The 288358-nt window shown below is 41.6% G+C and overlaps 4 protein-coding genes and 1 long non-coding RNA gene across 22 annotated transcripts in view; 3 read left to right on the top strand and 2 right to left on the bottom strand.

The window, feature by feature from the left end:
• Nucleotides 1-343: 343 nt before the first annotated feature.
• On the top strand, nt 344-179030 carry WDFY3 (WD repeat and FYVE domain containing 3). Of its 5 annotated transcripts, none has more exons than XM_087736668.1 (67): nt 344-482; nt 37286-37381; nt 57869-58079; nt 64162-64285; nt 73253-73362; nt 74418-74579; nt 76472-76664; nt 79880-80066; nt 82987-83153; nt 86048-86515; nt 87910-88008; nt 91677-91870; nt 94027-94484; nt 96554-96637; nt 102110-102287; nt 103364-103578; nt 105292-105404; nt 107553-107784; nt 110543-110643; nt 111730-111948; nt 115588-115769; nt 117237-117468; nt 120422-120582; nt 121640-121751; nt 122161-122351; nt 123861-124013; nt 126745-126818; nt 126922-127083; nt 128496-128590; nt 130277-130397; nt 131932-132149; nt 134827-135062; nt 136305-136439; nt 138083-138262; nt 140233-140466; nt 142387-142486; nt 143795-143955; nt 144533-144762; nt 145623-145732; nt 146590-146772; nt 148650-148807; nt 150253-150330; nt 151357-151584; nt 152383-152436; nt 154772-154940; nt 155157-155320; nt 156088-156236; nt 156498-156618; nt 156992-157077; nt 157439-157519; nt 158051-158105; nt 158453-158572; nt 159381-159498; nt 160657-160763; nt 162546-162699; nt 165146-165237; nt 165572-165784; nt 168482-168629; nt 169673-169827; nt 170273-170431; nt 171869-172048; nt 173139-173321; nt 174194-174290; nt 175337-175666; nt 176758-176869; nt 177250-177447; nt 178323-179030. In XM_087736668.1, the coding sequence occupies exons 3-67, from the start codon at nt 57900-57902 to the stop codon at nt 178441-178443; spliced, it is 10584 nt and encodes a 3527-aa protein (XP_087592794.1). In that variant the 5' UTR covers nt 344-482; nt 37286-37381; nt 57869-57899; the 3' UTR covers nt 178444-179030. The 5 variants fall into 5 exon arrangements, with proteins under 5 accessions (XP_087592794.1, XP_087592797.1, XP_087592798.1 ...); XM_087736671.1 differs by having other exon boundaries at nt 134827-135017; XM_087736672.1 differs by lacking the exon at nt 152383-152436.
• A 7443-nt stretch (nt 179031-186473) lies between these two features.
• On the bottom strand, nt 186474-206865 carry PPM1K (protein phosphatase, Mg2+/Mn2+ dependent 1K). 2 transcript variants are annotated; one of them, XM_087735924.1, is made up of 7 exons: nt 206736-206865; nt 202902-203409; nt 202222-202322; nt 194560-194725; nt 193881-194025; nt 192675-192809; nt 186474-192197 (listed from the first exon to the last, which is right to left on the bottom strand). In XM_087735924.1, exons 2-7 carry the CDS (start codon nt 203339-203341, stop codon nt 192066-192068), a joined length of 1119 nt encoding a protein of 372 aa, XP_087592050.1. In that variant the 5' UTR covers nt 203342-203409; nt 206736-206865; the 3' UTR covers nt 186474-192065. The 2 variants fall into 2 exon arrangements, with proteins under 2 accessions (XP_087592050.1, XP_087592049.1); XM_087735923.1 differs by having other exon boundaries at nt 202902-203429; nt 206736-206860.
• Nucleotides 206866-207220: 355 nt separating this feature from the next.
• LOC148051532 (uncharacterized) lies at nt 207221-236591 on the top strand. 9 transcript variants are annotated; one of them, XR_015699566.1, is made up of 7 exons: nt 207221-207652; nt 209664-209808; nt 216654-216927; nt 219967-222817; nt 225060-225168; nt 231913-232159; nt 233656-236589. XR_015699566.1 is itself a non-coding variant. In XM_087735925.1 (4 exons), the coding sequence occupies exons 1-4, from the start codon at nt 207648-207650 to the stop codon at nt 216687-216689; spliced, it is 333 nt and encodes a 110-aa protein (XP_087592051.1). In that variant the 5' UTR covers nt 207221-207647; the 3' UTR covers nt 216690-216790. The 9 variants fall into 9 exon arrangements, 1 of the variants encoding a protein (XP_087592051.1); XR_015699570.1 differs by lacking the exon at nt 207221-207652 and adding an exon at nt 209356-209435; XR_015699571.1 differs by lacking the exons at nt 207221-207652; nt 209664-209808 and having other exon boundaries at nt 216824-216927; nt 233656-234282; nt 234428-236588.
• On the bottom strand, nt 216423-221899 carry LOC148051533 (uncharacterized). Its single transcript, XR_015699575.1, has 3 exons — nt 221776-221899; nt 218841-220258; nt 216423-218200 (listed from the first exon to the last, which is right to left on the bottom strand). It is a non-coding gene; the product is annotated as an uncharacterized LOC148051533 (long non-coding RNA).
• A 6625-nt stretch (nt 236592-243216) lies between the features above and the next one.
• The window catches only part of LRBA (LPS responsive beige-like anchor protein), a 415388-nt gene continuing 370246 nt past the window's right edge, over nt 243217-288358 (top strand). For 3 of the 5 annotated variants that reach the window (XM_087736322.1, XM_087736324.1, XM_087736325.1), the window contains exons 1-4: nt 243218-243405; nt 243789-244256; nt 287630-287861; nt 287984-288084. In XM_087736322.1, the coding sequence (XP_087592448.1) occupies nt 244035-244256; nt 287630-287861; nt 287984-288084 (555 nt within the window). In that variant the 5' untranslated portion in view covers nt 243218-243405; nt 243789-244034. Of the gene's footprint in view, nt 243406-243788; nt 244257-287629; nt 287862-287983; nt 288085-288358 lie in introns of all 5 variants that reach the window. The other 2 variants (XM_087736323.1, XM_087736326.1) reach the window with 2 other exon arrangements.

The following is a 288358-nucleotide window of genomic DNA, read 5'->3' on the forward strand; positions in this document are numbered from 1 at the left end:
CGGCGACCGCAGCCAGCCGGGAGGAGGAGGAGGAGCGGAGGGAGGAGGCAGCGCTGGCAGCCGGGCGGGGAGGGGGCACTCGGCGCCGCGGAGGAGGAGGAGGAGGACTAAGATGGCCACCAGCTGCCGCGGGGAGCGGCCCCGCTCCCTCCCCCCCGCCTCGCGCGGCCCCCTCGGCCCGGCCCGGCCTTGATGGGGCCGGAACGACCCCAGCGCCCGGACGCTGCAGCGGCGGCGGCGCCTCCCGCCGGAGCCCGCCCGGGCCGCAGCGGGGGAGCCGCCCTCCCGGCCCGGCCCGCACCGCCCGGCCGCGGCCACCCCCTCGCGTAACCCCCCCCCCTCCCCGCCGAGCCGTGCCCGCGGAAAGGAGCGGAGAGAGAAGAGGAGAGGAGACGAGAGAAGAGGCCGCCCGCTGCCCCCTCCCTGGCCCGGCGGGCCGGGCCGGGCACAGCGGCACCGACGGAGACCCCCGCCGTCTCCCGGTGAGTGCCTGGCGGCCCTGCCCGCCGCTCCCCGGGCCCCGGCGCTTTGTTGCACCGCCGCCGGGCCCGGCCGCGCCGCGGGGAGACGCGCCGCCGCCCCGCGGGCCCGGCGCGGCGGGCGGCGGCCCCCGTCCCTCCCGGGGTGCCGGCTCCGCTTGGCTCGGCTCGGCCCGGCCCGGCCCGGCCGCAGGCCGCGGCGGCCCCCCCGCTCCCCGGGGATGCCGTTCGGGCGGCCGCCTCCCTCCGCCGCCGCCGGGTTGGAGGAGGGGGCGGCGGCGCAGGTGCCTGGGGCGATGGATCGTTGTCGCTGCGCGGGCAGCCCCCCTCCGCTTTTTTCATGTTTTATTTCAGCGGCCGCTCTTTGGCCGCGGCCCCCGGGGCAGGGCTGCCCGCGGGGCGGGCGGCTCGGCCCCGCCGGGCTGAGGGGGCCGGGCCGGGGCTGTGCCGGGGCCCCGGTCTGGCGTGGCCGCGGCGGCGGGGGTGGGCGAGGGGAGCCCCGAGGGGACGGCGGAGCCCCGCGGGCGCTGCAGCGGCGCTGGGCCGCTCCGGCGGCCTTTGTTGTGGCCGGGGAGGGCGGTTTTCCCCGCGGGAGCCCCGGCCCCGGCGGGGGTGCGGGAGGGGTCCGCCGGCCCCAGCCCCCTTGGGTGCGCGGGAGGGCCGGCGGGGAGCCGGGCCGCGGGGGGGCCGCCCGCGGCCAGCGCGGGGAGTGAGCCCGGCTCGCAGGCGGGTCGCTTTTTTCCCCTCGATTTGTGTTTTTTATGTAGTTAGTTATTTTGGCGGCAGTCCTCGAGCTGTCGACCCCCTGGTGCGGCAGGGGCATTCAAGTTAAAAGTACCCGGAGGGTTTCTCCCCGGGGACGGGGAGGTTGTGACTCCCGGGGTGTCCGGAGTACGGTGTGGGGGGATTTGTGGAGGTGCTGAGGTACCTGCTGCTTCTTTTCAACGTGGTTTTTGCCCTGCGGTTCTGCGAGGTGATCGGCATGGATGAAGAGGTTTGCATAGAGGCCAGTCAGTAGTGCTGGGTGCTGAGACCCTGTGTGATGTTCACCTTGAAAGATTAGGACCGTAATTTCTAGCTGTGCTTACGTATGCCTGCACAGAGAGAGACTTGGGGAAGAAACAGTGCAGAGGACTAAATGTATGTATTTTGACCCGTAGTTTCATGAATAATGTAACTGGAATTTCTTGGCTAACTGGAGTGACTCTGAAGACTTCAGTGTAGACCTACGAGTCCTGGCCTTATTTTAATGACTGAGTTTTGGTTACTTGGCAGTGTAGGTTTCTGACAAGGTCTGTGCATGTCCGTGTATTGGACCATGAAATTTTAGTATGGAAAACAAATGGTAAAAAAAGTGAATTTTGCATGTTGTAGCAAACAGAAATGATCAGCTAAGTCATAAACTGTGCCAGACCTGGGTTGCTACTTGATGCCTGTGCATGCCCCTGTGCCCAGTTACGGCTGTACAGCTGTATGATGTTCCTGAGCTTGCAGACTCCCGTGGATCCAGGCTAGTTCTGTGGAGAACCAGCTTGATTGCATCCTTGGCACATTTTGGTGACAAGCTAGCAATACCTTGAAGTAGGCTATGTGAACAAACAGTACAGTTTGTGTGAACTGGTGTTTCTGCAGTATTTCACTTGTCCTATGCACTGTTGGTAGGCTCGCAGCATTTGCAAATATGAAACTTATTGCTACGTGAATTGGTCGATTGCAGTAAGCCAACCAAATCCCCTCTCTATGCTTTCAGGTTACAGGCAGGCATGTTTATGAAGCAGAATGCATTGGGTGCTGGAAACGTGCATCCATGTTAATATGGCATTGTGTCTTTGCTCCATGATCCTGGTCAAGAAGTGCTGGTCATCTAACTTGGCTGTGTATTTGGACTACCAGTGGGTATCTGCATACTATTTGGTGTGGGTCTGTTGAGCTCAACTGGACCCAGCTCTGGAATACTAAACACCATTGATAGCATCGTGTTTTGGGTAGAAGAATGCCTCAAATATCAGTGGTGGTAGACTAGAGATCAGTGAATGGTATTCTTCAGTTTGATATGTGTTTGCTAGGAGCTGGACATGTTCGTTTGCGTTTCCAATTTGCCGGGCAGTTTTAGGCTGCTAGACTTGGAATAAAAATGTAGTATGTTTTGGGTTATATGGTTACAATTATGCTGCAGCTCTTAGCAAGCTGATTATTTAATTCAAATTGAAGCAAGTTAAGCACAATGCTGCTCTGATTTTTAATATCTTCAGCACCCGTTTAAAATGTATTACAACATTTCTATATCAAGGTTTAAGTAAGGGATAGTATGTCCAGTCGATTATCTATTTGCAGTTTGGTGCATCAAGATCAGCTACTTGATAGTATTGTGTGGTATCAGTACTATCGGAAAGTAACTCTCATTTCTTTCTTTCAAAACGGTAACAGAAAGATGCTAAGTAACAAAATCATTGTAATTCTTAATATTTTCAACCTGGAAATAACACATTTAGTTCAGAAGGCTGCATTATCTTGTTGAATCTTGCTATGTGAATCGGATGAGAAGGTATGCTAACAGCCATCTGGGTAGGTATGAAAGCCTTGGTATTTAGCTCTGGTTTACTGGAGCTAAACTGCCCGAAGAAGTACACAAGGCAAGCAGGTCTTCAGGAGGTATGGGTGTGTGTTGCTGTTAGAGGAATTCAGCAATGTGTTTCACGTCTGCCAGTCTTGCTCTAACTGTTTCATGGTTTTCTGCAAGTGTTCGGTTGGATTTTTTAGCATACGGAAAACTTCTGGGATGCTTCATGTGCAGAGTAGGTGATGAGTGTAAGCAGATGTTCTGCTTACCCTTTGAAATGCTGGGGACTGTCACGAGATTGTTTGGAAACTTTGGTGTTGGAACATGGTGTTTCACTTCCCAAATGTTGATGTTAACCGTTTTGTAGCGTTGGGTTGTGGGGATTTACTTGGGTTTCTGAAGATGTGCTAAGCTGAAGAATGTAAAGAAAAGCCAGTAGTTCCCTCTCCGATGGTTAAATTGCTGAAGGACAAATCTGCTGATGTTGATGAGCAGTTTCGTTCATGTTGGTAAGTGATTTTAAGTTCCTATTGCAAAATAGTGGAAATACTGTTTCAGCAGTGTCCTTTGACTTGCAGGACTTCCTGCTATAAGGAAGTCTTGTATCATTTGTCCAAAATAAACAGATTTTGGAGAGGGCGGATATGGTGTGGTGTGAGAGACCGTACATCTTAGTCGCAATTTACCCCCTAGTGCTTGCCTTTCTGATAACTAGAACTGTGGAAGTCTATTCTTATGATACGTTACTGGAACTAAACTTGCAGTTTGAAATGGGAAATAGAATCTTTTGTTGCTCCATAGTACGATTTTTGGGTATGTATGTAGGGGGAAACCAAATTATTTCTTCATGGCTTTAATACTGAAGCTTTTAACTTCACTGGTTTCCTGCTTGATTCTTTTTGTTGTTGCTGGTGGTGGTGTTGCCAATTGCAATAGTACGGCATTTAAAATGTCCAAGTTGTGACAAATACTTACACTATTAGTTTCTTTGAGTTATTGGCAATGCTGATTGTTTTTAAAACTACTTTTTTTGTTACTTAAGTGTCTTGAGGGACCTACAACTTGAGTCTTAACTGAAATTCTTCACGGACCCTTCAGTGTAGAAGGGACTGAGGTGCGCTGACGTAAGATTGGCACGTCTCCTGGAACAGCTCGTGTCTTTAACTTTGTAATTTGGTTTTCAGTTTTCATCTTGTAATAAACAGTTTCACTCTTGTATAGCTCCTGTTATCTTCTATTTGAGACCTTACATGCTGCTGCTGGGCTGTTCACACCTTGTCCAGGCTGGGTAGGAGAAGACAGGACATAATTATAAGGCCCCCATGCACGTTTGTTTTAACCAGCTGTCCCATGGACAGTATAGAAAGTGTTGCCGTATCCTGTGTTCCTGTTTGCACTCTCATTGGCAAAGCTTCTGATGGTATGTACGAAATTCTGCTAGCAGCTTGTAACATTTTAACTGGAGTCATTGGTGCGGACGTGAGAGCAACATCTTGGCTCAGGTGATAGCGCTGCAAACTTTGCAAGCCTGAATGTGCGTTATTGGTGATGTGGCCTTGAGAGCATCTGTTTGGCAAGCAGCCCATGTTTTGTGATGCAGTGTTGCAAGCTTTTGCTTGTTGGTCACATCCCCTGTTCTTCTGTGATATTACAGGTAAGTGCATACAGCACCTTCCTTTTTTTGACAGTGAAAGGTGACATAGTACCTACAGACTCTTTGCATTTGGGTCACCCATCGGATTATGGGGATGATTATTTAAGCAAAGTTAGATGATCTGTAGCACAGTTGTTGCATATCTTGCTCGATCTTTATGCTAGTACTGTCTCAGAGCTTAACAGGTGAAGGAGGAATAGGAAATACTGTATAAAACTGTTGGGTTAGAACTGTGTAGTATTTTCTCACTCAAAGTAGCTTGTTTAAACCCTCTATGTTGATTTGATACTCACCTGTAATTAAAAGGAATTTTTGTGTGAATGGTGAAGGAGGAATAATCTTTAGCTAATTCGATTGTAGTATACATGCCTGTAAAGCGTTTATAATACATAACTGTAAGGATTGCGGGAACTCAGCTTTTCTACTTGGTCTTTAAGGTAGCTGAAGGGTATTGGGGAGTTTTTGGTTATTGCCCATGCCCCTCACCCAGCTCAACATACCTCCTTTTTCAGGAGGGTTAGTCAGAAGGTACCAAAGATCGCTAGTTACTCAACTGAAACAGGGTTTCACACATTGGGCACCTCTGTCTGTCTAGAAGCTGCTACAGAAAGGGACTTAATGACTGCGGTGAGAACTAGCAGCAGCCTGGTGAAGAGGCCACGGCTTCTGTCTCAGGTGCTGGTGTCACTGCTGGGGGAACTGGCTTACACCTGCCAGGAGCTCTTGGCTGGTACCGAGGCTTTCCAAACAGGTGTGAAGAGCAGCTTTGTCCAGTAGCTGCAAAGAAGGAAGAATAGGTCTTATTCCTTTTCTGTTTGCTTTGCTCTAAATGTGCAGGAGGTATTTTTTTTTTTTCTTTCCCTTAAATCTTTTGTGAGTGAAGATGACATACATCACTTGTTTTTTTCCCATGAATAGCTCTGGGGCAAAATTTTCCGATTTCTGTTCTGTGTGGAAATGTACAACTGACATAATTTTTGACAATTGTGCTGATGTTTTTGGAATTTTGAATAACAGCAGGGAATCTTTTTGGGTTTTTTTATGGTGTGGTTTTTTCCTTTTTTTTTTTTTTCTTTTTTTTTCTCTCACCACCTGTTGAGCAAAGCTGTGAGTGTGGAAGTAGAACTGTCTGTATTGAGATTTGGGAAAAAAATTGTTTGACGTTTCTTTGGAATTCGATTATTCCAGTGAGAGCTACATGTCATCTTTTGGGATGTTTCCCTTTTAAGGGAAAACAGCTTTGATTGCTTTGCTGATTTTGGTGTTTCATCAATGTCCTGTGATGGATTTCTGCCTGTCTTGAGCATGTGATTTCCAATGCTTCTGTCATATCACAGAATAGGAACAGATTTGCAGAACTTACTGTAGCACATGCAAAAAAAGTATCTTCTAAAATTTCGAAAGCAGTAGAACAGTGTTATGCTAGGAAAGTGAATTGTGTGGAAGAAATTAACAATAAGGGATGTTGAAGGAGACGAAAGCACAGAGCTTCATATTTTTGGGTAACCATTAAGAAAAGTAGGAGAAAGATAAGATAGATGCATGTGAATTATAACAATCAGATATGCATTGAAAGACTGTTTAGTTCTTGTACCGTCACAAATATTGTTATTTCCATGTCATGCATTTTATTACAATATTAGAAGGAAAAAGCTTTGAGCAGGTTGGCTAACTTAGTGTACTGACAATAATAAATTTGAAAACACATGGAAGAAGTGGATTTTCCAGATGGCTTATTTAATCCCTTTCTCTCTTGCTGTAGAGAAATCGCATATTACACTGAAAGTATGTAAGAGTTAAACTCCTACTTTTTCAGGTAGGGTGGGTATTCATCAGTTACATGCCTAACTTAAGGTTCTTATTCCAATTCCAAGACACCTATGTCAGAGAAGTCAGACCCTTTATAGTTGGTTTTTGCCTACTTTTTTTTCCAGCAACCATTTCTACAAACTTCCTAGTTGGTGCAAGAAGTTATTCCTTCTGTTGAATCATCCATTTTCTTTCTAACGGCCATGCCAGTTTTGGTTTTGGATGTGCATTTGAGACTTTGCAGTGAAGGGTTTCAGAGTAGGGGGGGAGTTACCAAAATCAATCCTTAACTTAAAGCAGCTGTGTCAAATAAGCAAATGGAGAAAAGCAAAACCTTCAGAGCTGGCAATTTGGTAGTGATGAGATAGATACGTGGCTAGAAAGGGAAGATATTCCTGTATGTTCCTTAGATGTTTTTTAGGGTCCTTCGTTTCTGGAATGGCGTGACTTCGGTGAGAATGTGAATCAGGAGCTCTTGAGAGAAATGTTCATTTCGCTATCTATTTCACTATTGGTTTTGTCAGAGGTATCACCATGCATTGGATATTAGAGGATAGCTCTACCTGGATTGTCTTGCTGTTACTTTTCTCAGTATCATTCTGCCATGTGGACTGTGGGTGCAAGTGAACCATGTTTTACGTTCTTATATTGCCAGATGATTTACTGTTTTCAAATGAAGACATGGTAAAAATCTCAGTATAATTCAAAGTAGGGTGGTTTGATTTGTGTAAACTAGTAGCTGGTGGGATGTTGCTTCAGAAAGTGGACTGTATTTGAATGTCATGGTGGTAAGTATGCATGATATGCATGAGTATGCATGATAAGCATTCTTGCTGCCTCTAGCTCTTGCTGAGAACCAAAATCTCAACTCACAGATGAGCTGTAATAGAAAGAGGGAGTTTGTGCACCAGGGGCTTCCTAAAGTTTGTGTTTGGTTACTTGGCACTGTAAGTATATCCTTTTTTGTATAATTTGAGACTAGGGGAATAGAAAGAGAAATTCCAGGGCTAGGAAAATGCTTAGGGTGTCTAGAAGGTATGCTGTTGAAAAAAAAAAAAGTATACAGAGAGAATGGATATGCTTTTTCATTTGAAATATGACAAAATACCAACTTGGCCTGGTAACAAAACTTTTTAAAAAGAGTTTTCAGGTGCTTGGATGATGGACAATCCCAAAAGGGAGAAAGACTGCTCAGAATGCCTTAGGGAGGGTAAAGATAGTTAAGAAAGTTAATCAGATAGAAGCACACTTGGCATAATCAGCGTCAGCTTTTGTCTGAGGTTTATTAGACTGGTGTGGAGTATTGGCCTTTGAGTTGTTCATAGTAGGTGGACTGTACTAGTGGAAGCTTTTTTTTTTTTTTTTCCTCCTTTGGCTGGATGATGTGGAAGCTTCATGATGTGGTTGAAGTGGTTCCTGCACCCAGACTATGGAGAGCAGGGGGCAAGTGTTGTATGGAATTACTGCAGCAGGCTCAGAAATGATCCTTAATTTTGGAAGAAAAAAAAAAGGAACAAAGCAATTGTCTGAGGACAGCCAAAGGAATAATGTGGACCAAGAGCTGGGAATTTCCAGCTCCTTCAGATTTAGTACTGTAAGACTGTGTATCTGTCAAAGTTGTCTGGTTGTAGAACCAGGGCCTTACTATTTTGGCAGTGGAAGAAACTTACAGGACTGTGGGTTTTCCTGTTGAATGGGAGAGGGTGGGCTTTGGTGCTCTGACTTTGGAACAGGAGAGAAGAGTGCTTTCACTGCAGGCTGATGATAATAGGACCGCTATCTTCTGTTTTTGCGCTAAGATTCACCACCTCCATAGCATTCCGAGTGCCATTGATGGTCTTCATAATATGGTTTATGGAGGTCCTTGGGTCTTCATGTGAGAGCCAGGGACGAGATCAAGGCCTTGCTTTGTATTTGCGTGCATGCACAGAGAACAAAATGTATTGCATGGTAGAAAGACAGGCAAAGCAGATAACGAGTGTGTTTCTTAATGTAAAAATTGAGCCTTTTGATGTTCTCAGGGTTCCTGTCCTAAGAGTTGAAATGTCATGGTGCAGGCCCTCAGTTGTGAGATTGACTCAAGTTATGGGTTTTAAAGCATTAAAAGCGCAAAATAAATGAATTTCCTTTTTGATTTTTGAGCCTGGAGCATGCAGTTGTCAAATTTTTCCCACAACTGTGAGGGCTACAACATTTTTGGAATCTTCACATGGCAAATGCTCAGAGTTGGGATGCCACGAATGTGAGATTGAGAAGGAAGTGGTCAGAACTGGCAATACTCTTGTCATCACTGGTTTCCTGTCTGATAAAGTGACTGAAGAGGAGTGAAATTAATTTTATTTGGGAGTTTCTTTACACTTACAGAAGAAAGGATGCATCTCCGAAGAGGCAGAAGTAAATGTTCTTTATAAGCAGTCATGTGGAATAGGCATAGAAACAGTTTTGGTACTGCATCACAAATTAAATGCTAATACTTGAGTCAGTAGCAGTTGAGCAGTGAGCCACAATAGAAATGTAAAAACAAAGTCTCTGTGGATATGATCTAAGAGGATGCTAATTTGCTTGTTAATTAGGTTTGCAAGAGTTTCTTTTTCACAGTTCTGAGCGGTGAGGATAAGCTAGTGAAGAATATTTAATTTAGGTTTTGAGTGGGTCATGAAGTAACCAGGGAGTATCTCCTCAAGCTTTTCATTATTAGAGAGTGTAAAGGTACAGTAGCAATACTTCTTACTTTGACTGTAGTAACTTCTGGAGACAGAAATATTTTGCTTTCAGTTTCTTATCAGGAACATAGCCGTGTTCCTAGCAGTGTTGGATCGGGGGTATGCTCTCTGTTTGAAATCCCTTGCAATTTCACTGGTGCTGTCCCTGTACTTAGGGAGACAGGAATCTGGATATGCTGTATCAGTAGCTGGACCTTTTTTTTTTGGCCTAGTTACTTGTATAGTCTCTTGGTGCGAATTGGAATAGCCTGCTGATCAGTTAAACCACCTAAAGCTATTCTTATTTCAGTAAAGCACATATGTGTATATACATGCTTCAAATACACATGAGGATCTGAATGTTTGGTTTTTGGTTTGTTTGTGTTTTTTTCTTTTTTCCTTTTTTTAAATAAATGGAAGCAGAGGAGGGGTGCGTGTATTGCAAATACTGTACTTGGAAAAATGCTTTTTTTTGTCTAGCTATAAATGTCTTTAAATTGTGATCTTTCTTTATAAAAGCAGATCAGTATAGTTGATGTTTCTCTGAAGTAGCTCAGATTGAGTAGAGACTATACCAAGGTGAGGGTTTAGCTTCCTCTGGCAAAGGCAGAACAAATTTGAAAGATGAGAACTTTCCTTCTCTTTCCTGCCCATCCTCTTTTCCGTCATCCTTTGAGGAATGAAGTTGAACTTGCAGCCTGAGTAAGGACAAACATTTCAAATGAAAACGTAATAGCACAACACACGAGAATAAGCTTATCTAAATGGTTTAAAAAAAAAAAAAAAAAGGGATACTATCGTTAGGAGGTGTTCATGTTGTGTGGAGTTCAGTTCAGGTCTGTCTTGCTGCGTTAAGCTGAGGGTCGTGGTGGTGAAGTAGAGATCCTTAGAAGACCTGCTTGTTGTCTGCCTTCTGTAGTACTCGTCTCAATGCTGCCTTTGAGTAGGAAAGCGGAGCACCTCAAACACTGCAGGGTCATGGTCAGTTGAAATACATTTCTTCATTTTGGTTCATTTCCTGGTAGCTCCACGTTAAGTTACCAGAGAAGTTAACCAGCCTGTGAATCCATATCATGGAGGGCCAAATGTTCCATGTCCAGAAACCAGTAGTCTCTTTTTGCTCTGTCGTTTATAAGACGATGAAGGTTACTTCTAGGAGCTTTCTTGAAATAGGGTGTCTTTATAACTATTTCTGTGAATAGTTCTACTAAGTTACACAGGATTCAGCTACGGTTTGAGATTTGGGGGGGGGGGGGAGGGAGGGAAGGATGGATGGATGGATGGATGTCAGGTTTTTTTACTTTCACAGCCTGCCTCTCCAAACTTAACCTTAAAAGTGTGCTTAAGGAGGCATGGTGAACTTCTTGCCACTTCCAAAAATGCATTTAAAAATTATTTTATGGGCCTAGTCAGATGTTTTTAGCAGTCGTATTTTGTCATGTGTTCTCGCATTCATTTCTCTGATGCTCTGAGAAAGGCTCTGCAGTATCTATGGGTATCAGGACCATGTTGAAGGGTTTATTCTAGCATTAATGATGGGGCAAGACTTGGGTTTAACAGACTAACCACTGCTGTCTTTGAAAACTGATTTTTATTACGTGTTGGGAGGAAGGATGATCTCAGAGGTCCTTTCCAACATTTATGATTCTATGAAGGACTCATCTTAAAATTTAATTTCACCTAGGACAGTTTGAACGCATCAGAGAAATTTTGGTTGGAAGGGACATCTAGTCCTGCTTGAAGCAAGACATTTGCTAGGGTGTTTTGGTTGGGAGCCTGGAGTTTGGAGGCCTGACCTTTTACAGGAAGAGATAAGAGGTGTTGGGTGTGGGGTGAGCTTTTGATGTGCTTTAAGCAGCAAATGAAGACGTGAATCTTTCAGGTGTGCTGTGAAGCACTATGGCAATTAGGCAGAAGGTGATTTCTTTTTTTTCTTTTTTTTTTTTTTAATGTGGTACTGAAGATAATAAGATTATTTGTTATTTGATGGGGTATGGAAGTACTGGATATTTTACTGTAACTGTTTTTCACCATTGGGTTTGTGCTGCATTTGCTCTTGCAGTGGTGGGCAGCAGCAACTGGTGTCAGCGGCCATGAGGTCCTGGCAGTGACTAATGTAAACCTCATTGGAAAGTTAGCACAGCGTGTAGAAGGCTCTTACGTCTGCCGAGGAGAAAGCAGGCTGCTTTTGTGAATTTAAACCAAATTAATTATAAACAATAAGCGTCCTTTGACCCTTTTACTTTGCTCGGGGTGTATGTTCAAGGAAATGAGCCTGTAGTTGATCGGGGGGACGGGGGCAGGAGCTCTATCAGGAACACCCTGACTTGACTGAAAGTTTAGTATTAACTTGGAACACAGGAAGAACATTGGTCAGAAGTCATACTTTCTTGTTAAAGCATTGAATAACATTTGGAAAAAAGTCTCTGGATAACCTAGGTTTTTAGAAGAACTGAGTTACTTGGATTAATGGATGGTCTTGATATTTAAAGAAAAAAAATCGTGGTAGGTGCACAGTGTTGCGTTTTCTTGTTAACATATGAAAAGTCTCCTTGAGTAGTTTTTGGTATAACTGTTTCACGAAGATAGCTTTGTCTACATGAATGGAAAATGGGGGCCTGATGAAGACTTACTATTTGTCTGTTATTTTCTCATTAATACAAGTATTGCTACCATTTCTTTAGACTGGGCAAGAGATATTTGTCTGCAGATATCTTGAAGAATTTTGTAGAATTGTTTTGCTGAGAATACTTGATCTTTTTCTTTTCCCCTTATTGTTAATGACTACTTACATGGCCGTGACCAGTTTGCCAGTTAACAAGTGAAATCTACCAATAAAAAGTAAAAACAGCAAAATAGATCTCCTTCCCTCCTCCCCCAGTTTCTTCGGTAACAACAATTAAGTATGTTTGTAGGAAAAGAACAAAAAAGCAGTCTGGCAAACAAGTCATGAGGATTTTGCTTCAACCAGTTCACTGTGACTCTGAGTGTTGGCGTAAAAAATAAGTTTTCTGTTGCCCTCCAGCTCTCTCATCAGGCACTGTTAGAATAATGCTTAGGCTGAACTGTATCGAGAGAGAAGAATAGCACTTGATTGCTTTAGTGCTTGGAAACACAGTTTCTAGGCTTTGCATGTTAGGGCAGTAATATAGGGAACATGGGCCTTGCTATCGTTTGGGGCTTGTCAGGCAGCCGGGAGTCTGATGCTGGCCAGCCCCAGAAGATTCACAGGCTGGAGGAAGGACAGGTTTTTTTGTGGCTGATAGGTGAAATCACTTGTCCGCAGGGAAAGCTGCTGCTTAAGTGTTGTTCCTCAACATCTGGGAGTTCATAGTTGTGTTTTTAAAACACCATTTGTTGGAAGTATGGCAGAGTTCATTGTGTCCAATGGAGGAATAACGTTTTTCCTTAATTATAGCAAACTCGGCAAAAGTGGTAGTGAGTTTCATTACATGAGTTTCTTCTAATTTTTCCTTGCAGCTTTCTGCTTCCCATTTTCAGTGTCTTCCCCTTTTATTTTTCAACTGACAATAAATGGCAGGACACATCCGTATGTGCTTATGCATGTTGCCTTAATGCCGTTCCTTACTTCTCGCGGAAAGAAAGTGGTGTTCTCACCCTCCCTTTCTTTTTTCATTGCTATGCTTAAGTATTTTGATGTTAGTAAGTAAGCTTCTCACTCTTCTTTATATAATTTGTAATGAGTGTTCCTGAGATGGGATTCCTAAGATGTAACAGCGTGTTTTGAACAGGGCTGGGAAGAAGATGATGGCAAAACTTAATTGTGAGTTGGAGGCTTGTACTAAAAATACAGTACTGTCTCAAAATTTATACCTCTTACTAGGCTATTCTTATTTTCTGCTCTTTGTTGTGCAAGGTCTTGTTGACATATCTTGAAGAATAGCTAGCTGAGTTTAAATTAAATTTTTTTTCAATAAAAAGGCTTGGAAAAGGAGGAGGAGAGAAAGAGAAAGGGACCAAGAACACGGACGTTTCAGAGCAGGATCTGACAAACCCGTGTACAGGAGCAGTATAATTAGAGTGCCTGACATCTTTTTGCTCTCTCTGGTGATCTTGGATGATCGTAATGGTTTTTACAGTAAGAAATGACTATCCTTCCACATAAGCAGTGACAGGTCGCTGCATTGGTTGCAACATCTTTTAATTGAATGGAAGTGTCTCTTTTAGAAAGATGCCCCATGTAATGAATGGCTCTGAGTTAGGGGGAAATCTTGCATGGTTAGTAATCTGTTCTCCTGGCCAATTATCGCTCTTCTTAGAGGTTTTTATTTCCAGACTGAAAGTGAGTTTGCTTACCTTCCAGCGTGTGTTGTGATACCATTATCTGCTAGGTCAAAGAGCCTTGTGCTATGTAAATATGATCTGCATACAGAGAAGATGACCCAGTCTCTTTTTAACTTTCCCTTGACCTTCAGTAATAAATTTAGCTTTCAATGATAAATAAAATATATTTACGTGATTGGTAGTCATTATTTGTATTCTAGTTGCCCTCTTGAGCTTAAGATCCTTTAAGAAGAGTGACCTTTAGATGCCTCAGTGTAGTCTGTTGGCATTCGGGTATATGGGGTAATATTTCTTGCCTGCTTTGAAACCCTCCCCTCCTTTCCCACGCATCTCCCCCAACTCGGGGGTGTCTCCCACTGCATGCAAGGGTCACGTAACTCATGTTGCCATGGGCTTGTTGGTTGTCCGTTTGGAATTTGTGCTTTATGTACTCTGCTCCCTTCTTCCCACTCTGGTTCCTAGTACGTAACCTTGCATTTGACTGTACTAAAATGAATGACGTTAGAAGGTGCCTTGTCTACAAAGAGATCCCAATACTGGTGTCAGCAGTTACCACGTATCCCCTCTGTGTGTTCATCCAGGTGCATGAATTCTTGGCTTCTGTTAATATATTCATTGTATTAGCTGGTGTAGCTTTAACGTGATTAAAGCGAAGTTGCTGAGCTGAAGGTATCAGTTTAATGATGCTGAGCAGCACATACCGGCTTTGGTAGCGAATGAGTATATTCATGTGCGGAGACGATGTTTATCTCAAAATGATCAATTTAATAATGTGGGTAAGATAGCAAATATAAATGTTTTTGAGAAAGATGTCTGGAAAATCTAAACTAATATAGCTTGTCTAAACAACATTATCATAGTCGCTTACAATCCAGTCTCAAAATGATAGAAATTTTATTAGCCAGTAGGCGAGGGCTTGGAGGGGGTTGGTTTTTTGGATTTTTTTTTTGTTGTTGTTGGTTTGTTTCGTGTGTGGTTTTTTTGGTGGTGGTGTTTTGGTGGGGGGGGTTTTGTGGTGGTGTGTTTTGTTGTTGGGTGTGTTTCTGGTTCTCCCCCCCCCCCCCCCAATAGTTTAAGCATTTCAGATGGTTTCAGAATATGAGGTGCTCCCAGTACTAAGACAGTTTGTTTCTTTTTGGCTTCCGTTATACTGGCTGTGTTGTCAACAGGGCAGGGAAATGGAGGTGGAGATGAAGCAGTGCCATTTGTGCAACAGTAGTTCTTGGAAGACCATTTCTCTTCTCAGCTTTCTAGAGAAACTGTCCTAGTGGATCTGCAAGCCTAAGAAAACTGTGTTGCAGTCATCATGCAATACTCTTTTTCTCATCCTCTTTCAGTTCAGGAAATAGCAGTGGTCAGTCTCACTTGGACGTAGATAGAGCTTTTGTCCCTGCTCTATAATTGGAGGAAGAAGTTTGGGGATTTGGGGAGGGAATATTTGTATTCCACCTCTGACGCTATTTGCTTTTCAGTCACCCTGAGTTTTTATTCCTACTCTTCGTTTTCTTCCTTCCTTATCTCACTGGTTAGTGATGCCCTGGCCCCTTGTTACCAGTCCCTTTTGGGCACCTCTTGCTGGATGGTCGAGTATTTGTTCTTCCTTTGGGTGTCACCACTGGTTGACAGAGGAGGAGGTGCTGTCTGAATGTGCATTCTACGTTATCAACACCATTATAAGTTTTTCAACTGCTTCCAAGCAGTATGCTGACAAGTCTGGACAGGCAGATGGAAGGAATGTGTCAGCTTGCCACAAGTAAGAGAACCCAGGTTACTGACCCATCTCTGTTTCACAGTTAGTGTTTCTTTTGCAGTGTCTGTTCCTGTAAGTCTGGCATATGTGCTACTGTTGCTCTTGGGAGTGCTTTGAATGAAACAAATGCATTATTTTGCTTTCCTTTTTTGGTTTGTTTTGATACTCTGCTCTTGCAAAAAAGTCTGCTTATGAGATTGAGCAAGGGAGAGTGTGTGTGTGTGTGTACTGATTTGCCAGAGCATTCATTTATCCTTTGTGCTGGTTTGGGGTTTTTTGGGGGTCTGTTTTTGTGTGTCATTAATCTCAACTACATGTCCTTCCTGATCTGTTGTTGAAAGAAAATTCTTCTTTCAAAACTGTTTTGTGGACTTTCTACAGGTCCGTTGCTGATACAGTCTGCTGAGCTCCAGTTTTAAAACAAATGCTTCAGATTTATGCCAAAATATTGTGAGTGGAAAAAGATTGCTACAGAGAATTCTTCCAGTGTCCTCCTGGAAATGCTTCAGAGCAGGGGAGAAACCACACATAGCAGCATGAGGCTGATAAACTCAGACCCTTCTCAAAACTTGCCCCCACCCCGCCTTTTTTTTTTTTTTTTTAAATATGGAGATCTTGTTAATTATCACTAAAAATCAAAGGGAGAATACACTGAAGACTAAATAGATCCCCCCCCATTTGCTTCTGATAATTTCAGTTCATCTAAATCCAGGGTATCACTGACATTTCAAACATTATTGCTTATTTTAGACCTAAATATTTTGCTGGTATTTTTCTTTCAGCATATACATGCACAGGTAATTTGGGATCAGCATAATTGTTTCTGATTCAGAGAATCTGGATTGACTCCCTTTTGTTCATAGGATGGGTGATCAGTGAGTTAAAGAACTTTATACAGGATATGTAAATCCTAATTTTGTTTCTTTGTGTTAGTTTCTTAAATCATCTTGACTGGAATGATGTAAGGATGAAAGTTTTATGTTTGTTTCTTTTGCTGGGCAGAGGAGTAGTTGTTGAGACTTGACAAGTTCAGGAAATTACATGTTCATGTCTCTGTTCTTTTTAAGCCAAAACACAGTAAGCTTTGGGATTTCCTAGAGTATGCTACTGACAAAGCAGGCAAAAGCCTTTTAGTGGTTTAAAGGGCAAAGCAAACTACAATTATTTTCATTGCTTTATGCTATTGCCACTTTAATTTTTTTGACCTCTTCCCAAACTAAGCTTTAGGGTTATAAAGCAGGAATAATCAGATTTGAACATGTGTGTTTGAGCTTCTAGTGGTTTAAGTAAACAAGTTTTCAGGACTTATGTGTCCACAAAACTGTAGTCTGTCTTCCATTTTGCATCTCCTTTGTGTCTTCTGGATGTATCTCCTTTTTTTTTCTCCTGTATCCAGGACTTGCCCCCTCAATTTTGTCATTTTTTTCCGTATCATTGATAATTACTGTGTTTACCATTACTCTGCTTTTTTTTCCCCCTCCTTTTTCTCTTTCCTTCTAGTTTGTTCCTTTCTCTCTTTCTCTTCCCCCTTTGAAGAAAGAGATATTTTTAATTTAATTGGGAAGATTTTTCGGGACTCTCAATTATATTTGCAAAGTCTAAAGACAAATTACTTGGATGTGAAAAGCCTAGTGGCTTAGGAGGGGTTTTGCAATGAGTCTTAGTTGTCTGTCCGTTCTTCATAGAAAAAAAGGTCATTGCAGACTTGAAGTATTTGATAGTGGATGGTGGGTGATTGAGTTAAAAGAAACCGCTCATCAACTGAGCGACACAGAGGGCAGAGTTCACCTCTCCTAAGTGTGTGGACCCAGCTGTCCAAGATCAAGATAGATGTGTAGGATGCCCTTATAGCCTTGGGAGGAAATAATTGCCTTTTGCAGGTACTTGATTCCCATTACCTTAGATGCTGGTTTGAAGATCATACTTCCAGAGAGACGTTTAATCAGAAATCATCAACTATAGAGCAACCCTAGACACCTAAAAAGTGAGTCATTTAAGTTGATTATCTTTCAGATGTGTAAATTTACTAATAAGGCACGTATTTTTATGTAAACCATTTCCCTCTGCGTTAGAAAGTGAGTAGCACAGTTAGTAGCATTGGAAGCTTAGCTGTGAGCTTTCTGACTTGCTTAGTTTTTTAGCATTTAGGTATCTGTCTCGTAAGTACATTTATGAACAGTGCCAGATGTTGCATGTTGGAGTCCTGGAACATTTTAGGATTTTTCTCCTTCTCCTCCTTCCTTAGCACCAAAACCAAAAAGAATAGGGTGGTGGGGTGGGTGGGATCTTCTTGTCTTCTCCACAAGGGCATCCCACTCTTGATCCACAATAGCTGTTCCAGTTGCACTCGAATTAGTGTACAGTAGTGTCTTAAGAGTGGGCAGGAGGTGCTTTACTCTTTGAACAGGTAAAATGGCTCTCCTGAGTCCTGAATGTGAGAATTGTTCACAGCATTTGCCAGAGAGCCGGCAGAAGAGCAAGGGGACTGCTAATGAAGTTGGTGTAAGGGGCACTCGGTGCAGAGCAGGTCATTAATCAAAATTCTGAGTTGTTGCAGAAGCATTAGGAAAGGTAAGTGGCTTACTTAATTCAGAGCTAAGACGTAACGGATAAAGCTATGCTGCTTTGTAGTATATTCACAATAAGGGGCTTTAAGGATTGGATTATTGCCATCTGCAGCAATCCCTAATATGAAAAAAAAAAAACCAAACCAGCCCACCAGTGGAGTTTGAAATGTGCCGCTCTCCTGTTACGATGGTTGCTAGTGAAAAGCTGCTGTGACCTTGCCACTGCTTTTGAAATTGTAACTGGTCAGGACAGCCTGCTGCATGTGTAGTGACAGAATAGCATCTGCATCATTTTCCCGAGGCAAGTTCAGGACTGGTGAGTTAAGTGAAGAAGAGTGGGCCTTTCTGTAATTGCCGGTCCCTGAATATCTTGGACATACAGAATCAATGTGTGTTGTGGCCAGCACGTTCATTTGCACAGGCTTTCAGGTTAGCAGCTTCTCTCTTTCCCTTGACTAGAGATGGTTCCATTCTCATCTGTCTACTTACCCAGCAGCTGACAGGCTGGAGTGGTAGCTTATGGGGAATACAGGTTAGGTGTCTCCCTTTCTTCTTGAATTGATCTGTCCTTCCACTGCAATACAGATCCTGATACGTCTGCTTCTCTTCAAGGGGAGCTGCTGATTCCTGCAACTGTTCCTGGAAGCGGTCCATGCTGAGCACAGGGGGTAATGCTTGGAGTTGTAGGGGCGAGCAGAAGGGTGAATGTTTGTTCTGTCTTTGCTCAATCAGTGAATTTTGCAATATTCTGGACACTAGCTAGAAAATAACAACAGGGCATAAAATGTCCAAGACAGCCATCTTAGCGTCATTGTTGTGTTGGTTTTTTTTTTTTTTTTTATTTTTTCTGAAGTGCCATGGGACCTCTATCTGGACGGCTTTCAGGGTTTGGCAGCAATGACATGTACTTCCACATCCAAAGAAATACAGGAATATTGCTGCATCATGTCTTTGCTGACTCTGCAATGCAGCAGCATTGGGCTGTGAGCCCAAATCATGGTGGGAAGATACAAACCTTCTGACCCAGAGGTAAGAAGAACCAAATGGACAAGACTTACAGCAGAAAAGAGATAATCACAGAGAAATGCAAATTTTAGATGAGGAGATAAAACTTTTGTTCTTTTGGTTCAAGTCCTTAATGAGAGGGCTATAATTAGGCTAGAATTATCTTTATGGATTCAGTGCTGGCAAGCTAAAATTCAACTGCCTCTTAATCAGCATGCAGTATCTTCACGATCTTTCACGCTTGAGTCAAACCTCACTTTCACTCTTTGTGCAACGCCACAGCATACACGTCTGCACAATATATAACCACTCGGGAAAACCTCTTTTCCGCTCATTCTTCAGTGATGTCGTGTTCCCTGTAGGTTGATTTGTCTTCGTTTCTCTTACGAATATTTTGCCCGTTCTGCTGTAAATATTTGCAAAATATCCAATTATAGAATTGTATTAGCGTTTAGGATTTTTCAATAGTTGATGATTCCGGTTCAAATGTTGTGACAGCCACAGAATTCACAAGGTTCTGCAGCAACAGGAGAGGTCACGTTTCATGCAACTGAGCCTTAGAGACAGCTTTCTCCAATGCGAATATGTCTTCTGAGAGCAGGGCTGGAAAAGCCAGGTGGTAAATTCTTGTGGCTTGGCACTGGCGTTAGGACATGTTGCTTTTAGGGTAAATAAGATGTTTTTAGTAAGGGTTAACATAGAATTTAATGTTTTATGTTCCAGTAAGCTAAAAAGTAATGTTTGAAACTACAGAGGGCCTTCTCTTTACTAGGATTTAACACATGGTATTTCATTTATTAGCTGCTGTGCGCTAAAAGGACTTTTTTGTTGCTTATTTGTTTTCCTAATGAGGAGAAGGGTGGACATTGTATAACTTCTCAGGCAGCAGTGATTATGCAACTGATCCTGTTATTGTGGAGCCGAAGTCCTTCCTAGTCCCTGAGCGCCAGCTGCTTGTGTTCTGGTTGCTGCTTTTTTTTTTTTTCCTTTTCTTTCTTCCCCCTTGCCCCCCCTGCTTCGTTTGTGAACAAGTTATTTTCTTTCCTGTGTTGCTGTTTCCTTCTCCCTCCAATGCCAGTGAGACAGTGGCTCATTTGGGTTTATTCTTCGATTCGGTATGCTACAAAATCAAACTGCCCTTATATATCATGTGAAGTATGAAAAGTATAGAGAAATGAAATTTTTCATGAGAAGCAGAATTGCTTGATACTTTATGGGCATATAAGAAAAGGTATTTGCTTGGATCTAAATGAAATGTTATTGCAAATGGCCTTTGAAGCTAAGGTCAGAAGTTACGAGTTCATGTTCTCATGATGTTAGAAGTATGTAAAAAGCTGTTTGTTTGTTTGTTTTTTTTTTATTTTCCTTCCTTCAAAGGGTAGGCCTGAGAGAAATTTTAATTCTCTTCCCACCCCCACTCCCCCCGCCCAGGGATCACCAAATAAAATATAGTACTCCAGTGTATAAGATGAGGTAGTTGTAAATCTCATGCTTTTACAGCCAAGTGATGTCACTGCAGTGTAATAAAGGCAGTCTATATTGTAAAAATGCTGTACATCTTACCCTATTCACACTTTATTTTCATTTTACAGTTTTATGTCATGCTGTTTCCATTTCAGGTTACATGGCTTCCGGTGAGCTTAAGTGACCGTAGACAGGCTGTTTTGATGTGTGATAAACATTTGGAAACCTGCCTGTACAATGCCGGGTGGTGGAACAAGAAACGGTAGACTTTTAGACTGTAACGCTGTTCTCTACTTACTGATGAACTGAGTATACCATATACAAGTAAGAGTTGATCTGTGATACCACACTACTTGTGTGCTACACTGCTTGTGTTTCCGTGTCAAATGTGATCTGTATCAGTCATAAATGGGCTCTAGTGCTTAATGTCGTACACCAGGAAATAAATTGGGGGTAAGGGTTTAAGGTCCTTATTTAGTTTGTAAGTCTCATGCTAAACAAGTAATAGGGAATGCAAAGGATGCGTTTTCTTGCTCACAGTGTCTGTACTGTGGATCAGGTATTTGAGGAGATGCCAAGTTGTCTTAGGATTTGTAAAAGTGCTGTCATTTGTAAGAAATTGAGATCCTTTCGGTCTGGGCTATTTTTGTTGGAATTTCTTTTCCTTCAGTGACAATATGCCTCAGACTGCTTCAGGTGGACCAGGTGTACAGAAGACGTTCTCCTTTGCAACCGAAAGACTGGATGCCTAGTGTGTATACTTCAATCCTGTCTGCTCAGACCTCTACCCCCCAAATTTCTTGTGGCAGGAACATTGAGTTCTGGCTTAGAAGATATTGTGTTTCTCCTTGCCCAGCTATGCATGTTCAATCCATTTTTGATAGCCACGTTTGTCACCGAGTTATCTGATTATTTCCATTGTTGTTGAAGACTCTGCTAGGGTTCGTATCTTAGGCCCACAGTTCTGGCACCACGAAGGCGGTTGTACTTTATCAGAGCTCCTGATACTGGGGAAGCCCAGAAAGTAATGAAGAGGAAGGAAGGATTGCAAAGAATTTTCTGGAAAAATACCCCCAAACCCACAAAGCAGCTAGATATCGTGGGTAGCTCTCTGTCACCATGGTGGTGGGGATGCCCTGGTCTAATGTAGAGTTCCCGAAAGTAATGCTTGTGTAAGGCCTGTAACTTCACTGAGAATTTTGAAATCGTTCTTCAGACCTTCTCAGCTGAGGTTTTTTGTGATCCTAATCCCGCAGTTCTTCTTGGTGATCTCAGAATTTCTCCAAGCTGGATTTCTGTGCCTTTTGGGAACTGTCATCTCTGGCTAGGAAATGGATATGGTTTGGTTTTTGTTTTGGTTTGGTTTTTTAATAAAGTAATGGAAGGAATTTGGAAATTAGTCTGTAACTTACTAGCTAACTTGTAAAGGTCAAAGAAGACCTTCCTCAGAACGCTATGTTTGGGAAACATCACATTATGGCCCTGCATAAAGCATCTTTGTGTCAGATTTGTGTATGCGGTGTTTCCAGGTACCAAAACAAACACTTGAAGGACAGTGAAATTGAAGTCAATACACATGGTTTAACCTGGACTTGAGAAGTATGTCAGATGCTTTTTGAAATACAAACCTGTTAGTTCAGGAACTTGCCCAAGAACTTATTTGAATTCTAAAATAATAGTGATTCTTTAAGAACACACAGTGGAGTGATTTGTAAGGAATCTATGTCTGTCCTGTTTGCTGCAGGGAAGAAGGTGATTATTTGAATCAGTGTGTTCCTGGAGTTTTTATTATTTGCCTCCATGTCTCTGCTTTGTACATGTGGTTCTTGGAATTGATGCATCTAGTGTTAAGCAATACAATCCTTGAGAAGGATATAACCACTTATCAGCAGTTTCAATGAATGTATGCATAACTTAGCGTGTGACTCTCTGGTTGTAGTGGTGTGTTTGACAAGGTCCATCATGGATTAGTAACTTAAAAGGCTTTTTTTTCTTACTGCTGGTTTCCAAAATAGTCAGCAGTTGAGCCAGAAGTCTTAGAAATGGAACAATTTAGGAGGACAATGTTTCTTTGCTGCTTCAGAGAAAACTTTTTTTTTTTTCCTTTTTAAATCTGGTGGTTTCTCTTCCAAGTTGCAGTTGCTTAAATCTTCCCTTTTCTTTTTGAGCCTTAGTGCAGTGTTGAGTTTGGGTATTGGAGAGTTTATTTTCTGTTGAAGGCAATGAAAAATGATAATTCTGCACGTGCTTCTAACAAGTTGCACGTAAGGGTTGGTACCAATTTACAGTGGTGTTTAGGTACACACTGGAGATGAACAGCAGCTCTAGTTCAGTAATATTCTTGAAGAATTTCTTGATCAGTCTGTAATGTCTCTCCTATTAAGTGCTATTTGGATTTCCTACATAACTGACTACTAAGGACATAGCCATGAAATGTTAATCCTCTTAAAAGAGAGTTAAAACTAACCTGTCCGTCGCACCTTTACTCTTATAATAAGAGTAAATCTCAATTGTGTTACCTGGTAAGGAGACACTTGAGAAGAATTTTGATCAAGAGTGGTACTTGATCGCACTATTTAAAGGCTGTTTACATTTCAGATCTTGATCAGGAGGAGAAGTGAGGTGGTGATGTTTCATTGCAAAGAAGGCAAAATATTATTGCCGAAATTGGTCTCTTTAAAGAAACTAATTCCAACTTCAGATCTCCTAACAGACCTGGGTTGCAATATGGAAATCTGTGGTGTTTGGAAGTTGAAAAGCCTGCAGGTCTAGTATCTTGGTTAAGCTTTTAAAAAAAAAAACAAACCAAAAACAAAACCAAAAAAAGTGAAGTCCCTATGAACCAGGAAGGTGGTGACATCAATAAAATTAATGACTTGACTTGTATGGTGTTTCCTGATTCTGTCATACCTTTCTTTTAGCTCTGTTTAAATAAACCTCAGTTTGTAAACGTGGTTATTCTGGTACTTTGCAGTGTTCAGCAGTGCTCCTTGTTTCGTTGTAGCGAACCTAAAGACTTCTGATTCTGTTGTGAAAAGCCCAATTCCTTCAAATAACACCATACAAACTTTGGTTTATTATGATTGTTTTAATGATGTGGGCAGCAAGCCAAATGTGACATTTCTTTACAGAATTGGTTGGGAATCTACAGTCATCAAGTTATGGTTAGCTAGTGTCTTCAGTGGTGTTTATCAAACTAACTGTAAGGACACTTTTTTCCTGAAAAATAAATCTGAACAGAAATAAACAACAGTTTAAGTAGGGTTAATAGACAGCTTTTATACCTCACCAGTTTTTAGCTTGCTTTTTACTTCATGTTCACTTATTTCTTATGTCGTAGAATAGTAATAAAATTTTATGGTGTTAGGTTGTTTTGGTTTGGGTTTTTTTTTTTCATTATGGACATAATTTTTTGTACACTTTGGTTATGGCACAAATAATATTAGCCCAAATCATGTTTTTTCTCATTTACTCTGGTATTTCTAGTGCAGAATTTTGGAATGGTTTTAACTTGCAATAGGAAAAATAATTGTGACCAACTTAGATTGCATTTAGTAGAAGAGTAGTAGGATTTCTTCATTTGGTAAATACTCCAGAAGGATAGTAGAGGAAGAAATTGTAAAAGAATGGTATTGTTGGTGGCTCACAGGCAGAGGAAGAAGAGATTCTTCAAATTATATTTGGAGCAAGCTGAGTAAGAATGTTTTAAGGGGAAGGAAGGATCAAGCTGTGTGATAAAGTTGCTGCTATATTCCTCTTCCTAAATGTTATCCCCTCTCCCTCCATCAGCAAAAAACCAAAACCGAACCAAACAACCCCCCTGCAAAAACCCAAGACAAAAGTCCAGACGGAAACTTAAAATTCAGGCATGTGCAAACTCAATAATTACAAATCTGTGAGAAATATTTACTAATAAAGATATGATGCTGTGCCCATGGTAACAGGGAGAACTGGACAACTGTGGAAAATGAGTTAAAATTATGATCTCTTGATACTTTTCTCTTAAGATATCTCTTCATGGTTGACCATACAGACCACTGAGATAACGAGGTTACTGGATGACTGAAGAGGTATCACAGTTTCATGTTGGCAAGTGACATTTCCTTGACTTAAGTTATTCAGTGTCTTTAATAATTTTTTTCCCTGTGTTTTAAAACTTAGCCATTTGAAATGGTGTGGATCTGGAACTTGCTTCCTATTGAGTTTTTTTACAGATCTTGTGCTTCAAATGGAAGGCTTTAATTCACCCATGGTTTTTTGTGTAATACATGTCTGAAGTCTTGGCAAGACAAGTTCTCTGTGTGTGGAATACACGCTTGGACAGAAAGAAAACATTGAAAACTGAATCTGTTATCGGCATTCTTCCACTTTCAGCTTCTTATGATCGCTAGGTCATACGTCAAGTTACTCTGTTCATTGGAGGATAAAAACGGGTATTATTTGGTGGTCTGAGCCTGATCCAAGTTAATAATGATCAGGAGTGTGTATTACAAGATATCTTTGCTGGCCTGGGATCTCTCGGATCGAACGTCTCGGGAGAAAGGAAAGGAAAAAGTGATGAATGAACTGAGGAATTAAGGGATTGTCTGGGGAAGACACTAAGGAAAGTTGGCTTGAATTTTGAATGTGAATTCAACAGCATGAGATCGACTGTGCGGAAATATTTTAAGTATGCCCGCAATGAATATTTAGCTATCGTGCCTGAACAAATTAAAGCCCATGAGCTGAGCGTTCTGTTGAGCTCTCCCAGTTGCGAAGTAAAGTCCTTTTGAGAAACTGAGACTAGCATGTTTCAAGTGCTGAGTGCTACTTTCTGGAAAAGGAGAAAAAAAGCACATGGTCATAATTTTTGCAGATAACTTTGAGTGACTCCATTTAGACACTACTTTTATTTCTTTTTAGAACTTGATCTGCAGTACCTTAGTTTCCCTTTGGTTCAAGAAAAAGGAAAAATCAATTAGCTTAGTATATTAAGTGCCAGTGATGAACCACAAATGGCTGTGGGAGCTCGTCTTCTGTTCAACTTGTGGGTCGCTAAATGAAAAGGTGACTTTTTACTTTGTACACTCTTTGATTTCACATTGCAGGCCGAAACAGTTATTGGGGTATTCAGTATTGGTTTAGTCTGTTGGTGTTGGGATTTTTTTTAAATTTTATTTCTAACACCTATATTAAGCCAGTCAAGACAGGAAAAGTTGGATTCAAAATGAGATCCCTGGAAGCTGCCAAGAAGGCAGAACATAAAGCTGCAAGGACTTTGCAGGCAGTCTGCAGAATGAGCTCTCCCATGGAGCCTGAGCCTCAGGAACATGGTAAATAATCTTGGACAATATTCAGAAGGTCTCTTTCCTATCAGGATGGTGGTAGTAGTTCAGTGGATTTCTTTGTTTCTGGGTAGCTACTGGAGTAAGGCATCATCTCATTTATCATCAGAAGCTGGTAAGCTGTGCAGTAAAATAGACATTTATGGAAATTGTTGTCATAATGTTCCTTTTCTAACATGCCTTGTTACTTCAGTTAAGTTAGAAATTACTTGAACTTGGGGAGAGCTGTCTGAGTATATGCTAGCCTTGCAAACTCATGGAGTATGAACAACTGGTTACAGATGGGAGTTCGAAGAGCTGAGTAAAAAGACTCTTCTGTGAGATGAGAATTGGCATTCTGCAGCACTCTTCTCAGGGTTGAAGGTTGGCAAATTGCAGTGAGATGGCTAGTGCCACAAGAGCTACAGAAATGTTTTATAGCTGTACATGTGCTTTGGAAACAGAGTCTGGGAGCTGAAGATTCCTGATAGAGTGTGTGGTAGAATAAATAAGTAAACCTTTATTGTTAGGATTTATGTGTATCATCACCTTCGACTTGTTCAGTTGCAATGTTGAACAGAATCTTTGGATATACATAAACATTTAAATATATACTGATCTATACTTTTTGTGGTCAGGCTGCTTATTGCCTTAACTCTGAGCAGCAAAATTCTCTTAACAAAAAGAGGTGACCCAGAGACCTTCTGAGAACAGTAACATTTATAGCAGAAAGGAAAAGATTTCTTTGAAATCATGTACTTCAAGTCCAAGGTCGCTGACCAGAAGAGAGTTCTTGTAGAACAGAAATAGCTAGCCGGCAACCCAGAAATGAAACCTCTGCAAATCTGTTTCTTCTGATCCCTGGGAATACCTGGATGCTGGCTGTACAGCACACAGCCTGAAAACAGTGTGCTTAGCCCAGGGCAGGACGACTGGTGGGAAATGTGTGCAGCCCGGCTGGCCAGTTACCTGGAGGGCTGCTTCCTCTTTGCCTGCTGCCCTAATTTTCCTTTCACTTAACACACCCTGAGCGAGTGGCTTGGTGCTGCACGTGTTGTGAAGACTTGTTGTAGGCTTTTGGGTGAGGACACTGTTGAGGAGATGTCTGTAGGCTAGAGCTGCTGGCCAGGAAGCGCAGCTACCTCCGCATTATCTGTGGGGCAATTTCTCCATGTCGCAGATGGACATAAAACAGATTCAAAGATGCAAGAGCTAACTTGATGCAAGGTCAGCTCTTACCCTTATGAAAACGTTACCTGAAGTACAGCACCACGCAAATAGCTGTGCTGTTGCCTAAAGCAGCTCACCAGGACAGCTGCTTTTGAGCAGTATCCAGGACTCAACTCCAGCTAGGACCACCAAAATGTTGCCGTGCCATGACACTCTGTGATCCTTGTTAAGGAAGGATTGTTAGCACAGGTCAAAATGTTGCCCCCACACTGGAGGTGCTGGAGAAAAACTTGTCACAGGACTCATGTGCTGCAGGATGTGGCAGCTGGGACGGCTCTTGAGGAACCTGCTTGGATCTTGCTTGGATGCGAGTCAAATACAAAAGATTCTGCTAGTCAGGAGGTCTGTATGCTTGGGAGGGCCTGTCCTCTGCCCAAAATGTCCTACAGTATGTCTTCTTTTTGTTCTTTTCTACCTGTTTTTCATTTACTGCAGACTTAATGATTGTCATTATGGGCGCCAAGCAGATGCCCGGGGAGAAAACCGTGTCCGTTGGTGGAAAGGTTACCTTCCTTGTTGTAAAGTAGCAGAATAGGCAGGAAGCTGAAGGCTGTTGATCAGAGTTAAAAAAGATCCATACGGTTGAGAGATTTGGGAAAGCAGAGCAGTAAGTCAACGGACTTTGCACATTAAATGTTAAGTGGGGTGCTGGGATTAAGACTCACTATATACATGGCAGTGGGGAAAAGAACCTCTCAAGATCTCTCAGGTTGGAAGAAACCTCAGGAGGCCTGTAGTCCAGCCTCCTGCTCACAGCCAGACCAGCTGTGAGATGGCACCAGTTGCACTGGGCTTGATCCTGTTGTGTCTTGAAAACGTCCAAGGCTGGAGACAGCACAGCCTCTCTGGGCCCCATTCCGGTGCCCCTCTGTCCTCAGTAGGGGAAAAAAAAGCTTGTCTTTTTACACAGTCTGAACCTCTCTTGTATCAATTTATGCCTGTTGTCTCTCATCCTCCCTCCATGCAGTGCTGTGAAAAGCCTGGCTTCGTCTTTGGTTTGCCAATAGCTTGTGGCACCTTTTAATATAGGTCAGCCTTCAATCTTTGTTAGGAAATTGTAACTTTGTGATTAATTAAAGTAAATAAAAATATATATGAGCTTGGAATTAATGACGGATAGCATAGTGATATATTGATTATGTTATGCAATATAATATCAGTGAGTATAGCTATATTGAGCAAGCTAATATGCAGACACTAATTAAGAGGGAAAAATCTTTATTCACTTTTGAGTGTATTATTTGGAACAACTTACACGCTTCTTTTCGTAAAAGAAACAAATAACGGTCCCCCCACTGCTGAGGCAATTGAACATAGTACTTAAAATTGTGTTGCAAGCCTCGAAATACCATCAAGGTAGCTGATCTGTTCTTAGAAGCGCCAGAGCATCTGTCCTCCAGGAAGGTTTCTGACCTTTGGATTTCAGAATTTTAGATACCAGTGATTTATATAATCAGGGTTTGTCTCTGTATCCAGAGGGTTTTTTTCATTCCTGTGGAGAGCTAAAGGATTAGCAAGGCATTAGCTTCCTGAAATAAACAGAGAACGCCTCTCTATTATTCTAGGTTTTGTTTCCGATTTGATGAAGCAAAATGTTATGTGTGTTCACGAAGGCCTTTCAATACTTAAAAGGGGGCCTTACAAGAAAGATGGGGACAGACTTTTTAGCAGGGCCAGTAGCGATAGGACAAGGGGTAATGGTTTTAAACTAAAAGAAGGTAGATCCAGACTAGATATAAGGAAGAAATTTTTTTATGATGAGGGTGGTGAAACACTGGAACAGGTTGCCCAGAGAGGTGGTAGATGCCCCATCCTTGGAAACATTCAAGGCCAGGCTGGAGGGGGCTCTGAGCAACCTGATCTAGTTGTAGATGTCCCTGCCAGTTGCAGCGGGGATGGACTAGATGACCTTTAAAGGTCCCTTCCATCCCAAAGCATTCTATGATTCTATGATTTTATTCTTTTGTAAATAAAATAATAGCTTGTATAAACAATACAGACTCACTATTTGAATGTGTATTTGACTGATCTCATTAAGGGTCCTGTCTTTCGTTATTTGATCAACTTATAAAGTACATACATGGTCAGTAATCTTTATTTTAGAAGAGATGACCACTGTAGAAAGCTTGACTATCCTTACCCTCTTGGAGATGCACAGAGATGAGAGGCACTGGACGCAAGCAGCAACAAGGTAAACTGCAACTAGGATAAAAGTTTACACCATGAAGGTTGTCAAATGCTAGAGTTGGTTTCTCAAAGAGGTAATGGGATTTCCACCCTTGGAGATGCTCAGATCTCGCCGACCTCTGAGCATCCTGGTGTCGGCTGACCCTGCGCTGAGCAAAGGTTAGGCCACGTGACCTTCATAGATGCCTTCCAGCCTGTATCATTCTGTACTTACGTGTAAACAACATCCAGTATTTCTGTGATAGGAATCATAGTGCTGTAACATCAAGACCCAATCATTTAATTTGAAAACCTCTATGTAAAAAGACAATGCCTCTTATCAAGCAATTTAATTAATGAAATTTTATGTCGCAGGTGATCCGCAGGTCAGTTTAGCATATCTATGCAGGGACCATCTTGAGTTTAATGCTGACACATTGTCATTTATTTCTACAAGAAGCACGTTTCTTTGCTGTTAAGAGCAGAAGACTGTTTATGGGTGATTGTGGATTAATGCATCCTTGGCAAAGAGTTTTGTAAATTGAGGATTGAGTACAGTAGATGAGAATATTCTGAAGAGAACTTGAAATAAATTTTACTAATCTATTTAAATGTACGTGGTTTTGATGGTTCATTTGGAGGGGGAATTAGCATTTATTTCCATTTGGAGCATCAGTTTATAATAGTAGACATTATCAAAGCATGCAAATTTAATTAGGAAGTAATTAAAGAGCGAAGTAACATCAAGCATATACGACAATTTTCTTGTTCCTTTTTCAGTCTAATTTTGGCCTTGACTTAACATAAATGCACAGGTTATGGAGCACTTCTTATTCTTTCCAGTGGGATAGAAATCAGGGGTTGCGTTAAGTCTTCCTGACGCTTCCAAATGACTGCAGTAGCACTGAAGCAAGACTTGAGCTCTCCAACAGAGCTTGCCCGCAGTAAATGAGACTGGATTTATTTCCTTGACTTTCACTGTCTTGCTTTAAAAAAGCTTGAGTTGTTGCTGTTAAACTTGCCTTGCTTTTAAATTTTACTCAGCGCCAAATTGTTGAAGTTTTTTTTGGTGTTCTGCCTCCCTGTGTATAGGGTGCTTCTGGAGGAGACATGAACGTAGCTGCAGCTTGAACAGTTTCTCTAGGGTGATGTCTCCTTTTACTGTACCTGGCTGGCACTTTGCATATGTATATTCTCAGTGCTTTGCTATGTTAAGAAGAATGTGGCTGAAATGCAACCCATTAAAGACTAGAATTTTTCAGGTCAGAAGGGACTGTTGCCTGAAAGGTGTAGGAGTGCATGGTGCCTGAGATCATCTGTCAGGGGTTCTGCAGTTTGATTGCTTTTAGCTCTTGGATGACTTCAGTGGAAAGGGCAACATTTAAGAGCTGTATCAAATAAGTTAGCTGTAATGGTCTGTCATTATGACCCCTTTCGTGAAGGTCCTCTCCTTTGCTATTGAGTGTGAAGGCATCTATGTTTTGAGGGTTGGCATGGGACTTGGCACATTGTCTCACAGAGTGGGATATATTCCGCAACCCCTATCCCCCTCCCCCCAGATGGTTGGTTGTTGGGAATATAAGCTAAAGCATTCACATTGTTTTAGCCCAGTTATAACTGGAATTGCTTCCTCAAACAGCGTGTCTGTCATCATGTGTGAGAAGTAGAGGCTTCACCTGGTTACAGTGCTTATCTATTCTTATGTGCATTTCTGGAGCTTGGAGGCAGGACGTTGTCTGTGCAGAATTTTGTGCCCTGAATCGTGCTTTCTTAAATAGTTATAAAGCAGAGATGTTTGTAATTTAGATCACTACATACAAGATTTTCCCTCTCCACCTCCAGAAAGTTGTGTTTAAGGTGTGGTGGTGTTTCCTTCCCTCCCCCAGCTGGTATCATCTTTCTAGTGTTGCTTGCTTTCCAAGTTATGTTACACTTGCTGTTGGGGACAGCCAGAACACCGAGCTATGGATGGTCGTATTCTGTTTTAAGTTGCAGATGGATGGAGTTGGTGAAAAATTTTTAAACCGTCTCTGGTGACAAGTGTCGGTAGACTTCTGTGTGTCATTTTTGCTGTTTTCTACTGTGAACCTCTGGGGCTGATATATGAGAAGGTGAAGCGTGTGCCTTAATGCATTTTCTTCTTCATCTTTCTTGAGCATGAGGAGGTTAATGGCATCTTCACTTGGAAGCATGCATTCATTTGGAAATATGACAAGAATGACAATAGTTGGATTTAAAAATAAAAAGCAAAAGAATCCAGTAATACCTGTGAGGAGAAGAAAGTACCCAGGTTGCTGGGGTTGTGAACTTTATTGAAGAATACAGAAGTGGTAGCTTTACTTGTCCCTGCATTCGGGTTTACAATGCTAGAGCTTGGTTTAGCAGAAGTAGTGAATAAGAAACAGTAAAGAAAGAGGGCTTTGGAGAGAGCCAGAAACCGAAGAACTGAAGTGTTCTACCTGTTTTTGTGTGGGTGGTTTTTTGGGGTTTTTTTGTTGTGTGGTTTTGGGTTTTTTGGCTTTTTTTTGGGGGTGTGTGTGTTTGGTTTTTTTGTTTGGTTTTTTAACAAATGAGGCTGGCCCTTCTGTGGGCTTTTAAGGTCTTTTCTTTGTCAGAGGGAAATATCTGGGTCTTTCAACCTGATCCTACTGTTAAAATAGCTGGAGGTACTTAGACAAGGTATTGCCCACATTTGTATTCCTTCTCTCAAATTCTATGTCCAGCAGAAATATATTGTTACCTAACTTATTTCTCATCATTGTAGACAGTGTGAATTCAGATATCAGCTCCTGCTGGTGATATATGGTCCTGACCTCTTGCCATCTGGCTAAAGATGTGCTTTGTCTTCACGTCCCTTGTAGTGCATCTGAAAGTGCACCACTAATCTAGAGAACGCATGCTAAGCACACATCTCTACTAGAAAAGGCAGAAATTGGACTTGGGTCATGTAATGTTTATGATCCCTTTGATTTCTTTCAGTTAGAAGCAGGATTTTATCTCTATTGGACGTGGAGTAAGTACTAGCACTCAATTACTGTAATTCCTAGCAACAACTGTTTGGGGCTTCAATATCAATGCCTTGTTCAGCTCCCACTGATGCACGTTTTATTTGTATGTAACGTCTTCCTCCACTTCTCTCTGATATAATATGTGAGTGAGTTTTGTAACTTTGCAAAACATGGAAACAGGTAGGAAAATGGCTGGTTAGGTCTGAATAGGTTTCTGTTGAATACTGCAGCACAGAAGAAACCTGATACTATTTTAGGGCTTTGATTTTTTTTATATTCAGATGGCACCAGTGTGTGTAAACTTGATAAATGTAGTTTATCCACAGAGGAACACTGCAAAATATCTTAGGTGAGAGGAACACAGCTAAATTGGAAGTCTGCATAGCATTTGCATTTCTTTTTCAGAAATGAGACATACAAAAAAAAAGCAGATTTTATGGTGTTGCTTTATCAGTTTGCCTCTTTGCAGGAGCCAAGTAGTTGTGATTGCTGAGATTTGTTACTCAGCACTTTTTGTGGGATGTCTGGTGAGGGCAGCAATCAAATTCTATTTGATTTGTTAAACTCTAGAAACAGCGCCTAGAAGTACTGAGATATTCAGTTGAAATAAAAATAGAGACCTAACTAAAACTCCTGGTGGAATACCTAGTGGGATGCAGGAGTGCAAATGTTTTATGTTACAGTGTGCAAATTATTTAAATGACGAGGACAAAGAAGTAATGGCAGCTAAGAGGAATTATTCAAATCATACATACATACTATTAGAAATTGATTTAAACTTATCAGCATCAATTCTGAAGAAGAACGTTTGGATAAGCAGTAGTCAAAGTTCAGTTAACTATATCCTCTTTCTTAACAAAAAAATGGTTATAATAAAAAAGTGCATTTATTATAAAATGCATGGTGACCCAATGTATTATGCAGTTAAAAAACCCAAAAGCTTTTATTCATCTGATGGAAAAAAATTTTTTTTATAATCTTATGTAATTCCACAAACTACATAAATAAGCTCTTCGAGAAATGCCTGTAGATGATTGGGACTTGTCTGGAAAAGAAAACGTCTGTTAAACTTGATAGTAACTGCTGTGAAGTGTCGCTTATGTTTTTTATGGGTCATGCTCAAGCTGGTCACCCTAATACTATGTTTTGAAAAAATAGTTGCAAATGACATGTTCTAACTCTTTGAAGCCAAGGCAGCCCTTCAGTGCAGCAGGGAGCTTTATGTAAGCCATGGGTGGGGGTGTTTTTGGTGACTGAAACTTGTTTTCTGAATGACACTTGATTTCTGGAAAATAATAGCTGTGGCTGCTGCCAGAGTTCAGTGGTGGGTCATGAAAATGAAATGACTCAGAGCTGGGAGCCAGCAGCGTGGCTTCTCAGTTGTGCTGGTGTCTGCTGAATCACCCGCCGCCTGTATGTACATCAGCGCAGATGTATTCTGGTGGATGAAAAATCATGAAGGTATTTGTTTTGCACAGCAAGTGGAAACATGGCAACTCTTTGTTATATTTGTTACTTGCAATTTACTTTTTCATGAAGTAATTGCCACTTGGTACGCTTTTGAAATGGTCATGAGAAGACACCTAACACGAAATGGGTAGTTTGCTTCTTTGCTGTGCTTCTCTTCCATTGTGGGTTTCAGCAACCTCTGGATAGTGCGGGATCTGCAAATGGGAAAGCCATTAGCCAGAGAGTAAGGTGCCGCATGTCTTCTCGCTGTGTGTCTGGAAAGGTGCAGTCTGATTCAGGGTGAACTTATATTTCTTTCTGCACCCTTTCAGTGGACAGAGATGGGTAAGGAAGCCTGTAGGCAGTGCAACCATGGAGTCCCTTATGTGCTTGCGTGCCACCAGGAGGGCCACTGTCCCTGCGGAGGGTCAGGAACCTAGCTCGGATGGAGAGAGGGTGAATGCCCTAAGAAGTCTGCTAGGAAAGGTAAATTTGAGTCTTGCTTGTTTGGAAAACATAGATCCTTTCCTCAAGCATGAAGAAGAAGGGTTTTGTTTTCAGCATTTAACATGCCGGTGTATTTCCCAGGGGCGTTTCTTCTTTCCAGTGGAGACTTGATTAAGCAGGAGGTAACCAAGCTATGCCGCCCCTTCGCACTGATTGGAAAGGGTTCTCCTTTCTCAGAACTTGCAGCAGGGTTTTTGTCCGAGCATAGCGTAGCTGGAGGACATACACAAGCTGTCGTTTCTGCTTGGGATGCTTGTGAGCCTGCACTAGGCTGGGGGATGCGAGGAGACTGGCATCGCTTGAACCATCTTGGGTGCTTCCAGAGTTTTGCTGTTTGTGACCAGTGAGTTTCAATGCATATGAAAGAGGATTGCAAGCTGTTTTCAGGATTTCACTTCCTAATGGTGTTTTTTACAATTTTAGCTGGAGGAGATGCTGATACTACCCTTTGATTTCTGCTCAAGTAAGCTTGTGCATTTTGAGTATTTGCAGTGCAATTGGTCATTTCAGCTTTGCAAATATAGTAAGTTGTCATGGTTTAACCCCAGCCAGCAACTAAGCACCATGCAGCTGCTCACTCACTCCTCCCTGCCCCGGTGTGGGGCAGAGAGAATTGGAAGGATAAAAGTGAGAAAACTCATGGGTTGAGATAAGAACAGTTTAATAATTGAAGTAAAATAAAACAGAATGGTAGTAGTAGTAATAATAAGAATACAATAATAATATACAAAGCAAGTGATACACTATACAATTACTCACCACCTGCTGACTGATGCCCAGCTTGTCCCTGAGCAGCGATTGCTGTCCCCTGGCCAACTCCCCCTGTTTATATATTGGGCATGATGTCATACGGGATGGCATAGCCCTTTGGCCAGTCTGGGCCAGCTGTGCCCCCTCCCAGCTTCTTGTGCACCGGCTGACCATGGGAAGCTGAGAAGTCCTTACTAGTGTAAGCACTGCTCAGCAACAACCAAAACATCAGCATGTTATCAATGTTATTCTCATCCTAAATCCAAAACACAGCACTATACCAGCTACTAGGAAGAAAATTAACTCTGTCCCAGCTGAAACCGGGACATAAGTGTTAATTAAGTTTGGCTTAATTGCAGCCTGATCTGATTTGGATCCCATACCTGAGATTTCCATTGTCTGTATTTAAAAATAAAAATCTGTTGTTTTGAACCTGAGAGGTTGTTGGTGATATAATAAAGTTCTTAATAGAGTAAAATGCAGTTGAAGGTAGCAGAAACGACAATTCCCTATTTGTGTTGAGGTTTACTGCCAAGCTAGTCCCAGTAACTGTTCCTATGACAAAAGGACCATTTGTTTATCCTCTTAGTTTAAATATTTACTTGCTTCTGTAGAGGTAAAAATAAAAGTGCTCGCCCTACTTCTTGCATTTCTGAGTTCCGCGGTCCAATTTCTACTGTTTCACATGCTCCGTGCACACGCAGTGTGTGGTACTGGCTGCTGACTCCTTATTATCATCCTGACGATGAGATGAACGTGAGGGGAGACGAGACGGGTAGAAGCGGAGGATGAAGGCTTTCCACAGGAGCGTCGTGTTGAATAAGGCGAGGATCCCGTAGGGTGGTCCTCTGGGCTTGATGATTCTGCGTGGCAGCCCAGGCCTGTGGTACGTCACCCAGGCCTGTGGTACGTCACCCGGGCCTGGTGTGAACCTGGACTTCTGCACTGGCAAAGAAGCGTAAATCAGGGGCATGGGCGCAGCGACGTACTTGAGGCTGGATTCTAGGATATCTAGTTTATTTTAGTTATGGTGACCACTGCACATGGGTTGCTGGAGCCAATCTCCTGAGAAAATAATTGTAAGCGGATGCTGCGTGGCCTGTGGGTAGGAGAGGTAGGTGAGTTGTAGTAGCAAAGATGCTATTGAGAATGGTAGTGGGTGAGCACATGAAGTGCCTGAGTGGATGGATCCCTCTGGAAACTGAGCTTGTTAGCCCGTTGCCCTCTGTACTGGGGGGCGTTGGTGTATTTTTTTCTAGTTCGTTGCTGAGATGCCTTTACCAATTTCCTAGATTAAAACAGGAGTATTCTTTCTAAAAGCAGGCTTCACTCAACAAGCCAGGGCCCTTAGCCTTACAACGAAATAAACGGTTTAAAAACTCTTGAGGGTCTCAAATGGCGTACTTTGTTAATTGACTTCTCTTCCCTGTCCTAGGAGTAGCAAAGGGTTTTATGGTCATGGAGGATGGAGTTAGAAGAGAACTTCTTGCTTTAGCTGTTAATGCTGACCTGTTGCACTTGCCAGGAAGTTACTTAAGTTTTTGGTGCATACAACAATGTTGTAGCAAAATGTTTTACTGTTAAGTGCTGCAACGTCTCTCTAAGCAAGTTTGTCGCATTAGTGCCATCTCTCTCACAAAGCCTTTCTAAGGTACCTGATACTGTGCTGCTTTTTTTGACCTGCGTCGATCCTCCCGCCCCGATCTTTCCTGCTCCTTTAAACGTACAAAATAATAAAACAACAAAGGATGTGGATTGTATTATAAAGGTTTTCCAGTCACTTTAGGTATGCCTGTACTGTGTAGCGCACAGTAGTGTAGGAACACCTGAACTACTAGTGTGGAATGGGGCTGACTGGGAATCAGAGGTAAAATAATGGTCTGCCATCTCATGGCTAATTAACCAAGGTGCAGCATTTCACCGAGGTGCCTAGTTGTTTGCCAGGTGCAACAGTGAACAGTGCTGGTTTTGCTGCCTCTGCCACCTGCCTTGGGTTAGCTGGAGAGTCTCATTGTGATGGATTCATGGCGTCATGCTGAAGTGAGCTCAGACTTGGTGCCCCTTGTTGGCTTGTGTGTGTCCGCTTGCCAATTCTAAGATAAGCATTTTATAACTCTGAAAAAAGAAGCAGAAAAACTAGGGGAGAGGCCAGGGAAAGCTAGGTGCATTCGGTAGCTTCACAGTTGCTCAGCTGGGTTGGGGTCAACGCAGCTTAGTTCTTATTCCCCTGCTGTAATGATGAGAAATCACTTAGTTCCTTGGAGGGGTGCTCTTGCTGATCACAGGCTGTCAGTACTTTAATTACTGGGCTTGCACTTTATAGTAACTCTTTCAGCAGTTCATGTGCTCTCAGTGAGTGTCATTTAATTGGGAAGATAATGCTTGTTTAAGCTTAATGCTGTGTGTCAGTTTCTAGTTTGCTACAGCTCCTTTTCCAGGAGCTATTTAAAAGATTTCTTAGGTGTGTGGAAGTCCAGTTGTCATAGGAGTGACTGCTCTTCTATTTCAAAATGACAAAGCTCTGTGATTTTATTGTCACATTTATATTCTAACCTTTTTTCCTTTTACTTTACCTAGTGAAAGAACAGCTTTGGTGTTGGAAGAGAAACCTCAGAAAGGAATGGGCCCTGTTCTCTTGAAGCTGTTTGCCCTGATCCCAGGAATGCTGTAGAGGTTAGTGACATGGATACTTAAGAGCTTTTGTAGAAATTGCCTTTTGATGTACTCTTCAATAAATTCTGTGTGAAGCAGTTCATTTGCCTGTCACAAAAGAAGAGTTAATTCAGGCACTGTCAGAACATGGTCAGTCTAAAATGGCTCCATCCAAACAAAATTTAGGGTTTTGTTTATCTATGTAGGTGCTGTAGAAATACATAGCTTGGTGGTCACAGAAAGTTGTGTGGTGTGATGCATGCTCAAGGTCGAGTTGTGTTATACTTGGAGGTTTTAATTGATAGGTTTTTAAAAAAAAAAAGTGAGAATGATCATAATACATGATTATTTTTTTGAGTTTTTCAAGTCTCTCATTTTTACTTTGAGAGAAGAATACTCCTGCTCTTCAGTAGAATGACAGGGTGGGAGAGGTCCATTCTGTATCCACACAAAGGTAATGTTATCTCTACTTCTGCCTCAAGTGACTTGTATTTCATTTTTATATCCTAGTTTCTTTGGATTATGTACAAGCTGGGTAGACTGCTTGCTGTGAGTGTTTTTCCCAATAGCTACATAGTCCTGCTACAAATATTACGGCCTACAAGAGGCGTCGTGTTGCAAGTAGAATATTCAGTCTAGTTTACTTTCACATTTTTTGTAAAGCTAAAGAGGATTAAGTGGATTTATCACCCGATGGATTTCTTCTTAACTAGTGAAGTCAAAAAAGCCCGTATAACTATCAAATTCAGTAATGCTTTGTTTTGCTGAGGAAAAATGAATGTAGCAAGTAAAATTTGATGAAGCGGGGGGCAGGGAGGAGATAGGCATGTTGGAGTGCTCCTAAGCAAAGAATTGAATTTCCATAGGAGCAGTTGAGTTAAAATCTATTAAATCCGTCTGGTTACTGTACAGGATTTCTAATCTTTGTTAGCTTACTTTAAAAGCATAGATGTGTGTGGTGTGGCTGCTGAAGACTAATGTCCAAGCTTTGCTAGGACACCATTTGACATATAAACCCTTTTGGAGCAAAAAGGAAAACAAAACACAGTGGAAGAAATGCTGCAGCATGTCGCAGACACAGAAAGTGAAGAGATGACCCGGTGGAAAAAGACTCGTTAGTACAAGGAAATGCTAGTTGGCGTCGCTCTTCGAGGCATGTAGAGCTTAATAACTGTTCTTGTAAGTGGTGCCATTTCTTGTGGAGAGCTTTAATTATTCATATGTTCTCACCATTTTTATCTTATCTGGTATAAAACTGAGAGCTGTAAGATGTTCAAGGTGAGGTATCACTTCTAATTTAACAAAAGCAGACAAAGACAAAAACCCCAAAACACATCCTTCCATATGAAATCCTGCATTCCAACATCAGTGCTTTCATTCTAGCTCTGTGCTGCTTCTTTAGTCTGCAATGTTTTATTCATTAACGGGGAAAAAAAAAAAATCTGTCCACAAGGGAGTCTGATAGAAATATGCCTTTTTTTACTTTCATAGAAAATACCTTGCTCCCTTCAACCTATTGTGTTTAGATTTTATTATTTTTAAATATATTCTACTTTATGGAGAATAAAAAAAGATGAAAGGCTCATCTCCTCTCTCACTAGTCTCCCTCTTGACTTAGCAAAAGCAGTTAGTTTCAAGCAGACTGTTGAATGCAGACTGTTCTGTGAATCTGTGAAGACTGTCTTATTACTGTCATGATCTGCTGTTCAGATACTTACGTAGGAAATACTTCCCTGGCACTTTACACATCCTGTTCTTCCAGTTCCGAGGACATGCAAGAACTGGCACAGCTTATTAGCTTGGGTTTACCGCTGCTGTGGTTATATTCCTTTCAGACCTGAGCCTGCTATATTTGATTCGGTCAAGCTCTCTCTGGAGCCGTGTTGAGTTTCTTTCCAGCTGTGGCATGACTTACCTGCAGCTACATGGATAATAGTAAAAGTCGTGATGCAGTTTATAAACACATAGAAGATAATGAGATAAGGGAAGACAGCCAACCAACGTGAATTTCTCAGGGAGAAAATGATATCAAGCTGATCAGTTTGCTTCCTTGACAGATGAATTGGATTACGGCATAAGGGAGGGAAGTGATAAAAGTGATATAACTTGAAGTGTATAAGGTTTTGAAGGATGTTCTTTTGAATGTAATACATGTAGTGATTTTTTTTTTTTTTTTAAATGGGATCTTCCTTAAACCATCATACTGCAGGAGCAAAATTTATTAAAAGTGGTTCAGTGGATCAGTTAACAGGGATGCAGGATCACCTGGAAAGGCATTTGAAGTAGGCTTCCTTACCAGCTTGCCCTGCCTGGATTTGTCAATAATGGCATCTATGATTTAGATGGTGGAGTAGAGTCTACTTCCAAAATGTGCAGGTGATGTCAGTTTGGGAGTAGGCGGTATGGGCACCACAAAGGGTTTATATTAAGGTGTTTGACTTTATAATTGGGGTAAGCTAAGTGTGTTTGTGTGTGTTCGTTTGACCTGACTCACCCAGTGTTTGTTTATTATACCACAGTAACTCAGTGGGTGCATATAACCTAAGTATATTGAGCTTACTGAGTTGGATGGCCTCTTCCAACACTCTTTTGTTTGTGGTACTTCTCTATCCTTCAGTAAAATTACAGCACTGAAACCTAGTACTTGAATGGAAGTGTTTATTACCTTAAAAAGTGGTATATCTGGATTTGAGGTCTTGGGACACTGAGGAGTTACACATGTGGAAGGTTAGCAACACTCTTGGAAAGTCCCAGGATTTTTCTCTTGTGCTGGTGGGGAGCAGAAGGTTAGGCTCTGTGGAGCAGGCAGCTGCTCTTGCAGGCTTCTGGCAGTGCCACCTCCCTGCCTTGCCACCGATGGCATAGCAACAGATCCAATTAGGCAGCTAACACCAGGGCTGCCTCCCTCTGTTTGGTCTCCGTAATGCAGCTAAAGCAGCTTGTCTGGACTCTGCAAGCAGGCTGCTCCTGCAGCCCCTCTTCTCTTTTTGCATTTCTGTGTGCACAGTCCAAAACATAGGCTGCTGTCGGAGTGGTTCAGGAAGGATGGAGGGATGGGGGAAGCAGTGCTTGAGGTGTTCATGACGTTGATTATTGTTTGATGTGTTGAAGATGTACATGAGGGAAAAATAACTTCTGTATCCTTTTTGCAAGGTTGCTGGAGGGAGTTACCAGTGCTTCCCTCAGCACCTCTAGCCTTTTTCCTTGCACGACTTTGCCCTAATGTTTGTTTATTTGTAGTAGTTCCTTTAGTCTCCCGCAGAGAGAAAATGTACGAATAAGGAGTGACCATATTTTTTAAGAGCTTTTGTAGAATAAGATATGAAATGTGGGAATAATTGTCATCTGGGATGGTGTTAGAGAAGTCTGACATACTGCTTTGTTTTAAGCTCCCTGTTGGGGAGAAAGGGATGTTTGCGTGCCGTGCTTTTGCATACACAATGCACTTCCCATAGTTGTCAGGTTATCGTGAAAGATGAATGTGCTGGCTCCCTTAGAGGTAAGCACCAATATTTCACACTGGGTCAATAATTTTGCTAGCAACAGATTAATGCCTGAAACTCCCTTTGACATGTTGCGGTCTGTTGGCGATGCTACTGTGCTTTCAGTAGGTGGATTAAAACCAGGCCAGTATTCCTGACTGAGAGTGGACATGTCATTTATTTTGCTGGTGCCTTGGTTTTATTGTCTGTCAAATGTGTGTGTGGAAGAGCTCTTGAGGAGTGTTGTAAACCTGTTTTTTATAAAATATCTGTGAAATGTAGTGAGGGAAAAAATTATCTGTATTGAGGTTAATTCTGTGGAGATGCTGCTCTCTGGTTCTGTAATCCCTCCAGCTGTTTTCCTGACTTCTTGGAGTACGGCTCTCGCTCTTTGGTATCCTAGCAAATGTTTTTCTAGCAAAACTACAAATTGATAATAGATACACCTTAGCAGCAGAGACCTGGTGCACCAGTAACATAACTGGAATAGCAAGAATGCTGTGAAGGTTTCGTGCCCTGTCTTATGTCCCAAATAGAGGGTACTGGAAGAGCTACTACTGGTAAGTGATAGCCTGTGAAAGGCACGCCTTAGGCAGTTCCTTGGAAAGACTCTAGGTCCCATGAATTAAAACAAACTGGAGGTACAGTAAACCTAGTTTTAGAGCTTTCTCTTGTTTGATTATAACTTCAAAAGCTGCCTGGGAGAAATCTCAAAAGCATGTTCCTATAGATGCAGGAATAACTGTTCAAAGTGCTGGAAGACGAAACTGATGTGCAGCAATTTTTATAAGTGAGGAAATAACATGGAGAAGTGGGCTGCCAGCTGGCTGTATTGCAGCAAGAATTTGTTAGAAATACTGTTTACTCTTCAGTGTTGCTAAAAGGTCACCTTTTTTTTTCTTTTTTTTTTCCTAAAAAGGGGGGTGATGGTGACAAAAAAGTGACACCCCTGTAATACCTGCATGAGAGAAGTGCTAGCAAGAGGCTACTACTCTCTGCTCTGCTCCATGGTTCAGGATGATTAAACTTCTTCCTGTGGTAGAGATTGATATCGTACTACATCTTCTGTTTAGTCCTCTAATATGGAAGCCTTGCACAAATGCTTCCTCTAATCGGGAACGTACAGCTACTGTGAAAGGCCTGTACCTTACATCAAGGTGCATCTTTGCTGGTAAGTTGACTTTGTTGCTTCTGTGCAATTTGTCAGAGTAGAACTGGTTGCTCCTTTGAATGATGCCATCTCTTGAACTTGGTAACAAAGAGCGAAGTGCGGTTACTTTTCAGCATGCAGGATACACTCTTGTGCTGAAGGCTGTTGTTATCTGGATGGGTCGTGGGAATGTGTGTGTCTGTTTGTATGCATTTTATTTCAATACATAACAGTGCTTGAATAAGTCCGAGTGAGTCCACACACTTTCACAGATGCAGTGCAGAAGCCAGGACTTGTAATAAATAACTAGTAAGTCATTTCTATAGCTGTAAATGGCATTGCAACACATTTGAGAATACAATTACTGTCTCTTTTTTTTTTTTTTTTGCTTTTTGTTGTTGATGATGTTGGTTTCCTCCAGCAAGGAAGGATATTTCCTTAGTGTGTGTATTGTGTGCATGTGAATCCAAGGGGAGAATGGGAATAAACTCTGCTTCAGTAGTTGTGCTTTTACTATGGGGATGTTCAGGCTCTTTTCTGGGATAAATTTAGTTAAAGAGGCAGTGAGCACTGTAGTCATTTGAGCATCCTTCTGTGGCACTGGGAGAATTTTTTTCAGAGGGCTGCAGCCTCAATCTTAATTTGTTTTCTGTACCTTTGATTATTACTGGGGAAAGGGGCTAGTATAGTGGTGAGACATAACATGCAAGTAACCATAGTTATTGATAATGGATTTCCTTGGGAAATCCTACCACTTCTGAATAGTACTTGTTGTTATTAAAACAAAGCACCTGGCAGTGTTAATCTGAACTAGCTGTTCTATATTGTATGGTGCTGTGCACGAAAATAGCATTGCACGCTAGAATAGTAAACACTGTTAGAAAAGAAAAAAAGGCAGAAAATTTAAAGTTAAAGTTAGGAAAACCCACATTGCATCTGATCTAGATTCTGATAAGAAGTGTCTCTTGTACTCCTTTTATTTTTCCAGAATAATTAGTTCTATTGTAACTGAAATGTAAATAAATCTACTTTTCTGTGAGATAAGAAAAGCAGGAAAAATGTCGTCTTACAAATTCATTTGTAAGCTGTGATACATCATTCTCATTTGCAGTGACAGTGTTGCAGACCAGATGTCTTTTGACTTGAGCGTGCAGATTTTCGTCTCGTTCTGCTGCTTGTGTGATTTGGATTTATTTTTGTAAAGCAGCTGTATCAGTTACTGTGGCCTGGGCATTGTAAGGCAGAAGGAGGAATCCCATCCCTTCAGCTTCGCAGTTCCTCCCCTTCCCGCATCCCCGTGCTCGCCGGGAGGGACCAGCTGCGCTCCACAATCAAACCAGCCTGGACGCTGGTACAGCTGGCGCTGGGGGATGGCAGCGCAAAGCTCGGGAGGTCCGCCTGACTGCCAGGAGGATGTTTACTAACGACGGGCTGGCAGTGGCTTGTAGGCAGAGGAACTTGTCATCTCCTATTAGTAATATCTTACAAGGAGAGGATTTGAAAACTAAGATGCTTGCACTGAACTTCAAGAATTCGAGGTAGGATGAGACCTAAATGAATACAGATGACGTGTAATTCTTTGCATGATACTTTTGCCCCCCTAGACTAACATTTAATTACATGACTAGCTTCTGTGAAGTTGTACTTGTTGCCAGGCTCTTCTGGAGTTGTACTTGCTGTTATACAGAGAAACTGAGCCAAATAACAAGCTGAGATTTAGTGAAAATACAGTGATATTTTGAATAATGTAAGAATGTAACTGTGCATAACTTTCTGGGTTTAGGGTGTTGGCTGTACAGAAATAAGTGAAAAATAGGTAGGTTACATTTGTCATTCCACCTAAGGAAGAAAATAATTGATTTTACTTTGTCATGTGCGTAGTTTTCAAAATACAGCTAATACGAGCCTGTTCTCAAGTGCAGTAGTTCTGCTGTGAAGCAAGCTCGTTATTGACTTATATTAGACAACGTTCTTGGAAATGTAACAAAGCTGGAGAAGAACCCATCGTATTAAGACAGTAATTTGCCTGTCTCTGAGTGCTGTAGGCTTCATTTTTTCTGTTTGAGTTAAGAGAAGCTCACTTTTGGAGGATTTCTAGCTGTCCTATTTAATCTTACAGTATACTGCATAAACCTCTGTTGAGAAAGCATTTATTCACTGTGAAATATAACTTTCATTTTGGCATTATTGCCAAGCAGGAGTAGAACGTGGGTAATGGGGAGGAAAACAAAAATAGTTTTGAAAGTAGTTATAGTAAATAATACATACACTAACCCCATTACTGGCAATAAAAAGTAAGCTAAATAAGCATGCGTTTTTTAAAATGTTGCAGCTTTGTCCCTGTATGAGAGATACCATCTTTAATGTCCAAGAATATCTACACCCATTCCAGTCATTTAATAAGTGTGCTAGTGAACACCAGAAAAAAATTTTCAGCAGTGCTGAATACTTGATTGAAGAACTGGGGAGAACTGGAAGAATGCGTTCACTTGAGCAGTTACTATTGCTTTAAAAGTCTGCAGTTTTAATCCGCTTTGTAGGTTTGTGTTTGTGGTTTTTTGGGTTGGGGTTTGTTTGGTGTGGGGTGGGTTTTTTTTTTTCTTTTCTGTTTAATCCTTTATCTGACATGTTCAGCGCTGGGGGATGGAAATCTTGTGCCTCTGATGGGGTACTTCAGAAGAGCTGTATCCTGCCTTGATTCTGTCCCAGTCTTCCTCTGTAAGCCTGGCAGCCCTCTTGACAGACTCTGCCCGGTCATCTTGGAGCAGCAGTCTCTCTTGCATGTTAGTAGGGAGCTAGAGCTGTTTTCTGTAACGGAAGATTCACAATCAGCTGTTTGGTCTTTACTCTTCACTCCATACCAGGCTCCTGTGAAGTGTCTCCATGTGCAATGTGGGGAGGCTGTTTCCAAAGCCGGGGCTGGGAGCCCAAGGTGAAGCCTAGCTCTACCTTAAGTCCTCAGGGCACAACGTGGTGTTTGAAGGCTGAATACCTACCAGACTGAGAAGCTGGAATTGCTTTGATCTGCAGTTGGTGACTATCGTCCCCAGAGGATCTTCTGCCACCCAACAGAGAGGGGGCGGGGGAGGAGGAGCAGGAGAGGGAAGATGAGGAGAAAAGACAGTGCTTTTCCCCCATCGTTACAATACTTGCTTAGTTACATGAAACAGGAATCTTTACTGGTTTTCCCAGTGGCAATGCGTCTGCTGGAGCAGTGAAGCTGGGGAAGGGTCTGGAGCACAAGTCTTAGGAGGAGCAGCTGAGGGAACTGGGGTTGTTTAGCCTGGAGGAGGCTCAGGGGAGACCTTATTGCTCTCTACAACCGCCTGAAAGGAGGTTGTAGCGAGGTGGGGGTCGGTCTCTTCTCCCAAGTAAAGAGTGATAGGGCAAGAGGAAATGGCCTCAAGTTGCACCAGGGCAGGTTTAGGCTGGATACTAGGAAAAATTTGTTTACCGGAAGGGTTATCAGGCATTGGACCAGGCTGCGCAGGCAAGTAGTTGAGTTCCCGTCCCTGGACGTATTTAAAAGATGGGTAGATGTGGTGCTGAGGGACATGGCTTAGCGGTGGACTTGGCAGTGCTAGGTTAACAGTTGGACTTGATGATCTTAAAGGTATTTTCCGACCTAAATGATTCCATGCTGTATGGTATGCAGCACGTGGTTCCAGTGGATGTCTTTGGACGGTCTTAGTTTCAATGTAGGGGAACCCCGTCTAAGAAAAGTCGGTTCAAGAGTCGCCCATGAAATGTCGGCTTCCCCACGGCGTTTATAGAGGGGCCTTTGCCTGGGGCTGTGGTCGAGTTCAGCAGCTTCCTCTTGGGTGCGAACACACAGCGGAATAATGCAGCAGTTGGAAGAGATCCCTTATTGTCTAAAAGGCAGCAGTGATGTGTATGCAAGTATTTCTACTGCTTTTCCATACATCTCTGGTATAAATTGCTAATTATAAGGTCTTGGGCTGTTTGTTTTGTTTTGTTTTGCACTTAGGAGTACTATGAACATGCAGCTTAAAAGAAGTTGTGATCATTCACCCTTATTTACTACTTATTGCTTCAGAAACAAACAAGGATTTGTGCCCAGGGCTTAATGCTGATTTTAATGCTGATAAGCCGCTCTTTCTGTTGCACTCTTTCTTACTAGGTGGTAGCAGAGAGAGGAGTTTTATTACATCAGCCAAGCATGTGCTGGTAGGATCATTTTGTTATTGTTCTTAGCCAGGTTGTTAGAAACAAGGGCAGCTCTATGGAGACAAATTTTACAGGTAACAGGTTTCTATTTAACTGCTCTTTTATATGTAAATTTCCTAAAGGCAGAAGAAATGTTCTTGTTTTGGGTTTGTAAATGGCTGCTTTGCATGGCTGGAGGAAGTTCATGCTTTAGATGGTTGTTGGGAAGAAAAGACACTACCACCACCACCACCACAACAAACGGGGACCCACTTTGTGTAATACCATGCTCCTTTTAAAAAAAATCTAGTGGCTTTTTTAGCTAAATATCAGAACTGTGCTTAGATTCACTATTGTCATTGCTGAACATGCTGTTTGGGACTATGGTGTTCAGGGCATGGCCTTACTGCTTGGATGTCACAGCCTGTCCCCTGTTCCAAGTTCACAGGTTCCCCCCCTTCCCCCCATTACTTGGATGGGCAAGCAGCCCAAAGCACTCTTCCCCATTCCTAATAACGGCTCATTGTTTCATTGTTGATTCTGGTAGAACAACTTTTCTAGGAAGGCTTTTTTACTTCGCTTGTTTACTGCTAATGCCAGAGCCACCCTCTGCAACAGTGTTTTTTTCCTATGCCTTTGTTGATGTCTGCATGCCAACCAAGCACACGCTTACCTCTTCAGATCCCAGATTATTTTTCTTCTTTGTCTGTTTGGTATTTTGTGTGTCTTCGCGTCTCCCCCCTTTTTTTTTTCAGGGGCTTCTTAGCAGCCTCCTCTCCTGAATGGCATGGTTTAGTCATTGTCATGCAGCTCAGGTTGGCAAAGTAAAATTTCAGTTCTGCTCTATTCCCAACGGGCTGTAACTGGCATTCTGTTTGTCCAATTAATGCAAATCAGTTTATTCAGGCCTTTTGAAAACAAAAAAACACCCAAGAAAAACAGCGTTCAAAGATGCTCAAGATATTTTACCATGGAGCATAGCAAGAACTCGTTAATTAGAATTGCTCTCTAAAAATACTGAGGAAGCAAATAGCCCATTCTGTTTTGGTTTGGTTTTTTAACCACTTGTTACCTGTCTTTATAGTATTCAGCAGACTTTTCCTGACATTGCATAGATCAGTTGCTTTATGAGCTTTCGGTGTAATGTTCTGATTTTGAATAAATTATCGATTTCTCCATTTCAGGTGATTTTGCTGAGGTACAAATGTTTGAGATGTTTCAATTCTTCTAGCGTATGTTCAAAACCAGAATGATGTTTCAGTACTTGCTTCCCTCCAATATGTTTTTCAGCTGTAGGTGTTAATAGCAGTACCGCGGTTTGCAGGATAATTTGAGTTTGCTTTTCTGTTGTCTTGCCGGCTAGCAAGTGTCCAGTTACCAAGGTCCAAATTAACACTAATCTGGTAGATTTTAAAGTAATCTGCTGTGTTTATAATGTCTGCAAACTGAGAACACTGAAAACCAGAACTTTTATTCTCTCATTCTGAAACTTGTTAACTTACTAGGCACAATTTTCCTATAAATGAGTGTCAGTGGAGAAATTTCTCCTATTTTTGTCGTTATCTTTTGTGTCTGTGCTCCAGTCAGCTTGGATTTTCCTTCTGCCTGTCAGGATTTTTGCGTTGCACACATTTTTGTCTCCTCAGTTACCACATTTCTTCGGTAAATGGTGTCCTTTGCGCTTCTTGAAGGAGAGGAGGCATTGTAGACCCAGAACTAGTTCAGACTTTGCAGTCAGGGCTGGATTGCCAGTTTGAGACCACATTGGAACAGGTCAAAGCAGTGGAAAAAATGTCATAGTGGTATGATTGCACAAGCATGAGCAAATAGTTTCTCGGAGCCTGAATGTCTATGAATGAACCACCTGAAGGTGCTAATGCAGGTCTCCTTTCTAACGTAATACCTATATAGAGCCACTACTTTGATCTTTACTGTGACCGATGATTAGGGTTAATGAAACATGGTAAGATTTTTTTTTTTTTTTTTTTTTCTGGAGTGACCATTCCTGTCTCCTAAAGCAGAAAGGCTTCTTTTACACATGAAGAGTTTTATTTGGTCCTCAGCCCTGCAATGGCAATGTATTTTGCCTTGCACAAATGATTTAAAACCTTCTTCTGGCATAAATACCTTTTTTTTTTTTTCCAATCTAAGGAGAAGCCATGGAGCAAACAGTTTGAGGTATGGAATTTCAGACTTCCTTCGTGGCTAGCAAATCTGAACTTGTTTTTGGAGATCAGATCTGTGTTTATATGCAGATGAGGTGATTAAAGACTTTGCATTGAAATTCACAGATGAAGCTGTGTAGAACCCAGCAGTTCAATGTGGATTTTGGGGAGCCTTAGGGATGGACTGTATTTCTTAGTCTTGTTTTGTGAAGGGATAAGGGACCATCTATACTGTTATAGGTACCTCAAAGATGAGGTTTTCTGCACCTCTTAGTTGGACGTTGATGCAATATTTATTACATGCTATTTGGCTTCTGAAATGTGAAAATTGCTCATGAAATTTCCCTGGCCTTTTTCAAAAGGCCCTTTTAAATAAGTAGTGGATGTATCTATTCAAGTGCTCAGAAAAGCAGAATTACCTTTTGGTTCTCAGGGTAGCGTGTGGTAGTTCAAGACGAAATGAGAATTCGTCTTTTCGTTTTAGTTGAAAAAGATGTAGAGTAAAAAATGCAAAGGCAGAAACATTAAATGATTTTGTGTGGTCAGTGTAAAGAGCCGATGCTTGAGCTTTCTGACAGTTTGCTTTGTGGGCATTTGCAATTCTTTAGCTTGATTATCGGTTTATTACTGAGCTGAAAAATGGGAGTCCTTAAGTCTTGTTAAAGGCTTGCTTAAAGAAAAGCAGTACTGAGACTTGTGTTCATGCTGATGACAGATGCTAACGTGTGCTAAACAAAGATGTAGAAAGCAATTTTATCAGCATCCAGCCAAAAATCACATTCTAGGTGCTATGTGGACAGTTGTGCTCCTGCTAGGAAAGGCGGCACGTGTGCTTGCTTCCTCATGCGCTGTCTCTTCTTTGCTCTCTGTAAAACTCACTTGTAGCTTCTTCCTGTTTGATAAAGCTAGGAGTTTTGAGCACCATCCCTCAATACCTATGAACGATGATTTTAATCACATCCATTTTAATCACATCCATTAATCACATCCACATGTGCATCGGTAGTCCTTCACGCTAGGTAACTTGTTCTGTGCTATTGCACTAAAAAATAAAGTTGAAGTAGGCTCTTCAGTCACAAGGGCATAATGGATAGTGGGTCTGCACTTGAGATTTTAAAGTTGTCTGTGCTTTTCGTGTACGGAAATAGAAGTGAAGAAAATTGATGCAACTTGAACTGTGCTTTGGAGAAGTACTATGTATTGTTTTCAGCTGTGGTAGGATTTAATACTTTGTTTTACGGGCTTTATGTTTTGGAGGTGGCGAAGAAATGTTTGTAGCTTGGAAATGTTTTATTAAAGTAGTGGAAGTAATTTTGAGAAATAAGATTTTGTAGTTTTAATTAAAGAATTAGAAAATGCAATGATAGGGCTATCTTCTAGACATAAGCTCTACACTAGTAAGTCAGGAAAAAATAGGCTATATGCAGAAGTAAAAAACAGTAGTTTTGTTTTTGTATTTGAACAAAACAAAGTGCAAAAACTTGCTATACCTGAAGTTCATTTTCATTTAAGTTAATACTAAATAAGAAATACACACATTATTATTCTTTAGTGAGACAGCTTTCCTCCATCCCTGCAGCATAGGTCAAAAGTATTACTGTTCTTTAATTGTTGTCCTTTTTCACTGAATATAAAACATTAACCTTCAAGAGAGTACAAACCACAGGAAAACCTACTCTATCAGCACTTGCTATTATGTGTCATTATCATGAATAATTTGTGGGAAATGGACCTGGAAAGAAGACTGATAGTCTGTGTTTTATATCCGTATCTTTCTCACTAACCAGTTACTTAAGTTCTTCATATTTGTTGAAGTATTAAGAATTTTTGGTTGCAGTGGTATCAAGGCATTAAGGCCAGACTGAGTGCAAGAATAGCATTTCTAATGTTGCAAGTAACAAAGGAATTGTATCTTTAAATACTCATCTGATTTGAGTTCAGGGAACAGGAAAAACATGTCCTGAATTAGGATAGCAAACCTTTTTTTTTTTTTCTTCTTTCCTTCTTTTTTGTTCTTTTTTTTTCTTTTTTATTCTTTTTTTTTCTTTTTCTTTTTCTTTTTTTTTTTCTTTAGAGATGTTAAAGCAAAAAACTGCATTGAATTCTCTGGTTTGGACACTACCTGTGAACTGAAAGAGACCCCTCTGTAAGCATCTCTTCAACCTGTAGAAACAAAACATTATTTCATTAGATCGGCCTCTAAAAAAGGGAAGGTTAAGCTTTCAGGTGATAACATAAGGCTCCTTGAGATAAGTTTTAAAATATTTCGGTGCAAAGGAAAAAGAAAAACCACCGTAAAACTCACAACCCTGAAATAATAGTGCGACCTTGCAAATCCTTGCCTGCACACCTTCCTCAATTAATAATACTTTGCGATACAAAAATTGGAGTGGGAGTTGATGATGGTGTTTTCCTGTTGGGAGGATTTCTCAATGAAATAGTTCCTGTTTTAACCAGGTGACTAGGTGTTTGACAAGAGGAAAACTTTGTACAGGAATAGGCACTTTTATTACTGAGTCGTCACGCTGGCTTTGCTCCAGGCCCTGTCTCACAGGGACCAGGCGATATTCCCCAAATGAGCGAGTGCTAGTTCAGGGAGAGCTGACGGCTTCCTTTTCAGCAACACAGCTTCTTTGTGCGTGATTTTCTTTGTATGTAAGTAGCTGTTTTTTGTTTGGTGGTGGGGGAACTGGAGGAAGTAGTTGTGTTCCTCACTTCCCCTCCTGCTGATGTTTTTGCCTACAAAGAGAATTTATTATTCCTGTTCAGTTCTAAGGACAAATGGATGTGTATCTAGCCTGTAACAGCTCCTTATTGTTTCTTTTGAAGGCCAGAAAACGTCCTTTTTAATAGTGCATATTGATCATCTTCAGAGCGTTAGTGTTAACTACATAAGTAGGAAATCTTAAAATCAGGAAAGAAATAACAGACATAGTGTGGAGGGAGGTAACAGGTGTGGAATTCACTGATCGTAAAGGACTTCTGTGATTCATGGTAGCAACAAAACTTACCTGAAGTTTAATTTTCCTGAGAATAGTTGAGGTGGAGGTGTGCACTGGTGGCATTATAATTTGCAAAGAAAGAAAAACTGATTCCTGTTTCACTGCTAAGCTGCTGATGTAATACCAATATAGTGCCTGGAGAAACACTTGTGACTGTAATTACAAAGCAGATAATTACCTAGCTGCTTATTTAAATAACACCCTTTTGGAACTAGATGCACAGCTTGGACCTATAATAGCTATTGTGAAAATAAGTGTGTCTCATGCAGCTTCTGTCTGTCTACTTTTTTTTCTTCACAAATGTTTTGATAGCTCTAGTAGTACTACACGCACATTATCATACCCTAACTTGTGTTAATGATTATGTGTGCCTGTTATGTTTTTCTTGCAGTGTCTGTCTGTGAGCTTTGTAAGTTGTTGGTATTTTATGGAACGTAATTTATGATCATTTGTCCAACAGCTTCCACTAACAGTAGAAAACACTTCAAAGTATTATTTTAAAGGGTAGAAGTTCTCTCTTGCGCTAACTTCAGTGAAAGTTCTCAAGAATCTCATGGGTTTATCTTGTAGGATTCCCGTATAAATTCAATAGAAAAGCGAAGAACTGGGTGAATGGATTTATACCAGAGCTGCTCAAACGGGTCAGCCTCGCTTATGCTCACAGGAAAATGTGCAGCCATCTGACAGCCAGTGGAAGAAAACGAAGGGGTTGTTTAAGTAAGGCTGCTCATGCTATGCCTTTACTACTTGCTTCATTTCTCTTCACATGGAGCCTTTTCTATTTCTACCACTAGGAGAAAACAGCAATGTGTTTTACAAGAGCAACATTTTTATTGTTGCTATCTTTGTGCATGTTTGTAGTCTACTCATCAAGTGTCTTCTTTTAGTTTTGGTCCATACAGAGCACGAGGATATGCAGCTGCCATTAATTCACCTTTTTAGCTGAAGTAGCAGAAGATGGGTGCAGTGGGTTGAACTGCTTCAACCCTCCTGATAAACCGTGTGCCTGTCACTGTGACGCTGCATTATAGAGCTTCCGCTTGCTTAGTTCGCTCTTTCAGAATAACTTCTAACTTCTTACTCAGCTTAAAAAAGCCAAAGACTCAACAGCTGGACTGTCTAACTTAAAGGTTCCCTATGAGGAGCGTGCCTGCTTGGACCTGCTGGGGGAAGTAACTCATCGGGGCCGTGTAGTAAAGAACGCGTGGCTGCACTGGGCTGTGCGTGCCGGAAGAGGGGACGCGAGGCAGGGAAGAGCCTCCTCTCCTGAGAACCAGCTTCTGTCCTTGCCTCTTCCACAAAACTCCTCATGAGGTTTTTGGAGTTGCTCTCTAATTCCATCCTTTGTGTACTGGGCATCTAGCTTCGAGATCACAAGCTGACAGGGAGAAGGACATCAGCTGGTCTCCAAGAGATACAACGCAAGCAAGCAAAGATTCCAGCATTACAAGATGCCGTGTAGGATTAGCTACTCTCCAGAGTTTCTTAAACTAGATATCCAGATTATTAGACACCACCAATTTTAGCGTAAGGTGTGTGTATCTGTTCATGGTGTGTATATTGAGGCTGTTCACACGCCCATGCTATGGGGCAGATTTATGAAAATAAGTTGATTTAATAGCTGTGAGGCATTCTGATCTGGCAGTGATGAGCGGGACTGAAGAACCCATGAGGAAATGCATCGCTGTGTGTGCAGAGCAGGCTTTCAGTCCGAGTTGCAGTAACCAAGGTGTAGCATCGCGCTCAGAGGGGTGAAGTAACAAAATACTGAGCAGCTGCTGGTGAAGCCAGGGCTGTGTCCAGCCTGTCTGCTGAAAGAGGCAGGAGGCCCTTTGGGGGACTATAGGAAGTGAGCGTCCAATTTAAGACTGTACTGTAATGCATGCTCAGAGCCAGGCCAAATTCAAGCTCTCCAAGCCATTACAAGACAGGTGTTCCCTGACTTGTGAGTTTGCTTCTCTTAATGTACTTTCCCTGTAGGCTTTTGCTGTGCAGGGCTCTTGATTGTCATGTGTGATAAGCAAGGAGTTGTGAACAGGTGACTTGACTGTTACTGATAACAGTGGAATCCTTTCATTTTTGGCATTAAGGAGACTGCCAGGCCTTAATGCTGAATTCAAGTTGTGTGGTGGTTACAGCTGACTGTGAAGGCAGTGCTTTCACTTAGTAGAATAGGAAGGTCCTTTCTTCTAGGTATTTTTTTGTTTGTAGTAAAAGGTTTAGGTGTACTGCTTTCTCTTTTGCAGGCCTAAGCCTAAACAAAGAAAACCTCAGTCAAAATATTTATACAGGACATAGTAGCAACATACCACTGTCCTTTGACTCAGTGAACGTGTGTAATGTTCTGGTGTAGTATTTCTAATGTATCGTTCCTCTGAAGATTTTGGTTGTGTTTGGGTTATTTTATTTTATTTTAGCTGAGCTTAAACTTAGTGTTTTCTTAGGGTAAGTAAGTTCTGGTACTGCAATTCACAATGAGGAAGCTTTTGCCTGCTGTAAACCATGAATAATCCTTCTCACGTATCTAACAATCAGGCCTAATGCTGGAGCTCCCAGAGCCCACAGCTATCTTCCTTGCACTTCCATAGATAATCTGTACTATGGTAATCGGAAAAAAATATCACTCTATTTGGACTGGGAAAAATAAATCACAGAAATTCTTTCAGATTTCATGTACAATATATTTCGGATGACGTTGCATGGAGCCCATGCTAACCTTTTTTCTAATAGGACACAGAAACATCATAGGACTTCAACTCTGGAATAATTCCCCAAGTAGTATCTGCTGTGCTTGAAATTAATATATTGCGTGCATTCAAGTTGATCTGCAGTGGATTTGAGGGTAGATGTTACGTGATTCTGAAGACTGAGAACGAGTGGAAGATGCTGCCAGAAAAAGCTGATCCAGAGGGCAGATAACATTGTTGAAGAAAAGCAGCATGTATTGCGAAGAACTCCATGTGCAAATATCAGTGTTACTACCCCGTCTTCACTTTGTACGGTGCAACATGGACTCCATATCTGTGAAAAACATCAAGGAAGTGAATACTTTATAGTAAAGGATATTCCCAAAGCAGTGTCTTCTAGGAAGATGTTTTTGGGTGTTGCAGGGGTGTCTTTGGGACAGACATGTGGAATTCTGTGACCTTGTGGTGTTTTGGTGTGGTGTTTGGGTTTTGGTTTTCTGGTGTGTGTGGTTGGGTTTTTTTGGTGGTTTTGTTGTTGTTTTTTTGGGGTTGGAGTTCCAACTGAATTAACTACACAAATGGAATATATCAATTTTGTAGTGTCTTCTGGTTACTTCTGGAAAAAAACCCAAAATGAAAGTAATTTGGATGTTATTTCCACTGTGTTACATCCGTTCTCCCCTCCTCTCTGCCCCATCTCTTATGTTGAGGTTGAATATGTGATTGTACTGGGGAATAGGCAGGAGGTACCATGACCGTGTTGAGAAAGTGAGGATTATTTTAATTGTTCTCTGCATTTGTCATCCCTCTGGGTTAAAACTGCCCCAGTGGAGGTAAATGGATCGGATCTTGGAGAAGCCGCCCCAGTAGACTCCTGTTACAGTAGGAAAATAGTGCATAACATTTATTTGGACTTCTGCGACTGTAAGAAAATTGTCAACTGTGTGGCTGAACCAGTGCAAATCCCTGTTCCAGGTGTGTGCTTAGGCTGAATAAAGCAATAGGATTTAAAAGAAAAATTGGCTGCGCTAGCAAAAGTCTGCAGCAGTGGTGGATTCAAAGACAACGTGCCTTTTGGGTGCTGGATTTAGAGTTCTCAGCATTTTGTGAATCAGAAAAAGACATTTAAAATATTATCTTTGAAGGATTTTATAAAAAAAGAAAATACGGACATTCTTCCTGCTGCTTAGGCAGTGAAGTTTTGGCTCTTTAAGCTCAGATGTGGTATTCTGTTTAGTTTACACGTCATTACAGTGAGAGAATGGTATGGGTTTCTGGAGGAAACACCTCCAGAAGCTGTGCTGTTCCATTTTTAACTGTGTGAATCATGCTGATTTGAAGTCTGTTACCTGTGTTATTTCTTAGGGATAGTACACTAAAAGACGACATCCAGTTCTATCTCGTTTTTCTTCAAATGTAAAAAGCTACTGCAAATTTCCAGCATGGGCTGACCGTTTCTGGCTTGTACGCTAGCTTAGCTTTTTTTGATGACTTCTCGTTTCATAAATTGATTTTTTGTATTGTACCAAAATGTTCGTTTGCATCAGTTCCCAATTTTTCTTGCATGTTAGTAAAATCCGGTTTTATTAACACATTCCAGAAATGTATTTCTTCTTGGGTTAGAGAGAGAATGTTTTTCTTTTGTTAATGCTTCTTACTAGTAGTTCATTATCTTTTGGTTTTAAAAGCGTAGTCCTTGTTTGTAGCTGGTGTTATTCTCTTGGCTTTAGCACCCAGCAACTGTCTTTTCTCACAACTTAATCTCTGGGTTTGAATTCTTTAATAATGGGTATTTTCCCTCCATTACTCTAATCGCAGCACCTTTGGAATCATCACTTCTTCTTTTTAATAATTGACCCTTCATGGTAACCTCTCTTTTCGATAATTTAAATAATTAAGTTCTTTACGTTTCTTGCTGTGAGGAATTTTTCTACCCTTGAATAATTTTTATAGCTGTTACTGACCTTCATTTTTCCAATCGCCTTTAAGCGATGAGAGGCAGACATTACAATTCTGTGAAGTATTTCATTGTTGGTCTCCTTAACTTCATGCATGGAGCTGAAACTGTTTCCCAGTTTCCCCCTTACTGCTTCCCTTACTTGAACGTAGTTGTGAGAATAGTCCCTTTTGCCACAGTGTCCAATTGGCTATGTCTGTTGAGGGATTTATCTGCTCTGACCCTCTCAACTCTTGTGCAAGGTCCTGCTTGATAAACTTCAGTATCATGTTCAGAAGATTTGGTCCGTGTTGTTTTGAAGACTAATACAGGGCTAAATACAGATGCTGTGTCATGTCTGTGAGATGTTTTAAAACATGTGGGCACTGATGATATGGTAAAGCAGAACCTGGGCAAGATCAAGCAGGACTTCAGAGCCCTGGGGGCACGAGTGAAGGGGACAGGGGCCCAAGTGATCTTCTACATTATCTTGCCAACCAGAGATAGGGGTGCAGGCAGAGCTTGACACATCATCCAGATCAACAGCTGGCTTTGTGGCTGGTATCATCACCAAGGCTTTAGCTTCTGTGATCACAGGATGTTCTTCGTTCTTGGAGGACTACAGATTACTGGGGAGAGGTGGGATCCACGTACCTAGAAGAGGAAAGAGAATCGTTGCTGGCAGATTGGCTGACTTAGTGAATCATGCTTTAAACTAATGAGCTTTGGGGAATGGGGTCCAAAGCTGGGACACTTGTGTACTCACCAGCAGCAGGGTGGATGAGTGCACCTACCAGAGCAGTGATGAATGGGCCCCAGCCCTCCAAAAAGGTTCCACCAAAAGTGAGAGAATTAACAGTCAAACTGAAATGCTTCTACACCAATGCACATAGCATGGGTAACAACCAGGAGGAGCTGGAAAGCTGTCATCTGACCACTGTTGCTGAAACTTGGTGGGATGAATCATGTGATTGGAGCGCTGCAATTGATGGCCAGAAACTGTTCAGGAGGGACAGGCAAGGAAGGAAAGGAGGTGTTGCCCTCTGCGTTAAAAAATGGATTGACTGCACAGTGCTTTTTTTGAAACAGCAATGCACAGATCGAGAGCTTATGGGTGAAAATTCAAGACCAAACCAACAAAGGAAACCTTGTGGCTGGTGTTTACTATAGACCACGTATCAAGGGGAGGATGTAAATGAAATGTTCTTACTTCAACTACAGGAAGCATCACGCTTGCAGGCCCTGATTCTGCAAGGGGACTTCAGCCACTCTGACATCTGCTGGAAAAGATGATCTTTAAAGTTCCCTTCCAACCCAAACCATTCTGTGATTCTAAAACTAGTTTCTTGTTCTTCAAGAGAGAGAAGACTGAGATGGTGTTGTGCAGACCCGACAGCTGAGGTGTGAGATGAATGATGGCTCCATTGGATAGCCTTGTCTCTTTGCCATAGGAAAAACAGGAATAAATTTAAGCATGTCTCTGTATGATAAAGCCAATGTCTGAGAGAGCTTGAAGGTTCTGTTTGATTAGATTTTAAAGTACATAACTGGTACTGATTTTATTCTAGAATTATTTTGAGAATACTTTGCAATATGTAGATAATGCTGCTGCAAATGCTGTGGAATGTGCACCAAAGAATCAAAAATAATCTATTAGAAAGTACCAAAGCGTTTTACGGTGTTCAAAGCCTGGTCAGTTGTGCTTTGTGCTGAAGGGTATCGGATGTTTTCCTCTTTAGAGTTGTGGGCTTTAAATCCTCCAGGCATATACTAATCAATGCCTAGCGTATAAAATTAGCTATTGCTCTTAACTGCAGTGTGGTTCGTACTGTGAGAGAGGGTGCTATATATTTAAAGGCTTTGATTGGATAATGCCTCAGTCTGTTGTACTCAGTAAGTTTGTTTTCCTTTCTGAACAGGATACAAGGGAGCTTCCAGAAGTCAGTCAAGATGAATATGGTGAAGAGGATCATGGGCCGGCCACGGCAGGAGGAGTGTAGCCCCCAGGATAACGCGCTGGGCTTGATGCATCTGCGTCGCCTCTTCACAGAGCTCTGTCATCCTCCACGGCACATGACCCAGAAAGAACAAGAAGAAAAACTTTACATGATGTTGCCGGTGTTTAACAGGGTAAGCTAGAGAATCTGGAAGAGGTGCTTTCTTTATTTGAATTGACTGCTCATATTTTGTGTTCCCAAGACCTTTGGTTCTAGCACAACAGAAGCTTTTCTTCCATTAGCATCCTTTCAGTTTTCCCCTTCTCCTCGTATAGTGTTGTGTTAGTGGATAAACTTGCAGTTGGAGATTTCCTTCTATTATCACTTTTTCTGAAGTGCAATCCACAGTTGCATGTAGACTGTCACAGAGCTTTTCTGCAGAGCTTGGTGGTGTTACAGTCACCTGATCTCCAACCTAAACTTAGCCACAGCAAGTTCATACCCACTTGTTTGTGTGACAGCACTGTCCTTAAGTCTAAATAACTTTTCTCTCTTCTTTGCATTTATTGTACTGATGCATATTTAAAGATAACAATCATAATATCTCCTGTCAGATTTGGTTTTGCTAGGCTACATGAGCTGAACAATTTTAATCTTCTCTTTGTGATAAATTCTCTATATTCTTATCGCCCTTATAGCCCTTTTCCTATGTATTGAGTCTGAATCCCTCTTCCTGGACAAAGGGGATTTTGAACAAGCAATCTGTAGGGAAGATGTAATAGCCACTTGTACAGTGCCATTCATATTTCACTACTCCCTTGTGCTCAGGCACTGAGATTTTGTTTGGAGGCAGGACTGTGACGACTGTCGCTGGAATTAATAGGAGCTAAATCCTCCTGACGTCTTATGTCACTCAGTTACTCTGCTACTTCGTTGTAAGTGATAACTTTGATGGTAGTTTTAGGGTCTTGAAAGAGCAGTAGGTATAGATCTAGCTTTCTGGTTTGTTTCCTGCTGTGACCTGAACCCTTGCTCCTGAAGCTCTTCTTGGGTGATGGATTTGTGCTTGTATGCGCTACCTTGGAGAACTGGAATAATCCAAAAACTAAAATGCAAAAAATTTGATATGAAAATCAACTCAGCTTTCTCTTTTTTTAGATTGACGTTTTGTTGAAAGTATGGCTTATGATGGTGTTAGACATTGCACTGCTTACATGCCGTGTAGAAAAATTAATCCTAGTCAAGGCATACTATTAATAGGATTTTCAGTCTACTAGGTAGCATGTATTAGTGGATAGATCCCCTAAATGTCATTCCATTGCCCTAGGTCTTATTCCTAGTTCTACTGGTAACCTGTTGTGTGAGTTTGGGAAAAGTAAGCTCAGTTCATCTGCTTCCTTTTTAATTTATCTGCTTGGATTGTATGCCCTTCAGTTATGGACTTTCTTAATTTGTTTTTACAAATTAGCACAATGGAATCTTAATCTTGGCTTGAGCCCGTGAAGGTTATTTTGATGCAGTTATGCTTAGAAATCTCCCTCTGGTGGTTACAGGCTGCTGATGCTTCTGAAAAAGGGAGCATACCCGCTATAGCTGGTTCAGCAGTTAGTTGTAATCTGTGTGTGGAGAAGAAATTTTTTCCTGGCCCTTGTGGTAGTTACTTGCAGTAGCATTGTATCTATGGAAATTGCAATTGGTGATATAACTGGGTTTAAGAAAAACTAGTGCAGCAATGCATGTCCTATTTCTGTACAGCAGTCCTTCCTTTGATTAGACTTCAGAGATGAAAAAGAATAGTTAAGTTTTAATTTCTCTGTTTCTCCCTTTTCTCTTCACCCCTTTCTTTCTTACTACACCATTTTTCACTCCTTTACACCACTTGGCTGGCTTTGTCCTAATTCTCAGTCCCTCCACTTGACCCTGTTGAAGCCTAGTTGTAGCTGCCTCGTGTCTTTGCACCATTGTTCTCTCTCACTGTCCTTCATTCAGCTCATGTGTTGAAGCATTCTGAAAAACGAATCAGTAGCCCCAAGTTTTCTTCTTACTCTGTCAAAATCAGCTCTTGCCTAACTAATCTCAGGTACCATTTAGATTTCTTGAGAAGATGAATGGTTTCTGCGATTTCTGTCTGTGTGAATACATCTTGGCTACTCTTTTGTCCTAGATCCCAGTTTTTCCCTTGTTTATTGTAGGTTTTTCCTCCCCTAGGTTCCCCATGTCTCTGTTCTTTACAGAATCCAACCTGTGGTTGTCTCTCTTCCTCTTCATTCTTGTTTACTTGCTTGGTTTTAACATCACTATCCTCAAACTCTGGCTGTCTTTAATCTGTGACCTTCTTGGAGTTGTCCTTCTTGCCACAAATACAGGCTGTTGCCAGGTGTTGTCACTTCAGTTTCCAACCTCTGTAAAGTCCGAATTGTAGTCTGGCACGTTGAGGGAAGCATGTATCGTTTGTGCTCTTTCACTTCCTTTCTCGCAGTCCTTGACAACCATTATCACTTGTCAGTGAACTGTTAGTGTGCCATAAACAAAACTGATTTCTCTTGGTCAGTCAGGTCTCACCTGTCCCTATTACAGGGGGACTTTTTCCCTCGCATTTCATATAAATGCGTTCTTGTCTTCCTGCGTTCAAGAGGCTGAGCAGTTGTGATGTCATCTATTTATTTCTACTTCCACACGTTGCCTTTTTAGGTTCCTGGTTAATGCCACCTTCTTCTTTTGAGGCTTACATGTAGTGTAGAGTCTGCTGTGGCTTCCTTGGCTTATCTAGCTTTGTGTCTTCTGGAGTGTCAGCTGTCTGTGGTACAGCTTGGTTTGGTACAATCTTGCTAGCTTAGTAACTCTGTGAGTCAGAGTAAGACAAGCTCCGAAATTGGTTGGAATAAAAAGTAGAACAGGAGAAATATTTCATTTTCCAAAGAGTCTTATATGAGATTTTCAGTGGGAGGTACGGTAAATCTCGGTTCACTCTGAGATGGCTTTCCTCTGAGACCTACTTTTGCTGACAGGAAACACTATAACATTGCTAGAAGTTCCTTTTTAAAAATTTTCTCATTTCTCAAACATAGTCCTTAGCTGCAAATGTTTTAACCTCTCAGTTAGCAACTTGATTCAAATTCAGACTCTGAATCCCTCAGTTTCTTTGCACAGTTATCTGTATTCTGTCGAACAGGTTTAAGTGAGATTGAGTCCTTTTTGTGCTACTGCCTTAAGTGAAGTCCACGATGGTGTAGAAGCGTTATCTGTTATAAGATGGGGATGCCTGTGTTAGGAGGAGAAAACCCCAAATAAATTGTGGAGCTCATACCAACACTTCCGTACCACACCTTGACGTGTGCTTCAGAATGTCTCTTCTACAGAGTAGTGAGCTGTTGGAAGTGGGAGCTGTGTGTGTTTGGCTGGGGGGGGGGGAAGAGAGAGAGAGAGAGAGTGTAAGTGTGTGTGTGTGTAATCCAGGAAATAGTTCTGGAAGAAGCATGATTTTTACCGAATGCAGAGCTCTAGAGTGAGGAAGGTAAGTCTGCTTCCCATAGGCATCCAAGTGGCCAGCAACAGGCAGCCAGTTAAATAACCAGTGCATCCAGGAGCTCTTTTGAGGCTTTCTTGCTTAACCATGTATGAGTATTGGTGGTTTTTTGTGTGTGTTTTTTTTTTTTTTTCTCTTCAGAGATATCTGAAGTTTTGTGTGAAATGCAGTTCCGTTTTCTTCCTGATATTTTGAGGATTATTAATCAGTAAATCCAGAGGAGCTGAAGCATTCTTAACTTTGGTTTATAGATACAGCGTGTCTCAAACATGCTGTAGTTTAAACTGTCTTGCTAGTTCTGGTAACAAATGGGTTTACAGACCATTTCTGTTTCCTCATTGTTCAGGGAGGCTTATGAAATGATGAATCGCATAGTAATGAAAAGCTAAATTGGTGCATAATTAACAAAAGACTGGCCCTCTGGAAGAGCGCTCAAAAGGCTCCTTTCAGAGTTCAATGCATTCGCGGAAGCATTGCTCTAGTGGCGTGGTAGTAACGCTTTTGCAGTATATGAAAAAAGTGGACGGAATGATGAAGAGGCTGGTTTTGAAGAAGTGGTACATTGTTTACATTTTCTTGAAAGAGCCTTGCTTTTCCTCATTAAAAAGATGATTTACTGGTAAAATGTTTCATATCCTATTCCTGGTTTTTACTACCACCTTTAGTCAGAGTATATCAACATCCAGTGCAGGTGCTTGTTCTGCATAGTGCAAGGTTGGTTATGGGGCAACTAATTAAAACCAGTTTACCCCAGTCAACCTTTTACTGTAACTTTGAGCTCTCTGCATTTCCTGGGATCTGCTGACAACTGTAGGCAAGCTCAGGACAGGTAACAGGGCTATTAGTTTTTCCTCTTTCCTTGGTCTGAAGTGATAGAGCTTTAAACAGTTAATGATTGCAAGATGCTCTGCCAATGTGCATTCTAGTCTAGGTGACCTTGCTTAGGTTATACCAGTGAACACGCCAGCCTTGAGGCCCACTTCCCTTCTTATAGCCTTGTGGAAGTTAGAGGCTCTCGGATGAACTGGGAGCTGATGCAGACAACTGCAAAAGGAGGTTTTGTGAAAGGTTTAGGGAAATCTGGATTATCTGTACTGGGAATGTTTTGTACTCTGTAATCCAACTGAGCGGTGTTTTTCTTGGTCTGCCGAAAACAGTTGTCTGCCTGTAATGTCTGGGCTCATGTTTGCTTTCTTTATTGATAATGGTGGTTGAAATTTCCTGTATGAGAAATGCTTAAGTTTTTGGTGAAAAATATTTTTATTGTGAGGAAAGTGAGTGTTCAATTTCGATGTTGTATTTCTGGCTCTGTTTCATCATGACGTTGCAATGCAAGTAGGCAGGAAAAATATTTTTGGCTGTTCTGTAATGTGCCAGAGCAACTGATACTAAGGGGAGCAAGAAGTCAAACTTAGACAAAGGTTATTCTGTCTTCTGCCTTTTAACTTCTACTTTAGTAACTTTGGGGTTCCAAGGTAAGTCGGTACCGCAATTATCTTGCATCAATATTACGGATTTCACTGGATGTCCCTAGACTTTAGAGCGACCTCAGTCAAGTATGTCAGCAGCTCAGCTGCAATAGTATAACTGGGTCACGCAAGGAAAGGAGACGAGGGTGAAGCAGCTGTTGAGTCCAAATCAATTGTACTGCTGTAGATCTCATCCTCTTTCTGAGAGGCAAATATAACATGTTGAACTAAAGTTCTGTTAGAAAAATACTGTAATTTGTTAGGCTTCCTGGCTCATCGGTGACACTGCTGCAGGTTACGTAAATAGCCACGAGGGAGAAAAATGTAAACAAGCAGAGAAGTATTGAGACCGTTCAGGTGTTTAGCAGGATATTGTTGTTTTTTTTCAGCACTGACACAAGTGATGATACCAGAATTCGAATTGCATGCTGTGTTTCATAATGAATATCTTGGGTTTACTGTGACTGTTTTAGTGCAAGGATTACATCAGAAGTGTGGATGGAGATTCCTTCTTGTGTGCAGTCTTGAATGAACAGTAAATTACCTCAACAACTAGCTAACCCATTTTGAGATAATGTTGTGTTCCATAGCTTAGTGCGATACCACAGTTAACGCATTTCTCCCTGTTAAATGTGATTCAGTAAATGATTTAATAACCAAATTAATGCTTAATCATGAAGAATAAGTTACTAGAATTAAGTGACAATTTATGAAAGAAATTCCCTAGTAACTACTGCTGTTATGTTCAGGAGGATAGAGGAGAGTAAGGCCTTGGGATGCCAGCAACGTGGGAGCCTTCCTGGTATTGTCAGTTTATCGAGGGAAGACTTAACAGGGCAGTTCTACTGTGCCTTCTAGAAGATTTTACACACGTCGTTCTGTACATGCAGTTCACCCCTGTGGTGAAAGGTCCAGCAGGTAGTAAAGGAGTTGCTCTTAAAAACAGAACTCCTGTTGGAGAACTTGCTCTGGTATCTAGTCTTTACTCCATTATGTGCAGTCTCAGTCTTTTCGGGCTCTGTGGGGTTTTAATGTTGCAAGAAAACTTGTGATGCCCTTTTCCCCCTTCATTTATCAGATCTTACCTCCCTGAATGATGACTTAATTCCAGCTATGAATATGCACTGTGAAAACCAGTACAGTGATGAATACTGCAGCAGGAAAAGAAAAACTTGTAATCTCCGTAGTAATACTCCTTTTTCTCAAAGGAAGGTGGTAGTTTGTAGTGGTCCTTGTAAACTGAATGACTTCTTGATGCATCCATTTTTCTCTTGTTTTAGGTGTTTGGAAATGCTCCTCCGAGTACAATGACAGAAAAATTTTCTGACCTCCTGCAGTTTACTACTCAAGTGTCACGATTGATGGTGACTGAAATTCGACGGAGAGCATCGAATAAGTCCACAGGTATTGCGTGGGGCACAAGCTTGGGATTTGTGAGATGTGCATCATGAATTTCAGTTGAGTCAGAATACTATGAGCTGCCATACATAGCAACTGTGCAGGCTCAGAAATTGAAGTCTTTGCAGCGAAAATGCATTGTCTTCCGTTTCTTTGGGCTGAGAGAGAGGAGGAGGAGGCTAGAGTTTTTCTCTCTGGGTTGCGGAGAAAGCTGAGTTCCACAAACTTGACAATACATCAAAGAGAGAGGAGTGAGCTAAGTTGCATCACCTACTAGTAGAAGGAGACCAAGAGCATGCATGTGGACAGCTGCTATAGCTTGCCTGAGGTGCCTGTTGGTGGTGCATTTTGTCCCTCGGATATGTTAACATTCCAAAAACACGCATTTTTAAACGAGCTGTTGGCCTGGAAGCTAATAAGATGTGAAAGTACACGTTAGGACCAACACTGCCAGCCCTAGAAAAATGTTAGTGGACCCCTCTTTTGCTCTATTAAATGTCAGGGTGAGATTTGGTTCGGTTGAATCCTGAATGTGTCAGAACCTGACCATGTATTGGGAGTTGCATAACCAAGGACAGTGCGCCAAGAAGGCATGTTTCATTAGCTTTCCTCTTTGATTTCCTCTTCTGAAGAGGAGCGCTTCCAAGAAGTATCAAGTTTTTGTCTACTAGATAATTTTAAGATCTGTGCTGGCTTCTCAGTTTGGATTTAGTGGTAAATAAGGAAATAGTGGGCTGCAAAAGGCTGTACAAATTATTACGCATGAAGTCAGGAGTCACAAACTGTGCCAATTACAATTTCTTTCCGTTTTAAGTAGAGTGACTAACAGTGAAACATTCCAGATGGCTAAACAGATACCATAGACAAAACCTGTTCTCTATGGGTAAACAGGCGCAAAATGTCTTTTCTTTGGGTATTTAGGGGAAATGAATGTCCAACAGCCGTGCTGGCAGAATGGTGGTGTATTTGACCTTTTTTTCTGGGGAACATCTGTTATGCCTGCTAGTCAGTTGGATTCTGCTAAGAATGGCCATTTTTGTGTTTATTACTTAAGCCATACCTCTGCTTGTTGCTCCAAGATAATCCACTTGTCATCCTTGAAACCTCACAAGTCAGCGGTAGATTGTGGTGGTGGTGGTGGTTTTGGGGGCTTTTCTTGCTTTCTACCCCACTTGGAAACTTAACCAGAGTGACTTATAAGACAGTTTGGTACTTTTCTAAGCTTTAATGTAATGAATACCAATGTTTTTATTAAAACAGAAAGCAGTCATTTTTCCTCTGTTATCAAGATTGCTATTACTTTGGTCAGTAAACCCTTTTCAGACCTCACGTAAGAAAGCCCGAGAGGTCTGTGTTCTGCAATTGTGTTGTGACTCTTGGCGGGACTAGGGAGTTGCAGTTCGCTCTCCAGAAATGACCAGTTAACAAGCTGCTAAAACTCTAGTTTGCAGACTTTTGTGTGAAACTGTTTAGAGCTAGATAGATATTTCTTGCAATATTGAAAGAAATAATAGAAATTCTTGGCTTTTTAGAATGTGCTCTACGTTAAAGACATCATATTGTGCCTATGGATTGTGAAGGCTCTTGCATTTTTTTTTTTTTTTTTAAATTTCCATTCCTTTTGTGTACCATACCAAAAGATACAGCGTATCTTAATGGCTATTAACAAGTAATTATATCTCCTAGCATGTGTTTAAAAGTGAAAAACTTCAGTAACAACTATATTCAGGAAATCTCTCTGGTAATATCGAAGTGCAAATTCCTGATGGTGTGAAGTGCTTCATTTAAATCAACAAAATTACGGAGCTTGTTTTAGAGACAAGCTTTCCATACAAACATTATCAAAAGTCAACTTTAGATAGTTAACGGAAGGGAAGGAATTTTACAAGAACTTACTTTCTCTCTTTAAAGAGATAAATACGTTGGCAGTATTTTGCAGTTGGGAATGTGGTATGATTAAATCTTATGTGTTGGTGTGTTGTGTTTTGCCCTTTTTTGGGGTGTGTGTGTGGTGGTTTTATGTGTGTGTTTGGTTTGTGTCTGTCGTCCCCCGTCCCCCCCATCTCATAATGGAGCACAGAGCAATTTTTTTCATCAGGCCTTTGAATATTTATGCTAATAGCTATGTGAGTAATGCCTACCATCGTGGAGGCATATCTCGGTTATTCTTGGCAGACTGTAGTAGTTTTCTCAGAACAGTGTTTTGTGATTCAGTAGTAACTGTGCCAGCACCTTATCTTAAGTAGTCTCCGAACATTGGCATTCAGTTACATGTTCAACTACAGTTTCAGCTGTCTCGTTTCTTTAATATGGATGTAACCTTGGAGTAAGAAAAACGAAGCAGTTAAAATTGAGTTAAATTATCTTGCGCGTTTAAGTCTTTGCTGTACAACAGTGATAATTTACAGATGACAGCGGTAACCCTATTTATGAGGATTAGTGCATGGTTTCCCTTGCCCTGGGGTATCTAGTCTGTTTTAGAAGATGGTGGGGTCATGGTTGAGATAGCCCTATATACTTGAGATTTTTAGCTCCCAAATTTTCCAGACATAAATCCAATTCTGTGTCTGAATTGGATCAAAAAGTTGTGGTAGTACTATGCTAAAATGTATGTTCAAACATCTATTTCTAGCATAGTCTCAGTTCCAAAACGAACCTTTCTTTGGGAGCAAGTGTATCTGGCTTAGGGCTGAAGAAGATAGACTTCTTAAAAAAGGGACAGGGATAGCTTGGTATTGGACAGGAATCTTGGTAGAATAAATGTGGCTACTAATGGCTGCTTTGGCTACTGATGCTGGAGGGGAAGCAACACTTTTATTTCATGTATTTTTCAAAACACATACCCTGGATGCAATTGGTTCTTTTGTGATTTTGCAAATATTTCAACAGCATGTCTAGAGTGTTTGGCACATCGTCAAAGATAAGCATACAGCAGGGATAAGCATGTTTTGGCACATCAATACAAAGATAAGCATAAGGCAGGGAAGGTTAGTTCAGGCGATCCCTCTGGTGCGGCCAGCGGGACTTGTGTGTCATTTCAAGGTGTCTAGCTGGGCTGATATACACGGTGGAGTGTGGTCCCCAAAGTCCTCTGTGTGGAGGCGGCTGGTGTGCAGGTAGGCAGGAGACCTTCTCTCTCCATGCCACAGGTGCCGTGAGCTGAATAGCCTGGTTACCTTTTGGTTTATCATTTCAGTGAGTACCTGTACCTTGTACATGATAAATCCCAACTACTGAACAGTTTGACATTGCAGACTTAAAGGTAAGTGCATAAAGCTGTCCTCCCCGGTTCAAACTGTGAACCTGTGTAACCGAGCGGTGGGTTCCCGGCTGTGGTCACTAACAAACAGAAAGCAAGAAACAGGGCAAGTACAGAGTACAGCTTTCTCTCTCACTCTTAACAGCTTCTCATATTTCAGCAGTTGAGGGTGTGCAAACCTGTGATTTGGTACCCTGCAGTGGTTCTCCATGTTTACTAAAATTGGTTTCTAACTCAGTCCTTTGTCTGCATTTCAAGCACACCAAATGACATACTGACAGCTCCCATTATTTAATGCATTAGGATGTATAAACAGTTGACATCACAGGGAGGTTCAGAATGATTCCCTTAGTGATGGGCAGTCCTGCAACATGGAAGGTCCTTCCCCAGTCAGAATATGAATAAGTGGTTGTGGGGAAAATCTGTGACACCTGTGCAGAAAGGTAGAAAATTGAAGAATGAGAAAGCAAAAGGGTTCATCACAGGGCTGGAACGTTTTAACCTCCTTTCAAGGTCAATTTCCAAAATTTCCAAAGTTCGGGGTTGGTTTGGTTCGTTGGTTGTTTTTTCTTTTTTAATCATTTCATGTGTGCTAGTGTGTGTACATCACTGTTTTATGCACCTTTTAAATTCAATTTAGTGGTGCTTGCTTCGTTGATTTCATTCCATATTTGCAACATTCTCTGTATGTATTTGTCTCAGTATTTACTATTTAATGCTAAATTTATTTTTACCATACCTCTAGACTGTTCAGCTAATTCCTCCTACCTCCAGAAAACCACATTTTCAGTTACTGTTTATACCCTCTGAATGTTGTGATGTGTGCGTGTGCGTGGTCCCCTGTCCTGTCTGTGTCCATCCCCCCCTACTCCTTCTTTCTCTTCCTCTTAATTTCACTGATTTACTCAAACTGTTTCACCAGTGAAAATGCTTTTAACCTCTTTAGGCATTTCTCTAACAGATCTGCTGAAAGACTATCATTGTCTCATCTTCAAACCACTTTGGGAGACCAAATTGGTAAACATTCATCCCCATAATGTTTAACCATTGCAGAAAACCACATCAGTGGTTTGTATTTGGCTTCTGACAATGCCTACCTTTATTCCTTTTAAAATTCCATTGATGTGAAAACTCTGCTTTTATTGGTCACTTTTGTTGCAGTTTATCGCATCAGCAGAACTAATTTTATGTTTGCCTTAAATACACAAGAGTTAGTGTTATTTGTTCAAGTGCATATCTCATTTTGGGTATGTTACTGACAGTAGTTAAAGGAAGCTTCTTATCTTCTACTAATAAGTAGCCTTTCGGCCTCCTCCCACAATGAAGTCTGAAGTTTTCCTGATAATGTTACTTGTAGTGTCTGTTTCTCTTTGAAGAGTTGAGGATCTTTCTTGCTAAAATAAGTGGACTTAGGCATTGCTTTCAGACTTTTTTGGTATGTTTGTTTAACTTTTCTTCTGTTGAAAAGAGAGTATGTTGGAAATAATCTCACATGCAGTGACTACATGTCTTGTTTTTTTTCGTTACATATACATATACATATACGTTTCTCCTGTCCTGTGGGTGACTTTGCTTTACAAGGTGATTCTGTTTTGAATTTATTGAAATTGCTCTGAGAGGGCTGTCCTCTCAGCTACTCCTCAGGAGTCAGTTCTGATCAACAGCTGCTGTATCTTGTTACTTTCAGTTAACCTTCAATTTATTTTTGATGCTCTTTACCGGATTTTATGCAAGGCAAGTGTAGTGCAATATAGTGCCTTTCCAAGAGATCCTAGAAAACCTGTTCTTTTATCGGCTGGGTTAGTGAGGCTAAATGCTGGCACAGTTGAATTGTTTATCTTTGGATGAGCAGCCCTCCATTTCTGCACGCTGCAAAGTCATCAGTCATTTCGTATCTGCGGCTTGTGATGACAGCACTGCACTGCTCCTGATGATTGAAGGAAGACTTTTTGCCATTCCATTTTTGTTTGGGTTGATACTTCTCTCTTACTACCTAGGCAGTTGGAACGATTCGTATTCTTTAACTCTAGGTATCTGACTGTGGTTTCCAGGCATTCCCCATGAGAAGCAGAGACTTCTTGAAGGCTCGATTAGAAAAGGGGTCCCTGACTTCAGCTTGCTCCCCACCACCCCCCGACACACCCACCCATACCTCCCACTCCCCTCCCAACCCCTTTGGCATATGCACAGGTATTTTTTCCACTAGTATTCCACTCTCAGATAAGAATAAACTATACAAAAGTCTGATGACACTATTATATGCTGTTTATGGTACTAGAACATCTAACTAAAAGCTTCGTGTACTGAATTTGTCCTTAGTGCTATTGCTGTAGGCAATAAAGTTGCTTGTAACGCAGCGCTGCTTTTTGCTAGCAATCTGAATGGGTCTAATCCCATTGCTTTCCATCTGCTGCTTTTCTAAAGTCCAGGACGCAAAGCACCCGTGTTATCTCTTATGTATGAAACAAATTCTAGTATTTTATTCCACCAAGCCTCTATCCCATATATACTGAATCCATGCTGAACAATCTCGCTGCTGTATTTATTAACCAGGTGACTACGTAATCGTGGTTATACCTATGTGTACATGCACAGTTGTCAAGTTATGTATGCTTACGTATTATTTTTTAGTTTTTTCTCTTTGCTCTTTTGCTGTTTTTACTAGCTAGCATATCCCAGTCCTAGTGGGACTAGTTTAGTGGTTTGTTCTGCAGAAGTTGAAGGGCTAAGGACATCTGGGTGGGGTGCATAGAGGATGCTATATTAAAAAGGTGACTTGAGCACTTCAAAACCAGGAGAAAGGTACAAGAAATAAATTAAGACTGGTGCTGATGATGACAGAGATTAATCTTAAATGATAGTGCTATCAAATTTGCTCAGAGCATATGACAAGAGAACTTCTTCCTGCACTTAAAATGCTGTCTGTGTTTTAGGTAGTGCTTAATTAAGACTGACAGTTTTGAAACTGCTATTTATAGTGTTCAACTGCTATGCCATTTAGGATGCCAGCAGCATGACAGCTTTTTCAGAAGCATATACTTAACCCCTGAGACTCGCTTTCAAAGGTTACTAAAAGATTCTGTGTTCCACAGGTGGCTTTTGGAGACTATGCCCAAAGGAGACTGTGCACGCCCTGTTTGGTACCAGTCGTACCTGCTTACAGTCAGAGAGAGAGACACTGATTGCCTAGGTCTGTCTGTGGTCAGATAGAAAGAACGGCCTACTAAATTGCACCTAACGCTGGGCTGGTGGGGCACTGTCATTGTGGAAGCAGTGTGTGCTTTAGACACACTTGACACTCAAAATTTAGGAAAGTGCCTTTTGCCAGGATTTCTGGCACTTTGCGTATGCCTCTATTGTAGGAACTATGTCTGTGGCATGGCTGTTGTGCTTTCTGAGTTGGTCTGCTCATACACCCAACCATCCGGGCAATGGTTTTGGAAACCAATGTGCCCACCAGGTACTTCAGGTCAGCATGCTGGGAAGTTGCTGCATGTCCACATTTGTGTGAGTTTTAAAAATTGCCTTACTTTTCACCTTGGTATTTCAGGCTTTGTTTTATCTCAGTCAGTCTCATGCAGGGATTTGGTAGGTTCCTCTCCTTATTTCAGCACCAGAACTGGAAAAGCCAGTGGTTTGTACAAAAACCTGTTATGGAAATAAGGCTGCAAAACAAAAACATGGGAAAATAGCCATTGCACAAGTGAACTAAATCTGGATTTGTACCTTAAATCTGTCTCTCTATCTTTTTTGTGGGATTATGACTATAAAAAGGTTTCTGGGCTTTAGGGAAAAATACATCCTCTTTGCACTGGAAGGGAATGAAACTGACACCAGCGTGGGTGAAGTGAAATCCCCGAGTGAGACATCAAATAGACCTCTTTCCGTGCAAGAGAAAAATCATAGAATAAGAGAGATCTCTTGTCCGACCTGCTTACAGCCAAACCAACCATGAGATGGGACCAGGTTGCGCAGGGCTCGATCCTGTCTTGTCTTGAAAACCTTCAAGGCTGGAGACAGCACAGCCTCTCTGGGCGCTGTTCTGATGCATCTCTGTCTTCAGGGTGGGGGAAATTTCTCCTTATGTGCAGTTTGAACCTCTCTTGATTTAAGCCTGTTGTCTCTTGCCCTCCAGCCATGCAGGGCTGTGAAGAGCTGGGCTCTGACTTCTCAATAGCTGCCCCCAACCGTGGGCTGCTGTTCGGTGCCCCTGAGGCTGTCCCCTCTCCCTGGTTCCTCAGCCTCTCCTCACGGGGTTGGTGCTCCAGCCCCCAAACATCTCGATGGCCCTCAGCTGAACTCCTGAACTCCTCTTCGTCATTGTCTTCCCTGTATTGGGTTGGGACCGAAACTGGACGCAGCATTCCACACGTGATCTAATGAGCGCTGTGTGGAGTGGGGTAATCACTTCCCTTCATCTGCCAGCTGTCCTCCTGTTGATCAGAGTGTTTCTTTACACCTTGATTTTTGTTACGTTGATTCCCAGTACACGTGATGGCTGATGGCTTTGGCCCTGTATGGTGATAGTCTCGGGAAAAGTTAATGTTAGGAATGTAAAGCAAATAACTGTGGACATCATCTAGGATCACCTACTTTATAGGTTTCCTAGTCCAGCTCAGTTTACAGTGTGGTGCTCCAGAAAATTATCTTTTCAGTGTAGTCAGTGCTAGAAGTTTGAGAAGTATAAATATAAAATGTATTTATTTTAGAACAAACTGCTTCACAGGTATGTGCTGGGGAATCTGGACAGCAGACGAAGCAAGCAAACCAAGATTAAAATTTGATTTTTCTTCAGTTGCTGATTTATTTCTCTGTTAGTAATTCCTTTGTAATTCCTTTTTTAAGCAATATTATACACCTTCCTTTTCTGTCCTAGTTGACACTAAAAGCACTGAAGATGATTGATATGCAGTTATTAAGAAAAAATGGTTTTAGATTTCCCTTAGGGGTAACGGACAGTCATCATGACTGGCATAGATTTCTTAACGTAAGCATGTATTCAGACAGCAGTGAAATAGGATTGCATTTTCTGTTGATTTACTTATTGAGGCTAACTTGTTTACTAGGCTGAATATTTATCTTTGGCTCTGACTGATACAGACTAGCATCTGAGTCCAGAAGTGGTCCCTGGATCATAAGAATTAGCCATAAGTTGTTAGCGTTTTCATTTTTCAAAAAAGGTAGGGTGGGCATGTGGTAATTGCTGATCTTAGTCTTAATTTTACTTTTTGTGCCTGTTTTTTTTTTATTCCTTTTGTCTTTCTGCACCTCTCCTTCCCTCCAATCTTTTCCCATTATCCTCTGCACTATTGTTTCAGTGCAGTGCTTTTCAGAAATTCAGTATCAGCTTTTCCCCACTGAGACCACTAAGTGATGGTGACTTCACGTCTCTGGAAAAGAGTATGTTGTATTTGATAAAGCCAAAATACTCAACGAAAAGTTGCTGCATGTTACTGAAATCTGTCTGCTGGTTTCAAGGATGATGCATGACCTAAAACCACACTTTTTGCAGCCTTGCTAGTGTCAAAGTCAAGTCCGTGTGGAAGACTGGAATGTGTGCCTGGAGAGTGTAGGCCTAAGCCTAGTCCTTTTTTTTCAAGTAGTGCTGCAGAGGTGAATTCATGCTCAGCGCTCGGGACTGTTGAGAGGACGTGTTCCCTTCTGCAGAGTATCACATTGAATTCTTATTGCATTTTTTAACTGCTCCCCTACAGAGGCTGCAAGTCGTGCCATAGTCCAGTTTCTGGAGGTCAATCAAAGTGAAGAAGCAAGCAGAGGTTGGATGCTGCTCACCACAATCAATTTACTAGCTTCATCAGGACAGGTTAGTCTTAAACAGCAAGGCTAAAAATAAATTGTGGGGTGGGAAAAACAGAAGCAAGAAAATAATGAGCTGCATGAACATGCACTACAAGATGTTTTAACTATATTCTGCTTTCTGTGTTAAGATCCTTTTTCTGTTATACTGCCACAGAATTTCTGCTTTAGCTCCCTGTGGTTTCAGTTGCCTACAAAAATCATTGTTTTGGAACTTTAATTTATGATGTTCTTTTGAATTATGCACACAACTTTTACTGTTCACCAAAGGCTTCTCTTGCATGCTGCTGCTTAGTGCCCCATGAGATGCATGTCACATACAGCACCTAAATCATTTGAGCTTTGAACCTGGGCTCCTCGTTCAAGGAGGGCAGCAGCAGTTGCGAAAAGCAAAAGCCAACAGCAGCGATGAGCGGGTGATATCGTGAATCTTTACTGCCTCTGCTTTTGGTCCTGCCCTCTATCAGAGAGTCATCTCTGGCAGTGTACTGGACAGCTGCGTGGTTTGTTCTTTCTGCTCTAATCTGCCTTTATAATTCAGCACATCATCTCATCTGTGTTTAGTATGTCACCAGCCTCCACCCCAATTTGTCTTTTCTTCCCACTGATGCTTTCATGTTTTCTACTACCTTGCTCCTTATGCCTGCTTATACCTTCTTGCCAAGTGAGTGTATAAATTGAATAGTCCTCCTCCCACTCCCATTTCTGCTGCTACAAGGAATGGATAGCTAATGAGGGCTTGGCTGAAGGTCTTGTAATTAACTTGTAAGCTTCTGTCGGCAGTGACTGTCAGTTGTTGTTTCTGTCCTGTGTAGTGACTGCTCCGGACTGTGGCTGTTAGATGCTATTGTCATGTAAATAAATTATGGTCCTATTTTTAGGGTTACTGTTTAGCTAGGTGTTCAAGAATAGATGGTAAATCTGTACTGCAGCGTGGACACCTACCTCACTAAAGGTGTGAGAAATTAAAACCAGCATTTAAGAACTGCATTACAAGAGTGTGACTTTTTGAATATAGTAACATGCTGAACTGTTTTTTTGCTCTATTTTCTTTTTCCCCAGAAAACTGTGGACTGCATGACTACAATGTCAGTGCCTTCCACACTTGTTAAATGTCTATATCTGTTTTTTGACCTTCCACATGTGCCTGAGGTAGTTGGAGGAGCACAGAATGAACTACCTCTCGCAGAGCGCCGAGCGCTACTACAGAAAGTCTTTGTACAGGTAAGAAAGGTAAAATAGGTCATGGAGTTTGCAAGAGGAACAGAAATGCTTCATGTGAGAAAGTCCAGAAACTTTTCGCTTGAACCAGGTTTTGCTCTTCCTTGATTCTTCACAAACTAATGGCTCAGAGTAGGATGGATTTTCCTGCAAGCACAGTGAGGTTGAATTTCTACCCCCTGTGTGATCTTTGTCCTCAGCAAGTATCTCCTCCACAAAAATGCATGCAACTCTTCTGTGCAGCTGCTTAAAAGGAGCAATATGTTGACTATTATTCTGTTTTAATCTAACTGGTCCTAGTCTTTGGTATCTTTGGCTGTTACTGATGGAAATAGACACAGTAAAAAACATTAGTATTGATGATAATCTATGAATTAATTTAACATATTCTATTTTCCCTTTAATTATGGAAATAAACCAAGAATATGGAGACACATCATTTAGACATGGGAATGAAGCATCTGAGCTTGCAGTTACAATTACAGTTATCCCGGGAGACCAGGGACTCCATCTGACCTGCTCCTGCTTTCTGAAGTTTCAACTGGAGATCTTGCAAAAAAATTCCCGTATGTTCTCCTGATGAAACTTTTAGAAGGAGCTGACAGTTGCTGTTAGAAAGGGGTTGATGGTCATACTACCAGTTTCCATGTGCAAATTGGATGCGTCTCTATGTAGGGTCATTGTAGTCACATATGCAAAACCATAGAGGTCTATCGGCAATCACATCCTTCAGGGATTTGAAGGCAGTGTTAAGATTTACAAGTATAACATTTGAGAGGCATTTTGGTACCTGTACTACAAAAATAAAATGAAAGCCTTATTCCCATAATTACTAGCCACAATGTCTGCCCAGTAACAGTCACTACATGAGAACATACCCATTTGCCTCTTTTTTTTGTCTTAATACTACAGGCTGTCTTCCAAAGCAGAAATCACAGTGTGCTGTGAGCTGTCTTTCAGAAAATGCTTTGCTGTGTTTCAGTCAGCAGGGTTAATAAATGATTAATGTTACCACGTAGAGTCGTCCGCTCCCCCCCCCCCCCGCCCCGTGCGCCCCGTCCGCGCCCCACCCCCCCACCCCCACCCCCATACTACAGCTCAGCTCTTTTCTGTCCCTCTTCAAGGGCTGTAAAGTGGTGCTCTCAAATGAGCTGGCTGGAATGGGTGAGGTTTCAGATAGCTTCCAAACCTCCTCCGGACACAGGCAGCTGTGCAAAGCCTTCCTGCAGTTTTCTAAGAGGGAGCCTCTGCTTTTCCTGCAGAAGACACAAAAAGAACATCCAATGTCCTCAAAACATGCAGAAAAGGGAGCGCAACGTGGTAACTTTGGTTGCATGGCTGCATTTTGTCTTGTTTAAGGGAACCTGAAAATTCAGATCTAGGAGTTAGTCATGCAGGTAGGTCTACAGTGTTGCTGTATCCTTTCCTGCTATGCTGTTTTGGCTGTCTTCATTTGGCCAAGATGGTATGGATGCTGCTCTGCTGACAACATATCGATAGCCTTCTTCCTGCATTAGGAAGGGATACAACAGTTTGCTTCGCAGAGCCTCTGCCCCACTGCAGCATTTACACCTGTAAATTAGGTAACGGGCAGATTCTCCAAGAATGGAATAACCTGGTATCCATACAAGTACATTGTATCAGCCTAAGAGATTTCAACTCTGCTGCTAATCTTTTGCTAGTCATTTTAAACTGAACTGGGACTTGAAATAACGATGTGTTGAATAACCTTGTCTTCAATTCAAATTACAGAAACAACACACAGAGAAAACAGCGCATTGCCTTTTTTTAATGTGTCTGCCAAATGGGAGAATGTTCCACCTTTTACTAAGTCTAGACAAAAATAACAATGATCAGGGTATTAATGCTAGATGTTTAATGACTTACTGTTTCAGATCCTGGTAAAATTGTGCAGTTTTGTGTCCCCGGCGGAAGAACTGGCTCAAAAGGATGATCTCCAGCTTCTATTCAGTGCAATAACCTCATGGTGCCCTCCCTATAATCTGCCTTGGAGGAAGAGTGCAGGGGAAGTACTAATGACCATATCGCGTCATGGCCTTAGTGTCAATGTAGTGAAATACATTCATGGTATGTGTCTTTATCCAATATTATTTATTGTTTTTTCTGTTCTTCTTTCATAGTTCTCTTAGTTAGGGAATAGGCATGAAAATAATAGATGAAGGGAAGTTTACAGGCTTTTGGTTTTTTGTTGTTTTTTTTGTTGGGTTTTTTTTTTTTTTTTGGACATGTAGGCATTTACATACAGGTAAAATTTCAGAGCACTTGTGTAGTCACGAGAGAGGTGTTAGTAGCTGAGTCCATATTTCAAGTTAACATTGGAAGACGGAGTTTCTTCTCACGTTTTGGTGTAGAGTTTATGCTAACCAAAAAGAAAGACTTTCAGCAACTTTAGTAACTGCCTGTATTGAAAAGTAGTCACTGGGAAGATGCATAGGTTTGTCACTTTTGCTGCAAGTGCTAATTTTTAATGGGAGTTAGTTGTTTTCTGTCCTGTGTTTGAGTTAGCAGCAGCAGCTCCTCACAGAGGCTTGAGGCAAGCTAGCAGTGTCCTGTTCACAGCTGCTTGTTTGGGTACCACCCTAGCTGGCAATAACAGTGTAGAGACATCTGAGGAAGCCGCAGGAAGAGGCACCAGCTCCATGTGTTTTGCTGACGCGGTTTGAGCTATTAGAAGCCCATGTAGTAAATACCGGTGCATTACGCAAATCAGGGAGAGCTAATTTGGGTATGCTGGGAGAAGGTTCTTTCTCCGAGACCTCTTGCTTTTGCGGGAAGAGGCTGGGTCAGACTGTTGTAACCACCACTGATTTGCAATGTGCTCTCCGCTATCCAGGGCATCGGGGACTGGCATACCCTGATAACGGCAAGACCTGGGTAATAACAGGCACTAGGAAACCCTTGAGGGAGCATGGCATATGGGCAGAGAAACACTTGAGTGCGAACCTCCAAGTGCTTATTGATGGCACGTTGGAACAGCCAGCTGGCTTCCTCCTCTGTGGTCCAGCCCAGCTTCCCTGTGGGGTCCCCAACCCAAGGACGTTGTCCGTAGGAGAGGGAGACTCTCCTCCGCTTGGTTGAGACCCAAGCCTCTGCGCAAAGGAGGCAGTCTCTCAGTGCTGATGTTTCTAGGAAGCTTACGTGTAGCCTGTCCTAGCACCTGTGTCACAACCTCTTCTGGAGCTTTTGGGACACAGCTGGAAAGAGCCTGGCGGCTGGATGGGTTTGCAACCCCTACATTTTCCCTGTCAGCTGGCTGACGAGATTGCTGACTGTTCAGCTAGCCTGTGTTTCTTCTGCCGGGCCCTTCTCTTCCTCACCTTGCCATACAGATTTTAGATTGTAGATTTTGTGCATCCTGAGGGCCAAAATAAAATCATCGCATGGGCTTAATCTAGCCTGCAAGCCACCAAATGACTGAAGCAGCCAGAACCATTCCATTTTATCTCCTGTCCTTTTTTGAGACAAACAGCATCCTGACTGTTTCAGGTATGGAAACTGTAGCATACAGGGATATTTCTGTAGCTGGTTACAGCTGGTAGCTAATATAAGAAGTACTTTATTCATCATGTATCTTTACAAGGGACTGGTCACGGTCTGCTTAGCAAGGACAGCTGCCAAGCTTGTTCATGACAAAGAATTTGCAAGAGCAAAGTGAGATGAAAACCAGTGTTGGACAGGATATTAGCTGCCCGGGAGCGGCTTTGCATATGAAATACTTGTGTTGCATTAATTTAAAACAGCGTGGGTGTTTAGGTATGTAGAATTTGAGGTAGGACATTTGGTGGAATATGTGTCTAATATTTATATAGGGCTTTTAGACTGTAGGCCCACATAGAAGCATTTGTAGTTTTTAAATTGGAATGACTGTTGACGTGAAGTAACATCCTTATTATATATTTTAGCACTGTACACCTACTGGAAAAAAAAGAAACCCACAGTTTCCTCACACCCTGGAAAGCAAGTAGTTACAAGGCTCCACAAAACCATTTTGTCAGTTTATGCAATATGTCACCCTGCTCCCACATACTTCACAGAAAATTTCAGTCTGTGTTTTTTCTTGTGCTAGCAGTGTGACTGTTTCCAATTCCAGTCAGAAAGATGTGAATGTACAGTATGACTTGTGAGCACAGAATAGTCATCAGTTAAGTATTTTCAGATAGGACTTAAAAGGTGATAGGTATTTTGCCTGCATCTGTAACAGCCTTCTGGTGAGTTTTTGATGAATGTAAAAGGTGTATGTGTATATGTGAAAACATTATGAAGTGCAACAAAGAAACTAACTGAGTTTTGAGTGTGTTTGGCATATTGCAGCTACTACCGTTACAGCTTCTTTATTTGCTTGATCCACAAGGAGTGAGGCTAGCATATCAAAAGATACTCTAGGTTCTTTAAAAAGTGAAATAAAAAGAAAACCAGTCGGCATTCCCTCTCGCTTGTTGATAAAAAAATAAACCTGATGTAAGAGATAACATGTGTCAAGAGGCTCATCTCATATTCAGGAAAAGAGCTAAGACGTTTTAGCATATGCAAAGGAGCATCCTTTCACTGTCTCATCCTTTGATTTGATCTCTAGGAAATTTTGTTACCAGTCTAGCTAGCAAGATTTGCACCTGTCTTGTGCATGCTGCAAAGTTAAAATAGCAGATAACTGAAGGGAGCATCTTGAAAACAGGAGTGCAACCTAAAATCTGACTACAGAACTGGGAAAGCTTTTTGCAACTGACCAATGAACTGATGGAGTGTGGGGGGTATGCAGAACGAGACAAGCTGTTTCTCTTCGATCAAGTTTTATTGGGCAAGCAAATACACCAGCCAAAGAAATGCTAACCAGAGTAGCAATAAGAAGACATGGGGTAGAGGGTCATGTGTAGGGTTCTACCTAACATCAGTAACAGTTTAAGTCAGTGCTTTCTATAACTGTGTTTTAAAAGAAAAAAAGATGTTTTAGAATTATTTACAGTTGCCATATTTGTCTTTTTATTCTGCTGGGTTATCGGGTCAAACTTTTTAGGTAAAAAACAGTCTTTGTCTACACAGTCTCCTCCTTACAGGAGCAAAGATTATAAAAGGGAGGAAGAGGTTGGCAAAAAGAGGTTAGGGTTCAGATCCAAAGCCACCTGAGAATCCTACTCGTCTTCAGGTGCTCTGTGATATTAAATGTTATGTGATAAGAGATAGTTAAATAACAGTTACCTTATTGCCGTGATTCTTGTACTAGTTGTTCTTCTTGCTGTGATTAATGTCAGTAAAATCCTAAATTTCTTAATTGCGATTCTTTTCAGAAAAGGAGTGTTTGTCCACGTGTGTTCAGAACATGCAGCAGTCTGATGACCTTTCTCCCCTAGAAATAGTTGAGATGTTTGCTGGACTTTCTTGTTTTCTCAAAGACTCCAGTGATGTATCCCAAACGTTGTTGGATGATTTTAGGATATGGCAAGGATACAACTTTCTCTGTGACCTCCTCCTCAGGTATGGAAAAGTGCTTGAAGGAATGCAGACAGATAACTGTAAGCTTTTTTTGAAAAGATTTCTTAATAAAGAATAGGTGAATAGGTTTGAACAAGTAAGTGATTATAGGTTATTGTGAAATGAAGATATTAGGACCAAAACATGAAATTATGTGCTTCTCTCCATTTATGAAACTACATTGTTTAACTTTTTATTCATTGGTAATGGTTTATTACTAAATGTTTCTGTATATGCTAAGAAAGCAGATGCTTAAACACAACTGGTACTAAAAATTTAGAAAGAATTCAGAAAATAAAATTTTGACTGCAACTAGTCATTTTTGGGTTTGATGGGTTTTTTGTTTGTTTTCTTTTAACATACTATCGTAATGAAAAATCATGTATGTAAATGTGGTGCATGCTACTTAGTATTGAAGACATGCTACTTAGTATTGAAGAAACATTTGTGTACTTAAGCTCTAATGCCAGAGTGCTGGAGAGTACTCTCATATTACTAGGGAATCAGTGTATATATGTATTTTTTGTCATTTGTATTTTTTATTAAAGGTACTGCTACCCTACTAATGCATCACAAAATAGGGTAATGAAAATGCCTTCCCAGACAAAACTTGGATGTATGATCCAGCCATGATTTTATTTATTTCCATGAAAGAAACATCATTCTTTTCTTTCTCAGTTGGTAAATTAGAGTCTGCTGTATTATTTGTGAAAAATCTATGGTCAGTCTCTGTTGCTTTGTTTGGATATGAAGCTCTGGAGAAGCACAATTAGCTGTTGAAATATATGTGTTTTACAAATCCAAGACAGAAACTGGGAAGTGATGTCTGAGTGTACACCTTATCAAGTGAACTTGGGTCAAAGATGCTTAGAAACAGTGCTGTAATGGCCATTAATGAGAAGTGTTAATGTTGTCATCTCCCTCTTTCAAGCCATTCATTTTGGGTGCTGGGATGCTAGGTGTTGGCACCCAAATATTTGAACTAAATTTTCTACTACATAGTATGTTTTCGGGTTTTTGTTTGTTTGTTTTAAATGGATACCAGACATAGACATGGCATTTGAAATTCTTAATCGCAGTTAAAATTATTCATAAGTTATCTTCAGTACCACAAAAGCTCAAACACCTATTAAGGAATTGTTGTTGTTCTTGTAGTATAAATGGTGGCTTTGAGTATGTTATATTTACTAACACGTTAATTCGAAGCAATGTAATTCAAACTCAGCTGCTTTCCAGAAACAGTCAGCCAGAGTTTAGGTGGAATTTGAGGAACGCGCCGTCATTAGCAATTTCATTTTCAGGTACAAAAGCGATCCTCTGTAGATCAAGGGTTTTAAACAAACTCTCTCCTGAGCTTGCTCGTCCTTTAAATCAAAGAATGGAAGATGCCTGGAAGAGGTATAGGAAGACTAGAGGTTTGCATGTCTGATTGAAGAAGGAGAGCACATCGGTTCTTCAGTTGACGTCAGTAAAGGTTAAAAGCGTAGGAATGCACTGTCCTCACTTCTTCCCAGGGTGGCTCTAGAAAACTTACTAAGACTCTTGCAGAAATGCCTGGGATAAGGTGAACAGTGCACACCGACATGTGGTGTATTTGTTAGCAATTTGTGTATTGTAGAGGAGATGGAAGGTGGTTCAAAACATGACTGCTGTTTTGATGGCCATATCTCTTGCTGTTTCTTATAAGTTTTAGTTTATTTGATCTTCAAATCAAAACATAGTTTGTTTCAAAAAATGATCATCTTGGACAAGCGTATGTATTGGTCAGTGGTGAACAACAGTAACGTATTCTCCCTGGACATGTTTTGGCTCAAACCTACTGACAGAGACTTGTTCAGCTCCGTCGCACTCTTGTGAAGACGGCTGTCACGTGGGGGTATGAAATCTGGACCCCGGGCGTCAAGCTATAAAGAAGAAAGGCTTTGGAGCTGGTAATGCAGAAGGGCGTGTGAAGAAGGTGACTTAATAAGAAATTGCAGGGCATCTGTGAGGACCAAAGCAGCGAGTATGTAGTTTCTCCTTGATGATGTGAAAGGGCAGGGCATGTGGAGGATTAGTAGAATGGCAATAGGTGAGCGAAGTGCTTCTGTAATGGCTCTTTGAAGGAGGTTCAGCTGCGTGTCTGACTGAGATGATGATGGAGGATGCAGAATGAGCTGCTTCTAAGGGCTCCCGCAGTCACTTGTCAGCAAGAAAAGCATAGCTCACATTGCATGAGCGAATAGGAGATTGTGGTCCCCAGCTTTCTCCCAAGATCCATAGAGACTATAGAGTTAGCAAGTAATTAAACGTGGTTTAATTTTTTGGTGAAGTAGAAGGAAAATGAGGACTGTTCTAGGGTTAGGAGTCAGTTTGAAGGGTTTGGTCTGATGGCGTGTTGCTGGCGGGAAACAGTGGTTGGAATGGGATGTTCGCATTTCCATCTGCTTGCGTTCAAAGGTAAGTGTCCGTAGTTCTAATGAAGATGCTTCATTGTGTGCTTCTAAGTTAGACTTCTACCAAGATGCTGTTTCATTAGCATAAAGTATTAACTCTCAAAGTGGCAGATATAATCTAGCAAATTAATTATGGATTTATTTAATGATGGACTATCTAGGTATTTTCATACCCAGTAGCTTCGTGTTTGTAAGAGGATTTTGAAAGTAATTTTCATGTCTGTGCTGCTTTTTAGCAGACTATTGAGTTCAAGGAAAGGTTTATGAGGTGAATTTCTATGGCAAATAAATATATGCTCTCATAAATCCAATTATGTTTGACTGACTTAGTGGTGCAAAATAGGAACAGTGAACATGTAAAATACTGCAGGAACAGGGCAGAAGTGTGGTCTCTAAATTAATAGAGTAAAATGGAAGGATACCTTATTAAAGTGATTTAAGTTGAAATAAACTAGTGCTGCTAACTTGATCTATTATATTTTCTTTAGATTAGAACAGGCAAAAGAGGCTGAATCTAAGGATGCTTTGAAGGACTTGGTTAATTTGATAACTTCCTTAACAACATACGGTGTCAATGAATTAAAGCCAGTTGGTGTTACCACTGGAGTACCTTTCCTACTACCTGGATTTGCAGTCCCACAGCCTGCAGGCAAAGGTGAGTCTGCTTTCTTTCTCTCTCTGTGGTTTTTCTTTGTTTGTTTGTTTGTTTGTTTTAATGTAAACAACAAAATACAGAGAAGCTGTATACTACACAAAACATTTGCAATTGAGTCTAGGTTCTTTAACTAAGGTTGTATATCAAATACTTAGTTCTGTTGGTCTCAAAGGTTCTGTTTTGGGGTTGGTACCCAAAGAAGAAAGTATAGGGCTTTTGTCTTTCAGGACTAAAGGCTGAGTCAAACATCTCTTGCTGCAAAGCTGACAGTTTCTACTTGGACATTTAAAGACATTATCATAATGAAGAGATGCACTGATTTGATTTATGGTGTTTTAAGCTGCTCTTACTAATCTGATGTGAAAGGCTGATGTGCTGGTTTGATTCCTGCCCCCCCCGCCCCGATTTGCTTTCTGTTAGCTTTCGTCAGCTTAGGCAAGTGTAACTTGTGAGCTGAAATCTGTTGTTTCATCACCAGTGTTCACAGAGTGGTGAAATCTGTGGTGTGCTTGCAACCACAGTCAATTATGATACGGAGATAAGGTTAAGAAAATCTGAGGGGGGGAAAGGCTTTTATAAAAATAAACTTATTTTTTACATCCTGTGGATAAACTTAAAATTCAGGTAAGTCTTGTATGTAACTAAGGGGTTTGGAATTTTATAGTGACCATGGAGCTAGTTTGTTACTTGGACTTTTTATGGGATTTATTAATACCAGGGATACAAGAAAAATTTTTGTGATAGGGTTACATTTATAGATTTATAGACTGATGGATTTGCTTCCACTGTTTCTGTTGTATATCTGGGTTCCTTGGATAATGTCTTCCTTTCTCTGGTATTGAGAGAGTTCATTGTTCATGGAAATTGGTTTCCCTTTGCACTAAATAGAGAAAGAAGGTGGTAGTCACACTCAGAGCTTAATTTCTCCATGTTTTCATAATAACGTGCTAATTTTTCCTTAAGCTAATCAGCTTTTCTGATACAATATCATGAGAGAACCATGACCTATCGCAATTTCTGAAGGAATTCTTTTATTTAATTTTCTGGTATTTGTCACGACATCTCTCAGTTCCTTTTACCTGCTTTTCAGTACGTTGGCAAGTTGTCTTTTTATGAGGACCGTGTTAGCTCGTTTTCTTAATTGCTTTTATTTAAATCTTTTTAGTTCTTGAACTCTGAAGAGCTGCTTAAGATTTGGTTTCTTCAGGGGTCCTTGTAATAATCAAAGATAATTTATTAATCTGCTTGATTGCCTGGAACAGCTGTTGATACTAAATTAGAATATAAATAGTTGTATCTGTCACTACCTATGTTCCTGTCACATTTAATAAGCTCTAAATTTCCTTTTCAACATTTTTCATTGTAAAGAAAGCATGTAAAAATGTCCTTTTAGAAACAAATGAGTGTGACTTATAATGTAACATGAATATTCTTCCAGTTTGTGAAATTGTTCCATGTTAGTTTTCAAGGAAGTTTTCTGTTGCCTTCTGGAGAAATACTGGCAGGGAAGGTGGTGAGGCTAGACACGAAGAGACTTGAATTTACTTTTAAATTGGACAACTTAGTTTATAAACAATTAAGAGAGTAGCATTCCACAGAGCATAGGTAATAAATCAGGATTCTTTGTTTATGAAAGGGTTTTTAAATCAGGTTAATGGTTTACTTATAGCTTGCTTGAAGATAAGGTTTTATTATTAGAGCATCCTAAATGCTTTGTTTAGAATGCGTTTCAAGTTGTTGCTCTTGATTGGCTTTTTTTCTTTAATAATTTTTACCATTAGTTGTTTTTTCTGTATCATGGGATTTGTCCACTACGACTTGTACTGTTACTATGGAAGTTTAAAAAAGTTGGCTTTGAGGCATCTTTTCAGTAGAATAATATCTGCCTATAGAAAATTCTGGGGTCCACAGGGAGCACTCATAAATGATGCATTCTTTGGCTAAATGAATGAGACTTTATTCAAATTGAAGGTATTCAGAAGAAGAAATTTGACCAAGCTTTTAAAGATGTGAAGTCTTTGTGTGCTAATATTATAGCTATCTTACGCTTTACAACTCTTTCCTTTTGTTTTAATTCCCCAGTTGTTAACAGTACTGGACCCTGCCAAAGCTTTCTTATTCCCAGGCCTGATTCCCAAAGCCAGCCCCGTGCCACCTTCCGATTCCAGTACGGTCGTTCACGCCAGTTAGTCCAGACCTGAGCAAAAGCAGCCTCCCCACGGCAGGAAGGCAACTGCCGGCCTTACGCTGCCCTGTGGAGTTTCTCCACGCATAGCGCTCTCCTTCTCACAGGCGATTGCCGTAAGAGTGGAAGCAAGAGGATAGTTTGGAGGCCATGCATTTTGTCTAGCTTTGAACCCAGCTGACGAGGATTTGTCATTGCTTTTTGCTCTGTGGAGTGAGGGGATACAGATGGCTGTTGCTCTAAACTTAGCCTGCCGAATACTTGTAGGGGACAGCGTTGCGTTCTGCATTACGGAATCAGAACAGGTTACTGTTGCTGTAATGAGTTTTCTTACAGCCTAGGTAGATGACAGGCAGGCTTTGTTTTGTCTCTAGAACTGTATCCTGTTGCACATTTTAACAATAGGTCAGCTTACTTACCTATTTTAAAGAAGTGGTCTTTGATTTAGCTGCTTATGTAAACACTTACTTTCAAAGATGAAGATGCCATCTTAGTGAACAGTAGATTGTAGGATTTGCAATGTAAGTGATTGTGCAGAGGCTTTTTTGAAGAGTCAGTTTTAATAAAAAAATTTATTATACGTGACATATACTGTTATTTTATTCACACTTATTAAAATGCATGGATCATTATTAATAAGTGTACTCATTGTTTATGACACTTAAGAACTTTCCTTTTTCCTCCCATCCCACTTTGTTTCCTGATTTAGGTCACAGTGTGAGGAATATTCAAGCATTTTCGGTCCTCCAGAACGCATTTTTGAGAGCAAAAACCAGCTATCTAGCACAAATCATCCTTGATGCCATCACGAATATTTATATGGCAGACAATGCCAACTACTTCATTTTGGAATCACAGCACACGTTGTCTCAGTTTGCAGAGAAAATTCCTAAACTTCCAGAAGTGCAGACCAAATACTTTGAGATGCTGGAATTTGTTGTCTTCAGCTTGAATTACATACCCTGTAAAGAACTGATCAGCGTGAGCATCCTTTTAAAATCCAGTGCTTCATTTCAGTGTAGCATCATTGCCATGAAGACACTCCTTAAGTTCACACGTCATGACTACATCTTTAAGGATGTCTTCAGGGAAGTGGGACTTCTGGAGGTGATGGTAAATCTTCTTCATAAATATGCAGCCCTTCTGAAAGATCCCACTCAGGCACTGAATGATCAAGGTAGGGTGTGCTCCTCCATTTTACTAACACATATCTTTTTTTAGCTGGGAACGGTGGAGGCTAGCACTTACGAGTAGGAACGAGAGAGTCTGAACATGTATCTCAAAGGCTGAGTTCTGCTAGGGGCTGCTGTGCCATCTGAAAAGCTCATTGGAATTACTTCTCTCTTATCCTGCGAGAAGCTCAAGGCAAGCTTTAATGAAAGATGCTGTATGAATGCAAAATAGCAGGAGTTCATATTTTCCTTTTTAAATGTTGCTTTTGTGTGGGGTTTTTTTTATGTATTGGTTTAATATTTGTTACTTAACATGAAAAGAGCAAGTGAAGGAGCAGCACATAGTATCTATGCTCTTCCTCACAAAAGGTACTTGGGCATTTCATTGTGTTTAGCCCTAGCTTTCAAAAATACTATAGAGTGCATATGTGAGCTCTTAATAGGAGTATGTATTCAAGTTTGCAGACTTTTTTGTACGTTGGGTCTACATTTTTCTAAGAGCGTTTATAAACCCCAAAGTTTTAAAAATTAAGTTATCTCCAGAATTGAACATCTCAGAGATAAGCTACATAGCTGCTTAGCCTGTGAAGCATACGCTGCCAAGTGCCATACGTGCATACGTACACACGGATTTTTTTTTTTTACATTCTTTATTCAAACTGCAATCGAGTTAGTGTGCATCAGTGACACTTATTTTTTAATCATAATTGTTGGATGTTTCACCTGGGTTTATTGTCTGAAGCTTTGTTAGTGAGCAGTAGCAGTTGACTAGGAACTCCATTGAAAAACACAGCAGTTCTCACATTCTTCTAAGTAAATGGACCAAGCTGTCATCTGATTAGGGTGCTACCTGGGTGCACCTGCCCTTGTGTTGTGGCTTGCTTCTTATTAGCCATTTTAAAAAATGGTGTTTTCTGGAGTGCTAATCTGTGTTTAAGATGCCACTTGCAGTCTTGGTTCGTCTGTTACAGCTGTTGAATCATCAGCACATTTACTGTAATTATGTGAATGTAGTTTTGTGCTTTTGTGTGGAATTTCTGAATACTGAACAAGAACAGATCCTGTTAGTCTTCAACTGTGGTATGGTTTTGTGGCTTCAAGAAACAAAAGTTGGGGATATGAAACTACACATACAGCTGCAGTGTCAGCCACTGAGCTCACAGTGCTCAAAAGCTTCTGTTTAAATTCTTGTCTTTATAAATTACCTTTTCAAATGATTCATAGTTAAGTTTTCCCAGGAATGCATGTGTAGACTAAGTCTTAATTTGCTTTGGAATATGGTTAGGCTGCATGTTCTCTGGGGAAGCAAAGAAGTAAAAGTGTTGGCGGAAAGTACCAAGAAGCATCTTAGAGAAGAGTGATTTTTACTATGACTTTGGCTTCTGAAATTATTTTTCAGGGGATTCAAGAAACAGTTCATTTGAGGACCAAAAGCAGCTGGCTTTATTGGTTATGGAGACCTTGACAGTACTACTACAAGGATCAAACACAAATGCAGGTAAGTAGAGAGACGGCTGTCAAAATATTTATAAAAAACTAACTCAGAAAATCATGCCTGAAAGCAAGCAAAGAAAGTTTTGACTTTCTATCTTCAGGCAAGTAATTGAACACACTGAAATATACTTTTTCCCTTGCCAAGTTTTTCCAGAAGAGAGAATAAACAGCGTAAACTAGAGTGCATAAAATAAAGTACAAGATAGTGGATTCTTTTTATCTTGAGTTTCTTTGCTATTGTTTACCTGAAGGCAACCACCACACCCCATCACTCTCCAAAAACACTATAATAATTTGTAGTAGGGCTTGTAACACGTGTTGTGTACCAGAAGATTTAAGCATTTAATTAGACATGTAGTTTGCTGTTGACAGTGTCATGTCTGCTTAAATGTGATTAAAAATGCTTGCATCTTTAGTGAAAGACGGCATTTTATTTTTAAAGGCATATTCCCAGTCAGTATGTATAAATAGGGCTCTGTTATGAGCGTCCTTTTCTAAATCAGGCAGGTTTCTATTATGCTTCATTAGCCAAGAATTAGCAACATCAAAATAGACAGTATGTGTATCTCATATTGCAAGCTCTCACAGACAGCTTTTACTAATAACAGATTGAGAGAGAATAATAACTGTTTTAAAATGCTTTTCATCTGTTCTATTAGATGAAGAAAATGAGCAGGTGGGGGGAAACAGACACCACCCTGAGAAACCAGGAAGTTTCTGGCCTTGGAGGCCATGAAACATCCTTATTTCAGCAGGTTTTGTGTTTTTTGGTTGGTTTTTTTTTTCTCAATTCTGACTGGTGTTTTCTCACTTCTGTTTTTGTTTTTGTTTTCATTTAAGTAGAAGAAACTACAGTCTGTGACAAATGCTTAAGAATGAAACGCTGAAAATTGTCCAGCTTGGTTGACAGCTCACTGTTTAAACATTAGTTCCTGGGCTAATGGTGTAAAGCTTGTAACTTGGTTTTTTTTCTGCTCTTGCCTGGGCAAATTTTTTTATTTAAATTTAGGCCCAGTGTTGGAGTAACCTCCTGTGTTGTCTATGCCATTTCACTGTTGCGCTTGTTTTCAAGCTCAGTTGCGTTTCAGCTTGTGGTTTCAAACTACTTTCAAAGATGGCTTTTGAATTCTTCCTACTGAGCATTTGCAGCATCTGCCAGCTCGGCTTTGTCCGCGTACTTGATAAGTTCTTCATTCCATCAGGAAAAGCATTATTCATGGTACTCGAGATAAACCCCAGTGGCATGTCCTTTTTCAAACAGCGAAGCAGAGGTTACTCCAAGCTGATGTTTCAATTAGTTATGCATTCAGGCTGTCATGATTTTGTTTAGACCATTTTGTCAGGTGGCTTGTGAGAAGGCTGTGGATGATGCTGCCAGAAGCTTTGCTGAAGCCGAGATGTGTCTCCTTTGCCACTTCCCTTTTGTCCACCAAGCTCTCTTCTGTCAATGGAAAGGAAAAAAATGATCTTTGATTTACTAGATGAATCTGCTCAATGATGAACCAAGAAGCAAGTGAACTAGGCTGAAATAAGGAGGTTTTAGAGAGGAATTGGTACAGGTTACAGATGAATTGCATGAATGAATTACACACTTGTACATCTATCGCTCAGCTTTGGTTTTGCCATGTAAGAAAAGGCAGAATTAGAAATGAGTCAGAAAGGGGTGGCACGCAGGTACATGTGAGGGCTTCCATATAAGGAGAAATTGGGGAAAAAAAAACACAACCAAACCAAAAAAACCTCAGGATTGTTTGATTTCTAAGGATGAATGAGAGGAGGTGGTGTAAGTATGTGATGATAACATCTCTGAAGGACTGGAACCGCCTCATATTTTAGAAGCGGCAGGTCTTGGTTCACAGGACTGGACTACATGTACCTGTGTGGCATCAGGGTCTGGGGTACCTGAGCCTTGCTCCTGTGAGGTATGGATTATGATCTGACCGTGGTAGTGTCCACCTGACTTGTGACAAATCCTTGGCTGCTGCTAAATGGCATTCCTGACCTCACCTAGGAAGCTTGAAGCAGCTGTCAGCACCTCATTGCTACTTTTCAGTACTGAGTTAATCTCTGCATATCCACCAGAGAAGCAACAGAGGGTAGCATAAAATGCATCAGGACTGGGGGATGACGCCACAGATGTTGTTTTTGAGGACTCCTGGAGAGTTCAAGGGCCTCATTTCATCAGTAGCTCTCCAAGTTCGGGAGTATGACGGAGTTGTACAGGAGGAGTTAAGAAACCATTTCTGAAAGAAGTTGTGGTTGCTGTGTGTGCAGCATGTCTGGGATGTGAGCCCAGTGGCACTGTATCCAGAGGCCAGCAGGGGTTTTAGGTCATCACAGAGAGGCATAAATAGGCATTATGCAGCCTTGCAGTGCTTTATACCACACTCAAAGCTTGGTTTCTGATCTTAAACGAGTATCTCTGATAAGGTTTCCTGAATATTGCATAACTGATAACTGAATTTCAAACAAGACATTTGGGTGTCCAGACCCAGACAGGTTCACTGGATAGTCGAGAATCGAGACCAAGAGTGGGAGAAGTATAAAATGTTTCCTCAGTCTCTCTCAAAACAAGAGACCTGACCACCGAGGAGATGCACTTTGCCTGTAAAGGGATGCAACCAGCTTAACTGTCTCAGGGTCTGAGGCCTCTCATTTTGCCTCGTCCAAGCCCATATCTCATCCAAAGAACGTCAGAGAAAGCAGAAGGCGGGAAATCGGAAATGGATAGTGGGACTAAGGTTTGTGTATGTACATTAGAGGGAATAAACATTGTCCTGACTAGCTCGTTAATCCTGAACTTTGTCATTTAAACTGTTCTTTTAGTTTGCGGTCACAAGGAAAACGATCCCTTTTGATGCAGTAATGCAACATTGATCCGTTTCCCTACTCTGTTTTCATCCTCAGTAATTAACATAGGGCAGTACTCTAGGTGCTGACACTGTACTAAACACACATTATATGTGCCATGTATCTTCCAGGGTTTTTTTAATGGTGTTTTCAGAATCAATTTTCATTTAATTTTCAGTTTATGTTGCTCTATGTGTTCTTCTGAGCATCCGGTAAGCTTGAGAACCATTATTTGACTTAAGCTTTATCTCTACAGAGATAGGTCTTGCCACAAGAAAATTTCTGCAGAATCTTACAAATCTTGTGGATAGATGGAATCACTTCTGAAACAGTGCTCCTAGTTTGCTTGTCTTGTCCAGAAGCAGCCTAGTTATATTTTTGGCAATGAACTAAATGTAATATAAACACTATCCCTAACCAAACCAACATATAGTCTTCACTGAAGATGGAGGGTTTGCTGTATTTTTTTCTATGTTTCATCCTGTGACTCTTTGAGCTCTAGCATGAAAAGAATAACTAATGTTGGAGTAACAGAATTATTGAGGAAATTCTTAGAATTGACTTGCATCCTCATAGTCAGCACCTTTAGTGAAAAATATTGTCAGAAGAATATTGTTCAAGTTATATTTTTATTTGTGGTAGGAGAGGGAAAATAGTGGTAAGTCATTAAACATCCATAGGGCTAAAACCCTGCCATTCAGTCTGTAGAAATGAAAATAAACACCTTTCATGTTTTGTTGTTGTTGTTGTCATTATTTGTTACTGATTGTATTTTTCATACTCCTTATGCGTTTATTCCCCTCCCCACCCCTTTCTGAGTAGGTATTTTCAGGGAGTTTGGTGGCGCAAGATGCGTGCACAACATAGTGAAGTATCCCCAGTGCCGACAGCATGCCCTGATGATCATCCAGCAGTTGGTGTTATCACCTAGTGGAGAAGATGATATGGGCACTTTGTTGGGACTGATGCACTCGGCTCCACCTACGGAACTGCAGCTGAAAACGGACATCTTAAGGGTAAATGAAGTACTGCTCAGGACTCTTGCTCCTAAGCCACTTTTTTAAAAAAAGAAAACACTGAGAAGGGAATTGGATTGGATGGGTGATATTTAGGTACTGAATGTAGATTGTTGCTGGAGTTGAAGCGTGTACATTTGATGCATGGTTTTTATTTTCTTCCATCTGTCCATGGCAAGTTTCAGAATCGGAGACGAAGGCTAGTGAGTGGGTATGTGTTTTTAGCATCATCACTTGTAGTCAGCCTCAGTGGATAGAAAATTAGGTTCTACAGTTACGATAATCTTCCTTGGTGGAGTATTATTCAGTTAAAAATAATAAGAATACATGGGGGGGAAAAAGCAAGCATGTAATACGTAAGTTTATTTTCAGTGCTGGCTTGTGTTCTCCTGTGGCAGACCTACTTTATTTTACCGATTTCTTAGTTATAAATGCTGAATTAGTTAATATAAATGTAAATCATAGTGACCATAGTAGAAGATAAAGCCGAAGAACTTGCTTGCTTAAGCAAAATAGCGGAAAGGTAGGAACGTAAGGCTGTGAGTGGAGGAGGAAGAGAGAAGACTCTCATCTGTTCTCTATCATATTAGGTTTTTTGGCTGCTAATCTGGATGCACAATTTCTTCTCAAAATAGCTAATGTTATTTTTGTAAATTGACATAATGCTGTTATTTTAGGGTAGAAAAGCTGAGGCAAGTAGTAATAAGTAAATGAGTCTTACCAGAGAGAACTCTGAGACATCTAGGTTCATCTCTGTTAAAAGGAGCTGTAATATTTCTCTGGCAAATGAGCAGCTTCATATTATTCCAAAAGACAGAAAGGAAAGCTAATAATTAAATGATTCATTTGACACATTTTGTCTGTTAAGGTCTTCGGTCAGTTTTGAGCATCTCATTTACGATATGTAAGGGGAGAGAAAGGATATTGCAGCTCCCCAATGGATCTACCATCCAAAGTCAGGGTTTCTGTCCTTCATCTGACCTGTTGTATTTGTCTTACATCGGTGCTATTTTCAGAAGTTTTGGTTATGGAACTGACAGCCTAGAATGGTGCAGTGATGTGTCCCTTACTGTTTGCCTAGGTTTGGCAGGAAATGAGATACTGCCTTCAAAGGAATGACAGTCTAACTATTTCACTACCCATCTTCTGAGTGCTTAAAAAAAGAAAAAGGCATGATTCTGAAGAAGTCAACTCTTGGTCATGAAAGATTCCCCCCACCCCCCAGCCTATTTTTCTGTATCAATAACATTTTCCTGTTGTTTGTGATGCTTCATGTAGAGAGGCTTTTTCTTCTGTATTCCATATTCACACGTGAGTCAAACTTCCCGTGACAGCTGGTTTTTTGTTTGTTTTTGGTTGGGTGATTGGGCTTCCCCACCCCTTGATTTCACAGGTAAATGAGTATTATCCTCTAGTCATGTAGTTTCTGCTGCTTATACTGTGGCTCTGTATTTGTTCAGCAAGTAAGGTTTTACCCATTTTTGTTTCTCTCTCAGGCTTATTTTTGAACAGCAACTCTTAAAATCAAGTTTCACTCAATTCAGAGATATATGAATTTCATTGTAGAGGAAGGCTAAAACTAAGCAGTTTTTTTTGGGCTAATTCTTTGCTGCTATTTGGTTTTTTTCAGTGCTGGTGTGGCTTTGTAGCTGCCAGATGCTTATGCATTGTAGATTTCTGGGAGACCTGTGTTAGGATGCTCCAATGTTCAGATTTCTCACTGCTACAGGCAGTTGTTTGCCCACTCTTGTTTGAAACTGTTTGTGAAGTATGGTGGCAGAGTAGATTCCTTTCTAATATATATATTCTCTGCCTTATCACAAAGGGAATTACCTGGGGGTTTTGGGTTCCATTCTATGCTTGGTGAAGTCTTTTCTGTTGGCAGGTTCATTTATCTCCTTAATTTCTTACTTCTAAATTAGGGGCAATGCTTTACTTCCCCCCTTCCCCCCTCTTTTTCTTTTTTAAGCTCTTGAGGATGGGGACTCTTGCAGTACAAAGTTGATCTTCGGAGACTTCAGGCATTACCGAATTCTGACAAATGACATGAGGATTTTGCTAGCATATCAAACAAAAACATTCCTCGCTTTTTTCAAGCTGTTTGTAATGCTGCTGCTTTTTTTCTTCCTTGTTTTGATTGTTTTTTTTGTCCATAGGCCCTACTTTTGGTGTTGAGAGAAAGTCACCGCACAAGAACTGTTTTTAGAAAAGTTGGTGGATTTGTGTATGTCACATCTTTACTCGTTGCTATGGAAAGATCTTTGTGCTCGCCGCCTAAGAATGGCTGGGAGAAAGTAAACCAGAATCAAGTGTTTGAACTGCTTCACACTGTGTTCTGCACATTGACTGCGGCAATGCGCTACGAGCCAGCCAACTCTCATTTCTTCAAAACAGAGATCCAGTATGAAAAACTGGCAGATGCTGTTCGATTACTTGGCTGCTTCTCAGACTTGAGAAAAATAAGTCCCTTGAATGTCTTCCCTTCAAATACACAACTATTTCAAAGACTTCTGGAGGATGACCTAATATCCCTGGACTCTGTGTCACCTACGCTAAGACACTGCAGCAAACTTTTTATTTACCTCTACAAAGTAGCAACAGATTCTTTTGACAGGTACGAACTACGCTTTTTTCCCCCGTTTTTTTCTCCTCTCACCCCTGTGTACCCCAAAATAGTTTTCTTCAAATATGTTAGTTGGAAGCTTTTGTATTTCCATTTTAATCTATTTCTTTGTTCCTTCACTCCAGTGAGAGGAATATAAGGTGACAACATCTGACCAAATATTGACTTAGCTTGCTGGTGTTCTCCAGGGTATGCAGCGTTCTCTCTGATGTTGAATGTTTTTGTCATGGCAGAAATTAAGACAGAGATGTCAGTTTATGGTTATATTTGATATGTTGAAGCAACCTGTTGGTTGATAGGCCGACTGTCTGGTTGCTTTATCATACAGAACTACTAGATTTTTATGCTTTTATTAAATCAAATAACAAATTGGTTGTTGAATGTTACACCTTAAGTTCATGTTTCCTTTGGTACCAGACTTTACTTACTTAGATAATATCATGATGACTTTAGAATCCTAGAATCATTTAGGTTGGAAAAGACTCTTAAGATCATTGAGTCCAACTGTAAACCTAATGCTGCCAAGTCCACCACTAAACCATGTCCCCAAGCGCCACCTCTACATGTTTTTTAAATACCTCCAGGGATGGGGACTCAACCACTTCCCTGGGCAGCCTGGTCCAACACTTGACAACCCTTTTGGTGAAGAAATTTTTCCTAATGTCCTATCTAAACCTCCCCTGGTGCAACTTGAGGCCGTTTCCTCTCGTCCTATCACTTGTTATTTGGGAGAAGAGACCGACCCCCACGTCGCTACAACCTCCTGTCAGGTAGTTATAGAGAGCAATAAGGTCTCCCCTGAGCCTTTTCTCCAGAGTAAACGCATCTAGACTAGACCTCTTGTTTTAGGTGGATTGGCATGTTCTTTAAAGTTCCAGCTAGTCTGTAAATTATTGTGTTTTTTTAAAAATTTAATGGGGACACACTCCCAGAGTTAAACAACTAGACAACTAAATTTTACTTAAATTATACTTGAGATTTGAAATGAACAGTAAAGTCTTAAAATTGATTCAAAATGACAACAAAACTTACTGAAGTATGTGTTGAAGATTGGCTTGTCTCAGAATAGTTCTCACCCGTAATTTAAGGTACAAAAAAGTAAAACGCAGACCTACCTAAGCTTCATATCTGGGACCATGGAGCTGCTATACCACAGCTACTTAATGCACGTGACCCTGTTTTTCTAAGATGGGCCACCTAGTTAGTCAAACACAGGGCCTGATTTTCCAAGTGTTGAAGGTGTGGCTGTGTATGTTGAGATATTAATAGAGCTGCCAGTTGGTCAGGTTGTCTTAAACTAGATGACTAGTAAAGTAAAAACTTCATGTTTTTGTTAATGAAAATTTTGCCTCCGAAGCAGCAAATCTTAATGCTTTTCTCTTGTTTAAAAAACAAAACAAAACAAAACAACCCCAAAAGCCAAGAACAGAAATCAATTTACTTCATCTCATTTTAAAGTATTATTAAACCATTCAGATAGGGGGAGGAAAATGTGTATTAAGAATGTGTTGCACGTACTGTAGAAGTTATAACACTGGTTAACAGTAGTGTACGAGGAATCAATGGGGTAAGTAAATCCCATGGTGGTGTTGCATAAACTACCTCATTAAGTTCCCTTTTTTTTTTTTTCTGTCGTCTTCAGTGACTGCGTTCTCCCTTCTTTCTTAAGTTTTCTCATTATCAATATTTGTAAAGTTTACATTGATTTTATTTCTTACCCATGTTGGTTATACTTAATTTGCTCAGGCTTTACTTTCTCCTCTCAATTTCCAGTGTTTAACATTGAAAGATGTTCTATTTTGCTAGCATGCTTGTATCGATAAACCTCTGCGGAGTAATGGAACAAACACTGCAGAGCCATGCCATAAACCAAGTACACGCTTTGCATGTCCACGTTCATCTGGCGCGTGTCCTTCAGTAGTGTCCTTTGTCATCCATGTTGTTTCTGAAGAATGGATCCTAGTAACAATTTTATTTGTGCTTTTGTAAAACTAACAAGCTTATGGCCTCTGGTTTCTTCTCTAACCGCTCTGTCCTACTCCTGTCTGTTTTGTCTGTAGTCGTGCAGAACAGATCCCTCCTTGCCTGACAAATGAGACTTCTCTCCCCTCTCCCTGGGGTACGCCAGCTTTGTCCAGGAAAAGGTACCGACCCTTTAAAGAGAAGCTGATCTTGCTTCTGATTTCTCTTTCACTGCTGTGTTTCTTAGTTCTTGTTCTTTTTTCTCTCAAGTTGCTATTTTTTCCAAGGTGTGCATTTTCACTTGTGCGTTTACTGGATAAAATAAATGTAAAGGTATGTTTCATAGGTAGCGATGCTAATGTGTAAGATTAGAGATGTCTCCAGACTCCTGAGGCACTTAACTTTAAGTTCATGATTCAAAAAAAATAAGGTCAAGTATAAAAAATGATCTAAGTGACACTCTCAGGAGCAGTTCAAAGAAGTTCACGCTACACTAGTAGATCAATTGATACAGCAGGATTTTTTCTTTTCTTGACTAATTTTCAAGAAGTAGTTGCAGTAGGAAGGTGGATGGCTTGTTAAGGTGCTCATTTGTTAATAATTGCACAGAATAAAAAATAAAGAATGAACCTGTCAGTACTTGACTATCAAATGATGTAGAGGCATGCTAAATTAAAAGGTTTGGAAAGAAAGCACAAATGGCACAATTCAGAAACCCTAGCACCCACATCCCCCACCTCCCACCCCCCTGCCCCGCCACCACCCAAACTACTATCTTTTCTTATGCATCTTAGTGTCTGATAGATTATTTTGTCTTTTTTTTTCTTTTTTTTTTCTTAAAAAAAAAAAAAAGTAGTTTACCAATTCAACAACAGTGTGACTTACAGGCCTGTGCAAATGATGAAAAGGAGATTTTTCCCAGAACCCCCAGGGAAGGGGGCAAGCCATTAGTTATCTGAAGTTGCAGGTTTGGCAGAGATTTGCTTTTGAAGGCTGAAAAGACATTTGAAAGACAGTGGCTTATCTGAGGTGCAGGTGCCATATGTGGAAAACACGGTCATTCTTGCTTGGTGTTCAGCTTAAAATATGCCATTGAGTTTCATGTTTGGAATGTAAAGTATTTTGCAAAGGGAAACAATCAAAGCTGCTTTTGGAAACTGCTTTGAAAGGAGATGTTAGTAAAGAGAAACCTTTTTCTGCCTTGCTGAGTGACATTACCCAAGCCATACCTGGGTATTCTGCAGGGTCTGGCTTGGACAAGGCCACATTCCCGATAATCCAGACCTCTTAGACTTTCTTTTCTGACACTGAGGCATTTAGGAACAAACGTAGCAGTTGCAGTTCGCAGAGAAAAACCTTAGCTGCCAAGCTCCTTTCCCTCTCATTTACTCTGAAAAAACTTGAAAGAAAACAGCGTTTCCTGTGGAGGCTTTTTACAGCTTTGGCCCTGATATTAACCTCTAGCATTATGATTTGCCCTTTCCTGTACTACATCTTGCTGTTCTCCCAGGTGTAACTGGCATGGCTGCACAGGTTCACTGAATTACTCAAACGCACAGGTATTCGAAGGCGTGCAGCAGAACACAGGCAATGCCTGCCGAACAGGAGCTGATTCCAGGGTGTAATGAATAAAAGAGTGCCAGTTGATGCAGCCTGGTAATTAAAATAAAAATATACGTACGTATGAATAGATATGTTAGGCTTCCTTTGGTTGTTTTTTGTAGTACTGAAAATGCAAGCAGTTATTTGAAAACTGTGTGGTATAAGGCAAGGTAAAGATTGGATAGTTTAAAAATCCCCGTGGGATGCTTTGGGCAATTCAGGTAAGCACCGATACAGTAACATGGGTACTTGCTGAGGTAAAGGAGTGTGTTTGTCATGAATCTTCACAAACAAAAAAGGCCTTTGGGTGATAACCAGTTGTGTAAGACTCAAAGCAAAAGTGGACAGAAAGAATGATCATGCTGGCCTGGGTGACTTTTCAGATCTTTTCTGTAAAAGCATGTTTCCAAGTAAGAAAATAGACAGGGCTAGGCTTTTCAAAAGTCTGTTTGAGCAGCTGTCTGCTTTCTCACGGTTGTTCAGCATTGTGTTTGTCATTCCTAGTGAATTCAGTGCCAGTAGCTGGGATCTTCCTACTTTCAAAAATAAGCAACTTGGGTTTTGTAGTCCAATATTATTTGATTTTCTTTTTTTTTTTTTCTCCTTTTAAATGTGAGATACGGTCAGATTCTGTTGAAGTTGACTCTTCTGAGAGAAGTGTTTGCTCTTCTCTTATTGTTTTCTGTCTCCTTTGCTTTGCTTCCCTGGGATCTCCCTTGTTGCTGTGGCCTAGTTTTCTGCCTTTTGACTTGTAAGGCAGGTGCCTGAGGGAGGGCCCTGTGTTGTTTGGCTAAAAGAGCAAGCAGACGCTGTGCACACAAATAATTCTTAGCAACAGAAATAGTACAGTTCTGGTCTTGAAGCATGCAGTCTAGAACGGTTCTGGATACGTAGATATGCTAATATTCTCTCTCAGACATGTCTGCCACTTGTCAAAGCTGTATTTCCCTGAGGAGTGGTGCCCATCCTTCATGTAAACAGAGTAGGTGGGACTCCTCCAGCACGGGCACTGGGATGGCGGTACATAGCTGTCCTCCCTGTTACGTGGAATGCATTGTTGTTCTACCCCTCCTGTATAATTTGAATCAAGAGCTACAGCTTTGCCAGTTGTTTGGTTGCTATAAATTTTGGCAGAAAAAACTTGTCTTGACAGGGTGTTTTTTTGGGGTTTTTTTGTGGTTGTGTTTTTTGGTTTTTTTTTTTTTTTTGAGAGAGGATGCTTTGGGCCTGACAGGTTGAAGTAGGGAATAGACTGTAACTTCAACTTTAAAATACTTTTAGCCATTGTTCTGACAAAGTTTGGATGGTGATCACTCTCAGGGAATGATATGCAGAGGATTTATCTACAATAAATCTTACTTATTTCTTTCCAGATGAAAATGGTGTTATAATTCTCATAAAGAGTTGTACTTAATTATATAATTAAGTTTGAATTTTCTTCAGTGTGTGTTTGTTTGTTGTTGGTTTTTTTTTTTTTTTTAAATTAGACAGATCTGTGTGTCGTCTTTGGTACACTGCCTTTTTCCATTGTCCACTTCTTCCTTTATTTCCCTTTAAAGGGATCATATAAAGAACATATAAGCGTGACTAAATTAATTTATTGCAGGTTCTGCACTGACCTGTAGACCAGCAATATTCAGTGAATACTTTGGCAGGATTTTGTAGGATCTATTTTCTTTTCCCTGTCTAGAGAAATCTTTAACTGTTGTTGTTGTTGTTGTTGTTGTTTTGATACAAGTACTCCTTATGTGGAAAAACTAAACATAGAAGGTATTTTGAAATGACGTGAAAAACTTTCAATAATACCTGCTTTAAGGACATAACTTTTACTGAGATTGCTAACAGAAAAGCAAATTGCCTAGTCTTGACTGTATCCCCTTTTCCATTTGTTGTATGTAATGTTGAAGTCCAGGCTGTTTGAGGCCAGGATCACATGCTTGTTTGTGAATCATACTGAGCAATGGCTCGGGTTTTTATTAGGCTCTCCCTGTACTACCATGTTACGACCTCACAGTTTACCTAATGAAGTGAATGTGATAGTGCAGATCAGGATGCTTAGAAGGAAAATTTGTGCTTGAAAGTGGATGGAGGCTTGATCTTCAAGAATGTCTTGGGGAGTGGAATTTCACTAGACTGAAGAGCATTCTTAAATACAAATAGATATTTACTGTACCCTGTAAAACTTGTATTGTGGTGCTCAAGATGACATTGGAAAGAGGTGACAGTTTTCTTCAGATGAAGAGCAGTGCTGTTAGGATGCATGAGAAACAATTGCCCGTGTTTCAATCTCTACATTAAGACAGAGGAAAGAGTTGAGATAACATCTCTCTATGATAGTATTACCAGTTGTTCTGCTGTTCTTAATTCCATTTAATTTTAAAAAAGACAACGAAGCCTTCCTCTACCTGCCAGATGTTTCAATTGGCGAGTCTGCTAGAGAAGTTTAGGAAATTGATGGTTAGAGAGTTTGTAAAAACACTAGAAAAATTGATTTGGGCAGATTTTTTTCTTAGTGATTGGTTACAATAGAATTGCCGTACTATTTCATGTTTTCTATAAGTATTACCTGAATGAGTAAAGCATCAGTAATTTCATCTTTCTTCAAAAACTCTCTTTTTCAAAAGTGCTCTTGGATTGTTCCAGATGCCAAGTTGTCGTTGACCTGCTATGAGCCTTTTCAGTAGGAACGCTTTTGCTGGAACATTCTTTATCCGGCCCATTTTCCAGCCAGCAGAAGAAGATTGTGCTGTACTTCCTAGTGTCCTGTCTTAGGCTAAATAATCCATTGCTTCAGCCTTCCCCCACAAATGACGTTTCTTGCTGGGGGGTGTGCGTGTGTATGTGTTTGAGATGCAACCTTCAAAGTGTTTAGGACAGAGTTGTGCTTGCAGCCTTCCTCATCTCCCATCTATGTCCTATTTTTCCCAAGAGAAAAGATTTCCTAGTTGGAAGTGCCTGACGGGTGAGGCACAGCGAGTCTCCAAGTGTTATTTCTGTTAGGGTTAGGGGTTAGGTAAATCTCCATCACTGAGGACAGGAGAGAGGAAATGCCTCTTTCAACTGATTTGATAGGAAGAGACCCATTTTTAGATGGATTCATTTCTTGTAAAATGACAGGCAATATATGATCTTCAAGAAAAACTGTTACATAGAGTTTGTTTTCTTTCTTCTTACAAATAAGCATATATGATAAATACTGTGAGAATATGGGTGGTTTTGGTTTGGGTTTTTTTTGTTTGTTTGGTTGGTTTTTTGTGTGTGTGTGGCGAGCATGAGCCTTTGGAGCTATCTTTTGCTTCTAAAGTACCATCTTGAAAGCATCTGTTCAGTAAGCTGCTCATGCTGTTTGTGTATTGAATCTTGTGCAGAAGGAATGGCATCAAGCTGCTATCTCTGAAAGTTTCAATGAGAAACATGTCTACAGCTCTCAGCACAAGTGGTTGCTTCTAAGTCTGTGTGTCAAAGCCTCGTTTCCCGGGATCAGACTAAAGCAGCTTAATGTAAAACTAAATTGCCGTAGCAGTCATGGAAATATTGAGAGCATATGGACTGCTGGCACAAGTGTACACTGAGACCAACTTCTGTTCCTGTGGGCTAGTTGGAGATTGCTGGGTGTTTTGTGATAGCACATTTTATAATCAGTTGTTAATGAAGAGCAAATGTGGAGAAATGTATTCAAAGCTGAATTTGTCCTCCAGGACAGGAGCAGTGGTAGCTTGCATGCTGCTGTTGCTGTGTGCTGCCACTGCAACTCGAATGAAAAGAGGGAGGCGATAAAGGCAACCTTTAAGTTCTTCAGACTGCATAACACGTGGGGAAAAGACTTCTGAGTTCAAGCATAGTCGAGAAATTGAGACCTTTCCAGGTTGTCTTTGGAAAGCATGTCCAACAGGCTTGAGAAGAGGAAAGCGCTTGGTCTGTCTAACTGAGGGAAGAGAAAGGAGAGGGGAGTAACATCTATGGGCCAATTCAACTTTACAGCTGATTGATTGAAAAATGCAAAGCTTGTAAAAGATGGGTGTTGTAACCATGGGATGTTTTCTGTCCTGCAGGCACGCATATCATTCTGTTTCAACACCTCCTGTTTGCCCTCAGAAAAACATAGCTGATGTGAAACTCCAAACAGGACCCACATCCGTACAAAGCTCTGATGCGGTCATTATCCATCCTGGTGCTATGCTCGCGATGCTGGATCTTCTGGCCTCTGTTGGATCAGCTACGCACCCAGAGGTAGGGAGAAAATTCTGCTGTCTTAAAATCTGAGACTGACTGGAAAAAAGGATGGCTGTGGGAAACAGGGAAACCGATGATGTCCTCTCATTTCACGCTGAGAAGCTCATATGTTTCACAGACTAATAGAGTTGAATAGCTGTGGTGGCATAGAGGCCTGATACAAATAGTTTTATTTCATAGGTTTTGTTTTGTTTGTCTCTTTCAAACTCCTGGCAACAATGTGAATTTAAAGAAATGTCCTAAGTGGCCATCAGATAAGTTTCCAAGCATTGTGATGAATTCTTTTTTTCCCTGATGTATCAGGCATTACTGCATAGTACGAGGACGACATGGGATTGGACATTATAGCTTGGTGTATATGTGCTGTTTGAAATAGCTGGAATATGTTCTAGTTCCAAAATTGTACTGCCTGCCTTGTACAATTCCCAAACCAAAACCTCTACTGGTGGTTTGTATATAAAGGATTTGTTGGACGTTTTTTGAAGTTGCTGAAGTATTTTTTGAGATGTCTCACCTGAAGAACACCGTTTATTAAAAAAAAAAATATTTACGAAAGCTTAGAAGAATTACTAGACTTGATTCCTCTTTCTTGTCCTCTGCTGGTGAAGAGCATGGCAACTTTGTCTTCAGGGCATTAATTTGGCAGTTACGTTGTGTGTATCTTAAATTTTGTAGAGATTATGATGTTAAGTTACTAGGAGTAGCTTAGCAGTCACAAAAATAAAAGTTCTTAGTACATTCTAAGCATGTAGAACTTCTGAACTGACTCACTTCTGCTGGTAAAAGGGAGAGGTTAGTTTAACCATCCCTACCTGCATTGTTTTTCTTTATAGTGGTCATGATAATCCTTCATATAACTTGTTATCCTGTTTCATAAAGAGATGGAAGTGTCTCTTCACCCACACACACGCACACACCCGCAACGCACACACATGCAGATATGTTTAAGTATAGGATATTTTGTGTATTTATTGCTAATGGTAGTTGCTTTTTCATTATTATGCATAAGGGCTTCCTTTTATTTGCCTTCTCAGGTTGCATCTTCTCAAGTTGTGTGCTCTTCTTTTTTTCAGCATGCGCTGGATCTCCAGCTGGCAGTGGCCAATATCCTGCAATCTCTAGTGCACACAGAGAGAAACCAGCAAGTCATGTGCGAAGCCGGGCTCCATGCACGACTTCTACAAAGATGCAGCGCTGCACTGGCTGATGAGGACCACTCGCTGCATCCGCCACTCCAAAGGATGTTTGAAAGGCTGGCCTCCCAGGCGCTGCAGCCAATGGTGTTGAGGTCAGGAAGATAGCTCTGAAGTCCGATTGAGCTGAGCCCTGCTGCCTGCGCTGTTGCTGGCTGGCTGCAAATGGCTTGGATTGGTAGAGAGCATAAGTGACCTTGTGTGGTAGTGGTTGCGTGGGATCCCATTTTATTTCTCATCAAATAGTGTCTTGCTTCTGTTAGTCAGCATGTAACCCTGGAGATGTTAGGAACTGGAGGGCAGGGCAGGAGGGAGAAGTGTGGAGCAGGGAAATGTGTTTGGTGTTTTTCAGAGAGACTGAAGTTAAATGTTTGCTTTCTTCCTGCAAATCTTGAGAGGCTATTAAAAATGCCATTCCTCACTAAGTCTTCATGACGAGGAAACGTGATAATTCTAAAAGCAGCACTGCCATAGAAGAGGATGGATTCCTAGACTTTTCTGTGCAGTGTTAAATACCTCAGACTTGGAAGGGTTCAGGCCAGCAGTTTTATGTAGCGCTTTAGTTTGTGTGAAGGAAATGCAGGAATGCGATACAAGAGATGTCTGGAAAAATCTGGGAATGCATAGCTTTAAAAAGTTGATCTTTCTGCATAGTAATGCAAGTAGGTTTGCACATCTATGCTAGTAGTAGAAAGCAAGCTTGAAAAGGTCATGAGCATATTTTGAACCATTTGTTAAATACCCACGCAGTTGTATGATGCTTTGGATTGCTTGCTAGATTCTGGGGAGACCTTTTTGTGGCCTTTCAGTGTAGAAAGGGTGCTCATAAGAATGATGGAGAGAGGTTTTTTACCAGGGCCTGTAGTGACAGGACCAGGGGCAAGGGTTTTAAACTGAAAGAGGGTGGATTTAGATGGGGTATAAGGAAGACATTTTTTACAGTGAGGGTGGTGAGACGCTGGAAGAGGTTGCCCAGAGAAGCTGTTGGTGCCCCATCATTGGAAGTGTTCAAGGTCAGGTTGGACAGGGCTTTGAACAACCCGATACAGTGAAAGATGTCCCAGCCCACAGCAGAGGGGTTGGACTAGATGATCTTTAAAGGTCCCTTCCAACCCAAACCATCTTGTGATTCTGTGATCTCAGCTGGAATAAGGAACGATCTCCTATGGATTGCCGACTGGCTGACCTGCAGCCAGGCAGCTGGTCGGTTCACTTCAGTGGCATGTAGCCATGTCAGAAATGATTCTGCAAGGAGCAAGCTTGCTGGTAGTCGCATCACAGGGACTTAAGCTTCCCTAAGCATAGATACTGATAGCCTGGGTAGCTGTAGATACAGATACTATAGTTATCTATAGATATAGATGTTGGTAGCTGTTAAACTACCCCCAGCCAAATAGGACACACGAATAAAACAAAGCTGAGGTCATTTACTCACTTCAGCCTGTGGTCTGCCTTTCCAGATCAGTTCAGCTTGCTGAATGTGCATCAGTGAGCATCTTGATGTTCTCCTACAGGATGCAGCAGCCTCCTGCCAAGTCTTTGGAATTAAGGGAATTGGGAGCTTTATCAAAACTGTTTGATTAGTTAAAATGATGTCAACTTCTGAGAGCATATGTTCAAAACTTAAATAGTTTCGAATGAATCAAATGTGTTTCTTGTAATTATGCGTTAGTTTGTTATTTTCTTAGTTAAAAGTCATGTTTATTACAAGTAATTACTGTCTTTTTAAAAAACGGTATTGGATCTGGTGCCATTCTAGGCAAATAAATAGACAAAATTATTTGTAAATTTTTTATTCTCTTTCTTAGGGAATTTTTACGCCTGGGAAATCCTTTGAATTGCGGAGCTTGGGACAAAAAGCTGTTGAAACAGTACCGAGTGCACAAACCCAGCTCACTGAGTTTTGAACCGGAAATGAGAAGTAGGTGCTGAAGTGCTAGAAATTTGTGTAAAGAATGCTTCACTGACATGCCCCAATTGCATACTTACATAAAATTTGTAGATAAGCATCCAGAAAAACCTAACTTCACCCCGGCTTTGTATGAATGCGAAATCATCGGAAGAGTTTGATTGGAAAAAGTTCCAAAAGCAGAGGGAATGTAGTACTTGTATTTAATATACATCCAGTGAGGTAATTATAATTTTTTAATTTTAGGAACAGTTAACTATTAAATATGATAGTAGTTTGCTTTTAAGTCTTAGTAGATCCTGAGTTTGTAGTTATTTAACAGTAAAAGGAAAAGTATTTTTCTCAGATACTTCAATGTGGGCATCACATGTCATTAAATCTATGTAGTGTCTCTCATGAGTTCAGTAAGGTGTCAGATAAAATAAGTGAAATTCCTACACTTAAGCATAATTCCATTTATTTCAGCTAGACTCAAGAACCTGGCTCATCATTAGCATCACTAGTAATGAGAAAGAAATAGAAAAAATTAAAAAGAAAAAACAGCACAATTTACCTAATCTGGCAGAATCTCAATCTAATAATCATTTCTCTTATAAAAGAGGTAGAATTTGGAGTTGAAACACCCACTCTTAATTATATAAAGTTCAGCAGTCCCTTTTTAACCATTCGTTAATTTTTCATGGTAAATATTTACAATGGTTTTACTCATTGATTGCTTTCAATATGTTTACTTTCCTAGTATATTAAAATTGAAATCTTTAATAATATGTGGTAAGCATGTGTTGAATTATGAGCGCATAGTAACTTAAAAATTTTCAAGAAAAAGGACAGACTTACCTCAGCTTTAAAAAAAAAAAAAAAAAAAAAGGGGAGGGGGGGGCTGGGGGGAGGGATGCCATGACAACTGAGTTTCAGTTTTAGTCCTGGAATTAATACTGTGGGAAGGTATTCACAATGTATTTTGACAGGGTATTCACTAGATAGTCCTAGATTATAGGTACGCATACATACACATACGCAGTGGAAATTTTCATTATACCTTTGTGTGGTATCCCATCATGGAAGTTCACCCATCTGATGGAATACTTCATATTCTATCAGCAATTACACATCAGCTTTGATTATCATACTGGAAAGTTACATCTGTTTTCCAGCCATTCAATAATCAGTCTGATAAACTGCACTGAATGTTGGTAACCAACGGAGTCCTCCAGCTGATCCGAACCTCTCTTCCACATGCACTCCTTCCTGTTATTATCCATGAGTTGTAAAGCTTGGGAATAGCTGCTCCTGTAGTACAGGAGAGTCTCCGTAAATGGTAATACAAAGAAATTATTGATAAGTTTCCAAAGCATATGATTTTTATTTCTAGGTGTCAACTCAGTCGTTGTACGGCCAGTTGTAACACATAGTTAAAATATTTGAAATGTTCAAAAGGAACTAGAAAGTATCCTGTATAGTACTGAATTACAAGCATTAAATAATGAAATAAATAAATAAAATAACTGGATTCATGTTATGTCATAAGGTTCAGTACATTTAAAAAGAGGAGAGAAGGAGAGATTCAACTTATCTCTTGGCCAGTGCTTTATTTATTTATTTTTATCACAGGGGAAAGTAAACAATGAAAACTGTGAAAATATGAGTCTGAAAAGTTTTTAAACTAGGAAAGAGAAGGCAAAGCTGGCTTCTGAATACCGCAAGTTATGTTACATTTCCTAAGCTAAGCTTACTGAGCCTTTCTGCTTATTGAGAGCTCCGAGACTTTTAGCTCAGAGTTACTGCATCTGAAAAATACGAAGCAGAGTTTTTCCTGCCTGTTAAGTCAGGTGGCAGGAATGTGCCTGAAACAGAGCCTCTGCGAAAGGGACACTTTCCTGATGTTAGGTAATGGGATGGCCTCCTGCTCAATTTTTTGGCTTTACCACAGACATTCTGTAATACCTTCTGCAAGATGCTTGTCTCTCTGCCTCAGTTGAATATTTTTATAATGAGAACAATAATTCCCAACTCATAATCTTCTAACCGAGAGGCTAAACTAGTTGATGATGATTGACAATTCAGCTATTGCACTGGAAGCAGTACTTGAAAAGTCCAAATAAATAGCCTGAAAATGCCTCCCTTTTGCAATGCTGTGTTGTTTCTTGGCTTCTACTGTAGATAGCATGGTTACCTCAATGGAAGGTCTGGGTTCTGACAGCGTCTTCAGTTTGCACGAAGACAGCCACTATCGGATAAGCAAGAGCCTGCTCAAGCCAGCAGAAGGGAGCACAGTACCCCTGACGAGAGTGAAGTGTTTGGTCTCCATGACAACCCCACATGATATCAGGCTTCATGGATCATCAGTTACACCGGCGTTCATTGAGTTTGACACGTCTCTTGAAGGGTTCGGGTAAGGTACTACAGTGCTTTCAAATAGCGTGGGGCCCAGTGCAATGTCGTCTTACTTTCTTCTTTCAAAGAAATACTTGTAATTTTTAATGGACTGTTTGCAAACCAGAGACAAGTGAGTTCTTTAAAGAAAAGAAAGGAATACTTCAAGCCACGTAGCATTCCACTCTGTTATTAATGACTTGAAATCAACACTTGCTTGCTATATGTGAAAGTAGTAGTTGGTATGTACCTAAATGTTGATAGTACCCTCTCAGTTCTGGATTTCATGTGCCTTTTAAAAATGAAGGGATGCCAGCATACCCTTGCAGAAACTCATTAGTTGCTAGGGTTTTTGTGCAACATTTGGATAGCCCAAATGCTCTGAAACCCACTAAAAATTGCTGAAGAACTTGGAAATTAGGAAGTGGGCAAAGCAGAAGTACAAGTGAAACGGAGAAGGAAGCTATGTTGAGTCCAAATAACTGGAAAAAGCTGATTATTAACTGGAGATGTAGCCTGAATATAATGCTTAACTCATTTTGTCTTTTAGCACCCAGTATCACCTTCATTTACTGTTTGTTTTGGTTTTTTTTTTTCCCTCTCTCTAATTAAACACCTGCTGAGTGAGGCACTTTATGAGGATCATGTAATATGATTTAACTTGACTGTTCAGAAGATGGAAACATGACACCGTTCTCAGCATCTGTTTAAGGAAAATGTTTTGTCTTTTTGGTTATAAAAATGGAATAGAAAAACCTCGAAACACTCATTTTGTCCTGCGCTAAGGGGTAAATCTCTCAAAAATCGCTATAAAAATTCAGACCAATAGTATAAGGAACAGGTATTCCTTAACTGCCTGTGGACTGGTCCGTAGACAGAAGCTCGCAAATAGAGGGAAAGCCAGTATCTCAGGGAGGGCAATGTTTTGAGGTGCAAGTCAATTGTGAATGGCACCTTGAATGATAAGTAATTGTTCAGCATTTCCCAGAAGCTTGGTTAAAAGCTTGACTAGAAGCTTTATTAAAAGGTTTAGATTTTTAGTGACACAAACCACCAAAAATGACAACTGCTGTGAGGCCCAAAAGAGCGTGACAGATTCTTGTATGAGATGAGTAGTTCCTCAATGCTTTTTTTTTTTTTTTTCCAGTCCCTTTTGTAAAAGAATTGTGAGAAGAGGTAGAAATTATCTGTTGTCCACGGCTGTACCACAGTTTCATAAAACCAGAAGTGTCCACCTGACAGAATCGTTCATCTTGTCTTTGTCTTTGCAGACCTAATATTTATACTATGTTTCTTAAATTGTGTTTCTTAAATCTCTTTCTCTTCTGATGTGGCCTTTGACAGAGCTACTGGAATCTTAGTGCACTTGTTCCAGTTTATTTGGGGTGACTGCTCTGAGAGCACAATCCAGCCTGGATATTTGGGAGCTCTGCTGCTCTGCATTCTCTTTTCAGCTTTGCGAAGCAAGGATGCAGCACCTGTTTTGCATCTAGCCTTCGTATCCAATCTAGCCAGGGACAGACTTTCTTTGAAAACAAATGGTGCTCAAAGCTCTGTTCTACATCCTTCATAAGAGAAAAGAAATGTTTTGGACCTAAGAAGAACTTGAAATAGGCTAGCAAAATGAATTGTCACTGCGGTTGCTCCAGGAGATTTGTAGGTGCTGGTAACGTGTCCAAAAGTAATCCACATAACGCAGCTGTGACTTCTTGTAATTTCAACAAGTCACCTAAGAAGGCTGCTATAACTAAAAAAAAAAAATAAAAAATAAAATCTAAAAGCTTCTAAAGCGTCTGTCTTAAAGTGCCAGGGTGTTTAATGAACTCAACGGTTGGCGGACCCTTGCGAGTTATCTGCTTAGAGCAAACATGCTTGTAACACCATTGACCATGGGGGATTCAACCAGAGAAGAACACTTTCAAGAGGAAGGAAGAAGTATATAATGAGAATTGTAATCAAAAAGAAGATAGTAGTGACCAGAACCATCGGCTGCCGTTGCTTTCAAGATGGGTGGTCAGGTTAACTCTCTATAGTTTATGTGAGAACAAAATAACTCTTACCTCTGTCAGGCAACTCAGCTACAGTATACTTAGACTAGCCTGCTCAGGTGTAAATGTCAACAAAATGATGATTCTTCAGCAAGTGGAGGAGCCGTCATTTTGCCTCCAGTAGGACAGTCTATACCGACTGGAAGCTGAACTCCTGTGGGGATTCACTCCACATTGGGTAGGCTGGTCACTGACCCAGTCTGGGCTCTTAAAATCTTTTAGTACCTAAGGGAGGTGCTCCTTTTATCTGTTTCCATTATGTCCACAGCATCAGTGGCTCTTGTAAGGACCGAATGTAGCTAATCTGCTGAAATATGATGTTACTGTGAGAGTGTACATACTTAAAATAAGAACAACGCAGTATGCTATTACCAGATCCTTTGAATATTTAGCTAATTCAGTCTCTTTGAGAGTCCAGAACATCTCAAAGGCTGCAGCAAGTTATGGTTGCCCACAAGGGAACATCTTGCACTATGGAGCCACGTGGGCATAAGTCTCTGCACCTTTGCACCAACAACATACACTGCCAAAGCTCTTTGCACTGGAAATAATTTAGCCTCACAAGGAGAAATCTTGAGAATTAATTTCTACTTTTCATGAATACGTACAGTCAAGGAGAGTGATGGTGTGCTTATGGTATATTTTCCTAGGCTATATTTTGTTGGTATGGAACTCCAGTTATATTGACTTTCATAAACTCTAGTTTGTTACCGGTCTTCTGTTTAACAGCTGCCTGTTCTTGCCAAGTTTGGCTCCCCATAATGCACCTACAAATAATGCTGTTACAACAGGACTTATTGACGGTGCAGTTGTGAGTGGAATTGGAACTGGTAAGTACTCGAGTATGACTGTTAGCAGTGTTTCATACCTCATGTTCAGTTCTCTTTTAGTTCTTTGTTAGCCCTGACGTGATAGTATGGAGTTGGACATTGTATGCTTATGATTGAGAACTTCTTGTGTCTTTTTTTGTGTGTGTTCCTGTTACTTTTTGCCCCCAAGTCAATGAAAAGCAATACAAAATACAAATCTGTGATTGCTTTAAAATACAAGGCTTTCAGCAGAAGGTTAAGTTGTAATCAATAGAAGCATATGAATAATGAACCTGGATGCATTAAGAACAAGTTGAGGTAGTAGTTTGAAGAGCGTAGGAAACGTGGAATGAATTGTAGTGCTGTACTTGTGGCTTTGTTCGGCTGAATTCTTGACTGTGTTTATTACAGGTGTAGTTACACACATCATCACACAAATCCCATTTAAATTATTTGCTGTCCCTTATACTTGTTCACTGTAGGCTGTTCACCCTACAGGAACCTGGTGTGCTGCGGGGCTAATTGAACACGATCACTTAGTTTTTAGACCTAACACCTTTTTTATCTAAGTTGAAGGTGTACTGCAGTAAGATAGAATTAGACAGTACTTGAAGTCTGAGCTCTTTGTTGTTATGTGGGAGCACCTCAGGAGATGCAATGGAGCCAGGTGTATGTGGTGGAGAGATCTTCAACAAAGGCTTCTTCAGCGAGTCACACCTATTGAAGAAGAATCTCACTGTGATACTAGCAGTTTCTGAGGGCCTGATCCATTTCTATTTTTTTTGTCTAGGGAACTGAAACTGGATTGTTCTGAACAAGCACGGCTTCAGAGTTGATTTTTGTTTTTAGAATAGGAAGGAATAGTGTGCAATTCTTGCTTTGCTTTACTTTGTTTTGAAAGAAACCCCTCTGAGCTAGCTTTATGTGGCTTTTCCTCCAAGCTTGAGTCACAAATGAAAGAAGTAACATTCAAATCCATGAAGGAAAAGTTTGAGAAAGCACAGCTGGTATCAACTGAGCTGATATGAAAAAAGGAACAGGAACAAGTAGGTATCCTAAGTACTAGCTACTCCAGCTATATAATGGGCTTTCATTTTTGTTTTTTAGGTGAAAGATTTTTCCCACCGCCATCTGGTTTAAGCTACTCAACTTGGTTTTGTATTGAACATTTTAGTACGCCTCCTAATAACCATCCTGTAAGACTTCTTACTGTAGTGCGGCGTGCAAACTCCTCGGAGCAGCATTATGTATGCCTTGCCATTGTCCTCTCAGCAAAAGACCGGTCACTGATTGTTTCAACTAAAGAAGAATTGCTTCAAAATTATGGTAAGAGTTGTGTCGTGTCATCAGCTAATCCTGGCAATATTATGGGGATGCAACAGCAAGTTTATTTTGAACGTAGTATCTAGAAGAATTGTGAGTGATGGCACTTTAGTTGCAGTTTCACCAGCTCCTAATCGGTTTTGACAGTGGAAAAATGTAAAATGTAAACGTTCCTGTAGAAATTAAGGAGCTTTTGTAATTTCCAAAGAAGATTTGATATCTGCATTTAAAGAAAAATTTTTGCCCAAACCCCAAGTATTATAGATTTGAAGGAGGAATTACATCATTGTTTTTGGAAGGTTTTTGCCTTTTATTTGTCTTCTATCATTCATTTTAGTCATCATCTCTTGAGGTGCAAGCGTTAACTATCTTTGTTTTGAAGAAGTTTGGAAATAGTAAACTAAGAGGTTGTGAAGGCTTTTTCAGTCTGAATAGTCCCAACGCTGGAGAGCTATTTGAAGGCAATTAGTCATTCACTTCATGTTTTAATGCTGTGGTCAGTTACCAGAGTTTGTAAGTTCATTCACTATCTGTGATCAAAGGTGGAATTACAGGAGGTGCAGTGGAGATCGAAGTGAAGCTGGTGAGGCCAGCGAATTTGCTAGAGAGAGCTATCGGTGCAGTCAGGGGCTTCAGGCTTAGCCATCTCCTGTCTCCTGCCTTATCCTCTGTCAGAGCCTCCAAAACCAGTCAGTTTTGACAGGCTGTTTACGCACCGTGGCTGTGGAGGAGTGGAGAGGAGCAGGGCAGCCTTCTGTGTATGTTTCAGGCTTAGCTCTTTACCAGACCAACATGCTGGGTTACAAGTGGTTATCAAAAATCTGTTCCTGCTTCTGTTCATTCCTTTTGATTAGCAGGCACTAATAAAGAATTCATACAATGTTATTATTTAAAAAAACAAAAACAAAACCAAAAAACCCCCAAACAAACAGCGAAGCAGACTGTTGTACAAATTCCGCATTTTCTTGATAAGTGGACATTTGCATCATTAACTGCAGTAGTTTCTCTTAGTAGAAGTCAGGTTCAAAACGTAAAACTTGAGAGCTGAAGACCCATAGTATAAGGGAGTAATAAAACCCCTTAAATTACAAAGGTATTGACAGTGTTTTCTTTCTCAGAAGACTGAATTCTTATAAGGGAGAATGAAATGTTTATCTTCATATTAATTGCTTTAGCCTGCACTAGAGCTATAGATCATATGTTTTTAGTTTGTAAGCCCCTGTCATCTAACTGTTTAAAAGAGATTGGATTTGAAGAGGCTTTGTCAGAGAAGATCTGAAGGTCTCTGACTACTAAGACTGTTTTTTAATTGAATGGGATACTTTGCTTTACTGGAGTCGTCGTTTGTGGCGTAGAGTCAAGTGCTGAGCAGGTAGGTACCTGAAGAACTGAGGTGGCGGGCCTGCCAGCACGGGTGCTGGAAGTGCTGACAGTCTATTGTAAGAATAAATGGGGTGGTTTAAGGATCGTTCTTGTGAGTGAGAATTGCTCAAAGGTGTTTAGCTGAGAGAAAGAACTTGAGATTATTTTTGTATCTGAAAGTTAGTTCCAAGTACTCTGCTGTTACCATTTTCCTTGTGGCATTTCTAAAGAAATGAGTGTTCTCCCTGTGCAGGTGGCTATTAAGGTAAGAGGATTAGTGGTTTCTTTTCCTTCAATATGAAAGTATGAAGAGAGATCTGAAAAGCTCCTGTTTTTCTTGTTTTCTGTTGAAGCATTCCCTAGTGGAGAATTTTCGAGCTTTGTCTTTTTTTTGGTGGGGACGGGGGGGAGGGCAGGCTTTCAAGTAGAGTGCGGGACATTCTGCTTTGTGATGGAGAAGCTAATGCACCTGCAAACTGATCACGCCCTCTGGTATGAAGTCAAAGGATGCCTTTTAGAGAAATTAAAAAAATGCGTGCTAGGAACTAAAGTGTGTTTCAACATTCAGGAAAAGAGAATTCAGCACCTGTTAGTGAAGAAAGACGTGGGAAATGCTGAAGAGAGAGGGGTGTGAATTGGGGATGGGTGGTCAGCAGCTTGTGGTTTGCAGCCCCTGCGGAGAGGCGGGGAGTGGGTTCCTCTGGCCACACGTCTCCGACTCCTCTCACTGTTGGTGCGAGGGTGGCCAGTGGAGCCCCGGGTGCAGCTCGCCTCACCCCGTAGCAGCTGGTGCTCACGTCGGGTCAGTGGCCTTACGACCCAGGCACTACGGCTGCGAAGTGAAGGGAAGGCCAGCGTGACTCACTGCGGTTACAGTACTGAAATGGAACAGATGAGACATCGTGAAGTCTTTGTTTTGACTTGGGCAGAAGTGTCTCAGCCCTGAGCTACCCCTTCAGTAGAAGCGCTTCAGAACATTCATTTTCCTTGGAACTGCAAAAAGGGAAGAAGAGAAGCCACCGTGCTGAGGCTTGAGTTATGAGTACCCCGGTCTGCGCTTGATGCGTGTCTTGCTAGCCAGATGTTGTATTTGCGGCTTTTATTAAGGAAAAAAGTCTCAGGCTTTCAACCTCATCTTTAACTTCATTTGTGCTTTGTAATTTAGCATGATTCTGACACAGACGCTTTGAAAGGCAATCTTTTTTTCTTGTATCTTCTTTTGTGTGTGACCAAACTGTTTAAGCAAGACAGTGGCAAGCTTATATTGAATGTTTGTGGCCAGGTGCTGGCAGGGAAAGAGGAGGCTCCTGTGGGAAGAGGCTGGGGCTGCCCAGTGCCTGGATATGGCTGGTTCCATCTGGCTCTGCCATGGACCCACCGTGGGGCACAGCTGAGCCCAGGGGCCAGGCTGGCGGCACCTCTGGCAAAGCACATGTAAGAGAGGGCAAAATGCTGCATGGAGTGAGGAGTAAGTTAAAAAATGTGAAAGAAAGCGCCCTGAGGACACCAAGGTGAGAGCAGGAGGGGAGGGGGTGCTCCAGGCACCGGAGCAGAGATCCCAGGTAGCCCCTGGAGAAGACCACACTGGAGCAGGTAGTGGCGCCTGTGGAGGAGATCATGGTGGAGCAGGGAAAAGTGTGAGGAAGTCCAGGAAGTATGGATATCTTTCTCTCCATAGTATGAGAAAGGTGAAAAATAGCTCTGTAGGTTGAGAGAGACATCTGTTACTTCTTGCTGACTACTGCATTAAAAACTTTCTTAGAAAAACAACAACAACAAAAAAATCTTTCTGTGACCTGCACAGTGGTATGAGAAAGTTAGTAAAACTTGAGCAAACTAATCATTCCAGCTAAAATTTCAAAGGGAGGGGAGATGGGGGGAAGTAAAACATAATTGTCAAAAGTCTAAAAGTATCCTGAGAATTTTCTTAGAGAAGAATTAAGGCAAAGGAAGAAGAGACCCATTGTTGACACAACCAAAACTATACTGGTTTGTTAATGTGCAAGTATCTAATGATGTTCAGCCTGTCAAATTGTGACAATTTGATCTGAATACTTTCTCAAAAATTCTGATTTCATTCTTTCAGTTCTTGTATTTGAAAGTCTAAAGTCCTATCTTGTTAACTGTACTTTTGATCACATTATTAGCTACATGTTTTCTAAAGTTTTGGCTTTAATGTATTGCTGTAGATTGTTTCGCATAAAGTCTAATGACATAAGAAGCTTAAAACAGACAAATAACATTTCTGTCAGTGCCCACTAACCGGTACTTTCCCTTTAGTCGATGACTTCAGTGAAGAATCGTCATTTTATGAAATTCTTCCTTGTTGTGCCCGTTTTCGCTGTGGTGACCTCATTGTGGAAGGCCAGTGGCATCACCTAGTTCTGGTCATGAGTAAAGGCATGCTAAAGAACAGCACAGCTGCACTCTACCTTGACGGACAGCTTGTTAACACTGTTAAGGTAAAATAAATCTTTAAATCCTCGTTTTTACTGGTTGGAGTGACTTCTCTCTCTCTCCGCACATATACACGTGAAAAAAACACACAAAACAAGAACAGCAACAAAAATACACGCCAAAAAAAAAAAACAAACCCCACCAAACCTGAAACAAGGAGCCTTGCAAAAAGGGGTCTTTGCTCACTACACAGCCCAGACCCAGCCCCAATCCTGTTAAGAGGAGATGATGATGAATACTTTCTGAGGTATGAGCGACAGTAATGCTAAAGTGAAGTGGACGTGTTGTATTGAATGTGAGGCAAGTGTGGCACGGCTATGCTGCTGACTAATTAGAAGGATGATAAAAAGCTGAAGAAGACTTATCCCAGGACCATGTAGCAGATCTAACTTTGAATAATAGAGAGATTACAGAGTTTTGCCAGTTTAGCCACGTTTTTCCTTTCCCAACCCTCTTGCCACCCCAGAAATAGCATCCCCTTGCAGTGATAACCACTGAGATGTCCAGTGTTGTTATTAGTTGATTGTAGATGAAACACATTTAGTTGTAAAGGTCAATATTTTGTTGTTAGGTGGAAGAAACTAGGAGACCAAAAGCAGAGAGCAGTGAAGAGTACTGTGGACCTGTCCACTGAGCACAAAGTATTCCTGGCCTGTAACTGATAACCAAGAGCATTTGGCACCTGGCAGGTGTGGGCCTTAAGGGAGTAAACTAATCTCGGTGTGGGGTTAGCTAGCATTACCGTATTGCTATAGGTAAAATGGTATTTTGACTTTCAAAGTTTACCTTTCAGTATTCCTTTGGCAGAAAGAGGATTATAGTAACTTTACTTGTTATGCTAATAGCTGTAATACATGAGAGTGTATCTGGCTGTACGTGACTACATTCAATAACTGGTAACAGAATTTTTATATGGTAGATAGAAAATGCCTGTGAGATTGTTACTGCCACTATATATAGGCCAGCATCTTCTTCATATATTTGTTTTATTGCCATCTGAAAATCTTATCGAATTGAGTTCATCACGTTTGTACCTTAGCTCAAACCAGTAAAATTGTCGAAGGCATGTTTTCACCAGCTGAAGTAGGAGGAAAAAAACCACAAGGTTATGAGATCATCTTATTGCTTTTGCCAAAAATAATGACCATCATAAAGCACCATGTTTTTAGAAGCAAGACACACCCTTGTTCTTTAGCATATTTAAGCACGGAACTCGCATGTTCTCACCTTGTGTTTCCATACACACCTTCATCTTTTGAAAGCCACTTAACTTCTGATCTTTGCATTTACCTTCTGGTTAATGTCCATCATTGACTTTTGCTGTATGGTATCAGAATACCATGCGTTACGTAGCAATCATTTGGTGTGTCCCCTGGTTTGCAAAAGACTTTCCCGAATTTCTGATCTGTTTACTTTCTTTTCATGGTACCCATGCTATCTCAATAACTTCACTGTGTTTTTCTCCCTTACAGCTTCACTATATTCATAGTAGCCCTAGTGGGTCTGGTTCTGCCAATCCACCTGTAGTCAGCACCGTTTATGCCTATATTGGCACACCCCCCGCACAGCGCCAGCTCTCTTCGTTAGTGTGGCGTTTGGGCCCTACACATTTCCTGGAGGAAGTTTTACCTGCCCCAGGTGTTAGCACCATTTATGAGCTGGGACCAAATTACGTCGGGAGCTTTCAAGCAGTATACGTACCATGTAAGTACGATTCAAATGGCAGCTAGTAACTTGGCCCGGGTGTAGAGGAATCTTTTGTGTGCGTATTGGCAGAAGAGGTGAGAAAGGAGAGTATGCGGTAGCAGAGAGGAAAAGCTAGCTGTTCATAGGAAGAAGATTAGTAGCTGCTATTGAACAGGATGATAGAAATTCAAATTACTGTTTTAACATACTTCTGGTAGTTCTTGTACTGAGATATGCTAGAAGTGGTTGTATTCCTCACTTTCATTTTAAACCAGTTAGAAATGCTTAAAGCTGTCATTATTCATACTGTATATTATACTTATCTGTAGAAAGTGAAATTGGAAAGGCATTTTAACTTGTCAGTTTCTAGTGATAGCACTCATTTGCAAATCCGCAATGTGTTCTGTACTTGAAACACAGCTGTCTTGAAATGTCATTGTTTACATGGCCTAAATAGGTCAACTGAGAAAAAAAATCAGACAGAGAGGGATTGTGGTGCAGCAGATAGTCTTTAAGCATTTGTTGCAAACAAATATGGGCAATTCTGTTACATTTTTTAAGTGTTCTTGTGTGAAGTTGAGGGGAGCACAACACAAAAAGATGTGAATAACCTTGTTAGAAATGTGTCCCCGTAACCCTGTTTTTAACTATTCAGACAACAGATTCTTCATTAGCTCTGGTAGGATGGACTGTCACTAGCGAGATTTTCCTGTTCTGTAGAGCTCCCTGTCTTTCTGTGTAGTTAGAGTACCTCCTCATGAACATCAGTATTACGTCAGGAGATGCTCATTGCTTTACCTGGCTATCACAGGGCTTTTCAGTGAAACATAAATAAAAATGGGGAACGTATCAAGTCGTCTTGTCCTTGCATTGTCTTTCCCTGTAATACTCTCCAGCTCTTCTGGAGAGAAACTCACCATCTCAAGGAAAGAGGCAGTGAGCGGCGAGAATGGTAGGAAAACAAAAGTATGTACAGGGAGTGCACAGTCTTACTTTTCATGGTGAAACCTTTCCCTGGAGTGGTGATAGAGGTGCGCGCACACACACACACACGTTCTCCCCCTAAATGTAGATGATCTTCAGGCTGTGAAAGAACGAAGTATCGTGTAAAAGAAGGTAGCTTTCCGTGCCCGTCTTGAGTGAAAAACTTTAGGGAATTGAATTTTGTCATCTACAGATGTGTGTCACATACTTGCTTTTTTGACAGCTAGACAAACCTGGCAAGCAACTCTGGATTTAGGTATGTGCTAGTCAATTATAATTTCTCCTGGAAGGCATTTTGACTGACGCTGTGCAAGTACCGAATTAGCCAAAGCAAATTCCATAAATGTGAATTTGTTCATTCACTTCCAAGAATTAAAGATTTTTCTGCCTTTATGCTAAGGCCAGGTTCACCAAGAAGACCCCAGTAACTTAATTTCTTAACATACTGACTTTTTCCAGCATGGTGGTGTATTTCTCCTGCACAAGCTTTGCTCAGTTGGCTGTATTCAGGAGTGGTCTGCTCCAGAACAAAGTGCGCGTTTCTGTTTGGGGCTAAGCTTCTGCTCACGTCACGTGCGCTGCGCCAAACCCTAAGGAGTTTGATAGGGGGTGCAGCATGAAGCTCTGCATCTCACCCTTTTATCTTGGCCTCTCTTTCCAAAACGCTTGTTTTTCCTTAGGGTAATGATTATTTGTGGGAATCCCAGAGAAGGGAAGAGCCCTTGCAGAATTCAGCTGTTGTCCTTTACAGAGAAATTGTGTCTGACTTGCCATTTGCCTGTGCAATGCTTCTTTTGGAAGTTTTGTCCCTGTTTTCAGTGAGCAAGATTGCCATCTTCTGAGAGTTTGTCCCGTGTTTAAACAAAATGAAAAACCTGATACTCTTTAAGTCTTGGAAAGATCCCTCAGAGAGCAGTTCAGGAGAAGGAATTCCTTTGTCCACTGAAATGGAGGAATGTTCTCAGGGCATCCACGTGAGCAGAGGATCCAATGAAGATTTCATTTATGGGGAAACCAAGGCTTCTGAATATCTCTTATTAAGTGAGACTTGACAGAGACTTGACCCTGGTTCAAAAAATTATGTAGACACCCAACTTCTCATTTGTTTCACTGTTAGGTGAGGAGCCTTCATGCTTTTTTAATTCTGTTAATGTGTTTCATTGGAGTTGCAGAGACCTTTTGACCTGGAATGAAGATGCAGAAGTGAATCTCTATGTTGAGCTTTCAGGGGTTTTTTTTCAGTTTTGCATGCTTCCTCTCAGCGTTGTAGACAGCTGTCAGTTATGGTGTTTGCAGTGCCTCACAAGAAGCATCCACTTTCGGAACAGTGGATACAAAATATTAAAGATATGGTTATATATATTCTCTTGGATGCCTGGGCCTTTTGGTCTTGCATGTCTTGTACCATTCTCTAAGGCGGTTTTCCTAGCAAATCATTGTAAAAAGCCTGTTGTCACAAGCAAAGATGCAGATGCACCAAATACTTCTCTGTTTTTTGATTACTTTGTTTTTCTTCAGGTGGGAAGGGAAGGGAAGGGAAGGGAAGGGAAGGGAAGGGAAGGGAAGGGAAGGGAAGGGAAGGGAAGGGAAGGGAAGTGAACAGCCCTTAAGCTGTACGCAAATTGAGTACAGGAGTAGTGTTGCCTTCCAGAAATTCAGATGAGGAAGCACCACGTCTTCTATTGCTTGGCCAAGCCACAGGCTGCCAGTTGCCATTACGGGTTAATATTGTAGACCTTCTTGAAAGGAAGCATTGGCTGTGTGTTGCCCTTTTATCTTAAATAGCAGATTTATTCCATGACTCATATGCTATCAAGGTACTCTTCGGTACAGTGAGCAGGTATGCAAAGAAAATATTAAACCTCAGCTATTTGTAAAACATTTCTTTTGTACCTATTCTGCAATATAATTTGCTTAAGATTTTACTCCTAAAACTGAAAGGAAAAACAGTGCTATTACTGAAATGAGCTTTTATTTTGTCTTTAAGGCAAAGATTCGAAGTCTGAAGGAATCAACCCATCTCCGGTATCTTTGGTACCAGAAGAGAAGGTCTCTTTTGGTCTCTATGCGCTGTCAGTTTCTTCATTTACAGTGGCAAAAATAAGGAAAGTTTACAACAAGTTGGATAGTAAAGCTATTGCCAAACAGGTATGTTGGGAAATGAGTTGGTTAATGTGTACTACTTGTTTGTTTCTTTCTTTTAACTTCTGTCAAGGCAATTTGCTCCATACAACCAGGAGCAATAATGTATTTGTCAGAACAGTTGCTCATAATCACTTTAATGTTTTTTAAAAAAATTAAAAATAATTGAGGGAGATTGTATTCCTAGATTTTATTCGTGTTCTTGAAATTACTAGTAGCTATGTATCTTAGCACCTTTTTGAGGCGTTTTGGCTTTTTAATGTGGATGGCAATTGTAATCCTGTCGAAAAACAGTTAAGATTATATTGTGAACAATATTTCTACTGTTGCAGATGAACAAAGCTGATAGCTTAGTCCTTTGTGATTCAGATTTGGAAACCAGACTATCAGTTTACATTTTTCTTCAAAAGTACATTAAAAGTCAGTGAATTATTTGTGCAAAGGACCATCTATGAAGAAAGTCTGAGAGCATTGGGGTTGTTCAGCCTGAAGAAGAGAAGGCTCTGAGGAGACCCTACTGCAGCCTTTCAATACATACAGGGGCGTATAAGAACAATGGAGCTTTTTACCAGGGAGTGTAGTGGCAGGACAAGGGGCAAGGGTTTTAAAATGAAAGAAGGTGGATTTAGATTGGGCATAAGGACAAAACTTTTTACGATGAGGGTGTGAGACTCTGAAAGAGGTTGCCTAGAGAAGCTGTGCGTGCCCCGTCCCTGGAAGCGCTCGAGGTCTGGTTGGATGGTGCTTTGAACAACCTGATTTCGTGGAAGATGTCACTGCCCACAGTAGGGGGATTGGACTTAGATGATCTTTAAAGGTCCCTTTCAACCCAAGCTATTCTTTGGTCTGGTGGAATTATTTTTAAAGTTAGATTCATGTTCTTTAAACTTTGGAGACTGGAGATTTCTCTTTACTTTAGAGAATGTCCTAATGACTCTAGCCTAGTTCTATTTTGTTATGTAACTCACTCTTTATCACAGGAGGAAAATACACAAGTTATGTCCAGGCTCACATAAAAAAACCTCTTCCCTTTAGCCCTTGCTTTTTTTCTTGTTTTGTTCAGCTGGCGATTTCTTCTCATGAAAATGCCACACCTGTGAAGCTGCTACATAACTCAGCAGGGCATTTGAATGGACCAGCGCGCTCCATTGGTGCAGCTTTGATAGGCTATTTAGGTGAGTTAAGTACTTGAGAATTCTTATGTTTAAACATGATTAATTACTTGTCAATTGTCAATACATTGTTAAATTCATTTAACATTTTTGTATTTTATGGACACGGTATGATCTTTTTTCTTTTTTGCTAACGTGGGATGCTTGTTTCAGTTTATATGAGCTATCATTATGAAATATACTTACTTACTTACTTACTTACTTACTTACTTACTTAACCTTAGGTCATAAACTATTTTCCAGTGCAATATTTCCTTCACCCCCTCTTGTGAGATGTCATAGTTTTTCTAGTGATACTCTTTTCATAATTCAAGCAATGCTAGAGTGCAAATTGCTTACATTTATTCACAATGATTTCCTACAAGAATTAGATTTGATTTGATTTTAATTTATTTTCTCTGCCTATGCTCAGGAGTAAGAACATTCGTCCCCAAGCCTGTTGCCACTACGCTGCAGTACATAGGTGGAGCTGCTGCTATTTTGGGACTTGTAGCCATGGCATCAGATGTAGAAGGGTTGTATGCAGCTGTGAAGGCCTTGGTCTGTGTGGTAAAGAGCAATCCACTAGCCAGCAAAGAAATGGAAAGAATCAGAGGTTATCAGGTATGTAAGAAATGTCTTAAAACAGACGAGGCTGATTGAGTTTCACTGTCTGTCCTAGCAGTTCCCATGGAAATTCCTTGTTGTGTTGTGGTAACCTGAGTTCTTGCTCTTAAGTTTACTGAGCTCTTGGCTAGTTAGCATACATGAGTTATTTAGGATGGCTTTTAAAGGAGAGGGTGGAAAGTTTTGCTAAGCAGTTGTGCACGTTTAGCTGCTTTGCTGAAACTGACCCTTCATTAATAGCAAGGAAGAGCACAACTATGGCACTTAGATGATTCTTTTCCTGTGATTGTGAACCCACTCCTGCAAGCCTGGGAGCTTCTATCTCTGTGATCTGCCAGCAAGAGAGGAGGATAGGGACACATGAAGAAAACTGAACATGTGGACTCCTAGAATCATCATTTTGAGGAGACTGCACAGACTTTATAGCTAGTGATACTGTTTGCTTTCAAGCTGAAGACTTCTTAATTCTCCATCGGGGCGTGGAAAGTGCAGTTATTCAGAAGGATTGGTTGACTGACTTGAAAAGATCTTCACATGACCAATGCATTTGATGCTTCTCATGAAGACTGCTTTACTGAAACAGAAAGTTCGTGCTGTGGTTTGGGCAGTGTATTTAGAAACCTTGTAATGCTAGCAGCTAGTATAGTTACCTCAAAACATATTACTCCATGTAGCCTGTTGCAGACCTTGGCTTACTTTGACCAAACAAGTCTAGACAGTGTCCTCCTTGCACCATAAGCTGTCAGTGGATCAATACATCCGACCTTACATTCCACTTGTATTGACCTCAGCAAATACCATGGTTTGAGAGAGGGTCCCAGAAATCTGTATTTCTTTAGTACTGTTTCAAGGAGGATGGTGAAGCTGAACAGGCCAGTATGTTGAGAGTTTAACAAGCTTGCATCAGAAGACAAGAAATAGCAATAGTACATCTGGCAATTTGTTCTTTCCCAACCCAGATTATAAGAAGTTAGAGCAGAAATGAGGATTGAAAGGATGACATCTACGGTCATGCCTAGGGCAGCAAAAGGTAGCAAGAAAAAAGAAAGTCAGGCTTATTCAGATTTATGTTGTCATGGCTACTTTTCTTCAGTGCCAGAATACCTCTCATTTGTGCATGTGGTACTGTAGGGGCGCTCTATTTAAGTCTGCCATGTCCACGGTTGCTCTCCAGGAACCCAACTACCTGAGAAAATATCATGTGCTGTCTTAAACTGTGACTGCCTACCAGAGAGCTGAGGCGTGTCTCTGTGTGCCTAATCCTCAGGACCTAGATACTGTCTGCAGTGTAGAACAAATGTTTTATGAGCTGGAGGGTGTCCTGCATGTGCCCCTTTTCTCACCAACTGTAATGCCACTTTCAAGCTTTTTCATCAAGAGTATCAACTATCAGACATACTTCAAGGGCCTTCTCAAAAGGGACGTTTCATCCATGCTTCTTTGTGCTTAGACAACGTTGCTGTGTGTCCATAGGCTACTAATTCCTTTTCTGTTTACTTGTTCAAGTTGCTGGCAATGCTGTTAAAGAAGAAACGATCCCTTCTGAACAGCCACATACTCCATCTGACCTTTTCCTTGGTGGGAACTGTCGACAGCGGGCACGAGACCTCCATTATTCCAAATTCTGCTGCCTTCCAGGATCTGCTCTGTGATTTTGAAGTATGTAAAGCTGCACAGAAAATTGTTGATGATACTGGATAGTGATCAAGTCAGGTGCTGATAGCATACCTTAAATATTGAGCAAGAGCAAACTAGGTTGTTAACCTGAGAACTTATTATTTCATATATAGTACAGTTAAGCAGCTGAGTAGCAAGATTATTGGTATCTTTTCCTGCTGAAATGGCTTCAGTCACTGTAGAAACAATGAATGGGTACCACAGATGTTTCTGCTTTTTGTCATCCTAGAAGATATGTTTTTTAGTTTTCTGTTCCGCAGCAATTTCTGCAGAAATGGCCTCAAATTGCTCCAGGAGAAGTTTAGATTAAATATTAGGAACAATTTCTTCACCGAAAGGGTTGGCAAGCACTGGAACAGGCTGCCCAGGGAAGCAGTTAAGTCCCCATCCCTGGAGGTGTTTAAAAGACGGGTAGATGTGCTTAGGAACATGGTTTGGTGGTGGACTTGGCAGCGCTAGGTTACCGGTTGGACTTGATGATCCTAAAGGTCTTTTCCAACCTAAACGATTCTATGATTCTATGAATTTCTTTTAACCCGTGTGTTCTACTGCAGTACATATATCAAGGTGTGAAAAACGTACTGAAAATAACAGTAGGAGGTAAACTTTCAATATAGCACATGGGAATCGCTTTATCATATGTCTCCTGCCAAGTTAATAGTAAGGCAACTAAAATTCTGCTTGCACAACCTGTGAAATATTTAAGTGTTGTTGTGTTAAACTACAGAAAGTAGAAAAGTTCAGAAGGAAATGCTAATGTAATAGACGCTGATAAACAGTGTTGTACGATGCGTAGAACTCATCGTTTAGTGTTTGCTCCTTTGGCATTATCTGTACCTGATGCAGACTGAGTAAAAGTATTCTGATTCACATATACTTAAATAAATAAATAAATAAATATATTACTGCCACTGCTAATCCAGCTCTAAGATACTGACTTAATAGCGCAAGTCCGTCTTGCACAATTGGCTTTATGGAGTTATCCGTTTTGGTTTTTTAGATGTCTATTTGAGTATTTCAAAGCACTCCTGGAAACTTTATTTAAGGGTCTTGTCTGTGAAGAAACTCCTGCTGCTTACTGTGGCCTTTATTTTTATAAAATTAACTGGCCTTGTTAACTTTGTTTTTTCGAGAGGTTAAAGGTTTGCAATGCACCCAACCAGTCCCTCTTGCCAAGATCAACAATACACTATAATTATGGCACAAAAAAAAGGAAGTGGAAAGGGCAAACCTGAGCCTCTTTCTTTTTTAACCTTAGTGGGGATCTAATACAGAGGAAATTTGTCACCCACTGAAGTTTCCTCTTTTTTTTTTTCTTTTGAGGCGTAATATTAAAGCTAGAATCAAGTTTGTGCCATGCCTAAACATAAATTCTTCAGTATCATGTAACTAGTTGTTCTTTAACAGACCTTTTAAATTACAATAATGCTTCCTTTGTGCTCACAAAATTAAACGTAGACTTAATAGAAGTTATTACATCTACAAGTGGTAATATTTGTGGTAGAGGTCTTAAGGTAGATGAACTGTTTAGCAGGCAAGAGTGTGATTCACAGCCCAGCTCCTTTTACAGTGAGGCAGGAATTCTGCTGAAGAATACTCTTCTCCAGTCCCCCAAAGGAACCAGCTGAGAAGTTTCATCATTGGTATATAGTCACTCAGACAGCAACTACTGCACAAAAGATCCAATTTCATATTGTTTAGTTCGTGTCTGTCTTTTTTTCCGTGAAGACCACGAACAACTGGAGAATGAATACACTTAAGAGACCAAAAAATAAAAAATATGCAAGTAATAGGTCTGTGAGTCATTAAGAAGAAACTTTACAAAAGCCTCAGTTTTTGTTTTTTTTTTTTTCCTTTTAAATTATTTCTTTTATTTCTGTATTCAGAAATCATTGACCCAAACATTTCACTTAAATTGGATAAATTAAATGTTCTTACTCTTAGACTAAACAGGGAAATGAAAAGATTTGTTCTGATCATTTTAGATGATAAGATTAGAAGAAAAGCAAAAGCTAGAAAGCTTTTCACTTATGCCAGTTTTATACACCAGAGCACAAGTATTAATTATGCTTTGTTCAATAGCAAGTCACTTTTAAGATTTGCAGCTATAACTGTGAGCTTTCTGGCTTTTGTATCTTTTATTACTTCTATTGATTGAAAATTGATTTTTTTAGAGGATCTATATGATTTAAAATGATGTGCAGGAAATGCTGGGTAAAGATTAAAAAAAAAAAAATCAGTTCAATCTTGAGTTCAATCTTGGCAGAAGATAGTACATTAATTTTACAAAGAGGAAAATCTTTGCTTTAGCCAAATAAAGTTAACATGGCATTTTGCATAGGCCTTATAAACCCCAGTAACTCCTTTGGAGTCACTGCACCATCTGCTTAAAGAGAAATTCCAGATAGCGTTTAACTTTTTTGTCTAGAACTCTTTAAAAGTTTTCAGCATGATATGCTAACAGAGAATATGTTTGGTACCAATGTGTGTTTCTTTAGTCTTTGCTAGTATATTTAATACTTATCCGCAGTCAAAGAATAAACAATTGAGAACCTTGCAGTGAGCTTTTGAGCATAATGGCCAGGTAAATAGTCATGTAGATGAACAGTTTTAATCTCTTCAAGCCTTTCATAACCTTTGATATACTAATGCATTTTTTAATCTTAAAGTGGATTTGTGTACAAAACATATCATTGTTTGTTCTGTGTTTCAGGTCTGGCTTCATGCACCCTATGAGCTTCATCTGTCATTATTTGAGCACTTCATAGAACTTCTCACTGAGTCCAGGTATGAGCTGATGCCAGCCTAATAATGAGACTTACCAGGATTAGGTAATACGTAGAGGATACACCAGTTTTAAATTGCTACCTCCTTTCTTTTCTCCTTCCAGTGAAGCGGCAAAGAATGCTAAGTTAATGAGGGAATTCCAACTCATCCCAAGACTGCTCTTGACTCTTCGAGATATGTCTCTGTCCCAGCCTACTATTGCTGCAATTAGTAATGTGCTGAGCTTTCTTCTTCAAGGCTTCCCTAGCAGCTATGACTTGCTCAGGTAGCTCACACCTACAATAATTCTGGCTTTTGTGTTTTTATTATGTTGGTGATCTTGGTCAAAAATACACAATGGTAATACTGCTGTGGGGCAAGTAATGTGAAATGCTCACGTACTGAATTTTTTCCTCTAAGAAGTAACTTGAACTAGAGGTAGGCAATAATTTTGTTAATGTCTTGATTTGTATCTTAAATTCAGCTTGTATCTAAAAGGTGTGACTGAATGATTAAACTGGCTTGATGTTCTACAGGCGAAAAGTGAAGGTGCTGTATTGCAGCTCCCTTGTTCATGTGAAGCACTGAGCACTTTTCTTAAATGCCATTGAATGTTACTTAAGATGGAGTATAATGATACTTCTGGTTAAAATGCAGCTTTGATTACTTTCCCACATGAAAGGTTTAGTTCAAAATTTTTTCTTAGTCATCACTGTGTAGAAAAATATTTAAGGCTGTCAGATATAGTAGTATTAATTCTGACTGGTGAAAGTTACATAAATAATTGCAGTTCATATGTACAGGAGTATTTGAAATGCTTTCAAATGGGTTCAACTCCTTGAAAACTTAATTTTTCTCGTCTCCTGTTTAATTATAATGGAAATGGACAAAATGTTGCATGGCTTGGGGGTTCTTTGCATATGAATGGTCATATTTTCAGCTTCTCGCTTTAAGTACAGTTAAAGGTGTCAGAAGCATCAACCTGAACATCTTGCCTGTCTTTGTTTTAATTACGCAGGACAAAAAATGATTCAAGAATAAAACCGTTGATTTTATGCTTAAATGGTTATGGAACAGATTGTAGAATGCCTGTCTGAGTGTTTCTTGTTCTGCTTCCTGGAAATAAAAATGAAAAATATTGTATAACTTGGGGAAAAGTTATACTAGCTAGGGACCATTTCAGGTTAGTTCCAGAGGAAAGAGGAATATATTGCATCCCCTTTCTTTGAGTAGCACATCATCATCTTGTCTTAGAAAACCATGACCTTGTGTTACATCACCTCAAGCTATAGGCATACATGTTGTACCAGAGTCAATTAATCACTGTTTTTGGTGTAATGCTTGTTCAGCTGTAATGGTTTGAGAGTAATGTTTTGTTCTCCTTTCTTTAACTTGTGGTGTTCTTTTACTAGGTCTTGGTGGTATCTCCTGGTTTCCTTTCTTGAATCCTAGCATTTTCAGGGTCCTTTACCTGCAGACTTGTCTGCAAAGATTCCATTAATTACTACACATTAATTTGGTTTTTGGCTAGTAACTTTAGATGGAGACCATTTTCCTCAATCTTCAGGTGTGAGAAAGTTGACGATTTTGGGTATTGCCCTCTCACTAGTTATGGTTTTATATTTGTGGTGAATTATTGGTAGATGAGAGTGCATCTGTCATATCAATGAATGATGACGTTTTTCTGTATACATCAAGGTTTGGACAGTTCATCTCTTCCACTTTACCTACATTTGCAGTCTGTGAGAAGTTTGTGGTCATGGAAATAAACAATGAAGAGAAGCTTGACAGTGGTAAGTGATGGCATGGTTTAGAAGCAGTAGAAGAGAAATACTTTGTGATCTCTTCTGTGCTTAAATACTTAAAATGTAGAACTAGTCTCATTAGCTATATTGTAATTTTGTTATAACCTGGCTTCAGTTTTCAGTCCTGTGTGCAAAGCAGTGCAAAACCCATGTACTTTTGTTTTGTTTTCCTTCATTTAACACTGCATCATTTTGTTCTGCTTCCTCCACTCGCTCCTTCAAATCAGCTGTGCATCTCTGCTTCTTTGTGGGGAGAGAAAACAGATAAAAACGGATTACTAGGTGTATCTGCCCTCCAGGTATGGAGGAAGTGAAAGAATTAACGGAGACAGTCTAGTTATTTTTTTAGGAAAAAAAAAAGAAGTTTCTTTACTGTTCTTGAAGAATGTTTATATTGAATTGTTTTGAGATCATTTCAACCCTTGTTTTCCTAAAGAACAAAGGCTTATGCAATTGCATTTTCCATCAATCTCCCTGAACAGAAACTTTTTAGCCCCACAGAGGATGTCACCCAAATAACTAGAATGAGGTGCCCAAAGATCCTATGTTTCTACATCTCCTGGGAATATACTGGTGCACAGGGACAAGTGAGAGAGGAGTGTTTCTGCTTTGCAGTCAGCTTTATTAGTCTGGTTTCCCAAAGAACAAGGTTTAGGCAGTCTGCACATTCATCACTATCCCCCTGTGCCTCTCCTGTTCCTTCTGAATACTTTTGCTTATTGTGGTTTCAAAGATGATTAAATTTGAGCTTCTTAGTGAAAAAGGGAGGGAGTGGGTGTAGGAGAGAGGTCCAGATTGGTGTTCTCACTACAGGCCAGCCATGTTTTTTTTCCCAGGCTAACTACAGCCTGAGCTGCTTTTTGCCTACCTGGGGGACTGAGGTACCTTGGGGAGAAGTTCAGGCTGTGGCAGGAATAGAGAGAGAAGCTTTTGAGGCAAAGGACATGAGATTTTTAGGTTACTGGTCTTCACCAGTTATGCTGTATTTCTGCCATAGAAGATGCTTTGTGTTCGTGTCTGTGACTTGTGCACAAAACCTTGTCCCAGAAAGTCTCCATTTATCTGTCTTCATTTTTGCACGTCGCCTCAAGTTGCAATTTCCTTTTTTTTTTTTTTTAATAATGTAAAAACGTAGTCCTTTGACAGCATAAGAGGAATTCACAAAATAATTGTAAAGCTAGTCCTGAGCTGCATGTATTGTCTTGTTTTGCAGTGTGTTTTTCAACTGATTATGAGTTTGGGGATCTGTCAAAAGAAAAAGAAACTGGTTTTTTTCCCCATTTCTTAGATTTGGAAGGAGTTGGGAAGTGTCAGGGTTTTTTTCTTGGGATTTCTCCCATGCCCCGATTGCATAACGCAAATGTTTATATAACTACAGTGTTGTGGGGTTGGGGCAGGGGGGAGGGATGGGGGTCGAGTGTGTGTTTGGTTGTGTTAATGTCTCTACCTGCCAGGAATGACTAGCTTAGCTAATTTGGACCACCTCCGTTTAGATTATTGTCTGAGAAGCTGCGATTCCCTTTTCCCCATTCTTCAAACTGACCAAACTCTGTGTGATGATGATAATGGGGCACCAAGCATTTCTCAGCAGTGTATAGCAGGACGAGTTCCAAAAGCCTAATTTTGCCTTCCCCCCCGCCCCCTTTTTTTTTTCTTTTTGTATTTGATGTTTAGGAACAGAGGATGATTTTGGAGGACTTGTTTCAGCTAATCTTATTCTACTGCGGAACAGGCTTTTAGATATCCTTCTGAAACTTCTGTATACATCTAAAGAAAAGACAACTGTTAATTTACAGTAAGTACAAAAAAACTTGCGATAGAGAAAGGATATAATTTTTTATTTCAAGGGGCAGAATTATACAGCCCCCATTTGATTCACTGGTTGATTTGCATAATTTTGTAGGAACTATTGAATGATTTATGCAGATGTCACTGAATTAGTTTTGGGTATGCTAGCAGAAATAGAATGAATGATTATTGAGTTGTATGCTGTCAGTTGTGGTAGCAAGAATGATCGTACTAAGCGATGCTGGCGTAACTGACACGTATCTTTCAGCTATTGCATTAACTGTTTTTTGTTTCGAATCTTTAAAAAAAAAATTTAAGATCGTGGTTGACAGCATTAGTAGAAACTTATGCCTCAAGTTAGGAACAACAGAAGTAAATATCAGCAGGAGAGGAAAATATGTAGTAGATCTGGGGGGAGATTGCTTGCTTCTTATTGTTACTTCATGGAAGAAAAATAGTCTTCGAAAAATTGTTAATTTTAAAACTTTGAGGGGCAGAGGATCACAAGTGAGTAGGATGCAGTGGGAACTAGTGTGGATGTCTGGCTACTTTGATATTTTTAAGTTTTGTTTTCTGGAGAGCCAGTTCTTTAACCCTCCGCTCTCCTTGCATACTTCTTGGTGCTGTTTTCTCATAACTTTATGCGTGGCCATAGAGAAAATAAAATCTATCAAAAGAGAAAACTTGTGTTTTCAGCGAAGTGGGATAGTCAACTTCTCATTTGGTTAGGATCAGTAGGCATTATTGTTATGATCATTGACCCTAGAATGCCCCTTAGTTCCTTAAAATTGCATGTGAGGGAACATGATACAGTTTAATGAGGCACTAGAGTCGTATGGTGAGTTGGAGAAGAGACTTTGAAACACTGTCAAGTTAAACCTTGACGAAACATAACTTTCAGGCAACTGCCCAGTAGGCTGTATTGAGTCTGTTGGAGGCATTTTGTGGATGTATGGCATATGTAGACTATGTAGTGATTGAGGGTTGGTTGACATACAACCTAAACCAGTTTGAGCTTTTCAGCAACACTACTTAAGAAAAAAAAAAAGACCATATTCTTTCAAATATTCCCAAGCAACTCTTCCCTTAATTAAAAAACCAACAAGCAAACAACCTTCATTTTTTTAATACCAGTTTATTAAAAAGGCTTGTGAAAACTCTCTACGTATATATGGCTCAACAAAAAGTATTTGGAAATTATAATTTGTGGACAAATGTTTCCAGTTCAGCATTCCACATTTGTTAGCAAAAGCAGCAATTGGAGAAATCTCATGCAATGGAATAGTCCCAGGAGCTGTATTTGGTCTTCCCTTTCTGCTAAACAAATACACTCTAAGTGTTCCATTTAATAAGATTTGGTGAGCAACATTTCTTGTTGTGTAGCAACCTTACCTAAGAATTCAGTTAACTCTTCGATAGATCTGAATTTTCTCTGATCTTGAAGTTTGCCCTGTAGTGGAGGACACTGATTTTTGATATCTAGTAGGGAACTAAATGCTGTAAAATGTGACTTTTTTTTTTTTTTTTTCCTCTTTAATTAGGGCTTGTGAAGAACTGGTCAAGACACTGGGTTTTGATTGGATTATGATGTTTATGGAAGAACATCTGCATTCTACCACGGTCACAGCAGCCATGCGAATTCTTGTGGTCTTGTTGAGTAATCAGTCCATCCTTATCAAATTTAAGGAGGGTCTCAGTGGTGGAGGCTGGCTCGATCAGACCGATTCTGTCTTGACCAATAAGATCGGTACTGTGCTAGGTATGGCATCTCAGCCCCGTCATGACTGAAGGATTGCGTGGGAGTGCGTGTGTGTGTGTGTGTGTCGAGGTGGGGGTAACTGTATGAATACTGTATGGCAGATACATCCTTTCTGTTAGTGTTGTCTGTGCTGCAATCGGATGCCTCTGCACTTCGTTTTTCTTACAACTGAGAGATTTCCTAGGCAAAAGGGAGCGGTTTTACAAAACTGCCCTTCAGTTGACATGACACAGATTTCATTGTAGTTCGGTATTACCTCATCATCTGCACAAAGCCTGCGTAGCTAATCAGTTTTTTTCTGTTACTGTCATGGTAAGGTTAAGTATGTCCCATGGGGAGGCACATCTGAGCTAGATGCAAAGGTAGCATAGTGTAGCACCTTACATACAGAGCTAATGAAGATTCAGTAAAATTTACTCGTTCGTTTAATTTTGTTAGTTAGAGCATCATTTGGTGTTATACCTGAGCTGCTTTGTCTGGTGAATCCTGTGCCAATTAGATTTACCAGGTTGGATTTTTGCTATCTTGGGAATTTCTGTGTTCACAGTATCATCTCAGCCTTTCTTTCCCTCTCCTCCTTCTGTGATCTCCTGCACGCATGCACACTCATGCTCTCTCTCTTATTAAAGGCTTTCTTTGCAGGTTCTTAAAGCCTCATTTATCCAGGTTCTCACACCTTTCCGTTACCCCGTGTGATCTAGAATTCAGTGTATAAGGCTTTAGTGCTACCAGACCCATTTTGAGCTGGGTCGCTAAGCTGTCTGAAATGCACCTCCAAATAATTTGTCTGAGATAACAGATGTCAATTCTGTGTAGACAGGTGTAGTGGCGATTTCCCATGGACCTGTTTTATTTAGTCAGAATAAGATAGTGTTTTTAGATGAATGTCCATTCAGACCCTGTTGCAAAACCATTGACATTAAATGGGAGTCTTTCACAAGCTTGAAGTAGGCTTTAGATCAGGGCAGTGGTATTAATAGTACTTTCAACTTAATTGTTGTTTCCAAAATGGCTGTACAAGGAGCCACCTCTTTGTGTTGCAGCAGTTCATGATCTGTTTCTGCGCTAAAGATTTTTCCGAATCGGTGTATTATAAGGAAATAATTGTGAAGTGTTGTTGAAGAGATCTTACTTCAGGAAGAGGACTTTTCCTGGAATGAAAATACAAAGCCCATTTTTTTTTATGCTGTGTCTCTTTGAAATCTATCAAAGTATTAAGTCTGTCTGTTTACAGTGGTTTCCCATAATATATCCCTCAGGATATTCAACTAGGAACATAGGATGGTTCTTCGTGTTATTAATGAATTAGGAAGGTTAAGGAAAACAGTTTTTCTGAAACCATATTACACCTGCAAACATTTATTGTTAACATACTGTAGCATCTGTTATTTCGCTAATTCTGATTAAGGTCCTGTATTTTATTTAAGAAACAATTTTTGCACATGCATGTGCCTTGCATGCATGTGCCTTAAAATTTGAAAACCATTGATATTTTAGGGAATTGCCTGTTGTTTATTCAGTATCCACTTCAAATGTCCAATAACATAAAAATTTTGTTCTGTCACAAAATCTTTCTAAATAAGATTTTGATTTACAATCACATTTGGAGGCATTTGTAGAGTTTTCCTATTTTTCTTATTATAGTATCAATTTAATTGAATACAAGCTGTGACCAAACAGATATTTTTAAACTTGTGTCTCATCAAATGATAGTGACAGATTATCTAATTTTCATACCCTGTGTTTTTTAATAAATTACAACACATTGGCTCCAAGATTTCTCATGAAACCAAATACGAACCATTTTTTTTTTCAAGATTACTGATGGAATTGCTGTAGCACAGATTTCGTTAGTCTGATTCCTGGTAGATGTTTTCTGTTTAAAAAGTCAGTTTCTGGTGGAAACAATATCTGTATTAGAGCCTCAGAGAAACAACCTGATACCTGGCAGTGTGAGAAGAATGGCTCACTATCTGTGCTGATGTGGAGACTGAACTGCCTTCCTGCCATCTTCCTCACTTGAAAATAAGCACTTCCGCCATCCCGGTGTTTTGTGATTTGTTTTTTTTTAAATAGGAAAATGAAATGCCTAGGTAGAAGCAGGGTCACAAAAGGTGAGTTTTGTGCCTCTGGCAGCACTTGAGATAGAATGAGACCATTTAATGCTTCATACCAGCTGATTAATCAGTAACAAAACAGCTGAAACAAGATGCCCCTGAGATATCTTTGGAAACAAATTAGCTGCCCATTGACTTAAATAGGCTATGGGATTGCTGCTTGGTAATATAAATCTGTACCTGGGATTAAGGTGATACTTCCCTCTCAGCCAGCAAAATACCTTTTTTCAGAAGCTTGGGTGTTTTGAAAGTCTGAAATTGTTATGGTCAGAAAATGGATCTGTGTGTGTATGCAGTAGCATTAAGCAGTCTGTATGGAGCAGTGTCATCTATGTGGTACTGGAAGGCAATAATTTACTTTTTTTTAATTGATTAAAAAAAATAAGACATCTGAAGCAGAATTGTATCATATGTGTGTGGTAATCTGTATGCATACATTCATTTTTTACAGTGTTAATTTCTGAGGTACCCTCTTGAGTTCACTACTTGAGTAAGAGTGAGCTTCACAGGCATTTCCCTATTAACATTGTTGGCTTTTTGTATTTTTTTTTTCATCTTAGGGTTCAATGTTGGCAGGAGTGCTGGTGGCAGATCGACGGTCAGGGAGATTAACCGGGATGCTTGTCACTTCCCAGGCTTTCCCATTCTGCAGTCCCTTCTCCCGAAGCACACTAATGTCCCTGCACTGTATTTCCTCCTCATGGCCCTTTTCCTGCAGCAGCCAGTCACTGAACTGCCCGAAAACCTGCAGGTCAGTGCACCTGTCATCAGCAGCCGATGTAATCAGGGTTGCCAGGTAGGGATTATCTAGTAAGATGTAAATGTAATTCTGTCTGTCATGAAAGAAAATAATGGAATAACCAGGCCCTCTCCTTCTTCTCTGCAGCTGACTCACAATCACGTTGTGGTGTTTAGTGCTGAGCTTCTTGAGGGTGGGAGGATGAGGTACCATGGGAGTATGTGGAAGCCAGCCTGTTATGGCATAGCTGTTGCTCGTGTCTTTCTGGTCTGTTTTGGGGTGAAATGAGAAGCAGATCCCTGGTTTGAGCTGACATGGTGTGGGCATTGAAGGAGGCATAATTTTTTGCTTGCTTGCTTTCTTTGTTGATTTTTTTGTTGTGTTTGTTTTTTGAAAGAGCAGGGAGTTACTGTGTTAGAGTTCACGAGGTTACAGACAAAACAAAGTAGCTTTTATTTCAGAAAGTCTCTGTGGTTTTGTAGGGAGGTATCTCAGTTGTTGCTGGAAGACCTTTATTGTTCTTATTCTGAACAGGTTGATTTTGGCCTTGTTTTAATTATATCTAAATGAGTAGTTATTATATGGTCCACAGCAGAGTCCTAGGAAGCCTTAGTATAGTGCTTTAGGGAGAAAAGCCACGCTTCAGGTAGACAAGGTGCCTGTTTAGAATGGATGCAGTGCTACCATTTATTTATCAGTGGGAACTGGAAAGTAAAAATTTCAGACCGGAAGGTATTCTGCGTGCCTGTTTTCTCAAGAGGAATACTTGACGGCTCAAGCACTGTGCTACAGTGAATTAGAGGCATGAAGCTCGCCTCTACTTACAGCATTGAAGTACAGCACTGTTAAATTGAAACTAAATTCCACTATTTAAAATATTTAGCAGTAGCACTCGTAATGCTAGAAGTGGGCACTTTGTCCTTTTTGTAACTGATTTAATTTTTTAGACTTGCTGAAAAACACAACCTGGTTGGTTTGTTTTGTTCATTACTGCTAGATGTGAGTGAAGTAAACTGAGGTGGTTGTGCAGCACTTGTGCTGACAGGTCTCCTCTTGTTTCAAAACACTTTGAGAAGGTGAGAGTTGCAGTTATGTTAGCCCATGCTTAGAAGGAATTTTCTTCAGTGACACGTGAGCTTCATATGAAGCTTTTGGGAATAAAGTTTGGAGGACATGAAACAATTCATTTTTTAGCTACTGTCAAATGAGCGTGTTGTATGTATAATAAAAAGCAGTATCAAATTGCACAGGAGAAGGGGATTATTTAATGTTGTCTTTGTTCTCGTTGACCTCTTACAGTTTGATTTAGACTCTATTTGGACATTCATATTTGGAGTTCCTGCCTCCTGTGGCACCGTTACCTCTTCAATACACAGTGTTTGCACAGAAGCTGCCTTCTTGTTATTGGGAATGCTGAGAAGCATGCTGAATTCCGTAAGCATAAAAAATTTTGCTCGTATTTAAATATACAGAATTGTTTGTTTGCCATGTGGTCAAAAGCCAAATTAGAAAAGTTGAGGTTTTGTTAGTGTCACAACAAACCCACCTGTGAGCTAGGCTCATAATACTTGGGTGAAAACTATCGTTGTCAGTGGGTTAGTCTATCTTACTTTATTTTTCAATATCTGTAGAAATATTAGTGGCCACAAAATTAATGCTGCTTTTTCACAAAAAGGTTGGGCTTTGTGTTTCGTTGCAATTAAAACGAAACAAGAAAGCAGGAGGATAAAATGCCCTTGGCAGAGAACATTGAATTTCTTTCCTGATTAACATCATGGGGGAATGTTTGAGACTCTATATCCCATCTGCTCAGTGCTGTGCGAGTTGCAGGTTTTGTGCGTGAACCTTCCACATGCAGAGAAGTCCCCTGACTATTAATAGCCACATGCTGGAGGAAATTAATTTACTGCCAGAAAAACGTGTCATCTTCTCATCTTTGAATCTAATGTCAAGAGTAGTGAAAGTTGGTTTCTCAGTGGGAAAATTTTTTATTTCCTTGGAGCCAGAGTGTGTTACTGCTGAAAATTATCTCATGAAATGTTTGAAAAGCAGCACCTGTTCAGTTGTTGCCTGTTTGGTCATCATGTGTTTGCGGTATGCTCTGGGAAGCATTGCTTGCATGTCTCTTGCATATTGACATGTTCAGAAGCGTCTTCTGGACATGTGTACTGGTTACACGTTCATGGCCTGCTGTGGTACACATTCCTATTGTGGTACATGTTCCTGTTGCCCCATGTTCTGTCTCTTGCTGGTGACCTGTTCTGTCACGTGTTAGGTCCTCACCTGTTCAGACACATTTGTGACATGCTCAGGGATATGTGCTGTCTCTTGCCTTGCTGTCTTGTGCTGTGTCATCAGGTGTGTGTTCAGATGTGCTATCGCATTTTGGGTTGACATGATTCAGGCCATGTTTACCAACACGTTTTGAATCATTACATGTTAGGACACGTGTTTTGTCTTATGGTCAGTCATGTATTGTAAACATGGTCAGTCTCCTGTTTGTAACATGCTCGAGCACATGCTCAGGCATAGGTTACTGTCATGTGTTAGGCCGCCATGTGTTATTGCTGTGGGTTTATCACATGTTCAGTCATGTGTCTGGTTACGTTTCATCACGTTTGCAACTTGTTCCAGCCTATTTTATCATGACATGTCCTGTTGTCATGTTTGTCATGTTCAGCTATGCATTTCACATGTTGGTGATGTGCTCAAACACTTTCCCTGTCACTGGTTTAGTCAGATATTAGGTCGTATGTTCAGAGACAGTGTCTACAGTCATGTGTTCTGACCAGTGCTCCAACACACATTTGACATGTTCTGGATGTCATTTTCACACTTGCTTATGTGCTTGGCCACATGTTCAGTCACTTATTTCTGCTCTGCTTGAACAAGTGCTTGTCCACGTGGTTGATCACATTTGGCCCCATCTTTGTTCATGTGTCATGATCACGTGTTTCACTGCATGTTTGACAATGAGTTTGATTGATTGTGTATTTGGCCCTGCAGCTCCTTTCTGAAATGAGCATTCTTCAATTAGTGCTATCTGTGCTAATGTGCTCTTTGTTTTTTCAACCCAGCCTTGGCAGTCAGAGGAAGAAGGCTCTTGGCTTCGAGAATACCCAGTGACCTTGATGCAGTTCTTTCGATATTTGTATCACAACGTGCCAGACCTCATTTCCTTGTGGATGAGTCCAGAGTTCCTGTGTGCACTGGCAGCAACAGTGTTTCCTTTCAACATACGGCCTTACTCTGAGATGGTAGGAAATCCAATTAGTTAGCTGTTTTGTTTTTCCTCTGAATGTTATTTTTGAGGATTTATCAATTAACAGTCAAAGATAAAGCTCTACTTACCCTGCCAAAAGAGGTCGTTGTAAAGGCTGGGCTGGATGGTTTGTACTTCGGTTTTGGAACTGAGAGAAGTGCATGTTCAGCTGAAGGGCAGTCGCTGTGCCGTGACATCGGAAACTTCATTTTAGGGGGAATGTACATGGTTTATTTGTTTTCTAGTGGATCTTTTTTTTCACTCATTTGAAGAACGTTAGCTCAGATCTACAAAAGCACAGGAGACTCTGTCAGCCTATGCTTTCGGCCCTCTGCCCTGGAGGATGTGATACAATCTAAACCTCCTTTTTTCCTCCCACTTCCCATTTCTTCTTTTGTGGCTTAACCACAAGACAGTGTTCTTGTATTACCTGGAACTACTGAGTTCAAGCCAGGAGAGGGTGTGAATTCAACTTTGCTTGCATTGCCACCTGAAGTATTCTTTGAGCTGAGCATCATTTAAAAATGATACTATTTCTAGAATACGAATGGAAAGGAAACAAACAGTTATTGTTAACCAATGTCTAAAAGTAATTTCACTAAGAACATGGAAGGGTAGTTCGGCTGCAGGTTGGCAAATGCTAGAACTAGGGAGGGTATGATAAAATACTTCAGGAAATACATACTGGTGACTTGCTATCTTTTTGTTGTCAATAGAAATGGGAGATCAATTTTTAAAGCTGTGTGCTAACGAGTCTCTCATAAAGATAGTTAATTTTACTTTTTAGTTTAACTTGCACATGAAGTAGATGGTAGGAGCTCGCTCTTAAAAAAAAAAAAAAGTGCCACTTACAAACCAGTAATGCTGATTTGGCATTCACCCGCATAAAGTTTTTACAGGAGCCTTGTGTCTTTGAGCAGGTTTTACTTCAGCTACCAGGTCTCTTGAAACTTTCTGTAGCTGCCTGACCACTTGAGCTCTTTGTTGTTTGAGGGCTCTCTTGACTCCAAATCAGTTTGCTCCTCCAGCCATTTCCCTCTGCCTGAATCCCTTATGAAGTAGATGAATAACAGCCAGGTTCCCGCAACAAAATGTTATAGCCCAAATTCAGCCTTGAGAGAAAATTCCTAACTGATCTTTCAGCCTTTCTGCGATTGCCATTAAAACCAGAAGGACTACATGTTCAGGCTTCTCTTCATTTCTTGGGAAAACTCTCCTACTGAAGCAGACCAAATGTTCAAAACGTTTGGTTACTTCACATGTAAGCTGGTGATGCGATAAGCCTGTTGAGGGAAATCATATTGTCTCCTCTTGCATTTGGGGGAGGGCGTTAGATAAAAGCAGGATTTGACAGCTTTCATTACTGTTTGCACTTTTGTTAGTTCCCCTTAAGAGCTAGCTCCTCAAAGGTTCTTGTTTGTCAGAGACACGAAAGCTGTAGATACCCTTTTTTTTGTTTTTAGAGATTTTGGGAAACTGGCTTATCCATAAGTGTGCTCTGATGGAAGTATTGTATTCAGAAAAGAAAAGGCTTGGTTCCTTTTTTGTTTTCTGTCACGTAAGCTTGATAGCCTTTGTTGGCTTTTGTCTTGATTTCATTTTAACTAATCTAGTTAATTTTCTCAAAACTTTTCTTTTTTGCAATGAGAAAATTTTTTTTTGCAAAGTATCTAGAAATAGCCCAAGTACTTCTTGTTGGTAAGTGAACGTGAAATGTGATCTCTAGCTCACGTAACTCACGCCAGTCTTCACTGATTACTGCTTGCTTTGGGAATACAAAAGTAGAATTTGGATGTTTCTCCTGTTGTGTATTAGGGAACTGATCCTGAACATAACAATCTTGTAAAAAGGCTTCTTAAGAAGCAAAATGTGAAGGGAATAGCCTTAGAAAGACAAGTAAAGAATAGTGAACAGACTGCTTTAAATTTGCTCATCTCTAGAGTTTTAACATGCTGTTTTTCACAGGTCACTGATCTTGATGATGAAGTTGGGTCCCCAGCTGAAGAGTTTAAAGCCTTTGCAGCTGATTCTGGCATGAACAGGAGCCAATCAGAATACTGCAACGTTGGCACCAAGACATACCTAACCAACCATCCTGCCAAGAAGTTTGTGTTTGACTTCATGCGTGTGCTGATAATTGATAACTTGTGTCTCACACCAGCCAGCAAACAGACTCCACTGGTAGATCTTCTGCTAGAGGTACAGTTTCTTTGGGTTTTGTGTTTTGTTTTTATTATTTGAACTTATTGTGACACTTTATTCCCTAAAATGTTTTCTGCTACTTTTTGAAGTTAGAGGAGTGATGCCCTGGGATTCAGTAGAATCCTGTAAATTGTCATGAAATAAGGGGGGGGGGGGGGGGGGGGAAGGGGGAAGACTAGTGTCTCATGAATAGTAGTTTGTTCACCTTTCTTTAACAGCTTGGAAAAGCTAAGAAAGCAAATGCAGAGGGTTTATCTCAGCCTTCCTTTGAGAATGTTTTCTGGACTTCTCCTCCCTGCCTGTACCCCCCCAGCATTTGTGTGTATTGGTGACCATCTCAGGTGCTTGAGCTGACAGTCTGCGTGCTGGTTACCTGAATTTTTCTTGGTGTGCTCTGTTCTCCCCTCCACACCACAGCCCTACTACTGCTTTTGTTTGTGGGCTCCTTAACTTTCATTTGGCCAGTCAAATGGCTCTATTAGTTGCTAAGCATGCTGCGTCAATGCTTTATTTCTATTTTGTGCTCACTTTAGAGCAGCCATAATCTTGTTTTGACATCTTAGCCAATACCTGCTTTTGTCTGGAAACAGGTAGTGGATCACAACACTAGATGTTCAACAGTGCAGCATGAGAGGTTGTAGCTTTCTTCAAGTTTTATTTTTGTGGAATATGATTCATTTGTTAAACACCTTTCAGACCATGACAGCTGTATTGGTTTTGTTGAAAATATAAAATCCCTGTGAATCCCTGCAGAAATATTAAGGCTTCTGTTTTATTCATATTAGATAAAAAGAAGTGGCAGACATATGGTGCCATATGCTATAAAAATTCACAAAATAACTGTGTTATCTTCCCGTAAATTATCTTTTAAAGTTTGTGACACCTGCAGAAAGCATCCTTCTGTTAATGATGAGGCAGGGAATGAGGAGTTCAGTTACTGTTTAACTTGCCTACACCTTCTTCAGACAATGCGTTTTGAAATGTTCAGTTCACATCAATTCACACCCTTGACTTACCTTGTTACCTTGTCTATGGGTTGCTGAGTCTCCCTGATTTTGTTTGATAGCTGCAGGAATTTTGGACTGTGCTTGTGTATTTCGTAACAAATTTCCTGGAGCATCTTTTTGCTGTCACAAAGCAAAAAAAAAAAAGAATTGTCAAGAGATGCAGTTACATGCAAACATCAGGAAACATATTTGAGGCCATGTTCAATTGGTTGCAGTTGCTTTACTATGTTTTAATCTGTTGTCACTGATCAGTATTAATTACTGGCCCCTTAGCATAAACAGAGGACTGGGTACATACACACTGCTGAACTGTTACAGGGCAAGACAAAGCAGGTTCATTTAATGTTATATTGCTTTCTAGGACTGTTTAAGTGGACCATTCAGTTAGGTCTGATTATGTAGGCATTGAAGAACACAAGGTGATAAAGTGGTTTTCCCCTTTAAGGGCAAAGGAAATTAGAAAGGCTTAGCACATCCATCTATTATATGACTATACCAAGGCTGCTGTAGTAATATGCAGAACCCCACAGAGAAGTGATGATCAAATTACACGTTTGATCTGTCCTGTTTACTCCTTTTTTACTGAAGGAGGTGACTATGTGAACTGAGGAGATCGCAGTTTAACCATGCACCGTTTTGGAATGTGTTCTTTTCTTGGCAGAAGATAAATTTACTGGATTTAAATAGGATTAATGCCTACTCTATAAGACTGCATACAACCAATGTATACTTGACCTGCATTCTTAAATTTTTAGATAAAGCCAAGACTTTTTACTCGAGACAGAATGTTAAGAGAAAAAAAAGATAGTTCACAAGAACTGAGAAATGAGGAATTCACCTAGAACACTGTCCCCCTCCCTCTTTTCGCTCAGAGTTATTCATTAACTTAACATTTTATGTCTTTTATCAGGCTTCCCCTGAAAGATCAACACGAACGCAGCAGAAGGAGTTTCAGACGTATGTTTTGGATGGAGTGATGGACCACTTACTTGCAGCTGATGTTTTATTGGGTAATATAGCGAAGTTGAATTACCAACCAATTCGAGCAAAAGGTTTTGATTATTTAACTAGAGGTTCTGGAGCTTTTGTCAATTTATCATGGGTGGGACTTTGGTTTTTAAAAGTTAGCTTTGTTTCCATTTCCTCCTACTGTAGTTTTATTATGAATGCAGCACCCCAGAAAAAACGTCTGGGATTAGCACTCGATTGATCCAGTTAATAAATGCACAGGAAGAGAATTAGAAGCTTCTAACTTGATGTCACTACAGTGGGCTGTCCCACCAGAGCATGGGTTTAGATGATTGTGAAGTGGCCTGTAGGAATATTGCTGCTTAGGTGCCCAACTGGATTTCATGGTGACCTGCTGGACTTCCCAGGAGCTGTTGATCTGCTCTGTCTCCATCCTAGATGTCACGGGACAGCATGCGTTTCTGTTCAAATGTGCTTGGAAGGCTCCCTCTTTCTTGCCGCAGCAATGATTTGTCTTTCTCTGCCTGTAGTGCATTAATAAAATAAATCCAGAATTGCATTACATGAAGCTTTGGGTCAGGTTCTTAGAAGAGCTGCCTGCCCTTACAAGTACTTCTGTGCAGCCCAGGAGCAGGACTTTGGCTTCCCTAGGCATTAGTTCTTCAAGGTTTTGCCAGCTTCCTCCACGTGCAATGCTATCAGTTGCTTTATGTGCAGATGGGGCATCAAGTGACTGAAACATAGGTGAACTTCCAGCAAAATCAACACCACTGATGATTTTTTTTTTTTTTTGAATGGAAGCACTTGCACTTTTCAAGCTTGTCGTAATATAGCTGGACTGACATTTATGTACACGCAGACACATGCAGCTGATGCCCATTGACTCACAGTTTTATTGAATGAAGCACAGTGAGGGAGAAGTGATGCCAGCTGATATCACTTGTCATCTCAAGGTGTTTAAAAAGATTCTTTTCTTTTTGAAAAAGCAAAAGTATAATTTAAAAAAGCTACAGGCGGATCTGCGTATGTGCAGCTCCAGTTGAAAAGGAGGACCATACATAAATATGATGCCTCAGGAACACAGGAGTACCATTTCTTCTGGACTCTTCCCTCCCCAACCCCTGTGTTTTGGCCTTTGTCACTGTTGATTTCAAATGTTTGCTTAACATCAAAGTTCATTGTAGGGAAGCCTTGAGGTTTTTGCTTTGACTAAGTTTTAGCTTTGACTTCTTTGACTGAGTCTCTTTCTCTTTTATGGAAGCCTAGAAAGCACAAACTAATATGAATATGTTTATGCAGATGTGGTTTTTTGATAAATGAAGAAAACTTTGGGTTTTTTTGTTACCTAGGTGAAGATGCATCTCTACCTATAACAAGTGGAGGAAGCTACCAAGTGCTGGTGAACAATGTGTTTTATTTTACACAGCGTGTGGTAGATAAGCTTTGGCAGGGCATGTTCAACAAAGAATCCAAACTTCTTGTGGACTTCATAATCCAGCTCATTGCACAGGTAACAATGTTCTTCTATTAGCCTGCTTGCGAAAACATTTTTACAGGTTACGTAAAAATCCATGGAGTGATGTCACTGAGCAGCCTACTAGTGACTCATGTCAGGTCAGCATAGAAGTACGCTTTTCTTCCCCAGGCTTTCTCTCTTTTTACTGAGCTTCCGTAGCACATCTGGTCAGTGTGAAGTGCTTTAATATGGGGCAGCTGAGTAAAAACTGCTTTCAGATGACATTATTTTTTAGAAAGCCCCTGAAATAAACAACAAAATTTACCTCACATAAATTTTAGGAAGCTTCCTAAATTTACCTTGACATTTTTGGGAAGCTTCCTCATGCACTTTTATTGGAGATTGGTAGAAGACTTTTGCTGTTAGAAATCATCAGCGTCGTTACAGATGTTGAAACTATATGTGTATCATCATGTATTAATGTCACTTCAGTCCTTAGAATTCATGGAATTAACGTTTTTAGTAAAATACCAATTTTGAAAAATGAGCATGGGTCAATTCAGGGGAAGATTATCTGCCAGTAAATTCATTTTCTGCTGCTATCTGATCATGTTTTTTTACTTCGCATCAGTCAAAAAGAAGATCTCAGGGACTATCACTGGATGCTATTTATCACTGCCTGAACAGGACCATCTTGTATCAGTTCTCAAGGGCGCACAAAACTGTTCCTCAGCAAGTGGCTCTCCTTGATTCCCTAAGGGTCCTTACTGTGAACAGAAACTTAATTTTGGGACCTGGAAATCACGATCAAGAGTTCATCAGTTGCCTAGCTCACTGCTTGATTAATCTGCACGTGGGAAGGTAAATATCTCAGATGGAAGTTCATTCCAGAACTAGGGCTGTGAAGTATTAAAATCACCTGTTTTCTCTCAGCAGTGACATTCACCTTGCGAATAAGTCAGCAAATTCTGGATGACTGTTTATAACTTTGCAGTCAGTGAAATGCAAGCAAGCTTCAGTGATTAATTTTGAAACAAAATTAGGTTTGAAAAGCTCAGGTATAGAGAACATTCTTACCTCCTTTTACAGAGGTATATTAAAATAGTGACACAAGTGCTTATCTAACCATTTTGTTGTTATACTTTGTTAACTTGAAATATTTTCAAGGTAGAAGGAAACACTGATGCTAAGTAATTAATACTCAGAGGTCTGTCACTAGATTTACTGTCTATTGAATCATTTTTGTATAAATTCTGTATCTTAGTACTTGGATGTGTATAGCATTGAATAAGTCCAGTCAGGCATTAAATCAGATGCCCATGACAAATGCTGTAGACACCCACTTTTCTGCATTGCTGCAAATTCCTGCCTGGCATTTTCGTTTTTTCTTTCCAAAAAGATGTACGACTTGTGTTTCATCCAAAGACACTTGGGAAGCATCAGCAGCAGAAGCCCTAATGTTCTCCATTTGTGGCCTCAGCTGGTTTGTGTTTCTTCAAAAATTACCGCCTTCCCCTAGCGACATCAGTGTCCGTGGCATGTCATTTTTCATAAACCTTCAGTTCAGCTTGTGATTGCGGATTATCAGAACTCAAATGGACAGGAGTGAAGATACGTTGCTGTAGTAGCACATATTAATCTTTGTGATACTGTCACAGGGAATCAAATGCTTTAGCTGGTTTATTTTTTCTGGTTGTTGTTAATTCTTTGTATATTTGTAGCAACGTTGATGGGTTTGGATTGGAAGCAGAAGCCAGGATGACAACTTGGCACATTATGATTCCCTCTGATATAGAACCAGATGGAGTCTACAATCAAGATGTCAGTGAAGGTAATCTGAGGGTGATAAAGCCACAGATGTCTGCTAATGCCAGTTCTGTATCGTCATCGCTAATCTTTTACCCCACTTATTCTTAGGGCTCTGTCTGTCAGGGGTGGTGGTGGTGTGTGTATAAAAATATATAAAAAATAGATGAAAAAACACTTAGAAATACCAAGAAAGACATATCCAGGATAAGTTACTGTTCTGTTAAAACAGCAAGAGCTCTTCATTGTTTTCTGGACACGCACCAGAATTAGAAATACTGCTTTATTTGCACTGAGTTGAATGCAATAGAAATAGGTCATTTTAAGTGTGCACGATGGTTTTGTATCAGCTAGATCTTACATGAGCATAGATAAGAAATAATTGGTATAAGCTGTAAAATTATTATTCAGTGGCATCCTCGGGATATTTCACTCAAAGGAAATTTATGAACTAGCTGTGGAAGAAAGGACTCAGTAACTTTTTTTTTCCTTACATGTATATATTTAATATTTACGCACAAAGTCATATGTAAAAATATTAATGTGTAATGTATGGAATTATATATGTGTATATAGACATATACTTCTGTAAGATTTTTTTTTTTTTTTAATCTCATTTTGTTAGTAGATGGATGTGGGAGAAGAATCGCAACTAATCAGAGCTGGTGTTTCAGATTCACAGAGAAAAAAATTGCCAAAATTAACTGTTAGATACTTTCTGATAGTATATAAATGGCAAAAAAAGACAGTCTGGCTGAAGGCATTTCACAAGTCATGCAAGAGGGCAAGAAACTAGAGAAATTATTCAATTCACTACTGTAAAAATACCAATTCTGTAAGTGCCATAGAGAGCTTGCTGTTTGTGATCTTGTACCTATGCAGGTCGCCAGCTTCTTTTAAAAGCCATAAACAGAGTGTGGACAGAGCTGATCCATAGTAAAAAACAGGTTTTAGAAGAAGTTTTCAAAGTGACGCTACCTGTCAATGATCGTGGCCAAGTGGATATAACTGTTGCAAGACCTCTTATTGAGGAAGCAAGTTTAAAGTATTGGCAAAATCATTTGGGTAAGTGTAACTGAGGATTTATCTGTCCTGAATGGTAGATTTCCCTGAAGTGAACCATATGCACTGGATGTTTTAAATACGGGCTTAGCTTTTGTGTAGTGGTAAGTACTCTAAACTGTCACCGTTTAACAACTCTCATTCGGAAACTATACCGTGTATGGGATATACTTGCACTCCACTGCACACAGGGCCTTTATTCAACACCATCAGTGGTCTCAGCAGCGTCCTGTGTTTGTGAGTCAGCATGCACCAAGTAGTGTATTGTGGATTACAGTGATGGAGTCATTTAGCTCCTTCCCATGAACACTTGGACTGGGGTGACCTGTGTTACCATTCTCGGGATTGGATGTGCCAGGGAGAGAGGGGGACCCTCTTGAGCATGTCAAGGTGCAGCCTGCAGACTCTTGGTCTGGCGGTACGAGTGGAAATGTGTGACTGAGCAGTCCTCTAGCAGCAGTGATACTATGACTTCTCCTTCTTGGCTGGGAAATCTATTCAGCATAGGAAGCAGCTTTGCAGGAAAAGGACCTGGGAATCCTGGTGGACAACAAGTTAAGCACAAGTTAGCTCTGCGCCTGTGCAATAAAGAACTGTTGCGGGACTGAATTGGCGAGAGTTTAGACAGCAGATAATAAAATTCCATAGACATGACTCCTTTGATGATTACATGGCTCGAAAGTAACTGAGGTTAACCTGGATGTACAGAAATCATTTCTGGAAACTTGGAATACTTGTTTTTACAGTCTCTGTATTTCTAAATGTGCTTTGTCCCTGGCTGATGTTTGCTCAAGTTTCCAGTATCTCACTGATAGTCAGTGCCTTTGCAGAAATGTTTTGAGTAGAGTGAAGGATCTTTGGAGAAATTATTGCTGTAAGAAAGTAGTAGTGGTTTTAAAAGAAGAAAAAGAAAGCTCAGGAGGTGGACTGAATTAAAGAAACAGTGAGGAATGTGAGCGTGTAATTTCTGAATCAAAGGTAACTGATGTTCAGTACAATCCGTTAGCGGAATATCGGGAGAACGTTAAACTGTTGAGAGAGATGAACTAAGCTGTGATTTTTTTTTTAACTTCAGTTTTAAAGTAAGGACACCAGTCTTATGGACTTGGCTATCAACTAGGATGGTTCTATATGCACAAAAAGGTGCAGTAGGCCCACCTAGCTTCTCTGCTCGATACAGCATACTGTTGCTGCCAGATTGGTTAGTGGGGTGATGTTGTAACGCCTTTTTGGGTAGAGATAAGGTGCTCAGCTGCATTTTTTTCGCTACTATCTACTGTTTGTAACATAAACCATATAAATTCTGTTATCTTTGTAACTGTTTCAAGAAAAAAATATTTCTTCAGTCGCTCTCTCCCTTCTTTGGAATGCCCAGTTGTTCTTTAAGGGATGTAAACCAGCAAAATTAAAGTTGGCAGGGGCAGAGGGAGGCTAGGTGATGATTTTGTTTATACATAGCCGGTTTTCACCTCTTCAGATGAGGACAGAATTCATAGCTCATGGACTTTGAGAATCGATAAAAGGAGTAACAAATCTGTTTGTCATGCTTTGTTTCAAAATGCAAGCAATTCCCAGATTTCATCTGGGGATCTTTCCTCAGGCAAGTCATGAATGTTTTGACATGAATGTGAGTGTTGCTGGGCACTCTTAAACAAATAACAACAAAAAAACCCAAACAAACAAAAGAAACACACACCCACACACCCCCACACACCCACACACCCCCACCCCCCCCAATCCCCAAAACACCCACCTTTTTAAAGCAGCAGAAAAGGTTATTCTATTAAAAAAAACCAACTATAACAGGGAGAGGGGAAAAAAAAAAACAACAAAACAACCCACCTAAAAAGTGCTCCCAACACTTTCTTTTTGTTTTTCAGCTCATGAGAAAAAATGCATCAGTAGAGGGGAGGCTTTGGTTCCAACTACACAGTCCAAACTTTCACGAGTTAGCAGTGGGTTTGGCCTCTCTAAACTAACTGGTTCCAGGAGAAACCGCAAGGAGAGTGGGCTCAATAAACACAACCTCTCTACACAGGTAATTTCTGTCAATTAATAACAGGCAATCTAAAATCCAGCAATGTATGTTCAGGGTTTGTGGTAAACATCCCAATGTAAGGAATCCTGTGGAGTGTGAAGTGATATCTGGTGATTTTGAATATCCAGACTGGGCATCTTCCGCGTGTCCTAATCTAGCCGGTGCATCTGCATATCTGTAACATTAAATCAAGAGTTAAACTTTTGTTGTTGGTGAGAATGCTCAGCTACTTCTCATTACAGATATGCTTTATTGCTTTGCTAGTCTAGTTCTTAAATTCACTTCGCAATACCTCTCTGAAATGGTAGCTGTGAGATAGATACTTGTTCTTTTGTCCATCCTGCCCCCAAGATGATGTGGTTTAGGAAGATCCTTATATAATGTATATGTGTATGTATCGTGACTAAACAAGTGCTGCTTTGCACTGGTTTTATTGTACTACAGAAAAGAGTTCAGCAAAACAACATGTGATGGTAGAACTGAACATTCGCTTTACAAACCTGCTTGCTTAAAATAAATAAATAAATAAAAGTTAGACCAGAGTAGCACAGCAGTGGTGCTCTCAGTGGGACAGTACGTGGTGGGGCATTGCAAGGAGTTAGTATAAAGAATTTGAAGCACTGAAAACAAAGGAGAGAGAGGGGTTTGAAAGTTTTGGAGGATTGAGTTCTTAGTATTTAGCACTTGAAACACTGGGGAGATGTTGGGTCAAGGGGGGCAGGTGTATTACTGGCACAAGGAAATGTACAACTCCTGTTGACTTAATCAGGAGTTTGTGTCCTGTGAAAAAAAATACATTGCCAGTTCTCTTTCTGATCTGAAAATTATTCAGTGGTTTTGATAAAATAAAGAATTCTCAGTGCTCTCAGTCCTTTTCCTGGTGAGCAGGCATACACATTGAAAGGAAAAGGAAGAAACTTGCAAACTGAGCTGACAGGAACCATTGCTGGCTGGATCAGTAGAGGGAGCAATAAGTGAGAACAGGTATATTGCAGTATGGAGCGAGGAGTGCTGGGTGTCTTGAGGATTTCCAACAAACTAGGCAGCATCCACAAAATATTACTTAAAAGGAAATAGGGAAAAGTGATAATATTCACCAGTGCCAGTCTTTGGCTGTTTGGGAATGTTCTGAACTGTTAGTCATGAGTTCGGAGTATTTTCCAAATGTTTGCCAGTTTCTTTTCAAGGATATTCCTATACATGATTTTAATGCCTTTTTAAAAAAACAAGAGAAGAAAACGGCAAGCAAAACAAAACCTTAAATACTGTTGCATGCAGTAGTTTGAAATTCATCTAAGTCTTTTTTTTTTTTTTTTTTTTAAGAAGCTATCCTTTGTGTCCTTTGTGAGCAACTTTAGCAAGGTGATATATTCATAGGCTTTTCATTCAAACAAAATCTTCTTTTATAAAGTGTCATTCTGTCTGTCCTCTTACCTTTGTATTAGGAAATTTCCCAGTGGATGTTTACTCACATTGCAGTGGTTCGGGACCTGGTTGATATGCAGTATAAGGAATATCAGGAGGTATGGTTCAGAGGATTAATTACCTGACACTGATATTTTGACCTATTAGGTTATACCAATCCCATTTCTCAGTATGGGGCTTGTAAAATACTAGGTTGTCATTGGTGAAATGCTTGAATGTTTAGATACAGTTGTTATTTTTAAGGGTGTGTTAAATGCAATCAAATAAACAAATGAGGAAACTCATTTTGATCTGGTTGTAGATGAAAACTCTTGTAGCAATATTACATGTTAAATCTTAGGTTTTTTTTCAAGAAGCATAAGTAGTCTTTCCTTAGAAGTGTTTAAAAAAACAAAAAAAAAGAGATTGGAATGTTAGAATATGCTGTCTTTCTAAAACGTTATACAAAAACTTAAAAGAAGATACGGAGAAACACTGTGTACAAACACTGTTTTTATAGTAACGCAAAGAAAATTTTATGGTACCTTCCCCAAATCATGCTGTGATAGAAAGTGGCTGCTCTGTGCTGTCCAGAATGAAATCATTGCACCCTGCGGTTTCTTCCAAACATCCCCAAAGACCTTTGGTGCAAACTAGTTTCTGAGCTGTGTGCCATAAATCTTAAGAAATCAGCTTCCGAGAGAAACAAGTCATTGAAAGCAATTAGTTAAAAAAAACAACCACAAAACTTTGCTTCATTTAACTTCTCTCTCCAGTGTAAATACAGGCAGTGAAGGCCTCCAAAACAATTTTTGTTTTCGTTCTTAAAAACCTTTTTCAAAATCAGTGGATTAGTTTTACATTTCTTTCATATTTGCCATTTAGAAATACATTCAATTAACGATACAAGCCAAAACCAGAGCTTTTACCTTCTTTTTTTCTTTTTTTGTTGAGAAGGTTACAGTATGAACCCTGCTTTTATGGTAACTGACACCAGAAACCTCATTAAGGCATACTAGAAAATGCTACTAGAATTACGAATTATTACACGTTTTTCTGTAAGGTAGTGAAAATGTCTCTGCTCATGTCAGAAACAGGCTTAAAAGCATCACTGCTGATGCATATACAAATGTCTTTGTATTCAGCGTCAGCAGAATGCATTAAAATACGTGACGGAAGAGTGGTCTCAAATTGAATACGAGTTACTACGAGAGCGAGGTTTGTGGGGTCCCCCCATTGGCTCCCATCTTGACAAGTGGATGTTGGAGATGACCGAGGGTCCCTGCAGAATGAGGAAGAAGATGGTGCGAAATGACATGTTTTATATTCAGTATCCCTATATGCCTGAAGCTGAGCAAGAAACAAACTTACTGGTAAGTATTCAGGATTTTGTGATGAGTAATTTTATGCCCTGTTGTAAAATCTGTATTTTTTTTGTAAGTTTTTCTTAAGAAACTTATTTTACTCTATTGGTATTACCTGGTATTCTGGTATAGTAAGGTCCAGTTTTTCCTCATAGTATATTTAAGGAAGGGACTGAATCACTCAGCTCAAAACTAAGTGAACTCAAAGGCTAGCAATTGAAACATAAGATGAAGTGTGCTTGCATCAGCTAAGTGATTGTGCCAGTGAACAGCAGAGGCATCTTCACAGGCCTCGAGAGGCTGAGAAGTGCCGTTAACTATGGGAGGTTTCAGTCTGAGTTCTTGGCGTTTTGCTAGATAACACGGTAAACACTGATCTGAAAAAAACGGGCTACGAGCCTTGGTTTGGGTGCATTTGAAATGTACTTTCCGTCCACGAATATGAACGTGGGCTGTGTAGCAGAAATGCACGTGGCCTTTGAAAGCTTGGCAGTTAGTTCCTGTTAATTTTGGAACACCGTTTTTAAGAAATGGAGCAGTCTTTGTTGTGTCTTCTTAGGCCTGCATGTATGCATGCAGGATTTTTTTTCCTCAAATTAAGCACGAGTGTCAAAGTACTTAAAACAAGCGAATGAAAAATAGCATTCAACCAGTTTTAAACCATTAGGTGTATTTGTCTGCTTGCAGTCTGACACACAATAGCTGTAGTGACAGTCTAATTCACATGAAGTGGAGAACGTGCCATCATACCTTCTTCTCAAAAGTGTTCTTTCTCTGATGCTTATATAATTGATGCCCTGTTTTCAGTCTGACTTCTCAAGCAGACTTCCTGAGACAGCTGACGATACCATTCCTCAAAAGGTAAAGCAACAAGTACACTGACTGAAAGAATATAAAATAAATACAACTTTTTTCCTCCTGCATGTTAGGCAATCTTAACAAGGCTTCTACGTTTGGCTTTCAACTTGCTCTTTCAGTAAATATTTCCAGGCCTAAAGGTTTTTTCAGTAATCACGTTAGAAGATGTTACTGTGCTCTCCTCAACTTTCGCCTAATAAAACTTTCTGTAGATCTTACCTTCTTTGCTGCACACTAACAGGCTGTGTTGGGCTGTGCTATCACTGTTCTCACTGTGTGGAGTGTTGTGGCTTTGGGATCTGAACTAATGGTCGGTGGAACACATTTAGTAATGGGCAACACGATTACTTGGAAGCACTTACTGGGAAAGTAATTGTTTTCTTTCCAAGAGAGGATCTGGTGAGCAGTTTTTCTCCTTTTTGGACATAATGGACTGTAGCAGGCCTACTTTTGTTAGAGCCCAGATTAACTTTGTCTTAGCTGACTCTTCTGCTCATTTTTACTATTCATGAAATATACACGTGTTTAAAAAATATGAATCCTGCCTTGAAAATAACAGGCTTGTTTGGAAGTGGCTGCTCTGCAAACATGTCAGTATTATGCTGCTTCTCTGTTAATTGCATTCGCAATCTTGCCCATCACTAAGTACAATGTGTAATGTGCGTTCACTCATTTTGAGTTACATTCAATAATAAATTAATATGTATAAATGAAAGTAATTCTATTATACCGAGTATCTAATATAAATTGTTAACTGTTTTCCTTTCTTCATGTTAGCAGTGCTAGTTAGGATTTCTCAAGTAGGCTATACATAAGTTGTTTCCACAGAGGTTTTAAGCGTCATTTAAGTGGCATTTTTGTGGTGATAAGGAGTGAAGACTTAGTTGAACATAAGTGAGCACATTAGATCACAGCGCCTTAAATTTTTTATTTTGGGGGTAGCCAATTTGACCTGAAATAACAAATTTCTGTGTTGCTGACCTTAATCTCTTCATCATTTCAAGCATCCGCTTGTAATAAAGCTAGTTTGATTTTATGGTCATTTGGTTTCCCACATTTTAGGTGTTTCCAGTTATTACTGCAAAAGTGGTGAAGGGAAAATCTTGGCTGAAAAGGCAGTGATATTCCACATAATGTAAAGCACTGAACTGGATTTATAATAATATTTTGTAATTATCCCAACCTAATTTTGAAATTCATGGGAAGTAATGTTACAAAACAAAAAAAAATATTTGTGATGGAGAACTGAACACATTCACAAATCTTTCTAGAGTTTGAGGGTGGGGTTAAACAGTAGTTGGAGAAGAAAATTTTCAGCTGCAGTATAATCAGTGGGTTTTCATCCATCCATGTGCATCAGTGTGTTTTAATTTTGGAAAGGGTCTTGGGTCTTTAATACCTCTTTTATCTTCACCTGTTTCTCTTGTGATAATTCTGACATATTTATTGTCCTCATTTAGTTCTTACTTCTATTTTGAATGTTACCTCCATAATCAAGTGAGGAACATAAGAATTAGCTCGTGATGGGGAATGTGGTGGACAAAGGAAAAAAAACCCAACACCAAACAAACAAAAAAAAAACCCACAACCCCCCCCCCCCAAAACTCAACAAGACCAACCCCAAACAGACAAACAAACAAACAAACAAAACCCAAGCCAAAAAAACACCACACCACCACCATAATGAAATGTATTATAATCCGTTATCGTCACCCAGAGGTACAAACCGTGCTCGAAGAATTACTTTGGTTAAATGGATACTCTTGTGCTGGTCTCCTGCCCACAAACCATCAGAATCTTTACTAAAAAAAGAAATAACTGAATTAATTAAGAATTTCTGAGCCTTAAAGCCAATCCCTGGCTGCTTTTAGTTTGTATCAACTTAGACATATCTGTATCTTTTCTTGAGGCAATTTTTTATTCAAAGGATTGCCTAGCAAAGAAGTCAGCTGGCTAACAAATCAGCTGCATATGTTGTAGGGAGTTATGAAAGATGATAACGTGGCCATCTGATCTATCAATCCTAAGCAGAAGTATCCCAGCCTTTTGTGACAGTTCATAACATACCGGCCACACTTCTTCTTTCCCATGTTGTAGGTTATCGGCAGGCATTTCTGCAACCCCATTATTAGTTGAGTGGCTGAATAGCTCCCTTGCAAATTAGCTGACAGATTAGATCTACTGAAGAGTCTCTGTTTCTGTACGTGTTGGTGTATGACTGAGCACGCACAAAACACTCGATGGGCATGCACTGTGCTGCACACAGTATTCCTGAAACACATTCACTGAAGTGAGTGAGGAGTTGACTGACCAAGCAACTTCTTCGATTATTTCTAAGAAACCTGCTCGTTACCGAAGAGCTATAAGTTACGACAGTAAGGAGTACTACATGCGCTTGGCTTCTGGAAACCCTGCAGTCTTTCAGGATGCTATAGAAGAGAATACAGTGGGTGAAACAACTCAGCAGGAGCCAGAACACGGGGAGGACACTATTGCAAGAGTCAAAGGTTAGATCATTTGTTCTGTCCTGAACTGTTTTCTTTAAATTTATCTGCCTTTATATCTTCTCATGCATTTGTATTAAGATAAGCACAAGGATCCTGTAGGACTCTTGTTTTTCTGTCTTAGCATTGGACCAGTAATTTCAAAGTTCAATAGGTTTTGCAAAGTGAATTTTTTGTGTGTCAGGTTTTTATTTATCTATCTCTGTTTTTCTTTTCCAGGCCTGGTGAAGCCTCCTCTGAAACGATCTCGCTCTGCTCCTGATGGAGGAGATGATGAGAACCAGGACCAATCGCAGGATCAAATTGTTGAGGGGAGTTCGATTGATGAAGAGGAGAAGACTGACAATACAACTTTACTTCGACTTCTTGAAGAAGGAGAGAAGGTACTGTGTACTTGAAACACAGTAAGCACTTACTATACTGGAATTCCAGCATTAAATGTCGCAAGCATGAATGAATGTCCCAAATACCTTCCCTGATCTACAGCTGAATTTGCTTAATATTTCGTCAGCTTCTTCCTTGAAACCAGATGTGTGCTCTGGTTCAGAGATCCTGAGCTGAAAACCCTGTACTGGAAGCATTCATTTTCTTTCCTTCTGCCTGCTAGGGAAAAAAGAACCTGTCCTGAAATGAAACCTGTGAGCTGTCCCATGCTTGGATTATTATCCTGAGCTTAATGAGTCCAGACAGAAAATATACGTTGAAAATATAAATACTGCACTTGGCAGACTGTCTATGATTAATTGTTCCCTTCATTAGAATGAAAAATCTTGATAGCTAGTATTTTATCCCCAAGAACAGTGCTGCGTATTTGGTACTTCAGACTTTGTCCATCTGAAGTATACCAGTAAATACATTTGTGATCATAGTCAAGTGGGCTACAGGTTCTAAAATATGTCAAGAATATTTGGTGCAAGTGGATAAGTTGGTAAATATAGAAGTCTATCTCATACAGAGGAGGCTTTATTAAACTCCTTCCCCAGTTGCTAATTGCAGGCGTTGTGTATATCTCTGATTCAGGGGGAAAATAGCAGAATTTTTGCTGTATCTACAAGTGATAAAGTGGTGTCTGGGGCTTGTTCTAATGAAGCAATGGTCTGAGCCTGAGCCTGTTAACCTGCTTTTGCTGAGTGTCTGCTTTTCATTACAGATTCAGCATATGTACCGCTGTGCTCGGGTTCAGGGCCTTGACACCAGTGAAGGGCTGCTTCTCTTTGGGAAAGAGCATTTCTATGTCATTGATGGATTTACCATGACAGTCACCAGAGAAATACGGGATATTGAGACATTGCCTCCAAAGTGAGTAGATTAATAGAGAGTTTCCTCAATCTTTAATAGCTGAACAAGGAGTATTTAATGAGATTTTTGAGGAGTCAACTCCAAAATAATGTCAGATTCAGAAAGACCTCAGGAGCAGTTTCCTCTTGTTCGATGTAGTATGGTATATTGTGAAAATCAGCTGCTTCTATAACTGGACTCCCATATGAATTAAGAGAATAATTCTTTTAATTTATCTTCTTTTTAAACACTTCTCTCTTGCCTATTTATGCTCATTTACAGGATGCATGAGCCAATCATACCTAGGGGAGCAAGGCAAGGTCCAAGTCAACTCAAAAGAACATGCAGCATTTTTGCATATGAAGATATCAAGGAAGTACATAAAAGGAGATACCTTTTGCAGGTAACTTGCATAGTGTAATTTGCATTGAGGAGCCCCTTTGGAATTTTTTTACAATGTTGTCATTTTTAAAAAGTAAAATAAATACATAACTGATCACTATTTGGAAGGTGAAGCTCTTCACTGTGTTGAAATTGAAGTGCTTCAGTTGGGCATCCTTGTTTGAACATTTGGCTTACCATGGTTTAGTTTATTGGGTGTATCAGTGAATTTTAGTGTTCAAAAATAAAACATCTGGCTGCACTAAGCAAAGTCTTCTTCACCATAATTTGGCGTCAGATATAGTACAGTATGACTAAACTGGTCTGCACCTGACCTTCAGAGGTGATGAGCAAATGTGTTAGTGTTGACACGGGTTTGTCCTCTTTGTTTTCAGCCAATTGCGATTGAAGTTTTCTCAGGAGACGGACGAAACTATCTTCTAGCTTTCCAAAAAGGGGTTAGAAACAAAGTTTATCAAAGGTATTGTAAAATAAGTTAGAACATTTAATCTGAATATTTGCAAATGTTTGTGTTGAGCCATATTTGAGCCTACAGTGACCTAACATCCAGAAGCAGATTGCAAGAGTGATGGGTGTTAGGCAGTGGGTAACCTGATAGCAATTTAGTGCTGCACAAAAGAACCGCTAGGAAGCGCTGATGCCTGCATTCGAAACTTGTGGTATGCATTCAGTGAGAAAAAGGTCATGCCAGTTTTGTTGATGATGTTACGTAGCTGCTCAAAACAAAGTCTGTAACTGTACTATATGCATTCTGTTTCTAAGGAGAAGACATACCGAGGACAGGAACACTAATCTTAATCTCCTTTTAACTGCTGATGCAGGTTTTTGGCTGTGGTGCCATCTCTAACTGACAGTTCGGAGTCGGTGTCTGGGCAGAGACCAAACACCAGCGTAGAGCAAGGGTAGGTGATTCTGTTCCTCACAAGCTCTATAGCTCATCAGTTTCAAATAAATGATGCTTGCATTAAGGTCAGGATTCACTGGAGAGTACTGCAACCTCAATTTAAAATTGGGCATTACCGAAATAAATAACTAGTGATGTTGTGCTACAGTTATTTTAAATGTACAAATATCACTGGCAGCATTGGTATACCTTCTTACTAATTAATATATGCTACTGATATACAGGTATGTTGTGAAAGGAATTGGAGTGCCAGAGACATTAGATTTGTCCAAGTCGTTAAAGATATTTTCCCCATCAATAGCCTGTTAGATACATTTGTACTTGCACTGAATTGCATAATTAATGTGCATAATTTTAACAGTCTGTGTTTAGAAATAAAAAAGGCACAGCTAAAGTAAAAAGGAACAAAGCCCCATTTTTCTAATTGTTACAATTTACAAGTTTTAATCTAAAACTTTGGGTTGTCTTGTGAAGATGTAACCCAGCTCTTACTGCTAAGTCAGAAAATGCACTTCCTTCTTCCCATTAGGTCTGGCCTGCTTAGCACTTTAGTGGGAGAAAAATCTGTTACTCAAAGATGGGAAGTAAGTATGACAATTTTGTTGGTTTTTTTTTTTATTAAATTCCATATTTTGTAGTGATAGATAATCAATCGGTGCACGTAAGTTGCATCCTGTTATTTGAACAGGTGGAATATATTACTATAGAAAGCATTTTAGTTTGTAGTATTTCATGATATCATCAAATAGGAAATGGTTCTACCATTGAAAATGCAAGGGGAGGGACTGTAGTATAAGTAGGGTGAGCATTGTAGTATTGAAGTAAGTTTTTTGTGTTTGGGGAGAGCTGGACACTTTGACAGTCTGGCAGCGTAGACATTTGAGTGTTGTAAAGTGAACACCTTACAGTGCTGTTATCTGTCTTCCTTAAGAGAGGAGAAATCAGTAACTTCCAGTACCTGATGCACTTAAACACTCTGGCGGGCAGATCCTATAATGATCTCATGCAGTACCCTGTCTTTCCCTGGATCCTCGCAGACTATGACTCAGAGGTAAATAAAATATCTTGTCGGCCTTGTCAGTAATCTTTTATATGTTGGAGGTTGGTAAAACCAAGGCTTATTTTTATCACCAGTTGTTTGATTTTGTCTATTTTGTAATGTTCCTCCCACTTATCAGTGGGTAGGATATTAGAGATTCTTGGCTGTCCCATAGGGGCAGGTCCTTGCCTGAGCTGAATTTACAGATATTATTGGACTGTCCACAGGTGAGGGCCGGGATACATAGCTTGTTCTAAGGCAGTTGCTTCTCTGTATTGCAGCAGTTCCTGTAAGTCTCTGCATTAGCTTTCTACTGAATATCCTGAAGAATGTTATGCCCACAGAGAAAGCATGCTTGTCCAGAAGACTGTGGTAGGGGCTACTATGAAATCTGGCACCATGGCGAAGAATTTGCTTTTGAAAAAGATGAAACATCCTATTAATGCTTTTGTGGGCAGCCATTGTTACCAGCCAGACCATAACATAAAATATTGTTATGGCATATGTCGGGTATTCAAGAACAGAATTAGGAGGAACTGGGGAACAGGATGAGGGGAGCAGGGCTAAAATTATTCAGAGGCCAGATGCAACTTAAAATAAAAAAACACTGACTCTCTTAGATCAAACTGAAGGACTGTTTTAAACATATCCAACATTGCACCTACTGTGTGTTTAGAAAACAAAGATGACAGCCTTAGGAGGTATGTGGTGTTAAATATGGTAATCAGCAGTGTTGAAAGGGTTTGTTTGGGGTTTTTTGTTTTGTTTGTTTGTTGTGGTTTTTTTTAAATGAAATTGGTGTCTGTTTTATTTTTTAAAGGAACTGGATCTTACAAATCCCAAGACATTCAGAAACCTGGCCAAGCCCATGGGAGCTCAAACAGAAGACAGGTTAGCCCAGTACAAGAAGCGATACAAAGACTGGGAAGATCCCAATGGTAAGTAATGACACATCCTGCAGGAAGAGCAGAGGGACACGTGCTTGTCACATGATGGGAGGGAGTTATGGATTTTTATATTATGTGTCAAGAGGTTTGGATGTGGATATGCAGAACTCTACCGTCATTTTTAGTGACTCTCCAACAAATACTAAATTAGACCAAAGGGGCGCTGGTTTTCTTGCTGTGTTTTTTGTTTTAAATCTGAATGACAGCTTTTGTTTATATGTAAAAATAAAGACAAAACAGTTGCACATTCAGAACAGTTTAACATTGTCTAATGGCTAGAATGGGCAAGCACATGAAGCACACAACCAGCTGTCTCTGCTAATACAGTTTGAGTGCTGCTGCAAGAAAATATTTTGTATAAAGGAAAGTGAATGCTTCTGCATTAGCAGTACTCTAGCTTTTTCATTTCTCGTCTTTTTTTTGCTAAGGAAATAGCATTTTCTTAGCTAAAAAAAAACAAAAAACAACCAACTCAGAATGAGATGCAATTAAGTTATATATTCTTGATTTTTAACAGCTTCCTTATACAATGAAAATAAAACTTGTGTGTTTGGCAAGGGAGCTATTATCATACATTTCTTCTTGTGTGCTTTTACTGAAGACACAAGCCTGTTTAACTACTGCGGTGCTGTTCTGTATCAAACAACAGCAGGTGGCAAAGACGTTCATTTCTAGAAATGAATCCGTACGTTCTAAGTGTATTTATGCAGACTTTTTGCCAGGAAATTAAGAAAGTAAAAGCTGTACGTAATCTGCAGCCAACAATTCTGAGACGTATTTCTGCTCTTTAATTCCACAGTATCCAATAAGACAAAAAAAAAAAAAAAGTCTCTTCAGCAGCAATCACCATAGCTGTGCTGCAACGTTTCAATTAGTTAAAGTAAAAAATGACTAACCATTCACTATTACTCTGCAGAAGCCCATTGAATTAGGGCTACTGGACTGCAGCCAAAAATCAAGTGGTGGCTGTGAGAAAACATAAAGCTTTCGAATTCTTGAGAAAGAAACTTACAAATTCCAATTTTAAATGTGTCCAAGGTCACAGAGTAATTAAAATGCATCACTAATTAATTTTTTTTTCAGTTCGTACTGATTCTGTCACCTAACTGCTTTATTTGTTCTATGTTTATGATTTTTAATCTTCTCCAGGGGAAACTCCAGCTTATCACTATGGGACACACTATTCATCAGCCATGATAGTGGCTTCCTATCTTGTCCGGATGGAGCCTTTTACTCAGATTTTCTTACGGTTACAGGTAAAAATTACATCACCTCACTTTGTGTTTCTTTCCTGCTGTACATTTGAGACCTAAGTGATCAGTCAGCTTTGTTTTCACCAAATATGGTAGAAGAAATATTTTCCGCAGAGTTGTTATTGCCTGGGAGGTTTTTGATGTTTCTTTGTAAAAGATGTAGTGGAATTAACATTTTTTTTTTTCCTTGTAGTTTGAACATTTTTCTGAACATATGCAGAACAAAATATCAGCAGACAAAAAACAAAGCAAGTTTTATTGTGAAAAATACTTTGCTTATCATGCTTTATTTGTCTGTTGTTGAAAGAATCATATGCCAGTTGTTTAGTTCTGTGCTGGAGGTGTTGAGAGATTGTTACTTTAAATCCATATGTCTGTCCAAAGAGCCGTTTTAGTACTGAGTGTTAAAACAAACAAACATTTGCAGAGCCCGGAATTGTCTGCCAGTCTGATGGGTAATGGGGTTTGTAACACTACATGTCAAATATTTTCCTAGATAGAAGCCATCAGGCAAAAAGATTTGTATCCCTCTGGAAGAGACTGAACTTTGAAATAGGGCTAGATGATGCCCTTAAAACTCTGTATATCTCTGTCTCAGTGCTTTATGTTTACTGTTATTGTGTACCAAAAAGTAATCATAGAATCATAGAATGGTTTGCATTGGAAGGGACCTTAAAGATCATCTACTTCCAAACCCTCTGCCATGGGCAGGGACACCTTCCACTAGACCAGGTTGCTCAAAGCCCTGTCCAGCCTGGCCTTGAACACTTCCAGGAATGGGACATCTACCAGCTCTCTGTGCAACCTGTTCCAGTGCCTCACCACCCTCACAGTGAAGAATTTCTTCGTGATATCTAATCTAAGTCTACTCTCTTTCAGTTTAAAGCCATTACCCCTTGTCCTATCACTATGTGCCCTTGTAAAAAGTCCCTCTCCAGCCTTCTTGTAGGCCCCTTTCAGGTACTGGAAGGCTGCTATAAGGTCTCCCCGCAGCCTTCTCTTCTTTAGGCTGAACAAGCCCAACTCTCTCAGCCTGTCCTCATAGGAGGTGCTCCACCCTCTCTGATCATCCTCACGGCCCTCCTCTGGACTCCCTCCAACAGGTCTATGTCCTTCTTATGTTGGGGGCCCCAGAGCTGAACGCAGTACTCCAGGTGGGGCCTCATGAGAGCAGAGCAGGGGGCAGAATCACCTCCCTCGACCTGTTGGCCCTGCTTCTTTTGATGTATCCCAGGATGCAGTTGGCTTTCTGGGCTGCAAGCGCACATTGCCGGGTCATGTTGAGCTTCTCATCAACCAGCACCCCCAAGTCCTTCTCCTCAGGGCTGCTCTCTATTCTCCGCCCAGCCTGTATTTATGCTTGGGATTGCCCCGACCCGTGTGCAGGACCTTGCACTTAGCCTTGTTAAACTTGATGAGGTTCCCATGGGCCCACCTCTCCAGCCTGTCGAGGTCCCTCTGGATGGCATCCCTTCCCTCCAGCGTGTCGACCCCACCACTCAGCTTGGTGTCATTGTCAAACTTGATGAGGGTGCACTCAATCCCACTGTCCATATTGCCGACAAAGATGTTAAACAGCGCCAGTCCCAGTACCGATCCCTGAGGAACGCCACTCGTCACTGGTCTCCATGTGCAGCTGTTTAAATCTGTGGTGTTAGAGGAAGTAACATGCTACATTCTGTAGTGTCTTTATTAGGCAGAGGATGTTCTGATATGCCTTCTTGGCAAAATCTGATGTGCTGAGAGATACCGTGATGCTGACATGCTTCTCGCTCTATCCCGCAGGGCGGTCACTTTGACCTGGCTGACCGAATGTTTCACAGCGTACGGGAGGCTTGGTATTCAGCGTCAAAGCACAACATGGCAGACGTGAAGGAGCTCATCCCAGAGTTCTTCTACCTCCCCGAGTTCCTGCTCAATTCTAACAATTTTGACCTAGGTAGGCAGAAAGAGCTTGATAGCATTGCTACGGGTGCGAGAGCAGTGCCAGACAGTCCGACATGAGAAAAGTATGTCATAATACGGGCAGAAAAAGGTCTGTTTAACTGCATGAGAAAATGATAGATGACTTGCACATTCTGACATGAAAGCATAAGCAGGGCTACTTCTGGTATTTCCTGATACTACATGTTTATTCAGTATTATATTTGAAATTCTGAATGATTCAGAACTCATCGTTTCATCAGGAAGAGTGTAGCAGGAATTCTTATTTCCTCTGTGATACCTCAGATTTATTTTTTCAGGTTTATCGGACTTAAGGTATTTTCTCAAGCAATGAGTGTTCATTTTAAGCAGTTAATGCAAAGGTGGTTCTGAGAATTGCTGAACAAGACACTGAAACACCCAAAAAGGATTTTTGTTTGGATAGGTGTGTTTTAGTTGATTTTGGGGGTTTTTTTTACCAGTTAAAAACACACAGATAATCATGTTTTACTTGGAGTTACTCTGGTTTGCGTTTTTCTTCATGTAACTTGCTACTCCATGATGTTGTTCCCCATCTTTTTTGCATCTTTTTTTAAGCTTTGCAAAATCTGTTTGACAGTCTTCACTTTTAGAACTTCCTGTTAAAGTATTCCTAAAGGTTTTGTTGAACTGTTACAGTTAGCTTTCATGAGAGTGATTATTCAACAGGAGTCAAATTTCACACCTATTGGCCAGAGGAGATGCGTGTTCCTTTGTATGTGTGTCACATACATAACACTGGCATTAAGCACTTACCTTCTGAGCTCTGTGCTGTGAACCTAAGGTTTGCAAGCACAACCTTACAAAAACAAAAGCAAAACCAAAAGAACACCCCGCAAGACCTCTCCCAAGTATATTTCATGCAGAAGGGTATGGCCATTACTGGAAAGGTGTTGAAGTCTTGTCGACTTAGCTCCACATTTGATAATTCTGGACCGTGACCATCAGAGTCCTAGAAATTCTTTACTGAGCATTTGGAACAAGGGTAGAAAAGGTTTTGTTATGAACAACTGTCAAACACTGTGTGATACTTTTGATTGTCTTAATGCGTAGCAATCCTACTCCCCTTCCCCCCAGATAAAAACAAAGGAAGATTCAAAGTCTGATGATGCAAGCAATGTTTCTGTTGGAGCAATGTGCTTAGTACTTGTGTACCCTTATGAACTTGGAATTTTTTTGGTGTTCCTCTGAGCTAATAGGCAGCATGGAACTGTCTCTTGGCAACAAGCGATAAAACAAGAATATAACTGGGAAGTCTTAACATATATTTTTGGTGATCGCAACATGCCACCATTTGATGTTCAGAGTGGGAAGGGGGCTGTCCAGCACCCAGATGAATATATGTGGCCAAACCGTGCCCAGGGGAATCACCAGTGTCCTTGGGTGTGAAGCTTGTGGAGGATACCGGTTAGCTCTTCACTGTTAGGAAATGAATATTTAGCCTGCACCCCTGTGATGTGTAGCCATTCTCATGGGTAAAACAATAATTCCATTCCTTGATACAGAATGTTTGTATTGTGAAGAAAATAAATCCTGGGATGAAATACTGTTCCACCAAGGCTTCTCAGTAGTTTGCTGTTACACTGTCTCATACTGGGATATATTTTCTTCAAAATATACTCAGTTGACATGCCATTGCTATATACATACTAAACAGATGCCAAATACAGGAAATTACATCCTCTCTTAAATTGGGGCTAGCACATTTATTCCAGTTTTCCTCATAGAATAAGAACAAGGAAGTCGAAAAGAGATAAGAAAATGAACCTTGCTATGCTGATTCCTCTGGGTGCAAAACGGACAGCTGCTATGGCAGCAGTTCCTGGTAGCAGGGCTGGCCGCTTAGGTGTGGGCTAAACTGACAGAACGAGATTCTGGTTGTGCAATGATTGCAGAAGGCTATTTTACTGGCTGTTGTTTTCATTAGCTTTCATGCACTGCAGTGGGTCTTTCCCATGAGAGGGAAAGAAAAGCAGAAATTTACTTAAATAGAAAAATAAAGACAAAATAATCATGTTCCAAGAGCACTTAATGGGGAAACATAAACGTTTTTGAGTTCAGACTGTACATCATGAAGTTGTGAAGACTGAGGAGGAGTAATTTAATGAACACCTTTAGCTAGAAGGGTCATGTTTGTTTTGAAGAGCCTATGCTGAAACACTATCATCATCATCAAAAGTCTTAGCAAGGAATATTTCAATTCTTCCTCCTGCGAGCAATCTTACATGAACAACTGAGGCAGAATTTTTCATGTTTTATTGCCTGACATTTAAAAACGGCACAGTATTTTAAAGAAAAGACTGAAACAGCTTGCTTTATAAAGAAAAGGTGTTGAAGAATTTTTTTTTTTTGTAATTTTTTTTCACTGTTGCAGTTGCAGTGCAGTTTCAGTGCTTCTCTCCAAATTTTTTTTTTTTTAATAGGTTGCAAACAAAATGGCACTAAACTTGGCGATGTAATACTCCCGCCGTGGGCGAAAGGAGATCCTCGTGAATTTATCAGAGTTCATCGGGAGGTAATTTGCATTTTAATAATGGCAATAGAAGACATCAGATGGGACTTTCCGCTGCATATTAATCTAAGCTCCATTCATGCAGTCACAGCTATTAGCCAGTCCATGAGTTCTGGGTTGATGGCTCTTTGTTGCAAAGGTCTGTAGAACTGGTGTTTCCTCCCCTTCCTTTTTGGCTAGGGCGTATGTTGAGGCAAGACTTGCTTCAATGAAAAGCTTTATCAAAACGTAACAAGAATATGTCAAAATACGTTCTGTGTTTTTCTTTGTGGCAGGCGTAGTAGACTCGACTGGTGACCGATACGGCTTGTTTTAATGCATGCCATTTGAATTTCAGGCTCTGGAATGTGACTTTGTGAGTGCGCATCTGCATGAGTGGATTGACTTGATCTTTGGCTATAAACAGCAAGGTCCTGCTGCAGTAGAAGCTGTAAATGTCTTTCACCATCTCTTCTATGAGGGGCAAGTGGACATATATAACATCAATGATCCATTAAAAGAGACAGCTACCATAGGATTCATCAATAACTTTGGACAGATACCAAAGCAGGTATACCCTTCGTAGAATTCTTATTTGCCAGATGACACTCGAATTGAAATGTATTAATATGGAATGGGAAAGTGTTTTAGGAGTGAAACTTCCTGGGAATGTTTTTCCGTAAATATTCTTCCAGTGATGTGAAATCATTTACATTTCCATCATAAATGCTACAAAGATCAACTTTGGGCTTTGCTTGTGAGATGAGAAATATCTTCCCCCCCCCCCCCCCCGCCTTTGCACTCTTAAAATAAAGGTGAAATGCAATATGGTTCAACTAAAAATCAGCATCAAAAAAATAAGTATGTTCCAGCTGCAAAGTCAGAGGGGAGCAGTGAAAGTGCAACTTCAAAGTAATGCCTACTATTTAGGTATTTTAAGTTGTCCTGTAAAAATAATTTCTATAATAACTTATGCTCCCTTTTTTTTTTTTTTCTTTACACCAGTCTCTTGGCATTCTGCAGGGGTTGGCCACGTCTTTTATTTGAAGAATCTGTTGAAAAAGAACCTCAAAATTTAAATTAAGAAGATTGACTTGTGTAGGACAGCTATAGTTAAGGAGCTATATAGACACGTTTTTGGTGCAGCTTTAAAGTTTGTGTTCTCTTTAAGAGTTTGTTTGTTTGTTTGTTTGTTTGTTTGTTTGTTTGTTTTTTAAATTAGGCATTTCTTTAGCATTTTTTTGCTGTCCGGTGAAATTTTTAAATCTCGTTGGTGACGAGATTTCCAATCCTACATCTGGTGGAAACCACAGATACCTTCAGCAGTTCACTGGGAACTCTAGACTACAGCAAGATGTAATGTTCAGGATGGCCACAGGGTATTTCCTGTGGGCACCCGCTGACAGCTGTCTGTCTCTCATTGCTTGGAAGGAAGGCTAAGAACTGCTCATCTGTCCTCTGTGGCTGCTTTTCTCCTTTTCCTTCCTCGCTCTCTCTCAGTAATCTAGATATGTAGTGGCTGTGGGGTTTTCTCCTCTTAAGTAATAATCAGTTACTGGCTTGTGATGATAATCAGACGTGGCCCAGCTAAAGCCAGATCAACAGATAAGGACTGGGGCTGAAAGCAGGGCAATGGGAGAGCACTGCAGCTGAGTCCGGACGTCTGCCTGCATCTTCAAATGCCTGTTAGGTACAAACCTATGATGAGATCTACCAGAAACTGGGTGACGCTTTGCTAGAGGAAATAGGCAGACTGTAATAAACTTGGGAAACTTCCTTACGTCATTTTTGGTGGTGAGTGCTCTTGGAGCACATTTTTATGTAACTGTAGAGCTTTGCTATGACCCTCTGTGACTTTCCAGAGGGGATTTGGGGAAGGCCACCTCAGTGACGTGGCTGCTGTGCACTTTTTTACCCTTTGCTGCATGGAGGTGCAACGTGAGGACTACATCTTCTTTATCTCATCTCTTCTACCAGTAATGCCCCTGGTATTTCTGCTTCCCATTTTAAAAAGTTGTGCTGCAGAACATTCCAGAGCTGGTGCTGCATTTGGAAGAGGGCTCTCACAGACTCTGCGAGGGTCCCAAGATGCCCCAGCCTGAAGGGGCAGAGCAGAATGAATAAGCAAGAGGAATGGTTGCTCAAAGGAGAAAGGGGGGGGTTACTTTTTTTTTTCTTGCTGGAACTGGTGTTTTTTGAGATCAGTTGTCCATGTGAACACTGTATGATGTGCCTTCTCTCTCCATCTTCTCATAGCCCAGCCAGATGGGAGGCATACTGTAGTTCAGGGAGAGCTGTGGCACGTAGGCCTGTTGTTACCCTTCATACCCAGAGTGTAGGTGCGAGAAGTAGAAATGTGTGTGCATGCTCATAGCTCAGCTACCTCAGGCTTATGCATGTTCCCTCTGCTTTGGGTAGGCAAACAGGTAACAAACACGTTTCGAAGGGCTGTGAGGAAAATAACTTTCAGGCTTGGAATTTCAGTTGTCCTTTCAGTGCTGTAATACCCTCTCTGCAAAAGAGTAATCAAAGTCTTACAAAATATCACTCAATGTTTATATTTGTCATTTACATATTATAATACATAGCATCTACCATCCAAGATGTTTATTATGAATTTATCACGTGATAAATGTTAGTGCGTGTCATTGATGATCATGGCTTATTAGAAGCGATGATCAACTTGTTTAACACTGTCTGAGATACCAGGTATGGTCACTGAAGCAGTAAAATGGAAATTCAATCCCTCGTAATGAAAAGCTAGGCAGAAGATAATCAGGTGCTAAGATGCATTTCTTGTGCATGATTTTCATATGTAGTCCAATTACATGCCCACCCATGCTGTTGCTCTGTTCGTTGGTAGCCTGGCCGCCTCCAAGCGTGTGAGCTGCTGTTTGTGGGACACAGTTTGTTTCAAAGCCAAAAATTAGCTTTCAGTTTGTCCTAGGTTAGAATTTAATACCGCATATGCATCAACTTTGGGATTTTTGCTTGCTTTACTTCAACTGCTTTTGCAACTGGAGGTAGCTTTAAAAATACTTTGCTCATTATATCCTTGTTGGATTTCGTATTATTTGTTGAAGTCTTATGAAATGATTGCCATAAGTCATTAGTCAATACTGAGAACAGTTAAGTAACATTTGCTGACCTGCAGAATTTTTAGAAGGTAAATTGGACGTACTGATGATCTTTTTAAGCTTATGCTCTTGTAAACATGTAATTTTTGATGATAAGTATTGATGATGATAAGTATCTTGATGAATTTCAGCTCTTTAAAAAACCACACCCACCGAAGCGTGTTAGAAGCCGACTGAATGGAGAGGCTGTGGGAACCTCTGTGCCCCCTGGTTCCACGAGTGACAAGATTTTTTTCCATCATCTGGACAACCTGCGGCCATCTCTTGCCCCAGTGAAAGGTAAACTGTAAACCCATGGTAATTATTCCTGTTTCTTTGCCAGAGCATTCAGAGTTTCAGCAAGATCATCCTTTTCCATGTTTCGCTTAGTCTAATGTTCTTAATGCCTGTCCTTTTGTGATAAAGACAAATTTGAAATATCCTAATGCTGTAAGATTATGTTCTCAGCTACCTTAAAGTATACTTGGGAAGCACCAGATCTGTACCGGTTTAATATAACTTTTTTAAAATAGAGGGGAAAAATTGGGCCAAAGCACCTCTTCAAAGTTTTCATTTAACAAACAATATTCAGGGTACATTGCTTCTGGGCCTGCAATAGCCTCCATTTTTGTGATTTTCGTAGCAGGAGGACTCTATCACAGTGCCAGCAAATACTGAGAAATCTTGGCAGGAAAGGGTGTTGTTGGTAACTGTACTGAGACGAAAAAAGGTGTTTTTTACTTCATATCTGACATTGGACTGAAGAAAAGTTAATTGTCTGTGAGGCGGGTAAATACTATACAGTGATTTCTTTCCTAGTTGTTTAAATGAATCTGTGCCTGCCTGTTGTAAAGAGAGAAGGACGTACTATTATACAGGACATAGCAGGGCTACACTCTGAGACAGGAAACTAGAACACACTAATCTATATTTGCAAAGCTTGGGGAAAAACAGGTGGGGCACCACGGGCTGTAGTCAGGAATGTAGCCTGTGGGAACGCTTGGCCAAGATATTGGCATTGATACCAAAAACTTATTTTTACTTGTGCTGAAAATGGTACAATCACTTTTAATGACCACAGACATCTTGTCGGAAGAACACCTTGTGCAGCATCCCAGGTGGGATCAGAACCATCTGTGATCCTCGGGGTGTTCTTGCCACTGCTGCTGGTGCTTAGGCCTGCCTTTGTTAGGAATGTAGCAAAAGTTGCCATCCTTGCAGCTGAAACAAAGATTTGTATAACATAATGGAGATCCTGCTTTTGCAGAGCATCAGGTATTTAAAGGGATCAGGTAGTATTTGTCTGTGCTAGCAATAAAACATAATCCCATCTTCTTTTTCAGAGCTCAAGGAGCCTGTGGGACAGATTGTGTGTACTGATAAAGGCATTCTGGCAGTAGAACAGAATAAGGTTCTCATCCCACCTACATGGAATAAAACTTTTGCTTGGGGTTATGCAGACCTCAGCTGTAGACTGGGTACCTACGAGTCGGACAAGGTTTGTAATCTGAAATTTGTTTCAGTGCTGAATGTACCAAAAGCAATTAGTATTCAACAGTGAAAAAAATCTAACAATGGAAATTTATTTCACATGTGAATGAAATAATCTTGTACTGCATATATTTTATTGCTCCCTATCTGGTGGTCTTCATCAGAACGCTGGCAGAATGGCATAAACCAATTAATAATAATTTTTTTACCAGGTCTGCAAAACATGAATGAATTAAATCTATGCAGTTAAAGCTCATCTCTTGTGTTCTCTCGGGGGGCATCTTATGGCAGAGACTGGAATTGCTTCTGGTTGAGGAAAAACTGCCTAAGGGGTAGCAGCAATATCTTAGTTACTTAATGGTCCAGTGGGCAGGGTGGCACTCAGGTTTTTATTTTTATCCTACCAAACCCTAATCCTGAAAGTAATTGTTCTTTGTTTTCTTTATTTTTAGGCAGTAATTGTTTATGAATGTTTGTCAGAATGGGGTCAGATACTGTGTGCCATTTGCCCCAATCCCAAGCTAGTTATCACTGGAGGAACAAGCACAGCAGTGTGTGTGTGGGAAATGGGTATCTCCAAAGAAAAAGCTAAAGCCCTCACACTGAAACAGGTAAAATACAATAAAGATGCCTTTTATGTAAATTATGTTACAAGATCAAAGGAATTATGAAAGGGGTATTGCTCACATAGCAAGATTTGAAGCCATGAGTCCAGCAGACCTTTGGAGAACTGAGTAGTCGAGGTACTGATCTGCATTGAAAGCGGGCAAAATGTGTCTTTAAAATTGCATTGTTTTTAAGGACAGTTGATCACCAGCAGCTTTTTGGAGAGATGGGGAATTTGGTAGCGATGTTAACAAAATTATACAGGTGTGTTTTGTGAAGTCATCTGCTCTGTTGTAGTGCTGTATGTAAAATACCCGCATCTGAAAACTGTGTCAGGGAGGGCAGTGGACTGTCTTAAAGGTTCATTTTCCTTTTTAAATTTAATTACTTTTTTCTTCACAAATGTTGATATATTTAAATTACACTTCTGCACAAAATTTTCCTCCTTCTGGCAGCGATGTTTGTGGAGCAGAGTTCAGGATCACCTTAAGTTGTTCTTCCTTTGTTAGTTCAAAACATCACCTTTTAATATAACAAACGAGCACCCATGCTTTAAAGTCAGTTGCAGCTAGGTGCAAGTAAGTCTTGTGTGTTTACTTAAAACAAACAAACAAACAAACAAACACAAAACTCACCCACAAACAAAACAAACCACTGCCCCCACAACTCCCTCAAAATATTCTAGAAGCTGTGTATCATTGTTCTAGGCAGCTAGGTTGTTAACTATTACTGTTCCTGTTAACATCTTAATAGCAGGACTTTTTCCAAAGTGTTTTACTTAAGAACAGTGCAAGATAAAACACTGTATCTTGAATTTCAGGGCAGCATATTGAAGGCCATTTACTGTACTTTAGCCAATGATTTGTAACTGAGTACTCCAGACTCCTGTTCTAATGGTTAGGTTAAGCCTAAAATGTAAAAGCAGGGTCTAATACAAGTAGATGCTTGTAATTCTCTTCTCCTTCCAATTGACGTTGCCTTTTTGGTTGACTCTTTCTTGTCTCTTTTATCTTTTTTCAAACATCAACAGAAGTTTATATAGAAGCCATTTTATATTTACAAAGAATTACTCTTTTCAGAATGTAATTTCAGGTGCAGCCTGGAACACATCCTGACCCTATAAATAGGCTACTAATGCAGATGGAGGATGCAGAATGGGCTGGAAATTTATTTTGGGTTTTTTTTTTCAGTAGAAGGCTGTATAACATTAGAGCCTTGAAATTTGGTTTTGTGAGAGTACTTTTTAAATGGAAAAAAATATTACTCGTATCATTTTCAATTATGAAAATAGTTGCCAACTGAATACTTGTAAGTCAGTTGCATCTTCTGATAGGGTATTCATGTTTACATTATCTGAATCTTTTCAGATAAGTGGGTTTAATGTAGTAATTTTTGTGCTCTCTCCTGATTGCAGCTTGTTCCTCCTGACTTTTGTTTTGCAGGCGTTACTGGGTCATACTGACACTGTCACATGCTTAACAGCATCGCTAGCTTATCACATAATTGTGAGTGGATCACGGGATCGCACCTGCATCATCTGGGATTTGAATAAACTCTCTTTTCTAACACAGCTTCGAGGTCACAGGGCTCCAGTTTCGGCACTCTGTATAAATGAATTAACGGTAAGAACCAAATACCATTCACCAATGTGCAGTGGGAACAGTAGCAAGAGTCAGAAATTGTTAAACCAAAGAAAAACAAACTAGGCTCTTCTGTTAGTTTGACAAAACTTGTATAACTCATCTGAAAACTAATTAGCTGGCTTAGGGAATAATTTGCGTCTTTTGTCCAGAGACACAGGTGGGTTTATTCCATGCAAAGCGGCTTGAGCTAGGAAGGGCTTATTAACAGTGCTAGCAGCAGTATAGCTAGTGTGGCGTTCAAAGTGGTTTGTCAAACCTGCCACAGGAGCTAAGAAACGATTTTGATATGTGACCTTGGTGGACTTCTGTTCTCTTACGCTTAATTTAAAGGAAGCAGAAGATACTTTGGATGAAGCTGCAGTGACAATTGTAGCGGAAACAAAGCTTGTCTCCCTGGTGGTCCTCTAAGTTATGGGTTGCCATTTATCCAGCTCCCATGCACATCAAAGAATTTGCCTGAGTTGAAACTTTATGTAGCTGGCCCATCAAGGCTGGATGGGCCATGTTGCAACTGGAGCAGATGTAGTGGTTGAAATCAAGACAAAATGGGGCTGTAATGCAAGGAGGGGCACAGTTTATTAGCTGCTAGTAGTCTGGTGGTTGTAGTGTTGCCAGTATTTTAGACTGCAGCTCCCATTTACCCTTTGCACTGGTTTGGACCATCTCTTGCTGTTTTCTCAATACGGAAGCAAATGAAATTTCAGGTGGTATGTGTTTGTGAAAAAGAGCAGACTCGACATTAGCAGAGTCTTAGATAACTGAGAAGGGAAAGTACTGAAAATACACTGTTGGATTGTTATGCTGTGAGAAGTGGAGGAATTGGCCTACTCGTATGCTGTAAATACAACAAATAGGTTGCTACTAAATCTGGGTTTCTATGTACAATTTTTAAAAAATGCATATCGTCCTAAAGGCTTGTTTAGGTGGCCAAACTCAGCTTGAACAGAACTTCCTGAAGCGTGCCAGCCTTGATGGTTGAACTTGGCTTATAAATGACCGTGGCCTGTATTTTTGCTGAAGAAAACCTGAGACTTGTATTGAAATATGGAAGTGTTATTTGTCTTTGCAGGGGGATATTGTATCATGTGCTGGCACTTACATCCATGTATGGAGCATTAATGGCAGCCCTACCGCAAGCGTAAACACTTTCACTGGCCGAAGTCAGCAAATAATGTGTTGCTTTGTGTCAGAGATGAATGAGTGGGATACCCAGAACGTCATAGTAACGGGACATTCAGATGGAGTTGTCCGGGTAAGTACCAGGAATCACTGCTTGGAAAAATAAGTTTATGCCTTAGTAGTAGTAGTTAGAGAAGTCATGTCTATCCAACACAGTGTCTTGGCCGGTACCAAAAGCAGTCCAGCTATACTTGGGTGCTCCACCTGAACAGTTAGTCCTGCAGGAAGGAGGGAGTCCAGGCTGGGTAGATGATGCAGACTGCTTTTGGTGCTGGAACCAGCTGTGCCATTTCTGCACAGGGTGGTGCACTGTATCCTGTCCACAAGTTAGATGGACATTGAAGATTCATGGAAAACTCGATTTCAGTGAGCTGACATTCTTATGCAGTCTTTCAGTTTTCTTTCTCCTTTTTGATGCACCCCTTGTGATGTGGTAACTAGCAATAGTCAGCAGCATACATTTTCCTTCCTGTTCTATTTTGGTCACTTTTTGGTCACCAGCTTTCATGCCTGGAGTAGTTTTCATTCACCGTTTTTGTTCTACACACCTTGAGACAATTCATTTTGCTGCCTAGAAAAGAGGAACTTAGTGGCATCTCTGGTCGCTGCAAGTCTAACCTGATTTTCAGTACTTTGCTATGTGCAGTCCTGGGTCTGCCTTAACCGGAGTCTGCTGGTCAAATGGCTCTGTGGAGCAGATTTCTTTATTTGAACAGCTAAGATGTTAAATAACAGCACAAGACTTGTTCACTTGTGATTCAGGCATGAACACAGATGTCCTCTTATGGTATCTACCCCCCCAAAACCAGGGCTTAGCATGTGACATGCCTCTCATGCTGCCACTGCAAATGCACAGTTCTAATAAGCCATCTTAACTCTAGAAGTAGTTCAGAAGCAAGCTAAGAGTTCAGTACGCGTCACTTTGCTTATCACCTGTCCCTCCAGTTCTGGCGAATGGAGTTTTTGCAAGTACCAGAAACACCAGCTCCAGAGCCTGTGGAGATGCTGGAAATGCAAGAGGATTGTCAGGAAGCACAAATAGGTATGTCTTCTGACAAGTGTTTTGTATGTGCCTTTTATCTGATCTTCGCTATACGTAGGTAAAATCCTGTGGTTATACAGTGCAGAACGGACGATGGGGATTTTGTCTCAAAAGACAATAGACATCCAGTGGGCATAATAGATAGAGCGTCTGAGTTCTTTGTTCACCACCTTGCTTATGGTAGTTGCATACTGCTATGAGTAACAAAAAATCATGCCCATCATAGCTTTTTTTCTGTGAAGATTGAACTTTTCTGCATGTGGTTGCTTCTGCTAGCGGTGAACCCAATGGATGCTACCATTATCCAAAAGCTAGATTTTTTTTTTTTTTAAATTTTGAAATGGCATTACAGCATAACAGCAGAGTTAAAAAAAATCTACTGATGGAACAGCATGCTGTTTAGACAAGCAGTGCTGGCCATTTCGTTTTCCCCTGTTGGAAGGTTTTGGTCTGTGCTTGATAGGTGTTTCTTTTAGCCATCTCATCTTCCTCTTACTCTCTTCATATTGAAGATATGATCTGGATTGCATGATACTCATTAGTAATTATTACATAAATGCGCCTCTTTTTTTTCAGTGTCGCTAGGAATATAAATATCTTCAGCAGTGGCTTTTTTTATTAACAAAACCTGTTATTAACAAATCTGCATCATGTTTCTCAGTGAACCGGAGTTCCAGCATCACTGACTGTGCTTACTTGTGTAAATTTTGCTGAAAGGCAGCAGGATTTGGTTTTGCTAACTTCAGCATTTTTTGAAAATTTTACTCAGTGTGTCTATCATAGCCTACCTCAGGCAGACTATTGTAGGAAATAGCTTCAGCAAAGGAGTGCTGTTTTCTAACAGACCAGTGCAAAAAAAGATAAATAGCGTGCTTCCTGGCAGGGAGCTGAATCTCTGCAAAGGCTTTGAGATGCTTGCATGCAGTTTCCCTCTAGTCATGCTGTGGTGGTACCTGTTGTAGGTAGTGCAGCAGCAGAATAGGGAAAAAGCTCAGGCTATAAGCAGCCTTTCTAACAACATCTTCTCTCCTGTTTGGTGAATCCAGGGCAGGAAGCCCACGAAGAGGACAGCAGTGACTCCGAGGCAGATGATCCATGCGTAGGCCAGGACTCAAAACTGCAGGAGAGCCAGAGTCAACCAAGCAGCACCAGCCACAGGCCTAGGTCATCATCAAACAGAGCAGCGGCAGCATGGTCAGCAGACAGCGGCTCTGATGACTCCAGGCGTTGGTCAGACCAGCTCAGCTTGGATGAGAAAGATGGCTTTATCTTTGTGAATTATTCTGAGGGACAAGCGAAAATGCATCCCCATGCTCAGGTTAACCACCCGCACCCCAGCTATGCTGAAGCACGGCACTACAGCAAGCTTAAACCAGGTAAAAGAAATTGGGCACACTTCCTCTGTTAGATAAATGTGCCGGCAGCGCTGACCCATAAGGCAGTCTCTCTCTGTCCATGCAGCTTTGAGCAGGGTTGGCTGATAAATTCCAAAATGGGCAGTGAAGAGAAAAATTTGTGTGCAAAGGTTGCATGTTGTTCAAGCTTTTCCTGAGAAGCTGTGGTCAGTTTACCAGCTGCTGTGGCCAGCAGCTAAGCTGCTCGCTCACCACCACAACCTCCTGCAGCGGGATGGTGGGGAGAATAGAAAGAACAAAAGCAAGGGAACTTGGGAGTCAAGATAAGGATAGTCTAATAAACAAAGGAAAGAGGAAGACAAAACAAGTGATGCAAAGGCAATCACTCACCACCTCCGGCAAGCAGAATGATGACCAGCCAGTCTCTGAGCAAATGACTGCCTTCCCCAGAAACCCCTCCGCTCATCTCAGTTTTATTGCTGAGCATGATGTTATATGGTGTGGAATAACCCTTTGGTCAGTTTGAGTCAGCTGTCCAGCTTGTGTCCCCTCTCAACTTATTGTGCACTTCCAAACTCCTGATGGGGGGTGGGGGGCAGAGCAGAGTGAGGAAAAAGAGAAAACTTTGACACTCTGCAAGTACTGCTGAACAACAGCCAAAACACTGGTATGTCATCAAACTGTTTTAGTCACATACCCAAAATACAGCATCATATGAGCTTTTATGAAGAAAATTAATGACAGTTGGAAATCTGAGTCTTAACTTTAAAAATAAAATAAATAAAAAAATAAAAAATGAAGCTATCCCAGTCCTGTCAGGCTTTGGTACAAGGCTTCCCTGTGTATGTCACCATTCTCTGCAGCTCCCAACTGGACTTAAGAGAAATTGGAGGCTCCGTGCCTTGTTTTGTATTCTCTCCTTTCTTTCATAGATTGGAGAACAGTTGAAAAATGTGTTTTCCCTGAGTGAAACTTGAGTCAGAGAGTTATCTTGGGGGGGAGATTTTTTTCTTTCTACAAAGTCACACGTATAGGTATGTTGGGGGAGGAGGGAACAACAATGAGAACAAGCAAATTTGCTTTTTCCCCTCCTACTTCCCACTCATTTCTAGGATACAGATGGGAGCGTCAGTTGGTGTTCAGAAGCAAACTAACTATGCACACAGCATTTGATCGCAAAGACAACGCACATCCGGCAGAAATCACTGCACTCGGCATCTCTAAGTGAGTAGCTTGCAAGCGATTGCTTAAAACATTTTTTTGGTGTTGTCAGTGGGAAGCAGTACGAACCAGCCATTGCAGTACGAACCAGCCATTGTTCTTTGCATAATGCTGTTTTGTGGTGCTTCTGTTTAGGGCAGCCTCATTCAAGGACTAAGATTAAAAAAAAAACATACTAAAATGAGTAGACTTACTCAGCTGCATTATGTTACATAGAGGGTTGTTATAGCTCCATTTCTCAGTCAGACGAGGCTAATTTGTGCATTAGTTACTATGCCAGTAGTTCAACATATTACATGTTCTGACACGTAAAATCGGTCATCGGTGTTTGCGTGTTACTGTGCCAGAGTTGTTGCAGGAATGCTTTTGCTTTTTCCTTGCAGGGATCACAGCAGAATTCTTATCGGGGATGGTCGAGGCAGAGTGTTCAGCTGGTCTGTAAGCGATCAGCCTGGCCGATCCGCAGCTGATCACTGGGTGAAGGACGAGGGGGGAGACAGCTGTTCGGGCTGCGCAGTCCGTTTTTCACTCACTGAAAGGCGTCACCATTGCAGGAACTGTGGACAGCTCTTCTGCCAGAAGTAAGCCAGCCAACAGTCTCCTTTGGCCTCTTTTCCATACAGAATTTTAGGCTCGGTAAAGCTGTTGCATACCACGGAACTCTGCTGAAAGACTGAGGTCTCCCCTACCAAAACAGAACTGATGAAGAAAAACCATCAAAACTCTCAAATCTCCAGGGAGGAATTAGAAAAGACAGACCAGCCCCTTTATAAATCCAGTTAGCAAGACAGGTATCATCAGGAGAGGATGAAATATGCTTGCAGCTTTGAAGACCTCGCTGTCGCCCATCTGGGAAAAACTCTAGACAAATGAACTTAGCAAAGAAAAAAAAAAAAAAAAAAAAAAAAAAAAACCCAAAACAAACCACCAAACCCCACCAAAACCCAAAAAACAAACTAACTTCTTTTGCAGCAACTAGTTATTCTTGTCAGTCTACAAGCAACCCAGTCAAAATGTAAACTGCGTGCAGGACTGTAAGGATGCTGATTTAGGAGCCGGTAGCATGCAGCTTCAGACAGGAAAGTGTATGACACACAGGATGTATGTGAGCTCCCCTTAGCCAGGAACTGAGGTGGGAGTCTCTTTTCTGGTCCACTGGGTCAGAGACAGTATTTCTAGTTTCATCTCTGTAGCTGTACTTTGAGTCTAAACTGGTGACAACAGCTGTTTTTAAGCTACCTCTCACACAGAGTCATTTCATTGATTCTGTGGGGATCATGCAAGTTCTGCTTCTGATCATACAGTTCTGCTTCTGCCACGCTGCATTGCATTTCTTTGTCAAAATAAATTTGGACACTTTTCTGGTATTTGAAGTCATGATGATAATTTCCACACCTGGAAATGGCCAGGTTGGGAGAGGACCTGTGTTCACAGTGGTGTTTGTTTTCCTCTACAGGTGCAGTAGGTTTCAGTCTGAAATCAAGCGTCTGAAGATTTCATCACCAGTCAGAGTCTGCCAGAACTGCTTCTACAACCTGCAGCATGAGCGGGGTTCAGAGGAGGGGCCCAGAAATTGATGGGGTCCTGGCAAACGGACACCCCATCCAGCCCCACCGTCACTCCAAGAACTAGTGAGAGTATTGTGCAGTGACCGGAAGGGATTAGAATATTGTCTGTTTACACTTAAGTTTATACTGAGTTTTAAGCACTAAAAGTAAAAAGGGATCATTGAATTGATTTGTGTTGACAGAAGGTAAATGAGGCTAACGGCATAATTAAGTGAAGAGCAAGGCCCAGGAAGACATGATTAATAACCACAAATCCAATAGAACTGTCAACCCCTAAACCTGTGTTGACGTGGCGATTGAGAAAAATCCTCACTTATCCTAAACACCCGTTCTTGTCTTGTTTTTGTAGAGCTAGTCATCTTTATTGGGGGGAGGGGGAGGGGAAGGCTTTTTAGAAGATAGTTGTAAATCTGCCGCCTTCGCAAGCAACTGTGTATATTGTAAATAGGTATAATGGCCTTTTTATCTAAATATGAACTTAACTGCCTGTTACATGGGACTTCAGATTAACCACTATACTTTGTGTGGCATCTTTCTCTCATCTATCAATTTAAATATGAATGTTTTAAAAAAAAAAAAAAAAAACAAACACAAAACCCAGAAAATTCGAAGGCATTATGCGTATTTCTGTTAAAAATCCAGTCTGTGCATGTTTGTTCTTTCAGTTGCCCACAGTATCTTAATTTAAGTAAGGCTATTCATAGAATTACATGGATTTTTTCAAAAGAAAACATTTTTGAGAATAGGACTTGGAGTATTTTATTCTAGCTGTAAGATAACCAGGAACTAAATTGTACACTTGTGTTGCATTTTATACCAAACTGTTTACCACCTCAGTGTTGTTCATATTTAATAAGGCCTCTTTTATACATATGTCAGAGCTGCAGTTTTGTTAATTACTTAATGTTCATTAGCAGCTGATTCATGCAGTGCAAGAACCAGCTTTTACATTCTTTAGTCAACAGCAATTGGCTTGCATATAGGTACAGAATTAATTCCTTGTGCATAAAATTTAACCGCTGTTGTCCTGTAGCTTGTTTGCAGAAAAAACTTTTGGAACAATAGGCATTGCTCTAAAACAGGGTGATATTAGTCATGTCAGAAATGCTTCTAAGAGCTATCTTCGTGTTTCAGCACATGGCATCAACTTGAGGACAGCAGTAGATTTCCATTATGGTTTTTAAGTTCAAATATGAATTTAATTGCAGTATTTTTTTACTACTCTGTCATTTATTTTGCACTACATATGGGATGAAGTAGAGACACTGATATCCACTGGGATTGGAACATGTGCATCAGATAGGCCCATGGACTTAATTTCTGAATGAGAATGAGGTCTTGCCAGTGGGATTTGGGGGGTGGGGGGGGAGGGGGCGGAGGGGGACAGGGGGCAGGCTGGTGTTTGGTTTGGTTTTGTTTTTTAACGTATGTGTATATATTTTGTAAATGGGTGACAAACTGATCTAGATCTAGGTATATTCACAATGAATTCTTTTAAATAGCGGTAAGGATAGGACCCAAACCAACAGAAGACAGGTGGCCCTGCTTTTGCTCTGCTAGTTCTTCAGTGAGTGTCTTCGCTCGAGATGACGAGATTATCCTTCACTTGGAATGACTTGGGCAGACTCTGGCCCCGGGACAGCAAATGGTTAAAATCGGCACCGTCGTCAGAATTGCACTATCGAAAATGCCAGACCCTCTGTGGTGGTGTGAGCTCCTTCCAGAAAGGCCTTGGCACTGCAGGTGCACACCCGTCTTCTCTTGATTTGAGCTTCTAGTGGTGAATAATTTGTTAATCCTGACCACTTACTATTTACCCTGGTATCACATGTTTATGCACTGAAGGTTAAATATGTATTTTGATACATGTTTGTTTATTATGTATGTGCTGGTCTGTAAAATGAGATATATTCCTGTTTTGGTATGTATACTAGGTCCCCAAATGAACAGAAAGGCTTCTCTAGAGCCCTTGCACACTGTTGAGTAAATGCAGGTTTGTTGAGATTAGCTGACCCAAATAGATCCCCGTGGATCCAAAGAGTGATGATCAAGTAGCCACCCTGCATGGCTACCCTGACAGATTTGTCCCTAAAACCAAGAAGAGGTCCTCAGTAAGCATGTGCGGAGCACTGGAATTTCTGTGTTCAGCTGTTCTCTCTAACGTTGCCTTCACCCTTCCCAAAATGATGCGAAACCAGCATAGTTCAGAAGACAGGCTAGTGGCCTTAATGTTTTGAGTTTGAAGAAAAGGCTCTTTTAACAACTCTTAGATGCCTTTGAGTCCACAGAGTTTTCTTCCCCTTGCCTCCAGAGTTCAAATGAAAACCAAATTTAAGGAAGTCTTCTTTTCTACGGACTGGAACTTGTAGAGCCACATAATTAAACCCTAATAAAAACAAGGTTTATGACAATAACATTGATACAAACTAAGCACTAAAGCCAACAGTTGGCATATAGTACTAATGCGGGGTCACGAAGATAGTGGGCCGTCAGCGAAGAGGTAGTTGACTGCGTTCAGCTACGTAAGCACGTTGTACGGGTGTTGTTCTACGCTTGTGATGATTGGCAGCGTACTGAAAAAATCAAAGTTGTTATTCTTTACAAATTCCGTAGTGTAGAGCTTAGTCCAATTTACATTTTGCAAACAAATCGCCACAGCCCTCTGACTTAATTCTTCAGTTGCGCTGTTCCAAAAACCACATTCTTGCTTGTAGGAGGTGGAGGGGAAAAAACACACCTGCTCGTATTTCCTCTGGCAGCTGGTGCTGTGGGCAACTGTTTTGTTCACTTGGGAGTGGGGGTTTTTTCCATTTCTTTCAAGCTTCTAATGCAAATACTTGCTTTGTTTTCCATGTACAAATCTGTTGAGCAAAAATATACTCATGTACACTAACATTAGTAGGCTGTATTCTCTGCAAGTACCTCACATGTCTTCTCCTGCCTTGTTCTTTGTAGTATACTGATTCATGTACTCTTAACATTCGTATGTAGTGTGCAACTGTAATGTCATGCTTATGAGAGGGGGTTGGCTGCCTCCAGCCGACGTTCTTCAGTTCAATAGCAAAACACTTTAGATAAGTTATTTTGCACTTTCTTATGTATAAAATTGGTAGAAACTTATATTTGCTTTGTATCATTTAAAGACTCCTTTTGTTTCAGTAAATGAACTGTGTATAAAATATTTATGCAGTTAAAACTGTTTTTAGAAAGTATTTTTAATTTCAGCAAGTTTGGTTACTTGTTGCATGACTATTAACACAGCTGACTTTTTGTGTCAGTGCAATGTATATTTTTTTGTCCTGTTATTAACTTGTAAGCCCTAGTTAAATGGCCATTTATTTGTACAGCATCAGGAGTAAATTGAAGATAACTGGCTAGGACTGGAGTGTGGAATTTTGTACTATATTGCAGAATCCAATATCTGTTTTTTGGTGGTTACGTAAAAGGCCTGACGATTTACTATCTAGTGTGCAATCTGTGATATCTGAATGTTCATTGTATATTTGTCTCCAATGCAAAAAGGTAGAGTAACACAATTACAACAATACATGATTAAATGCAATAGTTCAGGTACTGAAGTATTTTTTTCATTTCAAATAAATACCTGCTATTTACCACCAAAAAGCTGTTTTGCATTTGTTGGAAAGATGCAACCTTTGCAGCTGAATAAATGTTTTTAACGTGGGAGCGGTAACTAACGAGTAACATGTTTCTATATCGTCAAGAGGAGGAAACTTCTATTACTTGTTATGGTTTTGCTTTCTGAACGTGAGTATGGTCATCCACGATGATGCAGTGTGAAATCATGTGTCTTTATTCATTCTTTTTTGCTTTATAAGTGTCATTGTAGAGTGTGAAGCCAGCAGAATTTGGCAGTGCGTAGAAGAATAGGCTGTACCAATATAGAGAAAGCAGACAGAAAAGAGTGATTTGAGTCATGCTGGATAAGGACAGTGGAAGAGGAGAAAGTATCAAAATCCAGTTTAAATCATCTTCCCCAAGGAGAGAATAACTGCTAGAGCAGAACTTGACCTTATCTGGTGAGAAACAGCCTAAGATCCCCAAATGCTGAAATAGTTTACTAATTCTTCAATCCATTTTCATACCCTTTTCTAAGCTGGTAATGCTAAAAGATGTGGGTTTTCATGTTGGCAGTTAATTACGTGCCAACACTGGTGGCTAACAGTTTTTTCTCTAACTAAAAACCAGGCTTTGATGCTGTTGGGCCTGCCATGTCCCTTTGCTGATGAGCACCAGAATGGACATTGCATTCTTGGTATTTGACAGTAAGTGATTTCTTTGGTTGTAAAAGAGGAGAAACTTCTACCGATGAGCTTAATTGTCCATGCTCGCTGCATTTAACTCCTTCCATGAACTCTTTGGGGTTTTTAGTTATATTTAAGTGTGCTCTCAAGCAGTAGTTATAGAAGCAGTTTTCATGGCCTTCCTAAGCCGTATCTTGGTTATATAGCATTGGTAATGTCCACTTTTCATAGTTTCAAGTATTTCTCGCTCAGGGATTTCCATATTTGAAACATTCTCATACACTGAAGCTCTCTAACAGTTAGGGGGCAATTACTGTGCTTCTCAGGATACCTGCCGACACTTGACAGCTGCAGCCCAGCGTGCTATTCTGCTGTCGTGGAGCAGGTCACGAATGAACTTCATCTAAGCATTTTGAGCCAGTAAACCATGCCAACCGTGGGGTGTGGGGCCTGGCATCGCTGCCCACTCTTTGAGGGGAGAGATGCCCTCCTAACAGTAGCTCCAGGCTGGTCTGTGCAGCTGAATCATTCAGTATGCAATATTTCAACCTCGCTTTCCCGTGGGCAAAAAATGAGTTGAACGCCTTCTGTGCCATATTAAGCTAGCTAACTTGTGCTTAACTCAGTACAGCATTTTGAATGATGCAAAGAACTTGGAATTAGTGTCCTGTCCTGCCTACAGAGTGCACTGCAGCGCCTCGTCTCCGCAGCTTGTGAAGTCTGATGGAGGGCATCGCTCAGCTTTGGGAAGGTGAGCCAGCTTCACAGGGTAGTTTTGTGGCCCTGGTGTGCCCTCAGCACCCCAATGTACACGTGCTCCTCCTCTCCACCTCTGCCAGCCTGTGGCACGTCCAAAAACTCCATCCGAGAAGCCTGCCTTGATGAAACAAAAAAAAAAAATTGCCCTTTGAGTTTTCCAAGCAGGTTGTGGAGCCAGAGGCTGAGTGCTGTGGCCGGAGCCCGGCCGGCAGGGCTGCGCTGCTGCCTCTGGCATCCCCCAGGCGTGGGGGAGAGTGGAGGTGCCAGGAGCAAGCATGGGGAAGCAGCGGGGGCCACAGTCCTGACACCTTTTGATTGGGAAAGTGCAGTCCCTTCCCCGCCCCACAGAGCACAGGCTTCAGTGTTGACATTAAGATAGTGCAATTTAGAGTCCCTGTTGCAAATCGGGTGTTGTGAGAGTTAGTTTGGCTCCTTTCTGTCCAGGCAAACAAAAGGGTGATTAATTAGGAAAGCCGTAGCCTGTTGTGAGGTTCCTGCACTAAAGCTGGCTCTGGGAGAAGGAAGAACAGAGCCCTGTGAAATTCATGGCAGCTCAACTGTCAGTGTTGGAGCTGTAAAATCCCCAACAGCCATCGGATGGGGTAGCAGCCATTTTTGGAGTGAAACAAGGCAGTGAGTGACAGGGCAGCTCACTGCAAGCGTGCCAGCCTTTAACTCTAGCTCCACCGCGGCTCCCACCAGGCAGCAGCACCTCCCAGGGCCAGGTATTCAACTTAGCAGCTCAAACAAACGGCCGGGTCTTCCAACGCATCTGTTGGGCGTGCAAGTTGTTCACAAAGGTCTGTAGCAGTCTGGTTTTGGGGGGGAGCTATTATGAACTAAAACACTGCGGCGTTTCATTCTGTGATGGTGCCATAGCCTAGTCCCTTGTTACCAAATTTGTGGCCAGTTTGCTGTGACCGAATTGTCTTTCATCACAGTTGTGATGACTTTGACAGTTCAGAAAGGTGAGGTTTGGAGCCTGCTTTTTAGGCTCAAAGTGTTTTGTGCTGTATACCATTGTAAAAAATGCGTATGTATTTTTAAAGACTTAGTAGCAGTCGAACACGTCTGTCTCCATGTCAGGACAGCGTTGATTCGCTGGCGAGGTCGGTGTGCCACACGGCGTAGAGAAGAGGACGGGGTAAGTGAGCACGGAAACAGGGCTGAGGCGTTGGGAGCCAAATCCTGCCCTGTCTGCCTGGGGGAGCTCAGTGATAGCGCACTGGGCGCGCGGCTGGCCACGGAGGAAGGGGAATTTGTAAGAAGTGGGACCAAAACTTGAACACGGCCACTGATGAACATAAGCGCAATGGAGCTCAAGAGCCTGCCGGAGCCCCTGGCGCGCTGCCCCAGCTGCGGCCCTCCGTGCTGTGGGGCAGGCAGGCCAGCGGGAGACGCAACATAGTTTTTCTAAGTGTGAACATCTAGGAAAAGCTGTGGAGGGGAATGACCAAAAAATGTAATGGCCACATTAAATAAATAAAGGGTAAAACCAGGCTGCCGAGAGCCAGTGGTAGCTCAAATCCAGCCACTTTTCCAGGTGCTGGGCCTTCAGCTGTCCCACCAGCGCCTTCCCCTGGGAGGGCGTACTGCTCCCTCCCCGCCTTCAGTGCCGCTGCGGCCTGTGCTGCCTACTCTGCTCTGCTGGGTAGAGCTGCAGGGAGGTTAAAGCGCTGCAGCGCTGAGCAAAGATGACCTCTGGGCAAGAGCGGGTTACAAATGTAAACAGTGATGTATGGTTTGTGTGTCTGCATGCGGAGCAAGGCTCTTGCACAACAGTGGTGACGAAAACGCTGTGTAATCAGCCACGACCCTGGCCCATGCGGGTAGGCTGCGGGGGGTGTCGACACAAGCTGTCCTCAGCTCTGGGAAAACCTTCCAGCCCTCCCTGGAGGGCCAGCTTCTGTAAGCGCCCCACGTGAGAGCAAGGGCTGCTTTTCTTCAAGCTTGGCTGCTCTCCCAAGACCATCCTGATGAGGCTGGGCAGGGAACCACCATGGCGCTGCTGGGGCTCAGCCGCCCTCCTCCTCCTCTCCCGCAGGCGCGCGTGAAGCAGCGGCTCACAGGGCCGCTCGTTACCCGGCTCCGATTGCAGAGTAACCCAGGAGCCGTTTCCCAACTCCTGTGAAAGTGCAGGCGTGAGGAAAGGGCAAAGCTGTCCAGCGGGTTTCCCACACACTACCCAAGCTCTTCCAGTTCACCTGCCTGAGCAGTGATTACCACATGCTTACCACCGTGGGATATATGTGTATATCTAAGAGCTGATCAGCTCCAGACTGAGCCGAGAAGTGGATGGGCAACAAAGGATAACAAAAAAGGACCTGCTTTAGTCCTGAAAGGAAGGGCTAGGGCTCAGCTGTAGGAAACTGTTAGGATGTCACTGGAGTCAAGGATGCTCCTTTCAAGGGAGAGTAAAAGTAGGTTTGAGTTCAGCTGTAAAAGCAGTAGTAATTAAAAATCATAGTGATCTCAGGGTTGCTTCTGTGGATGGGTTAAAACCCTCAGCTGTTATTTTCTCCTTATCATTTCTTTTAGGATAATGAATCCATGCAGAAGCTAAAATATATTCTTTTATTGAGGAGGCCCAATTTGTTTCTTTCCACTGTGTCACAGGATGACATCGCTCACCATGACAACTACCCAGGGTGCTTTTCTGCTTCACAAAAGAATTATTTTTTTAAGATGGACTTGTTCTTGAGAGAGGGCTTTCTGATTTCTTGGTATCGTAATAGATCAAAATATAGCAGACAAAAATAGCAAGTTAGAACGTGTTGGCCTGATGCAGCAAAGCCCATGGACGCTGACGGAGCATGGAGATGGAAGGTACTTTGCACTGGTTATCACTGGGTGAACGTCTTTGCAGGCAAAGGCTTGGTCATCAGCAGCTTTTTATGGCAGGGGCTGAGGCCCAGGCCTAACAGGCCAGTTGCGACACAGCTTCAGAAGCAGAAACTTTTCTGGTAGTTTGCAATGCAGTGGAAGAAGAAAAATCCATTTGTAGTGACACAACTCTAGAAGGCAATTCTTTATTAAAAGATCTTTTAAGCATTCCAGTACAGACTTATCTGCTCCACTGTAGCTTTGAGTTGATGAAGACGAACAAACTTTGGGAAAAAAAAAAAAAAAAAAAAAAGGGTAAAATGGAGACCTCTATAAAATTAAGTAGATGAATTATGGACACTGATTACACCAAACATAAACATCAAACCACAGGAATTATACACAGTCCTAAGGCAAACTATGTAACGAACGTGCGCAATTGCACTTAAGTCTGTAGAAAGTTGACACACACCGCTGCCCGAGCACTCGGTATCCTGGGGCAAGAGAGCACCTCGCTGGGCATCTCTGCGTTGAGAACAGCAGCTTCAGAACCAAGAAATATCCAGCGTGTTGCCACTCCATACATTCGGCTTGTTGGGTGAGTGACCAATGGACCTAGCAGTGCCCAACTGAATTTATTTAAGAAAAATTAATATTGAGCCAGTTTCACTGGTATCTGTTGTTTTGTGCTTCTCCCTTAGCTAGAAATCCCAATGCCTTTGACCACAGCACATCCACCAGCTGAGACAGAAAAGGTGATCTGATACCCTGATCCCCTGACCCTGTGGAAGTCAGCAGAAATCCTGCGGTGAGTCTAAGCTCCTCACAATTTTCATTTCCCCCAAGTATGTAAAAAAGCAGTAATATTGCCAATTTCTCTCCACACCCCCGTTCTCAACCACAAACTGTGCTCCATGATTATTCTCCAACCCTGAGCTTTTCAACCAAAAGGGACTGGTTGTATTGAGGACCTGTTTAACACAGGTTAAACAAACTGTTGGATCTCATCTCCATTTCAATCTTTCTTGCACTATGTTCACCTTCCAGAGAGGCCAGCTCTCCTAAACCAAGGCTGAAAATGACAATTTAGCGAGTCCCCTCTACGAAGCATGAAACGCCCCTTTCCATGTTGTGGAGAGACCGAGCTGGAACTCCAGTTGCAGTCTCGACACCTCTCCTAGTAAATCCTCTTGTGGAGGCCTCCTGTGCCTTCCATATCCTCACAGGAAAAACGAGTATCTATCTGGACAGCATTTTTCACCTTTCTGCACCCACAGCCCACCCTCCTGCAATGCTTGTACAGTGAGAGATACCACTGCGCCAGGGGCAGTGTTCAGGCAAGAAAATACTCTTGCCAGGTGGAGTTCAGAATCCATCCCTAAAAGGCAGGAAAAAAGCAAACACTTGTTAGGGTTTGCTCAGTAGGTCACCCTTAATGTTCAGTTCAGTCTGTAATAAACAAAAAATATCATCCTTTTCATTGAAACAACAGATGCACAGGAAAGACAGGGAGTTAGAGAGCAAACTGCGATTCTGTTTCATTTTGTTCAAAGTGCAAGATACCTCTACTGATCCTTCAATAATAAACCTCTCTGACAGGCAACTGCTGCTGTTAGGACAATTTGCTCTTTGTCCTCAAGTTGAAAGGAGCTCTCTGCTGGGCAAGAGAATTTTGCTGGTCCCTGCGGTGTAAAGCCGGTTGCTTGCAGAGCTGCTATAGGCAGCAGGAGGCTTATTGACTAGACAGAAAAAACCCTGGAAGTACAGCTTCATCTCAGCAGAGCAGTACCTGGCGCTGGTGGAGAGCCCTATGCCAAGGTTTGCTGGCTGGATGTTACCGCGGCACTGCTAGTTCGATCCCCTGGTACCGCTACGACAAACAACTTCCATTTTCCCCAACGTGGCTTTACTCCACTGACTTCATATTCCGTGCACTCCAGATTCAGTGCCATACGCCTATGTCCCTCTCAACACATGAATGTGTTGGCAAAGCTCACGCTGCCAACACGGTATCAGTGTCAAAACAGCCCCAAAACTGAAATGCAAGGGCAGGGACTTGTTCTAACGATTCTTCAGTGAGAAGTGTCAAATGATGAAAAAATCCACTACCCAGGGAATTGCACATTTTTCCCCGACTTCTTGGAGAAAAACAAGGTTTGGTGCAGTTGCCACTAAATCTTAAGGAAGTTCACTGTCATCTTGGTGGGAAAAGAGCAGTATTGTGCTTCGGGAGGCAGAGACCAACAGTCCTGGTAATGGAGCGTTTCTACAAAATGCTATGCTTTTCAAGGTGGCACTCAGTCTTGCCATGTGCAGCACGAAGTAAGGAATCCACACAAACCAGTGTGAAGGTACCCCTGTTCTTAACGGAAGGAGGAGCAGGCAGACTACTGGGCCACTTGGCAAAGCATTTCATCATCTTCAGTACCTCATTTACTTCAGAATGAGGTGCAGAAAACTAGAGTGAACGGGCAGGGAATAACCTGTGCGTAAGAAGTGCATCTCCTGTCAGTTATTGATTCACCTTTGCTTCAAGCAAAATGGCTTGTATCTTAGTTTTATGTAGGTGCTAATTTATTTGTGAAATTTACTGGTAGCTATCCAAGATGCCTGTTAAATACTGGTAAGTTTTCAACTTCAGTACAATTAAGTGGTTCCACAGGTAAGTTGCGCTGCATGTTAAATTCTTTCTCCCATCCATTTTCAGGCACTGCGTTTCCGTGTCAGGAGACATCCCTTCACTGCAGTATGCAATTCTGAAGTTAGCCCTGCTCTGAGCGGGAGGCTAGGCTAGATCACACCTAGAAGCCCTTTCCAATCTAAGTTTTTCTGCGCTTGTATGAAGGCAGTAATAGCAACCGCTAATACATCTTTATCTAATCATCTTCTATTTTGCAAAGCTTTGTCTTATCCCTTACTTTACAAAATTTAAAAGAAGTTATGAATGGATCCTTCCTCTGAGAGGATAACCACTCTGTTAGAAGAAATAAGCCCCCAAACACTTTTGTCCTCTATGAAATCAGGCAGATAGGGATAAAAAAAAAAATTCCCCCAAACCTCCACTGAGAAGAAAAACTGCCATTTCATTTTACATCTGGGTCAATGTTTAGAAGCTACGCTGACTGCCAGGTCATTCCTCAGAGCACCTGCTTTTCATTTGCAGTGTTTTTCATTAGCAGCCTGCATTTAATACCACATCTTCAGCTTGGCAAGTATCCAGCACTGCTCAAAAAAATCAGTCTGTACTTGTCACGAACACCCCCGGTGCCCTTGAAATCTTCTGCCTGGATAGATGGCTGGCTGGCTGAACAGAAACCAGCAGCAATTGGAACAGGACAGCCTCGATGGAGCTTGTCCAAATCCCTGCAGCACGGCTCAAGCCTGTCTGACACCTGATAGCAAAGCCACCCCCACAGCAACTCCCTCTCCAGAGCTTGACTCCAACCCTTCACTGTGCCCAGAGCAAGGCTGCTGCGGGCTGTGGTTAACCCTTTGCTAGGAACTACTGGACTTGCTGTTTTAGCAGGTCACTTCTGTGGCAGGAGAAAGGCTGTCAGCTGTTCACACTGCAGCGCAAACCCGTCACAACCATGTTCCCGGAGCAGCTCTCTGAACCTCTGTCAGGCGCAACCTCTCCTCGAGTGCTCGCCGGAGTCTGGGTTTTGTCATTTTTGCCACAAATGGGTTGTGGGAATCGTCAAAGTTGCTGCAGACTGAGAACCCGCTCCCACTGGTAACAACTAAAAGTGCCCCTCTGCCTCAGGTAAGCAAGGCTGAGCCCAGGACCACAACCAGCAAGCATTCTGACCTCAGGTGAAGACTGAACCCCAACCCTGCAGAAAATCTGGGGAGAGAGAGGGATTATTATTGTAAACCAGTGATGAGCTCGTTACAGAGGCCTGGGCAACAGCATCCAATACAACAGAGATTTACATACACCGACTCACAAGCTCTTCGTACTTATAAACCCAATATATACGTTATATACACTATATATACACCAAGTGATGGGACAAAAACGGCATACTCTCTAAACAGGGAGTACTTAATGCTGTCAGTACAACACTGTGCTCTGCTGGGTGCTGCTAGGCCTTCAACCAGAGGCAAGGACAAACGTGGAATGACTGCCTGAGGTGTAACCCTGGGCTAAAAAGAAAGGGCTAAAAGTAACGAAGATGCGTACTTCACACTAGAAAATGAGAATCAGGCCAGGCATCTCAGAAATATTTTTCCTTATTGCAAGGTGATTTAGTATCAGGCAACTTCTCTCTCACTTTTTTTGTTTTGTTTTCACAGTTGTGCTGTTGGAAACATCCTTAGAATGAAAAATATTGCGGCAAGTCTGAGAAGAGCCCAATTCTTCTCTGCTCGTATTTCATTGCAACAGGGTGACTCGCAGGCCACAGGAGCCGCACACCTGATGTGAAGCGGAGGAAGAAGGAGGTCTCAACCAGGCACGCTGGGACAGATCTTCACCTGCTGCCAACATGTCACCTGCAGTCCCTGTCACAGCAGTGGTACGAGCTGGCGCAGGGCTCTGGCCCCCCATGCCTCACTGGATGCAGACTCCCTCCGGAAAGGGAAGTGGAAATGCTTCCTTTAAGTATAAAGCTACCTTCTGGTGTCCAAATATCTGACACCTACTAGAAACAATACCCAAAACGTATAAAAATTACCTTACGTTATTATAATGCTCTCTCCTTTCTCCAGCTTGCTTGCTTTGGGCATTGTACAGCTCCCTGTATACCCTGAAGAGACACAGGAGATCAGGACTAACTGAAAGAAACCTTCAGCAGAGGACAGGAAAATCCTCATTTATTTATGAAGAAATACAATCTCCTGTCTTACACATCCAAAGAATCTTGACTAGTAAACTCTTTGAAATTAGCTGGTTTTCTTTAAAAAAAGAAAGAAGAAATTCAAGTTGCTGTAAGTGGCTGGATATCAAAACTGTGCAGCTTTTTTCCTCCTCTGTGCTCCTGTCACGCGCTGGCACACCAAAGAGAAGACAGTGCAAGGGGCTGCTGCGTGGTCCACAGAGACCGTACGGGCTTTGGACCCAACGGAGAAGCGTTCCCACCTGTCCAACGGCACGTGGCTCCAGCCTGCTCTGTCTCCTTGGAGCCAAGGATCACGGAGGATGGCGGTGAGAGCATAAAGCCCTGCGAAGCAGCACTGTCTCAGGAAGCTGTTCAGCTACACCAAACGCCACTGGCATCAGAACCTAAACACTTCTGAAACTTCCCCCTTATTTTTCACCAGCCTCTCCTGAAGCACAGGGGAGTTTTGGGTGGCTGCACAGCAGAGGAAGACAACAAACCAGCTTTTTGTCTACCCAAGAACACTGTGCGTTTGTTCCCCCATGTATTAACGTACAAAGAAACCAGCACGTGGCTCAGAGACTCACGCAGACTTACACAGCTGCCAGGTAACTAAGGGTGCTGGGTAATACAAGTAGGTGTGAAACAATTGTGCAACACCTCCAGCCTTAGGCGAAAGCCCAGAGCCTTGTCTATGTGAACAAAGTGATGTGCAGAGCTGCCGGGACTACAAACACAAAGAAATAGCTGCCTCAATGCCGACTGGAATAAATAAACGCAGCAAAATGCAATCAGCCATAAGCAACAACGGGCATTATGCACCGAGGGAACGGTGGTATCTTCTATAACACTGGGAACAGAAGAGATGGACACGACACTGAGCCAACCTATGAACAGATGGATGTGTTCTCCTGTAGCACGCTGTGTCCAGATTATGGCAGGAAAAGATAGCTGTGGCAGGTCTTCACGCCCACCTCCCGCTGGAAGCAAAACTGCGGCTGAAGGAGAAGTTGATTTCACCGTTTTTGTACTTTCCCCATGCTCCAAATGGCACTATGACAACTGTGCTGTTGTCTTCAGTGCCGAACTGAATTGCCTGAGAGAGGAAACAAATTGTCAGCATTGTCATCTTGCTTGGGAAAGGCAACACGTGTCGGGCTCCACACAGGACAGCACGCCCTGAGGCCCAAGACTTCCTTGTCCCTTCCCAGCCCTGGTGCTGAATTCTAGTATGCCTCAGAGCTTCCCATAGGATATGCCACCATCCCGAACCCTGGTGAGGAACGGGCCATTTCTGTCTATGCTGATGACATGTTCAGCACAGGAAGAAACTGCAGTTATGGTCCCACACAGTTCAGTGGACCGTGAGCTAAGCAAGTTGATTGAAATGATGCCCAGCAAGGATGTGGCGAGACCCAGGGTAAGGAAAAGGCGAGCCGGCGGGACTAGTGAATGTCTCAGCCAGCATAGTTCAATTCACTTGAATGTGTGGTTGTATACTTGTTTTTTTTAAAACCAAACCAAACAAAAACCAACAACAAGCATTTGGTGCCAAGAGAAGCCCTGGCGTTACCTGCTCAGTAACAACGTGGGCGGCTTCAGCAGGATCATGGCACTGGTTAATGAAGTCGCAGATCTCCTGACTGTTCACCATGAAGTTAATGCCATCGGTAGTAAGGACCAGGAAGCTGTCGTCTGCATGATGCAGCTGCAATAAAGGCAGACAGTGTGCACAACAATGGAGCGAGTGCTGCCAGGCAAAGTAACTGCCTTCGTTTTTTTTACACTCTGTTGCAACGCACTTTTTCTGGGGGTGCTGCGTGCTCTCCTGCTTTCTGTGCAAGGACTAACTGGAACCCCCAAACCCTCGGCTAGCCAAAGGCTGCCCCTTCAATCCTCAGGCACATCCATCAGCCACACAGACTGTGTTCCCTGGACTGGAGGAGAGCATCTTAAGGTGCTTCCAGTTCTAGGAAGCAGCCCTCTGAATACACTGAGGCCAAAAGACCAGATCCATACATTACCCAGTAAACAAAATGCTTCCTTAAACTGAGCATTTCAAGGAAGATGTGACAGTACTGCAGTCATCTCCCTAAACCCCTCAGGCCTAAAGGGTGGCATTTAATTAGGACCAACTGAATGTACGTTCCCCGGGCCCTGGGAGGTGCATTGGGGAAAAGTATCAAACAGAATATGAGCTGAAAGGAGAGCCTTCCTGCAAAAGTGAAGGCAACTGCACTGAATACCTTCTGGGTGATTATTTTGTTTTCTGGACAACTACAGAGCTATGGTAAGATGCATGCAACTGTCCTTTCCTCCTCCCTTCCTCCCAAGTGTGCAAACCTCTACGTAGTCTACTTTTTTTGATGACAGCCCATTCGTATCCTGCTTAGTTCTCAGTGATGGTTTTATATCAGCATTAACCTCAAAATTATTCATCTGACCACAAGCCCCAAACGGACTAATGCCTTTGTATTTCAGTAATGGATATCACGTGTTATCTTTCTTCCCCTATCCTATATTGTACTGTGATAAATGGGATTCAGAGGTTGATCTGGTTTAATTTAGATCAGGGCCAGATTCTTTTCTGTCCTGTTAGTGTTAATCTGAAATGACTTAATTAGAATGGGTCTCCAGTTACTTCACCACGAACAAAAATCAATGCTTGGCCATCAGGCTTCACGTGGGCACGTCATGTGGGTACCACGACCTGCATCAAATACCTATGATGCCCCTTAGTCCGAATGTTGCTGTCCCTGTTAACCAGGCCTTCTTTTACCTGAACCCTTTTTGTTTCTGGCTGGGCTATCACACCACTGTTTTTAAGATCCAAATCTCCTATGCTCCGCGTCATTGCAAGTCTACCATTCACATGAGGTTGTCCCAAACTGTTCCAGGCAACGAAGCCACCGCACTTCCTAATCCTGTCCAGAGGCACAAAAGAAAAAATGAATATGAGTTACTGCGTCACACCATTACCCCGTCTCTATCTGCAATTTCTGTCACTAGCTACTGATGCGGAATGGGGTACGGAGGCCCTAAGCTGGGAGACCGAGGGTTGGCTTTTGCTGTTTGAAGGGCTCCACAGAAGGGATGGGATGTGACTTGGTGGGCTGAGTCCTGACCTGGGAACCATAGCACATTTCTTCAGGTCTTGGCTCTAACTTGGCAGCCTTGGACAAGTCTGAACCATGTGGTCACGGCTCTGTACTGAGTCCGAGCTACGCTGATCTTACTGCTGAGACAGTTTATGCGCATGCAGGGCTTTCCACGTCCCTGGTCCTCTAAACAGAACCAAATGAATTAACTGGAGCTGTGCCGCTTTCTGCCAGCTCAGAGGTGGTCTTAGGGTGTTATGTTCAACTCTCTGCTTTCTTCCAGGCCCAACCCAGCAGCAGAGCACAAGCACCTCCTGACCGAGCCGCTCCCTAGGAAGCCACGTCATCACCGACAGGTACCTTTCCTTCTCCTCCTTTCTTTCTGGAGTATGGTCAATGGTGAGTTTCAAGGCCTTTCCCTTTCGACACAGCAGAGCACGACTGTCTCCCACACTTGCCACAACCAGCTCAATACCGTCCCGGAGCAGAGCCACTGTTGCAGTGGTCCCAGAGTTCATCAGAGTTGCTATAAACGTCATATCAAAGAGAGAAGTTTTAGCACTGCCTCAAAGCATGGGACCATTTATAACAGCAACAGTTTCAATTCGTAAAACGAAGACAACTTGTGCACTACATTACCGGTAAGTAACTGCTTTTAAGTTTAAACTAAATCTACATATTAAAAAAAATACAGCAAACATGCATGCATGGAGGACTGGGGGGAGAGAGAGGAAGTGGAAAGGATAAGTATTTCTGTGCAACAACATGGCTCCATGCAAAGAGGGCAAGTGGAATAAAAGCCATACAAGGTACAGTGGCTTCCTTTCAGCTTGCAGCAAATTGTTTTTCTGTCCCACTAGCTCACCTCAAGTTACAGGGTTATCGTCCTTACCCCTGGGCACAGTGACTGCGTGGGTAGCTCATCATAAAGCTGATGGCTCTTCCCTTCTGTTAGGTGGTGAAGTGGGCGACTGAGTAAGAGTAATTGTAGCTCCACGTGGTTCACCAGAAGAGAAACGCTAGATAGCTCCTTTACCCCAGTCTGTGGGGTCCTCCTGCTGCTCTCAAAGTTGTTACCATCTCCCTCTGCTTTCTGCCCCCTTGCCAAGCGATGAAGGGTTCAGCCAGCAGGCCGCTGGCTTTTTTCAGAAAGGGACGCTGCTCCCTTCAGACCCTCTCAACTTGCTGGAGGTCCCAGCGCAAAGGTGAAGCTGGATTCTGCCTTGCCTTGTGCCTGCAAACCGATGCAGTCAGCTGGCAGTGGCTCTCCAGGCAATCTGCCCTGGACACTGGTGAGACCACTTGGCCGGGGCATACAGTGACAGCCTAGAGGGCAAAACAGAGCCCTAGCTGCTGTCTGTCTTCTCTTACAGGCTCAGGGAGTGAGCTGAGCTGACTGGCTGTGTTCAGGGACCTGGCTGGATTAACTGGTGCAAGTAAATTTAAGGGCTTCTTTCAATTTCTACAACGCTCTGGAAGAAAAAGAAGTGCTTGAAAAGGAGAAATCCGAGTCTGCCTATTTCAGAAAAGATCTGCAGTTTTATCTGTGGTGAAGGAAATGCCAGAACTGTCCAGCTTTCCTTTTTTGTTTGCTTTTTGAAAGGAGCAGTCCCATTTTACAGTTAGTACCTTCCCTTCCTGCAAGTTATGCACAGGTAACCCAGTGAGAGATGCCTGGAAAGCACTAACTCCTGCCAACCTGAGCTATTGCAGTAAAACGTCTGGCCAGGACAACCTATTGCCCAGAACAATTTGCATTCACAGCCAATGCAAATCCCCTCGAGAAGCCCTCTGTAGGTCTCCTGCATTCTGGGATTTTCCAGTTTTTCCAGGCTTTAGAAGCAAGCCAATTCACAAGGGGTTTGGGGCTAATTTAGGAATGAGAATCCCCAGTTATATTCCTGTTTTCACATGACTAACAGCTGAAGATCTTTCTTCCACCGCTTCTGCAGAGCTCAGCTACAACTACATGCACTCTTATCTCTGGCCCTGCAGCCCTGACCCCGGGAGATGGGATGGATCCGAGACAGGACTGCGCGTTTGAGCCGGAGGAACGCCAGCCAGCCCATCTCTGACCAGCTGCCAGCAAGCTGCACGCATGCAGCGTGACCCCCTACTTACTACAGAAACAGAAATGCGAGTGCTCCGGGATCTTGGCGACCTCTTTCCCCAGCCCTGTGAGGTCTCAGCACCCCGTAAGTAAAACAGGGCTGGGAGTAAACTGAAGTACACAAAGCCCTGAAAGATGCATTGAGCCTTGTTGTGCAGCAAAAGCAGTGAGTTGATGAATCCAAAAAAATTCACAAAAACACTCTAAACTAAGCTTATGTTATTATTTAAAACAGGTATTATTACTGCAGTGAGGACTTGGTTTAGCTCTACACTTAAACAACATGTCAATCGTGACCATCAACCATGGTGACCTAGGTCAAATCTTGGACTACGTTATGGCTGCCATGCTACGATATTCGAAACTATTTAGATGCTGGTAGCTTCTGACTGTTCAGGTAAGCACTGCCATCCTGTTTGTAATTGGAAGCAAGGACTAGTCCAGTGCAGGCTCACTTTGAGGCACGTTATGGAAGTAAGATGCTAACAAGTACCAGTGCAATTAGAACTTTTAGTAGAACCAGTAAAATACCTGTTTTAGCCAACAGTTAAAAGAAGTGAAATGAAGAATCTATGTAAAACTATATTTCACAGAAAATACATTTTATTTAGACGTTACAATTGATGCAGAACTGCTGCTGCTCTCCCATTTCATTCCGTGGTTTTGGAACTATGCTGACAAACATAAGCAGTTTCTGAAAAAGTTAAGATCTGTAGTCTTTAATTCATAAACGACTGGAAACATTTGGACATTGAGGTGAGTCTGCATCTTTCAAGTGCAAACTCTCAAAGCCAAAGGAGCCGCTATCACAAAGTCAAGGGACGGTACTAAAGAACAAGTCAAGATATTGTCCAGAATTGTGGTCATGGTCGTAGTGACTTGAGCTTTATATACATTTATTAGTTAAATAGCACTCCTAGAAAAGTAAATGCTGCTCACGCTCTCTTCCTTGGACCCAGTTCATGATCTGGGTACGGGTGCAAGAACATGGATGTAGCTAGACTACACGCATTATGTGATTTCTAGCACAGCTCGAAAACACAGGAATGATGATGGGATGACATTTCTAATGCTTTACTACAACTGCTGCTAGGTTATTTAATAATATCAAAATACATTGCATCAGCATCTATATTGGTTTTAACAATTAAAGAGTTTATTTTGTTTTCCTAACAACATCACTATAAAACTAAGATCTTTCAATAGGTTCTTAACACTCACTGGACAACTTTTACTGCAAGTCATCTCAACTAATGTGACAAAGAGGATGTGGGAACCTTCCAGTAGTCCAGGCTAGGAACCGCCGGACTCCTTCACCTGGGACAAAATTAAGCAGATCTCTCTTTCCACTGAAGCCCAGCATATAGTGTCCAGGGCCTCCAGTTCTAGAGCTGCTGACCAGGTACAGTGTCTGCCACAAATAACACGCACACAGAGGCAAATAGGAAATTCACCCAGGGACTTTGTTCAAACAAAATAAACCTGCAACACTGGAGATGAAAGAATAAGAGCTGCAGAACAGGGGAAGTAGTCACTTTTGGGTTTGCCTGCACTGTCTTTTGCAGGTTGTATAGGAAGTACTTGAGGCTTACACATGCATCTTTTGGCCACAGAAAAATCAGCCTTGGTATTTCTGGGGAATTGCCACTGTTTTCGCCTTCTCGCTAAAACTATGTGACAAAACCAGTTTAAATTCAGCCAAAATAAAAGCTACAATTTTTTTTCCTGTCGAGGTAAGTAACCAACCAACAAATCAACCAAAGAATTGTATCAATGCTAGAGGGCCACCTGTCTCATACAAGGCAAGAGTGGCCACCCTGAAGAACACCTTCAGTGCAGAATAGGGCCCAATCTGTTTCCTCAAGGTAATTTATTTATTTTTATACGTATATTTATATACAACACAAAAATGGGGAGTTCAAACCGGTGCCATCTTAAAGGCAGTGAATAGAAGTATATGAACTGTTCTGACCCATGGGAAAATATGCAAAATAAACACCCCTATAATATTGTAATTAGTACCTTCAAACTTGATTAGGTAATAATCAGGGCCCTTGGATCAAAAGGCTGCCTTTGTAACGTTGATGGATTTATGAAATATTTAAGTACAATTTCTGCAGCTCTCCCTTTTCCTCAGTGTTGCAGGTTAACATATTCAAAGAAATAAAAATCATATGTTTGAATGGTAACTTAAAAAAACAAAACCAAAACCCACTACTTTTTAAATTTAGTTATTTTTAAATATCTTTTGCTGTTTGCTCAGCATAGTAAGATTCCAGGAGTGCCTTTCAAACACAGATACATCAGTTAATACCTGGCTATGTTTTAATAAGATGGCTATTCCAGAAGTGAGCGGCCAATGGGATTAGAGTTGGATGCACTGAACATGGAGGTCGATGGAAAGACTCCCTGTTGTTTTCTCTGAGCAGTGGACCGCAGTGAACAGAAGCAGTAGCAGTACCCTGTAGGACCGCACTAGGCCAGGAGAGGATTTGTCTTACATTTCTCCAGAGAGACGCTCCAATTTCCTCAAGAACATGATTCACTTCCTTATTTCTGTCCTTGCTAAGCAAAGCTATTCAGCCTTTACATTTCAGTTTTTATGGCTGGTCAAAAATATCAGAAAATTCTGTCCATCTGCGTTAACAGTAGTCCTGTGGATAATGACACATTTGTTGGACGTGAGCTTCCTTTACTGTGTCCTATAGCTAAGTTTAGCAGGGATTTAAAAGCGGCTGGATATATTTAAATGCGTGGAAGTGAATGAAAATGCATTTGCGAAGAGATATCAAACACCATGCTTCAGGGCTCAGGCATATCTCTAAGCTATTAATGATTAGAAAGGATTTAGGTGGAGGACAGATTATCCCAGATCTGCCTACAGCAAGTTTCTTATGCTTTTGTGTGAAACAGCAGGTACAGATCACTGTCAGAGGGGATACTGGACTGGTCGCCAGCGGGCCAGTACAGCACTCCAACAGCACTGGTGAACTGCACGCCAGACACAGTAGCAGTACCTGGAACACATACATATACCTTTTTTTTAATTGAAAGCTCACAGAAACTATTATGCTATGTATTTTCCATCTATAATTTCAAATATTCTGTAATTGTAAAGTGACCTAAAGGGCCATGCCCTTGAAGGCACAGCTAAGTGCTCCAACAAGGCACAGCTCTAGTCCTGTTAAATCTGTGCCATTATATGAGGTTTTTACCCCTTCAATAGTACTATAAACAATGCGTCAAACAAAATCCATGCAATTTTGGCTACGGGGATTTGTCCCAGGGCTTACGTTCCTTCAAACACCCAGGCACACACTTTCAAAGGTGGCCGTGTGTTAGTAAAGACCGGGACATCCTGAACATGCACTGGTTTTTTTGCAGATACAGTGGAAGAAGTGAACCCTGGCAGGGTCACCTACTGGAACAAGACTAAGCTATTATTTTCCACTTCGTCAGCTATGGCCAGGTTTCAAAAGGCAGTCAGTCTTGGGGAGCATCCAGCGTATCCCAAATACCCCGTGTTACACAACCAGCCACCATTTTCAGGATACTTTAGCAACAGTCTTGACTGTCACATCTAGAATAGCCACAGTTATTCAGAAATTTTGCTGGCAAACTGAATCAGTTTGGAAGTAGGCTTCTAACAAGGATACATGCCAAGCGTTGAAATTTTACGTAACTTTCAAAACAGCAGCAACAACAAAAATATCCACACCAAGCAGTCAACGTAGCATTGAATTATTTTAACAACAGATATGCAAAAAGCTTAATTTGTTCAGAAATCCGCGCTTGTCTTTGCACCCTGTTACTCCACTCCTTGCCTTATAGCTTGATTTTCAGCTGGGCAACCAGTCAAGAGCACTGGGCACTTTTAGATCCCATTGGCTCCTGCAAGAGCCTGCAGGTGCTCAGCCTACCTGAGAAACACTGAGTGCTTGCCAGAGCGTGGCCCCTGCGGATGTTTGGCAACACTTTTGCCCTCTATTTTGCCTGACCTCAGGCTTTTTTAATGAAGAGGGTTTGTCCGGTATCTTGGTAACTGTTACGTAAATTTGCTGGCATTTGCGTTATATTTCATTAAGCAGCACCAGTTAGTTAAATGATATGAAAAAAATGCTATAAGCAGTTCCAAAATGCTCAGATTGCTGCACAACTTGTATGTCAAATATTGTTGTTATCCAGTTCCCTAAGTCTCATGTACGAAATGCTATAATCAGAAACCGTTTTCAGAATAACAGAATAATATACCAAGTACAGTTCCCAATCCTTCTCCTCAAGGAGCTGCTCTGACACTTAACAGAGGTCACTTCAATGAGCCAAACCAAGAGCTGTCCTACTAACAAAGTGGCAGGGAGGGGGACAAATGTAACAGATTTTCATGTTAGTGAAAATGAAAGGTCCTGATCCAGGGAAGCACATAAGCCTATATTCAGACACTTTCTTGAATTTGGGCTTTTAAGGAAACGTATTTGCAGGGAGGCTCTTGGATAAAAAGCACATCTGCTCTACTGATGTGTCTCTCATGAGCTCAGTTAGAACCCTGTAGGTCAGGAGTTACTCTGGACTTTTTTACCACATCATTATTTTTTAAAGGATTTTAATATATAAAAAAAAAAGTGATATAATGGGGAAATGAGCTTTATAGATTTAATCCCCCTTTTTTAAGAGCTGGATTTCAGGACTTAAGGCTTTTTTTCCTGATACCTTAGCTTATACCAGGTAAGAGGAAAGGTGTGTATCCCTCACAGTGCTGCAGCAGTCAAGCTACCTCTCCTGCCAGGAAATATCTGAGTACCTAGATTCATCTAGCAGTTAAACTGCAGGAAGCCACTCCATTATTTGATTGTATTCACTCGTTGCTTCAGAAAAGTAGCTTGAGAACACAGCATCACTTCAGTCCCTAGAGGGCTTGTTGGTCTCAAGTCTGTCTTGGAGAGAAAACTTCTACAGTTTCTGTTCTTCTGAAATGACCTCAGTCATTTTGCCAGCACCTGCACCAGCACTGGGACAGGTTTTTTGTTTGTATTTTTGTTGTGGGTTTGATTTTTTTTTTTTCATTGGGTTTGTTTTATTTTTAAGACTGGCTAAACTGACTCTTAAAATTGTATCTCATGGCTGAGGAAACTCCTGTGACAGAAATGGGACAGGGACCTCTATCTCCCTTCCCAAGTTACTCTCCCTAAGCTCCAGTTGCTGGAACTGGAACTTCAGATGTACTTAGTCTCTAGGCATATATACAAGAACTTGATTAACAGCCACGACTAAAGAGTCTAAAAGGGCTGGTGCCAGCTTTACCACAGCCTTACCACAGCCAGCCTTGTTTTCCTCTTCACTGCTTTTTTCCCCTTTCACACTCAGCTACTCCTGTGATTCTGTTTGTGCAGAAGCAATACCGATTGTATTAATTTTGGCTTACATTCCTCCTCGGGTGCAGCAGCCAAGTTAGGGGAACTTTTGACACTGTTGCTTCTAACTGACAGGAACAACAACTTTTTTAAAACAAAACAAAAACAAACCACCAAAAACCCCAAACAAACAAAAAAACCAAACCACCCCCCCCCCCAGGTTTCTCGCACAGTAAAGTTATGCTCCTTGCAAATCTGAATCACTCTTTGCTAACTTGACAAACACTTTCCTTGACAGAATCACATTAAGAGAAATTCATTGATGATTATGCTAACATTCAGATTAATAACTCCCCCAGTAAATTTGGTTTAGACTTTTCATAGCTTTTTCATTTTAAGGAGGTAAAGCATCATCGTTTTATTTGCAGTAAGTGATCAGAGCAAAATCTTATGTTAAGTAAAACTGTTTTCAAGATTTTTTCTGGATAAAAACAACTTTTTACTACAAAACTACTGAGCAAATAAGAAAAACCTTATTCTTCACACCCATATTTTTTTACCTACCATCAGCAGACAGATGAGCGTGCCTTTCATAAGCTTTGTTTATTTCTATAAAAGCTTTGTTCAAAACGTTTTCCAAGTTCTCCTCCTCAGCAAGAAATTCTCTGGAAACAATCAAAGAAAAAAATTAAACTTCTTTCCAAGAAATACACATCTCAAGCAGTCTCTTCCATAGCCTTATCTCCTCCCTGCGTGCACTGAATAATGCTGGATTTCAGTGAAAAGGTAATATGATTTTACTAATGACCTGCACTGGAAGCATAATCCTGTCATTTTGCAAATAGATAACATTCCTCTTCCAACACCCAGGGATGTGACAACGAGATACAGAAGAGCGTAAGCAAGCCATAGGTCATCAACCACAGTGACCCATCTGAAAACAGTAAATTCACGCGCTCTCTCTGTTCCCAGTCCTTTCCTGGGAAGTGGGTACAATCATATTTTCCTCTCTTGTCTTTGCGGGCTTGCTCAATGGGGCAGGCACCATACAAAATAAGTTGTTCATAGCATGTCCGATGTAACGGACTGCTCCAGTCCGGTGTTCCTGCTGTCCCGCTGGGCTAGGTGGCTATATAACCTAGGAGGATTAGCGACAACGTATGACCCACCGGATCCCTTTCAGTCCTAAGGAAGGAATCTCTACTGTAATTCATTTGACACGCATTCACGTGATGCACACTTACTTAATATATTTTTCCATGTACTTATCACAAAAGTCTGCTGCTGCTGCCCCGCCATGTCCATCGTATACTGCAAAGTATAGGACATCCTCCGTCAGCTGAGCATAATCAAACCGGTCTTCATTTTCCTTACGCTTCCCAATATGGCTAGCACAGCCCACGTTGGCCAGGCTGACTTTTGGAATCGGCTTTCCGTACTTTATGCTTGGTGGGAGGAGAATAGGTTCGTCAATGCGATTGTCCCAGATGCCAAAGGTGTCCCATGTGGTAGGTCGCCCGCTCCCGTCTGAATCGAAGCGGGAAGCACGGCGCTCGGAGGTGGAGCTGTAGCACGCGGCTGTCGGACGCTTCTCGTCTTGCAAGAGGCGGGACGTCAGCACGGCTCTTCTTCTTACTTGATACCCTCCGTTTCGTACCAAATTAATTAAAGTGGCTGTTGACATAACTTATCTTCACAGAGATTCGTAGGAATAAAAGATCAGGAATACAAGATACACAGCTGCTGGAATGTCTTCGAGAACAAAGAGAAAACTGATCAGGAAACAAGAAGCAGAGGAAGAGGAATTTTCAGTTACTTCATTCAGGAAACAATGTCACCCTCAGAGCCTGCAAATCATGCATAGCACGGCACTGCCTAGAAGAAACCAGAGAGGGATCTGCATGACTCACCGAGAAACAATCCTACACAGACAAGCCCACATCTAATGGGGAGCAGTGCAGATAGATCAAGGTAAGACATTTCTGCTGGCCACCTGCATAACGATATCCTGAATTTTCAAAGGTTGAAGAGGTGGTGATGGAGCAAATGAGAGTGATAATGACTTTGCTCTATGTCAGCTAAAGTAGGAATATGTGAAAATATGAGGTAAGGTTGTGAAAATGAGCTTATCATGCATGCTCTTCAAACAATTGCTGAAACACCTACACTGTGGCTCCCGGCGGAGCTTAGATTTTAAAGAGTTTTTTCATCTGCACGTGATATTCAATTGTCACATTTATTGAGGACTTGACCAATACTTTTCAACACAGACCTGTGAAGTGAACTGTGATTTTCTTAGGCTATCTAAGAATGACCACTAAGAGTGTATCCGTGGACATACACAATTGCACACACAAACTTTCCTCAAAAAAACCCCATGCAGCTTTTTGCTGTTTTGTCTGGCCTGAAGTTCTCTGCCACATAACCCTGAAATGGGCTCCCTTGGCTAACACAGGCAAGCAAGATCTTTCACTGGCTTCTCAGGTTTCTTTTCCAGCACAGATAAATTAAACATACCACTTGGCTCAGCACAGATAAAAATTCACTAATGATGATTCATCTAGCATGCTGCAAAATGTAGAAAGATCGGCTTATTTAACCTTTTGTAGAATAACACCCATCGTGATGAAAGTCCAACAGGCTGGGATGCAGTCTGTAGTAAGTCCATGTTGTTGCACCAGAGTAATTTGAACTGGACCATCAGATCACTGTAACTAACCACACTAAATTTTAAGTGAGGGATTTCTAACTTAATTGCTCAAAGTTTGCCGAGAGCAAAATTACGAGTGAAAGGTATTATATGCCATAATAAAGGGATTAAAAATATGCAGGCTCACCGTGAATGCCAAAAAAAAAAAAAAAAAAAAAAAAGAAAAAAGATGGCAGGGTGGTCTGACATAATTGAGCAGCAAAGAGCAACACGCGTACCCCAGAGACACTGTAATTCTGGCTGGAGTGCCTTGCCGTTGTACTTTCCCCATGCCAATCACAATTGCATTTGGAGATCTGAAATATTAGTTAAATCTACTTTTTTAAATTACTAGACAAAATCCGGGTGCTTGCAAAAACACGCAGTCAAAGGTAACTTAAAAAGTGGTAGAAAATGGCTGTGACACGAGCTTTCTGGAAGCCTCCGTTAAACGTGTCGTTCACGGCTCAAAGCACGTTGCTTTTGGTGCTCTTGGTTTACCTTTCATGCAATTCTTAGATGAAGAAAGGTTTCTTTACTTAGCACTTAGAGAATCACTGTCAACTTGACAGAAGGCCAAACCTGCTGGGAATCACTGTTGTTGCACCAGATGAATGTGGGCTAGGCCACCAGCTGAGTGGAACTGACCACTTGGAATTTTAAGATTTTCCAGTTTATTGCGGGGTGATGGCAACATCACATCCTTATTTCAGTATACTTACAGGTATTTAAAAACTGATTTACTTTCTTGAGTTGCTCTCTCTTTTCTGTTACCCTTGACTCATAACAACAGCATGTTAACTTCCTTCTGCAAAACACAGCACGACCAAATCGAAAGCCTGCCGATTAAAACCCACACTTGGTTTCACTTCTGTCAGCTTGGAAGATGATCATGAAATGTTAGCTATACTTAGATCTTCCAGTATCCATAGCACGAATCAGAGGATTAATCCAAAATCCCAAGCTAATTAATGCGTTTGTTCCCTATCAAATTCAACTCTCAAAAGGCCTTTTTTTTTCCCAGGCAAGTATAAATACTGATGACGGTTTGGCTTTTCAAGTGTCTCTGCAAGTCAGGAGTAGGAACGTGATCTTTAGTTCCTGTGATGTAAGTAGTCACGCTTTCCATCGGACATATAACAGTCTGTGCTTTCCTATCTGATAGGCTTGTCCTGTGTTTGCAAACAGACCTGGGCAAAACAAGACCGAGGTCTTGGAAAGGGGGGCACTGGTGTGAAAGCCAAAGTCCACGACAGACAGCTGTCGATGGAAATCTGTTTTGAGGTGCTCCATCTCATCCTGTTAATCTATACACATTTAACTTAAAGAAATAGCTCCTGCAGACAGACAAGGACATACAATGCTTAAAGCAAATGAAGTGAGCCATTAAACTGTAGTTCAACATGCATGGTGCCCCTTTTACAGGCTGGCTGCTTCTTGGCAGATGGAAATCTTCCAGGCTGTGAGAAGAAAAGGGCAAAAAGAGAGAAACCCGGAAGGAAGAGAAGGCATGCCCGCTGCCCCAGGGGATTAAACGTATTTAAAAAGGCATTTAAAACTCATACAAGTGCACTTGCCTTGCATGCTTTCCAAACCGCACAGATGTGGGCAGCACTGTATGTGTCTGTATTTACTAATTACGAATTAGTACACGACCGACTGACTGAGCTAGGGCGGGTTTATGCTATGCGTACGACAGCCGTGCAGTTACATTTAGGCAGCGCCGTTTGAGCCTCTGAGGAGGAGCGATGTAACCAGCGCAGAGCTCGCCCATCGCGGGGGGGCTTGCGTTACAGGAGAGGCGGCCCTGCTGCGGCCGCGTCCCCCCGGCGGCGGCGAAGGGGCCGGCCGAGAGCCCCGGGGCGGCTCGGGGGCCGCTCCTCGCTCCTCTGCCGCCGCCGCCGCCTTTGTGCGGGAGCGGGGCGCGGCCTAACGGCCGGAGCGCGGGCCGGGCCCCGGCCCCGCCCGCCCCAGCCCAGCGGGCAGAGCCAGCGCAAACCCCCCGCCGCAGCCGCAGCCGGCGGAGCGGGGGAGGCGAGCGAGCCCCCAGCCCCGCCGAGCTGCCCGATGGGGGCCGTGGGTTTCCCTCCCGCCCGCCCGCCCGCCCGCTGTGCCCCCCGCAGCCGGGACCGGGCTGCCGGCCTTCCCCTGCCGAGGCGGGTGAGACTGCACCTGCCGCCGGCGCTGGAAGGGACCGGTCCCGGCCACCGCCCGCCGCGCCGCGCCGCCCATCCCGCTCCCCTCGCTGAAACGGGCGAGCGGAGGGAGAAGCTTCCGAGGCCTGGCTCCCCGCGGCGGCCGGGAGCGCCCTCCCCTCCCTTACCCCCACCCCGGCCAGGCCGGGCCGTGAAGGAGCTGCCTCGGGAGGGTCGGTCCGGCGGGCCCTTACCTCCTCCCGCGCCCGGGCAGCCGGCGGCGGACGGCGGGCAGCTGCGGCCCAGCGGTGCGAGAGCGGCGCCTCCCCCGACCAAGGCTGCCGCGGCGCCGGCCCCGCTGCCGCCCGCTGCCTTTTCCCCCGGCGCCGCCCCCCGGCCGCAGCCCGCCGGGCCAATGGGGCGGTGGCGGGGGCCGTCTCGCCGCAGCCCTGCCCCCCGCCGCCCCCAATGGCGGCCGCCTCGGCGGCCGAGCCTCCCCCGCCGCCCCCGCCCCGCCCCGCCCCGCCGCGCGCCCGGCCGTTAGCCGTGAGGGGCCCGGCGGGGGGCGGCGGCAGCCGGCGGCGAGCAGGGCCCTGAGGCGGCTCTGGCTCTCTCCGTCCTCCCCCTCGCAGGGGCGTGGGACCGGAGGAGGAGGGAGGGCGGCGTGGCCTTGGCCGAGGCGCTCCGCCGCCTTTCTCGCCCCGCGAAGCCGGGCTCGGAAAGCCCGACTGCAAGGACAGGCAGGCTGCGTCTGAAGCTACGGCCCCTGGGCTTCTCAAGGGGGCCTTTGGGAAAAGTTTGTGTTGTTAGGCAAAAAAAGGGCAACAGATTTAAAATGCAGCCCAGTGTGCTGCTCCGAGGCGGCTGTTGCTATGAAAAAACCCTCTCCTGCTGCCTCCTTCTCCTTTGACCCGTGTCCAAACGGCAGTTTAAAGAGATCGTTTGCATGGCGCTGTGCTACTGACACAGTCAGTGGCCTTTGACGCAATCTGGCAAATCGGATGACTCTAATTACAAAAGCCTTTGAAACGCACCCTCTCGTTGACCTCACGCTGTCCACTGGAGACAAGAGTACTTGAAAATAGTAACCTGAAGAGAAAAATGCGAGCCGATGTAGTTTCTGTAGGAGCTTAAGGAGGTCGCTATCAAGTTTATCCCAGATATTCATGAGGTAACGAAGTTTGGTTTTGTTTTGTTTTTTTTTTAAATTTCAAGAGCATTATCTCCTCTAACTTTTCTTTGTTATTGATTTCAACGTTACTTTATAAAAAGCCCTTATAAACGTGATACGGGACCTGTAGGTTTACAGACTGACCGATGATTTCAATTTCCCAACTAGGGACCGCACAAAGGCACCAATATTTCAGGAAACCAAGTTCTTTGTCTCCTGACTATGAGTACAGATTCTTGAAAACTTGGACCTCTGTATCTATATCTAGTGCTGTTATTAGGTGGCATCCTTAATCCGTCAAAGCTGCCATTAATATTTATCATCCGCTGCAATGTCATCTTTACTGTGTTCTGAACAAAGCTTGATGTCAGCTGTCTCCCTTCTGTATTCGGTAGGGGACAGCTAAGCAGTCCTAGTGCCCACCACACGACATGCCTTGACTGCCAAATCCATCGGCTTCTGGCTTCCCAGCAACAGAAAAGCAGCAAGAAAACCCCTCAGTGCTCTCATTGTTCGAGCCTATGTGTAGAAGAAGGGGTTAGGTAAGCATGGTAGTACCTACCAGATTGTTCTGGTTTCCAGATGTGTGGTGTCCCACTCAACATTTAGAATGAAAGTTGACCCCGTGAGTCTTTTGGGGATAGCAGCGCTGTCATCTGTCACTGGAGGCTGTCCCCTGGTTCCCATTTGTCCTCAGTGAGACAAAGGAAAAACAATGCTCCGTGGAAACCAGTTCTCCTGGCATCCGGCAAAGAGCGGTAGTTCTCCTGAGCAGATGTGATCCCTACAGAAGTGTATCCAGACTAGCGCAGTGGTTTATCAAGAATGAAAACAGGACATTACCCTGTAAAACAGGTGTTGCTATTTACAGAGCGGTACCAGCAGGGGCTTCCCAGAAGTGTCAGGGACCTATATGATATTAGGCACAAGTGCTGAGAGGCAACTTCTGCCCTTGATAGTTTGCAGTGAAAACCAGCGCAGAAATTATAAATGTTTCAGGCTGAGCCTTGATGTGCAGTAGAACTGCTCTGATATTTACACGGTTTTGGAAGGTAAGTGGGAGGCAGCTGAAGGGGCTGCAGCAGGAATTTGAGGTGGCAGGAGGAAAGAGGCAGGAGGCACGAGAAGAGCTTTGTGAGAAGGCAGCAGGCTTGAACATGAGGCCAGGGCAGAACAGCAAGGATCTGCAGGGGAATAGGTGGGAGCGGAGGGGATAGGCTACGGTGCAGCACTTGGTACTTTGAGGGGCCTCTGACAGCACTCAGGACAGGAGGCAAAAAAATTCAGAAACAGGAAGGGCAGGAACTTGTACTATGCCACATTTGGTTTGGAGTGCAAGCAGTTATTTTGGACTTTCCCCTTGCATTTTTTTTCCGTAAAGGATGAGTTTTCTAGATTTCATCGCTCCTAACAAGGAATTTCTGCTCCTGCAAGATTATCTTTCTCACTATTTTCTGTCTTACTGCTTCTGGTTTTGCTTCCCCATCATGTTCCTGACATTTCTCTCCCCCACCACCTGTTCTGCTTTATTCTGTTCTCTTTTCCTTTACAATTTGCACATATTTTTCTGTGATTATTTCTCTCCTGCTATCTCTCTTCCCTTTTTTACTCACCCTCCTTTTCTGCATGCTTCCATCTCTGGATTCTAAAAGCTTAATTGACTGTCTCATGTGACTGGAAAACAAACCAAACTGCTGGGGGCAGGGGGAGGTTGGTTGCCAGCGTGCTAGCATGCTGTCCTGCCCAGCGCTGTACCTGAACACACAGCAGCTGTGATTCTTGGGTGGGTGGAAAAGAAATGCTCATTATAATCTCCGTGTATTAGATCAAGCTAGAAATGCAGAGCAAACTGATTCTCAGCACCATGCTTTTCTCACCAGCGCGACGTGCTCTGCAATGCCTGACATTACAAGTGGGAGAACGTACTTTTTCACCGTGCTTTCTATCTTCATAAGTGAATAATTGTTCCCTACGGTACACTCCTAGCTAATTACCTCTCTGTGCTTTCTAGGTTTGCTAGCAGACCAGAAGAGACCAGAAAACATTCCATGGCAGTGCTGAAGGGAAGTAGCCACCTTCTTAACACTGACCTTCAAATACTTGGCAACAGCTATCATTGTTCATGGCACTTTTCAAAGGCAGCCCTTCAAAATCAGGTGAGCTAATGTGGGAAAGGCGTGCATGGCTGCTGTCAGACCCTCAGTGTGCTGAGAAGCTCCACAAGCTCTACCGCTGCCATGGGTTTTCGTCTGCCTGTGCTTGTGGCCAGCCCTGGCATGGCCCTGCTGGTAGCACTTGGTGCTGGGAAAGGAGCTGTGGGAAACCTTATTGGGGATCTCTGTCTCTTGGCTTGGGAGCCGAATTTAAGCTCAGGCCCTTGCCCAAAGTATGCTATAGGTATGCCTAGGCCTGGCCGTGTACCTCACTGATCCTGTGCTTCCCTGGCTGATGTAACTTCCTGGCTTGACCTCGAACCTGTTTTGTCTCTGTGGTCAGCCTTGGTGGTCCTTGGACCGTGGCTGAGCCCTGTTGCTGGCACCAGCTGGCCTGCCTCTCCTTGTTCGGGTGCCGTGGGGCTGTCAGCGAGGTCCCTGCCTGCCTCGCCGTCACCCTTCTCCCCAGCTTGCCTGCCCTGGTGGAGCAGCCATGCTTCTCCTTGCTGACAAGGACTGCACACAGTCCACAGGGTGTCGGTGAAACGCGGCTTCCTTCTCCCAGGGAAACGTGCTTTTTGGCACTCTTGCCAGGTATTACCCTTGCATAAATAATAATAGGGTTAACATCGAAACGTGACTAAGAAAGCTAATAAGCGTTCTGATTAGAAACAGATATAGAAAAGTGAAACCATATTATTTTTGGCACTGTTCAAATGATGTGGAATGCCTAATTCTCAAACTCATGCTCTGTACTTTTACGGGTGATGTGACATCCCTTGTGTGCTTAGACTTTAGGATATGGTAGTCTTGTTTCCTCTGGTTATCTTACTCAACAAGTTTCTGTCTCATGTGGGACCCATGACTTGCACAGAGCCAGAAGGCATTCCGAAACAGGACGGTTATGGTGCAACTTGAGCAGATTCGCAAGACCGCCCAGATCAAACTGCTGGCTCTAAACCAGTTCTCATTCGTAGGAAAGACGGGAGTCAGCTGCGCATCTGTTGCCACAGGACTCCTCTCAATTCAGATGACATGGCTTGCTTCTGTCCCTGTAAAGATGGAAAATAAACTCCTATATCTAACCACTGTATGCTTTCTGGGAAGGTCGGATCAAAAGCATGCCTAGAGAATTAGCTGTATTCATTAAAACAAAAGTCAGGTTTCTGTAGGTAGTGATCCCAGGTGTGGTGGGTTAACCTTGGCTGGCCGCCAGGTGCCCACCAAGCCGCTCTATCACTCCCCCTCCTCAGTGAGCAGTGCTGGCACTGCTCAGCAGTAGCCAAAACCCTGGTGTGTTTTCAACACCACTCTAGCTACAAACGCAAAGCACAGCACTATGAGGGCTACTGTGGGGAAAGTTAACTACCTCCCAGCCAGATCCAGTACGCCAGGTTTTCTCAAAATAAAAAAAAATGGTTGTTTTGTTTATCCTGAAACTTTAAATGGCTTTTGAGTATTCACAGAGTTTATTTGGAAGCAGAAAAAAGGTTTTTGCTGAGTTTTTTGTGCCTCTCCCTAGTGAAGAATCTGTCCTCTTAAATGCAGGAAAAAAGAAGTTAGAACAGAATGTTCCTAGCCCTTCACATTGTGCCTTTGGCATTCTCCATGTACCGTATTTTAGCTGTGCAAATTGAATTTGTCCTTGAACTTGAACCATTGTGAAGTATGGTTAGTTAGAAGCTGTGATACTTTAAAACAGTAGGATGTCAGACATGGTAACTTTGTATTAGAAATACGTAGTTGAAAAATCTGATCTCTGGAATGGCCGCGCAGTAGCACAGCTGATTTTGTTTCAGTGATGTGACTTCAGTTTTACAAAGATAATATCCCAGATCAGAATTCAGTCGTCTGTCTGCTGAGAGGAACCACAAGCATATTTCTATCTTAACGATTAAAGAATATTCCTAATGACCTTTGAAGAGCTGTTGTAATTTGTAATTATTCTGGCTTTTGAATATGTGGCAAATAATTTAAAGCAGGCTTTTAAGTGGTTTCCTTAGCAACCACTCTTCATTAGAGATCGATGCATGCTATGAAGTATCATACTGTGTTCGGATCAGCTTTGCAATATTAAAGACACTTGTTTAAAACACTGCCAGGTCATGCACAGTTCCTTGCTATCCAACAGCCCTGGAGCGGAGAGGGAAGCTCGCCGCCTGCCAGACTTTTTTCCAGACATACAAGGACACACCTCTTGGTGCTGAGCTAGCATAGGCGCCCTGATGGGTGGAGGAGCTGGCCCCGCTCACTATTGGCTGCTCTCTCATCCAGCGACTGTGAGGAAGGGGGGGTTTTATTTCTCATTCATCTACCCTGCCGCCCCTCGCCCCAAAAAAATGCTAGTGACTTGTGATTCCCTTTTAAAGAGGTATCAAGCACAGCTCTTAACTGAGCACAGCTCATATTCTTTTTTTTTTTGTCTTTTATCTCAAGTGTCTGGAGCAGCAGATAATTTATCCTTTGATCCCATATTCAGTGTTTATGATCAACACGAATGTAAAGCCATTAGCAGGGTTAATGGTGGAGAATCCGGGAGGTGTCATTAATACAACGAAACACCTCTTCTGCTCTCCTCCAAAGCTTTACAGTTATTTATTTATTCTGATTTGGATTGCCTCCCCTATTTGCTATGGACATCTGGGATTTAAGGCAGCTTTAGCAGAACTGACCTGAGAATCTTAAAGAAAACAAATGCTGCTCAGGGAAAATGTGTCTAACAGTGGTTCTAATGGAGGACATTCGCCTGGTGTTTGTCGTCAGCCCTGTGAGAGCCTGATTGGATGCCCCAGCAGCGCTGCGGTCTCTGGGGGCAGACTTCTCTCTGTTTCTGGCTGGAAGGTCAGAGCTTGTTCCTGCTGCCATAGAGTAAGAAGGAGTAAGAGTAATTTTCTCCTGATGCCTTCTCGCTTTGTGCCTTTGTTACCTTGAGATTTGGTTGCTGCAAAGCCTCTATGTGAGGCTTCTCTCTAAAACCGTTCAGAAGCACAGAGGCAGACCTAGCGTAGCATGTGATAGCTGCCCGCCGTGCCCTCAGCACGTACAGTGCTGAGTACGGTGAGTTCTTTCACTCTACTCTGGCACCTAGGAGTTCTGAGTTTCTGTGTGCGGTTGGAAATGCCAAGTCCTATTGATAGACTCCTAAGTGAATTAATCAGGGTGTTGCTTTGAGAGACAGGCAGCTTCTCTGGCTTCGGTGCCTGAGCTAAAATTGGAGCAGGTATTCAAGAGGGAAGCACAGGGACTGCCGGTGCCCCTCTTTCTGACAGTCACTGCATTGTCGGTCTGAAATAGCCCATGGCTGTTGACCTTCAGAGCTGGGCTGTGGTGGCCTTTTTTGAGTGACTTGGAAAATAGGGTGGTAAAGTGAGGTAATCCCTGACAAGCGTACTTTAAGAGTAGGAGTATTCTGATACTTGTGTTTCTTTAGGTAAGCCTGCTCTGCAGGATTATCTTCGTGCTTGGCCATGCTCTTCTTTCTGTAACTGTCAAGAGAAAGGCTTTTCTAGAACTTCGACAGAAAAACGGGAGTGCTTTTTGACAGTGGTTGCTACTTTGTGTTCGTGGTTTTGAAGGCAGAAATCAGCAGAAATTTCTGAAGGTAGAAATCATGCGGAAGTCAGCTCATGCGTGACCTAGTCTGTGGCATTGTTGTACTTAATAGCACTTTTTATTTCCTGTTGATGCTGTACTTATCTTTGCTTAGTTGTTGTTAATACAACCACCGCCTGCTATTATGGCAAGGGTTACTACTTCATCCTAAGAGCAAATAGGAAGAATAGGATGCTAGGCACTCAGCATTATAAATCCATGCCTTTTCTGTAAGACAAAAACTGAGGCAATATTCAAGTTGAAATACGTGTTTGTAAAAAAACAAAAAGCACAGCGTCCACATGCAAAATGAAATCCTGTAGCATCATTTTGTAATGTAGATGATTTAATGAAATCTTGTGTTTACAAGTGAACCCGCCAGCTTATAGGGTCTGACCCAAAGCATACAGAAACTTCTGAGAATCCTCGTGTTGACTTAGCATGGACTGCATTGGGTTCACAGGAAGATGGATGTGTTCAAAATCATGCCCGGCATTGAACAAAAGCTTCAGCAGTGTGTAATCTTTGTTTTTGGCATGAGAGTGTCACCTTGAAATACCATGTGTAAGCAACATACCGCTGCATTCAATGTGCAATCTTTGCCTACTTTGCCATCTACCTTCTGTATGGGCCCATTACAGTCAGCGGGAATCTGAGGTGTGGTGTAGCTGCTGTGATTCTGCGCTTGCAGAGTATCTGCTGCTGGCATCTTCTGCCATTTTTGGTTATTTTAAAGCTCAGTTCAGTTTAGTGCATGAATCGGATGATTATCCCTGGGGGACAGGGTGGATGGTAGGGACAAACAGATGGATGCACGTGGAGTATGGATGCTAAGAACAACCAGAACTGAGTCTACTGCGGAGAGAATATTTATGGGGAATTGGACTTTTTACTGATTAAGGTAAGATGCATAAACTGGTTATTTTGTCAGTTCAGTTGCAATGACGAGCTCTTTTTCTAGGATATCAGAGGTGTGAAGCACTAACTTAAAGCTCTTTCAGTGAGATGACCCAAGCCTGTGGCTGAGTCCTCTCTTTACTTCATAGTCATGGCTTCATCTCCACTTCTCATCTGCAAAGTAGGGACAAGAAGGCTTCTCAGCGTCAGTGGGAGTGTTGCGAGGGTGATCACAGAGGCAGTTGTGATGAGTTCAGCAGAGGCTGGACTAGCTCCTGGGCTAGCTGTCGGGGGGGGTACTGGTCCACGAGCAGTGTGAGGCTGAGCAGCCAGATCGTTACTGCATTGCACCCACAGCTGCCCTCTGTTTGGGCTGCCTGGAACACCAACATTTGTGCTGATCCTTCCCTGGAGCCCACTGACACAAAACTGTCCCAGCCTTCTCCAGCTGCAGCCAGGCATAGAAAGGCGTAGTGTCACATGGAAAAAACTGACAAAAAGGAGCTGCTCTCATCCTGATCGATGACAGTGAGCAGGCGTTAGCTTGGGATTTATTCTGAGTGGCCCTCTGTGCAGTGCTGAAGACAATGGTCTTCCAGGTCTTCAAGGTGCTATGGTAATTGTGGTAGTAAGTAACAGTGATTGTTTATGGGCAAATAAATTCCTGAAAATGTTTTGAAGCTGGAAGGATTTGCTGACCGCTAGGCCAAGTCATCAAGCCCCATGCAGTTAGTTACTTTTCTACAGAAACACTTCACCGTTTTCAGAAGATCAGTTTCATCTTCAAAAATGCATCTTCAGCTTCAGCTTCAAATCCCCCACTGATGCAAGAGAGCATACAGCTCAGCTGAAATCCACAGAACTCCATCCCCTTACCTCAGCGGTAAATTAATCCTGCTTCTGCCTTTTCACCTAAACTCTTCAGCATGAAGAAACAAATTATATTGTCAGCATTTGAAGGAAAAGGCCTGTTTAGTTTTCAGGGCAACACAACACAGGGAGAGGAAAGAGATAATATTTGCGTTTAGCTTCGTTCAAGGAGTGGAGGGGCCATGGTTGCACTGGTAAATGTCATGCTGTGCCTACTCCGCTTGCATCTATTCGCCTGAGCAGGATTAGCTATCTACCTAGGACAATATTTAGGAATATTGTTTTAATATTTTCAAGACCAAATGGAGGGTAATTCAGAAGCCAGTTTTGAAAAAAGTTGCACATGCGATAGTAAGTATTGATGAAAACAAAAATGAAGAATGGCTCCTTAATTCTTGGCTCTACTGTGACAAGAGGTGGCAGAGCTTACCTGTTTTTCGCATCTAGCTAAAGAAATGCTAATTTCAAGGAGGTAAGCACATCCTGATTCAGTCTGTCACCTATCGTATTCTAAATCTGGGCAAGCCTGGCCCAGATGTAGTCCTGGGTGAATACCGAAATGCCAGAGGTTATTCGATCGGTTAGGAAAACCTGGGGAAACAGAAGTGCTCCCTTGCGGGTTCTCACAGGTCCTAACCCGAAGCGCCTTGGGTCTCTGCTCCTGCAGACCCTTGTGAGCTGTTCGGCCCGTTCTGTCTTCGCTTTCCGGGTGAGTAATTTTGTGCAGTTGCATCTGCACATGATTGTGTTCTCTCTTTCATTTGGGGTTTCAGGTTGCCCCCAGCCTGTATTTAAGATCTCATCTTCTTCTACACCACTGTGAAACAACTGTTTTTCTAATATGGCTTGATCCATGTATTGAAATAAGCAAAAACATGTTTTATGCTTGGTGCCACAAATAAGAAAATGCATGAATGGGTTGGCCCACATTCAGGTAAGATCTTGGAGAGGTGCAGGACGTATGGAAGTGCGACCATTCTCTAGCAAAACACAGTACTGTCAGGCACATCCACTGTATCTTGCTCAACTGTAAGTACAGTGCTTTTATTTAGCGCTTGAGTCCACAAGCCATGATGCTTCTTCAATAACGTACTTCAATGGGGAATTAATGTCTCTCAGCACCTCCTGTTTTTTTCCAGAACTTCCTTTTTTTGGGGGGGGGTGGGGGGAGTTTTCTCATAGCAATAAAATCAATGGGAATTTTCTTATTGAAACCAGTAAAGTTTTTACTGTAGAACAGAACCAGCCAAGACGCTCCATGAAAGTACATTTAACTTTTATTGAATCTGCCCCTTTCTAGCCTCATTTCCTTCCTCCCTGCGATCATCGTGCTCCGGCTGTGGTTGGACAGAGTTCCTTCTTGCACAGAGCGGAGTGTGCTGCGGTTGCGCCCTTCCATCACCACCACTGTTTGAGGATTTACAAGGTCTGTTTTTAAATGCCCTTGCAACAAACAGTAACATGCGCACACACTGCTTCTGTCTTAACAGCTGTCAATCCTAAATCACAGTGTGAACAGTGAATGAGATGCTGCTTTAGGTCTGGCCTGAAACTGCACAGCTGGAGCAGAGGATCCTTTCCGCGTGCTGCAGCGTCCCTAAGCAGACTCTGGGCAGCTGAGAAGGAGACCCGGCCGTTCCCCAAGACATCTCTACAGGGACTGATAACCAGTACTCGAGGCACACAGGAGACAGGGACCCTGGCTCTTCATTTCAGGGGAGCCAAGTCCAGAAGACCAGCTGTTACATTAATACCCTATTCAAGGTAAGTTGAGTTGCCTGCTGTTTCTGCAAGATTTATACCTCCTCTTCTCTGCAGGCGCCTCTTGGCTCTTTTTGCTTGGCCTCTGCGCTGTCTGAGGCCTCCACTTACCGCAGCAGTCACAATGTGCCTGTTTCTGAACTCAGTGTATTACTGTGTGACCCTTTGGAAAAGCAGCACTTTTAGACTGTCTTTTAACTAATTCATTTTAAATAGCATGTCATTAACGGTTGCTTATCACTTGTTGACCACATAGGAACACTTGACCTTTGCACAAACTACATTCAAAATATTTGACAAAGCCATACAAAATATTATCTGTATTTCTTACTGGAATTTCTAAAACAGCTTGCTAGAAACAACAAAAGGGAGATGGAAATTAACAGGACTCCAACATGACCGGCACAGTAAAATGTCGCTTAATGCAGACAGTATGATACCATCTTCTTTCAGTGAATGCTTTGATGTCGTAAGGCTGGAATAAAGAAAAGGCAGAGTGCCCAGTACAACACAATATACATCAGCGGCAGCAAATTTAATTTGTTTGTCTCAAAGGGCAAGGTAATGCACTTAAGTAATTCTGTAGTGCAGCAAAGCTGAATTTCACAGACCTCAATGACAGCAAGAAATCAAGACATGAGACACCTGTTGCAGATGGCCCAGCTCCTTGCTGGGCACTCTCCCAACGTGTAAATCAGGGATGGGGGGGTATCAGTTACAGGTGAACAATCCAGCTGACAGGACAGACCTTCAGATGCTTTGAAGGCAAATGCAATGAGTAGCTGTAACACAGCTGATCGATAGCTTTATGTCTGTGCATACATCTACGTAATAATATGAAATGGATTCAAACGAATATAATATCCAACCAATGAAAGCACAGGCAGCTTCCACAAATGTTCACAATATTATTTTCAAGATTTTAAGACTCATCCATATACCTGAATTCAATTTCTGACTTACTCTCTGACAAATGTAAAAGAGCATATTCCAGAAAGATCCAGTGTTCGTAAACTGTAGAAAAGAAACAGGGAAACATAACCTCCAGCAACGTTTTATGATGATGATTTGTAAGCTGGCATTTTGATTTATACCTTGATAGAGATTTAATTGCCCAACACCAAGAAAACCTGTCTGTCATGCTGTGCAGGTGTTTATCTGGAATGACTAGATTGCTGTGGAGATTTTCAGGTAACTTACCCATTTGGTTTTATTTGCAGGCTTGATGGGTGAAGATGTTGCCTTTTGGTTCTCATATTGTGTCTCTTCTCAGATGCTAAAGGAGAGTAGGTTTGGTTAGGATGTTGCAGTCAGGGGACCTCCTTGCACCTTCTTCTCAAGAACTTTCTTAGAACTAGGCATAGAATTACAAATGCAGGACCATGGCGGCAGCTTTTCATTACGTGCCTCCCTACCTGTTCAAGAAGTGCTCCCTGGCCGGTCTGAAGGGTGCTCCAGTCATTGGCACTTCACCAGAACGAGACTGCCGGGTTTACCTGCAGTCTGAGGGCAAAGCAGCGCTATGGCCACCTACTTCATGCCTTTGGACAACACCAGCTCACCGCCCACCTCTTTAAATGCGCTGCAACCAAAATGGCGGGTTATGGGAAGTATTTTATGGGAAGACTGTTTAAGACAAAAGTGCCTTGACAAGGAAGAAAGCAAAAACCACCCAAAGGCCAGACTAAGGGGTGTCTGAGTATTTGCAGCTTGTACACACCTTGGGCAACAGCAAAAGCTGGGGGTGAGATGGCAGATGGGCTGCAAAGTTATTCTAATGCCCTCTCCCTGAATCATCACACGGGCAACAATCTGTCTCCCCACAGACCTATCCTCCCTTGTGCCCTTGTCTGTACAGGGGAGTCATCGCCTGCTCTGTTGGAAACACAATATTTTTGTAAAAGTGCATTACTCACTGACAAAATTACTTTGTGTCTTGCTGCTAGTCATCGGGACCAGCTCTGAAAACCGCAGTTCTTCTAAGATGTGTGTCCGCTCATCTGTCTTCCTCATTCCCAGTGAGGATCCAAAGGGTGCATTAAATATAACCTTGGGTTCTGGTACAGGAATAAATCATGTAACATGACCTGCATGTCAGTTAAATAAGTCGCATTGCAATTTCTATTGCACTGATTTGTATTAGAAAGTATTTTCCTTTTATTGAAAAGACTCTGTGAATGCAAACTCCACGAAGAAAAGCAGCACAAAGTGCGAGTACCGACCAAGTCCTGCTGAGACTTTCTGCAGCCCATGGGTGACAGATAACATCTTTGCTGTTGTGTCCTGTGCCTCGCCAGGGCTGTGGTTTCCCCACCTCCAGCAGCTCTCATAGGGATCGGCTGTACAGTGCCACAGGAGCCAATGGTTGGAAAACCCATTTTTAAATTTCCAGCTCCAGTTTGGCCTCTGAGGGAAACCCCCAGAGTGGTGCTAGAGTAGTGCTGCCTGCAGGCAGGAGTAGTTCAGGTATCTGAATTCCCCGGATATCCCACTCTCAGACAACTCTGCCTCAGCAAAACCTGTGCTCCAGGTCTCCATCTGTGCAAGGGCAATCATTAGACTTTGCTACCGTCCCAAGCAAGGCGGCTCCATCAGAGACTGTAAGAAGCAGAGGTATTCCTCCTGTCCACCGGGGCACCCAAATACAGTAGGCAGGCTGCTTCAGATTGCCCGGCCTGGGATGCGCTCAAGCCTGTCCTACAGGGACAAACAGACAAAGTCAGGTAGCAGAACACTCGAGGTCAGCTCAAGGCTTGCTGAAAACTCCTGGGCGAGCCAAGTCCAAAGGGATCCCTCAGAGAGCAGCGTACAGACCCAAGGGAGTCAGAGACTGCCCACTCACTCTTCTCCGTGTGAGCTGATTTTTTTGAGGCACTCAAACATGTTTTTACTTCCTTGGGTTTTCTGTGCAAGGGGAAGATGTCCAGCGTTCGCTGACACTGCTGGCTGCTGCTTCACTGAACTGGGATTCATTTCGTGATCACTTTTGCAAGCCTGGGGAGAAGCGGTATTGTGCATTGACCTGCTCCTGCTGCTTTTCAGGTGCAGCGGAAACATCCCTGATGTTCAGCAGCAGTGCTTTTGGTGGCACCAGAGCCTTGGACCACTGTCTGGGTAAGTGCCAGCCCAGTCAGGGAGTCTTTGGGTTTGGGTTCTTATAGAAGATGATTACTTGTCTAGTGCTCAAAAATGAGATTCTTCTCTGGGATACTTTGATGTAAATGTCTGACTTCATAGAAGTCCAGTATTGTTCTCCTCCTTCAAAGCAGCTGGAGGTGGTGCAAGTCCTTCCAGAGGGAGTCAAACCATGATTTCTCTTCAGCATAGTTGCCTGCTGCAAAACCACAAGGAGGGGAAGTCTGTAATTTGCGGTATTTCTGCTCCATCTCTGGAGGAATTACTCAAACTCTTTAAACTCTTACTCTTTGAAGAATTACTCAAACTCATTAAAAAATGTTACAGAGGTAAAACTATCTAGCTCATAGGCCCTTTCATTTCCTACTCTAATAACTTGGACTCTTTTTTTTTTTAAAAAAAAAAAGCTGCCACCACTAGGCGATCACTTGCGAATTTTTGCATTTTCATGGAACATGCATATCAAAAGCCCAGCTGACAATGATTTCCATCAAAAGGTTTGAAATAAAATCCCGGCTTTGCTACCAAAAACTAGCATTTTTTTGGTGTTCTATAAAAATCCTAAATGTTTAAAAAGTCACAGAACCCATGATTCCTGTAACAAACCCTAGGTACTGCTAATCATAGCAGTAATGAGCTTTTAATACTAAAATCTCTCTGGCAGACAGGCTGGGAAGGAAGGGGCATGTTACCTGTGTGTACTGAGATGGTGCATTGTGTTACACGGTCCCCAGCTTCTCACTTGTTTTTTTTGTTTCACAACTTACAGATGCGTGGCAGCTTTTCTCTGCCTCTTCACAGGGAAACTGGATGTCTTTTTCGAAGAGACATTTTAATCGGATGCAAATTATTGGACTCACTACAGGGGGCAAATAGTTCAAACCTGTGGCCTGTAGCATGCATGCTTTTTGGGTCCATGTGGAACAACCCACGTATAGCCGGGGAGGCAGCCCGCTTCCTAGCCCAATAGTGGCGTCAGTTGAACTGCAACTCAGTAGCAAAGGAGGAAAAACAGCACTCGCAGCACTCGCCGTGCTCTTAGCCCTTATGCCAGGTAGGAAACTTACTCCTGGTCTTGTGCATTGCTGTGTTTTCAGTGTGAGGTTGCATGCCCTGCATTAAGCCAAATGAACAGCTCAGTGCTGTGCCATGCCCCCCACCGAGAAACGTACTGCTTTGTGGCTAGAGATGCAAACTACTGTGCCGGCAGTGGCACGCTGATGTTGAGCTGAGCAGGGCTTTCAGCATTATAAAACCTCGCTGGGCAAATAAACATCAGTTGAGCCAGCTATGAAGCGGGGTTGACTGTCTGGGCATTTCTGTACTGCATGGGCTCTGGACTCGCGGGCCAGCAGCCCGGAGCTTCCCTGATAGAGCCTCTGAGACTGATGCAGGCTGATGGCACATGGTCATGAAACAGACCTGCTGAGAAAGAGGAGGGTTGCGCACCGGCTGGTGGTTGCTGACTGGATCACACTCATCCTGGAGAAAACAGTCCAGGAGAAAGCCGTGCCAACGCCATCACACCTCCACATGAACGTCTCCATACGCGTGGACAGGGCTAGGTCTTAATTTTCAGACTAAAATGATTTCCTGGCCTGAAGAAATGAGGCGTTTCACTCCATACAGATGTGCTGAGATGCACTGCTAGGGGTCATTAATACACACCTACCAGCCATTTTTATTTTAAGAATAGCAAGTAGTACCGGTACCTACCACCTGTAGTTATTTTCCATCTTTTTTTTATGGATTAGGTTGAAAAAGGTCTCCTTCTCTGGACCGCAGGTCCAAAGTTATCCTCACGGGCGCGAGGAGGCTGGAATACCGTGCCAACCCCTGCAGATGTATGTTTGACCCAGAAGCACAGATCCCTGTATTGCACCCAGTACTAGCAAGTACCGGTCTGAGGACAGGCGAGTGCAAGATGCTGCCTGGGAAGAAGCTACTTGAAGGTCAGCTGCTGCACGGTGACCTCTACGTGCAGGCATTCTGGTCTACGGGAGGCGCGCGCAGGGTCTGCATCCCAACACAGCTGGCTCACGAAGACAAGAGAAAGCTGCGGGAAGCCCAAAAAAGTTGCTTGGATGGCACATCTTGTGCTGCCCGCTTTGTGGAAGAAAGGTGGAGAACAAAACTCCCCAGCAAGTAAAGTAACGGGGCAGAAACAACGCCCCAGTGCTCCTGCAGCGTTGTGGTGTGCTTCTGTACCAAGCAGCAGTTTATAAAGCACTTGATGATACTAGAAGAAACGGGAATTTTTCAATGCCTCAGATGGGAAAGGGACTAAGACCGTAATAGTAAGTCGATTTAAATATCTCCGAGTAATTACCATGTAAGAACTGCCTTCAGCACTGTAACACTTGTCTGCCTTGCTTAGGTATTCTGAAGGAAAAAAGAAATAGCTGAGACGCTGCTTTTCTGCAGTGCCTCCCCAGTACGCCAGAGCAAGCTTTCTCAGTAACTTGTGAACGCGGGACGAAAAGCAGCATCTTTCTTTCCATAGACCAGGCCGTATTCGCTCCCCTTAACGCTCTCCAGCAAAGCTACCCGTAGTGTACTCGAGCTGCGTGACCGCTGTGAAACCTGTAAGAGGCGCTTCATTCCTTTCGCCTCCTGTCCTGGCCCTGGGGTCCGGGAAGTTTGTCCTGCTCCGAGGAGGTGACGAAATGGCACCAACTGACGTTTAATGTCCCGTGGCGGGGCGCTGGAACGGGCGCCAGGCCTCAGCGCTCATCAGTAAGGCGCTCCCCCGGGCAGGGTGAGCGCAGGACAGGCGAGAGGCCGGTGCGGTTTGAGTTGTCGCCGCTAACGACCGGTTCCTGACAGCCGCCCCCTGACGGGGCGCAGCGCGGGAACGGCCGCGGCCAGCCGGGCCTCGGGCGGCCCCTGGACCCGGAGCGTCCCGCCGGGGGGCCGCTGCCGAGCTGCGGGGCCGGGTGGGGGGCGCTGGGTCCGGTGGCGGCGCTGCACGATCGACCGCCGGGTGCGACCGGGAGGGCGGCGGGGGCCGCCGCGGAGGCGCGGGGCGGGGCGGGGCGGGGCGGGCACGGCGTCCCGGCAGGGGCGGGTCAGGGCGGGCTGGGTCCCGCGGCATGCCGGGAGCCGCAGTCCTGGGCCGCGGAGCTGCGGGCGGCGGTGCCGGGCGCTGCGGCTGTCCGGCACCTGGCCGCCGGGTAGCCCTGGTGGTCTCGCCGCGGCCCCGGTGCGGCTCCGTTCCCGGTGCCGTGCGGTTCCCTGCGCGCTTCCCGCTGCGCCCCCGCCGCGAACAGCGGCGCGGCCGCGCCCCACAGCGCGTGCGCAGCGGCGCCACGGCGGGTCCGGTGCCGCGCATGCGCGGAGGCGGTGCCGCGCATGCGCGGAGGCGGCGCCGTGCCTCAGGTTGCCGTCCGCCGGTAGCGGCAGCGCGGTGAGGCCGTGTTCGCCGGGCCACGCCGCTGCCCTCGTTGCTGCCGCCCGGTAAGGAAACGCCGCCGCCGCCCCGCGTGGGCGGTGTCGGGGGCTGCCCGCGGCCGGCCCTCGGCGTGCGGAGCGCGGAACGGCAGCGCCGGTGCCGCTCCCGGGCGAGCAACGCCCGCCGGCGGCTCGCGGCTGCTGCCGCCGCCTGGTGGCCGAGGCGCGGCCCTGTAGCGCCCGCCCCGCGCAGGGGCGAGGCCGCGCCGCCGCCCTCGCTGCCGCCGCCCGGTGGCGACACGGCGGCACCGCGGCAGTGAGCGTCGCGTCCTGCGCCGCCTCCGGGTGCGCTGTCCGGGTGGCTCAGTTCAGGGAGTCGTTCGGGTTGGAAGAGGCCTTTAACACCACCGAGTCCAGCCGTTAATCCAGCGCTGCCAAGTCCCCCCCTAAACCATGTCCCCAAGCGCCACCTCTACTCAACCACTTCCCTGGGCAGCCTGGTCCAGTGCCTGACCACCCTTTCGGTGAAGAAGTTTTTCCTAATATCCAACCTAAACTTCCCCTGGCGCAGCTTGGAGACATTTCCTCTCATCCTATCGCTTGTTACTTGGGAGAAGAGACCGACCCCCACCTCGCTACAGCCTCCTTTCAGGTAGTTGTAGAGAGCCATAAGGTCTCCCCTCAGCCTCCTCCAGACTAAACAACCCCAGCTCCTTCAGCCGCTCCTCACAAGACTTGTGCTCCAGACCCTTCCCCAGCTTCGTTGCCCTTCTCTGGACACGCTCCAGCACCTCCATGTCCTCCTTGTAGGGAGGGGCCCAAAACTGAACACAGCACTCGAAGCGCGGCCTCACCAGTGCCGAGTACAGGGGCACTATCACCTCCCTGGTCCTGCTGGCCACACTATTCTTGATACAGGCCAGGATGCCATTGGCCTTCTCGGCCACCTGGGCACACTGCTGGCTCATGTTCAGGCGGCTGTCAATCAACACCCCCAGGTCCTTTTCCACCAGGCAGCTCTCCAACCACTCTTCCCCCAGCCTGTAGCGTTGCATGGGGGGGTTGTGATCCAAGTGCAGGACCCGGCACTCAGCCTTGTTGAACCTCATACAGTTGGCCTCGGCCCATCGATCCAGCCTGTCCAGGTCCCTCTGTAGGGCCTTCCTACCCTCCAGCAGATCAACACTGCCACCCAACTTGGTGTCATCTGCAAACTTACTGAGGGTGCACTCGATCTCCTTGTCCAGGTCATTGATGAATTCCTCCTGCTATGTCTTGTTGCCTGTCGCTTTTTAAATTTTTCTTTCAACGTCTCCCTCTATGTGGTTCAATGTCCCTATATTTTAATACATGCCTATGTTTCTTATACTCTCTCATGTTTTAAAATCTCTTGCTGTGTTTCTGTACTGGGTTTATGTGGCAAGGTTTTGGTAGCAGCGGTGCTGCAGGGGTGGCTGGTTGAGTTTCCGTCCCTGGAGGTATTTAAAAGACGGATAGATGTGGTGCTCAAGGACATTGTTTAGGGGTAGACTTGGCAGTGCTGGGGTAACGGTTGGACTCGATGGTCTTAAGGGTCTTTTCCAACCTTAATGATTCTATCATTCTATAAGGTGGCTTCACCAGGGACTGTAAGAAGCAGAGGTATTCCTGTCCACTGTCCCATCAGACTGGCCTGTGAGGGAGATGCCTGGCAACTGGCAGGAGACAGAAGAAGAGGAGGTGAGCTGTGCAACATGGTTTTTTTATACACCTTGTAAAATGAAATATTTTCCTGTGGCCAGAACTGGTTATGAAAGACATGTCCGTCTGTACTAGAACTGGGTTTGAAAGATACGTGGAAAGAAGTTCTCACTTTAATTATGGAGGTCTAGCATCTCTAGTTGTAGCGGGAAGGCTTTGTGGGAAAAGGGAATATTTGCCTCCTTATAAGGGGTTGCAGCCCCCACCTAGGAATTAATGTGGTTTTGTAATTCAGAAGCCAGGACATTTTATGTAGCTCCCTGTAAATCTTTGGAAACGTAGAGGAAGCAACATCTCCTGTCTTCTCGTCTGGCTTTCTCCATTTCCCATGAAGCTGCTTAACCGTTTTGACATTTTATCTCTACCACCCAAGCCTTTCCAATCAGTTTCCTCAGCACGAAGGGGTTCTGTAGTACCCTTTTCTACTAATCGTTACATAAGATAAGGGCAATGTAAGTGTCAGAAACTTGCCTGTTCTCAGCTTCCCTAAACCAAATCAGTCCCAAGGATCTTCCTACAGGTTAGAAGAAAGGAGAAGTCACTGTCCTTATCACACAGTGCAGACGAAGTGAAGGGCACCTTTAAAGTCAAGGAGAGCTAACAGCGTACAGCTCGGTCAACACGTCAGGGTATGACTCTTTGGTTTAAAAAAAAAAAGTGGCATGAGAGTCTTGTTCAGTCTTGTCCTTTCAGGCTTCCAGTCTAAACAAAATGGATTTCTATTAATTCTGTTTAAATGATCATCCTTTTAATAACACTTTCTTCTTGCTACATGCGTCAAAGATATTTTTTTAGTGTTCCTAAGAAATTTAACCTTGTGGTACCCTTTTTTTTTTTTAAACCACCAGTGAAAAGTAGTAGTTGCTACCAAAACAGACTCTTTTATTATAAACCTGCATTTTTTTTATACACAGACCATACAAACGATTATCAAGTAATCAACAGAAACCATGCTTTATTTAACATATACTTTTTAACCCCCCAGAATAAAACCAAGAAACTTTCTCCAAAAATCTGTCTGTACTGTTGGGCCTTTCTTTCTTCGGAAGACCTATGCAGTCAATTTATTTAAACATGTTTAACTTCTGGACATATATTACTTTTAAGAATCCAAGCAAGACTACTGATTTATTTTAATAAAAGGAAAACTCAAGAGACCTCGCCAGCTTTTGTTGCTTTCTGTAACTGAGATTTTTTTTTCCTATCTAATATTTATGAATATACTGTGCAACAAAATAAGTATTCTTGCATAACTTATTTACGTACTCGTGTCTGAGGAAGGAATTGTCAGCATTTTACTTAGTATCTAAATCAGGAAAATTATTCTTTTTAGATGTAAAAAGCAATCTTCCCTTTTATTTTAGTTGTCATAAAGCATACATAATACAGAGTATCCCCAGATTTCCCTTTGCTTCTACCTTACAAGCAAAGTAAAACACAAGCTCTTTGTTTTAAATTCCGCTCTCCACTTCTCAGATAACTCCTTGTGCTGGTTTGGGCTGGGATAGAGTTAGTTTTCTTCACAGTAGCTAGTATGGGGCTATGTTCTGGATTTGTGCTGGAAACAGTGTTGATAACACAGGGATGTTTTCGTTACTGCTGAGCAGTGCTTGCACAGAGTCAAGGCCTCTTCTGCCTCTCACCCCACCCCACCAGCGAGCAGGCTGGGAGTGCGCAAGAAGCTGGGAGGGGACACGGCTGGGACAGCTGACCCCAACTGACCAAAGGCCTATTCCATACCATATGACGTCATGCTCAGCAATAAAATTCCCTCAGCAGTGAGAAGAAGGAGGAAGGGGAGGATGTTTGGAGTGATGGGGTTCTGTCTTCCCAAGTAACCGTTACGCGTGAGGGAGCCCTGCTTTCCTGGGGATGGCTGAACACCTGCCTGCCCATGGGAAGCAGTGAATGAATTCCTCATTTTGTTTTGCTTGCGTGTGCAGCTTTTGCTTTCCCTGTTAAACTGTCTTTATCTCAACCCACGAGTTTTCTCACTGTTACCCTTCCGATTCTCTCCCCCATCCCACCGGGGGGGAGTGAGCGAGCAGCTGTGTGGGGCTTGGTTGCCAGCTGGGGTTAAACCACGACACTCCTACAGCTGCTTTTGCACTTCCAGTTTAGCAAATCTTGTAGACAAGGTAAATCTACAGAAATAACTTGCATAGCAAAAAAGCAAACCCAACTCTGTATCTCTGCACAGCACGCTAAAGCCTGATGACCTCCTTCCATGGCAAATTCACGTAAGTTAACTTTATACATAAGTGCCTCTAATTTAGGAAAAATGTTTAGGTTTGTTCTGTATAACTCTTTACTTTTGCCTACAATAAGCAGATATTAAGGAACAGATTAATCAAACCTAAATTTCATTTCGAGTAACCTTAGTTAACAGTTCAGGCGTAATTTAGGCAGAAGAAAATCAGGGTCTGAGTGCTGTGCCAGGCAGTGTTCATTCTTGGTGAGTATATGCTTTTTCAGAACACCGCTATAGCCTATTTAATGTTCTGCTTTTGATTTTGCTTCAGATTTTCATTATTTAATTAGCTCTAAGTATTTACACCACAGCGTAAGCCTAGATGCAGGCAGCCTTATTCCTCCTTGACAACATTTTCCTCAGAACCCTGGCTCACATGAGAACCTCCCTGTTGTCCTATTTCCTCGTACGAGTACAGCTTTCTTCCTTTGTAGGTCCTCGTTAATTAAAAATACTTTGAATAGTTTGAATCCCACTGTAGCAAAACATTATGGCATAACACATAAATTACGAAGAAAAAGAAAAAAATATTGCTAGCATGGATCACTTCCCAGCATTCATAATAACAGGGTAGCACGCGGCATTTCCAGCCCCTCTCGCCTCTTGTCTTACTTGCTGTAGTCGCAGCCTCTTGCTGCGCTTCTCCCCCTGCCCCAGCAGTGGGGAACGGGCAGGGGAGCGAGGGGCCGGTGGGCCCTATCTGCCCTCCCCCCCGAAAATCCCCGTTCATTGCCTTCTGCTGCTGCTGCTTGGGAGGGGGGGTTGGAGAGATTCTGCACAGGCCGAGCCAAGGCATGGAGTGCTACGGTTGGAGGTTTGCAAAGAGCAGAAAGCTGCTTAGACAAAAATCATGGTCTCTCTCTATAAGTGCAATTACATCTGGTCTCTGTAGGGAATAGAGACCAGGTGTTATATGCTGCCTCTTCATTTTTTACTTCTGCGGATTAAACAGGGTGAGGGAACAGGTAGCGCCTGTGCTCTGTAATCTTCTGGCCTTTTAGATTACACTTCCGTGGATTATTCAGACTTACCTGTTTCAGGACATTTCTGTGTAACGTATTTGCATTGCAAAAGATCTCTCTACTTTTTTTTTTTTTTTTGGCTAAGCAAATGATCGATTATCAAGATTTTATTTATCTGTGTGTTTCTCGATTCTCTGATTTTTTTTTTTCTGGTGTCTTACATAACAGTCTGAAATTTATCCATAAAACCGGTAATTTCTGACTGTAGTGAGTTTTCCTGAAACTGGGATATCATGCATCTCTTTGTACAAGCTTGTTTTATCTCAGTATTATGCTTTTCTTAAAGCTCTGATTCTTCTATAAAAGATTATTTTGTAAAAGTCCCTTGTGAGGTGACGGAGCATTTTCTTTATCAGTTATTTCCTACCAAATTTGCCTATGGTGCAGGTTAAAGTCTATCTCCCTCTACTGCCAACTCAGCTATAGTTAATCATGCAATTTAGTCTGATGAGAATTTATTCCAGCTAATGATGCATGAGATGTAAAAAGCCCAAAGGAGGAGTTTGGGGGACTGGAAATTAGGAGGGGAAAAATTCCCAACCCAAACATTCCCCCCTTTTTTCCTTGCAAATTCAGCATATCTTATGCTGAAATTACTGAGACGCCATGGAGCCCTGCTTTTTTTTACAGTCTCTTGGTGGTGGAATCACACTTTAAATCATCCTGCAAAAGCATGACTTAGTTAACACTTCATTATGCAAGAAGATTTCCACTGTGCTGTAGTTGGCAGAAAAATCTGACTTCCCTCGTGCATTTTATCCATCACCCACTTCAAATTAAGAAAATGTGACTTTAAAAGTTTTTGTCTAAAAGGCGTACGGCTGAATGTCTATTTACCCAATCATCAGTTGTACTAGGCAGATACGTTAAAAATATGAAAGATCAGACACCACCGTTAAATTGAGATATTTCTGTGATTTTTTTTTCCCTTCAAGGAATAAATATTTCACTGTAAAGCATTATTTGAAGAGTAACACGTTTCATCTCAGGGATCATGAATGGCTTGCAGTATAATTTTACAATGTGGCTCGTTAAATTAATTTAGTCGGTGGAGAACATGGTTATTTGCTCACGTAAGGGTTTTCAAATTGTGATCTTCAGACTACCAGCTGTCTGAAGGGTTGTAGTAACTGGCGCGTACGTGGTCCCAGGGCCAAATCATCCTTTTACAACTTGTATTAAGATGATGGGAGCCTCCAAAATATTTGAGGGTAGCAAGTGGTGTAGGAAATCTGGCAGTCATAATCCTAGTGGAAAACTCTTTTTCAAAAAGCAGAAAATAGATTTATCACTAGAATAATGCTATGTCCAGTCCCAACAAGTCACGCTCTAGTAATACCGGGATTCGAGCCTCTTAAACCGTGTGGATACTTACGGTTATTTTCTACAGCTGAAGCCCAAACCCTTTATTCAGTCTTTGCTCCTTTCTTTAAGCAAGGCTCCAATTTGCAAGATTTATAAATTCAAACAGTGAGGTTATATGCAACTAAATGATAACATCTATTTTAATTTTGTATCCTTTTAAGATACAAACTTCAGTTGAAAAAGAGAGATCTTTCTGAAATGGATAAATACGCTTGCCGTTCTACTGGAAGTGTACTCAAAAAGAAAAGAGGGGGAAAAAAAACACCCATGGCATTGTCATCAAAACCAGTCCAGCTGCACTACCAGAACGTGAACATCTTTATTTCTGCACCTGGCCCTTCTTTTTTGGATCTCTTTCAGCTAAATATGATGTTGTAACTAAAGATACCTCAGTGCATTTCAATAGGCACGGGCTTATGCGGAAAGACTTCTCAACCCTGGGCTCGGGTCTGTAATAATGTGATATCCTGACAAAGAAATTACAGAAATATTTTACAGCAAGTGCCATCAAGAAGTCATCAGGTCCACTTACCCGCTACAAATATTTTTAGACCCATTTATATAACTTGTTGAATAAAGAGTGCAGTGAATGTTATAGAAAATCCCTACTACTCTCATATCGTGTATTTTCCATTACGCTAACACAAAGGGTTTTTTTTTCCCCCTGATGTGACTGGGCATCAGAAAATATTTGTAAATCTCTTTTTTTTATAACTACCAGCATCCAAAATGGGACAATTTTTAACAATATCCTGACGTACCTCTCATTTCAAAATATCACATTATACTTTTATAAACTGCCTATACACATAAAAAGAAACAATTAAGAGGCAGCCTCTGGTCTATATTTCTTTAGAAAAACAATTTTAGCCTACATTAAATCAGTCTGTTAATTGATTCCATCTTTAAAATCCTCATGACAATGCAGATTCTGCTTTGAAAACTGACATCCCCTCCAAGAAAGAAACCCACATAGTGATACATAAATTTCACACAATTTGAAAAGAAAGACTGCCAGAAATGAAACAGCAAGGATTAAGTTTAAATTAAGTTCAATTCATGTGTCGAAGTTAAAATTGCGAGCAGCGTCTCTGTAGAGAGAGTAAAAACTCAGATGGACAGTGTCCCGAGCAAACTGGTCTAGGTTGGCCTGTACGACTTGAAGAGTCGTATGAAGAATGAAGAATATAAAGTCATGAAGAATGCAGAGTCATTGAGTAATTTAGGTTGGGAAGGACCCCAGGAGGCCACCTGCTTCACCTTCCTGCTCAAAGCAGGGCTGCTTTCAACGTTCAGTCAAGTTGCTTAAGGTCTTATGCATTCAAGTGTTTTAAATTTTCGAAGCTGGGGACTCCACGGCCTCTCTGGGCGGCATGTAACTAACTGTGCGTAGCACCCAGCCCCATCCCTGTGTAGCCACGATACTTCTCTTTCTACCGCGCGGCCCATCCCCACGTCCAGCCCCACATGCTTCCTTTTCGCATCTGAGCTCGGAGTCTCCTGCTCGGCCGCCCATTTTCCTGCAGCTCAGGAGCGACCATCCTTGGGCGTTCAGGAGGCTGGCCTCGAAGACCCACTGGCTCCCCATGGCCCTTTGCCCTTCACAGCACCCTCCCATGGGATCCTGTCTGCGAGCTGCTCGAACAAGCTCGAGCTTTTAGTCTGCCACTGCTGCTTCTGCTCTCTGCTACTGGTACTACTAGCTCCCTTTGCTTTTGAGAAAAAAAAAAAATTTGTAAGGCAAAAGCCAGTAAAGTAGATCTCAAACTGTGCAAAACCACTCAATTTTTAAAATTACCAACACTGGATTAGGATTTTAGCTGCCACATGGTATTACGGCCCGTTGCCTTCAGACTGTAAAGGTGGCATAAGCTTACACCTTGTTTTTCACTGTCGATTTTCTTCAAGAAGAGAAAAAGGTGGTGAAACAGTTGCCGCTGTATGTCTGTGACTACGCTATGTGTGCTTAGGAACTGGGAAAGAGGAAAAAGTGGCCAGCCAGATTCAAAAAGAAATTCTCCATTCTTCCGTCTCCATGCTTGAGACAAGGTCATGGGTATTTGGTTTTTGTCTGAATATTTTTAGGCTGCCTTCGCATTTCTAATACCCTGAGATCTGCCAAGAGACGTGCTGGCCACTCCCGGAGTTGTAATACTCCCCTACAGATCCGTTACCAGCCTCCTCCTCGGGATTTCAGTGAGAGCAGAGCACATCCATTTCCATCTTCCGAACGGAGCGCCCCGAACGTCGTTGCCTGCTTTCTGCCATATGACGTGTCACGGCGTAATTCCAACGGCTTGCTCCTTTTTAACCCTCTCCCCCTCCACGTATGGTATGGAATTGTCTGTCCTCCTCTCTTCCCTGCGGGTTTGTGTGTTGCCTGTCTCTCCAGTTACCTCTAGAGACGGAAGTTTCTAGAGGGAAGATTTCACACATAATGTAAAGAGATTTGGTTCTCAAACCAAGCAGTCAGTACTTCTCTAAAAATAAAGGTGCTTTCCATCACCATTGAAGGGGCTTTACAAAAAACTCTCCATAACCGTAAATCTACTCATCTCAGGATTTGAGGACACGTATTTTATTTTAAATAAAAGAAAAATCAGGCTATAAAAAATTATCCAAATGCTGAAATTGTCAGTGATAACACTGGCATTTTATCAAATAGAACCTATTTGAAACTTACCTAAGTGACTAGTAAAGCATTTAAAACATATCCAGTATTTCAGCTACTTATATAAACTTTGCCTGCATATTACAGAAGCCTTCCTATCGTGGTTCCCAGGTATAGCAGAGTTGTTTGAATTCATTCCTTGGGCAGTTCTTCAAAGGGTCATTTTCCAGTCGTTTCCCCATTACTGGTAGAACGTGAAGGCACTGAAGAAATCCCGATGAAGATAGCTGACCGCATTGCGTCAGAACTGATGCAACTTAACTGACTCTGACTTCTGCAGAGCTACGTTCGCTGGCAAGAGAACCGAGCTCTGGTCCCGGTGATAAAAGCAAAATGTCAGGGAGGAAAGGTCAGAGGCAGACTTCAGAAATTCCTGCTGAGGAGAATCGGTTAATTCAACTCTCCACTTGAAACTTGAACTCAGTAATATTCTTCCCTACGTTGTGGGTTTTCCATAGGGATCTCCCAGTTTGTTGAAGGAATAACCAGGCTTGAGGGGGAATGGTTGAAGGTGGCATAGCAACACGTCAACCCCCTTTTTTCCACGTTATAAATTCAGCTGCCTAGGAGGAAACCACCTCATGACTTGGAGCACTGTAGGACAAACATTAATAATAACAAATTCTAATTGGTCATTATTGCTTGAACAGAAAATATCAGATTTCATTTTCACCAGGAGGAAATGAAAATGTCAGGTACTGTAATATGACAAGCATGGAATTTACAGTAGTGATATGTACTTGTAATTACCTTTATACGTGTAAATGCACACAAAGCAGAACACCAGGGAGGCTGTTTTACAACAGATTTAATCAAGAGAACATCTACGTCTCCTCATAAACTTACTTAACCAACTTTGAAAAAAGAATGGAGTTGATTAGACAGGTTAATGGGGTGATGTCTTTATAAATGACAGATGGCCACGCTAGAACAGAAAGTTGTTCACTCTCCATTTTTTATTTTATTTTACTTATGAGACTATTTTACTATTTTTTTACTTATGAAAGCATTGCTCATACATTTTTGATTAGCAGCGGTTCACTGAAAAAAAAAGCAATTTCCAATGAAACTGAGCTTTTAACTGGATGGATGTTGTCATTATGCTTAAGTGGCAATAATCAAAACTAAAATACAAAATTAATTTTTTGGAATTCCAGGTCCTTATAAACATCCTGACCTCCCCGCATTGGCCTGCAAATGGAGAAAAGTGCTTACAGATTTGCAAGCTCACAAGAACATAACAAAGGAATGGAAACATGAAGAAGAAAGCTACCTTGTTTATGAGAAAGGGAATTCATTAGTGGTGAATTTGACAGAGTAATTAAAAAATTAGAATTCAAAAAATGCAAGAGTCTTAATGAAGAATAATAAAAAATAGTATAGTACAACATTAGCTATGCTTGAAAAAAAAAATCCACCTTGGGCATAATGATTTTACCTCAGAATTATCGGTGTGTAGCATGTGGAATAGCCTAGATTGTCAATCTTCCCTCAGCTCTGGGAGGTATCCGGACGTGGGTCCCGCACAGGGCGCTAAGGGAAGGAGGATTCCCTCAGTACCTACGCAGAGACCTCTGGCAGCGTGCTCTGGGGGCCCTGGCCAGCCTGAAGAGGAGCAAGCGCGATAGCCGAAGCTGCTGTCGAAAGCCACCATCGCAGCAGCAGCAGCTCTGGGCTCTTGTCTGGGCGGCGTCCTGCTCGGCAGCCGTCTGCGTGCCACCACCGGCGCGTGCCACGATTCGTGAAGCTCTGCTAAAGATTTCCAGTGCCTACGCGGCTGCTAGGTAATCACAATTGTGCAATTATTTCTGCGACATTCTCCCACCTCTTTTCTTCTCCCTTATGAAAAATGACCATTCCTAAATGGACCAGAAAGAAAGAAAATAAGACGTGCTTTGCTAACCCTCGACTTTTTTCCTCCTCGTCCAGCATTTTTCACTGATCTGAAGTGTACAGCTTCTTCATCTGATGGAGATCCTTGGTTAAAACAATCCTATTGAACGTCTCTCTAGCCTTCCAGCCATGGATTTGAAAACTAAAGTCTCCCAGAGATGTTTTCTCTTGAAAATTTCTGTGTGAATTTAGGATTTATGAGAAGCACTGGACTAAGTTTTGAAAAGACTTTGGATCTTTGGGGCCTTTTTGCATTTATCAGGATTGTAATACCAGTGCAGTGGAACAATCCTTGAGCACGTATGGGAAACCCTGCAGTAGACGGATAACTCCAGATGCTCAATCAGGACAATGTGGCTGCAGTGTATCGGAGTCCGGCTCAGAATTTTTGCAAGCTTTCCAAGTGCTAGCATGCTGCTGATTTTTTCATTAACGTACAATGGCATATCACAAGTTTAATTCCATTTCTCTGTACGTATGCAAATCAATAGTTTCCATAACGGTGGCTAATCCTCATTAACAGAAACAGATCAGCTTATCTCTTAGGTAGGCGAGCAGGTGGCTGGCAGCTGCCGAGATGTGGTCTAGCTTTTCCTAGTAACATTACAGTCATCACTTTAGGGTGATAATTTGACATCGTATTTAAGTCGCTACACAACTCAATCGACTTGTCCCACAATTCACCCCTTATTAACATAAAGAAAATAAATTTCACACAGAGTATTCACCTAGGTAATAGCCGTGACCGGCTTTGTGTTCCGTATCGGCATTTCCAACAGATTAATTGCTCTAACGTCAACAGCACCACTTATCAATGTATTACCATCTGGTCAGGTGTTACCAAACCAAGACGGACATAATGCCATGGAGATTGTTTAGATCCACCTTGGCTCAATTAATTTTGTTAAATTCAGTCAAAATTTTACTGTGTACTAATACCACAGCCAACCCCTGCTGCCAGATTCCAGATTTTCTCCGGAGCTCCTGTTTTCCCCAGAGCTGGCTAGACGCTCGCAGCATTTTGAGGCGGAGGTCTGATTTTTTTTAATTTCAGTTGGTGCTAACTGGAGTAATCAGATCAGGGGTGGATCTCTGGTTTCATAAAGGCAGTGGGGATAGGACGTAGGGGATAATATAGAAGGCATTATGCGAAAGATTTCTATCTTCAGGGAATACTAACTTCCACAGTGCCTGATGCTTAACAGTAAGCTACTGTCTTCCAGCACCTGGCTGCCTTGCAAAGCAGTCAGTTTGAGTGCCTTGATATGCAAAATACCACAGCTAATCTATGCAGGCAATCCTTGATCACTTCAGTTTATTGTGATTTCTTAAAGTAAGTAAATACGTAAAAAGAGTGTTTCTCGGTACACGGCTGTTACACTAATGGAAGGTACTGCAGTTTGGAAGAGCCTGGTAAACGCTGCAATCTTCTAACTCTTTTCGTTCTGTTTTCATTCCGTTCCTAAAACACCGATTCCCTTGATTCTTTACTGCTCTGTATGGACCGTCTCCCTGTACGCCTCCTTGCCACTGATGCCTGTTTCTATTAAAACAGTGCCTTAGTCCCCATTCCTTTCACTTTCTGCTGTTCTGCTCTCTGTTCCATTCACCTCGCTCTTTCGATACAGCCCCTCTCCTTCCTTCCAAAACATGGAGATCACCTCCTCTTCCTCGTCCTGCTCACCCTCCTACGCACAGCCCTATGAAATTTTCTCCCTCCAACAGAGCCTCCTCCCTCTGAACGCTACACAAGCATCTCTTCAGGGGGAGCGATGTGGAAAAGAAAATGAGGTAATAAAAAAATATGTGTGACATTAAAATGAAAGTGAATTAGTGAGTAGTTATAAAAGTTTCAGGTGAGCTGAAATTAATACAGCATGAAAAATGTATAAAAGCTATTTAAAAAGGAGAAAAACAAACACAGCATGAATTCTCAGAGACAGCCCGCCACCTCACTTTCTTTTCTTTCTGTGGAGCCACCGGCTGCTGCCCGGTGTCTGGGAAACAATGACTTAGCCGAAATCCTCAGGCTTGTCTGTGCTCTTCTAACTGTTTTTACTTCAGCGTTGTGATCCAGTGCTAAAAGCCAGAGGGAGATTATATAGCTTATGTGTTCCTTACAGGAGCATCTCTAGTCTTTGTAGTTGTAACTATACAGTAGAGCTGAAAGACTGAAGGATCACAATACATAACAATAGTGAGCTGTTTCTATAATAATAATAATAATAATAATAATAATAATAATAATAATAATAATAATAATAATAATAATAATAATAATAATAATAATAATAATTCAAGTTTTTGTTACTCCTTCCTTTCTGTGATGTAGCAAAGGCCCATGACTGCATTTACTCCACAGATCTTAATCCAGCCTCTGTGAGAAGCGATTTGCTGGGCGTTTCCTCTGAGATCATACTGGAGTTTTACGCAGAAAACCTCTCATAATCCCTCTCAAAACTCTAATATGAAGCTATTTCTAGGTCTTTTGCTTCTTTTGGACTCTTTGCGTTCAACTCTCGCCTTTTAAGTAGCGAAGCCGTGTTTGGCCGGAGAGTTTGGCAGTCCGTGGGCAATGACCGCGGAGCCAGCCGGGTGTAACGAGGTGAGTGGGCACGGCTGCTGCCGGGCTGGGAGCGGCTTCTTCCACGAGCTCAGAGGATCCTCAGGGTCCAGCACAGCAAAGCAGGTAAGCGCAGGCTCAAGGCCACCTCCTTCCAGCACGCTCTGCAGGCGTACAGGTGTCTGAGCTGATGAATACGGCATTTAAACTCAGGTTTCGGTGAATAGGGCCTTTGTGAAGAAACGTGATTTGTCGTGTCTCCTGCGTGCCGATGTCCTAGGTCTTTGTTTTGCCCAAACACAGCGTAGGGTTTACTACCAAAGCAGAAGACAAAGCAGATGTGTCTTACAGTGCTGCCAGAAACTGGATTCTTAGGAGGACTTTCACAACAACAATTACGTCTTCTAGTACAAATGAGGGAGCGGAGAAAAGGCTAACAAAATGAGGGTGTATGACTCAAAAGGAAAAGTAAGGAGTGCTCATTAAAAATAGTGCACAATGAGTTGTTTAATAAGTTTATTCAGAATTTGCTCTGGTAAAAGTTCGTATTTCCTTTGATGGAGATATTTCCTGACGTGGCTTGGATAGCGTAAGGAGTTGCACTGACATTTTGAAGACCCTTTCTAAGGTAAAGGAACAGAAGAAATGAGCTAAAGCAGCTTCTTCAGCTCAGTACCAGCACCATTTCCTCAGAGAATGGAAATGAATTTTTTCTAATGCCACCTAGCTGAGACTCATTAAGCTTTCATGTATTAATTCAGTGCTTTTAAAAACACTGGTAGCAGCAATCCACCAATCATGACCACGTGATGCAGAAAAATGAAGAGGTATGCTGATTATACTTCTAAACAAAAGGGAGTAAAATTCACCATATGCCTTTTAAAAAATGCATTATAGAAATGTAAAATTCTACGTTATAAAAATGCACTTAAGTATATTTAAAAAAATAAAACAATACCACCTGACACATAACGCAAAAGCCTTCACACCTAATCAAAAGAAAACCTCCTGTTTAGGCAAGGCTAATCTTTATTTTGGGATTACATTGCTCTCTTAAAGTATAATGTTCTCTGTAGAAAGAGCGAGGGCCTCTCATAATTAAGGTTAACAGTATTTAGAAGCAGCTTTTTAAATTTGGATTTCAATTTCTAGCCAAGGATTTTTAAAGCAGCTCTTAGTCATAGAATCACAGAATCGTTTAGGTTGGAAAAGACCCTTAAGACCACTGAGTCCAGCCGTTAACCCAGCACTGCCAAGTCCACCACTAAACCATCTCCCTAAGCACCACATCTACCCGTCTTTCAAACACCTCCAGGGATGGGGACACAACCACTTCCCTGGGCAGCCTGGTCCAGTGCCTGACAACCCTTTCGGTGAAGAAATTTTTCCTAATATCCAATCTTAACGTCCCCTGGAGCAACTTGAGGCCGTTTCTTCTCGTCCAGTGCTCAAGGTCAAGGAGCATTTTGTCATAAAAAGTTATATTATTTATTTTCCCTCTTTTTGCTTAAAGGCAGAGTATTTTACTGCTAAAATGCACTTAATTCAAAACTTTTTTCTGACATTGCTGGGTATCACGAGCCCCCCCCCCTAAACCCCAGCAAAACTAAACACATCAATTTATTTGGACTGTGTAAGCAGAAGGAAGTTACGAGTTATTATGGACCCTTGCTTTCTTATCCTCTAGGAACTACATGGTTGTGTTGTTTGTTTTTTTTTTTATGTAAAAGCTCTGATCCCTGAGCACTGTTCAGATTTAGCTGCAGCAATTAAAAAGGTTCATGACTCCAGCTGCCAAAAATCACTCTTCTTGCAACAGATGGAAGGGAGCTGGCAGTGGGTCTGCTCCTCAGCTGCTCTGCTTCACCACCCCCCCGTAGCCATCAATGCACGCTGAAAAGAAACTCCTGAGTCTCCTCTCCTCCCGGCTCTCTCAGCCTCTCCTGCTGAGGGGCTTTCGCCTCTTTGCCATCTTTGTGGCCCGTCGCAGGACGCGCTCCAGTACGTCCGTGCGTCTCTTTACTGGGGAGCCCAGAACGGGACACAGCATCCCGGACGGGGGCTGATTGGCGCTGAGCAGAGGGTTCAGAAGATTTGAATGGAACTTCTACACCAGCACGCATGATCATACTTCAAGCAGAAAGTATATCTTTCTTAAAATCGAGTTCAGAGACTTTACTGGTACTTTCCATAAAATCTGACGGAGTTCGTCCTCAATCTGGGGTTTAAGTTCATTTTTAATCCATGCTTTGTGATTTTCTTTTTGGGTTGTAAGGTTGAGGGAAAACTTTTTGTCATTTTTTATTCCCTTAGCTCAACGCTTCCAGTTTGATTGTGGAAGGCAGAACCAGCATTAGACTTGTAACCACAGCTGGGAAGCTCAGGGCAAAGGATTAAGACAGGGTTTACTGCCAATTCTCAGCTATACTTTAAATAACTTTTACCTAATGTAGTCTATTTCTCCAAATCTTGGGTGGTGGGTTTTTGGCAACTACCACGGACACAAAACCAGCCCAAATGGAGAACAGATCACCTGGAGAATTTAGCGTTGGTTTTACCTGGCTGAAAAATCGGATTAAAACAATTGTCTTTGGAACCCTAAACTGGCAGTCTGCTGAGCATTACCTGCCTGGGCTGGTGCACGTACCCCACTGCCTTTAACCATCAAGACCAGTCAAGAAGTATTTATCTATCTGTAAGAAAACATAGGAAGATCTGACAGGATTCAACGCGACAGTGCGGTCTTCACTGGCAAACTGGATTTGCTGGCTATTGGAGTATGCCGTTTGGACGAAAACATCTGAAATCCATTAAGCTGGATTTTAGCAATTCATTTTCTTTTATGTATTTTGTTCCTAACGCGATGCTAAAACAAAGAAGAAAGCAGAAGAAGATTAACAACAACCGCTGCATTCCACACAGGTAACAGGCGAGGCCACAAACAGAACGCCTACTCCAAGTCACTAGAAAACATTCCAAACGTTATCTCGTGTCTGCTTTTGCCCGGTGGCGGGTGGCCTGGCGAAGAGCTGGGGGATAAAGGCCAACCGTGGAGGCAGGGAATGCTTAAAAGCAGGCAGGTAAAACTGATGTGCGAAAATGTGTACTTAGCTTAAAGGCTCAAATAAAAATTATGTCTTCCTTACAAGAGGGAAGACGATACTTTAGGCAACTACAGGTGACTCATAGAAAGACGGGGAAGCCCAAGCAATAGATGTGAGAAAACTCAAACACGCATAGGCAACGCTGGCATCAGGAAACTCGTAAGATTAAAATGTCAAGATTACACAGCACGTGTATAACCACACAAGCTCACTGTAGCTTCGTAGAGACGGAGCGTGTCAGCATTGCCGTCCCAAACGTTTCTGAGGAAGAAACTGCAGGTGTTTGCTACTCAAATTAGAGATTATCGTCTCTTCCTAATAATGTATGTATGTAACTAAGGGAGACGAGGAAAGAAAGAAAAGCAAAGGAGCGTACTCCTTTCTTAGGACTTGAAAATTCAAACGGGAAAGCAGCTATGAAATATTCTAGTCTTGACATACATTCTATAGATAAATGTAACAATGTAAGAAAGTAATGTAGGAAGGGAATGGAACAAGCATTACAATGAAACGTGTTCCAGAGTGTCTTTTATTTCGTGCCCAAAAACCATGGGAAATTTGATACCACAAAGTATGGCATTCCCAAATCAGGCCACAGACAAATTAAAATATTATCTAATAATAACATATCCAGTTAGAATAATAGTTAACTTTTAATAATTACAATCTTCTTTAGCACGCTTATCAGGAACATTGTACTTCACTTCAGAAAGCCATTGCCCAGAAAAACTGTGCTTTGATTTTGTCTGTGCCTTTTTTGTGTAAACACAGCCAGGGAGGCGTACATGCAAACCGTCTTGTCCCAGACATGGTGCAATTTTTATTTCCCAGACAAAACACCCATTGGCCTCTTTGGAGTTTCACTAGGGTCAGCTTTCAAAACACAGAAATTTTGCCGCTTTAAAGGTTCTTTCCCTTTCCCTCCATAGAATTAAATAAATGACAGCTTTTTATATCACAGAGGATGTTAAGCATATTTGTGAAGCGTTAAAAGGTACATATATTTATATTTTTTTCCCTATATCTATCTGTCTAGCTGCAAGTTATGCCCATATCCCTGAAATGATCCTTCCTTTGGAGAGCTGTGATGAGGTGGTGTTGCTGCGATACTTTGTTAATAAAACTCATACGCTCGTCTGTCTGTTGAAGAGCTGGTAGGAGATCCCAGGGTCCTTGGAAGGGTGTATAATCCTTATCAACGCCAGCAGCCTCGTTAGGAGCGCAGAGTTGAAGACTCCTGCAATGAAGGGTTGGGAGGAGCAGACCCTCTTTATTACCAGATACTCAGATTAATATCAAATAGGTTAAAAGGTCAAACAAAAGGCTCCTTGCACCTGAGATGTTTGAGCGCATTCGCAGCTCGAGTCACCGTAGGAGGAAGCGCAGAAAGGGCACCGGTTCTCCTGCCCTGCAGCCGCCAGGAAGCAGGACGCGCAGCTTTACCGGGAGGTTACCGGCGGGACGCGCAGCTCGCGATTCGCAGGGGCAAAGGCGGGCGCGCAGTGGCAGGTACGGCGGCCGCGCCCACGGGCGGCTCCCCACGTTTAAAAACGGGACTCTCCGCCTTTCGGAGCGCGCACCCCGCTCGTTTTCGGACGCGATCTGACCGGCATTACTAGTCCGCCTTCACGGCAGGTCCCGGCAGAGGCGGGACGGAGCGGGGTGTGGGGAGGCAGGTGCTGCGGGGCCGGCGCCCCGGGCGGCAGCGGGGCCACCCGCCCGGCCTTCCCCTCCGTCCGGAGGTGGCCACGGGCTCGCTCCGCGTTGCCCGACCGCCCCCGCCACCTCAGCGGCTCCACTCCCGCCTGACGGCTTGGCGGGAAAGCCCCCTTCGCCCGCGGCCGCCCGCCTCGCCGCTGGGCGAGCGGAGGAGAGCGACCGCGGCCCCTGACCCGGCAGCCACCCGCTGGCAACGGCCACCCCGCGGCGCGGAGCCCGGCCGAGGGGCGGGGAGGGCAGGCCGCGCCTCCGCCCGCCCGCCCGCCGGCGACGAGACCGCCCCGCTTCGCGACACGGCCCCGCTGCCGGCGGACTTGGGTACGCGGCGGGGGCTGAGGGGCGCCGGTTCTTAGCGCTGCCGCCCCCTTCGCTGGGACCGGGAGGGCGTTTTGGGCGGGGGACCGCCGCCCGGGCGCGACACCCGCCCTCCGGCGGCTCGAAGGGGCCGCGTCGGGCCCCGGGCCGGCGCTGCCGGGCTCGGACAGGCCGGCGTTACCCTCGAGGCTTTCAACCTGGAGGGAGGGGGCGAGTCCTCCGCCCTCCTCTTGCACCCCTTCCTCCTCAAAGCGGGGCGGCGTCGCGCGTGACCTCCATTCGCGCCCCGGAGAGCAGTGCCCAGAGGAGGAGGAGGAGGAGGAGGAGGAGGAGGAGGAGGAAGAGGAAGGGCGCCCGCCCGCCCGCCCAGGCTGCAGGTTAGGGTGGGGAAGCGGCTCACCCACCGCCCCGGGATCGCCACTGACGGCGGGGGCTCCCCGCTGGGGCGGCGGGAGCTGCAGCGGGAGCCCTTAAACCTCCTCTCCCTCCCCCCGCAGAGGCGCTACCTGCTGCGCCGCCCGCTTGCGGTTTTCCTCCGGTTCGGGGCCGCGAAGGCAGGGCGCGGAGCTGGTTTCGCTCCCGCTGCTCGCTGATGGTTTCTTTTATTCTTTGAAAAAACCCCAAACACACAACCCGCCCCCCGGAAAGAAAAACCGCTCCAGGAGCGGTAGGCTCCGAAGGGTTACAGAGCAGTCCGGTGAAGTTTGGGGCAAGTCGTTGTGTGCGGCGTTAGGACCAGCCGGGCCCCCGCGGGCGCCGGGTCCCCGCGGGCGAGCGGCCTCCCGGAGGGCGGCCCCTGAGGCGGCGGGGCTGCGACCGTTCCCCGGGCGCAGGGGAGCGGACGGAGCGCGCCCGCCTCGCCCCGGCTCCCGCGCCGGGCGCGCGCCTCCCGCCCCTCCCTCGCCCCGCGCGCGAGCGGGCGGGCGCGCGCGCCGCTCACCTGGCGCACCTGGGCGCACCTGGGCGTGCGCGAGCCGGTGGCGCCCGCCCCGCGCGGCGGCAGACCCGCCCCGCCCGCGCGCGGCCGCGCAGGCGCACGGCTCCTCGGCCGGCGGCGCTCCGGGGGCTGAGCGCTGTCATGGCGGCAGAGAGCGGCAGCGTCGGCAGGAAGAGATGGGGCTGATCGCGACCGCGGCGTGAAGCGGCAGCGGCTGAAACTTCAGGCGCCTCTCGGAGAGAGAAGGGCGGGCGGCCGGCGCCGCGCAGCCCGCCCTCCGCAGCCGGCGAGCGGGGCAGAGCAGCCGCCTCCCGGCCCCGGCGCCGGGCGTCAGGGCAGCCCGCGCCCCCTCCGCGGCGGCGCCGCGCAGCGAGCGGTGAGTGCGAACTTGCTCGGCGGCGGGGTCGCTGCACCTGTCCGCGCCGGCAGCCGGGGCGGCGGCGGCGCAAGGGCAGGAGCCGGAGAGGCGGCAGACGAGGAGCCGGGCGGGAAGGAGGAGCGTATTCCCTTTAAAAAAAAAAAAAAAAAAAAAATTGATCCCCTCACGGCCGCGGCCGGAGCGCGGCTCTCACCGTGCCCCGGGTCTGCGGGGGAGCGAGGACTTCCGCGGGGAGAGGCGTGAGCGCTCCCGCGGCGGCCGCTGCCGCCTCCCCGGCGCGGGGCAGGGGACGGGGGCCGCTGGCCGGAGGCGGGACGCTGGGGCTGGCGGGGAGCGCCTGACTCTCCGCGGGCTGAAGCCTGTCTCGGGTTGTCCTTCAGGGCTGTAAACACCTGCCCGGGGGCAGCCAGCCGCTGACAGGCGCCCGCTGCTGAGGAGAGCTGGGACGCCGAGGGCGCGTCCTCCCGCCCTCCCTCCCCCGCCGGACGCGGGTTTCCTCAGGAGCCGGAGCTGAAGGGGAGGAGTGGGCCGCCGCTCACCTTCCCGGGAGCCCGCGTCGCCCCTTCTTCCCGGAGCGGCGAGCGTGCCCGCTGGCGTTTCAAGTCGTAACCTGAAGTGAACTAGCCATGGCGAGTGAAGACAAACAAGTTGTGCAGCCAACAGGTGATGATGGAGGAGGAGGAGGAGCGGGAAAAGAAGGAAATGCTGCTGAAGGGGGAAGTGTGCTGCAGCCTTTGAATCCAGGAGTCCCCATCCGAGGTATCAAGATGAAATTTGCTGTGCTGACAGGACTGGTGGAAGTTGGTGAAGTGTCCAACAGAGACATTGTCGAGACTGTGTTTAATCTGGTAAGTTGTTTGCCTTTTTGGGCGTGAGAGGAAAGAACAGTATATGCACGCGGAAGAATCCCATCCTTTTTTGATGTTACTTTTCTGTCAGTATTTTTTTTTTTTACATGTTTACTTTCACCATACTAGGTTTCAGCTAGGTTCTTTTTACTTATGGATCACAAAAGCTGAAAATAAAGCATATGAGCCTCTATATATACATTTAAACTTGGAACAATTCTAAACAGCATCCTCCTTAGTTTGCCTCAGAGAAATTGTTGCTTTATTTAGGACTGAGAAGTGTATTGTTATGTTTAAACATTCAACAGGTGTACTCAACAAGAAAGTTAAATGTTGATTTAGTAACTCAAACTGTCATCCAAACACACACATTGTTGTTTTAAGCCAAAGCAACTTTTCCCATGAAGATGTTTATGCCCCTTTTTGCTTCCCATTTGCTTTGGAAGTAGGCAGAACTTTCCCGTTCTGTCTACAGGCGTTGGGGCTGTCAGGGAGCAGTTCATTCGAATGCTTTACTTGCTCTGCTCATTGGGAAGAGTAGAACGTGGTTTCAGTGTCCTTTTTTTATTAATGATTTAGGTAGTCAGCTGCCATTTTTGGAATACAGTATGAATGTATTTAATACTTCATAGCATCTCACTAAAAATCGAGGATACAAGTTTTCATGTCGAAGCTGCAGACGCCATATATACCGTTGAACTTTTTGGGCCACATTTAAAACAGTCAGGTTAGTTGTTAATGTTGGCTTGCTGGAGGAGACCAAACGTTAGGAGAAAAACTGTCTTTAAGTTTACAAAGATACTCTGCTATTATCAGAAGCTTCAAAAGATCTCTAAAAATACTCATTGTTCCTCCTTCTTCCTTTGAGTGAGCACCTTTGACTTTAAAACAGCGTGGTTTCTGACAAACCAGGAAGTGAAAGCATATAGTAGTATAAAAGCTCGGTAACAGGGAAAGTTGACGCGAAAGGCATACTATTTTTTAAATGCATTTCAGTTATTTTGTTAGTAGTATTCTTTGCTACATGCAAGTTTTAATGGTCACTAAGTATTTATATGTGCTGTGTCTGTTGAATGTTTTTTGATGTTATCTTCTTGGGTTACGATAAATGTTTATTTTTTGAATATTTTTGTATTAACAGAATGTAATGCTCTAAATTGTTCGGGGGGGTGAAACTCTCAGTACAGAGGAATTGCAGCACTGGCAAAAACGAAGTGCAGATCAGAGGTTTCATGGATGCTTCAAGTGTGAGAAAGTGATTTAAGTTACTTAGAGTCCACTTGACAAAACTCAGCGCTCAGGCATATGGACATGAGGTTCAAAAGGAAATTCTGGTAAATAGTTTACGATTTAGGACACTTGTGTGAGGGGAAATTGTTCATGAGCGTGTTAAATTTTACTTTGTTTCTAGCATGGTCTTTTCAGTGGTGTACTGGAGGTGTATTTTTATGGCAGCAGTGGAAAGAGGTTCAGCAGAATAATTAAAAATGTAAAAGCTGCTTGATCCTGGGATTCCTTTTCTGCTCCATTTTGGACAAGAGAGGAACGAAACAATTCAGCTTGATTTAGATAATCCTCGATTTTAGATTTAAGAAGTCTGAAGAATTTGACCTGTGGACTGCATTCTCCTGGATCTTCATTTCCCAAATAGAAGCAGGGGAGAGTTTCTGGCCCTGGAAATTTTTGGAACTGTGTTTTCACTTTTTGTGCAAGTGAAACAACATCCCTGACCTCTTTGAGAAGATTCCCCAACCGTTCCAGCACACCTGCCTACGATGTGGGAGGCTAAAGTTCATGCTCCTGCACCATGGTATTTTATCAAAGCAGAAATAGGCAGTTGATAGCTATCACGAAACAACCAGTGGCTTGGTAGTAAGGGCACTTTACCTGGATTATGTGAGAACAAAATCAAAATTTTTGGACGATATAAAAAAAAGTAGGTCCCTTGGTTTCTCTGAGTCCTGGGAAAACATATCAACTACTGGCGACTAATTCAGAAGGAGAAGATGTCTTGATGTTCTGTGGTTTTATTAAAACTGGAATGCTTAAAAAATTAAACTAGCCAACAAACTTGTAGTTTTTATTACAGAAAGTATCTATTTTCTGGATTTAAAAAAAAAAAAAACAACACCTTAAGCTGACTTTTTAATATCGCTTTCTGGGATATGAGGTCTCCCTACAAAGCAATACTTACCCATCTGTCATTGAGTTCTGCCTCTGTTCAGTTGTTAGCTGTGACCTCTTTGTTTTGTGGGTTACTACCTCTGAAATCACACTGATCAGAATTTAGGGCATGTGAAATATTGGTTAGCAATGGTGTACTTACTTTTCTGCGCGTGTATGCAGAAAAGATTTAACTTTTATGCGAAGAAGTGATTCTTAGCTATGGCTTTTCCAGTAGTTTGTTTCCCAATAGCTTTTGGAGTGAGTTTACTCATGTGTGTGCAGGTTCAGTTGGGGGTATGAAAATCATGCTGTGATCTGTCGTTACTAATGGGGTTAAGCCCAATGTATGCCCTCCTACTGGGTTTCATTCAGTTTGGTGACTCATAACTGCACTACCTCAGTGGTGTTAGCAGAAATCAGCTAGCTCGCTTCTTGTACTTTGAAAGGAGGAGACGTACGGTATTTGGGGGATTTTTTTATCACTAAAGTGAGATGTCTTTAGACCAGAGTGGAATGAGGGATGGGCAAACCTGTGTCGAAAGGTGTTTTTACATACTTGTTCTTCATAGCATAACCACCCGCAAATGTGAAGAGCTTTTTTTTGTTGTTGTTTTTTTTTTTTTTTTTTAAAAGGGAGGTTAGCTGACTTAATTTTTATTTCTTGAGCAAACACGTTGCTCTTAATTATGCTCTTCAAGCTTGCTGTAGCATATGGAGGTTATGGTGAATTTCTTTGTTTCTGATGGAGAGTCAAGAGAAGCCCGAAGTGCTGTCTTTGTTCCTCATCCGTAAGGGTTTAAGAGATGGTCGTGCTTTATATGTGAAAGACTCAGAAGGTCAAAAATCCAAAGTGCACAGTAGTTGACCTGCTGCTTATTAAAGAAATTTTAAGCTTCTGTAGTCCTGATTGAGCAAATAACTTGTTCAGTCCAGCAGTTTTGGATCTTTGAGCTGAGAACTACCTATAAGGTTTTCTCTGTCCAGCAGTATAACAGAGTGCTTAGTAAGCTCACTTCTAGCATGCATCAAAAACCTAGTAGTCTCATTTTGTTGTCTTTGGAAATCCTACTCTTAGAAATATTCAAATTGATCTGCTTTGGTTTGGTCAGTATTCTCTGAGAACCTAGTTTTCCAGCCCACGTTAGATATGGCTTTGTGTATTTCAGCACTTCTTAGAGTTGAAAAGGAAAATACTGACTTGAAAGAAGCTTATTATTCTGTGAAAAACTTTGAAAGCACATTCTTGTTCAAGTATTAATCTGTTCTGTCACTTTTCTGACAGACAGTAAGTTAAACTGTGGGTATATACTGCTCATGCATTGTGAATTATATTTTTAATTGACTTTGGGCAGCAGTAACTCCTTGAATTTCCTTTGTATACAAATCAGGTGAATTCCTGTTCATTACCTCATATGCGCTACCCTCCCTCCCCCAACTGAGTTTGTTAAAATAGAAAACCTCCTGGTAGGAGAAGACGATAGAATGGAAAAATAAATTGTTTACAGTGGAATCTGTTACTGACTTAAAATAGCTATGTGGGTTTCATTGCAAAACAGAAAGACAAGTTGACCTCCTACTAATGAAGAAACTTTCAGATAGAGTAGTAGAAATAATTCAGCAATTGGCAAAACTTAAACACATACATATATATAAAATTACTTACAGTACTGTGCTGCTAGTGTCAAAGAAGGTTTTTAGGATCTGAAGTTTTCAGGTCTAGAGAACAAATTCTGTTCTGAAGGCTATACAACCTGCATTGGAAGTACAGCAAGTCCTGCAAAACCTTTTCTAGATTAAAATTCTGGGTGGAGCTTCTGGGCTATTCCATTCTCAAGGGGCTTGTCTTGTATCATGTCAGTGTTGTCTTGTTTCCAAGTTATTGTTTCTTGTTTATTATATATAAAAATTAAGTCACTGGGTATCCTTGTCCTTCAGTAGGTAAAGGGCTCTCACTGACAAGTGTTTTGTTCATAATGAATGCTGTATGTGCAGGGGTTAACTATGCTGCATTATTAGGCTTGCAGTGGGAAATGGATATTCTGGCAAAATTCGGGTATGCCTCAAGCAGACGACTGTTCAACTCTTGTCTGTGTCTGTGGTGTTGGTATAATTCCGTTTGGGGACTTTGTGCCAGAATTTACTCAGGTCTCAAGTCGACGAGTGTATAGAGACAACAGATATTCTAGACTTTCTGCTCTTCTCTAAAGAAATGCCATGACTTGCTCTAAGCCAATTTTGTTTTACAAAGCTTTAGCACTTCTAATTGTTCAATTGACTATAATATAGATTCAGTTATTTTTCAGTTCCATTTTTTTTTTCCCCCTCAGTCTGTGTTGCAAAGACTTTTTTTTAATGTTCTGTCTGTCTCTTTGGTGAGGAGAATGTGCTGTTGCTTCTGATTCTGTTCATGGATTTTGAGGTCCTCACCAAGAGTCCCCTAGCGACAAAGTACAAATGAGAAAGAAATCTTAGTTTTTATCACCTTTGGAGGAAAAATAACAGGGTCTGAGGAGCAAAGACTAAAATGACTTCAAAAATTTCATTTGTCATCTCTCTCACTTCTGCCAGACTTTACTAAAACCACAAACAAAAATCAACGTACCTTTTTGAAATCCTGACTGCTTACTTTCCTTGTTTCTTCTTTTTAAAGTAACCTTCTTCTCCAACCCCACTTGGCTTGTTTTATAGAACAAATCTGAGATATATGTCAGGACTGCCACTTGTTTGCCTTCTGCTTATGTGCCCTCTGCTCCATTTGACATGTCTCCATTGCTATGGTTTCTGCACTATAAACTCTTTATCATTATTCATATTGAAAGCTAATGGCATCACCTGCTGATACAACAGGTTTCTGATTTGGTATGAATGCTTCTGAAGCGCTAGTACAATGGATTTTATGAAGTAGGAATTCTCCTTTTTTCATCTCTGGTCACAGACATTTTTGCATGTACCTTCTTGTAGAAAACCCCCAAAGCTAATGCTGGTAGAATTAAACGTATTGCAGTAGTAAAAATGCACCATAAATGTCTTCATAACAATGCATTGTTTTCATTACCTTACTGGATGTTTTTAGGGAATGCTAGGATTTATTTTCTATATAAACTTATCAGTGCCCATGGCAAGTGAGAGTAACCAAATAGTTTCTAGAGCATCACTGAATATTGTGCATTTCTTAATATATGCAGTCTTCCCTAGTAGGTTCCCAGTAAGTACACCTCTGGCTACAGTTATCCTAGTTCGGTCACTTCTGTCCATTTACAGTATAGATAAGGTAAGTCTGTGGCTTTAGCTGGGTCAAGCTTGTAGTTTTGTTTTTTTTTTTTAAAAAATCATAGTAAATTGCGACAGTCAGCTGTCCTAGTGATCGTGCACGGTTTTACTCTTGGTGAAGGAGTGGAGTTCAGCAAAAGATCTGTAATGCTTCCAAATCTGTCCCAGTGTCCTTTTTATAAAATATATCAGATGCAAACTTACTTCTTGCTGGCCCCTTCACTGTGGGAGGCTTGTGCCCAATTTGATGAATGAATTTAGACTCCTTGATTCCAAGTCATCTTCATGGTTTTGAAGACATCTAATTTGGGATCTAGTAACAGTAAAAGGTGATTTTGGTAAGTTTAGCTGACTAAATGAGGGTGAGAGATGTCTTTCACCAGACTTTACCTAGTTCAAAATTGTTGAGCGATGGGAGTCACTTGTCCTTCCCTTAAAATAAGAATTACAGACCTCCCTCTTGTTAGAATGTATTCTGAGTAGTTATGGATACACTTACTATTGAAGTGATGTGCATTGGGGTTTTTTCGGGTATTGACACAACTTGGACATTAATTTGTAGTTAGTGGAAATACCACCCTGCATAGTAAGTGCAGGAATTTAGGGAAACTTTGTGGTCAGTTGAGAAAGGCATGGAATGTAGTAAGTGAGATGGTAATGGCAGTCTTGAATGAGACGTGCTGACGACTTAGATGAAAATTGTCTAGACTCTGAAGAGGAGCTGATTTGTACTTTGGCTGTGGTATCAACTCGCTTCTGTGACTGCAACTTAAAACACTCTGTAGGACAACAAAGTATTGAGGAGAAAATCTTAAGACCGTACAGGAAAATGTTCAGTTTTTCTCCCTCTTCCTCTAACTGGCCAATTTTTATAGCTTCTCGTGACCGGTCTGAAGTTTTAAGTATCTGTGAAAGCCTGTGAATGACACGCGCTCTGTGTTTTCCAGAAGTGTTGGCATCCTGTACTGCCCTTAGCAGGCTCTGCACAAACCTAAAATAAAGCTGAAAAAGCAAGGCTGAACCGGGCATTTACATATATCATGTCTTAGTAATGCAATATTTGATGGACAATTTTAAATTACCAGTCCATTCTACAAGTAAGCCTGTTTAAAATGTGTTCATGGCATACTTTAGAATTCCCCTTTAGAGGAAAATGCATCAATTCCATGACAGATTTTTCTAGCTGGTGTCCTGTAACAAAGGAGAGAGTCAGGTATCTATTGTAGTTGCTTTGCACTCTCTAAGTAGTGTTTTGTATCACCTCTGTCAGGCAATGCTGGGCTAGATGGACCATTGGCCTGAGTAGTGCAGATAGCCCAGTAACAAAGTGGCCATATGGACTGGCTCAGGAAAAGCATTTGCGGATTAGGGAATAGAATGAAATTAGTCAAAAGCGTGAGGGAAATAGGTGGATGGCGTGTTGAGGTTGCTACAAAGGCTGGACATTGCAGAGTGAGATAAAAATAGGTAATTATTCATGTCTGTTGAAAGAGATTACTGGAGGGATGAACTAAAGCGTGCGGGTTCAAGAGGAGTGTGAGTAAAGAGAAGTTTTTTTGAAGTGGCTGTATTGGACGAATACTGGAGGTTGAGGAGAATCAGAGATGAGGTATTTGCTTAATCCTTTTTTAAGGCAGTGTTGGTTTGGTATGGTGTTCAGTACTCAGTGGCTAGTCAATTGTACTTGCAGATGCTGAAGCTTGCTGAGAAGTCCCAGTCTTCTGAAAATCATCAAGTGTGAGGGTTTTTTTTTTGTGTGTGTATGTTAAGATTTCAAGTCTGATGAAAGATAAAAATGAGCGCGCTCTGTGGTTTCTTTCACTGTGTATTTGTTTTACCACCTATTGCGGAACCTGCAGTCGTTCTGAACTGTATTCTTCTTGGCATGGTGTTCTGACTTTTTTTTTTTACTAGGTAAGTGGGTAACTTAAAGCATTTATAGCTTCTCTCTTTATGAGGTCATGAAGTTCTTTATGAACCTTAAGGAGGAAGCTTTAATCTGTTGCACAGATTAAATAAGCTCTACAGTTCAGTCATTGGATGTGAAATAGCTACTTGTTACCTTTGGTGTTTCTGTGTGTAAAACCCTTTAAGCATCTTTTCTGACAAATTAAGTCTTGCATGCATTAAATTTATGCATATCTTTTTAAAGAACTTCTATTTATTTTAAATGGGTCAATCTGGAAGAAAGTTTTTGTTCATAATCACTAATTACAGTGAGCTAACTTTCTGCTGTTCGAGTGTCTTCCCCAGCCCCTAGAGGCCTTGCTGGCCTCTTCATAACGTTTTGCATGATGGCTTTTGGTATTAGCTTGACCTAATTACGAATGTCCTAATTTAGATTACATTTATGCCTTAACTAATTCTGGATTTTTCTGTTAGACTTGGTATTGTGCTAGAGCATATTATTGCCTGTCTAAAAACTGGTTTGGTCATTTTCTTTCCTCTGGGAAACCGTCAGACTTTGTCTTTCTGGGAACTCTGGCCATTTGCCAGGAATCTGAGAGCTCTAATTAATTTGCATAAAACAGGATACTGTTGCCACCTGCTTTTTAATACCACGTGTGGCCAGTGACGACTGTAGTTTCCAGTATGCAGTGCTCCATATTTAGAGCAGATAGCAATCGAGATGCATCCTTTCACAGCTGCTGTAATCAAATTCGCTAAATAACGATGCTGCATGAGTTGCAATTGTACCTTTTCCTGAGACAGTGGAGTCTTTGTACTGATACGGAAGTTTGTTGGAATTTGTGAAGAGCTTGCATTGCTACAGTGCTTTAGATTCCAAAGCTTTGCAAATAGGCATAAGTAGTTTCTAAATAGAAACTAATTTGTGGAGAAGAAAACTTAATGCCTTCCATTGCACTGGATTCTTCTAGTAATAACTGGGGAGCTGGGAACAGCTACGTCCCAGGCATGATTTTCTTGTTAATAGCTGCCTTGAGATGATATTGAAATGAGAATAGCTAGTGGGAATAGGATGTGCTCTGTTGCCTCCTGTAAAGTGCTCTGCGAGTTTGAGCTGCAAGTCTCTTTACTGCAGCCTGCATATAAGTAGTTCTGTCAATGTGTGGTTTGTTTTTTTTTTTATTCTACATACATCTAGCCAAAAAATTTCATGTGCACTATATAGCAAATTCAGATTATTTTTGGTGTGACTGAAAAGCTGGAAGTGAGTTGTTCAGGCAAAAACCTGTTCTATTTTGTTGATGCAACTGAAGAAAGCAGCACTTGAAGAGCTACTGGGTTAGCTTTGCTTTGCAACTGAAAATCAGAACCAGAGTAACCACTTAGGACTCTTCTGTTCTATGGAAGTGTGTTATGTGTGTGCGTGTTAACCCCTGCCTGCCACCTTTGCCATCAGCAGTTGTTCTCTGTGGTGTGGACAGAAGTTACAGAAATAAAATAATGAAATGAAGTCTATTCTGTTTGCCCCACTTAGATACTCCAAATTTCTAATTTTATACTGGACGAGTCCTGTAAAACAGTAACTGTAACAGTGCATAGGGTGACCTGTAGCTTATTTATTCTCTCTGTCGGGAATGCTGAAAGGCTAGAGGCACCAGTAAGCAGCAGGTAAGATGGTCACTGCAGCGGGAGAGCAATTTTTCTTACAAAAGAGCAGCACGAGAACCAGTAGCGTCCTGCAGTGGACTGGGAAGTATGTGATTATGGAGTCCAGGATGCTGAATGTTTGCTCTCTCGGAAATTGGTTCCTTTATCAAACTGTGCAGGTTTGTGTGGGAATTGTACTGGTTGCTTTCCCGAACGTGATTGGGATGGGGGTGGGTGGGGAGCTCTTTGGTAGAATAAGGTAAGCCCTGTTGCTGTAGAATTGCTGAATAAAAGCTTTTTAAAACTTTTAAGTTTTAGTAGTCCATTGTTAGAGAAGTCTTTAAGTTATGCTGTTTGCACTTCCTGGGATTAAAACTGTGTTCCTAAGGACACTTGTCTTTTGCAGGATTATTTACGATTCAGGTGGACCTTGGAATCAAGTAGTGCTTAAAAAAAAAACAACAAAAAAACCCCCAAAAAGGTTCTTTACGCAGAATCCGTAGCCGTAAGTTCAAAAAAAATGGCCAATGATACAGAAGTAGAATTGCTGGTAAGCCTTAAAACAATGCAATCGGGGAGAGAATAGGAACCAAATGACTAATGTTGGTAATGGTGCATGACTGTTAAATAAACAAATGGAAACTATCAGTCCAGTCAGCATCTGCCTCCGCTAATGTTTTTGTTGAAACTAAGCATGTGATTTGTCTGTAGTTTTGGTTGTGAACTAGATTGAAAAGAACTGGCAAGCATTTTTTTTTCTTCTCTCTAATGGGGGCTTAGTTATACTGTAGGTTTTGCTTCCAGTATGTAATTTAAGTGCCGTAATGCCTGACTTTTAGGTATCTGATATGGAGTATGCAACTGAGTAACTGTGACTGCATTTTTAGAATGTGTTTTGAAATAGCTAATGTGAGATGGGGAGCTATGTATGTTTAATATATTGCTGATGTTATAGAATGGGAGAACACTGAGATGCTGGGAATGGATATTTCAATTGGGACTGCAAAAAGTTCTCTGTCCACTTTGTAATCTACAGCCAAGGGCCACCTTCTGAAGCTACGATGTCCTTAACACTTCAGATTTCCTTGATTTAAACGAGGTAGCAGTGGTGCCCTACTCAACAATAAAGTGCTGTGTAAAGGGTTCTCAGGCACGGAAACTGTACCAGCAGCTTCCCATCTTTATGCAAAGGAGTAAATGCTCCTAGGGAAGAGATTGCCCTGTTCTCTTGCCCATTTCTTCGTCAAAAGTAAGGTCCCAATCTTGTGCCATGCCAGGGTTATCTGCTCTTTAATCTCACAGCAGGACACTCTGCTTTGTCCTTTCTGTGCTCCCTGCCCTCTCTTCTGTGACCTTGGCACCTGCTGCCTTGGTGCTGGGCTGCAAAAGTGAGTCCTGAGTGCTCGCTGGGTTCTGTAGTGGGCTGAGGAGCTGTGAATGACACCGTGTGCTGCAGTTGCTATGGATCAGCTGATTGGCAGGGGTATTGCCTTTGGGGAGATGTTTATTCCATGACTCATCCGAGACCTGGCACTCAAGACTCGTGCCCTTCCTGTGTACTGCTTTTAAAGTGAAATGTATACTGCTCTTTGGGAATTTTGCTGGCTTAGTAGTGTCTTATGTATGCAGGAAATGAAAGTCACCCTGATTTCTATCCGTAGTAGGAAAAGATTCAAATTGCCATTTGTCAGGAGTGCATAGCAATGGTGTTGTAAGTGACTTGTAAGGGGACGTTTCTAACAGCTCTTCTGTGAAGACTGGGCTTGTATACAGCGAAGAATGCCAGATTCATGGGTATGGAGAGAAAGCATTGAAAGAAACTAGTCTCGGACCTTGTGGTTAAGGTGTTTGAACAAGGTTCTCCAGGCACTCATATATGACAGGAAAGGTTTGGAGCTGGAAGACAGTGGAATTTTTGCCCTTGTTAGGGCTTTAGTAAAGTTTTCTTTATGGTGTACAGAATCCCCATTTCCTTCCTGGAAGGTGAATTATCTTCAGGTGGAGGGGTTTGTCCAGTGACTGAAAGATCACCAGAGTTGTTTAGACATATTTGAAAAAGATAGAATTTAGATGATAGAATCTTGGGTTTCTTGCTTCTGGATGGTGCTGTCATTTTGCAGAAAAGTGATATCCCTGTTTCCAGCTAGATCTTGTTTTAGGAGTGTGCTTAGTACTTCTGTGTCCTGTCTTGAGAGGAGCCATGAGCAAGCTGAAAAAAATGGCATGGGAGACTTCTAGATACAAGTTAGTGTCCTGTATTGTCTGCCCCCCCCCCCCCCCCCCCCCCCCGCAAAAAAAAAAAAAAAAAAAAAGAAAAGGCAGGGGGGAAATAATTTTCACATTGTCAGATGGTGTAGATGACTGTAACAGGGAAACTTGTTCAGGCTTTCCCTCAGCTAGGTTTTGTGTGGCAAGTTGGGCAGCCTGGAAAACTGGATACAAAGTGGAAGTTGGGAAGGGGGAAATTGAGCCCTTCACTTCAGGGCTAATTTAATCTTGATACCTTTGCTGTTGTTCTTAGCACTTTAAAGATGGATATGTCCGTAGGTGTTTTTGATTAGATATGCAAAGAGTTGTTGGGATCTCTTTCAATTGCAGTCATATGAATAGAGGTAGAGGTAAAATTTTAGAAGAGCAACGTAACTCTGCCCAAAGAAATTGTTTTAAAATTACATCACAATTGAACAGTTTAGTTTAATTACTGTAACTGTGCTGTAGTAAACCTTGACTATAAACTATTTGTTTCAAATTCAAACTTCTGAAATCAAATCCTCACTGTCTAAATGTCATGATCTTGTCACTATCCATCATATTAGAAAGGTTGTGGCAGACTGGTGAAGTTACCAATGACTTGAAAAGGGGAAACATAACCCCTATTTTTAAAAAGGGGAAAAAAAGGAAGACCTAGGGAACTACAGGCCGGTTGGTCTCACCTCTGTGCCTGGCAAGATCTTGGAGCATATCCTCCTGGAAACTATGCTAAGGCACATGGAAAACAGAGAAGTGATTGGTGACAGCCAGCATGGCTTCACTAAGGGCGAATCGTGCCTGACAAATTTGGTGGCTTTCTATGATGGGGTTACAGCATTGGTGGATAAGGGAAGAGAGACTGACGGCATCTACTGGGACTAGTGCAAAGCATTTGACACCGTCCGACACAACATCTTTGTCTCTAAAATGGAGAAACATGGATTTGATGGGTGGACCACTCAGTGGATAAGGAATTGGCTGGATGGTAGCACTCAAAGAGTTGCAGTCCACGGCTCGATGTCCAGGTGGAGACCAGTGATGAGTTGTGTCCCGCAGGGGTCCATATTGGGACCAGTATTATTTAACATCTTTGTGAGGGACATGGACAGTGGGATTGAGTGCACCCTCAGCAAGTTTGCAGATGACACCAAGCTGAGTGGAGTGGTCGCTACTCCAGAGGGAAGGAATGCCGTGCAGAGGGACCATGACAGGCTGGAGAGGTGGGCCTGTGCGAGCTTCATGAAGTTCAACAAGGCCAAGTGCAAGGTCCTGCATCTGGGTCAGGACAATCCCAAACATGGATACAGGCTGGGTGATGAGTGGATTGAGAGCAGCCCTGCAGAGAAGGGCTTGGGGTGTTAGTGGTGAAAAACTGCATATGAGCCAGCAGCGTGTGCTCGCAGCCCAGAAAGCCAGTTGCATCCTGGCCTGCATCAAGTGTGGCCAGCAGGTCAAGGGAGCTGATTCTTCCCTTCTACTCCGCTCTCATGAGGCTCATGAGAAGTTGTGGATGCCCCATTCCTGGAAGTGGTCAAGGCCATGTTGGATGGGGCTTTGAGCAACCTGATCCAGTGGAAGGTGTCCCTGCCTACAGCAGGGGTTTGGAACCAGATGATCTTTAAGGTCCCTTCCAACCCAAACCATTCTGTGAGCGCCTCTGTGAGGTGAGCGCCTCTGGAAAAATCACTTTGAAGTATACAGAAGTGCCAGAAATTTAAGCTAAACTCACATTTGGAGTCAGGCGGAGGGAGAATTATTTCGGTGGATTTTGACTTGTCCTGTCTCTGTCACGTATTGTTTAGTGTCTGTGTTTTTGTCTGCTCTGTAGTGTGACACTGTATATTAGTCCTGTAGCTGTTGCTAACTGACATGGAGGGTTTAATGACAATTTCATGGGTCATTCTTATTAAAGTTCGTACTCTGGTAGCTGAAGCCCAGTATCATGCTGAACAGGATAGTTCCGTGGTTTCAGTTGAGTAATGTCGCGTATTACCAACAAGAGGGCTAGTCAGACACAGGCTTAATGACCATTTTCTGACATGCGTGACACCTATTTTATGGAATAGCTCTTCAGTTTTGGAATACACCTACTGTATGTCATCTGTGGGTTGGCAGCGCTTTTGACTTCTGTAGCACTGAATTAGAAGTGATCTTGATGCTTCAATTTCCTGTTAAAGGGTAGGTGTACGTGGAAGGAGGTAAACAGATTTAAATACTTATTTATATTCTTCTTCCAGCTGAGTACTAATTTCACAACTTTTAAGAGTCAGCTTTAACATTTCCTATAGATCTATTGTTTACATATATGAGGCTAGAGATATAGTTAGAATTTAGTTTCTCAGCTCCGTCTAGAGGTTTTGTTTATCAAGGATGCCTCTAAATGGGTTTGTTTGCCTGTGACCTTACCATGTGCATTGGGAAAATTACTTGAAAGCACATACAAATTCTCTAAACACGTATTGATCACTATAACGATGGGATCAAAGCAGGGTAAAGGACTTCTCAATTGCAGTAATTGTATAGGCAAATTCCTATATTAAATGATGCCTGAACTGCAAATTTAACCCAGACTTTTGAAGGGCAAGATGCCTTTGTTTAAAAGTGTTAATAGTTTGGCCAGGAGGAGCTATTGTCCTTTACCAGCATGCAAGCTGGTAAATCTGGTTTAATCTCCGATTAAATTAATTATGGTGTCAAAGAAAACACAATAATGAAATGTATATATGGCAACTATATTAATTAAATATTAGTTACCTAAGCATGTTTTTTTTTTTCTTCAGGCAGTGCTTTGTTATGTGTAATGCTGTAGTCATGATCTCTGTATGGTAAGGTTCCATGTTACAGTGCTGTGAACCAGTAAGGTATTTATACAGTCACCATGTTTGGTAGTATGAAGTGGCACACTCCTCTTTGAGATATATTCATACCTCATGCTTGAATGATTGCCGTATCAAAGATGGGTGGTATAAAAGGAGGATAAAGTGTTGTTTTTATTTGCTAATTCTGTAAACACAGCAGGGCCCCGAAGAATCAGGCTGGGCTCTTTCCTTTTCATCCATTAGGTGCAACAAAGTTTCTGCAGACTGAATCAAGTCTTACTTGCTCCAAGTAGGTGGTCATGATTGATGCGGCACATTTAGTTAAATTTAAGTTTCCTAGGAAAAGGAATGAAGGCTCAGATTTTTCTACAAGATTGTAAGGATACATAGAGTAGCACAGGACTGAAAAAACCTACTTCTACTGTACAGGAGCTACCTGCTTTGCAAGCATTCATATATAGGACTGCAGAGAACTGGCAGAACTGAGGCTGGTGATAATTTTGGATAGGTGGTGCAGACTGAAGTGCCTCAAGGCAACTGCGTGCAACAGTCATTGCTGTTGGAAGATGCCTTCCTCCTGGGCTGTGCTTTCTGCGCTGCTCCATCAGGAGATGTTTCACAATCGCTCCTTTGTTCTAATGGCAACATAAGTCAATGAGAAGTTCTGTCTTTGCATTTTTGTATCACTTGTTCTTACAATCCACAATGTAGATTCAGTGTTGGCAATAAAAAGCTTGAGCTTCAAAAGCTTTTATGAGTTCATAAGTAAACTATTTAGCAGAAATATTTGGGAAGTTGATGTCCATTTTCTTCTCCCTGTCAACTGGTCCAGATGTAAGTCAATGGCATCTTTACTTCTACTGGACTGCATCACTTAGGTTAAATTACAAATCTTCAGGATTAAGCTCTGAAAATGAAGAAGAATCAGTTTGGCTCCTCAAGATGGAATTTCAGGATTTTAAAAAGAAAGCTAGAAAAGATGTTAAAATAATTGCAAAGTTGCTCTCCAAAGTCAGTGATTCATACATTAAGATTACCTGATGTCTTCTGCTTTAAGCAATCTTCAAGGATTTTCTCTGAAGTTCTACCCATTTTTTGCAGCCACTGTGTGATACTGTGCCCCAGAGACACGTGTGGTTTCAGCCTTTGTTCAGATAAACTCTTCTAACACACAGTCTTGCTGCTTTCAAAGCAGCAGCAAATGTGTGCGTTCTGCTGAGTGGAGTCAGGCCCCCAGGAAATGGAGCTGGGAGCTAGAAAAGGAGGCTTGGGCTTCCCGCTTCTGAGCCCAGCAGGTTATACTATGCTTCCGACTTGGAAATCAAGAAGAGGTAAGACTGTTTAGTACCTGGCTCTAGAGCTGCCTCCTTGTGCTTCTTGCATTGTGTTTTTATATGAAGCCTGAACTCCTTTTGCCTTTAAAAGGAAGAAGGGAAATCACTGTTAAAGCAGAGGCCACTGCCCGAGCATTTGCACACCATCCCGGGAGTTGCACGCGCACCACCCGAGACTTTAACTGCTAGGACCGGAGTCCCTTCGCAGCGGGCAGCTCCACTGAGCTGACAGGTGCCCCTTTCCGACTCCTCATTCACACACATGCTCGTTCTCAGGCGCTCTCTCCCCCCTCAGGCTTGACCCTAGGTTTCCCCAAAGCAGAGTCTCTGACACGATGTACGCCAGACGAATATAGTGACTGGTACAGGAGTAAAAAGCAGCTCGAGTTGGGTGCCTCTGGAGAGGGACCCCAAACAAAGAAATACCTGGGCAATTATACCTGTACAATTTAAGTTCCTCTCCCCTCATGTGATGGTTCAGTCCAATAGCAATATTTGGGTCTGGGGTCATCTTGCTCCTTATTGGATCCTTTCTCTGTCTCCAGGTGGGACATTTTTTTTCTTGTCTTAATAGATGTGGCTTCTGCTGAAGGTTGTGGCTACCTTTATCTTTCTGATTGGCACCGGTTTCAGGGCCTTCCTTCATGTAGCTAAGTTAAAGTTCTGTATGTGGTCAGTGTATCTAGGTGAAAGTTCACAGTTTGCGGCCTAAGGCTTTAGCAAGCCTTTCTACTAATGCTATGTATTGGATTCCATTTGAGCTAGAAAGTGACTTCTGCAACATCATATCTGAACATTTCTGAATTTAGTGGCCGATATTGAATGAAGGCTATAATTGTATTTGTTGTAACTCAGAACATGACTCTTCCAATAAATAGCCACACAACTTTTACAAACTAGAATTAAATAATAAAATTGCGGCAGCATCCATCTTTCTTGTACCTTGTCTACAAGGAATGCCTTCTGTTTCAACTGCGAAGCCTGTTGTAAGAGCAGGATTGCTGCTAGCAGGCAGCTAGAAGGCTGAAGCTCCGTTCTCATTCTGGAAGAGTGATAAGTTGTCCTTAGGAAGGGCTGATTTTCCTTGTCATCTCTTCTAGTCTCCTTGTGTTTTAAGCAAGTGGGATGATTTCCTGATCATAGGATAAGGAGATAGTCTGTAAATATATTTCAGGATAATCTGTCAATGTATTTCAGGATTTATTCCGGGATTCCACTGCTGTTAGCTAAAGTCATGAAACATCCGCTGAGGGGTACTTGGTACATGTAGGTTGCCATTCAGATGTTTGTGTTCCAGTTCCTGGGGCAGAGTATATGCCAAAAAGTAGAAACCTGCTTAAAAACAAGAAAGTAACAAGTGAAACTGTCAAATGAGAAAACTAGAACGAAGAACTAAAGTCTTAAAACTGAAATGACGCTATCAAATAAGAAAACTAGAAATTGAGAAACTATTAAATGAGCTAAACTTAGTGTTCTAAGACAATGTGGGTGTCTATATTGACCACCTCCTGAACAACATAAGAACAATATTCCTGAAAAGCCAGTTTACCAGTAGGAGATTGTTGTGTTAATTCTGTAGTTGCCCTATATTAAAAAAAAAAAAAAGTTTAGTTTTTAAGGCATGTAATTTACTACATAGGTATTTTTTTAGCTGTTTGTAAACTGTTACAACTGTGACTTAAGCTGTTCAGAAAAGTAGTATTTAGCTGAATCAACAATGACCTAAAACCTGAAATGAGGTTATAGATATTGAAGCTCTAGCGAGGGTGGTATTGTTCTACAACTTTAGACAGTGGAATATGAAGCTGTGTTGTCTGGGATTTTGACTTGATATGGTTGTGACCGGTCTCATAACAGCAGTTCTCACTGGAGGAAATTTGTAAACACTCAAGTCCTCTGGTAGACTTGGGGTTGAGGAGGTACAACTTTCTCTTTAATTTATTTTTTTAATCTATTGGGAAGATGAAAAACTTCTGTGTTTTGTTGAAACAATCTCTTCTCCCTTAAAGTCAACCTTCTGCTAACTGCAGTGAATGATGGGAAGATTTTAGCATCTTTATATATTGAGACCTCATTGCCAACCACTATGTTACATAATGCTTCGTTATGAAAGAGGAAACGAACACGAAAGCTGTTCTTGGTGACTGACAGCGTATAGCGAGAGGCTCGTTCCTGTAAAGGCGGGAGCCAGGCTGTGTTGTGCAGACAGAAGTTTCTGAAGCAGGGTGTCCTAAAGCCTGAAGTCAATTCATGCTAGAACGTCAATGCAATACTTGCTTGAAACCAAATAATAGTAGTTGCATGGATGCAAAATGTTTCTTTTATTTAAAAAAAGTGAAGAATAACACGTAGCAGTAGAAAGAGTAGCAATTATTTTTCAATACAAAGAGCAACTAAAGAAGGCATGTTGAAAATACCGAGGTGGTCCTATTTCCTAGGCCCTAAAAATGACAGTGGGAATTGTTTTTCTGGTTTATCTGCTAATTCTCTGGAAGCAGCTTTGAATGGAGGAAGATCTCAAGATGGAAATGAAAATTCTCAGGTTTTCACATCTAAAGTCAGAAATGTGTAATTATTTTAAGCTAAAGTTCTTGGAGTTCCTGTGCATTACCTGAGGCAGAGATACATTGTGGACAAATCTGTAAGTTGCCTGGTTTTGTGCAGCAAACTCCAAGTGCAAAAGATGATGTCTGAGGAAGCACAGATGTGTCATAATTTCAAGTGTCTGGCTTGCTTTGCTGTGGGTGTAGCTGTTGTCACTGCCATCACTTCAGATGGTGATGACCATTGTTACTGCCAACAACCATTTAAGGCTAGAAAAAAGAGCTTTTATGTTATATAGTCACAATGTGTAAAACTCCTTAAACTGGTAACTAGACCAGTACTTGTAATTTGAAAAAATTAAGAACTCTTTTCCCTAGGATGATGATCTTAAATTTATGAGAATCTACTTGTGGATTTGATGGAAAGAATTAATGCTAGTAGGGTGATTCATGGACCAAATTCATGTTAAGTGTTGCAATATGTAAATTGGATGATTTCATAAATATAACATTCTTATGCAGTGTCAATAAAAACTATTATTAATTTTTGGAGTAATAAGAGGCATAAGCAGAGAAATTTACTCCTGTCTCCCCACCAAACTCTTCAAAGTTCTCCCTTAAATGGATATATTTCTTAGTTTGTTTTTGACAGTCTTATAAAGTGTTGTTTTTTATGTGACTGACTTCATTCACATATTTTTGGGTTCCAAAAATGTTACTGCTCTGTAAATCTGAAATTACTTTTGTATTAAACACAGTGAGAGATGGCACTGGAACATAATAAGAAAAAGAAATCTGATTTTATCACTTCTTAAATGTTGTTATCTCCCAAGAGCATTCTTCAGATTACCTGGAGTCATTTAGCACCATCTGTAATGCCATGTGTAACACGGTTAAAGTAGCATAATGGATGCTGAGGATAAACACAGTTAAATTAAAAATGGTTGCTGAGCAAAAATATTTTAGGAATTTAAGAGTCTTCTGTGGAGAGGGGTTTTTATCTGTAGCTTTATTTTCCATAACCCATTGCTTTCCTCTTTGGTTCTCTCAGTGCAGAACTATGGTGGTAAGTTTTCTCTGAGAGAATGTCGTGGCTGTCTGTTTCATCTGTATTTTCTGCTCAGTAAAGAACGGTGTTGTTGCTTTAGCTGTCCTTTGCTGCAGCCTCTCCTCTTTGCCTGGAGTGCCCACATACAGGAGGAGAGAGAACCACGGGGATGGTTGTTCTTTACTCCAGTGGCATCAGGAGTTGTATCAGTCTCGAGTTATAATTAGCTCCAAACCTTTGCAAGCAGCACATGGACTGTTTAAGCAACTAGGTGATGAATATAGCGCTCAGCACTCTTGTTAGTTGTCTTAATGGGAAATGTTGAAAACAAAAAGAGAACCTTGCTGAATAAAAGGGTGGTGACATTCAGCAAGATACTTGTGATTCAGTAATGGAGTAGATAGGCAGTTACATTTAAAGTAATTTGGATTTCTTCTTAAAGCTTTTTTTACCTTATTTAAAAAAGGGATCTTTGAATGAGTTGATAGAATCACTAGAATAGTTATTAAAACTCTTTTATCGTTGTTGCAGTCAAATGCTTTTTGTTAGAATTATTCTAGATGCTGAAAGCTGTTTTCTGGCTTGTCTGTAAATTGCTTTGTACAAAGGTTACAAACTTTAGCTGACAGTATTTTGTCAGACTGTGATTGACACTAGCTTTATACTTTGATAAGGTTACAAATAAGTGTAACTTGAATTTCTTCTTTCTATATCTTTTACTTTCCTTCCTGAACATTTCTTTAAATGTTTCATTAGGATTTGGTTGTGCTGAACAGAAATGTGTTCCACAAGTCCCTTTCCCGTCTCTTGTGTTGAAATTGTGTGAGAGGAAGGAAAGAAGATAGAGTTAAAATTTTTATATTCAAGTACTTTTCAAATTATCAATAATGGTGTCTGTATGTGTATCACAGCAGCCTTGAGCCCAGTTCTGTCAGGGCTCAGCTGTGTTTAGGTAAAAGTGTTGCTAAGGACAGCATTGCACATAAAACAAAACAGGTGAATGGCAACAAAGATGAAATCAGTTTTAGGTTCATCTTGAAATAAGAATGGTTTCTTAAGCAAGTGTTGTATTCTGTGCTGAATGCTTTGCAAAGAGTCCAATAATAAACAAAAAGCAGACAATCCCACCCCTTTAAAAAATTATACGTGAAGAAAATCATGCTATTTGTCCTTTCATCTTCCATCTACTGTCACTGTGTTTTCACCAATGTTGGTAACTGAATGATTTTTTTTTTCAGTATTTCAGTTTACATGTGTTTAAAAAAAACAAAACAAAGCAACCTGATTTTTTGAAAGTAAGTGTGTAATGCTACAATTCCACAGCATAAATATATTCAAGTAGTGATGTCAACGTATAAAATGAGAATGCTATGATTGTCTGGCTAAAGTAGTCATACGTGAGGCACCCATATGCCTCCACAGACTTAGACCCTTGAAGAGGACTTAATGTGGATAAAATGATAATCTGCTTCACTCATATTGCATAATTCAGTCTTAAGGAAATATTAAATAGGAAAAAGTCAGCTATATCATAAATTTCAGAAGGAAAATTGACTTTGCTAGGCATAAAATACCTTACTTTCCAAACATCTGAAGGCTATTGCAGAAAACTTTGGATTTATAAGTTTAATTGGATTTTCAAGACCTCATTGCACTTACTGCAAGTGTTTGAGTAAATAGAGGCAGGGTTTTATTCTTGTTGTTTTTAACTTAGCAGTTGATCGAGCTGAAATAATGTGGTGGCTATGCCAAAACCTGTATTTGTATTTCTTGCTTCATTTTTTCAGTTACAAGAAGTGAAGTGTTCTGTAATACAAATTGTGTGCTCACCTGTAATGGCAGTAGGAGGATATGAGAGGTTTACTTTGCATTTTTATATTAACTGAATCTGGAAAACACAATGGGGATGTTTACATTTAGAGACCAACCTGACTTAAGTTTGCAGTGAAGCGTATAAAAGTTATCTGCAATGTACTTAGCGTGCATTAAGACATACCAATTTACACTTGAAAGTATTTTCAAACTTTATGAATTTAAGATAAAAACTTATATAGTATGTTTTACAGACTCTTTTTTAGTTTTCTATTTAAGTTTGCTTTGTTAGCAAAAGCCCACAATTGAGTTTGAGAGGGCTATACTGTAAAGCTGTCGGGCTGCAGAGCTTTATACCTTTAACATCTATTTCTCACCTTAGATAATTTTGTCTGAGTTATTGCTGGGCTTCCTGTTCCTCTTACCTCTACTGTATATATCTTCTTTATTATTTACTCACAGCTTTTATTACTTTTTTTCTTGAGTGTCACCTCAGTTCTGTTTTTCTTGTCCCTTTGATTCGTGTCTCAATTTTTGGTCTTCTGTAAAATACTGTTCTTGCATATAATGCAAGTCTTATTCTCTATAGTGTTGCACGCATATGCTGTCTATAGGTGTGCTTATGGATTTTTAAAATTTGTGGTCCTACATAGAAGTATAAGAGAACTATGATATTATGATATCTAACAAAACCCATTACTAGGACTCCATTGAAGCAGCATGGTACAAGTATAGTATTTTGTGACATAATCGTAGTAGTTGAAATAAGAAGATATGAGGCAGGAGTTATTGCCTTATAGTAGTGGACCAATCAAATATGTAAAGTGTTAACAACCAAGATACAAATGTTTGAGAGAAGAGCAACGCTCTTCCTAATATTCAGATACTGAAAGGCTTATCTTGGAATAGCGCTTAAAAATTTACAGTTGCCAATAGAAGCTTTCCTTGAAAGACTGTCGAGTATAGATTATAAGGCCAAGCGATCAATGTGTTAATGTGACCTTGTGCATAGCATCAGCCATAAGGCTAATATTTTATGCAGTTAGTCTACAGACTAAGTGTACGTAATAAATCTTCACAAAGCGGGTTGGAGGACCGCTTAGAACAATTGCCAATAAGCCTGCAGTCATTTAGGTTTGAGTGGCAGCAGGTTTAACAGTGCAAAAACTTAAAAATAGCCAAGTGTTTCTTATATGAGGTGTTCTGCTAGAGGTTTGAAGATGTTGGAAACGCTGTACTAAAATGAGTACCATAGAGTCTTATGGAGTGCGGCTCAACCTTGTAGAGTAACTAAAAAAAGCTGGGTTTTGTGAAATACTACAATAAATGATGCATAAACTTTGATTGCAAAGAGAAGAAAATTCAGTGCTCTAATGAAAGCCCAACCAAAGATGCTAAAATTGACTTGATACGTTGGATGGAACTTTACTGTGTGTGTTTGGCCTGACAGTAATCTGTTGTCTTTGTCAGGGAAATCTGGAAACCTTGGTAACGTGATATTTGAACGTGTACGGACCTGATTGGGTCAGGAACAGAAAGATGTTGAAAAATGTCTTGGCTGTGATAATTATGTTCTGCTTCATACTAAATATGTCTTGCCCTAGTGTTAACTTTTTTATGTGAGATGTGAATTTTGGGATGAAGCTGAAATATGTTTTTGCCAGGCAGGTAACCCTTGTTGATAGGCAGGGTTGGTGGCCAAATGTAGTTTCTTCTGTGGTGAGTTTCTGCAGGTGGGCTGGTATGTCTTGCCTACTATCATAACTAGGAGAATTATTTCAGCTGATTGAGTTTATGCATTTGTCCTGATCAAAATGAACCTGGGAAAAGGCACCTCTTTTGATCGTGATAGTTTCACAGAGATTCATGTGGTGACAAGACAAATTGGGTAACAGGAATTTATAACATATTATCCTCCTTTGTATCAATTCCAGAGGATCTAGACTGGCTAATGTACTAATACATGGTGAGTGGGAGCTGGCTGGGCTTCAGTGCTGAGAAAGCTGTGCGTAGAGATGACCGCAGTGAGTTTTGGAAGGAAGCCAAGGTAACGTTGTAGAGTTTGCTTAGACGGATTACACAGTCTCGTTCTGGTCTGCGTCTGAAATACTAGATCTGGTTTGACCCTCAGCTGCTGTGAAATGATTGCAAAGGTGGTGCAGGCAAGTAACACAGTAGTGTCTGGTTGGAGAGCTGTGGCCTCCTCTTCCAGGTGCAGACCACGCTGTTCTAATTAGTGCCTTTCCCAGAGCTAGACTAGATTGTGTTCAGGGCAGGGAGGGACACAATAGTGCTTCTATCTTTCAAAAAATGATGTTGCTCTAGAATCAACAATCTAGTTTTCGTAGTGGAGTACTTTGCCAGGAGCAGCTTTGTATGTGCTAGCAGAATCTACATTCACTCTCATTTCTGCAGTGATGCTTAAAATGCTGTGATTAGTCTTTTGTTTTGGTTTGGGTTTTTGTTTATTAGTGGCATCCAAGAAATAAAAAACAGTAAGCAAAGTTTCATTTGATGTGCAGGGCTAGTGAAAGCTAGCACTCAAAGGAATAAAACTAGTTTGACTGTGACTGATTATTACAAGATGTTTTACCAATAAATCTTACAGAAACCGTAATGATCTATCTTTTAGTTATCAGAAGTATGCTTAATGAGGTTAGTTGTCCATAAATTTATTTGGTATTAAACTGTTCAATTAACTGAAGAAAGATCAAAATGTTACGTGCTACAACAGGAGTATCTTTGTAACCTGACCTCGTAGACAAGTGAAAGAGGATGTTCTCTCTGAGGTATTGCTATTACTGGGTAAAATTTCAGGTCACAGGGGAACTGTATTGTCGAATGTCAAGTACTTGAAGTAATATGGTCCGTAAGACTGTTCTAAGGAGTCATGTTTTAATCATCCTAGCATCTGCAGGAATGGATGTAAATCTGTTAAAATCTCATTGACTATTGTAAAGTTGAAAAGAAAACATACAAGTATGCAGTCATGCTTTTAAAATTATTTTTTTAATTATGTACTGGCTTAAAATGGAAAATGAGTTCTGTTGGTACTGCTCTCATTTTTTAAAAACTTGCACAGTCCCTGTGCAAGAAAGTGGATTCTTTGTGATGGGAGTGGGGTTAATTTTATGTACATAACTGCTTATAAGTACTTATTTTAGGTGTCTAAATAATTCTAAAATTCTTTCTGTGTGGATGTGACAACTTTCCTGTCAGGTATATTTGCAGTGACTAATTTTTAGAAAAGTCCTTAACTTGTGCCATATTTTCACATCTAAGCATCTGAAACTTTGAAGTCATGCTTGTGTGTTATTCAACTTCAATGTATTTATTTTGGAAGATAGATCCATATCCTGGAGAAGTCACAAAGTTCTTTTCTCTATTCAAAATCTGTTACCTGAAATGCCCATGAGATGGTGCTCATCAGTCTTGTTTCTGTGTAGCAGCAGATCTGTGCATGGTTCTGACTTAGGATGCAGTGGTTAACATTGCTGTCTTTCTAACAGGGAAAAAAAAAGAACCAAAAGGAACTGACAGTGTCTTGAATTAATATACAAAATGCGTATTACTATACTGTTTTGAAGTGTGCGTAAAACCAGTCTTGATATCCCTGCTCATCTTTGGGAAGATTGATTTGATGCTAGTTTACACAAATTATAGGTTACCGCTTAATTTTTCTTTCTTAAATGTGAGTTTCTAAATAGCCAAAGAATGAAAAAGCTTTCAGACATCTATCCTTTTTGTGCTGCTTTATTTCCTTCTCTTTTTCTTAAAGATCCATGAAAGTTTTCTTTATAGAAAACATTCTGCTACTAATTCCACACTAGTGTGTTCTGTAATGTCTTTCTGTGGGAGTTTCATTAGTTTGACTTGTTTATGTTTTCCCCTTGACTTATGCAGACAGTCTATAACAAGCAACACAGAACAGCGGGCCTTGGGAGAAATGTTAAACTCTTATTAACTAAGGCAGGGAGGATACTCTTTCTTGGAGCTGGACTCTCAGTGTTAGAAGCTCCAGTGCTGTTTTTCAAGAGTGCACTATGTAATTTCAGATGCAAGATGGGGAGCAAAATAGTAAAATAAGAGGAAGAGATTAGAGTAAAATGTCTTCTTTCTGAAGGAAGGTTACAGAAATGCTTATAGCAGGCTACAGCACAGTAGAGACAAATGTGTTATTTTGCACTCTGTTTCAGACTGTTCTTATTGGTATTTTGAGAGGAGTAACCGGAATGGTCTGGGGGAGCTGGGGGGAGATCTGGAAGAGGACACAACTGACACAGATGAACTCCCAAGGAAGGAGTTATCAATATTGATAGATGGCTTTGAAAACAAGAGTTGGTTGTATGAAAGCTGGAATGAAGTGACTAGCACCACTGTTATAATTGGCTAAGCTGAGACAACACTCAGAGAAAGTATCTGCTGAGTATTATTAGCGGAGATTACAGGCCAGTGAAAATGAGGACAGTTTTTAAACTTGGTGAGTTGATCTAGTGGAGGTATTCAAAGATTGATTTTGTAAAAGGTTGTCTTTCTACAGGCTGCTGCAATTAGATCAGACCAAGAGAACTGAGGAAAATCTAGTTCCTCTGGAAACTTCTTTCCCCTTCCAAATTCTATGAATGGTGCTATGATCAATGTTTCTTTTGTGTGTTTTATAGGCTTTTTTCTTTTTCAAATCACTATAGCTTTGACCAAATAAGAAACTTGAGCTATCAGTGACTGCTGAAAGCAGTATTAGGACAGCATAGAATAGAAAATACTGAAGTGCTTGAGAAAAGCACCTTGACAGAAAATGAAGGCAAAACCAGAAGTGGATGCAGCACTGTACATAGAGGAAACTAAAGACAAGGACCAACTGAAAAGAAGGGTTTCTTCCTTTTTTAGGAGGAAAAAAAAAAAAAAAAAAAGTAGAGAGTTCTGGCTGAATTTCCTTTGGGAAAATGGAATTAAAAGGTATCATTTTGGAATGTTCAATTTCACCTGGAACAGAAGGATTTGCACGTGTTCTGGGTATGCTGAAGTGAGTGGGATGCAGAGTTTAGAATGACCCCAAATTACAGTCCAAGATGATGCACTGCATAGTAGTTACTGGAGGCTGAGAGAGGGTGAGCAAGGAGGATTCTGAGAGTCTTTCTGGCTATTTTCAACTTGATAATGTTGATGGTGAAAGAAAAAATTCTATCGAATCATCTGTGTTGGGATGATAATGTATGTGAATGAGTGGTATTTGAAGATCAGATACGATTAAAGGATGAAAAGGGGAGATAAAAACAAATGCTTTTCTAACCCTACTTCACACTGAGCAAAGAAGCCTATACAAAGGAGACTTCTGCTGTAAGAGCATCTATGGAAAAGCTGAATGAACTAGGAGTAGCAAGTACTAGTGTACGCAGAAGAGGAAACCAGGGAGAGGGATAACTCTCCAGAAAAGCGGTCTTAGTTTCTCCTCTTCAGACTCCAGTATTGCTCCCTTGAAACCCTTTGTGTCCTGCAAACTTTCCTTCACTCTGAGGAACCTAGGGAAGTTGCTTTCAGATTTAGTCTTCTCAACATACTGTTTCACTGAGATGAAAGTCTGTAATTCTCATTCTATTTATCCTCCCTTAAATATAATTCCTTTTTCTTTGTGTCTTCAGATTTGTTGTTGTTTTCTCTTTCACTTCTTTGCATGTTTTCCTGTCTACCACCTCTTCAGTCTTGTATATCTTTATATGTCTAATTCTTCAAATAAAAAAAGACTTCGTTATGGAATTACTTTAGCTTTTATTTGTAGCAAGCTGTGCCAGTTCTAGGTCAGTCAAGTGGAGGAATAAAATTCCTATGAAAGGAAATTAAGACAATTTCTGATTGAATTTTCATTTGGGAAAACTGAATTGAAAGGTTTCATTTTGGAATGTTTCATTTAACATGAAATGATGCTACAGTGATTCAAGGAAGTTGCTGATTGTGGAAAGAGTCAAGATAGACTACGAAAGAAACTCTGGAGATTGTTGTACTGGTCTCAGAAAAAAAAATAGCTTAGCTGGAAGTAGGGGCAGTATGAGTGAGGAGAATGTGGGCCTACAACTCATATGATAAAAACGCAAATTTTGAACCTAAACCACTTTGATATCCTTAAATATGATGTTTATAAGAATTGTCTTTATTCCAGAAAGTATTTTTATTTCATGGCCCAGAAGAACTGATCTCCTGTCAGATACTGGTATTTCTGGAAGAGTACAAATCTCATCTTGAACAATTCCAAGAAAGTACATTTTCAGAGAATTAAGTTTAAGTGCAGTTCCCCAGGAGTCACTATTTTCATTCTCATAGAAAAGTGTAAAGAGAGCCAGAGGTCTTGCAATAATAATTCTAAAAAGACAGCAGTTGTATTTCTGAGGAAACAAATGTTTTACAGCTGGGAAGACCACATGGCTTAGAATGCAACGCTGTTTACACAGGATTGTTTGTACAGACGTTTCTTAAAGTATTACAGGAGGAAAAAAAGACAGAAAAATGTGAAACAAACAAGAAAAAAAGCTTCCCGTATGTAAACTGGTGGGTCCATAATCAATAAACAGATTGTCTGAATAAATCACCATTTACTGAACTGATGATAGAAGTTCTAAACTTGTTAAGAATAAAACTTAAGACACAAAGTCTTAAGTTTTGTGGGAATATAAATACCTAATTTGCACTTTCTGTTTATTGTACATGAAAATAACTGCTAGTATACACTGAAATGATTGCTAAAGTACCTATGTGGGTTTTGCTTTACACCAAGAACTGCTTTTTTCCATGATTCAAACATTTGAAAGAAAAAATGCATGTAATATGTTGTAGCTGAGATGAAGGTAGGTTTTGGAGTAAACAGTCCCATCCTGTTCACCAGTTGTGAAACAATGTTATCCTAGTTACAACAAATGATTATTCTTAATCAACTATTTAAAATGAATTATTACCTTACTAAAAGTAACTAATTTTTGAAAGCAGTATCCTGAAGTTTAATATTTTATTAGTCCTTGAAACAGCAGCTAACCTGCTATTCCAACCACTATGCCTGTACTCAGCTGTCGGCATCAATTGTTTCTTTTTCTGAGAAGCAGAGAAGGCATCTGACCTGTGCGTTTGATTTCAAGCCTGCTTAGTTTTTGGAGGGATCAAGTTAAGCAGGTGTAGAATAAGTGATTGGGGATCTTTCACTACCAATTAAATAATGTTTTTCATCAGTTTAAAATGTAAAAAACTCAAATGGCAGCATTTTATGACTGTTTAGAATACATGATGTTAGGAGACATGAGTGACTAACTTTCTGTGAAGGAGGAGTGAGTGTGCTTTTTGTTAAGAGTCCACTGCAAAAATATTTTCGTGTTAAAGTGTGACTAAATTATTATAATAGAGGAAACCAAACATGAGTATAAACTAAAGAGGTTCATAGTATGCTGATAGTATCAGTTTTTCATGTACTACATCCTGATTATGTCATCTAATATAAATTAAACTGACTTTTTTAAGAAACATGTTTAAAGACCTTGTGGTTTTCCCTACACCTCAAACAGTATGTGAATGAATCAAGTTCATGTTTGCTGCTTTGAACTTATTTTCTGCAATCTGTACTCCTCCCTGCTGGTACAGTACTTTTTTTTTTATCAGTATTTAAGAAAAAAAAAGTCTCTCTGTGGATTTGACCACACCGTGACACTTCTCTAATAATTCTTTGACACCTCCTTTTATTTCTCTTATTTGCAGTTATTAAATTAATACTATGTTGAGACACTCTGAAAGTCGTAGGACAGACATTATGAAAAGAATAAGAGGGACTATGTAAAGAAATGCACTAACTTTATATTGGCAATAGAAATTTGAAATACAATGGCACATACACTTTCTGCTTAAAGTTTGAGAGGAATTTGGACATGAGATGAAGCTTCTTATCATTATTGGTTAATTAAAAAAGGGGTGGGGGAGAATGTTACATAGACTTTGATAATTTTCCCCTTTGAATCTTTACAGTACAAAGTGACTATTTCTTCAGTTACTCAAGTTGCTGTCGCGTTACAGTTTAACTGCATCAATAGAAGCTTGAGCTGATCACTTGTATGGAAGAACTAGCACAGGTAGCAGAGTTGGATAGCTGTGCTTTTACTTGAGTTTATTTTGTGTGCAGAATTTCTCAAGTTTGTAGGTTTGTTTTTAACCATTTTAAACTATCCTTACTTTATAGAAAAAGTGCTTTTGGTAATACCTCCCTACAATAGGATATTGTGCAGCTTGAAAAAAGTTTGATTGCTTGCAATAGTTGATTTCTGCTATACCTATTTTAACTTTTTTTTTTTTAGTAGTAGAGATGAGACTGTGGATTCTCCACTTTTTAAAGTATAGAAATTAAGCTTTAAATATGCAATGGCCTTTTATGAATTGTTTTCACCATTTCACTTCAGAGTTTTATAATGAAGCAAGCCATTGATGAATTGACTTTTCTGACAAAAAGAAGTGTTTCTATTTAGAAAAAACATGTGATGACAATCTGACAGGGTTACCACTGTAATCAAATGCTTCTGTGATTTTTTGCCAGCTTATCTGGTGGATCACTAGTGACTTAAAAGCATAGAAACTTTTGCAGTTCTTTTTTTGCAGAGCTTTTTGTTCCATTCTGTGAGAGACTGAGCCCAGGCAATCTGCAGCTCTGAACTCTGGGTTTCAGAGTAGCTGGTTGGCCTGGGAGTTTGGAAGTCCTAAGGGTTGCAGTTTCAGTGCATGTGTTGCAACTCTTTCACAACTGAAGAGTCCAAGAGCTGTAGGCTCCTCAGGTGTCTCCTGGGTAATACGGTAGGAAACCAGGGCTATTATCTTGGACAAGTTCATAATTCAGTCCATGATGAGCGGCAGAAAATGTGGCAATGATGGTATCAATTTCAGTTAACAACGTTCTTTTCCCCCCTGTAATTGTTTTTTCCAAAGTGGTGGGAAAAGATTGTGGAATTTTAAGTTTCAGGAAACTTCTTTTTGCATTTGTCTTGGCTTTGGGAAGAATTTTCCGAATTCCAAAACTGCAACAGAAATAGTACTGATCAAATGGCTGGTTTTTTTAATTAACCTATGTTTTCTGCACAGAAACAGCAGAGTGGAAACACTACAAATACTGTGAGCTGTATGTTTTGTTGCAGAATTAAGGGGAGTAAGCAGCTACCACTTTAAAGTTGTCTTTCTGCTTGGAGAAGTCTAATGAGCTATGCAGAAGAGCATGTACACACCAGTGTTTTTGCTTGGGCAGGCAGTAGTTAGTAGTGCTCCTTTGGCTTTGTTCTCCAAAGTTACACTGGAACAAAAGGTAATTTGTAGACTGATTGAAAGGAAGAGGAAACTTTAAGACTGAAGGCTTTTGTTCTGGTTTGGGTTTTTTTTTCCTTTTTAAAATATTTTTTTTTTTCTCTTAAAGGTAGATGTATTCATGAATTTCAAGACATTCTGATATTTGCAGTGAGATAATGGAGATACTTGTGCCAGTCTTTGGCTTCCCACCTAGGAGACCACAGTTTATACTGTTATCAAGTCACTGTCTTTAAACTTGTTTCATGATTTTTGTGCTAATTACTTTTTCTGTTGTTGTATTGGGAAATCTCTTTCTCTTACAAGTAAATATTTACATGTGTGGAAAGCCACAGAAAATATTGTTACTAAGAGCTTGATTTGATAAACATTGAGGAATGCATCTGTGATTCTCGGTAGTACTGAATTTGCTTGGCAAAACTTTATTTCTAGAGATAACGTGCCAGTAGAAGGAAAAAAAACAAAATAGCGCCTCTGTCAGAGGCTTCACTGAATCTCCAGGTTTAGAATTTAAATCAAAATGGTTTACTTATAAGCTGAAGATATTTTTCTACTTGTTTGTTTAGATGAAAAATATTGAAGTCTTCTGTAATTTCCAAAGGGTTTTTTACTTACAAATTCTGTAGTTACCCTTGTAGTCCCAGAATCCGCGACCATGATATATGTTACTTGTTTTCTTTGAAACTTGTTTTAGTAAATAAGTGTAATTTTTGTAGGAAGGACAAATTTTAAGAAACTAGGAAGATGGTTACCTGTTCTTTTATTGTGGGTTTTTACTACTGACAGAATTTGAAGGAAATTATGTAGGACTACAGTGGCTGTTAACACTAAAGAAAAAAGGGAAAATAATTTGCATATGGAATGAAGTAGAAGATTTTGCTAAAAAGATGTTCTTTGTTTTGATGGCATTAACCTCTCCTTTTATAATGATACGTTCTTTGTGTTCAAGTTGAGTAGCTTTTCATAGTGGCAGATGTTCTTTCCTTCACTGTCTCACTGAAGCAAGATTTATTGTTCAGTTAATCACACTTTTCACAGAGAAAAGAGTATTCTAAGAAATACCGTTTCACATACTCCTACATTATTTGGATGTAGCCTTTTTCAGGTTATGCGTATTATCCCTCATGGATAATGGTTTAGTTTTTAGTTTTGGTTCACAGATTTGTGTGTGGGGAAGGTGTTTAAGCATCCTTCTAAATTCTTACATCCTTATGAGTGTAGTAATTCCAGAACAAGCCTTTTTGCCTTAGAAGTCTGAATACATGACGTGACAGTGTTGATGATGAAGGAATGTTGAAAGCTTCATTAGTGCTGTGTTGTAGTCCGAATTTTTGACAAATCTCTTTAATTTGGTGTTTAAAAAAATTCTTTTTAAGTTAGAAATATTGGAGTCCAAGCCTTAGAAAATGCTGGTTTTACTGGCTAAACGCTTGTTTCAATCTGTAATTCAAAACCCTTTTGTCTAACAGTTGTTGCTTTCTTCCAGTCTGAACTGCAGTCGGTCACCGGGGAGTGGAAGGGTCGTGCCAGGTTTTTGGAAGAATACCTGACAGTTGCTGTTGGTGGTATTTGATTACAAAATTAAAAAAAAAAAAAAAAATCAAACAGAACACAGTTTGCAATTGTATTAGTTGAGGATGCTTTTGTCTTTTTAGGTCTAACTTCAGTTGCTGCTCTGGTCAACAGTTAAAATGAGCTTGGTCATAACATTATCCCCCTCCTGTGCACGTGGAGTGTTGCCTAAGTAGTTTGCACGCTGGCCTATGTAAGAGGTGGCTCTCCCTGAGGAACCGCGAAACTGGTGTGTGAACTGGATGGGTAGAGCCACTTAGCTAAACGTATAGGCAGATGTCGTGTGGCTAAGTCAGAATTATATTGTTTTCTGTGCCAAGGGGGAAAAGAGTTGTCATACAGGGGGATCACAAGAACACCTAGAATTTATTAGAATCTAGTAGGATTAATTAGAATTTATTAGGAGAAGCACTTGCCAGGAGAAGAGTGGGGACATTATAAACAGGAGGGTATATTTGTAGGCAATAGTGATAACATATGCAACACTAGTAGTCTTTGTCTTGTTTGTTTCTTTGTGTGTGTGTGGTGTTTTTTTTTTCCCCTCTCCTTTACTGTTGTAACTATTCCTTGGAGACAATTTCCATTCAGTCATTGCCTATATGCTGAGAAAAGGGACAGAGACAAATTAAGGTGGGGTAGAGCCTTAGAGTAATAGTAGTAGCTTCTGTACTAGGGGGAAACAAGCCCCAGCCAAACAGAAAACGGTGTTGTGGCAAATCGGGGGCAGGAGAAAGCTTTAAAATGTATTTGCAAACATAGAAACGTAAGTCACTTGTAACAAACGTTAAGTAGCAGAGTCACGTTTCTGTCCTTGCTTTCAGTATTGCTTTGGGGGAATTGAAATAAATATAAGAAGAAATGGGCTAGTCGTGGAGGCTTTACTGATGTATCTGTTCTCACAAAGGCACCTTTTTCTTCTGGTGTAGTTAGTAGAAATCATCAGTTTGGCAATGGCAGTCTTGCTGTTGTAAAAGCCCAGGTGGATGGAGGTTGTCCGAGCATAGTTGTGACTGTAGTGGGTTTGATTGCTGCCTTTGCTCTTGCCCCTGTGAGCAGTATGGATGCGCTGGATAGACTTCTTGTGTGTGGATATGGCTTAGGTGGAAAAGCGGAATTGAGCACCAGTGCTGGTAGTGGGTCTTTGAGCTCAGTGAAGTATTACTGATTTGCTGTTTGGTAAGAAAATGAATCTCTTAATCCCTTTGATATACCACTTGAGTCTTGTGCTTTCCTTCTTTAAGATACTTGTTATTTCAATACACTTACTACACTGACTTCCAGTAATATATTTTTTTTAAACTCTAAACAATGTAGTGGCATATTTGGAGGGGGGCAGAATCTGAAGGCAAAACCAAAAGTAATTTCTTGGTAAGGATAAATGAAGGGCTGTTATTTATTCTAGGCACCCTTCTATTCTAGTCAGGGTCATCTGCATGGTTCTCCCATGTTGATCACAGCTACAGAAAATGAAAGAAAACGGCAACAGGGAAAGCTGAGTGTTATGTTTCCTGTAGCATATCATTTAGTATTTCTTACATCCAGACTCTTAACCATCTCTGCTTTAGCTGTGGCAGCAATCTCTGCCAAATCTGAGAAGGCAAGTGTGGTGTTTTCCAGCTGTTCTGGATCGAGGCGGTGTCAGAAATGACAGAAACAGATGTGCTGGTTCTTGCTTTCTGTTGGAATTTGTAACCCGGTGCCTTTAGTTGTGCTGAAATTCTCTGCAATTGATCTGCTGAGCTATGAAATGTGATGGCAGTTGAGGAGCTGGCACACATTTGCTTCTAGCATGTGCTATATGAAGGCTGTGACTTTCAGTAGGAGAGGAAATACTTAATATTACGGTTGCTAAATCTGATAAAACCTGCCAGAGCTTTATAAGTAAACTGATTACTCACTTCATCTTGTATTGTTTCTTGGCTTCTTGAGCTTCATTTTATTCCTTTTGTAAGGTTATTCTTTGCTTATTCTTTGTATTTGTATATTCTTATACAATTCCATACTTGGAACTTGTTCTGTTTTGTTCCTCTTCTGTGATTTCCTTTGTTCCTTCCGCCGTTCTCCCTTACTTGTAGCTGTTATCCCCCAGTCTCCACAAGCTGGCAAAACACTTTCAAACACATTTCTCAGAATAAACTCATAACCTTGTTTTACTCCTAGAACTCCACTGTTACACAGTTTTTTTTAATAATGTACTTTGCAAGTGTTACAAAGTGGATACCCAGTTTAAGTCAAAAGTTATAAAGTTACATGAAGGATTGCTTGTATAAGACTTGCAGGATGCAAACTTCAGATTCCGTAAACAGTGGTGGCTTCCTTCCGCCCACCCCCAATCCACTGTAAAATACCAGACAGATGTATTGTTTCTTCAGGAGAATATTGGGATATATTGCCTGTTTTCTAGCATCTAGGGAAGTGGTCTTCAAACCTTTTTGATTGCACACCCCATCAGTAAAAATATTTTGAGCACGCACCCCTAATAAGCTTATAACTATTTATTTATAAATTATATACATGTACTGCTGTATTATTATCTATGTTATAAATGATACAAAAGTAGAAATTAAAAAGGGTGAGATAAAGATAAAATAAAAACTATTTTTAATTTTTAAATTTTATTTAGTAATGATACAAAAAATATTTTCTTTCCACGCCCCAGAGGATTGTCTTGCGCACCCCTGGGGTGCACGTGCCTCACTTTGGATGCACTGGGAGACTTTTTGAGAATTATTTACTTCACTTTTTTTTTCTAGTTTTCTTAGCTTAGGAAGCTGCAATTTTTCAGAAGGTCAAATATAATATATTATTTTACATTAGTAACCTGTTGTAGGTATATATATTTTTAGACGTGTCCCTGTTCAGTATATGTGGTATATGTAAGAATAATTGTGTAATTGTTTCTACTTCTGTATAATTGGAAGGGGTTTACTACACCTGTGATGTCCCTGTCAAATTGAAATAAATTCAATAATTGGACTTGATGATCTTAAAGGTCTTTTCCAACCTAAATGATTCTGAGTCTATGATTCTAATTAATTACTTGAGTCATTAGTAAAACTAAATGTTTAAAGGAAGCATCTTAAAATGCTTTCTTATTGAATTATTGTTACTTTCTTTGCACACCAGTTCGAGGGAAAACAGTTCTCTTTGGTAGTCTTTTACATTTAAGTAATTAAAAAAAAAAAAGCTAGCTGTTAGTTTTTTCAGATGCTGAATACTAAGCAGGTTAGAAAAAGTAATTTAATGACAAGACAGCATGGGCATGTTTCAGGTAACTGTTGTTTTAGGGGTATCCAACTGTATTATTAGACTTGAAATTTTTTTCTTTCACTGGTCATTGCAAGAGGCGACTGTGTTCTCTGGCAGTGGGAGACCATCTACTTTGCTCATTTTAACCTACCTGTCTAACTTCTATGTGGGCCCTTATTTTTAAATACATGTAAACTTACAGTTATATTTGCTCAGGCGCAGTGTCAGTGTTGTATAGTTGTTGGTTTGGGTTTTTTTTCTGATTTGGCCTGTGGGCAGAATGAATTCGCTTCTGCCTGCAGCATACAATGTGAATGTCCTGACTGATGGAGGTAGGCGCAAGCAGGGCATTCTTTGTAAAGTCATCCTGACCGTATGATTTGTTCCCCACTTTGGACTTGTTGATTCATATGATACTAGAAATGTTATCTTTTGGGCTCCTTCCTTGAGGGGAAGAATTAAGATAGGACAGGACGCAGACCTGTGCAGCGTGGTGGCTGAGGGATGGTTAGCCTGTTTCTCTCAGTGTGTAGCAGATTGTTTTTGTTTGCTGATGGGTGATATTTCCAGACTTGACAAAAAGTTACGTGCTTGATGAAGTTACATGTGTCTAAAAAAAAAAAAAAAAAAAAAATCTATTTTTAATATTCTTGTAAATTCAAATAAAGATGTTGGATAACTTTTAGAAGTGTAGCTAGGGGGGAAAGTGTTGGATAATGAAATGGACAGTATGGTACAGTGCTTTGCTATATGTATTTCATGTGTTTGAGTTTAAATTCAGAGTAATGTAACTCGAGCTGACTTTCTACCGGATGTCATAAAATGACAGATTTCTGATTTTTAAAATGTCAAAACCATAAATCATTAGTTTGCTAAGATTGCACTAGCAAGCTATTAAAGAACATGGCAGTATTTACTGTAGATAAATGCAAATTTAAAAAGGTTCTCTGTATCATGGTTTAAATGATTTATTTGCTTTCAATGCACATATGAATCTGATGTGATGTAAAGATTTAGGATATTTCATTTCCTGTATGGAGCCACAAATTTGCATATTATTAAACCATCTCTTGGAGTCATATCTTTCTTGTATGTCTTAAACGGTATCACAGGTTAAGGTACACTGAAAAAAGTTAATTAAAATAAAAGCAGAATTAAATGCTACTAACATGGATACTGGAAAGATATGAATTTCAGCTGGATTTAGATATAGTCTACATCTATGTTAATGTCTATTGAGATCTATAATATAAGCCAAACTCTGGAAACTGTCAGGTTTTGTAAATACGCCTTTAGCCACTATTTGGAGTGTGTTGAAATCTTGTCTTGAAATTGTTTGATTTGCAAAAAATCAACTCGGTAGTCCTTTGTTTCCTCAGAGATTTGAAATAAAGCTTATAGTCACACGGCCTCTTCAGGAGCAAAGGGCCTCTGTGCTCCGTGTCGTGCTTCGAACAAAAGCCAGTAGAGAATGAGTGTTGTACTGTCTCCTCTTTTCTTCTCCGAACTTGTCCAATGGCCTGCAGGTTTGCTGGGTGTATCTACTGTTTGGTTGTCTGTGTCAGTGTGGTTCCCTGGGCCCTTAGTACTCATGTTTTTTGTCTTGGTCTTGGCAATCCTTTTTATATCAGCTGTCCCACCTCTTGATGGGTCAGTAAAGATTGGGAGGAGGGTAAAATTCCTAGTATTGGACTTGTCTATATCTTTCATTTTTGGAGTCTGTTGTTGAATTTCCAGAAGGGAAGACAGAAGTACTGTGCACCATGGTGTGGAGTGCTGTAACTGTTTTGAGTTTGAGTGTGATTTTTGTTTTTAATTTGAACTGTTTGTATTGAGATAATTTTTTTGGATGGATACCAAACTGATAAAGTAAATGTAGGATTTTTTGTCTTTTTTTTGTTTGTTTATATAGGGTAAAATTTAACTTTACTAATCATTTCACTTAAAACTGGGATTGCTCCCTTTATAAGATAAGAGATGAAATTTCATTTTTTTGGTACGTACTTAAAAAAAATATTCTAAAAGCTTTTTCTAAAATAGGTTAAAAACCAAAATTGCACTGGGGCTGCACACTACAAACTGAACTAATTTTGTTAGTGAACTAATTTGACGTAAAAATGCTTGCAAGCAGAGTGAAAATACTAGATTATTGGCTAGGGTAAACAAAGCATCATTGATTACAGCATAATCATCTTTTTAAAGTGTTTTGTGTCTTCCCCCGCCCCCCTTCTATTGGGAAGGAGAAACCCACAGGTAAATGTCACCACCATAAGGTTGCTTCAGCTGTATTGTACCTACTGGGACAAGAATTTTGCTTTTTGACATTTGTTATTTTGGCTGAGAGTGTTATTTTAATGTATACATAGACATAGCTCAGTGCCTTTTTAAAGAAAAGTTTTAATGAACTGTGTTATGTCTCAGATTAACTGGATAGGAGATATTTGCTGCTCTCTCCTGTGTAAATTGGGTAAATTGCATGCCTTCCGTAATTAGCAATTGCAAGTTGAAGAAACTCTGGTTTTATATAAACCAATACTTAAATGTAAACTTTTCTACTAATTTGAAATCTTATCCAGTCTTATTTCCTGGAGATACAGCTTTCTTCTTCGTTGTGACAGCGCATGAGGTATAAGCTGCTGATATAAAGCTGTCTTGGGGAGGAAGAGAATGATATCGTGCTGAGACACTATATTAAAAATGTGTAATGCTGGGCTAACGGTTTCAAATACAACATTAGGTGGCAGCAGCAGACTCTTAACACCTTGTGCGTGCTTGTTAAAATGACTTTTAGGCAGTTTTCCAAACGAGAGACAGACTTAAAGCAGTTTTACTTTAATACAGAACATTCATGCTACATCACTATGAAGGGAAGCAATGGGAATGATTTTTCCTGAATGATGCAGCTTTGATCATAGTCAGTAACAGTATTGAGCAGAATCATACAAAAGCATCAAGGTTAAAGTGGGTGCAATGTTGTCATGCAATGCCACTATTGATATGCCTGGTTTAAAATGGAACTTTCTTATTTGCCAGGTAAATGAAGGTGTAAGTTTTGTTAGGAACTTGGCAACAGGAGAGAAAGCAGCTAACTAAGAAGAAAATGAAATGTACTTTTTTTTTTTTTCCTTTTCTTTACTTTCTTACCATTCTTTTTCCCTTAGAAAGCAGAGGAGATGTATTCTTTTTTTGTAGTGTAACTGTCTGGTAGTGTTGGATGGGGGGGAAACTGGTGACTTCAGCCTGAGATATCAGCAGGTAAAGTTTGTGGTTTTCTGCTCAAGAAATACCTGTTTGCTCTTTGATTGGTTTTGGTTTTGTTTTTTAACCTGGAAGAAAGCAAGTCCAAAGCTGGAGCAAGGTTAAAGAGGATTCTTACGGAAGAGGCTGGAGTGGAATCTTTCCTTCTGTGAAAAAGTCACTGGTCACTTGCATACTCATGGTCTCATGTTACTTCAAACTTTGAGCTATGGTAGCAAATGACTTTAAATCATCTGTGTCTTGCTGGAAGGTTATGACCTTGCCTTTCACGAGTGGGTCTTCCCACAGTTCTTTGTGCTTAGCCTGGTTTTTCTGGTTGCATTATGGTTGATATAGTGGCAATATATTGAAGAAAAAAAGGTTGATATCCAGGCTTTTCATGTCCCTTTCTTGCCTCCCTATAACCTCTCTGGGCCTGAGCCCTGTTTGCCATGATTTCACGGACTTGACATTCATGCTAATGTCACTATTCGATATACTTATCCAAACTATCGACAGGCTTTCCTACCAAATCTCCTCTCAGGACTCGTATTTTAATATGTTCTCACCTCCAAGTGTTGTGTTAGTGATAGAAAAGACTGCATGGAAAAGTCGGGGGTGAGGGGCAGAGAATGGATTGCTGCGAATTAGTACCTACGACTTACTCTTTTTTCCCCACCTTTTTCCTCATCTGGTCTGTAGAGACCTTTCCAAATCAGAACCATCTTTCTGTCCCACCCAGGATGTGTACCACGGTGTTGACTTCTACTGTTTATTGTGTGCCCTCAGGGGATTTGACTGGCTTGGGATCACTCATGATCCTATGAGAGCCTTGCCCTAAAGGGGTTTTAGTTCTTATACTTCCCAAATCTTTGGCATGTATTTTTGATGATCAATACATTTGTTTTGAATTTCTGAATACGTGAAAGGGGGTGGAGTCCAGGTATTACTTTGGTGGAAGATAAGAGTAAATGCAGGCAAAGAGTATTATATTTATTGTTACTCAGAAGCATAATGGCTAAAATGAATCCATCTTTTTTGTGTTTGTGTTCTCCAGAAGCTGGATTCAGATTTCATCATTGAGGGATGAAAAACATAGGGTTTTGTTTGTTTGTTTTTAACCTTGCATTGACTGACATGATGTAAAATTGCAGTAAGAACAGGACCGTTTTGGATAACATTAGCTATTTTGTGAACAGAGGTAAAATGTAGGATGTATATCAAACCTTTAATTGTTGAAATGGCAACAATTTCAAACTAAACTTGAAATTTAGTTTAGCTTCGGCATGTTTGTCTTGATGTTTATCTTGTATAAGTACCTTGCTCTTATGAATAGAAGAGTTCAGGCAGTTATCAGCTCTGTACACACAGCTTTGCAGGTTCGTATTAAGCATAAACTTTTAAAATTTCCACTGAGGTAGAACTGGCCTATTTGACTGCATTTTTTTTTTTTTTTTTTTCTTCATGGGATAGGCATTTTCCATTGGATGGGCATTGTCCATACTTGTTGTTTTGGACATTCTGAGATTACAAAATCAACATCTTGAGGAAAAGGGAGGTCACGGTTTGCTTCATTAATCGTTCTTTCATCCTGGCTTTATGGAACAAAACAAGTACATTTGTCTTGATGTGTAGGTTCCCTAGTAACCAGAAGGATGAGGAAGCTCTGTAGAAGTGAAGTCTTTTTGGGAGGTTTGAGGTAAAACTCTGGAGATCCAGCCCTATGGTTCTCCCAAGTATAGCCAATTTGGCTTTTCCAGGAGAAACGCTGATTGTAGTCTTGGACTTGATTTCTTTTTTTCTGATATAGTTCATGGAAATACTTTTCTTCACATTTTCTTACAAGCTTTTGAAATATTTTATATCTGCCACTGGGAGAAATTACTTTAAATTAGATTAATAATCTAGATCATGATCTTTCAGGGAACTGGAGCTTGACTGTGTTTATTCTGAGCTGTTTTCTGCATACTGTAGTTTGGTAGTTGCTCACCCAAAGAGCGCACCATCTCTTTTATATCTTGGATCACTTCTCCTGTTTTGTTAGATGAAAGGTTTGTTGCAAAGAGAGGTTTTGTGTGTTTAAATTGGCTTTTTCTTTCTATTTAGAAGTGATGTAGTGCTATTTTATACTTAAAATTAGTGCTATTATGTTGACTTCCCATTAGTTTGGTTCTCTAAGGGGAAAAAAAAAATCACACTCTGAGCGTGTAGTTAAAAATTGCTGTAAAGTATTCTCCCTGTTCTCAATCAGCTAAATGTAGAAACATTTTACCAAAAAGCTTGAGCTATCGGTTTAGTTTATATATTTTTCAAAGGTAAATATAACTGGCAAAATGTAAAATTTGTGAGGATGTATTTGAATACTTTGAATACTGCACTTTAAAACCATTCCTGTAAGCTTATACTTAGATGCCGAAGAAAGAAAACGTTATGCCACCCTGTAGGTTGCTATAAAGATTGTTTATGCAGCTCAGCATAGGACTTAAAATACGTTGAACTGGAGAATTTTGAAAAATGTACTGTGCGACATAGGAGACCAAATCATGCTAAAGTGCAAGGAAAGACTATACATCAGTTCAAAGGCTACATTATTCAAAAAAATACAACCATAAAAAAGGTAATAAGATTACATTCTCACACTTCATGGCTAGTAAGGTGCATTAAGCTGCTCAGATATTCATAACTTACTGTGACATTTGGGAAGATTACATTTTGCTGTGCACAGCCATTACTACAGCTCAGATAATAACTAGCCAATGCATGGACCTGGATTATGATCCCTGTCATTGGAAACAAATTTGTGTTTTGAAGGTTGATCAGTTTCAAATCACCATTAGAAAGGGTTAATATGAAATACTGTGGGGGGTGTGTGTGCTTATGTGTATCTAATGGGTATGCATACATATAGTACATCAACTGCACTGTGCCTTTGGTATATTGCTTTCTCTGTCAATTTTTTTGTCCTCGCTTCCCTTAAAGGAAATCTTAAAATGGTAATTATTTTTACCATAGCACATTATTTCTAGAATGTACTTGCTGAAATGCTTGTGTTTGCAGATTAGATTGGAAACCTAATTTGACAGCTTCCTGGATGGGTGGTTACTGATAATAGTGTATCTAGCCAAAAATGAAAGATGGTGGTGTAGACTATAGGGTGAAGGTAAGGTCACCTCTAGTTGCCGTATATGGTTTTGGTGTGATAATTGATGGTTGGCTGGTAGTTAAAACCAAACGCATAGAGAGTTGAATTTCTTGTTAGGAATTAGCAAGTGTTTTGTGGCTAGAATTTAACCTTCAGCTATTCTGTCTGTACACGGAATGCAGTATATTCTTTGTTTCTTACCTTGGTGGTGAGAGAGTGAGTGGCTTCTTGAGGAATACCTCAGTTCTGTAGAGAGTGATAAATTTAGTGTAAAATAAAGTGTAACGTTGGTTATGTATTTTACATTTTCAAATGTTTTGTTCGGGTTTTTTTTAAGGGGGGTATACTTTTTTTCTTTGCATTTGTTTTGCGATAATTCTGTGTTAATCCATTCTGCTCAGCGTTCTCCCTTGAATTCTACCTTACAGGGCTTTCTTGAGGTAGGCCTCTGCTCCATCTTATGGAGGGGGAAAACTGAGGCTTGGAGAATGATAATGACTTGATAGATTTGTTTGAGTTGACAGTGTGAGTTGATATAGAGAAGCTGGGAGTATAATTCAAGTCTCCCCGTTTAGTTCCTGCAGTTTCCCTGGATATTAAGGAAGCATCTGATAGTAAATTGCATAATTATTTTTCAGGACCAAGAGGGGAGAAAATGGAAAAGTGTAAATTACTGTTTAGAAACTGTTGCCATGAGACATTGTCTATTCTGTCATAAAAGCAGTAACTTTCTCTGCTTCTTGTGGTGTTTGGCATTACTGATTTATGCCCAGAAGACCAAAGATTGCTTCTTCAGAGTGACAAGATTTAGACACTTGAGGAAAATGTATGGTAATTTCAGTAGTTAATGAAGAGCATATATTCTGTTCCGCTGGGTAAGTTTATCTTCAGATCCTGACTAGCTGAGAGAAACTGTCGGAGCTAATATGGAAGGAAGTTAGTATATGTATTTTGGGGCAGTTTTGAGATGGTATGACTTTGGCAAGTGACAGTACTGCAGCTGTTAATGGGGTTAAAGCCTGTGAAAGGAATACAATGTAGGACAAAAATGATGTCTTCTCTTGGACAAACTTGTAGAAGTGAGAACGAGCTGAAATGCTGTTGATCATGAGTCCATTTTGATCATTTGAGTCAATGCTATCTGAATTCCTATTTGTATGGTGGTATATAATGGGTATTATGGCAAGCATTAAGTTTAATACAGTTCTAAAGTCCAAGAGAAGTTTAAAAAGTGGAGTGAGGAACTGGGGTAGAGAAGTTACCTTAGTGCAGCACATCTTTCCCTCAACTGGAATTTTTATTTTATTGAGTACACAAATGAGAATGAAGTAGGTTATTTCCTTCCCCCCTCCACCTCCTTGGCACGTGCATATGTGGTTAGTTACTCAGTGTATGTTTAAACAAAGCCTGCATCTAGGAGACCTGAAATATTACTTAAGTGCCTTAGCCAAAGCATAGTAAGAGGCTTCAAACAGCGCTGCAGTTTTGCATTCACGCAAATACAGCAAGCCTTTGCTTCCTTTTAGTACCTGTGGCTACTAATGAAACTGGCAGTTAATACTTAACCAGCTTTATTCGGTATCTCAGGAATGACTCTTAAGTGTTTATAAGTGGCAGTATGTCTGATGTGTGTCAGCTCCTTTTGGCTAGAATTGCCCTCTTATTTGAGGAGTGTTAAGCACATGTGAAAGAAAGCTTTTAGGGCCAGGCCATTTAAGTTATCTTAGCTGACTTGTCTCTCTCGCCTGTTTTGGAATGCTCACTTGGTCTCTTCACTTTTCAGCTATGTGGGGCAGCTCAGGACATCTGTATCTTAAACTACCCACACGTTCTTCTGCAGCAATTGTCTGATAGTGGGTGACACCTTAGGAGCACCTTTGTTGAAGTTTCTCAACAGAACTTGAAACAAAGAATAAGACTTGATATGTTGATATTGGCCTCGCTATGGTTTTTTGAGCTTATGTCTTTGATAGCTTTCTTCTTGCAGAATGAATAACTTTAAACATGGAATGGTACTTCAATACAGTTGTCTTAAGGGTTTTTTTTTAATCTTTTGTCTGAAAGCTTGTTGGGGGCCAGTTTGACTTGGAAATGAACTTTATCATCCAAGAAGGAGAGGGCATCACCTGCATGGTAGACTTGCTGGACAAGTGTGACATCACCTGCCAGGCTGAGGTGTGGAGCATGTTTACAGCCATCTTGAAGAAAAGTATACGCAATCTACAAGCATGCACAGAAGTGGGGCTCGTTGAACAAGTGCTCAAGAGGATTGATAGAGCTGACAACATGATTGCAGGTACAGTTGCACCCACACTCAAACTGTATTCCTTTTATGTAAAATCTCACGGAGGCATTTATTAATTGATAGAAATTTGACATTGCATTTTATTAAGCAATTATATTGCTGTTCCTTTTCAGATCTCTTAGTGGATATGCTGGGTGTGTTGGCTAGCTATAACTTGACAGTTCGAGAGCTAAAGTTATTCTTCAGCAAGCTTCAAGGAGAAAAAGGGAGATGGGTAAGAGAAAACGCAAAACTGAAACCATTTTTGTAGTGTTGCTTATATTTTTCCTAATGTTCACAAGTTAAAAGGCTGTTTGATAACCTTTATAATAAACAAATTTTAAATGTACCAAGAAATATAGGATGCTTTCTGGTATTATATCAAGGAATCTTTTTACTTGCAAGCAATTAAAATATAGAATAGTGATGAAATTAAATTTCCTCCTCGATCTATGTACAGGATTGGTCTTTTTGAACACCTGGGAGTAATATGGTGACTCTAAGCAAGT

The sequence above is a fragment of the Nipponia nippon genome, unplaced genomic scaffold (assembly GCF_047370975.1).
Source record: "Nipponia nippon isolate SJK-2023a ecotype South Korea unplaced genomic scaffold, ASM4737097v1 scaffold_6, whole genome shotgun sequence".
Lineage (NCBI taxonomy): Eukaryota > Metazoa > Chordata > Aves > Pelecaniformes > Threskiornithidae > Nipponia > Nipponia nippon.

Bases quoted from the DNA above. Each gene is read 5' to 3' on its own strand.
- PPM1K (XM_087735924.1), bottom strand. From the start codon at position 203,341: ATGTCAACAGCCACTTTAATTAATTTGGTACGAAACGGAGGGTATCAA. The intron at 194,026-194,559 runs GTACCTGTCGGT...GCCTCTGGACAG, and splicing joins AGAAAGGAGGAGAAGGAAAG to GATTAGGAAGTGCGGTGGCT. The intron at 192,810-193,880 runs GTAAAAGAAGGC...CCTTTATTGCAG, and splicing joins CAGAAACAAAAAGGGTTCAG to CTGCATCATGCAGACGACAG.
- WDFY3 (XM_087736668.1), top strand. From the start codon at position 57,900: ATGAATATGGTGAAGAGGATCATGGGCCGGCCACGGCAGGAGGAGTGT. The intron at 170,432-171,868 runs GTAAAATACAAT...TTTGTTTTGCAG, and splicing joins AAGCCCTCACACTGAAACAG to GCGTTACTGGGTCATACTGA. The intron at 175,667-176,757 runs GTAAAAGAAATT...ACTCATTTCTAG, and splicing joins CTACAGCAAGCTTAAACCAG to GATACAGATGGGAGCGTCAG.
- LOC148051532 (XM_087735925.1), top strand. The intron at 208,195-209,663 runs GTAAGCATGGTA...TGTGCTTTCTAG, and splicing joins TGTGTAGAAGAAGGGGTTAG to GTTTGCTAGCAGACCAGAAG. The intron at 209,809-216,653 runs GTGAGCTAATGT...CTGTCTTAACAG, and splicing joins AGGCAGCCCTTCAAAATCAG to CTGTCAATCCTAAATCACAG.